Below are 288,358 nucleotides of genomic sequence, written 5' to 3'. Positions count from 1 at the left end.
TCAGCTGACAGGTGGCTTGGGACCGTGATGGACGATGCCCTCTCGAAGTCCGACAACATTTTCTCTCAGTCCCCGAAGCAAGATCGGACGGCGTCAGACGCCGACTTCTGTTGGCCTCTTTCTTGGTTTGTGAGGCCCAATTGCTGTGTTCAGTCACCCCTCTCGTGAACTCCACGGCAGCTGCGCTGAGCTTGTACAAACCGAAAGCGAACACACGGGTTCAAAAATCTGCACACCAGCCACAACATTTAAACATACTTAGACTCAGTGACGCTTCTCTTTGTCTCTGTCACACAGCAAAATAAAGACATTTGGGAATGGATAACACTTGGACACAAGGATGTCTTCACAGGATGAAGAATGATTTGTCCAAATAATGTGTTTAATTTCTTAATTTACAAACAACTTATCAAATATTGATTTGTCGGTGTATCCTTTGTTGCGTAATTGGTCTTCTAAATGTTAGGCAGAAAATAGCTACGACGTGATTCAATCTCATTAATTTGATAATGCTTAATCAATGAATGCTGCCGTGGTAAAAGGTCCAGTTCAAACATTGATTAGTGTCTTTCAATTCTACCTCAAAGAAGGAGGAGGGAGGAGGCAACCTATCATTATTGGACGTTAAATGCTTTAATTTGTACGTCCTCATGTTTCAATTGATTTAACAAAAGTTTGTATATTAAGAAAACTACAGTGGAACTGATTAATGTGTCTATGATAGAGACCCAATGCACGCATTCATTGTGGCTACTGCCTCATATGCTATTAACCCAATTTCAGATTTAATCCAATTTGTTCAGTTCCCCCTGAGTTGGGCAAGTGAAAAATTAAAGGCCCGTTCCCATAAAAAAAAAAAAAATTAAAAAAAAACTCACAGTTCTACGGTATCGGCCCACTTGCAGGAGTAGAAACTTCATTTATTCTGGCTAACTTCTCAATTATCTTCCTAGTAGTGGAGATGTGTAAAAAAGTAGAAAAATCAATAGGATTCCATTCTCCTGGTATTGGAAAGAGGGAAATTAATGGACACGGGACAAACCCTTAATCAGAAATAAATGTTTTAATTCAGATAATGACATAGTTTTCTCCAGAAGAAGGATGACAAATGCGGCGGTGCTGCAAGCCCCACCAAGAAGCCATTTCAATTTTATTGTAAATATAAAAGGTATTGATCTGTACCATGTACAAACCCTATTGCTTACAAAAGCCATTCAAGGGCAGTGGGAAAACTATTAAGCGGTGGGTCAGAAATCAATAAACAACACTAAGAGGTGGCTACGCTTGCCCTCTCTGGCAGGTGTGGGGAAAGCCAAATGGCCAAGTTAGTGACAGCCGGGCGGTCGGTCGAGCAATGTAGAGGATGATAGGGTCAGCTGGTTAATGCGACCAGCCTCCTGACAGGTCCTGCGGCCCACCTCGGAGTTGCGAGCCTGACAGGCTGCCATTTAAACAGACACTGACTCATCAGCCTGTCGCTACAGTTAGTGTTCCAGTATGGTGGGCCTTGGCTGACAGTAGCCCTTCTGCACTTTCTCCCCCCCTCTTGATTTCTCTTTCTCTCCTTTGTTGGTTTGCTTTAATTCAACATCATCTTGCTCACCTCATTGTGCGGCCTAATTGTCTCTGGGTCTATTTCTTGGTTTCACCTCACTACTGACATGCAGTTGCTTCTCTTTTCATATTGTTTTGCATCCATTTGGGACTGTGGAGGCAGCCGTGGTTCTGTATGCACGGAATAAACCGCTGAGAGAGAACAAACTGTTTGACTCGGGATTGCTCTGGCTTGAATGCATAAATTCTATTCCATGATAAATGTGCTAGATCGGAGAATTTTCAATACATAAATGTATACCGGAAAAAAAACTGTTGTGTTTTTCTGACTATAACAACAAAATAGAAAAAAAAATCTGTGACATCAGATTCGATATTCATCCGTTCATTTTCAATATCAGTTATTCATTCATTTGTTCATTTTCTAAATCGCTTATCCTCACAAGGGTTGCAGGGGCGGTGGAGCCTATCCCAGCTAACTACGGGCACCTGCCAATTAGAGCAATACCACTTAATTTTGATTCAAATTGAGTTTAGTACAGAAGGACGTGGTGATGCGTCAGTCACAGGGTGCATAATGAGACAACTAAATATTTGCACTCATAACACATTTTTGTTTTGTTTTTCGTCATTTGATTTTTGTTACTGAATCTACACAATATTTGTTTAATGATTTTTAAATCATATTTTCTATGTGCTTTAGTTTTCATGTTTATCAATTTTTGCTATTCTATCTTCACCCAATTTCAGTTTAACTTTTCAGTTCTTTCTATTATTACACACATTATTGTGCACTTTTGTTAACCCTAGCTTGTCCTCGTCGACTGATTTTCATTTATTAGAGGACTTTGACCTTCACATTCTTCCTATTGCTTGTGCTACTGTTGTCTAATGCAATGCAAAACAAATTTTGCAACATATTGTTACTTCTGGCCTATTTTAAAACAAATATATATATCCACTTTGTAAATATATTTAACTATATTTGGATATATCACTTTGCAATATTTTGTAATGCACACAAAAAATCATCATTTACAATAAAAAAAGAAATTCAGCTATAGAGAAATAACTAAAGGTCAACTTTAAATTCACCATTTGGAACTTATTTAAGACCAAATACTGGCATCAATGCTATATGTTTTACAACTAGTCCAGTCACACTGTTTATCGTCTACAAAGTGGAAACTAAGTATACTAACAACAACAGTCAACACACTTTACACTGAGAAAAAAGGGGTTAAAATATTGTTAGGGAAATAACCAGAGCTTAAAAAAATAAATAAATTATATGCTGGCAAAAAAAGTTAAAATTCATGGGGCCTCAGAATAGATTGGTGCTGGTTTCAAAGTTTTCATTAATTATGGGGACAAGCAGATGACTGTCTAGTAAGGAAGGTCAGATGACTTAACCCAATCTATTTACTCCAATAGATTGTTTGGCAACACTCACATCTTCGGCCTTCATTGACGTCAAAGTCAACAGGCTGCAGAGAAAACCATTTAGTTGTGTTAGTAATCAACGTGTGACATAATGGCTGCTTTGAAAAAAAATGAGAACTAAAAGATGATGCACTTTCGGAATGTCAAAACTTCTTGGAGCAATGGGAAACGTCACGGCCTGTTGGGACGTGACAGCAAAGCTATCTTAACAAACATTGTAAATTGATAAATCATTGAAAGCCGCAGAGGGACTGTATCTGCCGGGAGATGCTAAGCTGGCTTAAGGGGGATCAGTCTGTGAGTATTGCCATCTTCAGCAGAGGACATCTGTTATATCCGCCAGACAGATAGATAAATAAATCAGTGTATGTGCCTGTATACAAATGAGCGAGCTTGGAAAAGAGTCGGCGAAAAGGGCAGACGGTCCAAATGGGAGAGGGGACCGACGAATAGGGTGACGGGGAGAAAATCCCACGCCATTTTTCCTTGCGTTGGGACAGCGATGATGAGATTTAGAAAGGGTCAACGGCACCTATCAGTAGGTGAAGTGTTTAGCGGGAGTGTTTCCGCACCCCCCTCATCCAAATGTGTCATCCTATGTCACTCTCATCTCCAGCAGCTGATGATGAGGGGGCCGAGGAGGCCCGAGGTGCAGTCACCCTCCTTGGGTGAGGGTCATTTGACCCCGATGTGTAATTCCTGACTAATGCCCCCCTCATACGAACAAAGCCTGCATCTGTGGCACACTCAGACCCCACTTGACCTCCGCAGCCCAACACAATGCAATTGGCCGTGTCATTAAATCGGACCCGCTCTGTCCCAGTCCTCCCTACATGCAACATAGGACTGTATAAATTGATTCCGGGCTCCTGCCAAAGTACTTTTTGCATTTCTCCAAGCGATGTGCGGGGGAAATGAGAAAAAAAAATGACAAGGCACGAAAGGTCATCTGATATCTTGGATGATATCCAGAGAAAATGGTTCTATACAGCCAAGGAAAAAACATTTATCTACAACTCCATCAGATTTCCCATTTAACCGCAGCCACATATCTGTCGTTGCGGCTTCATCAGATTGCAAAGACAGACTGACACAAACTTGCAACATGACAGTAATCATTGCAATCCAACTACAACATAAAAGGCAACAGGAAAGGAATCAAACATGCAAGAGTGGCCAAGTTATTGATCGATAGGTACTTGTGCAGTAATTGCCGACAAGTGAGTCTGTGTGTCATGGCTGTAAGACAGTCAGCTTTAACACTAAGCCTCTAGTTTGGCTTGGGTGATTTAGAGTGCTTTGTTGTCAGCCAAGAAAAGTACTTAGGGTATAAGGGTGCACATTAAAAAAAATAATAAGAAGAAGAAAAAGTCTTTGGTTTTTGGACCTTCATTTTGGTGTTCCTGCTTCAAAGCATCTCATTGTGGTGGAATGTAAGTCTCACAATGATAATATCAGATATATTTTAGTCATTGTTTTAAGACGGGATAAACACTGCCCAGAGGATCGTTAACTGCTCTCTGCCCTAACTGAAAGGCATTGCCGGCCCTCGTTACCTCAGCAGAGCCAGGAACATTGTCGTGGACCCATACCACCTTGGTCACAATCTGTTCCAGCTGCTGCCCTCTGGCAGACACTATGGGTCCCACAAAGCACTGACAAATAGGCTTAAGGACAGTTTTTCCCCCCACATCCATCAGAACTCTAAATTTACGGTAACACAATACACATTCCCTTCTGAGGTAATATGAATAGACGTTTGGGTGGTGAGCTACCTCCTACTGGCTGACTGAAGGTAAGTGAAAGACATTGAGAGGTAAGTGACCCGCTCGAGAGGGGGTGACACTAAGTATCGAATGCCAAATTAGGAGTCCGTAACTATCACTTATTTAGGTCTTTTGCCGAGTAAACACACCTTATGGAGAAGCATTACCAATTTCGTCATGCGCAGGTTCGGGGTTTGATGACAAGTAGGCTTTTGTTGTTGATGATGACGACAGAGCCGACATCCGATTATTATTATTATTATTAATTTGTCGATCGCCAAATTACTATTGGTAGATCACATGATAGTTTGATCAAGTCTATTGGCAAACATATTTCATACAAAAGTGGTATAAATTTCTAACTTTTAAAGGGGTTGGCAACCCTAAGATTTCTTTTTACTTACATGGGGAATATCTTTCTTGGAGTGCAAACAATAAAGCTGCGTTAAGCACACTGAGAAAAACTCGTGTGAGAACACCATGATGAAGGAGGTTCAAAGGCTCATGAACCATGAACTCTCCACCGGTGCGGCCCGCCATGGTCCTGTAAAAAGATGAAAGAGTGCCGGCAAAGGGGGCTTTTGGTGGGACAGTCCACTCATACTCAATGGCCGCCTAGAGCGAACCGTTTTCGGTTCAGGCTTCATAGACACGCGGCCCTTCCGAAGCAATGGAAGGCACAGGAGATTGCCAACGGGAGAACAACTCTATCATTACATTTTCAAATTTTAAATATAAGATGCTACAAGAGGATATTTCCGTTTTTTTATGTTGTAACTTGGATTTTCTTTTGTATCTAGAGACATTTTTTTCCTGTTGATGCCTTTCATTACCTCAATAATATAATAATTAGTATGTCGTCATATTCGTAAATAGAGTTACCACCCTAGTAGGTGTTTTTGTGTCTATTGTAAATTACAAAACATATTTCCAACAGTCTTTCTCCCTCCTAATTTCAATATATGGTAACCTATCAGCTTCAAACTTTTTACAACAGGACACTTGCTTTTCTTCTTGTTTTATAGCAGAACAAACTCCTCGTTTTTCATGGCTCGGATGTATATTGGTGACACTGACTAGTCCATAACTCAGGTTACATTAACACAGGCACTTTTCCCTCTCTGTTTTCTTGCCAAACAGAAGACCTTGCATGACACTGCACTGCACAGCATGCGGTTAGAGTGGGGAAAATTTATGATCCAGTGACACCAGCAGAGGGGTGATTTATAGTTTAATTTGCTGTGGTAATGGACAGAGGATAATAACATGTAAAATATTAATCAATGTGTAGCAACAGCAGACATCATTTGCTAAGCTTGTTATCCGCTGCTCTACCCCCTGACAGTGAACAATTAAACTGACATGAGCAAAACAAGGCTGTGGGCAAAACATACGTGGGCCCAATCACAAAAGTGCTTGAGAGGGTGGAGGTGGGCAGGAAATGTGGTCACAATAAAATCACAAAGGGAATGCCAAGTCAGGAGTGCAAAGTGTATTTAATAATAGCATGACTCGAGATACGATATTGTTATATTTTGGTAGCAATATTGCCACCAAACAGCAGTCATGCCATTATTGAGATGATTTAATGGAAAAAAATTGTCCCCCGTGAAAAATAAGTCACTTGAGTGTCAATTACCTGTTATTATTCAAGGCATTTAACATTCAAATCACTATGACTTTTAGCTCTACATTTAAAACAAAAGGACTAACGTGTAATGGACCGGCCATTTTGTTACGTTATGTAACAAAATTTGTTCATAGTGATTGATGAACTATTCAGTCTTAGCAGATCACATTGGAAAAAAATTAGCTTCGTGTCAACAAGAAAAAAATGGTACCAAATATATTTAACTCTAAAGAGTACCAACGCTCATGTCTGGTTTTTAATAGAGATTATAGTACATGTATATTAGTAGTAGTTACTCATAAAAGGCACAGGTGAAGCAGTATAGAATGACACTATGATGTGACCTTGTCCAGGTATTCTTCTGTTGATTCTAGAATGTCAGTTTGTTGTATTTTGTGATTTTACTTTTTATTTTCAAGATCTTGAATGACATCAAGCAAAGAAAACATCACACTCGAGAGATTAAAAACAGATTTTTATTTTTGTTGTTGTTTTAATTAAATAAGACAGAAATGTGTGCATAACTATATATATTAGAATAATATTTCATTGCTTAATTAATTCATTTACCCAAAATAGTCTTTAAATATAATTAGAGCATTAGCAGTTGCAGTAAACATGTTCTAATCTTTAATTAGCAATGATTCCTTCAATTTTTCTGAAGTAATTAGTTTAACAGTATATATTGTACTCTACAGGCTTAATGCATGTTTGTGAAAAAAAAAACTTAAAATAACAAAATCTAATTTAAGTCTGCCCTTGGATTTTATAGTGTGTACTAAATGTTTTGCTGATTTTTATTTTTTACTGTTATTTCTTTATCTTACTTCTCTTGTCCCACCCTCATTCCAATTAAAGTGCTCACTGTGTTGGATTTTATGTAATATATATTTAGATTCATGCATCTTGAGCAATCAAATGCTTTACACAGAAAAATAAAATTGCACCTATTTTGTAGTGCATGGAAAATTCTGTCAAGCTTGCCACAACAACAACACTACAAAGAAATAGAATTTATAGCTTTTATTAGAATTGGAAGATTATGTCGTTGCCGATCCACACAGAAAGGATTTAAAAAATATCTATGAAATTGAAATATTAAAAAAATACTACATTTACATTTTTTAAAACGAATTAACACTAACAAAAAAATAATAAAAATCAATGGAGGTTTCTTTGATTGGACAATGATAACCTCTGAAGACGATGCACGTTATTTAATGTCATGTATCAGATCTAATCTTTGTATAATACAAAAACGCACATGCACACAGACAGGCATTTGACAAATGATTTTACACACCAGTGTAGCAGTGTATTTTGAGTGATGTCTACATAATTAACGTGTAGTACTTTAGCCTCAGTGATGAAGTATATGTGTATGATTAGGGCTTTTACAAGGATTCATCTAACCTTGTAAGAGGAGTGCTGAGAAAGTAATATCCCCTCCCTGTTATGGTTGGATAAAGATGCATGATGGATTATAAACTCGACTCAGCACAGCAAAATTAGTAAGTCTGGGTCTCAGATAAATATTTAGTCTAACATAAAATAGTTTGCCTTTTATTATTAGGAAATATAAAATACATTTAGAGGTTTTTTTGCATATCAGCTAACAATTATAGTTAATATGACTATAATTTACAGTAAATCCTTGTTAAATCAGTGCTGATATTATATATATATATATATATATATATATATATATATATATATATATATATATATATATATATATATATATATATATATATATATATATATATATATATATATATATATATATATATATATATATATATATATATATATATATATATATATATATATATATATATATATATATATATATATATATATATATATATATACTCACACATATATATACATTTTATTTATTTTTTATTTTTTTATTTTTTTTTAAATCAATTCTTGGTTGCAGCAACCTTAAATAATAGATTATAATTTTCTTGGCCAGAAAAAATAGGCAAATCTGTGACATGAGATTGACTGTAATTGGAAACAGTCAATTTTTGGTTTGTTCTATTTTTTTAATATTTTAACCTTCATTGTTCCGCAATTGCCTTTCACATTGCATTTTTTTTCAAGCTGCTTTTACTTTCCACCTTTATCCCGAAAGCTTGTTCGGACAACAGTGGCAAACAATCTTGGGTGTTCATTGTATGTGAGCTCAGTGTTTGAGACGAGCCTTGCACTACCCAAGAGACCTAACAAGAAGCACCTTTCAAAAATTCAATTACAGCCACGGAGAAATGAATAAATCTCTGATTCGTTTGGCAAGAAGAAAAATTTCTCAACCTGTCCATTTTTCCCGCATCTCCCCCTGACCCTGGTCAATTACATTGCTTGTAAATAGTTTTTATACATGTTCAAATAATTGCTCATCCTAATGTGCAGCGATCTGTATTGGTCATGCTCCATGGCACCGATCCCATCACTCGACTCCGCCACCCGGAGCCATTTTGCTGCCGTGGCTGTAAGTGAAATTGAAGTTATAATTGATATCAGGGCCCATCACCATAATGGGTTCATCATAGCGCCATCTAAAATATTAATTTTCTAATTATGGATAAATGATCAGACAAGCTGAGCCGGCGCTGGCTACAGAGCCCCTGGGAGCTAGAGCGATGCGGATGGGAGGACAGGGCCTTGTAAAGCCCACAAATCTTCTCTAATCCTCTCCCGCACAGCGCCCTGGCTCCATACCCCCCATAATGGATAAATAATAGTTAGGAATCAGGCTGTTAAGCTCAATTTTCTCCCTTGCGCACTCTTTCTTTCTCCTTCTTCTCTCTTTACATGGGCTGCCAGTGCATTGTTGAGTGCACTGAATGATCCTCTTTTCCCACTCTGAATTTTCTCTCTCTGCCTTCTGCCCTCCTTTCACCGAAGCCAAGCCGCACACGATGCCGCTGTGTCAGAGGGGGGCCCTACAACACAATCTAATTGCAATCACTTACTAAACCAATGAGGCTACTTAGCAATACATCTGTTTGCACAGTACCATCCCTTGACTGCTCTGCACACACACATTCACACTAACAGACAGATTTTATAACGCTTTATACTCACACATTCAAATAAAGTCTACAATATCACACTATTTGAAAACTTCCATTTAATCCTAGGCACGACAATTCCTTATTCTTGCATTTGCAAATCCCGACCGTGCCATTAAAATGAACCTTTTCACTTTGCAGGCAAGAGGCGAGGGAAATGTCCTTTTTATGTGGTTATTTAGGAAGGACAGCACACACACACATTCAGAAATTAAACATGCTTTGGCAGAACGTAAATTTCCGTTTTATGTGGCAATACTTTCTGCTAATTGTTTCCCTGCACCTTGATCCCATAATTAGGCATTTACTGATTACCTAATTACCCAGCAGCAGAAGGGCAGGTTGACGGCAACATTTCAGCCATCGTTCAAAGGCTCATTATCCCTCTGAAAGTCACTCTCACTCTCACTATCGCTACTCACCCCCTCCATCCCGTCTCCCTTCGTCCCTTCTTTCCTTCTCCTCTCCTTGCATCACTTGCTCCTCTCCTCTATGCACCGAGGGTAGCTGGGAGGAGGCGTAGTATGTGGACCACAACGCTCTGCCACCCCTCTACATTTGTCAAGGTGTCTGTTACGATGGCGAGTTTGCCACATCGCGACGGAACCTCTGACAGCCAAGTTTATATTGCCGTGAGGAGCAGCATGTTGAGGGCTCCTGGCTGGGGAGGGTAGGATAATGTGGAGGTGAAAGGGATAGAGGAGGCAGAGAGCCGTAGAAAGGTAGAGAGAGAGACTTTAAGGGAGAATGAAAGTGGTAATTTATAGGAGGTAGGTTTGATTTTCGCTGGCGCTCTTGTCTCTTTGCAAAGATATATGCGAGGACCCGCTAGTAGGGTAGAGAGAGGAGGGGAGAAGCGTAAGGAGGATCCTGTTCAGGGTCTCCCAGCGCCTCGGGCTCCTTCGGGGCTTGCTCAGGTGCATGTAGCCTTTCTCATTTCAGTGCACAGTGGGGGCCTCCAGACACAAAACCTTCCTTCGTTCGTTCCCATTCACTTAGTTCTCTTCTCCCAGAGCACCCCAATCCTCATTTCATCGTTCTCTTACCAGTCTTTCATGATCTACCTGAGGGGATTTCTTGTTCTCAGCAGGACAGGCCAGCACACTAGGAACCAAACACTTTTTGTGTCGCCGCAGCCGTTTGACTCAATGCGGGACAACATAGTTAATCACTAATCCAATTTTGGGGCCCCTGTGTGTCAGCAGGGTAAGCTCCATGCTCTTGTCACACTTCATTAGGTCCATTACATGGCATTTTCAGTTTTGTCAGAGGGTAATGTTCTCAGTGGCAAAGTGAAATGCTAAAAGGAAAAAAAGAGAAGGTAGGGGGAGCAGCAGAGGGAGCTAAAGAGAGGAAAGAATGAATAACAATAACCTATTGTTTTGGATTTCTACTATTATTATTTGTCTTATTCTGTAACCTACAATGACTCTCTTTTCAGTAACTAATTAGGGCACAAGATAAGGGCGGTCCAACACATCTGCGGCAGATTGGTGCATCCAGTAGTTAAGAATATATTCAGCGGATTGTTGGAGTATTGCGTGCCTTGCCCTTGCTTACCGCTGTGTTCCTCCTACACAAAGACTATTTTGTGTTATTTTGTACTTTGCATCCTTAGCTTTTGTTTTTTCTTTAGATACTTGTGTTTTTAATAAACACTACTTTTGTAAATCTCAATTCCTTTTCCTGAGTTGTGTGTAGATCCGCCTTTCAACGGCTTGGCGTACTTTAATACAACATTAATATCCTTTCAACAAACAACAGAATGACTAGCCTAATATGCAAATGTCTGTATTCACATCTAGCAATCCATCCATCAACTAATTATCCAAAGTTGGGTTAAAGCAGCAGCAGCTATTGCAACTAAGCCAAGAGTTTCCTTTACTTAGGCCTTATCTGGAGAATAATGCTTTTCTGTGGCTAACATTGAGACCTTCCCAAACCAGCCAAGAAGGAGATGACTAGAAGACCTCAACAGAAAGGCACGATCATGATCAGATGGCTGAGACACCTCATCTGGCTTCTCACAATTGAGGATCTCAAATGAGCATTGATTTTTTTAATTTTGTTTTTCATGGGAAAATCAAAGGAGATTCCAAAAAACTAATGAATAGAGGTCTTTTTTCAGGGCGCTTGTGTACATCCACGGAAGACACACGGAAGGAACAGATCAAATCGTATACACAGCTTCACCTTCTTACTCACCTCCTTCTTCATCATGCCAGACCGATACATACTGCACATTAGTGCAGACACTGCACCAATCCATCTGTCAATCTCACTCTGCATTCTTCTTTCATCTCTCTCGTACCCTTGAAATAAACATTTGGTTATTAAGCTTTCTTGAAATACTAATATACGTAGTGAATGAAATAGCATTAGTAGTTTATAGTTGTTTAGGTCTATATATCAATTCAAACTCTCAATGTATCCTCATGACAGGCTGGTGAAAGAGAGGTAAACACATCCGCCTGACACTTCTAAGGTCAGGCGTCTAATCTCCGGTAGGTTCCAACTTTCCTGGGGAGAATGATCCAAAGGACAGGGAGAAGTGGAAAAACTTGGTTTGTTGTGAGCAGTCCTCACTGGACAAGGACAAGGGTAGTAATAGTAGTAGTAGTAGTAGATGAACATCGTGTGTAATTTACAAACAAATGCCTACCATAAAAAAGATACGTGTTTTCACTACCAACAGTTCTAAGGGCAGCCTGGCGGCTGAGTGGTTGGTGCGTCGGCATCACAGTGGAGGACCTTGGTTCAAATCCAGGTTGGTCCACCTGTTTGGAGTTTACCTGTTCTCTGCATGGGTTTTCCCCAGGTACTCCGTTTTCCTCCCACATTCCAAAGACATGCATAGTAGGCTGATTGGACACTCTAAATTACCCCTAGGTATGAGTGTGAGTGTGAATTGTTGTTTGTCTCCTTGTGCCCTGTGATTGGCTGGCCACTAATTCAGTTTGTCCACTGCCAATGGCCCGAAGTCAGCTCGGATAGTCTCCAGCACCCCCTGAAACCCTAGTGGGGAAAAATGTGTTTCATAAAATGAGATGAGGTGAGATGAAGATAGAGTTCTATAGGTTTTTGATAAGGTGAACAGGCTTATCATTGTTATTCTAATCATAAGACATTTACAGAAGGATCCCCTCAGGATCCCCTTTGGCAGACTAAAATTTGAATCTTGTTGAATCAGTCCTCCACAAAACTATACTTAAAAAAAAAAGTAAAATCATTGGCTGTCTCCTCAATTTTATGCGACTTGTGCTAGGCAGTTATGCATCTGCTGTGACTATATCACAGAGTCTAATTGGCATGAAAAGAGCCACACGAAGCGCTTTCTTGCAGCAAGCCGTCCTATTATCCCTATGGACATCTCATTTAGGGGGACTCATGCAGGGAGCCCAAGATTCGACTTGCATGGTTTAGCATCTTTGACAGGAACTTGTCCTGCTGAATGCCGGTTTTGTGATGCTTATTCAGAAGGCAGGGGAGCGTGCAGAAAGAAGAGGATATGGACAACTACATATTTATGGGGACTGTAAATGTCCAAAACAATTAACCCCCTCCTCTCCAAAAAAAATAAAAACAATGACATGCCAATTTTCTTTTTTGCAAAATTTCTCATTTTTGGTTGCTATCATAGTATGTTTCATTGTACTTGGAAATTGAGTTTAAAGTGACTTATGTTGGAGGTTTGGAGAACATGTCCATCCTCTGATGTAGAATCAATAAGGGGCAGTTGGTTTGTTGAACCATTGATCCACTTTAGACAATCCTATCAGGTCTTCCAACCATTCACTAAACTATACACAGAACGCCTGTTAAAATTTCAAGGTATTTAACATTGAACAGAATGACATAAATAATCAACAAATGATTTAATAATTACAAAATTTATAATCAATATTAGGTGGTCCGAGTGGTTAGCACATCAGCTTCACAGTATTGGGATCGAGGGTTCGTTAGGGTGAGTGGAGTTTAAATGTTTTCCCTGGTAGGGATAGACTCTAGCACCCCCTTTAAATATTATGTGTACAAGAAAATGAATGAACAATCTATATTAAAACACATAATAATATTTTTCTCGGACTTGATATCCACACGTCCTCATTTCTTCTGCTTTTAGTTCTCATTGTGCTTTTAGATCTGCTATTATCAATTCATCTACCGTATTTTTTCGCATGTTAGCCGCACCCTTGATTCAGTCATCATTTTTGCAACGATTAATACGGTGTATATGCGAGAAAATACGGTTCATAATTATCTATTTTATCCAAGACTGAGATTTTTATCCAGAGTATATACTTGCATCCAGTCTATACCAGCCTCCCTCTAGACTGTAGCACAGGCTTGCAGTACTTAACCACAGGACATCATTACCAAGTGTAAATAAAGATGGATGGCAAGCAATAGTCACACAAATTTGTTTCCCATTACGGTGAGGTCAGTCTTAATTGTAACTGGCGCCCAACTCCCATGAGTGTATGTACAGTGACTTTCATATTACTGTTAATCAACACGGGACTAACAGATTGTCCTGTATTAGCTCAAGTCTCCCTGTGTGTGTGTGTGTGTGTGTGTGTGTCTAGTAGGGAAAGGGGCTATGGGGTTCTAGGCTTTTTGTGTGCATTCCCTCCATGTAGACTCTACATTGTAGAATGACAAAGAAAGACTGATACACCCCTTCATTCTCTTTCTATATCACGTTTTAACCCCTAGGAGGCCTACAGGGGGTACTTATCCAATCCAGCCCTCAGGCCTTGAACCTCTCTGCTTTAAATTACATGATAAATATGAGAACATGCACGTGTGCGACATGTATTATGCATAAAGAATACTTCTTTGTTTCATAGGAGTGGTGGGAATGGTGTTCTTTCGCATACATGTGTGATGAGTTTAAGCACAATTTAGAGCCAATTGAATGCAATTTGCTAGGATTTGATTACTCATTGGAGGCACAATGGATGACTAGTTAGTTTTGACATTCAGGTTTCATATCCTGTGTGGAGTTTTTGCATGGTCTCACTGTGCCAGCGTGGGTTTCTACAGTTTTCTTCCACATTTAAAAAAACGTATGGTTGGTAAAGTCAATAAGATGTATTGCTTGTAAATGTGAATGTGAGTGTTAATGGATGTTTGTCTCCTTGTGCTCAGATTGGTTGCAATCAATTGAGGGTGTAGTCTACCCCTTGCGTGTCGTCAGCTGTGATAGGCTGCCTGACCTTCGTGGGCATAAGAGGTGTGATAATTTAATCATAATATTTGTCACACAGTAAATATTAGGTTGAAACAAATATATGTGTATATATATATATATATATATATATATATATATATATATATATATATATATATATATATATATATATATATATATATATATATATATGTGTGTATATATATATATATATATATATATATATATATATATATATATATATATATATATATATATATATATATATATATATATATATATATATATATATATATATATATATATATATATATATATATATATATATATATATATATATATATATATATATATATATATATATATATATATATATATATATATATATATATATATATATATGTCTGTGTGTGTGTGTGTGTGTGTGTGTTCAGGCATTATGAGTCACCTGTTTTAAATTTGACACCAACATGACTGTGGGATGGTGAATCGAAGACTAGACAATCCATGTTGCATTGTTTTATTCCATCGTTGAGAGACAAAGACACCAACTTCAGTTCAGAAAGCCACTTTCACCGAAACAAGGGAAAGTATAATGCACCTCAGGCACAAATGTAGCTCTATGAACAATGATATATTGCTGGACAGGTCTGCGGGGAGGAGGCAAACAGCACAATTTGTGAGCAAACGAGTGGCCAGCGCATAATGACAAATATCAAATCAATAGAGTGACCTTAATTTGCCCAAAGCATAACTGTGATGTAGTACACGGTGTTTCGATTAAAGGAGGTATAAAAAGATGGTGCCTGTATGTTGCAAGGGCAGGAAGGCCATGACCTTTTGAACTCTGGCGATCACTGAGAGTGTGGCAGTCATAAAAGGAACAACCAGCCCTGTTTGGTCTTTGAATAGGCTCCTTATGGCTCATGGGAAATAATGTCACGCCTCAAGACGTTTTTTTAAAAGGAGCCCGGCAAATGATAGCTACCAATGTGTTCCGCAACACTGGTATCATTATGCCAGCAGACGAGGAAAATATAATAGCTTAAATATGCTATGAATAACAAAACCTGTCAATATTCACCTCTGGAAGAAGTGCTGATAAGACACAATTCATGTAAAGCATGTGGGTGAATGCCAAGAATTGTCGAAGGTTTCCCTACTTGGATGAATGTATTTTCTTTATTACTGTATATAAGTGCAATAATTTTGCCATTGTATGTGTTTCTACTAATTTAGTTGATATTCCTATGACAAAATGTTAATACTGAAAGTCTCATTTCATTTAAACAGTACAAAGATTTCATGGCGGCTGTAAATGAGCCTATCTTGTCGGGTTTGCCCCTGGGCTGTTGGCAGCTGAGGGGAGTATGACCCGCACAATGGAGCCTTTCGGTTAGAGCTTAGCTCTTAAAACAACATGCCACTCAATGATCCAAAGGATCCACCTAGAAAACAATGCAGAGACACATCAGTCAGACTGGCATGGGAGGGAGGGCAGCAGGGGGGGACAATGATGCTCCCAAGGAGCAGTGCCATTGGAAAGATGTTCCCAACGGGACTGCTCTTTTGTCAAAGCTTGAACTGGAAGAGAAGGACATGGTGAGGGGTCGAAGGTAAAGCTGAGGGGGATTAAACTGACAACATTTCGCAACTTCTTTGATCCTTTGGCTATCAGGAAAAACCTTTAATAAAGTCCAAAATAATTTTTTGGCAACATGTTGTGTAACTGTAGTAAGGATTTTTTTAAAAAATGTAAAGAAACGATATTATCTTTTTTTTTCATCAAAAATTGTTGAATTACTCTAGGATTACTATTTATTTTGTTTGACTAACAAATACAGAAGCTTAAGAAATTTGGCAATCCGGTTAAACAAAAATGGAAATACTAGTGAATTACTCTTTTTTTCCATTCATTATTAACCGTTCTATTTTTATTATGAGTTTAGTGTGTCCATGGTTAACACAGGGAAGTTGTTGGGAGGGACTCAGAAGAGCAAAGTATTGGTGTGGGATTGGAGAAGACCAGGATAAAGTAGAGGCCCCCTTGGGTCATAAATACCATAAGGCCTCCAGCATATTACCCAGTGCCAGGCCAATCTCTGTTCATTACCGCGCCACGCTACTCAGCACTTCATTTAAAACTCACATTCCTCTAATTAACAGACTGCTGGATACAGATGAGCCAGGACAGACCCTTGTCTGTGTATGGCATGAATTTCCCATGTCACTCAATTTGTGTCATCTTAGTTGTTTTGGCTTCTTTATACTACACAAAGTAGTTTCACTTTGTTTAAGATTTGTTGAAATACAAACACACAAAATAAATACAACAATTTGGAGTCCCCATTCCTAAGTATAATAAATTAATACAGTTAAGCTACAGAGCTACTCAAGAGTATAAGAAAATGTAGCATCAGAATATAAAGAAGCAATGTTACCACAAATTGGCAAACGTTTATCATGCCAGCAAATTACACTGTGACCAGACTTTAACACTGTAGAATTAGCGCCATTACAGTAGAACAAAGAAGTGTTTAAAGAGAGCCACATCAATTTCTCTTCAGCTCCCCGACCTTCGCATAAGCTTACATTAACGGCCGATGGGTATTTGTCAGGTGAAATGATTCCCACCGAATGATACACATGATAAATATGGAAAGCAGAAATGAAATGTAAATTTGGTTTGCGTAATATCCTTTGTATTTGCAATCCTGAGCAAAAAATCAGCCATTTGTCTGAGCACATATTGGTTTCACAATACACTGGCTGCTGTTATTAAAGGAGTCGTCAGTGCAGCTTAAAGTAAATGATTCGGCTTCCATCAGGCGTATGGGATTCAGATGATGCGCCTGCTGATAGGTCTGTAATGGACTTTTCCTGTTCATTAACTGAGTTATAGCATTGGGATTTTATGCTTTGTGGTTCTAAATTGAATTATGCATCTCCAGTGTTTAAAGTCATATTCATATTTTCAAAATCAATGTTAGTAAAATTTTATGTACACAGTTGTATTTGTTGATGGCCAGCCACTGCAAATAAATGCATGATTTATGCAGGAGAGTCTCCTCACACTATACTATTATCACAAGTGGAACACACACCATAAAAAAACTTTAATTAAATTTTTAATTAACACCGGTAATCAATAGGGTGTAACATAACATCTCACATATTTTCACTGGCATGGAGGGAAAATATAATCAAACAAATACAGAGGGACCAAATGTGATGATTTTATAGGCTAATAAGCTCAAGGTAAGTGAGGGAGGACGGATGTTATGGTCTTTTTGTTCACTAGCTGTGGCGTTATGTGGTGTTGAAGGTTGGAATTAACGGTTTGCACTTATCAACAAGTCACTGACTTACTTGAGACACTTAGTATTTAAAGTGTGTGTTAATTAGTAAGACACATATAGTTCAATTGATTCCTGGACTTGTCCACCACTTTTACTTACGTTTTTCTCTTGGAGAAGTTCCCATTTAATTTCACAGTGATCATGTTGCAAGTGTTGTCCCTAGTAGATGTGTCCTTGAGCAACATAACAATGACAGAGTTGGAAATTAGAGTAACCACGTTTTTTGTTTCTATGACCAAAATGTTCCCGACTCAGTATTTTTTTTCTAAATGATAGAAACCGCTTGGCATTCATGAATCTACCATTTATCCTCACAATGATCACATTGGTGCTATATATATATATATATATATATATATATATATATATATATATATATATATATATATATATATATATATATATATATATATATATATATATATATATATATATATATATATATATATATATATATATATATATATATATATATATATATATATATATATATACTCCTATCAGGTCAAGTTTTCTTGGTAGTTGCAGAAATGACTAACTCAATTAAATGTTTAAGGATGGCCATTGATAAAGAGCATTGATTTTGAACATACAATAAAATGAATTATGAGCAAATGAGTAACAAATGAATATGATTGGTACATTTTCCGTCAACAGACCATGTCCTAACCTTTACCCTTTCCTCCAGCTGTGTTGTCCTAGTGTATAGGTATGTGAAGGAATACATTTGTCTGGGACGAGTGTCTGGACCTAGCACACACAATCTAGGTGTGTGTAGCGTTGTTGGTGTGTTAGTTGAAAGAGCTCACACTTCCAGAGTAACTCAGTAATGACAAATATTTTCCTGTTTTTACTCACTTCAATGCCCTCAAACATGACTGTGAATTTCATCTGCAAACAGCTTGATTTGATGAGCAAATGTTTGTCCAACTCCAAAAGGGCGATGACTTTTTAAGTACATGTTTGCACAGATTGGACTTCTTTCTCTGTTACTTGTTCATGTGCCTTTTTAAAGGAAAGAGAGAAATTGACATTTTAAAAAGAGGATATTTTATCATTGTATAAACAGAAATATTGGGAAATCACATCCTCTCAAACTTAATTATTGTGCGAGCAGACACTGCAGCTAATATGTAGAGAAAAAGTATTATCCAAAGTTTTAACTGTTCACATTTCATAAATGTAAGATTAACCCAATGAAAGTCAATGCAAACATATATCTAATGTATTATTGTACTTGTGTCCTTTGCAAAAGTTTTAACAAGTTCCCCGAGAAGTACTGACTACCTACAACAGGCGGTAAAATAAATACTATATATGATCTTTCTCCCAGCCATACATTTGTTCACTCACAGAGGGGAAAAAAAAATCAGCAAATATTTTCTGTCAGCAAGATTGCACCTACACACAACCTTCTAAGAATTTACAGCGGTACGTTTGCAGACTGGTTTGTGCTAAAGTGTCACTAAATCTTAGGCCTCAAAGACAAATCTCAGGTGAACCGTGGAGAAATAATGTTTATTTTCTCAGCCCTGGTCCTGTTCTTAACCATGCTGTCACTGCATCAGGAAGTCATATATCTAAAAGGTTTCCTCATGATCTGAACATGTATACTCTTAAAAGTGATCATAAAACATTCCATAGCTAGTCCCTTATAACCTAGGAGTCCTAAAATAAATGACTGTGTCCTTATAGAAAGCTATTACAATCCTTTAAATCCTTGAAAGGTCTATGACCAACAGGCCTTAGGTTTGATCACAACGACCAGCATTTTGACAAGAGATGGAGGTAAAAGTGGGGAATCTACTAGCCAGAAGATTGTATTCTTGTACGACTTTCTGTGATGGCTTTCCTTGTTTTACTGCTGCCTAGTCCGTGATAGTCTCAATTTTAAGGGTAATTAGATAAATAATTCCTGGTTAAATCACTTTTTTTAGTGTGTTCTTGAAAAATGATTATGAACTCCTGAATGTCAATAATTGTGCCTTTACATTGAGAATACATGTTTACCCCCCTCCAATTGTAGCAATATATATTCATTCATTAATTTTCGGAACCACTTTATCCATGTTGGAGCCTAACCTAGCTGAGTTTGGTGCTGTGTCGAAGATGGACAACCATGCACACTCATACCTAGGGCCAATTTAGTGTGTCCAATCAGCCTACCATACAATGGAATGTGGGAGGAAACCGTAGTACCTGGAGAAAAACCCACTCAGGCCCGGGAAGTGACAAAATCGGATGCATTGCCTTAAACAAGAATTATGTCTGCTGTTTCTTTATAAAGCAGGCTCATCGATTGGTTACAAGAATACAATTTTATTGAGATTCATATTTTTTGCCTTTGGAAAGAAGTTTGCAAGAGGACATTATGTGTAAATCAAGTCATGAGCCCTACTAGGTTACTATATACAATGTTTATCATGAGGGTGGCCCTAGCAACATTTGGAATTCTTAAGGTTGTCCGTGGTATATGAAAAAAGAGGTTAGACAACTGAATGTAGTTTCTTGGCAGATATTGAAACACAAGTCACATATCCACTGAGGCAAATAAAAATAAAAAATTAGGAGGAAGGAAGACAGCACCAAAGATTGACAATTGTTCTCTGGACATCAAGTGCAAACATAGCCTTCCCTCCTCCTGTCAACCATATTTGTTCCCACTCTTTGAAATTCACTCTGAGGCGTTCTTTAATAACAAATCATTTCTTTCAGAGTATACTTTTTAATCTGGCCAAGCTTGACAGGTCCCATCCTTTCCGTTGAGGTGGAAGACTACTTAGAGCCAGGCCAATAAGGCCCAGCTAAGCCATAGCCTGACTGGGGTGATTTGTCAGACCATGCTGCTGCGCCCATGTTGGTCACACCAATGGATTTATCCCAAGGTAAATGGAGATCACCGGCCATGGTCCGGCGTTCTGATTACACGGCCTCTCTGCAAGTTGCATTGATAGATGTGGCTTGTTCTTATGTATTTACAATGCCACTAAATTTGTGAATACAATGTTACAGGCAGAAGGGATATGACTCTAGGGGTTGAGCGAGAGAGATAGAAAGAGAGAGAGAGCACTGTGCGATTTGATTTATGCTACGCAATGCAGAGCAATAGAGAGACAGCGTGGATGAAGGGGCCTGGGATGAAGCGGCTCAGCGGGGCCGAGGTTGTGATTTTGCATTGGAGGTCAGAAGGGTGCAATATGAATCTCATGCATTTTTCACCGTGGGTGCTGTCCACCACGCTGTAAGAATAACAAACATGCAACAAAACGGATGAGGGGAGCCACAGGGGAAGCAAAATGTACTTTGGAGACAAGAATGTTGAGGCTGGTGAAGATGGACGGTAAAAAGCAACACTTTCATATCTGTGGTGATGAGTAACCCTGACCGGGGACAATCAGCGGCATAACTTGGCGTCAGACAGCCTCTTCAATCTTGTGTCCCTTTAGCCAACATAACCTCCTCTGCTCCAGAGTCCTATCCAATTGTCTGGAATAAATATGAATTGGTTCAAAGACCCTTTCATTGGCTGAAAGAGACATGTTTTTCCATAATGCCATAGCAGGATTACGGAATTTATAAATGAGAACAACAAAAGAATGCAAAGAATGAACCCAATGTTTGACAATGCTTGTACTCATCAATCTTTGGCTGTATACACACTATAGCGTTTGTTTTAACAAATACAAATATCCAACCCTAATTTAACATTGCAGCTTCAATTTTTGTCAGTTTACAGTAATGACTGAAATGTCCAGGTTCAGTCTGTTAAAATGGAAATATAATTGTTACAAAAAGGAAAAGAGGAAATACAGAAAATGCTTCTGATTACAAGGTGCACTCGAGCTAGACACCAAACCCATAACATAGAACACTGCCAAATGCTTTACGTCTTTTGGGCTAAGAATGTCTGTCACAATCAGACTGTCGTGAAATCACGCTCAATTCCACGATAAAATGTCTTCCGCAGAAACTTACAGGCAGAATGTAACGTACGTCCAACCATGACTACTTCATCAGCCACTTCTGAATAAGCCATGGACAAAAGTTGTCGTTTTTTTTTTGGTGTTTCATCATGACTCACGAATCACAACATTTAATTTATTATATGAGTTTTTCTGATGAGAACATCACAAGCTCATGGAAAAACAAAAGAAAATTATTTGTTTATGAAAATGAAAAGTACGGACAGACTGCGATCTTTGTCAACAACATGCTTCATTTAAAAAAATGACTAAGAGAGTTCTAGCAATACACATACAGTATTCTGAATTTTCACACTTACCTCAGAAGGAGAAAGAAACTAAAATTATGCAAGGCTATTGCACTATACATGGGAGTATGGGGAATACATACAGAGCATCACAATAACCTAAAAGACAAATGACAGTCAACCTTTCTCGAATTATGCTAAAATAAGAAAAATTAGGCTGATGCAAAACAACCTCAAATCAAATAGTGCACAGGTGCCCAAACTGTTCCTTGAAAAGATTTTCGACAATCTGGTTTCTTGATAGTGTAATTGGTTGATTGCCGTCACGTGCTGATTGTTTCAGAATAAATCAGTCTTAAGAACATATTATCATTCTTAGGCATACCACTTGCACCCCCCCCACTCTTACCATAACCTTTTCAAAAGCGTATGTGGGGTACACTCATTGTTTCCTCAGCCTACTGAAGTAAAGATAACTGTGGTTTGTGAGAGATGTGAGTGATTATGCATCAATAAAATCACAGTGGGGATATATCACTGCCACTGAGACACACCCAATGCAATGAATTGGGTCACATGAGAGCAGTGCATCAGGCAGGGCCCACTGACAGTAACTAATGTACCTCCCTTGGTCACTAATATGGGTGTACAAATTGCTAGGGGTCTGTAAACTTTGCCTATTGGGGCATCCAACACTCACAATCAGCTTTGCTAGTATCAGGTAACTAAATCAACACTTCTCTGCTTTGCCAAAATGAAGGGGCTGGACTTTTCAAATAAAGAGGAGGGGAACAATTCAACAAATGTACAAGTCATCCACACGATGTGAATTGGGATTTGATGGCAACAAAAACAATGGAGAATGGCTACAACTCATGTGGTTGACAAGGTGTTAAGATTTAAATCTAAATTTCTCCTAAAGCCAAAACTTAAAAGCTTCAATATAGTCTCATATTCTTGTGAGACTGGCTGATTTTGTCTTTTCTTTTTATTCATTTTGATTTTTTTACTAAGTAAGTGAAAAACAGCCACATTTATGTCCATGAGTTGGAAGCAATACTTGTTCAGGTGATGTGAAATACTACTAAAAAAGTACATTTTTAGTGACAATTTTGGAGCTTCTGATAGATGAAGAGGCTGACTTAGTGCAATTTATAAGAAAGATTTGGATCATACTGTATCGACAATGACAAAACACATTACCTTACCCTTTCTCCCTTGAACTATTTTAGAGAGCAGGTTTGGGTCCCAGCAGTTTTTCACTGTCCAAAAGCAATGTTAGGCAATAAACAGAGACAGGAAATGCACTTGAAGCAATCGAACAATGCTTGGTCATTGCATTGTATTACTCAATGCTTCAAATGACACTTGGCATGCTCACTTTTGTCACGAAAGTTGGACTTTTTCTTCAAAGTAAGTAGAAAACTGTCTGCATTTTTTAGCTTAATATAAGACTGCTTCATTCTCAGAGGCATATTTCATATATATATATATATATATATATATATATATATATATATATATATATATATATATATATATATATATATATATATATATATATATATATATATATATATATATATATATATATATATATATATATATATATATATATATATATATATATATATATATATAAATGTATTTATTTTATTTTTTTATATATATATATGACAGCTAGCCAATCGCAAGGCTCAAGGAGATGGGACAACGGTTCAAGATCGCACTCAGATCAAAAAGCAAATTTATAGTGTTCAACCAGTCTACCTTGTTTGTTTTGGGGATGTGGGAAGACACCAGTACCCGGAAAAAAACCCTTACAAGCCTGGGGAGAAGATGCAAATTCCATACAGTGACCGGATGATTTAACCCACAACACCAGAACTGTGAGACCAACCCACTAACCTTTCTATACCGGGCCGTTTGAGTAAAGTTGTCTCTTAAAAAGTTTGTAACAGACACAAGGCAACACATTTCTTTCATTTTTAAATTTTTTTTACAAAGATTTGTTATCAACAATGATTTAACCAGTTAGTACAATAGCTGACATAAGCTTCCAAAATCTTTGAAAATCTTTGTAACTGTTAATATTTTCAAATAATTAGTTTGACAACATTCCCATTCAAACAAAGAATGTTATAAATTTCAATAATTGGTGGCTTGGTTAAAAACTGGCACAGTCGCACCTGCCTGCTGTAGTTTGCATAGGAGTGAAGGGAAATACAACAAGCATGTAGTGTCTGTATATTCTGCTGCACCTGGAGAGGGGGACATGTACATAGAGCATCTTCACAAGGGGGGTTAAGGGGTGCTTCTGAATTCTCACCATCATATTCCAGGTTATCGTGTTTTGTAGTTAATGAATAATACAACACTGAGGATATATTCCAAAATTCAGTCTAGTGCACTCATATTCTCCTGCAACAATTATATACTACTAGGATTTCCACATGGTATAACACCACACTATAAATACATTAGTCTATCCTGGTCCGTGTATGCATTTTTTTGTGTGTGTTGTAAAACTAATGATGCATAGAATGTCCTGGTGCCCTTTTTGTTGACAGGTGACTACCTCAAGAAACGGTTAAGCTGAAGTATTTTCTATTGGCTGTTGCTCTATGTGCAGGTATGTGTCAGTGTGGTGTGACTTGGCCTGTGGCGTGGCAGTCGACAGGCACTCTGAAGCCTTTTGTGCTTTTTTGTTTGTATACCTTCATGTGTGTAGAGGTAACCTTTGGTGTGGAGAACACCTGTGTCCACTCAGAATAACATGCAGGAAATACTTGCAGCTGTTCAGCCCACCAGCATTTTAGTTTCCTCTGTGTGAAAACATGTATTCATGTTTACTGCAAGTTATGTCTACTGTACTGTATGTACATTGTGTGTGTATGGGCAACGATTTCTGATGTCCTACTTACATACGCCATCTAAAGTTAAATCAGGAGTTTGTACCAAAAAAAGGACCATTTGGCAAAGTAGACAATTCATTCATCTCCTTGATGAGGGTTGCGGGGCTTGCTCGTGCCTATCAGAGCTGACTTTGGGCGAGAGACTATACCTGAGACTGGTCGTTAGTCACAGCACATAGAAAGACAGGAGACATTTTGCACTTACAATCATACCGCCACCAGTGGGAATCAAGCCCACGCCTGCTCACACCAAGGTCAGGCGAGTGAACTTGCCTGCTTAGGGAAAGTTCAACACTTTCTATGACCAGTTCTAGCAGACAATGAAACCAATGGCACCTAAAAAACAATTTACACCCCAATTTGTTTCTGTTTAACATTGTCATACCATCCACCGCAATTTTGCTATGGGTAGACATCATGAGTATTTTTGGGGCGAGGGAAAAAAATCAGGGTTCCTTGAGAAAATCCCACGGCGGCACAGGGAGAACTTGTAATCCCCAAACCAGAGTCTGGGATTGAACTCTCAATCTTGGAAATATGATACAGACATGCTATTCTCTCAGTTACCGTGTCACCAAACTAATAACAATTGTTCATTGAATTAAAAATAATTGGGGCGGGCCAATGGTGCCAGTGGTAAGAGCATCGGCCACATAGCTCTGGGGTCCTGGGTTCAAATCCAGCTCACATCCACCTATGTGGAATTTGCATTTTCTCCCGGGGCCTCGGTGGGTTTCCTCTGGGTACTCCGGTTTTATCCCACATTCCAAAACATTCATGGTAAACTGATTGGAAACTATTAATTGCTACAAGGTAGGAGTCTAAGTGTGCATGGATGTCCATCTCCTTGTTCCCTGTGATCGGCTGGCCACAGATACTGGGTGTCTCCTGCCTCTGACCAAAAGTCAGCTTGGATAGGCTCCAGCACCCCTGCGACCTTAATGAGGATAGTGTGGTTCAGAAAATGAAAGGAGATAGGAGATGAAAAATAATTGCATCTGCTTCATTTATCAACATATAATCCAATCCCTCCTTATTATTGTTTTTTTTCCCGTGGAAACACAGACAGTCATCCCATGGCCTTGAGAAACAAGCACAAGCATGCTCTCTCCCTGCAGGATTATGACATATTATTAATTGCCACCATTATCAGCGACAGCTTGGCCAAGAACTTGGTCCTACTCTGGGGGCCGTTCTAGAATTGTGCGGGTATGGTGAGAAAAGAAGAAAAAGACACTGAGCAAGCTAAAGGGCACATTGAGTGATGGGGAGAAAGAAGTGTGATGTGTCACGCTGTGCAATGCAATACACTACCCAAAAGGGATTGTGGGATTTTGAATAATTTATCAGGAAACGTTTTTCTTGGTCATTTTCACAGACGTACAAATCCTATCTGATCTCTCTCTCTCAGGTTGGAATGAACATTATGCCATGTGTGTTAGTCTCTGTTTAAGCTATCAATGCAAAAGCATTGATGAAATGCAATTTGATAAAGATTTTGCGATGGTTGCAAAGCATTTAACATCCATCCATTTATTCCATATATATATATATATATATATATATATATATATATATATATATATATATATATATATATATATATATATATATATATATATATATATATATATATATATATATATATATATATATATATATATATATATATATATATATATATATATATATATATATATATATATATATATATATATATATATATATATATATATACATATATATATATATATATATATATATATATATATACATATATATATATATACATATATATATATATATATATATATATATATATATATATATATATATATATATATATATATATATATATATATATATATATATATATATATATATATATATATATATATATATATATATATATATATATATATATATATATATCCCTTTTGGCAGCTGTCATTTCGAAACAATTTACTGCATTCCTTGAAAGAGCATACATACAGAAAAAATGGTATTAACCTGTTGGCATTAGGCAACCTCACTAAATCTCAAAGTAATTCGAGTATATGTATACTCACTAAAAAAAGAGATGGGTGGCCAATAGTTTATTTATTAATTCACAATTCAGAAATGGCATTATTTTGTGCTTTATTGTATCATTACACATCTATCCAGGTTCTTTGTCAACAGATAATACAATAAAGTCAAATGTAGCACTTCGATTAATTTTTCAAAGGGGTGCTGGAGCATATCAGTTCAACTGTTGTGATCAAAATCCAAATGTGTGTAGCAAGACATCTCCTTACGAAAGCCTCGACTGGAAAATCTAAGAAGTCTAAATGTGATCTTTGCTCTCAGTATATGAACTTCTGCTTTTATTTATATGGATTTACGTATTTGAAAACATGTCTTACAGATTGACCGGGCTTGCTTTACATTCACAATGTCCCTATTAGGAAGGTTCAAAGAACAACAAATCTCTCCCAATTGTTTCTCCTTTCACCTCAGGATTTCATCGTCCGGGTGAAAACGGGATGTCATTTTGGTTGCTAGGCAACATGAGCCCCTGAACAGATACATGACTATATTCCATTTTTTTGTGATTGGATTCAGTCTGTCCTCTTCATTTAACTTTTCTGTTAGTTCTACAATCCTCCATCATTTTTTCCTGTATTTTTGTGGTTGTTTCCTCTTTAGTGCCCATGTGAGTGTAAAGGAGATTCCTGCAACTTAGAGATGTGCAGCGCTTTTGGCAAACAGGACAGCAGCAGTAGCTGTGTGGGCATTTATCAAAGCTGTGCTTCGTAATGACCACTCAGCAGTGGGGAAATTGAGCTGACCTCGAGGCCAAAGCTGTTAGAGGGGACTGGTGGTAAGGCCAGTGAGGTCAGGCCATCCTTGTCCCACCCACTTAGTGAGCAGTTAGCGCTGAACCATTAGTTTACTATTTGGCGACTGTACACGCAGCACACACAATATGACTTACACACCGAGTGGATGTCAAAGCCTCTTTACCTCAGCACTTCAATGTTTATCTGACACAAGTTGGAAAGCAAAAAGAGTCAAAGAAACTTTGTAGGATGCCAGTGAGACTTGTTTGCAAGGCTTGACCCAAAAAAAAAAATAACCTAAAACATGGCTGGTACAAACATTGGGGACAGATTTCTTCTAAGACCAAGAAATGAAAGCATCAAGCTTTTTTTCTGATTAAAATAAAAAATATATAAAATGATAAAATGGGTGGCATTTACAAAATAATTTACTCAAAAAGGGTGTTTTCTTTTTTAAATACAAATCCTAATATTTCTTTTCTCAAAGGTAGCATAGATTCCGACCAGTTCAGGCTGTGATCCGCTGAGATTGGCTCCAACACCCTGACTAAGATAAGCGGTGTTGAAAATAAATAGTATATCATTCTGTTGACATATAAATTTTATTTAATTAAATGTATTTCATTACTTTCTTTGCTGACATTAAAAATTGAACTGATTATCTGTTTTATTTTGACTATTTATAAGCAATTTTGCTTTCAATAAAGGTACGATTTCTAAATTATAATGCAAATTGTATTATAAAAAGAACATGTAAATATCAAATAGTTTGTAAAAAATCCAAATTTGTTTAATCACATTAAATTGATTAGGATAGCAACCAACGTCTGATTTATATTTGTCTTCCCAGACATAGTGGAGACGCTACAATTATGAGAGCTTTTTAATGTCAGGCTGCCACAATGACATAGATGTGTGGCTCTTGTTAGCATTATTTAACTCGTCTAGTATGTCTTCAGGCACTTGCTAACAACAGCCAAGAGGCCACAGAGGGGAAGGGAAAAAAAAGATCCACAGGGGATCCGCATGAAGACAATCAATAAGGCCACAGATGGAACAAGTCATGGGCCTATGGACCAAAAGAGCAAGAATAGTCATTTTTGCTTCACTCAAAGCAATGAAATAAAAATCTGAACTTTAAAATTGATAGGGATTGATTTCTCTGACACAAGGATCATAACATACATCCCTTCAGAGACTAATGCGAGAAAAGGAGAGAAAGGAGGATGTAAATCTGACTACGGAACAGCAATTAGCCTTTTGGTAGTGAAAAGATATGGAGAATCTTTACTGTTTCATCAAATGGCATTAGGCACGCCCCAAGGCCGAGAGGATTCTAGGGGAAGACAAATGTTAGAATAAACTTGTTTAGACAGATGGATTGGACGGGATTCTCCACAAAGTTCACTATTTTCCCTCACGGATCTATATAGATCACTTAGAAATGGTTAGTTAATTATGTGACTTCTATTAAATGTCACACTGTGTTCAAGCAATACTAAAGAACCCTGCGGTTTCAAATACAAAATATGTCATTGGTTTCTTTTTAGCTAAATGGCAGTCTATAAAACTGCTAAAGAAAAGCAAATGCAGTAGCGTAATGATACTTTGTCCGTTTACAACGTCAATACAAATTTGATGCTTTGTTTATTTTTGTATCGTCTCTGGGTCATGTTCATTAACATTAACCACTAACCTTAACCACTATCCCCTAACTCTAATCCTAACCACTAACCTTAACCACTATTCCCTAACCCTAATTCTAACCACTAACCTTACATATTATCCATCGACGAAATGTCCGGTCGACGAAGTGTCCAGTGGCGAAACGTCCGGTCATGTGTTCTTGACACTTGGCATTTTGCATGCTCTTTTGATGTTATATGGGTCAATGTCTCTCTAATTAAATAGTCAAAGCAACACTTATGAAATGGAATCTGATTCGTCAAAAATAATGTAGATGTAATACATATCAACAGAAGTTGGGAAGATAAGATACAGACACACATTCACTCTGTTGAGAAAATGTAATAAACTAAGAAAATAAAAAGTCTAGATGATCACTTTAGAACTATCAATATTCCATATTAGAAAGTATTTTTAGATTATTGAATGGGCTGTTTGAAAAATCAAAATAGAGACGAAAACAAGCATGCTCCTCACCAAGCGACAGACTCCTTACATACTAAATACTACATACTGAAAATTGGTACTGATTTGGGGAGAACCAAAAATACTTGCTAATCTGTGCCAATTCCTTTTCAAATGAGCAATTGGGAGAAATGAACAGGGTGGTCTTGATCAAAGCTAACATTGTACAGTACGCTAGTGAGCAGATGGTGAGTAATAAATCCTCAGCCATGCTCTGAGACATATTAGCATTTAGTTAGAAGACCACAGCCTGCCAGACATTTAGGTAATATCTCCATCAGATTATTTTGGAAATGGTGATGGAGTGACTTGAAGGTTGGGATGATAATTTTGTATTCTGTTTATATAGACTTACCCTAGAAAGTGTCTGCCACAGCAAGAAGCTTGTGTGTTAGAATTCAAGCTGAGACCCTTTTTGTGTGGCATTTGGCTTATCTCTCTGTGCGTTTATATAGAATGATGTATAATAAGAAATCATACATTTTCTGTGCCTTTTATCCACTCAAGGTTCATGGAAAGGGCTTGAGCCTATCCCAGCTACTCACGGGCACCAGACAGGGGACACCCTGAATCGATGACCACCCATTCGCAAGGCACTAGGAGGCGGACAGGAATTCGCACTCATACTCGTAACCAGGGGCAATTTGAAGTTTTAAAACATGCATCTTCTTTGAATGTGTGAGGAAACCTGAATACCCAGAGAAACCACAAGCAATATAAATATTTTAGATATATATAAATATAATGTCCGGGTACCTATATAAATGGTACCCGGACATTTCGTCGACGGACAATTCGTTGCCGGACACTTCATCGCCGTCAGTTTCTCGACCAGACATGTCGCCGACTATATGTCGAATGGATATTTAGTCGAAGAGTGTTTTTGTCAAACGGTTACTTCCTCGCGAACGATTGTTTTGTTGCGTAAATAATTTGTTGAAAGCAATCAACCAGTTAATTTCTCTCTCTCAAAATTATAATGACCCTAACCTTAACCACTATCCCCTAACCCTAATCCTAACCACTATCCTTGTTGTCAATTTTACAATTCAAACAAATTGTCAGAATGTTAAAAATGATTATGATACTCTTTAAAAATACTTTGCTTTAATTGTTTACTAGAGGTGAAACACAAGCAAGTGATATGAAAAGAATGACAGATGCAAGCATTCATTCAAATGTTGTAAACTAACTTGGTGACACTTCACACTGACACGCAGATTGAATGAAACCCTGATGCACATATTAGGTTGCAGAGAGTTGATAGTGAAAAGGCAACTGCGGTGACAAGGAGCGAGACAAAAAGTGCAAACTATGTGAAGAAGTGCATGCGTGGGTGTCTGTGTACAACCATGAAGAACACAACATACGTGAGGTTAATTGTGGTTCAACAGCTGAGAGTGCTCATATATGGCACCCAGCAACAAGCATGGTGACAAGCAACTTGACAGCAAAACCTGTTTTATGGGGACATGTGTCTGTGGGTATGTGTGTTAAAAATGAAAGTGAAAGGGGGATATGGGCAATAGGTAGAAAGTGTGAAGTGTGTGCTAAATAAAGGCAGGTGATCGGTGAGGACTTTCTCGACCACCCATGTTCACAGTCTCTCTTTAAAGATAGCAAAGACGGGTAGTAAGCAATTTTGCCACCACGGATCAGTTAGAAAAACCAATGGAACCATGAGGCATATGTTTGTGTTCGTGCATGTGAGGGAAGCAATTTAAAGTCTCTTTGCCATTGATGTTAGAATTCATTGTCCTATTCAAACTAAGATGATGCAATGACATTTCTGTTTTTTCTGGGATCGAGTGAGGTTGCAACAGAAGTGACCCATGGACACATGTGAGGCTCGTATGCCTATATTGACACAGACCCGTGGACCAAATTCCAACACACGTGGGGTGGGCTGCAATGGTAAGAAAATACTCTTGGGTCAAGTTTTCTGCCTAGACGCACTGTCACAGTCTACGAAAATAGGGCCAAGCTTTAACAAGAACTTTAAGAAATGACGCCACTCTATTAGAGGACTTATCTGGCACTGGGATCTGCATTCTTAGGTTGTGCAAATCATTTTGCTTTGGCTCACATTCACCCTTTCATAAACAGGTTCATACATACCCCCACTGGGGTCCACACATTGGGAGCAATTGAATGTTCAGTGTTTTGCCCAAGGGCACTTAACAGTGTGCAGTAAGTACCTGGACAGAAGTGCCGATCCATTGGTTATTGGATTAACAAGACTACCAACAGCAGAACAAAGCTCTTGATTCTCTTTGATAAGATGAGCTTGCATTTTTTTGCTGCAGAACAAAGCCACTACTGAGATGATGAAAAGATTGGCATTAAAATCACTGTTGTGCAGAAAGTTTTTTCACCGAAAACAGTTAATTACCTTCATCACTAGGTGGAAGTTAAAATTATGAATTCAGTTCAGTTTGTCTGTCATTGACTGTCTGTCTATCTAATTCAAGAATGAAGACAAATTTTTGTGAAACTTGCAGGATATGATTGTAAAATGAAACAAGAGAGGTAATTACATTTTAGGGTCATGAGTTCAGAGGTCACAGGGCCAAAAGGAATTTGGCTGCTTAGGCGCAGATCTGCGCACCCAGAATGCTTCTCAAGCCTTATCTATTTTTGGTACTGAAAATACTTCTGTTCCACCTTCTGTTATTGAACAGTAACATAAAGTAGTAAGTAGAAATACATCAGTCAATTGATGTTCCCGTTGTAAAACACAATTTCCTATCTATTCTTAATTAAAAGATCAATAAAAATGACTAAAATATGACTATCAAGGAGTTGTCAATGAAAGTGTTACATAACCAAAAACTAAAGATTTTCCTCTATTCTATCAGAACGAACATACTTGAGGCTGTTTTTTGTTACTCATGAGAATTAGTAGGGGTGATTATATTACAGCTTACTTTACACTAGCTTGCAAAGTACTGTAAGTGTCTTCAGCCTACTTGGAAGTGTGTTTGCATGTGTATGTTTGTATGTGTTCTTGCTACATAAGCTCAGGCTTGAAATCACCAAAGCTGTTCTCTCAGCTCAGTTTTCAGCAAGCAGCTAAAGGTTAAACTTATGTGTTGCTACTTACGGTAACACACACAGACTGCTTTACGCCGTATCATTACCACCACAGCACTCACTTGTCAATCAACCCTCTCTAATGAAGTGGGTCGTCTCAATGTGAGATGCATAACATTTAATAGGCATTCCTTGTTATATTCCATTTTACGATGTGCACTAGCATCTTAAAATGTTTTTATTGTAATTAAAGTAATGTGATCAAACTGTGACATTTTTTTTAAATTAAAGATTAAGTTATGGAAATATTTTACTTATAGTGTTACGCTTGATAGATATATACATTACATTTCGTTGGCCAAACACAAAATCCAGTGATGCTGTTGAATGGGTATCATTTTGTGCCTTGCATTAGATTTATTTTAATTCGGAGTTGAGGAGGTTTGAATTTGGCTTTGACGGTCTGTTCTGTCAGGGAGCTCCATCATTGTTTCCAACAAATAACTCAGTCTAAAATGCATTTGAAGAAATACCATAAAGTTACATCAATATGATTTTATATTAGCAATCACTCCCCTTCATCCGAGCTGAACCTTTGCCCTGTTCAATCATCCGTTGTTCCTCAAATAGTTGACATTGCTTGGTCAGTGGAAACTGAGCAAGTACAGCAACTGCCAGAGTGAATCCAAACTGACATCTTTGTACTAATGTCTCAGCATGCGGAGCCACCAGGACGCCCGATCTGGTCTTAAAGACAAAGCTGTGTTACCAAAGCCTACTACAGCATTAGTTGAGGGAGGTGGGGTAATTGTGTATCACGTTTCAGTACTGCTTCGCTAACAAGATACCGTGTGCTGATATCCTTAGATTTAAACTCGTCTCAATCGAATAACTCACATGTTAAAAGATGATGGAAGAGAAATGTGTGTGTGTGTGTGTGTGTGGATATACCGTGGGTATGAGTAGGAGCAATGTAAGACGTTGGCTTAGTTTTAGGGGACATCAGGTGACACTAGAAAAATACAGCTGCCAATAAATCACTGACAACAGCCCCAGACTCAAGTTTCGCTCTATGATTTATCGGAGATGTTCCTTTTGGACACACCATTTTGAATCCACAGTCACTGTGTGTCATTTAATATTTCACTTTTAATACCACGCTAAGTGGGATACAAGGAAGGAGAAAAGATGTCACATTCAAAATTCTTTTTCTCACAAGTTCTTTGACAAGTAATTGACTATCCAGTTTGGATATTTATTTTTGACAGGTAATATTTGCCTTTTAGAGGTCAGAATGGATTTTAAAAACTAAGTGAAGAAAAAAAAGTGTCATTATAATTATTCTTGGGTATGGGTTTCTTATATGACATTTACTAATTTTATGTTTAAACACACACAATTTTATATTCAGGAAATTAACATTGGATAGAAATACTAATTAATCGGATAATAGTTAAAGTTTCCTTTCTTATTTTTCTTCAGTGGTAAAAGCAAATCTATATAATTTTTCAAAGCTAATAATTTCACATTTCATTTTTAAAACAACTTTACCTTGCTTTATGTCTAAATTTATTTATAAATTTATTTATCTTTTGCCCTTCTCAATGATGACATTGTTTGCCTATCTCAACAGCTTATGCCATTCTGAAATCAATTAAATTGATTTCCAGCGACTACATTCCCTTCAGTTACTTTTAATTTGGAATTAATTTTAATCCAATGTTCAATAAAATGGTTGCAGCCACGAATCTATTAATGCTTACCTAAAGATAAATCCCAAAATTCATGCAGTGATACAGTCTATCTCACTTTTGGACTGAGCCAAAAATATATGCACTATCACCTGTACTATATTCTATAGTTTTCCCATCATCCATGTTAGGTGTGAAAGGGGTGTTGCTTTAAACATTGGGCAAGAATGGGAACACCAAGAGAGACAGAGACAGCAGTTTTTGCAAATGTGTGCGTCTATCCTCTAACACTTGACTCCCCTTCTGCCACCATGCCTTAAATACTCCACCACTTCTCATGTTTCTGTCTTGCTGTTCCTCTGCATCTTGACTTCACGCCCTGTGCAAAACTTCAAGAACCCAATCGTCTCAAATTCAGCTCACTGAAATAATTACGGGTTACATGCCAGTGTATTTTTGAAGGAGGGACGGTACTTACGTAGTAGACTCAAGAGATACTCTGGCTGGGTTGGACTCGTTAGGAAAACTGAGGTTTGCTTTACACTACCGATGACATGACTGCAGTTTCATTTGCGGAGGTGTTTGTGGAGTTGGTGTGCTTTGCGTTTGGTGTCAGTTTAGCTGGCTTGGCTGACCCCCTGAGGATGGGCATGTTTACAGAGTTGTTCGCACAAACATTTGCCTAGTGCAATGCGTCAGGCTGGAGTAGTGGCCATGAAGAGGTGTTTACAGCAGTAGAGAGCAATTTGTGTACACAGAGTGCTAATAAATATGGCAATAGGTGAAACCAATAAATACAAAACACACATGACATAATTTTGGGGACTTTTTAAATGTGGGGACATACAGCAAACATTGTTTGGATTTGAGGTGGCCACTGACAACAACATTTCTTTAACCTAGAGGCTCTGGATCATCCGTCCAAATTAAAATTTGATTTGCCGATTAGATTTTTTTCTGAAAATATGTCTATTATTATTGATACCGTGTAACACTAAGCAAAAGCTTTTTGTTACAAAATTTTAACAACCTGAGCAAATTACCACTAAATATTAAAGATGACAATGAAGGCCATGTTATTAATTTTCCATCAACGCAAAATACCGGATGTCATGACCTGATAATGGCATTAAGTGACATTAAAATGATCATTAAAATGATTGTAGTTTGTCCAGAGGGCATCATAAATGTCCGTGCTGAAGTTCAAAGCCATTCATCTAATCAGTGTTTGGATTTTTGAGTGAAAATATGCCAAGAATAATATGGAAGCATCATTGAGTTTTATAACGAGGAGAAAATAATTAAAAATTTGAAATTAAACTTTTGTTCCCGGTTGCCTTTTAAATACATTACAGTGTCAACATACCATTACTAATAACCTGACCAATTTTGACCCCGAATTTCCCCTTCTAACAAAATTTACAGAAGCTACTCATATTCATTATTTCAGATTTTGTAATTATATCATGAAACGACATGACAAAGTGACTTGAAAAACACTTTAAAGGCATACACAAATGCAAATTGATTGTTTTGAGTGTTGGCACAAAGGAGAAGAGGGTATTAGAAAGGTCTGAAACTCCAAGTAAAACAAACAATTCAAGCCACGGTTCCTAAACCTTGGGACTGGTGCATTTATTATTGTTATATTATTATTATTAATATTTCAACTTACTTTTTAACTCGGCTGTCGTGACTCATCTTGTGTTCAATGGGATAGTATGATGTAAATTGAACTGTATTGAATGCTTTTATTGTCATGACACAAGTAGAGATTAAAAGCCTCACCACGAAGTACACAATAACGAATACATAAATAATCAATACATAAGTAATAAACAATAAATAAATAACGCAAAATCATAGGTCAGGTTTGAAAAATAAGATACATTGGAAAAAAGTATCACTTTCATGACATGTTATTATACTATTTGAGGATATAGATGTAAATTCATTTATTTTTCAAATTGCTTATACTCACAAGGGTCACAAGGGCGTTGGAGGCTATCTTAAATAACTACGGGCACCAGGCGGAGGACACCCTTAACTGGTGGTCAGCAAATCGCATGGCACAAGGATACAGACAACCCTTCAGGCTCACACTCAGGGGCAATTTTTAGTGTTCAACTTGCCTACCCTGCATGTTTTTGGGATGTAGGCTAGGGTTAGGGTTTAGGTTACCTAACCCTAACCCAGAGAAAACCCAAGCAAGAGTATGCAAACTCCACACAGTGCATAGGATCGAACCTTCGACCCCACGCCCAAAGATGCGCACATTTTGCAGAAAACTACACTAACCAAAGTTCCACGTTGTTTTAAGGTTCTGTGCTTCCAACATCATCTGCTTTTGAGATGAATACATTTTTTAAACCCGTTAATTCATCAAAACATAATTAATGTCATTAGAGCATTAAAATGTGTCCCTTTTTTGGTTTCGTCAACAAAGAACAATGAATATTTATGATCAACCAAACAAATATTCAATCATCTATACCTAAACTGGACAGTGAATAAATATATACAGTAAGTACACACATACACACCCGCACAATTCATAAGCATGCAGACAAGGGAACAGGCGTCCTTTTGTCAGAGGTAGAATGGGAAGTGTGAAGGACGTGACGAGGGAGGTAAGTGTCCTCTGGGGCCCTGAGGTTACCCTAATGGTGTCGTACATCACCACTCACAATGCCATGCAGAGCAAAGTTGTCAATGCATGAATGCTGCACTATTACTATCAGCCATTTTAATCATGGCACCTGTCACTGCTCTAATCAACACCATAACTTCACACTGAAAATCATTCAAAAGGAGTCGCCAACGCAGCTGTGCACCATGAACTGTATACAAGACAGCAGCTAGTAAGTTACGCACACTGCTTTACTGAAGGGTTGTGACTTTGCAGTGCATCATTACCCTCGTTTGATGGAGGCGTTGGCATTTCCTAAACAGTTGTTGTGACGACACTAAATGTTGATTTTATTAACAGGCTCAAAAGGTTTTATCCCGCTGTCAACACGCACCCACAAATACAAATACACCACCGCCTATATTGCGGCCTCTTAGATTCTCGTCCATACAAAGGCATCAGCAGGTTTAAACGTTTACATCAGCAGTCCCCAACCTGTTTTTCACCGTGGACCGGCCATTGGGGAGGGCGACAACTTAAGACAAAATTGTGTTGGGGTGGAGTTGGTGCACGAACGACATCCACGACGGGGAAAAAACCCAAGTCCTGAGCATATTTTCAATTATTTATTATGATTTTAACACATTTTCTCATTTCAAATAGGAGGGCGAGTTGGAAAAGGTTAATAATTTTTACTCTGACAACTGGCACTAGATAGCTCACGGACCGGTGGTTGAGGTCCACTGGTTTACATTACTGTGAATGGGAGTCCTCATCATTTGTATTCACATGCTAGTGCAACAATAAGTATCAACACCCTAGTAATGTATCACATATATCTTGCTTCTTCGTATAATTACAGCCCCCCAGCCATGATGTGGAATATGTTCTGGACCTCTTCTTCTTCTTCTAGAACTTCAATGACCATACCACTTATCCTCACAAGGGTCACAGCGGGGGCTTAAAGCTAGCGGAGAAAACCATGGCAACAGGCGTGGGAGACCCTGAATAGGTTGTCAGCCAAACGCCGGGCAGTTCAGGACCTCACTCCACTCAATAACATAAAATCTTTGACATCAAGATCGTATTGAAAAAGAAAAGTGAAACAATTAAGTGCTTGAGGTGCAAATGCAATTCTGGTCCGGAAACCCATACAACTCTTCGAAGGATGCGCAATAAGGAAAATGAAAGATCAAATGTCTTTCCAAGATTTCAGAAATGTGCTTCTTAATATGAATACATTCGTAGATAACGAAACTCTAGTTCTAGTTTAAACTGGGTCTTGGATTTTTCTGTCAGAAGACAGCTGGTTTAGGGTCAAGTTGGTCGTACAACCAAAACAGGATGAATAGAATGCATGGACAGATATAGATAAGGAATGGTCTTTATATTTTGTGTGGTTAGAATTGAAAATCATCTTTGGCTTTAACATACTGATTTGCATAATTTGATACTAAAATTGGATGAATATGCTATTTAATGAGATCAATGTTTTCTTATTTTTTGCAGTATTTCTTTTTAAATTGGAGTTTTTTTTAAAAGATGTCAAAAGTGCATTTTATTCATTACATATGTATTTGACACTTACCCTTCAATGATAAAAAAAAGCCCAAATGATTTGCACGAATATCCTATCTTAAAGACATGACCATTCATCAAAATAGAAAGTGCAGTGGGCTATAAGTATTCCGTAGCGAGTGCCTCCTCCTGAGATTTCACTCTCTTGTGTGTATCTTCTTTCACACTTGACATACCAAACAGCTCCAAATACATAGCATGAGATGTAGCAAACCAAGAGTTATGGAAGCAACTGGAAAAATATGGATGATTTCTAACTATAAAGACACTGATATGTCAACAGGAGGAATGGAAATATTCATGGTGTTGGTTTCAGTATACTTGACTTCCCTGTTTGGGTGGCATGTGAAAGACCCTGGTTCGACTCACAAACTGTTAGCATTTCTCAGATTTTATGACCTAAGCTGCAGTTCCTTAAAACATTGCCATTAGCTGTCTAACATAAATAGAACATGACTTAAAACCTAAATTAGTTTGAGCACAATGTTGATCTATTTTACACATTGTGGCCACTGGCCTGCAAAATCTTAACAACATACACTTCCAATTAACAAGAAAAGGAAGATGCATTTTATTTCACTGATGCAACTGTGATAGTTACTATATATCAGCAAAGCTCTTTGTGGCAGTACCATTGGGTTTTTGAAATAATGAAATATTATTGTTAATCACCGCTCCTTAGAAATCTCATGTTGAAGACAGATTTGACAATGTTAGAAACACTGATGCAATCAACTGCATTTTTTTATATCCTTATAAGCACAATACCCCTCCCCAAACTTGATGCCCACTTCTTTAAGCACCTTGTACCTCTAGTTACAAAGTTCCGGTGTGGATGAAAATCGAGTAAACCTACTCCCGCCAGTTGTGTCCATAATTTCAACCTTTCAATTTTAACCAAATGGTCCCAGCCAAAGCTGACACTTGGAACAGATACAAAAACAAATGTAGGACTTTGCCTTACGGCTCATACTTCAGATGCTCACATTCCGTACTTTCAGCAGTTGTAATATGTGTCCCAATATGTACCCCAACTTTATTTGTAACTTGGGAGGTAGAATATGACGTACTGGCTTGTTCAGATTCACACAAATTATAGCTTTAAGGTTTGGTTTAATGATGCCCTGCCCCCCCACCATTAGAACGTCACTTTAAAGTAGAGTGATGAGCCTGGCTCGCAGGGTTATCGGGTCTATCATTTAGTCATAAATGAGACTCCTCCCATTTCAGCCATAGGACCTCAGCTTCCAGCATATTCCTTTAACGCCCCAGCGTATCTCTTTATCTACTTCCCTCTTTCTTTGTGCTGCCAAAAGTACTGCCTCAGCATTTTTTCTCCCATATATTTGCCTCCACCAACCTCATACTATGTCTTTATCATTCTCTAGCCCATCACTGACCAGGGGTCTTTGTAAAACCATGAGTTTTTACTGAGATAGAAGTTATTTAGCAGTAGGAAAGCAAATGGCAGTTGAATTCTGAATGTGTTTTGTCAAACAAGAGTGTTCTATAAGCCCAATGATAGTAGCTTGTCATTTCTGCATTGTACTGAAAAACATAAAATTTCATACATTGTTTGACATTAATGGTAGTATTTTGGTAAGTTACTGAAATAATTCTTTCAACATTAAGTAATCCAGCTCTAAATGGATGTCCCTACTTTTAGAATTTGCGCAAACCTTATTGGCCCCGAACCTAAAAATCCCCTGCCCTTAAACACACATCCAATATCACCACCTCTATGCCAACTTGCCTTCAGTCATTGTCTCTTGCAGCGGTCCTTTAGGGTACGAACGTCAAACTCTCCAAATTGGATGAAACATTATGGGAAAAATTATGAGGCAGCCTGCTGCAGAGATGGCTTAAGGCTTCTGGCTAATTGAGTTGTCGCCTGGTCTGCATACTGAACAGAACACAACGATGGTCTATTAAGTGTGTTGATGTGGAGAGGGGGTGTCAGACTATCTTTTCAAACATTAGAATTGCACAGCTGTATATAAAATAGGATTGAGGAACACTGGAAAGGTGATCCCCTAGTTATATTTTGTGTGCCTAGAATGATGAGTATTATGGCAAAATGCAAATCGGTTCTTATCACTTATCCAAGTCTTGTCTAAAGTATGCTCAATTCATTCCTTTATAGATAACTAAAGGTTTTTTTGGGAGGAAATAATGTTTTTACCAGAGTGATGAGAATAGCCTTTGTCCAATCAGAAGCCGTATATTTTTTTTAAAGGTTCCTCCCGTACAAAAAGTTCTCAATTGTTTCAGATTCATATGAGTAAAATATTCGTTAAGGAGATATAGATAAATCAACCTGGAATACCAAGTAAGAGATAATAATTATGACAAGTTGTAAAAATCAGTTAATTAAACTTTAACCCCTAATTTAAAGAATCCAAAAGAACAAAACAAACAGTTGAATATTGATAAAGAAACAGATTTAATCAAGAAAAGGAGAGCCACTCTCTTAAATGTCACAGTTGAGTTTGAAGAGGAGTCTCTGTTCCCTCTGTATCATTTTACTACTTGTAGAAGCTCAAGTTCATCTTCAATTTAAGATTAAGTGAACATTGTAACAATAATGACCCACATCTGCACGGTGATGCTCACAGACTGAAGTTTCCAGACGACTACTTCATTAACATTTCTCAGCAGGTCAGTGTCCTTCATTGGAAGAGCACATCAATTCACTGGGGGCATCGATCATAGGTGCCTCTCGTCACATTGACCAGCTCATTAGTTGGACTTAATATACGCTCGGGAAGCATGTCAATCCGACTCTGTGATGGTAGTTGGCTTGTTTTCCACCACATTTAAGATTCAAAGTGTATCTTTGACAGGAAAGGAGATGGCAAGTGGGTGCCATTTATTAAAAAGGTGGATAAACCAGAACTAAAATTGCAAGGCAGTCTGCCAGGCTCCAACACTATTGACTCCAGAGTGTTGTTCTGTTCAAATTGTAGTTTTGTTCTAAAAAAAAATATGTATGGCAATGCTAGGTAGGATTTAATGACCAAAGAAGTTTTTTAAAATGTGTTCCCAAAGTCACTTATGACCAAGCCAAGCAAGGATAACAAATTGATATCCATGTGTCACAATATGCAAACTGAATTATGTTTGAACTGCTTCAAAGGCTGTCGGAATAGTGAGTAACAATGCAAAACGAATCAAAATTGTTGCATACTGTCGGTTGTCTAGGTTAACAAAATGCCTGCTCCCACTGATGTAAACATCCACTCAAGAGCAAACTTGAGAGACTGCTTGTGTTGTCAGGCCAGCCTACTCAAAGATGAGGGCAACATTGTCCCTTTTGTCTCACTGGGTGCTGATTTCATTGAGGGGGCAAATTGAGACGCTTGTGTAAACAAGTTATGACTTCAGCATATCAATGTGCTACATGGGCGTGTAATGTGAAGCAATGGATTATGCCAGCTAGCATCCAATGATCTCTGGACTCATCTCTTCCTACAGTTTCTGAGATGAATCAATTCCTTTTACAAGGTTTGAAGTTGTGTTACATAAACTATATATAATGTTGTTTTTTTAGGTATGGGAAATTGAGTTGTTTTTTTTTGTCTTGTAATTACATAGGATACTTGTGGAACTTTTTATAGTGGTTTTCTTAATAAGATTTATACTTTTTCTTAAATTCGTAGTTTCAATTCAACTTAAAGAAGAAAAGAGAACATGAGAATTGAAGGGGAGACACAATCTCATATCTTTGTGCAAAGTAAAATTGATGAACAAAAACTTGTTCTCAGGGACCCAAAACAGTAAGTAATAAGTGCAAACAATGAACAAATATATGGGTGAGTAGTAGTAGTAGGAGGAGTATTAGTAGTAGTAGTAGGAGGAGGAGGAGGAGGAGGAGGAGGAGGAGGAGGGGGAGGAAGAGGAGGAGGAGGAGGAGGGGGAGGAAGAGGAGGAGTATTAGTCGTAGTAGTAGTAGGAGGAGAAGGAGGAGGAAGAGGAGGAGTATTAGTAGTAGTAGTAGTAGGAGTATTAGTAGCAGTAGTAGGAGTCGTAGGAGTATTAGTAGCAGTAGTAGGAGTAGTAGGAGTATTAGTAGCAGTAGTAGGAGTAGTAGGAGTCTTAGTAGCAGTACTAGTAGTAGTAGGAATATTAGTAGCAGTACTAGGAGTGGTATGGATCTTATATGGGTCTTCCATCTGATTCAACTGCATATATTTATGCTGTAGTCATAAGTGAGCACACCTGAATACTTCACATGGATTGCTGTAAATGTCACAAGTGTTGTTTGTAGCATGGATAACTTTTCTTTGGGTTCAACTCAGCCATTGGAAACAATATCATCCTGCAATGAAAACGTTATATACCAAAATAGGGGCATCTATCTTCAGGCAAAGTATCATTTTCCAAACTGTGTAAGCATATACTAGATAATATACGAGAAGACACAGGGCCAATAAAAATTACTGCGTTTTTTCATTTTCTTAGTCTGCATTTATTTCAGAATAAAAGAGTGATGTTGAGTTTTTTGTGAGTTTTTTATCCCCACACATACACAGCCAAATGAATTAGTACCTAAGCACCTTTTAATGTAGGCACAATTAAATGAAGTATTTTTTACTCTTAGTTTAGAGGTTTTACTCATGATTATTACACCGGTACTTTAACTTTTACTTGTATGTATAATTTAGCTGACTAAATAACAGTACTTTTACTTGAACAAAACACTTACTTTTCTTTTTTAACCCTTTAATACAACAGAGAATGCATTTTGAGCACCATGGGAACAAAAGCAATTGACTATGTCGACCCTGTGAGTTAACAAGCTGGAGGCAACCAATGGGAAGTCCCTATTACACGTCCTTTTCTCCACTCCTACTTTTAACTATTTCTTTGTTGTTTTCTTTTTTTCTAAATAGCTAGATCCCATGCACTTGGTGGAGAATGACTTGTATCACCTAAAATATTGTGGTGTCAGTGTGCTCACTTTTATACGTTTGTCCTCTGCATGTCCTTTGAATTTACCCTAACAGACAGTCACATTTTAAGAGGGATGGAGCTCTTCTGTCTCAAATAATTGCTGGTTAAAGACACTCTTTTATTGGTGTCTAGTTTGATAATGCTGCCAAATAACACTTTATTGCCCTTTAATTAAATATTGATGGGGGTGTCATTACATCTTCATTCATAATTAAAGTGTTACTAACGACTGCATATTAATGTAATTAAACATCAATGCAGTGTGTGCGTGTGTGTTTGCCCAATCCTTGTAAACCAAAAGGTTGTTCACATTGATTTTCTGTTTTGATGATACTCAATTAAGTTCACCTCCATTCTTTTACATTCACTTTCTGACAATGCGATTTGTGTATTATGTTTTAAAGAAGATAATGACCATATTTTTCACGGATGGTTAATCCTTCACTCCACAATAGCACAATGTCATTATTCGTACAAAACTGCACAGATTTGGAGGACAATTCCGGAATAAAATGTTGTTCTGATGAGCTTGAAGTAAAGATGTTAAATTTTAATGAAATACTTCTTTCACAGGAGTCAGAAGACGACTGCTGAAGGTATGATGAGTTGCAAAATCTCATAAAATGCCCATCACCTTTTCAGCAGCTTCATCCAATTTGTACAAAACAGGATAATTTCAATTTCTACCATAAGATAAAGGCCCAATCCAAATTGTATGGGAAAATATTGTTATGCTATTCCTTTAAACACCTCCCTCATTTACTTTAGTTATAGATTATACATAGGACTTGTCCCCATCACTCAACATATAGACTCCATACAATATGCAAGGTAGTAATAATAAATAAAATGCCAAAAAGGCAGCTTTTGTTGTTAATTAGGCAAAGCGGAAGTTTCTGGCCCGCAGGCAGGAATGAAGATGGGAAGAAACTGTAGAAGAAACTATCTTTAAATCTCTCTCCAGAGATTTGACCCCTAACCCTGCTTCAGTAGAGGTCAAACAAAACCTAGCCCCTGATGAATAAACTGCTGCCCCTTTTGAAGCCTACATGAATCATTTGTATTATCTGCTTAAGTAAGCACAAACTAGGAAGATTGATCTCTTTCAACGATTAAAGATATGAGTTACAAGAAGGCAGCAAATTCTCAGATCACATATTTTTTGTTACATACAATTCCATGCCTCAGATTTTTTAAATACAAAACATATATTTTTCTTGACCAAACAAGACAAAAACAGCAACTTAACCTCCCCCATCACCTATCTAAACATTTTCTTCCTAACACTCACAGTTTAATTCATCTGGTCTTAAGATAATGTAAACTTGTTAAATTGTCTTTAATTAAGCAGCACATTTATACACAAACACTTCTCACATAATACCAAAACCTTGCAGCCTCACCCAACAAACATCTTTCACTTCTGTCGACATGTCAACTGTTTGTTGGATGGTCAACAAAACGACTATGTTCTTTGAAATCGATCAAAATGGCAATTGTGTACAAGCCACACAGTTGTCATTGTCTGTTGCATGGATCAATCAGGAAACACCTAAGGCTCTTTTTCCTGAACTTTGGCCACACAGCTGGATGGCGAGGGGACGATATATCAAGGAGAAGCCAGAAAAAGCTCAAAAAGAGAATATTGCATTTCTTTTACTTCCCATATAAATGTCTCCTTCACCGCTTTGCCATAGCAATGTAAAATTGATTATTTTGATAACACCGTCATGTTAAACACTTGAAATATATGCATTAAATAAAGGATTGTGATAGATTTACCCATTAGTATTTCCAAGTTCAACTTTCAATAATGGAGGCATCTGGCCTCCGGTCACATGATTCTGAAGACCCCGGTGTCCCTTTTGCTAATATATTCATAAGATTTAAACAACATGCATAACAGAAGTCTAAACATTATTCAGAGTCAAAACTATTATAGGTCTGTCGAATCTTCCCGAGAGAAAGTTGATGCGGACCACCTTGAGAAGCCACGCTTCCCAAAACAAATCCACAGTTTCCAAGAGCTTGTTGTTGAACCATAGTTTCGAGAAGTCCAGGTGTGAAGGACAAGTGACCTCCAAAGGTGTTTTGGTTAACTTTGGAGCATTTCTTTTGCAAGAGATGTATTAAAATGCCTTGTATTAATGTCACATTTCTAATAATGATGAACCTAACATTCCTAATAAGCAAACGTTCATATATGTAATGTTTAATATACAAACTAAGGCAAAGCGTTCACATTTATAATAATGAACCTAACATTCCTAATAAGAAAAGCATTCATATATGTAATGTTTAATATACAAAATAAGGCAAAGCGTTCTTCATTGCAAGTATATATATATATATATATATATATATATATATATATATATATATATATATATATATATATATATATATATATATATATATATATATATATATATATATATATATATATATATATATATATATATATATATATATATATATATATATATATATATATATATATATATATATATATATATATATATATATATATATATATATATATATATATATATATATATATATATATATATATATATATATATATATATATATATATATATATATATATATATATATATATATATATATATATATATATATATATATATATATATATATATATATATATATATATATATATATATATATATATATATATATATATATATAGCTTTGTCTAAAGTCGGCTCAGATTTCTGTTCAGAAAAATATACTGAAACAGCTCATCCCATGTGGTTTGTCTTTAACACAGATTCTAAATTCAATATGTATGCTATTTTCTTAGGAATAAACTTGTTCAAAGTGGAAGTTTTCTACCGCTTGTCATGCTGAACACGTTTAAATAAAGTTCAATTTCATTCAAAAGAAGGCCCATTGTTCACCTTTAAGGCTGCCTTGATGACTGATATGCACTGCATGAAAAATATGAGTATTTTTTTCTTTATCCCGGATACTTCATCAACTACACAGATGAAAATTTACTTTTCACGTGTCTTTTCAATTGGAAGCATTACTATTAAAACCATAAACGGGGGGATATTGGTTATCGGATTACTTGGAAAATTGGTTCACAAGATAATCTCATCTGTGGAAAAATATGTTTTACCGCGATAATTGCATAAACAGCCTTGGGGACATTGCCACTCATTTTATACTGCATAATTTTAGTGCAGTGCACAAGAGAAATATTATAATTTTCCTGCACCATCCAAGATGACCACATTTTATTGTCTTGGAGTGATTCAAATTTTATGCCCCATAAGAGTCACATGAAAATTCAGCTTAATTGTGAAGTTGTGGGTTCACTAAGTCATATAGACTGACCTTCCTGAAATATATTATTCACTTGCTCGTGGTTCATGTTGATAGTTGTAAAAGAAAGCTGGCTGTACAGGGCAATGGTTGCTATCAATTAAATAAAGACTTAAAGTCTGAAGTTACATTCCCGCTCTACTAGCATTTAATGTAGAATTAAAATATTACACCTTTATCTTAGAATGGATACCCAAGATATAGACTGGCACTCAGTACATGAACCTTCTTGTATATGTATATATTACTTTTTCATGCATGCTGCCTGATGGTGTAGTGCAGGGGTAGGGAACCTATGGCTCGGGAGCCATATGTGGCTCTTTTTTATGGGTGTGTATGGCTCTCCGCGAATCTGTGCAGAAAAATATGGGAACCACTCGTGAGAGACCTAAGTCACGGACGCGCTAATGGGAGTGTCACACCGGCACTGTGGCACCGAAACTATCTCTAGCGACTTTTTAAATCATTATCTTTCTTCATTAGACTCTTCTGCATGCATACTCCCATTAATACTCATTGATTAGCAACAGTGAAATAATGTTCTCAAAAGAATTCAGACATTTTTTACTTTCAAAGTAGTGAAATGAATAATAATTGCTCACATTTTCACTTACTTTTTACTTTTTAATTCTGAGTATAGCTCTCAATGGAAGATGTTTGAAAATATGAATTGTTTATGGCTCTCTTTGTCAAGAAAGTTCCCGATCCCTAGTGTAGTGGTTCACTCGCCTGGCTTCGGTGCGGGCAGACACTGGTGGCGGTATGACTGAGTGTGAATGGTCATCTGTCTCTGTGTCCCCTATGGCTCACTGGCAACCAGTCTAGGCTGTAATCTTCCTTTCACGCAAAGTCAGATGGGGTCAGCTTCGGCAAGCCTTACGAGGTTGTGCAGGTATGGAAGATGAATGAATGAATTTCAGGATACGCCAAATGTTGCCCATCCCTTACTGCAGACAAAGGGAAAATGCTAACGAAGAAGTATTTGTGGCCATAAACTGAATACGACCTGTTGAACTTGAATGGATGGATTATCAACCTGAATTTGATAAATCACATTTAAAATTTCAATTTCAATGTTTATTTTGAATCAATGCATTAAAACTATGAATAAAAAGTGTCATTTCAAATTTATTACAGTACAGTATAGGACAGTATAACAGTAAAGTGCCGGTAACATTGATGTCACAAGGTGACATGGGCTCATGATCACATAGATGTTTAGGTTTTATTTAGTTTGTTCTTCATTGTATCTTTTTACAATATGTGTTGTTTAATGAGTTTTCCATTCTCTCACATTGGCAAATCACCTTTTCTCCTCTACTTATCATGTAATTTTACCTGTTTTGACATTAATTTTTCTCTGTATTTAATCCTCTGCTTACTTTCTTTCTTTTTTCAGGTCATTATTGCTCTTTAGTTAAAGTTACACATGCTAGTTCATTTTGTATTTGCCTTTGTGATTTTGTTTCTGTGTGGGCATAAATGTTTTTGACAAGGTTATAATCTTTATAAAACATTTTTTTTAAAATTTCAATCTGTGTTTGTATGGACATGGCCTGAAATTGTACACTTTGTGATGCCTTTTATCATTGACGGCTAATATATAAACAGACAAATCTTTTATGCTTTTTATCAGTTTAACCTTCATATACATCTGCACTAACATGAAGTATTAAATATATAAGTGCAACAACACTACAACTTTATTTTTCTAGATTGACACCAACATGAAAGGTCAGATTTATGTAATTAGATTTGCTATCAGAATTTTCCAGTCACGAGAACTGTGTATAATCCAATATACTCATGCAAAATATTATTCCTCGAAGTACTGTACATGACTGTATGCAGTCTAACACAATAATTGGTTTATGGGGAGAAGATGTCTTACAAATGCAACATGGTTTTCTTCTGTTAATATTTCCAGCAGTTCAGAGATAATTGTACAATCTAATCATTAGACAAGTCAAACCATTTGTAGGTAAACTTGCCATTGAATGGAAAAATGAAATGCACGAGGCAAAATGAACGAGTGCTCACGTCATTCTACGTTGTAAAATTAACAGTAACTTAGTTACACACTTATGTGATGGATAAGAATGCAAAAAAAGTGAATTATTAATAGCTTTTAAGTAAAAATATAATCTTGGAAACAATCTCAATTTTCAGTACATGGGAAGAAATCCAAGCAAATTAGGATTGAACTGGCAGTGTTTAGTTTTAGTGGTTCTACTGTTTCATTTCCATGTTCTATTTATTAACATCAGCAGAAACGTTGTTGTTGGGGAAGAGTTCAGCATAAAAACTGAAGCAAATTTCATACCTGTCAACCTCTGCCGATAACTGCCCTTATAAATGATTATGATTCCCCGTACAACCCCCCCAAAAACCGTACAAACACCGTATGACGCATGTTTACTCGCGGTAACTCGTTTCTTACTATGTGGCTCCTCCATGCTTGCTTCCATGATATTTACTCAATTTATATCTACGCATCCGCATGTCATCCTTTATCGATATTGCCGTACGCACCGCTAAAAAAATACACACGATTGAGGATAATTTTTGCTGGTATACCGTGACAATAGTAACGATCGATGACAGTAGCGTCATTGGCTACCAGCCTACGAGACTTTCTGGATTTTAGCCAAAACGGTCTTGTTGAGATCGGTTTTCATAAATATTGGCAATTTTTTGGGGATTTTTTTTTCACCGTACAAAAGTCGGTGTATGGCGTACATAATTTGAAATGGTAAAAAAAACGTATAAAACGTACAAGTTGACAGGTATGAAATTTTTAGAATGAATCAGGAAAATGCTAATGAACTATACATTAATTTGTTAATTGGACTCTTGCCAAGGAGGCTTTGACAGTGTAACAAAACATTTCAGTGTGAATGAAAGCTGATAAATATGTTGTGACAGGGAGCCGTGTGTTGTGTTTCTTAGAAAACAAAATGGAGAAAAAAAACAACACCGAAACCAAACAATGACTGAGGTGATTTTTTGGCCAGTGGAGAATTTAATGGAAATTTAATTTAATTAACAAAGGTAGGAAATTCAATTCATGCAGTACTCTCGACTGATCTGGAAACACTTTGACATTCCCAAGAACAACCGGAATAGATTAATGGAAGAAAGAAATCTGGTTTTCCCCATGTAAGGACCCAACCCCAGATAAGCAGAAGTAAAACGATTTGACTTTGAACCTCGTGGAACAATGTGACATTTCAAATAAAACAACTAAACTTTTTCCATTTCAATTCTCTACACTAAAAGAAGTAGCTGTTCTTTTCTATGTAAAACCTGATCGTCAAATTAATCTGAAGGTCATAGGCTGTGTGGTTTCAAATTATACATATTTCTGCATTACTTGTGCAAAATAGAATCCTTTTATAACTCAATAAAGTTGTTTTGGTGTTACATGCTTTTATGATAATTGAATAACTAAGCAAGACACCAGACTGATGGGGCAGATAACGCCTATATTGGGGCAAAAGGCCCATTTTGATTGGCAGCATGGTTACTCCCTACATGTTATTAGTGCTTTCAAGGTTAAATGCACTTTGTGTAGTACCTGAATGGCTTGTGAATATAATTATACAGTATGCAGTGCAATACACAGTATAATAATGCATACTTGTCTACTTGAAAATGACTGACATATTGGTGATTACCTTAATGTACACCGCTATCAACTATTTCAGTTTTTACACACTAATTAAATAATAGAATCTTGTTGAAAAGTATTTAAAAACTTAAATCAACTATCAAGATTCACACAGATCCATAATTTATGTCTACAGGTGCTCATCTTTACAACAACATGCATTATGTTGTATTTTGCTAAACCTGTTTAGATGGTTGTGGATAAGTGGTAAGCACGTTGGTTTCCCAGTTTTGGGGTCGTGGGTTTGATGCCAGGTCAGTCCTCACTTTGTGGAATTTTCATGTTCTCCAGGGCTTGCATGGGTTTTCTCCGGTACTCCGGTTTGCTCCCACAGAGCATTATTTGTACTTTATATATATATATATATATATATATATATATATATATATATATATATATATATATATATATATATATATATATATATATATATATATATATATATATATATATATATATATATATATATATATATATATATATATATATATATATATATATATATATATATATATATATATATATATATATATATATATATATATATATATATATACATATATATACATATATATATATATATACATATATATATATATACATATATATATATATATATATATATATATATATATATATATATATATATATATATATATATATATATATATATATATATATATATATATATATATATATATATATATATATATATATATATATATATATATATATATATATATATATATATATATATATATATATATATATATATATATATATATATATATATATATATATATATATATATATATATATATATATATATATATATATATTTATATATTGATAAAGACCAAGATAAGCAGAAAATTAATAATTGTGTGGCCAGGTGCATTTCATTTCATTTTATTTTGTTAACAGAGCCATTGCACAACACGTTTTGCACATACTAAAAATAACCACAAGCTAATTTTGGTTGTCTGCGCTGCGCAAGCAGAGGCAGTGACAGCAGGTTTATACAGTAAATCAATAAAAATCAATATACAAAAATATAGTTATCATCATGGAATATATATACTATTCTAACTGGTTTAAATTTGTGCAGTGTGCAGTTTAGCACATAAATAAACTCAGAAATTATAATAGCACTGCTAATCTATGCAAACCTTTTTCCAATCTTGGTTCAACAATGAATGCCCGAGACACTGTGTGAAGGCGTATGGTAAAATATACTCTGCAAAATGTGACAAAGACTTGACTTTCCTCCCAGCCTACAAAGGAGTCCAAATAGTATCGCCATCCTGCGCAGCTGGTCAAAAGAGACTACACAGTGTCTTTTGTCGGAGTGAGTCAATCTGTGTGGGTGTGAATACATTAGCTCTTCAACAACAGCATTATTCCCCTGGACGCCCCCGCTTGGCTTTGAAATAAATAGGTGCCCGCGGTCATGTTTAGATCACTTCCGGTTCGACTTTTGCCATTATAGGAGATGAATGGTCATTATTGAGATGCTGAATAATTATCCTTGGACCTGTGAATTGGAAAACACATAACACTCAAAGGGCAAAATGACAAACATGTTTTTCAGTAGCTGGTGACACAGAGCATGTTTTGAAGTGTCTAGCCATGTTCCTTGCACAGAGTCATGGAACAGGGTTATCGCTGTGGTTGTGTGGGCCATCTCGCTTTCCCACCATGTCCATTTCTGCTCTTTGCTTTTCATTGTCTCGTCAATAGATTTATGTGCGTGAGCCACTTTATTAGCGTGTTTAAGTGTCTTTCTGGTGTTAATTCTGCTGTACATATGAGTCACACACTACAGAGCTGTATGTGTCTATTATCACATCTTGGGAACGGATTGGGCCTTGACACGAGTTCGGTAAAGTCATCGTTTCCTACTGTGAGCAGATACATGCCATCATCATAGACACATGCAGCATTGATTAATTCAAGAAATGATTCGTAATAGTGTATTTTGAAAGATGCACAGCATACAATTTCATCATGCTAACAGATTACACTTCTCTTATGACAAATATCAGAAATAAAGTTTGGTTTAAATCTGCAATTGTACTACAATGTAAAAATGCAATTTAATCTACACCTTAAGATAAAAAAATAATAATTTACTTTAAGAAGTTATTCTGGTATAACTGCTGCAGGTTATCACCATGTGTTTAATGACAGATTTTTAAAGCATGTATATATTATGCCATAATAATTATGACTTTATCCCTATTAAGTGGCTGGCTGTCGGCAATCGATAGTCCTTTTTTTTTACATGGCTGAATTTGTCAGTGATAGACACATTTTTTTTAACTGGGATGGCTGGCAGTGAATGATTACTTCAAAGCATCCCATTAGAAATAGATTGGACATCAATGCAAGCTGATGTTAGTAGCCATCATCCTACATCGTTCTCTGCTAGATGAGTACTTATGGAAAAATCCCATTGATAACACCATCAAATATGATATTTAATTATTATCTTTATAGAAATAAGGCAGTCGTGGTTCATGTTGATAGTTGTAAAAGAAAGCTGGACAGGGCAATGGTTGCTATCAATAAAATAAAGACTTAAAGTCTGAAGTTACATTCCCGTTCTTCTAGCATTTAATGTAGAATTAAAATATTACACCTTTATCTTAGAATGGATACCCAAGAAATAGACTGGCACTAAGTACATGAACTTTCTTGTATATGTATATATTACTTTCACATGCATGCTGCCTGGTGGTGTAGTGCAGGGGTAGGGAACCTATGGCTCGGGAGCCATATGTGGCTCATTTTATGGGTGTGTTGTTAGCGTGTCGGCCTCACATTTCTGGGTTTGGGGATTTGATCCCGGGTTGGTCCTCACTGTGTGGAATTTGTATGTTCTTCTCGGGCTTGCGTGGGTTTTTCCTAGGCACTCCGGTTTACTCCCACATCGCAAAAAAGTGCAGGGTAGGCCAGTTGAACAATCGTAATTGCCCCTAGGTAAGAGTGTGAGCGTAAATTTTTGTCCTTCTACTTGTGCTGTAATGTTGTCACCCCCGCCTGGTGTGTGTGCATATATTTAATTTGATATTCTCTCACTCTCCCAACAAAGTATGCAAATAATATTCATAATTGCATCCCAGCCCGTCTGTAATAAAGCTCAAACACGTTTCACACATGTATTTCACACATGCACAGCTTGGCCCATTAGCGTTGACATGTGACGTTTCGACGGGGCAAATGAAGCTCAACAATTGATGTCAGAGCCTTACAAATTAAACAAATGGGGGACCGCCATGGCGTATTAGGCACCCCAAACCCCCTGATGAACACAGGCGAGGCACACGCCAGCAGGACAACATTGTCTCCCTCTTCTCTCCTCCCCTGAACATGGCTGTGAGAATGAGAGGGATTTTGCCAATGAGTCACATTCACACACACTAAATGCATTGATTGTTAATTGAGTCCTTTGACAAGCAAATAAACAGCAACGATTTAGTAGATCAATATGAGAAATATGTCATTTGTTTGTGGATGGACAATCGTTCAGTTGTGTTTTATAAATTCATTTTTTAAATGTCATTTTAAAAAATCATATTAAAAATGTGTAGATTATACTACCATACTATTTAAAAACATGGAAACAAGAGAATCAATTAAATTCATAGCAAATATGCAAACCTAAACACTTAAAACCTTGTAGTAAAAAATAATTCCTTCATAATAGTATTTGTCAAACCTCCTTTGTACTAAAAAGTGGAGTTTTTAAATTGCAATTTACACAAACAAAAGAAAATCAATCTTTTTCCGAGCACTTTATTATTACAAATTGCAGGTAAATAGCTTGTCATTTGCTAAATCAGCATAACCATAAGCATTCTAACAATATTTAACTCAATAACTAAACTCACGTCGAAAGATATCAAAATAAATACCATCAATCGCAGACACACCTTAAGCACTTGCAGCATTTTATGCATATTATACAAATACCAAAAAGACTACCATAAATGGAAGAGACCTCATAAACAAACTCTTAAAATCACATACACTGTACAAACATATGCATATTCCGCATATCAATGTGTTTATATTTAGATACCCATCTATACACATAGGAATCCATATGAGGACTCAGAGCAACGTTTGTTTGTTTTTACTACACAACCATAGCCCAGCAAATGTTGCAAGTGATGTTGAAGTCCAGATATAAGTGTACATTTCCTTGTTTGACTCTGTGAAAACATTGTATAATGCCAGGAAGAAATTGTGTTGGGAATAAGCCGCTATTTGGGAGGTATGCTTCACCATACCCCATCATTTAATATACCTGTTCGCATGTGTATGAATTTGCGTGTGTGCACGTGCGCAGGATGAGCGCAAAGAGGCGAGATGGAATAAATAAAAGGGGTTAAGTTTCAGGGTTACCCATCCAAGGCGTATTAAATGAAAGCTCTCACTTTGATGGACAGCGGCACCAGGATCCCCGATGTCCCAAAATATTAGGTTTCTCTTCTAATAATGTTGGAAATATTGCCTACTGTCATGATTAATCTGGCCGGTTGCTGGCCCTGATTACAGGTGACGTGGTCACAGCACAGTGCCTGTGTTAGTTTCCACACACCGCCAGCTTCACTCCTCGAAGAGGTGCAGCTCGGCACCAGGCTGATAGCAGCCATGGCTGCTGCCTCTAATGTGATGTGACAGCAGAGAAGGAAACCTTTATTTTAATTCAAACAACAAAAGCCAAACGGCCAAACTTATCTGCCCGATGTAACGTCATGAACACTTTTCACCTTTTTTCTTTTCTACAGCAGGATACATTCCCCTCAGGCTATTTTCTTACTGGCTCTGTGAATCTAATAAGAAGAATCCTGACAGGAGAAAGAGGTGCATTAGAGGTATTTGCAGATGTGGGGTGAGGCACAAAAAATATTTGTCAAATCAAAGGCTTGAATTATTTCACAGTCGGGTCAGTTTCACATGCCACTTAGGTCTCATTGTCCTACTAATGGACAAGACATCCTTTATGCGTTCCCCTTGAAAAACAACGTTGGGCCTCCTCATAATCAAATCGGAGGATCCCAACGGGCCAGCAGGCCCTGCCACTTTGAATTCTTTGCATTGGCCATGGTCAGGACGTGTCATGAGGCCCCAACAATAGCAACATTGATTTTAGTGCCATGAGAATTTGGGTTGAGCTGTAAAAACTGGGTCCGGTGGAGGGGGAGTAATAAGGGGTTGAAGCCAACACCAATCTTTGCCCTTCCCAAGAAGTTGTACGTGAAGCTGCAGGGGGAAGGTGCATTACTCCCAGGCTGCAGGGTCTGACCCACTGAACCTCTGGCCTAATTCAATCAAGCTAAGCATCATTAGTCTACTATTATCAGACATGATCTCCCAGGCCAAGTTGCACAGTTACTTTATGGGAATGTTGGAAGAAAAGAGCTACGCATACACTTCCTGTCCTCTCTTGACTTCCTTTACCACAACTGCAGACTGGGTCTCTGTCCCACCACAACTGGGCTTTGTTAACGTGCACCCTTATTGAAAAAGTGCTTGCCAGCGCTTTGTAGAACTGATGTTGTATTGATGACACGTCGCCATGGGTCCGTTGCTGAGGCTTTGGCATGAACGCCAGCGTTTCCTGTTTGGCTGCATAGAAACACTGAGTTGATACAAATTACTCGGGTTCACTATCTACTGATTTAGTCGCAACTGCATTGACACTAATTCAAAACATTTCCTTTCATGTAGTCGTCTTTTGAAGTGGCGACTGACACATTAGCACCAGGGTTCTTGATGCAGGGGGCGGGAATGTGAAGGCAAAAGATCGCTGAACAATGGGCCCCCCTGAGAAGAGACTCCAAATCTTGGTGGGTGACTTCAAAAGAACTTGGTGTCAAAGCCCGTGTTGTGGCTGGAGCTGGACACACTGTTTCCTTGGATATAAATGTTTTATTAGAGGGAACACCTCCTCAGGCTCACCCTGTCACTGTCAGAGGTGGGATGAACAAGGAGACGCTGTGTGCCCCTGAGAACGACATCAAACATAATGGGCTTTGCATGCATGCGCGCAGCCAACAAAAAGTTATCCATCCAACATTATAATATCTTATGGCTTTTCTCATAAACTGTCAATCCGGCCATGAAGTGCATCATTTACAAGAAGGAGATACCATAAATATAGGCTACATTTGAAAATAGTAATTTCACAAGGTAGTAGAATTGAACGTCAGTTATTCTCTATGTAATGGGATCATTTTCCACATGGTAATGGAGATCATTTGTCGTAAAGGCCGTCACACACGATCAGACAAATTTGACAATTTGTTAAAAGTAGGTATAATTAATTCTCAATCTGTCTTGGCTCTCTGAAACACTCATGTTACGTCCACGGGAGATGTCTTTGGCGAGGTTGGAAGGATTAGGACCCAGTTGCGGGGAAGCAGGTGAGGACTAGGCAAATTGTGCTCATGAACAAAACTTTAATAATTTAGGAGGGACCTTTCAAAATAACAAGGACTTGTGAAATGAAACATGAAACCAAACCGGACTAGGGAAAACACAAGGAATCGAGGAACACAGTAGTGTGGCTGCATGGTAATGGAATTTACCAAAAACCTCAGTGTAGAAATAGTATAGTTTTTGATTAGATTAGATTAGATTAGATTATTAGACGCTCTTTGATCAATTTGTTTTAAATTTTAGTTTAATCTCAGAAACCCATCAATTTTCTGTTCAGGACAACAGGTGAGTATGTGCCTGTTTAAGTTTTGATATCCAGGACTGGAAGTGAGTCATAGCATGTATACTATTTGCAATCAATCCACACTGAAGAGAGCAAACCTAAAATAATAAACTTCATGATTCAAACACACAACTGTTGGTTGGGATTCTAATAAAGTAGTTAGTACATACGCCTCAAATTTCTGAAATCTGAATCCTTGCTGGGTTCTGACTCTCGTGAGGTGTTTTCATGTTCTCCCTCTGCCTATGTGGGTTTTCTCCGGGTACTCTGGCTTCCTCCCACATTCCGAAAACATGCATGGCAGGCTCATCAACCTCTCTAAATTCCCCCGAAGTATGAGTCGGAGCGTGAATGGTTGTCCATCTCCTTTTGCCATGAGAGTGGCAGGGAAGCAATTCGGGGTACCCCGCCACCGACTCCCCTGCCTACTGCTTGTAGTGAGCTGCAATAGGCTCCAGCACCCCCCACGACCCATGTGAGGATAAGGGGATCGGAAAATAAATTAATAACACATACTAAAATTGTCAACATGTTGCACCTGCTGACAACTGCAGAAAAATGTTGCCATGTTTTTTTCCACTATATTTTTTCTCTCTTCTCAGTGCATCTTGTTTGACATGTTTTCTGCATTCCAGACTTTACGTCAAAATGAATGGGATGGGTTTAATTTGTTGACTATTGCCACCAATCTCTTTAAACGGCTTTTAATTGTTAACGGCAAGGGAGAGTGGTGAACTTTAAATAGACATTCTAATTATCGCTATGAGAAGCAGGAGCTTTTTTGGAAATGTTATGGCATTTGGAATGGGATTAATGGATGAGTGAGGTTCTGGTCACCCTGCAGCTAAATGACATTAAAGAAAGAGATGATTGGTGCTTCTGAAGGGAGCAAACCCACTAGTCATAGAAGCCAGGGCACCCATTGCCTTGGGCACACTCCGTGGGGTAAGGTGTGTATGTGTGTGGGTGGGTGGATGTTAAAAGGGGGTGGGTTGGGTGCATTACATGATCAATCCTTCTCCGACTCAATCCCACAGAGAAAAGCAGATGGGACTTCCCTTAATTCAGTACAAAATAAGCAATTATTTGGATTTTAAACCTTGTGAACAAAATTGAGACGTTTTACAGTTATAATTTTGGCCCAAAATGGCTCAGGAATCATGTCAGTCATCAACAACTTTTGTGTTAATGTATATTTTGACATACAACATTATCAGATCTCAAGGGCACATGTAAGATTTCATTTTAACTGCAAAAAATAGGATTGTCAACTATCTCTTCATTTAACATTAGTATTTTTTTTGCAAGCGCGGCCAATGTTTTGGTTTAATTAATAATCAGCATTCCAGCTCTAAACGTTGCTAAATAACTAGTCAGACTAATAAACACTTCCTTAATAGCCTTGACTAATTCAGCACGGTTGGCCCTCAGAGGGTCGTCTTGGTCTTACCAGGTATTCCAGACAGAAATCTGTGTCTCCTGTGGTCTTGTTCTGCAGGCCACAGTCTGGTGAGGCTGGAGGCCAAACTGGCAGCTGTGATGGATCAGGCCAGTGTTGACTACGGGGATTTGAGCAGCAGCCTCGGGGTTAAAATGATGCATGATGATTGAATCCTACTAGATGCAAAAGCTCCCCATGGAATACAAATAGTACCCTGTGGCATCCCCAACACATGTACTGTATATTATTATTATTATTTCTTTTTTAATCGGAGGGAACCTACTGTCAAGGTTTGCACTTTTGCATCATAGATGTAACGATTTCAGCTCCACCTTTTTTGAACTTTTTACTATTAGGGTTTGGCATTGCAACTCATTTGCATAATTTGATTTCCACCGTTTTTAGATCAGTTGTGTAGAATTATTGTATGTTTTTCTTGTGCATTTACTAAGCAACAATGCAAAAAGAAGTTTTTTCATTCTCATGATGGAAACCACCAGATGAACACATTAAGTATTGTCGTCAATGGGATTCATCGTGTTGTGATTAAATGACAAAAATGAAGTAAGATTAGACATTATGCAATATATGTAAACTTACATGCACATAGGTAAACTTGCATGCACATAGGTAAACTTACATGCACATAGGTAAACTTACATGCACTTACATGCATGTTTACTACTTACATTAACAGTAAATTAGTTTTCTAATTAGTTAAGCTGATTTTCCTCTTTAAATACATCTTAAGGTGTGCTTTCCTTCAAAATCTACTTAGAAAACAGTTGAAAAGCATGAGGTTTAAACATTTTCTAATTGCAAATCCTTATTGGTGTAAATTTGGTGCGGAGAAAACACATTATAAAGCAATCTAAAGCTTATTTTTTTCAAAATAGAGCAACTTGTTGTGTGGAATGTTTCTAAAGTCATTCAATACATCAAAAAAATGGAATGGTTTGCCGCAACAAGCTAAACATATTTGCAATCCATTTGTATTCATGATAATGTATATTAAACATTTTTTAACACATACAGGACCATAAGGTATGCCAGTTAACCAAAATGCATAATCATCAATCCTAAACAACGACCGGATGAATTATTAATTCCTTCCATTCGATAATGATATTTAGTCTCATCTCATCTCATTTTATGAACCGCTTCATCCTCGTTAGGGTCGCGGGGGGTGCTGGAGCTTATCCTAGCTGACTCCAGGTCAGAGGCAGGGGACACCCAGTATTGGTGGCAAGCCAATCGCAGGGCACAAGGATACGGACAACCATGCACACGCACACCCATACCTAGGTGCAATTTAGAGTGTCCAATCAGCCTACTATGCATGTTTTTGGAATGTGGGAGGAAACCGGAGTACCCGGAAGAAACCCACGAAGGCCAGGGAGAACATGCAAACTCCGCACAGGTGGACATGACCTGGATTTAAACCCAGGACCCCAGAGCTGTGAGGCTGGCGCGCTACCCAGTCGCTCCACCAGTTCGCCAACGCTATTTTGTGTACAAACCAAATATTTGAAACAAAAGCATAAATACAAAGAGTGAACGACGGCAAAACTGAGCCTCTGGACCTCACTTTGATTGGCCTGAGGCTAAAGGATGAGACCTGTGGAGAGTTGAGATGAGGCTGTCACATTTCCCATAGATCAGTCATTATCACTAATCCAGTCAGTGCTGGGATCAGCACCAGGCCCATTCATCTAGAACCGTCATTAAAGAGCTAAATGAGTGCTGCTTCTGCTAATGAGGTAATGAGAATTTTTGTGCATGTGTGTGTGTGTGGGTGTGTTGGCGGGTGGGGGGTCAAATGTGTGTGGGTGTGTGTGTGTGTTTGATAGATACAGACAGATTGAGAAGAGGCATTTATAGAAAGGGAATAGATACAGGACACAGAACACATACTCACACATAGTTAGGCAGATGGCCCTGAATAATTTTGGCATCTGCTTGAATAAAGTCCCATCAGGACTCATTCACCTCACCCTGTTCTGTATACAGCTCCCCCTCAACTCACATAAACAAAAGTTTCACTTGTTTCTGATCTCTTGTTGATTTGATATAGCCTTTTGCATGAATGTAACGATCCTCTAATTACAAATCGGGTAAATATCATTGGTCTCAGTTGTACTTTTGCCCAAACAAAGCTCTGCTGCAGTTGAAAATGTTTTTCTCTGTGACAAAACTCAATTACTTATGCCATGAAAATATTTCCCCCGTGCCAAGTGAAAAATAACGTTGTTGTGGCTGCAAAATTTCATAAATGCCAAGTACTTCTTTTGGCTAAGTTAAATATGCATTAAATAATGTCAGTTGATCCTTTTTTCGCTTATGCTCACAAGGGTCTCAGAGGGTGCTGGAGCCTATCGCAGCTGACCTTGAATTGGTGGTCAGTCAATCGGAGTGGCACAAAGTGATGAACAAATCATTCACGCTCACACTCAACCTAATTTAGAGTGTCCAATCAGCCTATCTCTTGTTTTGGGGATCTGGGAGGAAACTGGAGTACCCTGAGAAAACCAACGCAAGCCCGGGGAGAACATGCAAACTCCACACAGTGAGGACCCACAAGGGATTGAACCACCAGGAAACTTTAATAGGAAATTATTTATTAAGATTTATTTATGTTTAAAATATTGATAAGAAGTACTCATGTGATCCCCAAATTCCCCCATTTGTTGACTTTTTGGCTCTAAGACAGTGATACTTAACCTTGTTGAAGCTACCGAATATGCGCATTCATTGAACCTTATTTTAGTGTAAAATAAAATGTGATTTTTTTCACATTCAAAATATATAAATTCCTCGCAGCACTGATTGGCCAAGCAATGTCACGAGATTATCTGCACCCAGTGATGGTCAAACAGGCCATGTTATCGTGAATAGATGTGATGTCACTGTGTCTTGAGGCTCCACCGAACCCCTGACACCGACTCACCTAACTCTAGGGTTCGATCGAACCCAGGTTAAAAACCACTGCTCTAAGACTTCCTTGTGTGCCATTTTAATCCAGTTAAGATCAGATGACTCGTTTCTGCTGCTCGGCCTCTATCTAATGGAAGAAGAAACTGCTTTGCTCAGGTTTGTTCATCAAAATCTCGGACTGTTAGGGTCTGTGCAGCCCTTGTCAGTTTCCTCACCTGTGCCCTCTTTTTTGATTCCCCAGCATTCCTTCCAGGGTATTTGGTCCGGCCTGACTCCATTGTGGCATCCCATGGGCTTTGCCTGTGACCTTGTCTTAATGTTGCTTCACTTCAATAGTCCTACCACTTTCACTACAAATGCCAGTTGCCTGCTCTGGGATTTACCCTCGCAATCGCGAACTTAACAGATACAGTCCCAGCAGACTAAATGGGGAAATAAGAAGGCCAGTATATGTAATTCTAACAAAGATGATTACCATTTTTCCTCAATCTAAATGTTTCAGAGCATTCAATGTACAATGTTCATGCATTTATGAATGAAATATACAATTTTTTTTCGAATTGTCTGTCTACACCCAAATTACAGGAAACTAAAATCTTAGTCGAGTAGTTTATTTAAATACAGACCAACTCTTTGGTCTTATAATGCAAGTGCATCTTCTGTACATGAAATTGCTGCATAATTATGCAGACTGATCTGTTAAACTCAGAATATCTTGGCATTAAAGCCAGCTTTCTCATAGCAAACAACCATCTCATCAACAATACAATTGACGAACCGTTATTAAGCGATTTCCGCCCTCTTCATAGCTCCGAAACAGCTTTACTCAAAATAACTGAAAAAGCCTTTATAGCTTTCAATTCAGTTTGATACCAAAAACGTGTTCTCCTAATGTTGACACCATGTTTTACCATATCCTGTCTTGTTGCACACAACTGGTTAAATTCGGTTCCCACCAGTCGAAAAGACTGTCACTGATGGCATGCCCCAGGGCTCTGTCCTGGGGACAACTCTTCTTCATCATCTACATTTTCTCACTCGGTTCTATTATGCATGAATAAAACATACTGCTAAGTGAATGATACCCACCTCAAAACCAACCTCCTCCCTTCAAGCTTCACTCTCTGCTTATAAGACTTTAACTCATGGCTCTTTAATAATTTCTTGCTACCATTGTCTTGTTCCTTGCTTACTTCAACTTTAACTTGTTTTTCGTGTACACTGTCTTTTCGTTTTAAAATTCATGTTGAAATAAAATGGATTTTTACTAACCACATGCCATACAGAAAAGGAACCAAGCCCCCTTGGTAACAATTTGGTACTCGGGTGGTACTGTTGGACAAATTGGTTGGGGACAGGGGAGTCTGGGCTTCACTGCTTGGATTGCTTTCAATGCGACCCAACCCAGACAGACAGACGGACGGATGGACTGATTGATGGGTCCATCCATCGCTCAATGAATTTTTTTTACAGAATATTTTCAGATACTGTAACATTTTGAACAAATAGTTATCCACTATATGTACTTATTGAAATAGACTTTGGATTTGACTTACCATAATTATTGTGCCTCTTTTCCAATGTGGTAATTTAGCATTATTTTTATTTCAAATGTTTTCTGCGCATGCAGTCATTAGTTGCCTAGGTATCGTGTGGGTGTACAGAACATCAATGAGAAAACAGGGCGGAGTCATACAAGTGTCTTATCACCATGTTAAATGTATACAAATTGTTTTCCTGTGACTTGTTGTGGAAAGTAGCAAGTGATCAGATGAGCTGCCGTGTTGATCTCATAATGACATGTTGCCCTTACGGTGTTACACATGGCCCTCCATTAATAAACAAATGAAGGGCTCACCCTGGAGGTCAGAGGAGCTCAGCTGGCCCATTTTCCACAGCCATCTCTCTGCTCCCGGGGATCCAAAATGGCCACCCGTTCTGTCTGTCTGTCAGACGACTACTAACCTTGTCTTTGCTGATAGGCAGGAGGGTAAAAAAAGTGGGGGTCAATCCAGGACAAAACAGGGGTGCAAAAGCACGGTACGACGCCCTCCCTCCCCTTCGCTGATTAGTATGAGTGACAAAGTGGAGCAGAGAGTCCACTCAGCCTTCATAATAAATCTATCAGGAACTAATAGAATACCATCAATCCCCACTCCTCAGCCTCCCTTCCTTCTTGCCTGCTCTTCACTCCGTAGGGAACGGGGGGTCACCATGTCTGGGTGTGTGCCGTTGAGATGTTAGGATTGTGAGCCGGGGGGGTGAATCCAATCCTCTGGGATTATACAACTGTTATTATTCAATTACGCTGCCTTTTCTTCTCAGTTAAAAGACCATGATATCATTATCACTTAATGAATATATATAATTGGATCTTGGCTGCCGCTTCCCCTAGGTCTGATGAATGCTACTCACTATTCATCCTCTTCCCCTCATTCATTACTCCAGAGTGGACAGTTGAAGATGACAACAGTGGTACTGATTTGCTCTCGCTAAAGATAATCTCAAATTATATTTATATCTTTGCATTTTTGTTGGACAAAAACAAGTGAATAAATTTCTGTTATTGCATTAGGATGTGTTTCGTATGTACCCATGATGATTGAACAAATCTGGCCACATTGATGTAGAATAAAGCAGAGAGGATATGTCTAGCCGCTGTGCTCATTGATTGTGTATCCCAGTCAGAGCCAATGAGAACAAACTCCCAGTGGGCATCAGGAGAGGAGAGGAGACCTTGATAGCTGCAATCTTGACAGTCATGGTCATCAATACCCTCTCAATCTGCCAGGAAACAATGAGAGACGATCTAGATGGTGATGAGCAACACTAAAAACATTGATTTAGCGTTTGTCCACTTCATTTGAAGTGAGAAAAGGTGTTGACAGAGAAAGGAGGGGTTTGAGTGAGGATCTTTTGAGACAAAATGTGTTGAGCACCCTCCCATTCAGATGTCTCTCTCTTGTTGCAAACCAAAGGCAACCATCCCACCCCTCCACATTGTTGAGGGTAAATGCAGCATGGCGGGGGTCGAATGTGCAAGGCAGTGGGAGTGTGTGCATATGGGTATGCTTGTGTTCAACTCAAAAGGAGGCCTCCGTGTACATCGTCATTAATCCTGCTTTAGAACGACAGCGCTGGCAGAGTGGCAGCATCTCGGTCCAGCTGCTACACCCCTCCAAAGAGACACTTCTGAACTCCCCTCCACCACACCACAACCTACCACCCACCACCACTGTGGCCCTCTGCATCTGATAGCCTTTTATACATTCTCTCGTAAGCCCCAATTCCCCTTCACAATTTTCCCTCTCACACTAACCCAAAACCCAGAACCCCGGTCGTTCAGCCACCCATGCCATACATCACTCCAAATTAAATTTACATCAGACCCTCCTCCATCAAACGAGCCAAAAGAGAGGCAGAGAGGGGAAGAGATCGAGAGGCTGACATCATTACCCGGCAGCGAAGCACATGACCGTCATCTATTAAAACCTTTTATACACATGTCTCAGGGTTTTAGCAAAGTTCATGCATACCTAAGTGCAAGTTTGTGTTAAAAATTAAAAGCTCTTTTAGGAGGACAAAGGAGTTTCTGAACTGTTGACTTTGAGGGGGCTTTTATTACCCCAACTATGGATGTCTGGCATTGCTATAGAGAGCCCCATTAATTTTTTTCATTTTTTTTCTTTTTCTAACACCTGCTGCTGCATTATGTCCCGTATTTAACCAGGACACAGTAGTCGTGCCAGGTGTCGTTATCACCTGTGATGATAAGTCAAATCCAACATTAGAGAGGTTAGAGCAGGGGTGGGCAAACTTTTTGGCCCGGGGGATAGATTGACTTTTAAAATTTGACAGATGGGCCGGGTAAGCACAAGATACGATACATATAAAAAACTGCATCCGTTAACAGTACATATGAAACATAAAAAGAAAAAAAAAGGACTAAAGTATTAACATACTCATCACTCGTCATTAAAGTAAAAAGTATGCTTGTGAGTTTCAACATTAATTTTGAGATTTTATGAACATTTTTTATTTGGATACTTAATAAAAAAAAATACCACGATAGACTGAAGCTGTGCATATTGAAGTTGCAAAGTGGTGAAGGATGTTAGTATTCTGCTGATATGTATGTGATAGTTATGATGATGAATTGTTTGAAATACTCAACAATTATTTAATGTGGTCATCCTCACGTGGTGTTTCTGTTACAGTTTGTTGTCAATATGGTAATTGTAAAAGTCTTGGGAATAGCAGAGTTGTTCATTTGTTGTCATTTTTATTGCAGACCACAATGATGCACTGAATCATATCATAATAGTTGTTAATCACCATATGTTTTGTTTTGTCAGATTGTATTGAATTTTGTCACATTACATTATACTGATGTCTGATGTGATGCCCTTGCAGCTCTCTGCATCAGTGATGTATTAGAACAGAGTGTTACCACCTCTCACCGTTGGGGATATATTTGCATTGGAACGTCTGAAAGCAGCTGGAGTGAACCAGCTCAGTAAAGGCACCTGAGTGCTGAGCGCTTACTCTTTAATTGCTTCATTATCGTCTGTGCTAATCCCTCTCCAATTTCGACACTCTCATTTTCCACACTAATTTGTCCCAGTCCCTGTTCGGCTCGCTCCTCTCACAGTCCGTGCTATGGCAGTTATTTGCTTTCCAAGGCAATGATAACAATTACTGCAGCAGTCGGCGGCCCTTGTTTCGTATAAACCGGTTTTAGTCAACCAAACAAGGGGCTGCTGATAAACAGACTCAGGAGCCAGGACGCAGAGCTTCACAGCACCATTTGTCTCTGTAATTATGCTTTAATTACAACTGTGTATGCTAATACACCAAACATTTGCATAGAACATTCAGTCAACTTTCTTGTTTCTCTTTTGGAAGGTAGTGGAGGGAGGGGAGTCATAACTACCCCGTCTCCTCACACGCACACTGGTGAAAAACATAATATATATATGTATATGTATATGTATATGTATATGTATATGTATATGTATATGTATATGTATATGTATATGTATATGTATATGTATATGTATATGTATATGTATATATATATATATATATATATATATATATATATATATATATATATATATATATATATATATATATATATATATATATATATATATATATATATATATATATATATATATATATATATATATATATATATATATATATATATATATATATATATATATATATATATATATATATATATATATATATATATATATATATATATATATATATATATATATATATATATATATATATATATATATATATTCATGAGATTGGAGTGTGTGTACGACAGCTGTTTGCGCTGCATCTTAAGTAAATCAGAAGATGATGCCTTTATTCTCCATTGCAAATGTTTTTTCGCCTGATTTTGGTGCAGGCAGACTGGGTTCGATTCCCACTCAGTGGCTGTGTGATTGTGAGAGTGAATATTTTTCTGTGGCTCTGTGTGCCCTACGACTGACTGGCGACCAGTCCAGGGTGTACTTGCCTTTTGTTATGCTCCGTCAACCCCCGCAAACCTTTCGAGAATGGGCGATATGGAAGATGAATGAATGAAGCATGCACAAACTCTTATTTCTGATATTATTGTTTTTACAACAAGAGGTGCTTTTTGGGTCACCACAGTCTTCCAAACGATAACCTCAATTGCAATGCGGAAACACAAATGTACAGTACAGTATCCACAACATGAATTGACAAACGACCAGATTGCTTTCCAGTCGATCTGTCGGTACATATATAAAAAGAAAAGACCGATTTTTGTATTAAGATTTCATATGCACTTCCTCTATATTTTGTCAGATATGCTGTTCTGCCACACACCTGACTTAAGTATATGTCATTGAGTCATTAACATACAAATGACCTGCAGTTATCCTGTGATCGGGGCCCCCTAAATGCCACCAAATGCTAAGGAACAACCATTTGTAGAGAAGTAACACAGATATCACAGATTAGAAACTCCTCACTGTGCCATTTTGCCTAAAATCAATGAATGTAATTGGCCATTAAGATCAGACAATTACAGTTAGTGGTAAAATTATGTTCGTGGTAGAATGAAACATGAGGATGAGGACAGAGTAGGCATACGAATAGCAATCATGTTTAAGACAAAACAGAGCTGGCTCTGTTGTAAATGCTGCGATAATGTCTTGAATGATGAATGATGAACAAATGATGAACCTCACTGTCACGTGTCTCTGACTGTTAGAGAGCATATTTCAAACAAAGCCTTGTGGTAGTGACATTTTTGGTGGGAGGAGTCATAAAATGTTTCCCTCAATATCTAATCCAGATGGTACAATTAAATGATACATTTTATTTACACAATTAATAGAATATCCCGAATTGGGGTAGTGTACAGTATGTGCTTTAAATTAGACGGTCTGGTCTTTTCAAAATTCAATATTTAATGTTGTGTTGGGTTATTTTCAATGTACATTTTTAAAATGTCAGTTATTGTAAATTGTTTATTAACTTCTGTTCTATGTTAATTGACCAGAATTTGCAGTCACTACCTGACTGAATTTATCCGAATGTACCTAATTGTATTTATGCATGTTAATGCTAGAATAGAACCATTGCCTTGTGCAACTAAAGTTGCAAATTGATATGCTGCATTAATTGTGCGAGTGTCTCTGTGCTATATATTTAATTAGTTTCACAGGTCATTGATACAAAGCAACCAACCTGGTGTGAGAGTTGAAACTATAGCTGGTTTTGCAGATATTGAACAAAACTGTAACTTTTTTTGAGTGGAATTAGTACATTTTAAGTATTTTTTAATAAGTAATTCTACTTCCACCTAGGTAAAGTTTTTTAGAATTCATTTGAAGAGTGAAATAGGAGAGAAAGTTAAAAAAAGATAATTGCATCTACATCTAGTTAAAGACAATTTTGGTCTGACAGTGATAGACACTGAAACTTTGGTTTTACCCTAAGTTTCTGAATTGCTATTTACAATGTTCTACTCTGCTTGTTCTTCAAAACACTGAAGTCATTCTCATGAGGCCAAATTAAAACTTCCAAAGCATTTGTTACATTTTATTTGAATTTAATACTACTTGAAATATAAAGCATAAGATGGATATTTACACAGTAAACACAGTATAGTAATATTTTTAGTTTTTTGTTATTTTGAGTTAGAGTAGTGATATGGTTGTGCATACAACGACCAGCCAACACATTCCTATCTTTCAATAAATTTGCATGGTATATCTTGCATTGGCAAGATATACTTCCAAATATAATGTATAGATTGTTGCCTAGCATTTCAGCATTCAGCAACACATTGAACTCCTGCTCAACTTTCACTTTTTTCATCAAAATTGAGACAGCATCACAGAGGTAGGCAAGATATAGTCAACTGTGGAAAAAGTACAAATAATATTTCCCTCAAACATCATCCGTCTGTCAGAAAAAAAAGGACAAAGACAAGAAAAAAAATCATCCTGCGCATCAATCTTTCATTCTCACTGCACTCATATATCTGTGGTGAACCTCTTAATATGGTCCTGCCACTGGGTGGACAACAGAGACATTTAGTCATTAGTAACAAATGATCAGGACAAGAGAGGGCAACAACTCAAGGCCAGTGGTGTGATACTACTTCACCGTTGGATATCACAGTCTGTCACCAAAATGGGCTCTAAAGATCTTCCATTTGTATGGCTAACAGTAATTCTATATTGCAATATCAACAAGACCCACCAATAGGTAATTGCTATAATTATGTAGATAAAATTTAAAATGTTTTTTCTTTATCTAATCCAAGATGACTAGAACTAATGACAGAAAGACAAATAATAAGACGTCATTGTCAAGGTTGCTACAATCTGACATTTTCTTTAAATGATGTCATTCCAATATTGATGAGTAAATTGTTGTTGTCCCCTTTTTTGAAGCACCTTGCTCCAGTTTTCTTCAGGTTACCCTTTTGTCGTGGAGACTATTAGTTTCTTCCTTTTTCTGTTTGTGTTTTACATGTATTTTGATTTCAATAAATCTTGCAAAGCAACTCCTTGGCTCAAGTCATCTGCTATGGCGTCCAAACGTACTTCCACCTCTTCAAACCGTAACACTATCCAGGCTGACTGGAGGCGAAAGGTGGACTAAGCTTAAAAGTGATGGCCATTCAATTGTAGGGTCCGCACAGACATAGACAACCATATTAATCATTACTGCTTCAGCTAAGGATGCAGCCAAATGTTAGGAGGACAATTTCAATGATATTTTTTGGTGTTTTTATTCTTCATGCTGCCCAGTGATGTCTTTTTATTTCTGTATCGCAATGACATGATCTGTCAACAAATGTTATAAATAGACGATTAGAGCAGGGATGACCAAACTATTCCACAAAGGGCTGGAATGGGTGCAGGTTTTTGTTCCAACTGATCCACCAGAGAAAAATTAACCAATGTAGATTCTTCGGAAACTAGCAGCACCTGGCGGGAAGTAAGTGATTACCCTTTCAAGACATTAGATTGCCGAAAATGTATTCTCCTCTTTTTCTGGAATGACAATCTGCACCCAACTGCTGTCCTTGAGCACCGGTTTGGGCACCTGTTTGTTAGAGCATCTCTCCAGAGTATTCTGTTATGTTGACAACAATACTTATCAATTTGTCTGGCTTAATTATGCAAAAGGACACACTTGATATTCTGATGTTTGTTGACACAAGAATTTTGAGAGAAATGCTACTGGTTTTAAGGCAAGAACTGCTTTTGCAGGTAATCCATAGTGTTTTGTTACTTGTACAAATTGGTTGGGAAAATCCACAAACTGAGGACAATTCGATAAAATGTCCCAAGACGACTGAGAAACCTACGAAGTCCATTCAGTATGTGACGGATCAGTGCTTTTTTAAATGAGATTTTATTTCCTGTTTGATGTAATACCAACATTAAATAGACTAGAAACTTTCTTTTAATGTAAAAAAAGAAAAAGAAAAGCACTCACAAAAACACTAATGATAAGAAAAACAAGATGATGTACTGGAAAAATTAAAGGGAATTGGTTTAGGCAAGATCTAAAGCTGCAGAATTTTGTGGAATTCCCGTCAGATGACCTTGGTTTGTGACAAATCGAATTAGAGATAACTGAGGAAGTCTTTGAAATAAACCTAATGTTTACAGAGAGTCTAATGTCATTTATTGGGAGGAATTTCTCTCAAATAACACCAGGTCAGGGATCTTTTTGCACACTGAGTCCACTGTATGCCACATATAGAATGAAAATGAAGGAGTATTTTTAAGATCAAGGCCTTGCAGTGACATACGAATTGAGTCACACGGGTATAATAAACCAATTTGTGACTTGGATTTAGGTGGCAAATCTTTTGAGGGGGTAATATACGTCTCAAAGTTTCACACAGATCATTACAGTGTTTAACTAACAAGCATGTTGGCGCCCTCATACTGATCACTGGAGACTTCAATCTTCCTCTTGCCGATCATGAACTGTAAAATCATTATGAAATAAAAATGTGTGGCCTGGTTGTTTTACAAGGGAGCTCATCTAGAGGTGTTTGGAATGGGAATTATCAGGATTAGTTTTATTATAGCTTTTTTATGAGTATGTGAAGTGTTTTCAAGGTCAATAGAAATGATTGGTCTATTTGGGCTAATGAAAATAATCACAAAACATTCAAGTTTTGTCCTCAAACTTAATTTTAAAACCTTTTCCCTGATTTTCGAGTCAATGTCGTTAGAAATGAACATATTGAATGCAAAACATTGTGAGGGCAATACATCAACTGACCTGGTCAAGACATCACAAGCTTTTATTTAATAAAAATAGTAATTTAGTAATCTCGTTCATTTTTTTTTTTTTTGCATTCAATTTATTGCCTCTTGTCGGAAATCAGCTGGAGTAGGCTCCAGCACCCCACACCACCCTACTGAGGAGAAAGCGGTTCAGAAAATGAGATGAGATGAGAAGTTTTCTTCTTCTTCGGATTGAATTAATTCTTTTTACATGGCTAACAAAAAAATGATTTATTTGATAATGAGGCGACAACAAATATCACTATCACTTCTCAAACCCTTGACATGGTCATGATGATAAGCTAAACCATGACTGCAAATGCAGAGATTAAGATGTAGATACGGTAGCAGACACATTGAACAAGGAATTTGGATTGACAAGTGGCAAGTTCTTACCCCGACACAGAACCAACGAATTATCCACAGGACCTCTGGTTGGGTTAAAGCCGATTTTAGTCTATTTTATTATTCATTGTTAATTGTCTGGGGATAGAGGGTTCTTTTAGTATCCCCCTCGTTTCTTTTCACTTGACATTCCTGACGGGGAAAATCCGGAATTCCTAATGGTGCTCAGAACATTACATATTCAGGAAGAAATGCTGAATCCCTTACAATCACCGTCTGTAGGAATCTGAATGGACAAATCCAGCACACAGGGAAAAAAATGACATAACTTGTATGTATGTAACATCCTTAATATTTTCCTTTGACAGCCTTGCTTTGTTTCAAATGTGTTTTCAAACCAAGTACACAGATGAAACCCCAGCAAAGGAATTTCTGCTGCAACTCAATGAAATGGCTTATGGGAGGCAAATTGAATGTAGGACTTTGCCAGACAATGACCGGGTTTGAGCAGACCGCTATACCCTGGAGCCGGGTGATGAAGAAGAGCAACATAGAAAAGAATGGGATCTTTGTGGGTCCCCCCCAAAATTTCAAGCCCCCTTCCAGGATGCAGGAAAACCTGACCCAGGAGGACATGTCCCCCCAGGGGGAATAAGAAGACAAATTATTGTATAAATAATAACTGAGCAACTGACTGACAATGTTTGCAACAGTGATGTAGCAACATAAGCCACCATGGAGAAAACTCTTCACTGGTGTGGAAACAAACTAACCACCAGATTTTTTTTTGAATTGGATTTGCTCAAATTAAGCTCTTTTGTAAACATTCGATAACGTTCAAAGAAGGCGTAAGATTTTTGAAAATGACATTAGCTACGATAATACGAGTCATCTGACATGAATAGCTCTAATTTGAAGTATAGATTGTTTTTGAGCTGAATTCTATCATGATAATTCAATTTGTTGTACTGGGATGCTTTCTCAAGTCAATAGTCACATGTTCACTTGTACCAATTTAGTTCTTGTGACATTAAAAGCCAAATGCAAGCCAGAAAAAGACTAACAGCGACACTTTGATGATTCATTAAATTGTCTGCTTGACCTTATTCTCCTTGTGTTCATCCTGAGGGGAATGCAAAAGAATTGGTGTTTTCCATGCCATGGATCTCATGGATTCCTACAGTGTCAAATGAAACTGGGATTTCACACATTTCAAGCTAAACACGTAGTAGGACGTTAGTTTTAAGAGCAACAAAAGGAGTTGCTACTATATAAATGCATTAAAGTTGTTTAATAAGAACATACAATAAAGAGGCTGGCCAAGCAAACAATCTTTGACATGTTTCCAAGATCAAAAGAGGCGTCTACAGTTACATACCTGTCATCATCTACGCTTTATACGTATTTTATACATTTTTTACCATTTCAAATCATGTACGCCGTACACTGACTTTTGTACGGGGAATTTATTTTATTTCTTTTTAAATCGCCAATATTTATGAAATCCGATCTCAACAAGAACATCTTTTCTAAAATCCAGATAGTCTCGTAGGCTGTTAGCCAACGACGCTACTGTCATTGATCGTTACTATTGTCACGGTATACCAGCAAAAATTATCCTCAATCGTATGTATTTTTTTAGCGCTGCGTACGGCAATATCGATAAAGGATGACATGCGCATGCGTAGATATACATTGAGTAAATATCATGGAAGCAAGCATGGAGGAGCCACATAGTAAGAAACGAGTTACCGCGAGTAAACATGCGTCAATGTGGGGTTTGTACGTTTTTTTTAGGGGTTAGTACGGGGAATCATAATCATTTATAAGGGATGTTATCGGCAGAGGTTGACAGGTATGCACTTACCAATTCACTTCACTTGGGAAAAAATACTTCACAATTGTGTATGCACAGTTTAAATGTACATAGTGACCCTGGAAAAAATGTTTCAAAACACTATGAACATTCTGGTCATAGTAACAAAAAAAATGAGTTAAAGTTAATTTTTCCTATTATTTTCAGAGCAATTCACAATATATTCCGATGGTGATCAAGCCCGCAACAGCTCACTTGTTGGGTAGTGGACTCGGACCAGCATCTTAGCAAAGTCTAGCAACTGTAGCCAAGCCTGCTACCTCCAGATCTTCTTATTATTACATGCGAAGGGGGACTTGTGATCTTTTTAATTATTCGGCATTCATTTCTAGCTCCCCATTCAAAACTCAACAGGAGAATTGATTGCCTCAAAGTTCCACCTTTATAATCTCCCTCTCAGACAATAAATTATCGAAATCCGGGGCAAGGTGGCATAAGAACAGGCAGATTTCTTTCATAGGAGAGCAGAACTGTATCTCGTCAGTGTGATTGAGTCCAACACTAAATAGGAATGCTCTTTCTCACTTACTGAAAAGGGAGGGGGGAAAAATGTACACTTGTTATCTTGTGAACCCTCAAACATTCAAGATCGGGATCTCTTGAATGTCAGCGGCAGAAATGGAATTAACAAGAGGTCTTTTTATTGTCACAGAGGGTCATTAGGCTGCCAATCGGGGTAATTATGGAAATGATCTCCATGGCTCTTTGGAATGTTTTTCTGCTTCCATAAGGACTTGAAAGTGTTCAATCAGCTTCTCTCGTGGGAAAGTTCAGTCATAACTGCAAGTGTACCAGCAAAAATCAAATTAAGCAAAGACATTTCATTAGTATTTATGGCCCTGAGGCATTTGTAAAAGTGTAGAGCTGTAGAGTAATGGGGGAGTTTGGACAGGAGAATTATTACTTAATGACAAAGACCATACCTAGAAGACATACACACGATAATGAATAAGGGCCATTGATTGCATCTTTAAACAGGAATCTTGGGGGAATCTAAATTATTGATGCTTGTGTGCCTGACTTTGGACTTCCAGCACAAGCGGAAGGAAGGGCAGTCAACTTTTCATTTTCAGAGTTGCTAACATTTGAGTGAATTCAAAATATTTGTCAAATGTAAACAAATTTTAAACAACTTGGGCACGTGCATAGATAAATAGCTTCTTAATGTTATTGTTTATATCAGATGCACATAATTACGATTACGATTCCCCTTTTGTTTTCAAAAAGAGTAAAATTTCAAACATCCTTTCAACACATGCCCAACCAATCTAAATGTTTAAGTAAATTAAATGACTTTTCTCAGTTTTGCATTGTACTTTTTGATTGATCAAGAAGTAGTAGCTCTCCACCCAATGTAACATTTATACCACAACCTCCTCATTAGCAATATTAATACTTAACAAAATATTTTTTGATTGGTCGCTTTCATATTAGAAACTATTTCAAATGGACATTTTATATACTTAAATATAATTTTCCCACAAAATAAGGAGAATATATACTAGCAATGTATTCCAAATTACTATAAGATAATTCGAACTGTAATTAATAAAGTTTGTGATTGGACATAAGGATGGGTTCATTTTTGAATGAATGTTTGAATTGAATATAAAAAAGTCAACTATAATCTGAAATGTGTTGTTCCTGTTTAAAAAGATGCGGATGAAGATTTCACTCAAATGAAACTTACATGAGCTTTTGTTTTTTTGTTGATTTCAATTCTAAAAATGTTTCTTACAATAACAAATGATATCTACATGTTAACCACTTTAGTCTTTGCACATTTAATATTCACGGGAGGAAACTAGGGGAAATAAGATAACCGTGTGCCGTAAACTGTTATACCTGAATGGAATCACTAGGTCTGTTCAGTCCACTTAACCTCCCTTAATTGACAATTTAAAGGTGCAATTCTTAATTTGCATCATGACATTGATTAGTGTGTGGGATGTGCATTTTCCTGCTTTGATAACACAGGGGCTCACTTCAGAGAGCCAATAAGAGGGGCAGTGACAACCAAAATATGTTTTTTAGATCAAGTCCACAATTTGTGTGTATATAGAAAGCCTTTTGTGCACATTTATATAAGAATATATGCCATTTAAGGCACAATAATGCTTATTAACAATACATACAACTCTTTAAATCTGAATTTCAACCATATTATATGTTAATTTTATTAATCTCTTAAAGAACTGAGCTTTAATAAAGGTAAGGAGTCCCCCTAAATTGCATTTTTTGAATACATTATGTGCATGACTTTGATTATTAACATAATTGCATGCATATGGTTGTGTACTGTGATGATAAATGTATATTCATCAATAAGGAAATGGATGTTGAATGTAAGAAACACATTGAATTATAATAAAAAGGACGACTGCTAATGACATTGCACCAAAATATTCCTTTAGATCACTTAATTTTAGCCATTACTTAAAAAAAATAGTAATTTTTATTTATTTTTAATATTTTTTTATGTTCATTTATTTATTTGTATTCATAATGAAGTACAAATCCTCGAGTTTACCTCAAATTGTTAGACTTTTGGTTAAATATGTGCTGCAGGACTACTGGGCAAATTAGCACTTTTATTCTCTCAATGACTCAATTTTCAACCGGTTTGCATGTGTTTTGACACGGTGCTGAAATAGAAAGCTAATTTGCACTATTTACCACCGGAATCAATTCCACAGCACGCTCGTCGTGTCATCTTCATCTCAATGACAAAACGCCTACAAACTGGGGGACTTTACACGTACTTAACAAATCCACATTAATGGTAATCTGGATGCATTTAGTAAAAGGTGTCATTTTCCCACCACTGCTTCAGCGTTTAATGCAGTTTCTCGATTATTCTACTACGTTTTAGGCATTTTTTAGGAGTGAAATGTATTAATATTATTATAATTTGCATAAATTTCAATGAATATATACTGCGCACTATTAAAAATTATAACATGAATCCATGCGATGCCTGACTTCCTGCTCTCTAAATTTCAAATTAATACCCATGTAATGCATAGTTTAATATTTCATAGCCCGTACCGTGTCAGTCTCTTCAAATCCGCTACCTGCTGACATCTAACGGACAAAAACGGGCCTGATAAAAATGCATGTGTGTGTAGAATTCACGGAAAATTGTCATCGTAGCTTTATTATGCTGATCCACCAAGAAAAAAAACATGGTGAGTTGAGGGAAATGCTGATTAAAATGTTATTTAGAATCTTTTGAAATGCACACCCACGCTTATTTGTGCACGGAACGAGTAAAAAATGAGCTCCAATATTTTGTTTGACAGGCTGATAGAGCGAGAACTGCTGAAAATGAGGATATTTTCATAAAATAAAGCGCCACAAAGGGTTCATGCCATTGTCCCTGAAGCATTTAAATAACCAATAGGGTAAAATGTGATAATTTACCTTCAAAATAATGTATATTTTTGTCTCATTATCTCTATTATGATATGTTTCAACACAATATTAAAGATATACTGAACTAACAGCAATTTCTGACCTCGAAATGCATGTTGCTCAAAAACAAAATGTGGAAATTAAATGAATTTAATTTGTCACAAGAACAAAAATACAAAATTCAGTGGTCAAAATAATCTTTATTTTTGCAGTGTGAGTATTTTCATGAAGGGAAAAAATGAAAAATGTTCAAAATGTAGGCATGAAATACTATTATAATAGTTGATTTTCCCCACTTTGCACAGCTCAAAGACGTTTTTGAAGGATCATCAATGTCATGGTAAATTAAACCTATACACAAAATAATGATGTAATATTTGCGTTTAGAAGATTGTGTTAGATCTAAAAACTCATGTCTCACTCCATATTTTACTACAGTATTTTGCCATTTATAATATATATGTTTTTTTACAGGTGACCCTGACCTTTGATCCCACCAAAGTGGAATTGAATGCAATGTATATATGAAAGAGAAAGAGAGAGAGAGGAGGAAAAACTCACCCAAATTAGCAAAGCATCACCTTATTATGATCACAATGATTAATTTGTATACCTTGCCTTGGGTTGATCACGTGATGTTTCCTTTCTATCACCTGTCTTCCAATACGGTACACACGGAGATAGTGCACACGCACACGATTTATCTTGTTATACTAAAAGGTTCGGTCGCGCTAAGCCGTGCGTGTGTGCTTAAATGTACATTTCATTAACAAACTGCAGTGGTGTAAGGGCGGATTTATGAGGCTTCAAAAGATCACAGGAAGGACGACTGTGCTGCAAGCGAGCTATATCAGACACTTTTCACACTACACTGCCGCAGAGCCTTATTTAAATAAGAAAAAATATACGTACATATATATGTATAAAAAATACACCTGCACTTGCCTAGATGCAATAAAGATAGTGTCAATTAATAAATAGGGGCATGTTCAAATATATGCAATTCATATATAAATAATAATCTGCAAATCCAAAGATGTGTCATGGCTGTTTTCTTTAAATGAGTCCTAAGTAGTCCGTATTGACGGCCTCTTAGATCACAAAGGTCGGGCAAAGATCAACACTAGAAAGAAGACACGGGTTTCCCTCATCTGACCCCGATGAGCATTAATGATAGGGTTTCATTATTTCATTATCACCGTTTATTATTCATAGATGACACAAGACTGGGGTTATGCTTTTATGCCGTGAAGATGAAATAAAAGGAGAAAGGGGAAAGTGAAAATAAAGACAATTCTGTGTTGGGAAATACTGAATAATATTTTATTCCGATAATATAACAATATTATGTAATATTTTTAAAATATTTTATTGTCGAGGAAACAAATGCATTCGTTAATTGGCAATACAACTGGTAATTTCCATATATTTCTGTTTTTAAATAGGTTTTTTTGCACTATTATTTCATTATTGTCGATTTTGGATATTTTTATAAACCACAAAATGGCTTTCAGCTTTGAGAAAAAATACTTTAATCGCATGCATGCTGGTTCAAATGAAACAATGCTGTGTATTAAATCATTATTAGTGATTTCTTTAAAGGTTTGCAGTAAAGCAAGCGTGTTTTTTCGCCTCCATGTTCTCTTGCAGCTCACCTTCATGTGTCTGAATGATGGTCTCTTTGCATTCCCCCGCTGGTGCATTTCCTACTGTTTTCAAATGTAAAAACATGCAATGATCGGAGTCGTTAACACCTCTTCCAAACTCTTAAGGAAATTCGTTATTCTCTCCATTCATTGCTGCTGCTCAATATCCTTCCCACCCCCGGGCTAATCCTGCGGGAATAAATAGACTTGAATTGACGTTTTGCATTTACAAATACAAATAGGGGGAGAGCAAAACTTCAGGTATGACGCATTCCATTTAAACTGCAAGTAAAATAGTTGTGCATTAATAATTGCAATTTAAAAAGACATAGAGAAATGAATCAATCATCCAACCTGAAGTGTGGTCGATTGCATTCAGCAGCTTTGGTGAAATTTGCAAAGTTAATCGGCAATTGTTTCACGCGCTCGCGTTAATGCGCGTTGGATCGTTCAATCAGGCGGAGCAATTTTCTCTCTCTCTCTTTCTCATTTTCTCTCCCCCTTTCTCTCTCTCTCCTCCTCTTCCTTGTTTTCCTCCCGTTTGCGTTAAATGGTCTATGACGGGCAAGCCCAGAAACAAGCGGAAAGCAGGACTGCTTTGTTGACAAATCCATGAAACAACTCCAGTTTGCATGGTTTAACAGCGGGTTGCGGGGAAGAAGAAGCAAAGGGGGGAGAGGGTGATGTCGTCATATAACCACGTGGTAAGACCCTCATCATATACTGGGCTTGGTGGAGGTTGAGGTGGTGGTGGTGGTGGTGGCAGGCGGTGGGGGGTAATTTATCAGAGAGTCCCTTTTAAAAGCTGCGACCTTTAAAAGCATGTGACATCAAGTGTGGCTCCCGGACGGGACAAAAAGTGCGCAAGTAAGACGGACGGAAAGACGGACGGAGGCGTCAAGGCACGAGTCGCCTTACTTCCACGCAACTTGCTGGGCTTTTGAAAGAAGTTTCTCTTTCTCCTTCTTTGGACAGAGAGACATCCGAGCTCTTGACAGGGGCCGGCGCAAAGTCAACAGACGCGGTTCTGAGACCTACCCATCACAACCATCGCTTGTTTTGGCTCCAAGACATTTTTTTCTTTCTTTCTTTCTTCTTTTTTTTGGAAAAGAACTCTAAGTAAGCCGTGAGATGACCCTATCTGGAGGCAGCGAAAGAGCCAACGACATGTCCGGTCAGACGGTTCTCACGGCGGAGGACGTGGACATTGACGTGGTGGGTGAGGGGGATGATGACTGCATGGAGCGGGACAGTGACTGCGATAGTCCCGGGGTGGGCATCCTACACGACCTCCGGGACGAGGAGGACATTGAGGTGGATAAAGACGACATGAGATCCGGTGGTGGGAGTCCGTGCTGCGAGAGTTCCGGGGAAGGGGACAACAGCGCTGGAAAGGGGGACGAGCAGAGCGCCACGCCGGGTGGTCCACTCCAGAAACCCAAAAGCAGTCTGGTGAAGCCGCCTTATTCGTACATCGCGCTCATCACCATGGCCATCCTCCAAAGTCCGCAGAAGAAGCTTACCCTTAGCGGCATTTGCGAATTCATCAGCAACCGTTTCCCTTACTACCGGGAGAAGTTCCCAGCCTGGCAAAACTCCATCCGCCACAATTTATCGCTCAATGACTGCTTCGTCAAAATCCCCCGGGAACCTGGCAACCCCGGTAAGGGCAACTACTGGACCCTAGACCCAGCTTCGGAGGACATGTTCGACAACGGCAGCTTCCTCAGGAGGAGGAAAAGGTTCAAGCGAGTTCAGCCGGACGTTCTCAGGGACCAGACTGCTCTTATGATGCAAAGTTTCGGGGCGTACGGTCTCGGGGGTCCTTACGGGAGGCACTACGGCATCCATCCGGCTGCGTATTCACACCCGGCAGCGGCATTGCAATACCCCTACATGCCCCCCGTGGGGCCCTTGCTTCCCCCGGGCGTTCCTTTACTACCGTCGGCCGAGTTGAACCGCAAAGCTTTCAACTCCCAGCTTAGCCCTGGCTTGCAACTTCAACTGAACAGTCTTAGCACGGCGTCCATGATCAAGTCCGAGCCCTCCAGTAGACCTTCCTTCAGCATAGAGAACATCATCGGAGTGTCCAGCTCGTCGTCGTCCACCGCCGGCTCGGCTCAGGCCTTCTTGCGGCCTCCGGTGACTGTTCAGTCGGCCCTACTAAGCGCGCAGTCCCTCTCCCTCAGCCGGACCACCGCAGCTATCGCCCCCATCCTCAGTGTACCTTCCAGTATTCTTTCCGGACATGTTTTATCACCCGGCACGGCTAAATGGCCATCACAGTGACTTTTATCCCGACGACAAAACATATTTTTATATATTGATACACTATTACAGCAAAGGGGCGTGTAATAGGTAGTAGCACTGGACGATGTGTAATATATGTAAAGAATCTTCACAAGCAGAGAAACGTTTAAAAAAGGAAATATTTCTGTACAGGTAATATTTGTAAATATTTGTTTTAAATGATTTTTTTGTTTTTCTGTCGGTTTTTGTTTGATTACCATTAGAGATGTGTGATCATTAGTTTACATTTTTTTGTACTGGAAGCAGGATGTGGAAAATTTGCTTCATTTTTCCTATAAGACACAAAAAGCTCTGAAATAGAATGTTTATTATAAGGGGTTTGGGGGGGGGGGGGGGGTCCAGTATATGTAATTCAACGTAGGTATATTGTGTTGTACACTGGCTTTATTTGTAAATAAATCAGATAAATAATTGAATACAATTTATCCATTTCCCTTATTATTTTTTTATATTCACTGCGGACATTCCAATAGTGAAAATACTGATATATTAAAATGTTAAACCAAAGTATTTTTCACGTTATTATTTTATATACCAAATGATATGTAAAATTACACTGTTTTAATTTTATTATATAATACGACAACGTGCTAATGTATGAGGCGGAATATTTATATTTGCAGCCTATTTTACCTCATGATTATTCTTTCTATAGTGAAAACGTACGCGTTTTATATATGACGCATGCCAGTACAATTGGTTTAGATTCATAAACCTGCAATGGAAGATCAAATATATTTACCATTCAAAACTATGCAATCATAAAACAGGTGAAAAACACAATTTACTTATTCAAAAAAATCCACGTATAACAGAAAGTATTTCTACAATATATTTGCAGTCTAAAGATTTTTTTTTAAATAAATTGAAAAACTTCCTTCTGACAATTTAAAACCCACACACCTGCATCCGTAATATATCTAACATCTCCAGTTGGAAGCAAAACAGAATAAACATTGAGTTAAGTTATTACATTTGGACTGAGATCGGACAGGAGACCTTATAATATTACATCACTGCTGGTGTCGTTTTACAGGATTCGGTGGCTCGTCTTCGTCAAAGATCACAGTTTCAACAGTTTCGCAGTTGTGTCTGGCTAATCACTTTTACACAAACAGCAAATGGTGCGTGTTCGTGCGCGCGGCCCTGCTTTGCGCTTGTGCGCGCTCTATATATATCCAATCCCCATGGGAAAGAGAAAGGAGCCTCACACTCAGTGCTTTAGTTCACAGTCAGACACCGAAGAAGGTGAAGATGATGCAAAACCCTTCAGTAATTACACACATTTCATAGTAGTAGTAGTATTTTTTTGAAACTGCAAACTATTATAGACAATTGTATTAGGGTTTAAAAAACATAATATAAGTGATATTGTAATTATTACAAAAATAATAACGTCATATTTTGCAGTTGATGATGGAGTTGTGCACGTTTTGTAATAGGATTGGAAGCATTTTAGTCATTTAAAAAAAAGTATTTGTTTGGAATAAAATTTCGATGGGAAATGAGACCTTGCTGGAAACACAAACGTGCACACACAGTTAACAAGGTTGCTCTGTCAGTGGTGTTTTCATCTCCACTTCATTTTCGTCATCCGAGGTGAGAGCAAATCCGGTTTCGAGTGACTGAAGTCGTTAAAGCATTTTCACGGGCGTGCACTGTTTCACTCTTTCAGATGTTGCAGCCGAGATGAAGAAACACTACTCGTGCCACTAGGGCATGTTACCTATTTGACACTAGAACAAAATAATTCATCATAATTTCTTATCAGTTGATTCACCCAAATTGTCCAATGTATAGAAATATAATAGGCATTTTTTCATTAAATGTACTATGTGGATTTTTTTTATATTTCATTAGAGCAACCTTTCACAAATTTCTGACAGGTCGAATATGTATGTAAAGGATTTTATATATATATATATATATATATATATATATATATATATATATATATATATATATATATATATATATATATATATATATATATATATATATATATATATATATATATATATATATATATATATATATATATATATATATATATATATATATATATATATATATATATACACACACACACACACACAAATGGTAGCATATTTAAATACTGTAAGTAATGTAAGTGCAAACATGCTATTGGCAAATATCCATCATCTTGTTTGTAGCTGTACATTTAGAGGCCTCTCTCAATAACATAGTGAAGCAACTGTTCTACAATACCAAGAGGGCAAAGTTCACATTGTCTAGTTACTCTTATTCCACATGTTATTTACAAATATCTCACAATTTCAGTTTTAAATGTCGTAAAAATTGGATCAAAAAGAAGGAAAAATGTTTTATGTTCAAATGGAATAAGGCCAAGCCATTTACCAATAGAATGAATGTCTGTTCGTGTTTGTAAATCAAGTCAACTGACCAATAATTAGGACAAATATATAGCTAAAGCAGACAACAGTGTAAACAGCAAGTAGTAAAAAATACACAAAAATACACTGCTCTGAAGCAAATGTGTATGCTAAACACTGTTGAATTTATTCAGGATATTTTACCAAAGTCGCAAACACAATTCCTTCATTCTTCCATAGGGTTGTGAGCAAATCGAAGCCCGTGCCAGCTGACTGTGGGTAAAAGGGAGGGTACAGATAGACGTAAATACTCATATTCACACCGATATTAGCCATTAGAGTCTACAATTAAGATAACATGCTTCTGGACTGTGGGAAAGTCCATGTTGGAATGAAAGCCTCTCCACTATGTCGGAGATATGTTAACCACCTGTCCATTGCTCTGCCAAAACAATTCAATTTATTTGTGTCACATTCCAGCATAGTTTGTTTGAGGGGAACAGGCAAATGATGTTGGGGTAAGACAATTACTAATTGTAATTATAATAAAAAAAATTAGCAGAAATTTGTCATTGGGCTAACATAGAAGAAAAAGGCATATGACCTTTAAAATGACCTTTTTTGTAGCTATCTATAGGAATTTAGTATAATTGTTTCATTCAAAATTAAAAGGGTTCTCGTTGAGTGTATCATATCTGAAAAGCAGTTAACTGCATTGAAATCATAACTTGGCTGTTTGAATAAATGTGAGAATGAATGGTTGTTGTATTAATGTGTCAGTCTTGGGATTGAATGGTTATCAGCCAAGGCTTTGACCTCTACTCACTCTAAAACAGCTGAGATGGACTGCAGCTTTCCCTGGCCACCAGCATGATGAGTAGTGGAGAAAATTAATTTATGGTAAACATAAGTTGAAAAACAATACTTATTTGACCTATAATATAACCTACATTTTAGCGTTGTTTTTCTTTTTAAATACACATAATGATTTTATAACAATTTTAACTATGCGGCCCGGTGATGAGTGGAAAGCGTGTTGGCCTCTCAATTCTAGGGTCAAGGGTTCAATCTCAGTTCGGTCCTCACTGTGTGGAGTTTCCTTGTTCTCCCCGGGCTTGTGTGGGATTCCTCTGGGTACCCCGGTTTTCTCCCAAATCCCTAAAAACATGCATGTTAGGTTGGTTCAACACTCTAAATTGCTATAGGTGTGCGATTGGCTGGCCACCGATTCTGGGTGTCCATAGTTGGCTGGGATAGGCTCAGTAAAATGTGTCTACTTTCGAAAAATCCATGTTACGGAGTCATGGGGGGTGCTGGAGCCTATCCCAGCTGACTATAGGCACCAGTCGGGGGGCACCCTAAAAAGGTGGCCAGCCAATCGGAGGGCGCCATGAGATGGACAACCATTCGCACTCACACTCATACCTAGGGATGATTTAGAATGCTCAATCAGCATAGCATGCATATTTTTGGGATGTGGCAGGATACCGGAGTACCAGGAGAAAACCCACACGAGCCCGGGGACAACATACAACACTCAACACTGTGCGGAGCCACCTGGCATTGAAACTTGGACCCTAGAACTGTGAGGCAGACACGCTAACCACTCAGCTACTACGCCGCCGAAAAGATTACCCGTGAGCATAAAATATTTAAATTTGATCAGGAGCGACATATATTAATGAAAATCCGGCAGTATGCAGAGGCCAGCAAAAATGACCAAATAATGTTTTGAACGGGAACATTCTGGCCATTTAAGACATAGTCTTGGAAAATTATTAAAAATGACAAGAATGGTAATGAGAAATAATACAAATAAATGAATAATACTAATGAAAATTTATCTTTAAATGTACTGATAAACTATTCATTAATTAACAAAACAAATATTTAAAACATGAAATTCCTGGAAAACATCTGTACCAAGACAATGAATTGTGTGTAGTAATTTATTCCAACATTAAATTCCACAACACACTGCCACTGGAAAAGTCCTCCACAATAACCAGGTCATCTTCTCCACCACAAGCAATAGCCTTCTTGAGAAAGGAGACCAAAGACAGTAAATGTAGGCACAGCAGTTACTGAATATTTAAAAAGGCATCAAGATGAAGCAATAAATGACAAAGTAAAGCTGATGTGGCCATCATTAATAACTAATGACTATCGGTGAGTTATTGGCTGCTGGCTTTGTAATGAAAGTGTCATTGCAAATCAGCAGTTGTCCAAGGTTATTATTATTTATACATAATTGATGCCACAACCACAAGGAACATGTCTACCTAACACCTTAGGACCAAAGACGGTGGTGTCAACAGAAGAAAAGGTCACTGAGGAGAATATACCTGTGAGGTGAGGACGCTTTATTAATCCCACTTCTGTATACAGACTATCAAAAACTACAGGCTATGCATGATATTGCCATGTTCCATCACTGAAAACCATTCATATTTTCTGCAACCTTAAATCCAATGAACTTGGGACATTAAAAAAAAAAAACAATAACAGTATACAATAATTTTGAAATTCTGTTCAATTTGTATTTATTTGAAAGCACTACAAGGCCTTTTTAATGTTGATAACATTATAGTTTTTAGAAAGTAATCATAAACTAATTTTATGGCCACAAAACGTTCCAAAAGCCAAAGAACAATGTCATTTTTAACAATCTTATATCATATCACCTATCACCAGTAATTATTGAAGCTTTGTAGGTGTATTTTTTATTTATTTTTGCATGGTATACAGTTTCAATTGTTCACCAGCTAGGTTTTGTAATGTTCATAGTTTATTTTATAATCCGCCAAAGATTTTCAATGTGAGACTAGGTTGGAATCAGACCTGTTCAGACATTCAGATGTAGAGAGCCATGTTTAGTTCCTGGACTAAATAGCTATGCTGTTGTAAAACGTGTAGAATGTGATTTGGCATTGTCTTGCTGAAATAAGCAAGGGTGTCCAAGCAAATGACATTGCTTGGAGGGCAGCATATGTTTCTCTAAAACGTGTTTGTACCTATCAGCAAATCAGTGTTTAAATTACCCAACCAACTGGGACGAACTAAGGCCTGACCCAGACTACATGATTTTTGGGGATTTCCTAAAAACCTCAGTGTTAGATGACATGACATTTCTTGGAACAGGCGATTTGTGACACTAGAAAACCAGAGCATGCCTGATCATCAACACAATTGAGTGTCCTAATATACAGTCAACATGTAAGTGTCATGCTGGTGATGAGAAATCAAAGTGTAAAAGAGAAACCACATGCCGCTCACAAAGTGACACTATTGGTCAATATTAACAAAAAAATAGTCTAACCTCCCGCCACAAGACGCCCGATCAAGCGTGGGTAGATTTTTCGCTCTACATAAAGTGTGGTAAACCCCACTTCAAATTCCCAGACCCCCCATTCTTGCTTGTAAAGAACTGAGTTATTTAGAAAAGCTCTTTTTTTTCTTACCCAATCATGGGTCATCATCAGTTATCCTGTTCACCAATGGGAATTTCTAAATAGGTGTTTGATGAGCATTCCTCTACCGATCCCAGATTTTTTGTTGCTGCTGTGAAGGTCATGTTAATTATTATTTACGAAAAAACAGTTTTTTTATCATTAAATATCATGCTTTCCTATTGTATACAATAAAACTAGGGATGAACCTTCATTCGTTTTCTGAACCGCTTTATCGTCACTGGGGTCGTGGGGGTGCTAGAGCCTATCCCAGCTGACTTCAGGCCAGAGGTGGGGGTCACGATAAGGACAACCATTCACTCTCACCCTCATGTTATTGATAATCTATCATATTAATCAATCGGTGTACATCTAATTTTGCTAATCTCCCCGAATAACCCTGAACTGAAATTACACTCTGAGTGTGGCCTACCTGTATCTAGTCTGTGACCGCACTTCAACCAGGAAAATGCTTTGGAATGTTGGAGGGAGCCACCGTAGTCCCTAAAGACCTCAGGATTTACTGGCCAAACACAGAAATGTTGGAGCCAAGACTTTATCTCCCATCATCAGAACGTCTAAAATCAAAATAAATTGATTTAACCTCTTGTTCAGCAATTTACAATACTAGTAGTTAGATGCTGGGGAAATATCTATCATGCACCAAAGAGATCTTTCATAACAAAATACATATTGCTTCAGCCCTGTTGAGGACAAGCGCTATATAAAATGAATGGATGAATATTGCTTCAGATTTTGTGAGGTGGCAGGACGATATATCTGAAATTTCCGATTTTCCTATTGTACGCGAATGTCTCGTTTGTTTTGACGTCGGCTCGTTGACCAATGGAAACGTACAATGGATTCTCCACTGATGACGCATGTAGGAAATACATGGGGACTGAAACTCATTTCGCTGAACCGATTACTACAAGTCAAATTACACAAAAACAACATTACATTTTAGGAATAATGGAGACACGGTGTCTCGTTTCAATATGTGTTTTACTTGGCGTTGTCGTCAGATGGGGAGTTTCATTCAATTCTTATTCCGGTAGGTACACATGGTGCTACTTCCATCAATGATCAATAATTTTACCAATAGTACAAGTCATTATTCTTGTTTCTATTTGCTAATACCACCTTTGTTAGAAATAAAACTGTCTTTAAAATAAATACATATTTTACTTGTTTTACCTGTGTTTTCCCCATTCATTAAACGTAAATATTTTCTCCAGGAGCTGGAAAAGCACCTTTATTTGGTGACTATGAAGCACAGCGTCACTGGCAAGAAATAACTTACAATCTTCCAGTGCATGAATGGTGAGTATTTGACGTCCTGCAAAAACTTTTAATAGGGCTTGATTGTATATACAAAGTTGTACATTATTTGCAGACATAAAGTACGTTTTTGTCATGGGAACTCATTACTAGTGTTAAAATCCTAGACAAAAATGACATTGCTCTATTTTTGGGTGTTTGTGCTTTATATTGCAATCTTAGAAAAATATATTTCACCAGATGACTTTAATATCTCTGTTTTGGAAGACTTTAGTTGATTCACTACAACACTGTATTCATATAATACAATTTAATCCAGGTTAAGGGGTAGTGGTGGGGAATATGGCAAATATATATTTACAGATAAAATCACAATCTTGGTTTTATTCGATTTTTTTTGGTTGGATTGTTTATTTTAGCGTTTCCCAACCTCAACATGATATGATCTGCTGTGCCGAAGGAAATTATCTCCCAAGAAGTCATGCATTCTAATATTCTGAGAAAAGTTGCAATCCCACCAAATTTAAGTCATGCTGTTATGAAAAAAACATGTAATATTAGATTAGAGCAAGATTAAAATTTTAATTTTCAAAATAACATTTTAATATTGTGAAATGGAAGTCTTTTTATTTCTTATGTTCACGTTAATGAACCAGAAAGGGGAAGGGCAGTCCGAGACATCACTATCAAAGGGCGGCAACTTGAAGCATACAATTGCGGCACACGTTTGAAGTGTCCAAGATCATTCTATCACTAAACGAGCAGCTGTCACTGCTTATTTATGTCAGGTAAGGCAGCCTTAAGAAGTTGTTCTTGGCAGACAGACAGCCGAAAAAACTCAATAAAAGACCATTTATGTCTGGTGACCAGTGGCTTCTAATAGCAAAAGTATTGCTCATCCTTGGTGTGAGTATTGCGCATGCAGACATTGCAAAGATGTGGTTCTAACAAGACATTGTTCAGGCCGACTAGGTATTCACTTCTTTTCCCCCATCCCACAGGTACTTTAATACCAGCGACAATGACTTGAATTATTGGGGTCTCGACTATCCTCCTCTAAGTGCCTACCACAGCCTAATTTGTGCCCAAATGTAAGTAACCACACTGTGATGAAACACACACTTCATATATCGTCAAAACCTGCAATAACTAAATCCTGATTGCGATTCAGCATTCAATAAAATTTGTGGTGGTTTTGACTGAACCCTGACCGACTATGCAACTTCAAGTAAAGTACTCATTTTACTTTTCAGTGCTCACATGATAAGGCCTAAATGGGTGCAGCTTCACGAGTCCAGAGGTTATGAAAGTGCAACACACAAGTTATTTATGAGAACAACAGGTACAGCAATTGGATTGGATTGGATAACTGTATTCATCCCGTATTTGGGAAATTTCGTTGTCACAGTAGCAAGAGGGTAGGATTGCAGATATAGGAAAGGCATTTATATATATACATATACACATACAACATACATATAAATACATATAAAATGCTTTGTTTCAATCTCTGTTGCAGTGCTTGTTGCGGATTTCTTCATATACATCCCTGCCATAGTATTATTTTGTTTATGGCTGAATGATGGGACTATTAAAAGAAAGGTGAGATATGTTAGTCATAAAAGTATTAGATACGTTTCTGTACAATACACCCATCACAGATGAAGTGTGTGTTGGTTGTCTAGTGTTTTTCTGAATCTAGTGGTTCATTACGGATTATGAGTATAAATAAACATGCAATTGATTTAGATATTTCCCCCCACAGATTTGCACTCTGCTTTGCTTTCTAATATATCCAGGCCTAATTCTCATTGACTATGGACATTTCCAGTATCCTTTCTTTGTGTAATTCTATTTTTTATTAATTTTAGTATTTAATCCTTGACAGATACAGTGAAATGGAATGTTCACATTCATCATTTGCCTACAACATTAGACAATAATGTACTACTTTTAATTTTGTGCATTTAGTCATCAAATTTCTATGCAGCTCTTCTTAGTGGGGTATTGGACAATTATTGTATTTGGTTAAGAGTCACACTTTACAAAAACAATCCAAGTTGCAAAACATTGAATGTAATCAAACATCCCTCAAAACGTTAATACACTTCCTGTATCCATTATTTCTATTTATTTATTTTTGTCGCGGTCGAGTTGCTTTCCCATTGGCTGTCTCCCAGCACCTTACTGGCCTCCCATTCACTTAGAAGGAAGCTGCGTCTCCATGATGCCTTGAAGATGAAGGTTCTTTCTAGCCAATGGGAGGCAAGCGAGGTGTTGGGAGATGAGAGATCTAGAGAGGAAAGCATCTTTGGCACCACAATTGAAAATACGGATATAGGAAGTGTATTTATGTTTTGAGGATGTCTGATTTTGCTTGGTGTATCGCATCTTGGAACAAAATATATTCCTGAATATTTTGTCTAGTAAAGCTTTCTTGAGTAAAGTTACCACAGTTCCAACTGAAATTTAACTGAACAAAAACATTTTGATATTGTTGTGTCACATAAAATATGTTTACTTCTTCATAACACTCATGCCAATATTGACCTTAACAGTTCAAGGTACAATGCAGTGAGCCTAGGCTTTACCCTTTGGGCTGTTGTGGCTCTGGGACTAGGCTGGGATGGACTGGGCTCCATGGCCTTCTCACTTGCCCTCAATTACAAACAGATGGAGTTGTACCATGCTCTGCCCTTTTTCTGCTACCTCTTGGGAAAGTGTTTACAAATGGGCCTTTTGAAAGGAGGGTGAGTGTCTGAGATGATGCCTATTAGACTTTCTCTAAGGTTGTATACCATGTTCTTTTTGCGCTTCTCTCTCCTTTGAAGACATTCATTAAGTCAATTCTTATTTTGCCAGCACTTTGACCTCTTTGATACTTGGAAATAAAGCACAGTTCACTTGAATGGCACATATTGACTGTGGTAATGAGCTTGGCTGCAGTTACTTGTGTCTATTTATCTAGTAACAATGTTCCAAGGACATTTAAAGCAAATGGAGAGACGGATTAGAAGGGTTGGTGGGAAGATATGTCCAGATGACACTCTAGCTTTGCCCAAACTCTTCAGCTATGCCTGTGTGTGCAGCAGCTTTCCAGCTACAGCTGACAAAATCACAGCGGTGTCTGACCTATGCTGAAGACTTTCAGACAATGCAAAACTTTCACTGCATTCCAGAAAAGAGAGGTCATATCACTTCACCAAGGACATGCCGAACATATTAATTTGTAAATCTGTGTAACTGCTAAAAGATATTATTTTTTTGACAGAGCCCTTTTTTCCATGTTCCTAATTATTGTTTTTTTTATCATTTAAATATAGGTTGTTGTTGCTGAAAGTTGCTGCTACAGTGTTGGTGACGTTTGCTCTCTGCTGGTTGCCCTTCTTGTCTGACCCCGCTCAGACCTTACAGGTGCTCAGGAGAATCTTTCCAGTGGCTCGAGGCCTGTTTGAGGTATAGTAGTTTATTTAAAAGAGGGAAAGAAAATGTGAGCAATCTAATCTTAGTATCAGGAAGAAAAGTGTGCACTTGACAGGGAATTGTAGCTTCTAACTGAAATTCCTTATTCAAAGAAATGAAAAGACGAATAATTGTTCTGATAAATTGGCTCAGGGATTAGTCATGTTCAGACATTTTCAGGGAATGTCATTCCATTTCCAAGAAATTTAAGTCCTAATTTCATGGATTTTGATGAAAATGTAGCAATATGTGTTCTTTGTTAAGTTCAATCACAACTTCTTGCCTTTCAAGCTTTTCCACCCTCTTAGCATGGCAAACATTGTTAAATCCTTCAGTGTCAATCAGAAAGAGATAAGATGAATCAAACCTTGAAAAGGTCACAAGATCTGTTACGGTCTGTCCATGGGAAACTTAAACCGGGAACAAATAGTGAAGGAAGACAAATGATTCAGACTTAATCATTTTAATGTTAATAACATGGCTACATTGTCACATTATTTGCAAATGCCAGGCCAGTTCTCTATCTTGAACATGGTATTAAGGACTTTGAATCGATGTGATCCATTGCAGTTAGCAAATTTGAAAGACCAAAGTCTAAAGTTTTGTCAGAAATGTCATATAACACACTTCACATCTTTGTCTTTCACCCAATGAGAGGCATCACAATATTAAGGTATAGGGTTATTAGAATTTTATGTTGAGTAATATTTCGACATTATATGGCTCTTCTTGATTACAATACGTTGAGAGGGTAGAATTGCTATTAATGATAAGTGGCAAATGATGCGCCACCATATTTAGAGGATTTAATGTTCTTCTGTCACCTGAGGAGTTACTTCCTTGAATCGATTCAACATAACTGGGGAACTAAACTTCAAATCAAATAAGAAAATCAAACCTCACGGGAAGGACATGGTGAAATCAGTCTCTAAGGACATGGGCTTAACAAATGCAGATGATTCGACAATGACTGACAAACACAGGGTTTAAATAGACAGACATTAGTTGACGAGACAATCAGAAACACCCAGGTCACACAAAAGGCACCAAGCAGGAGATTCACCAGGGACAGGGAGACAACAGGTGATCTCAACGGGAAATCACATGCACAGGTCACACAGGGGAAAAACATAACAAAACCAATCTTTAACAATAACCAACCTTCAATCTGGATTGCTACTGACACTTAGCATGATATCTTTAATGAAAGCACAAGTCTTTATGACATTGCTTGCCACTGTCTTGGACAACTGTACTTGTTGAATTGTGAGTGTGTAGGGAAACCATTTTATAAGGAAAAACAATGAAAGTAAAGAGCACTGACTGGTGCTAGTGGCGACTACTGAGTATGAGCAGTTGTAAGTTTACCCACTAAACGACATTCTGCTGTCTCAGGTTGCCCTCTGCGCACAAAAATGGCACCAAATGCTTCTCCCTGTGAAATTCCAACATAGCTTATAGGTGACAGTACGATTGCCCCATTTAAAACTGCCCTACCGCCAACAACCCCCACCCTGTCATTCATGTGTTGCCTTTAGGTAGCATTTTAGAACATTCCCATGGTGGTTATTTGGAGTGGGACGACAAGAAAAAAACAGACTGAGCTTCAGTTGAGACTGCCTAACATTGGACAGCCCAATGCTGACAGGGCTATCACGAGGGTCCACACAGCTGTGCCATGAACAGCTGTAGTATGGTAGGGAGACAGAAACAGGCCAAAAATAGGATTTCTAGTCATTGCCCGAGACCAGAGAAGTGAAGAAACTGATCTATTCACATGGTCTCAGTGTGACATTATTCTATATACTGGCAGCTAAATTAGTTCAATTATATTTTTCAAACCACTATCATCATACCCCAAGCGTAACAAAAATTCATTTGAATGCATGTAATGACATTTAGCCAGTGTAATTTATCCTTACATACATACATACATATATATATGCACATATACATACACATGTGTATGTTTACCATATTTCTTTAATGCAAGATTTCAGTGCATATTGTGTATCATGAGGATGAGTTACCCTGTCGTTGCTTCTCATTTAACCAAGTGTGTATGTGGACAGGATAAAGTGGCCAACGCATGGTGCAGCTTGAACACTGTGATAAAGATTCGATCTGTGCTGTCCACTGACTTCCAACTCTACCTAAGGTAATCACCCCTTCTGTTTAAAACAATTAATCTTCAGTTCTTTATGCTCTTTTCATTTCTTTTATGCCAGTTTTTTCCTCCCTTTCCCTAATTTATTTTGTTCTATTTTATACTTTCTTTTGGTTAGTCCTCTGTGTGATGGATTGGGAAAACAGAGCTTGCCCAAGGGTATGAATACTGTGACCTAGTACTAAGAACGTCTTGTGAGAACTTTCTGAACATGTCTGAAGATTTTTTTTAGAAATGTGGCAACAAAAGTGTTGGTTGCCCTGGTAAATATTGAGACTTGAATCATATACTAATGAATAGAGCTCATATAACCTGAACAATATATCTCTTATTTTGGAAGTGTCAAAATTGAAAACTAATTCCTTGTCATTCATGAACACAGGAGGGTTTTGGTTTTGCTTTTTTAACAAAAGCTGAGACCCTGTAAATCAGTGAGAGGAAACGCTTGATGTAACAGTTGTGCCATGGATGAATGTGCTTAAATAACCTACCACTCTAAATAGAGCAGTCCCATGTTCTCAGCACAAGCATGTTTTTGCCAGGCTGGTAAGCCCTGGGATTAAGTTGGACCTCTTTGACTGTAGTGAATTTCAAACAAATAAAAAACACTTCTGTCTTTTGGCACTATCGGTTTGCTAAATGGTTCTTTGTTGGTGTCTTGTGTATATTGAATTAATCAGCGGTGAAACTGTATCCATGTCCCTCTGGAATGTAAAACACTACCCTTACAAATAACACTTGTGGTGTGCATAGTGAATGTACTGCATTATTTATGTTACACCATGTGTGTGTGTGTTACAATGTTATTGTTTAACGCAACTCTCTATTTGACACACAATTCATTGTGCAAACACAATGTTGCTTTGATGACTTAAACCTGCTGACCACCCTCTCAACACATACTAACACCTAATCCCTCTCTTCTGTTGTTTCCCCCCTTAGAAGGTGACAATTGAAGGGTTAAACTAATGTCCCCTGAGAGGGTACAGTGTTTGTTTTTTCTACATAGCAAGAGCATTCAATACACTAGAGGATCTCAAAGTAGTGTGATGACAGATCTTCTAATGTTTGCATTTGATGAATTCAAGTTTTGGCACAGAACTACTTGTGTGAAGTTTTCATCTTCTCCCTGTATTTCCATGTGTTTTCTCCAATTCATCGGCTTCCTTCGGGTATCCAAAAATACGTGTTTTAGGTTATACAACACCAAATTGTCCTTAGGTTTGGATTCGAGCATAAATGTTGTCTTGACTATCAGTGAAACCATTAAAAAAGGTGACCCTGCCTGCTATGTTCAGATCGTATGTCCTAGTGCAGGGGTGGCCAAGTCCGCAAGCTCTTCAGCAAGCTGCCCAGGCTCTCGAGCCTGGGCAGCTTGCTGATGAGTCGATCATTTGATTCAGGTGTGGTAGAGGAGGGCGATATGGTAAACAGACTGGATAGGGGCTCTCGAGGACTGGACTTAGCCACCCCTGTCCTAAGGCATGAATCAAATTTTAGATATCTGATATCTTAGCTTGGTTTTTCAGACCACTCTTGTGTACATAATGATTCTAAAGGGACACCAAAACTTAGATCAATCAGACTTCACACGCGGGGAGCTAAACTAGTTAATTGAATTGAATGCTTTTATTGTCATTATACAAGTATAACGACATTTAAAGCCTCACTATGAAGTTCCCTTCTACATTACAAAAACATGCATGGTTGGCTGGTTGAGCACTCTAAATTCCCCCTAGGTTTGAGTGTGTGCATGAATGGTTGTCCGTCTTCTCGCGCCCTGCGTTTGGCTGGTCACCTATTCAGGGTGTCCCCCAACCCGTGCACGAATTCCGCTGGAATAAGCTCCAGCACCCCCCATGACCTTTGTGAGTATAAGCAGTTCATCAAATGAATGAATGTATGAATGCATTGTGTTCTCTTAGCTTAGATAAACCTTCTATTTCTATTCTACCCAACGTTTGGTTCTTTATATAACAAGGTATAGTTAACCCTTCAGAATGTGTTTTGTTTCTTTTTTTTCCCAGTTTGGCCTTCACTATCTTGGCAGTTCTACCATCCTGCATTAGAGTTTTGACAAAACCTACATTCTGGCAGTTCAAACTGGCTTTGGTGAGTGACTAAACATACTAAAGCATATATTGTCGTAGCATAATGCGTATGTGTCTTTTTAATTGTTTTTGTCATTGAATGAGTTGAATGTTCTTGTATCAATAGTTCTACAATATATAGAATAACAAAAATGTATTTCTTTTTTAGGTAAACTCATCTCTGGGTTTTTTTCTCTTTTCATATCAAGTCCATGAGAAGTCAATCCTCTTAGCTTCTTTGTAAGTACTGCAGATATATATCATATATCACTTTGTTAAAACAAAAAAATACCACTTGTAGCAAGCTGCAGAGTAATAATATTTTTAACTTTGTTTGCTAAATGACCACGTTCAAGTAAGCTTGTCAATACCACAAGCACTATATAAAGGTAGAAGGTGAAGCCTGATTTATGTTCAAGAGCAGGGGATTTGGTTTCTAGATCTGGTTTCATGTATTATCTAAATTATGGTAGATTGATGCTTTATTAACTATTGAGTTAGAGTTACCACCTGTTCACTTAAATCAATCAGTAATGCATGTCCAGAGATTAGTAAAGAATGGATGGCTAGATCAATTATTGGACTGTAACAGGATCACCAATGAGCACTGGCTGTAATAATAAGATCATGGACTGGAGGAACTGCCCCCTTTAGCACATAAGTATATTCGAGTCAGATGGCAACAATTGCTTAAGCACCTTATTTTAGAGGCGATCCTTTCGACTTCTCGGCCAATAATATAAGGAGGATAACGAAACGTAACCATAAGGTGCAGGCCCCCCAAACAGTTTGTGCAACCCAAACAGATTGTGTACTTACAATAGGACCCCATCACTTTTACAAAGGGAGCATACCAATTGTTACAATGAGTGCGAGAGGGCAGCGGTCACTTTCCATCAGATAGGTCTCCATCTGTGTAGCTCTTAATGAAGTCTTCCATATTATTTAATGCCTTCTACGATCCATGGAATTTCCATATCAGAGATATTCTTGCTGAAATAGAAAACTGACTCACCAGAAAGGCTGTTAATCGAGGTAGCCGGGCCATATTGACACACGTTTTTAGATCTGCCTGCAAAATCTTGGCAAAAATCCAGACCCAAGAGTTTCTGCCCATAATTCAGAGATACAGCACTATATTGTTCACATCTTGAGCCCATGTTTTCAGCATTTATCTTCAAACATATATCATGTATTTGGAAGCTAATCATCAAAATCAGTTTGCAGGCTCTTAAAAAATGAGGCAGAATCCTATCGTACTTTTTTTAGGGACAAGGATATTAACAAAAATGAATAGGGTGCAAAATGCTGTCCTAGCAGCATTCTGGACCCTTCTGTAACAGAGCAATGCTGAAATTTGAATAATATGTGCTCTGAGAGTAGTGTTAAAGCATTATATTGAATTACTGAATAATTATTATCTGGTGTTGCGAATATGTTTATAATTCGAGTAACATAAAATTATATTGGTATCTGTAATCATAATTATATCTACGTTGTTTTATACACAATAGGTGAAATTTTAGTACTTAACTATCATGGTAAATCTGCTCTGATGAGTGATCAATGAATCTTGTATCATCATGCAATTAGCAGCAACATTACAAAGACGTGCTTTGTTCTAAGCATACATTTGGTGCTGACCGAACACAGCCACCAATCCCCTCTACTGTATAGTGTGTTTAACAGCGATGACAACCCACTTATCTGTTTCTTATTTTAGGCCCATCTGTCTCTTCCTGAATGACCTTCCAATAATATCTGTTTGGTTTCTGCAAGCTTCTACGTTCAGGTAGGTTAAATGTGTACTTCAAACTTTATGACAAAATTAATTAGGTAAAGTAGTCTTCTCTTTGTATTATTGGTACCGCATTTTCCATAGTATATTTTAAAAGACAATTTTCTCAAAAGCCAGCAGTGCACTTTATAATGCCTTATATACGGATCAATATTGGTTAATCATTGTAAATTCCCCTTAGCACAGCTCCATCTACTTGATGTATAACACAACTCTAACCACTAACATAGCCTAGCATAACATACTCCCTACTACTACCGATAAAACCTCTACTACTACTACTACTACTACTATCTTTCTTTAAAAAATTGCGACATGTTTTCTAATTTTAAAGGGTTTAGTTCAGGCATGTCCAAAGTCCGGCCCGCGGGCCAAATAAGGCCCGAGGACAAATTTTGACCGGCCCACGGCCTCTATCATGAAATCAATAATACACGGCCCGCCAGCACTGTTGACCACAGTATAAAATAAATGTGTACAAAAAGCTATTTTTCACTTCACCAGAAGATGGCAGTAGCCCTGTGGCCGCACTCTGGCCGCCGTGACCCTTGCGTCATTGTTTCAGCCCAGCCCATTTCTAACATGTAAACAAAAAAAGGAAAGTTGACCGGGAGGGCCGCCGCATCCAGGAGAAGTGGAAATTTGAGTATTTTTTCACTGAAATACGAAACAACTGTGTCTGCCTAATTTGCCAAGAGACTGTGGCTGTTTTCAAGGAATTCAACATTAAGAGGCACTACCAGACGAAACATGCTAGCTACGACAAGCTAACTGGGAACGAACGCGGTGAAAAAGTGAAGCAACTGGAAGCTGTTTTAACGGCACAGCAAAGCTTTTTCACAAGAGCCCGTGAGTCAAATGAAAATGCCACAAAGGCAAGCTACGAAGTGGCAACGCTAATTGCAAAGCACTGCAAACCTTTCAGTGACGGTGAATTTATTAAAGACTGTGTAATGAAAATGGTTGAGAAAATTTGTCCCGCGAAGAAGCAAGAGTTTGCCAATATTTGCCTGGCTCGTAATACTGTGGCACGGAGAATTGAAGACGTTTCATTAGATATTAAGAGACAGTTAGAGGCAAAAGGAACTGAGTTTGACTTTTTCTCGTTAGCGTGCAAAGAAGACCTGGACTACATACTGCAGTAAAGATCCCAGTATCACCCTTCACATTAGTGCAGGCAAGATATTTGTTAAGTCCTCTGAGTTGAATAAATTCTTAAATCTCAGTTCATTATTTTTTTTGTGATGGTCAAAATCACAGTTTGAATATGCAGTGATCATTGTTTTGTTTTCAGCACTGTTCCTACAGTGAGCATATAATAGTGAATAATATGTGATGTTTCACATAAACTTAGATATCCTTGATAGTTTTCTTATTTTTTGTGGTTTGTGATTTCGGTAAAAACCTAAATGTAAAAAAAATGTAAAAGTATGCCATTTGTAATTAAAAAAAATCCCAAAAAGTTAATTTGCATTTAATGTTAATGGTTCAAAGAATGTCAGGCTAAAAGTCGGCCCGCACACATTTTCACCTTACCAAATCTGGCCCTCTTTGCAAAAAGTTTGGACACCCCTGGTTTAGTTGGTAGGTGTGCAAGGACCATGGAACAAATTAGAGAATTTACATATGAAGTACTGCTCTTACTTTGGAAATTTTCAAGTTACGAAAAAAGTTCTGGAACCAATTAATTTTCTAAGTAGAGGTATGACTACGTTTGTATTTGTGTATGCCCTTATATATATTTATATATATGTCCTCTGCATTTAACCAAACACGGTATTAGGGACTGCAAGTGTTAGTGACACATTGGATCACAAGACGATTTATGTAGCACTTGCAGAGAGGTTCAGGGTTTCAGTGACTAACTCGAGGGTGGGTGTGTAACAGTGTATGTTCCTCATTGCGCCTTTATCTTTTTCTCGCCAAGATTGTTTGGCAGGTGTCGTTTTTAACCGCTTGGCCCATGCTACCTCCAAAACAAAATTATAACCATTGAGTCAAGTCACCGCATGTTTTAAATGTAAATATTTCTCAGAAGAACAGTATCTATAAATAATCGACTGATGTCATTCTTTGCAAAAGTTGTTCATTGCCTTGGTACTAAGTCATCAGTCCACATAAATCTATCGTTTCATTTTCATACATGGTTTAACTGTTATTCTTACCAGCTTTTATTGTCTCTAATCTGTTAACTATCAAATGGCAAATGCCATAGCAATAGTCTTTAAAATGTCAGTGACTTGGTCGGGTTAAGGTGAGGACTGCTTTTGGAAAGACAAGCAGCGTTTCAGGTGCTTCCTCAACTTTCACCAGCTGTTGTTAAATTCTTCCGGCAGCTCTAATTGTTGTGTGTGTGGTTTAGTATAAGGCTACATGGGGATTACCCTACATAGTCAGAATGCCTGTTCTCTAAGTGCACATTGTATAGGGACAGGAGGTCATTCTCTAGTTTCTCAGTACAGTCTAACATGGACATAATGTGCATCCTTTCCAGGCTCTGTTATCTAAAAAATACATCTTTTGTTTACTTAATTGACTGAATGAATGCTTGAGCTGAACAGGGAGAGGACAGAATGTAACCAGTCTGTTTAAATTAATTATCTGTATCTAAAATGTTTAGCTGTTGAATGAGCTTAACAGAAAGAAATATAATGAGGGTCTTATTGAGAGTTGGCGAGGTTTTTGTTAGGTCGGGCGTTGTGCATTTTAGGATGAGTCAACTGTTGTTCTTGACAGTGGTTCTTTGCTAAACTAAGATAAGCTTTGTATAGATGTCAACGTTATCTGTCTCAGGGAGAAAATTCTGTTGCAGGACCACTCAGATAAATGCTTGACATCTTGGTGAAAATGCATGATGTATACACATTTTCAGTGCTGTTTATCAAGTTTCTGGTTGAAAGGAACTATCCAAAAAAGTCAATGTAAAAACACTTTTTTTCTGCCATCATGTTCACCTGTGCAGCATGCTGCCTCTGTTTCTGAAGGACGGTCTTCTGGTGCCATATGTTGTGACTTCGCTAGCCTTCGTCTTCTTCAGCACCTACTTGCTGTCAGCACTGGAGCACTGTTCAGAAGAAGAGCTTGGACTGGTATTTTACCACAAGCTCTTGTTCTTTCTCCCCAAAATGGACCTGGCTTTAATTTTAAGATGGAAGGTTAGTATCGTCTGTTGTTGCAATAATAGGAGAATGTTCACAATAATGAAATAGAATCCAGGCACCCTTACAGTTGATACAGTGTATGGAGTGGAAAGTGGTGAATAAGCATGGTCACCTTTTAGTTTGACAGCATATAGAAAGAATGTAATGCAATTAGAGGGACATTGGAATACCAGCAATATAAAGCAAGCAAAGAGCAATCATGGAACAGTAAGAGGCAAAGTCATATTTTGTGGAGACATTTTATCTTTAATCTCAACATTTTGTTCTGATACACACAACATTTTTCACTTTCATCACTTTGGGGTAATGTCTTCACTGTTTATGTTCCTAAATATACTTGTTCAACCTTTGAAAAAATATGGTCAATCTCAGAAATAGATATTCAACAACAAAAGACACCTATCAGCCAAAGGCTTGAAAATGGCATTAATTGAAGATACTTTCTTTTAAAGTGTGTATCAATTCCAGGTGTATTTTAAGTAATTAATGCTGACCTCTGAATCAATTGTCATATTTTGCTATAAATGTTTCCTTTGAAAACAAGTATGAAGACATGGCACCATTGTATTATCAGTGAGTTTTGTAAATGCGCTGTATCATACCATCCTCACACCACTATTAGCCTATGTAACATAAAAATTAGAATGCATGTAATACACAATTATACATTCTCACCATGGCGTTTTTGGTAAATATCCCATCACAGAGAAGCCTTGTACAGCTAATGCTTTTATTAATTGCATCCTAACAAAACAAAATATTGTACGTTTATGAAAAAAGATTGTATCTCTGTGAAATGGGCTCTTTGGGGAATGAAAAAATGGTTAATTTAAATTTCGCCAGTGTCTTGAGTGACTGCAAAACCAGGCTCATAGCAAAACGGGCACTGGTAGGTAGGGTGTCAGAGATTAAGAGAAGGTGTCTTTTTATAGCATGTGTCATTAACACACGTTTGCCTAAATATATTTATTTACACAAGCAGCATAAATAGCGAGCAATGGTGATAGTGATAGGGTTTCATGGGTTTGGGCTGGTGGGTTGGTCGTGGGCACGAGGTGTTTCCTCGATCGTACTCACTGATTTATCTTGGGGTCATAAAGCCTAAATAGACATAGAAGTGATCTCACTCCTGCCATCAGCTGTTTGCATCTCTAGTGGTAAATTAAATTAGTGCTTGGTTGGATAAATCATAGTCACATTACAACAGTTAGTTTTTAGCTCGAGGTGCCAGGTCTTTTTTTGGGGTGCAGAGGTGGTGGTGGTGGTGGTGGTGGTGGGTTTGGGGACACTGGAAATACTTTATTCATGGATACATGATCAGATAAAACTGTGTGATGATTAAATACCATTATTATTCTCAGAGAATATACAGAGGGATATTCGGCGATACTTCCAATCACAAACAAAGATCTCTTCTTTATTTCTAAAGAAAAGACTATTACACAGGAGCTCCTCAGTTCATGATGATTCCAACATATCAAGGTTAGCAACAGTGCACAATGTAGGAGCACATCATTACGCAGCACACAAAAAAGCTATATATCGCTCAACTACGACAAAACTAAACCCTATTTAGGTGATAGAAAATGGCACTTTCTGATTACATCATGGCAATAAGAATAAGATACGATTGTGAACTAAGGAGTCCCAGTATTACTATTATACAACTGTTATTTTGGCATCAGGGTTCAATGCAAGGTCAATATTTACATCAATTTGTCCACAAAGAAAATATGCCAGAACATCTTTGTGGCATTTATTTTAGCTAGGAGTGTCAACACATTTGGTTCAGGGGTCACTTTAATAACTATTAATTTCAGTTCTAGTGTTTTGTACAGTAGTACCTCGAGATACGAGCTTAATTCGTTCTGAGGTCGTATGTCGATATTCTCATAACTCGAACGAATGTTTCCCATTGAAATGAACTAAAAACAAATTAATTAGTTCCAACCTTTCTGAAAAAACACCAAAAACAGTATGAGCCGGTAAGACTTTTTGCACCGGTGAATCGTAATAACATAAGAAAACTTTAATTGAACTTGGATTACGATGCAGACACACTCAAAAATCAGTTTAATCTAACCTTACACTAAACTTAATTCTAATTTTGTTTTACATTTTTATACCTTGACAAAGGGTTTGCTGTTTGCCCCGCCTCCACCCTGACTTTCACTATTGATGGGCTGTTTGCTTTTGTATTCCCTACCAAAATATTCAGAAAATGATGAACAAAAATGTCCCCACAATAGGATAACGCACGACCACTTGCCAATGAGAAGTAATATATACTCCTCGTACTTGTTTTCATTTTGGATAATGATTGCGAATTTTAATAGGGTACAAATTTAATATTTCTCAGCAGCCCAATCTATGTAAGTCTATAACAAATGTTTTTATATTGTTTACAACTCACCAATGACAATCCATCTTTTTCTTTTGCCTTCCAGTTCTACCTCAGCATCTTTGCAATGGCCTCTTTGAGCATCGCAACCGTTACTCTTTCCCCTCCACCACATTTGCCGGACTTATTTCCTGTGCTAGTGTCTACATTTTCTTTTGTTCATTTCTTAGGGACATTTATCTACTTTAACATCCTCCAGTTCACTGAATTACCAAATAAAAAGAGAAACAAGAAGAACAAAAAAATCTAGGAAACACTGGAGATTGATATTATATTGACTGACAAAATCCAGCGCTGCACAAAAGGTATGTCTTCACTTCCAAAAGATCATTTTTACCCACTGCTTAATGTATAACAAATGGAAATGACTTACTTAAAGAGCATCAATGTTGAATATCAACAATGATCTGCAGAATTGCATTGCTGAAAAAAATGGGTCTTTCTAATAGTTTCCTCTTCTAGTAAATAAGGCAAAGAAAATATTCAAATGCTTCACAGAATGATGCTGCATACTACATGCCACAGCTACAATGGGGAGAAAACATTGACCATTACATTCCTGGTATGATAAAGAATTGTGCAGATGTACCTAATGGTGTGGCCTTTATACTATGTTACTGTATCGCATGGGCTGCAACATAATGTACGTATACCCCTTTTTTCTCATTCATTCAGTCATTTTCTCCTGAATTGGTGGCCAGCCAATCGTAGGGATAACCCCTCTCCTCTAATAAAATGTTAATATTAAAGGGGACATGCATTCCTCACACAATTTAAAACCGCTTCCAAGTGTAATTACACGTTTTTGTCATCTTCTGTATGTACTCCAAAGGGTAAATTGAGGATACTTTTAAAATATAAAGGTATTTTTGCAATTATAAAATGTCTTTGTTTTCAGCTCAATGGCAACTCTGGCTTTTGGTTAAAATGAATTTTAATGTGGAGGTAGTTATGTTTTCCCCACTGTTTCATAATGCTGTTGTTAGAGAGTGGGGATTTCCAAAATGGCTTGCTCAGAAATTGGCAGGATTTAAAACATTTAGTTGTTTTTAATTTCACATATAATGTTTTCCAGTAAATGCGCTTTCCATGTCTAAAAAGGAAGACTTCAAAAATAATAGTTTTACTCTTAAAATATAAAAAAATATTAAAATCAAAGAGGCGCGTGGTGTTGATTTGCTTTGCAATTTTTTCCTCACATTTTGATTCATTACATTACAAGTGCAAAAATTAATGGGCCTTCATCTCTCATCTTATTTTCTGATGGGTCCTGTTCCTGCAAAACACAGGTAGAAAAGATGGATAGCTAAGGTAATTCTAAAAATTATTATTTTATTCATTTTCTGAACCGCTTATCCTCACAAGGATCACAGCCTGTCCCAGCTGACTTTGGGCACCAGGCAGAATGGCAGGGGCACAATGAAACAAACAACCAATGGCGCCCTCACTCATACCAAGGGGCAATTTAGAGTGTACAACCAGCCTACCTTGCATGTTTTGGGATATGGGAGGAAACTGGAGTATCCAGAGAAAACCCATGCAACCCATGGGAGAACATGCAATCTCTACAGTCTACACAATGAGGGACCGCCTGTGATAAAACCCACAACCCCAGAACTATGAGGCCAATGTGCTAAACACCGGGCCGCCCGTTCCAAAAATTAATTAACCTAATATATAGGATATTAAATTGAATTTCATGTTTGTTCTTTTTTGAATGAATTGGTACTGAGCCTCTTGTTTTATTATTTTTTCCAACACATCACCCAAGTTATGTTGTACAAAAGTATTTTAATCAGAAAACGGGCGTCATGTTTATAACCTTATTAAATTATACAATTCTGAGCAGCACATAAACCAAATTTATTTTGCCAGACCACGACTGACGGGAATACACAGAGCCAATAATTAAACACGAATGACCTCTCCAAAGTTTTTTTTATCAGCAATATTAAACATTTATTTCACGTTCTTGATACCACAATGTAACACCATGACATAACACCTGCACATTTCACACAAAACCAGCAGCACGACAGGCCCTTAAAATAGATGATGGAAGGTGACATCCGGGCATAATGCTATAAACTTGAAATACCACACAAAAAGGTACATGCAATTCCACTCTCCAATCTTTCTCTGAGTTAATGACATGGGCATAAAAAAACCCATTACAACTATAAATGTTAGCAGGTCAGTGAGAGGTGTAGAGCATCTGAGGCCTGAAGCCAGTGGCCAATAATGGGTCCTCATGGGAGCTCAAGATGAGATATTTTTTTTTGCTTTGAAATTTTAGGGACAAAGTTGTATCAATTTAATAACTGTTGTGTATATACTTGTTTTGAAACGGACTGGCTTAGATTTATGTACTTACCAAAATTCATTTTTTTCCTGATGTAATACATTTCTGAAAAGAAAGGAAAAGTGTCCTTTTAAGCCCCATCACATGGGAAGTAGTACTTTCCTGATTACGATAGACTGCATTTTGCTGAACCACAAACCATAGTCCTTTTCTTTGTAAAATAAACCAATAAAAACTTGCAAAAAAAGGTTTTAATAGCGTTTTGCGGTTGGCAGAAAACTACAGTTGTTACCGAGTGACGTCCTCGCGTATGTCCTCTTTCATTTAGATTATCACTGGAACAGCCACCGTTTTAGTTGTTTTTTTCGTTCATGCATTTTCTGCTGATGAATATGTTACCGAGGCGATTTATTGCTCAATTTCATTAGTTATGGGTCGCCATGAGTTTTAATTGTTTATTTCAGAATACTTTTTGTCAGGATTCTCTAATTCAATGGTTATGTGAAAATCTGTGAAAGTGGGCTTTTAAATGGCTAACACCTTACCCTTACATAAATCTGTTGTTATCTTGCGCGCTACCACCCAATGCAAAGCCCCTGTCTTGTCTCACCTGAGAATGACTTGCCGACACACCCTGGGTGGTGCCACCTTTTCACCCCACAGCAGCTGCTGTTGACTCCACCCCACGCACATCCCTCCAAAAGTCTGGGGTGGAAATAGTTTTGGTATTAAATGGGAGCTAAAATCTGCAAGTGTATTTTATTTCATTTTACTTAATTTCACTTAATTGACCTTAAAAATATTTTCTTCTGAAATGTACTTTTTAAATTTAATTTTTATCACGTTAATCTTCATGATAATCAAGTGTTAATAACCCAGTGGAGTGCTGTCAGGGCCTTCTGCCAATCACTTCTGGAGGCTCTGCTGCATTAAACAAGTGTTGATAAGATTTTACCAATGAGATTTCGAGTTAGCAACACCACAATGCCTTCTCGCAGGCATAGGGATACGACATCGCTTTCACCAACTATGATTGGCTAGGGATAATATTGTACGGTCCCTGAGAAGTATTAGGCCATTATTAAATCCTGAGTGAATTGTGGATAATCACATTTTTTAAAAGATGAGTCTTGGTAATGTGTATAAATGATGTGGTAGATTATAAAATAGATACTGGCAGTGTGTAGTCAAAACATTACCCCCCTCAGTTTTATTGATATAATCCACAAAAATGAAAATACTGTACATATTCTTGACATCCTTCCAGTATTGACAATCTGACTTGAGTGCAACTAAAGGGTTTTCAGCTAAATAGGTTACCTGATAAAGGTGATCAAAATAAAATACATAATTAACTCATTTACCGCAATTGACGGTGACAGATCCACGACAATCAATTTTACTGGGATGGCTACCAGGAAGGATCAATACTTTATTTGAGAACATGGAAAATTGAGTAATGCCCAATCACATGATAGGATCCTCCAAAAGAGTAATGTTTTTCACATTGAAGAAGTCCTTGGTCAAGCAAGCTTTGTGAACTGCAGCATTGTGCTGTTGAAAAGCCCAGCTGTTACCACACAGGCAGACCCTCTGTCATGAGGGATGCCCAGTGCAATATCTGTAATTAACCAGCCAGTGCTTGTCTACTCTCCACCACCTGAAGCACCATTGTTCTAACTGTTTTTGTATTGAGTTCTGGTGGCCTTTGCATATTGCAGCACAGCCTAAAACCTCAGTGAGCTCCAAATCTGCAAAATGCATATATTAGTATTTTCTTCTAAACTGCATTTAAAATTTTGATCAGGTATATGCAATGATTGATAACTTATCAATATAGATCAGGAGTGGGCAAACTATTCCACAAAAAGCCGCCGTGGGTTTCATTCAAACCCATAAAGAGGACATCTTTTCACCAATCTGGTATCCTACAAGTGCAATCAGTGGATAGCAGTCAGGTGCTTCTTGTTTTCTGCAGAAATTTCATTGGTTAAAGTGTGTGCTGAAATGGTTGCAACAAAAACCTGCATCCACAGCGGCCCTCGAGGACCGGTTTGCCCACCCCTGATATAGACTAAAATGTATAATCAAACAAATTTGCAAGACAGAGTATCATTAATTGAGTTCTCACGTTGAATGTAAGACAGCAAATTATTTTGTGACTGTGTTGCTTCAACATTGGGTCTTCAACTGTGAATATCAAAACAAAACAAAAAATAATGTTATCTAAATAACAAATAATGTCACCCATTGCTTTGAACCCGCCTCAGAAGTCATTTAGGATTACAAGCAGATACATTGAGTACTTCCTGTACATTCCTCACTGAAACATTGGCTGATCGAAGATCAAGGAAGTGTTCACAAGGAACTCATGTTGCTGACCCTCATAGGAACCGACACTGTCACTCACACTTTGCAAGTCCACTGGAAAACCATACGACACTTTGAAGGGGGCTGAATTAAAACATTAGTTATGTTAGCTAGCTTTGTCCTTCATGTGGCCTCTAAGGGCGATAAAGTGAGAGTTACACGATCTACCTTAGGCAGAAATAGGAAATGTTGCTGTGAACAGCAGCTGTTGCTTGGGTCGACTCGTGCGCCGTGAGGCCTCGGACTTCCCAGGCGCCGCCAAATAAAGAGACTACTGTGTCGTAAGACCTCCGAACTGTCCCCATCTCCTCCCCCATACCCCAAACCTGATCCTGATGCAGACACTTTTACTTATCAAATGTGTTAAACTACAGGGGTGGACAGAATTGCAATGGCTTTACCCGCAAATAAGACGACACTTTCTGATGGAAAAAAACATTATTTGCACAAAGCCGCTGGATTGGGGTTCTTGTGTGCAATCAAAATTTGTCAGTTGCCTGGCAGAAGATAGACACGGCAAATGATTCGCCGCTATCCGTTGCGGACGCTTCTTGGGAAAACGAATGACGGCATGCAAGACATTTCAGCCTTGCTGCTGACAGTGCACGCTCGGCATCCATCTCCAGTTTTACGTTGGCGGGTTCATAGACAGCGCTTTACAAGAGTTGGAGAGCAATTCCATTAGCTGTCAGCGGCCAGATTGCTCGCAAAACAAAAACCTGGGGAATATGGGAGAAGAAAACATGATTGTAACCCCTCTGGCATCCAGTCATATTCCACGCTCCACGCTGTCAAGATGGAATGTTTGCCAAATATAAAGCCAACCTGAGAACCATTTTTAATATGCCACAGGAACTTTGCTCTTACTGTGTGCAGAGATTAAGTAGATTATTGTACGTTAGTCGATGAGAGACTTTAGGAATTTATATGTGCTATATCTTTTGCTGTGGTACCTAAACGGAGATTAAGAAACCTTCAATTAACAAGCAAACAAACAAAAAAGCCTTTGTGTATTCTTCATATCATGTTCATACTGTTGACCTATTGAAAACCTGCTTATCCTTGAGAAATCCTCTTACAACGTGAAGTTGAAGTTTTGTCCGTTTCTCTGTCCTTGCGATGGCTGGCCACCGATTCCCCGTCTGGTACCCCTAGTTAGCTAGGATAGGCTTCAGCACCTCTCGCGACCCTTGTGAGGATAAGCGGTTCGGAAAATGATTGAATAAAATCAGTTTAAATTTGAAGAAGACTTGAGACTATTAATACTGTTAATAATGTTAATGGTGGCTGTACTTGAATAGCGAGCAGGATGTTGTTTTCCATTCAAATGTGAGCGTTATTCTTATTATGAAGGCAATTTTACCAATACCATAACCTTCTGGTATGCCTTATGTTGTGACTGTTCTGTAGATTTTGCACCTTTGGTTGAAAACAAATGACATTCACTTAAATCAGAAATCCTGGCTGAAAAGATTGCACAGTATGCAATCCAGGGTGTCGATCGAAGTAGGTTGTATATTGGACCAAAACAGCCCAATATACAACTCCCCTCTTTAATTACAGCAGCGTGTTCAATCAGAAAGCATAAAACTCCCAGTGGACAGGTGGCATGTGTCCATGAGGCCTCGAAGGATTGATGTGCCCGCGACCCGGCGCTTTCTGGGCTGGCGGGCCGCCATACGGGAAAAAGTGATGGGATTTTATGACATCTTAAGGAGTTCTCTTTTCAATACAGCCCATTACTGCTATCATACAAATCTTTCCCTCTGTGGCCCATCTAAAGCCTGATCAATTTTTACACTGCTGAGCCATCCCCTTTCCCCCCCCATGTTTTTTCCATACTAAAAATTAATTGTATACAGGAAAAATGTCAATAACCATACATTACCATCACGTGCTTATTTCACATTTAATTATGACTAAAAGCTTCAGAGAATATTTAATTTGTTTCTGTAGAAGCAGAACTGTTTAAATGTTATTTATTTTTATGTACCAACGAAAATATATTGTGATGTACGGCATTGATTCAGAACATAACCATGTCTCCATACGGGCAGGAGGCGCTGAATTTATGAATCCTTTGCACAACTCCTTTAATTGAATTTTCTAAATCTCACAACACACAAATAATCAATAGCTGCTGCTGTGTGGAACTTGCCTCAGAATTATTAGGCCTGTGCTTTTTCAATTTTGTAGTCATCAGCAGATACAGGCATGGTGGTTATTTGTAATGCAGGAACAATACCCGGAGGATTTATGCCTGCTCAAACCCTGATTGTTCACTGAAAGTGACTTTTTTTAGAATGCTTGCTGAGACTTTTGTTAATGTCAAAGAATGTCTGTAAGCACTTCTAACACTATGTCCCTGTGGATTTTTCTAAAGAGGTATAAATATTTTCATGGATTTGGCTGCCACGCCAGCGTGAGTTGCATCTCATGAAAATATACCCTGAAGTTGAGCACTTTTTCATTTTCACATTCTGACTGGAATTGCTTTCAGCAACCTGACTCTAAATTTGCCTCATCAAATGCTAAGTAACACAAAAGGCTGAATGGTGAGAAATGGAAATGGCCAATGCAAGACATGTACCTAAATAAAAGTACTTGGCCGAATCCAAATGTAGGAAAACTGAGGCTGAAAACCAAAACCAATTATTGGAACCCTTAAATGTCTAATAAAAAGCATTTTTTCTTATTTTCATATAAACTCATGCACTATGTAATAATCTCATTTTTTTTTAAAAAGCATATTTATATCAGAATTCTCAGTATTCAACGCATAGCTTTCACTGGATTCAACCAATAATCCAATTTAAACAAGCATTTTTCTCTCGTGGCTTTTGTTTAATGATACAATCAATATCAGCTCATCGCATTTCAGGATTTGACGGACTGAGGCCAAACCTCTCTAACAACTTTGAATTATAGTTTACTTAAAATGAATGTCTCGAAACTCAGCCCGTCGGAGCCCACTGCGATCAACTTTCACATTGTGACGTCTGTTGTTTTAAGGAGGTTCATGCAAGACAGATAATTTCACAGATTCACCATGTGACAAAAAATGTGACATTCCTAGGGTGTGGATTCACAATGCATCATGTATGTTCTGCTCTCTTACTGGAACGAATGAACATAATTTCTAACAACCTTGTCGGAAAACAAGCTTGCCATCTGACAATCAGCCCTATTCACTTTCCACTATTCACCATTGTAAGATCGGATCACAAGAATCGCTTTGCTGCAGGCATAATATGTGCCTAAAATAATCAAATTAATTCTTTCCCCCAGGAAATCTACACACTGACGTGTTGGTGTAACCATAGAAAAATGTTGTTTTTCTCCAAAGGTCGTAGAAAACATGATTGTCTTACTCAAACAAGCATCCATTGATGTTACTGATGGTACTAAATGGCAAAGAAGATACAGCAAGGACAAATCAAATAGACAAGTAGTAGAAAGGGGAAATCCTTGGGAAATTTAATGCCCTTGTGACACCATTTGTGTTCATGCTGATCTGAAATTGAGTGTTTCTGTGGAGCATTTTGATTTGTCAATGATCAGGTTTAAAAATCATGGTCACTGATATGGGTCACTTATTGGTTCCAGGGTTGAACTCTTAGCTCAGGCCTTCTTGTGTGGGGTTTGTTTGTTCCTTCCATTCATGTGTGTGAATTACTTTTTTTCTAGCCATGTCATGCTCAATGATGATGCCAACCTTTTCAATATTCACTTCTGGATAATACAAAAAGAAACACTTTTAAAAACAATAGTGAAATAAGATTTTTTCCAAATGACCTTTAATTATGTGGTGCATCAAGGATGCACTGATCCACAGTTTTTCACTTTTGATCCAATCTTGATACCTTAATATGAATATCTTTAAATACTGATATTCGTCCGGCAGATAAGTGGTTAGTGCCTCGGCTTCGCAGTTCTGCGGTCCTGGGTTTAAATCCAGGTTGGTCCTCCTGTATGGAATTTGCATGTTCTCCCCCTATGTGGGTTTTTATCTTGATACTCTGGTTTCCTCCCACATTCCAAAAAATGGTTGGACACTAAATTGTCAATAGGTATGATGGTAAGCGTGAGTGGTTGTCATCTCCTAGTGCCCTGCAATTTGCTGGCCACCAATTCAGGGTATCCCCCAGCCTTGTGAGCTGGCATAGACTACCGGGGGGGGGGGGGGTTTACAATTTCTGTGATTGCAGTGCTTAATTTCTTAATTGGACAGTCCGCCACCTGACTTTTGCCTTGATTGCATGCTTTCAATTTTAGCTTGCATGTACCTGTAAATTAAACAAAATCTCATGAAAGGAAAGAAAGATTTGGACACTATGCTCTTTTTTTTCTCGCCCTACTGCTACCACAGCAAACCAAAGTAATCCCATAGTTCCAGCTGGGATCTGCTTGCAGTCAAACACGAGGGAATTCTGTGAACTGCTAGTTCTTAAGAGGTCGTCAAGTTTGCGGCTGAGCAATGCAAAACAAACACCACTTACAATTTATTGTTAGTTATTTTCTGAATTGGTGGTCAGCCCATCGCAGGGCACAAGGAGACAAACAACCATTCACGCTCACACTCATACCTTAGGGCAATTTAAAGCGTCCTATCAGCCTACCATACATATCTATGGAATGTGGGAGGAAACCAGAGTACCTGGAGAAAACCCACACAGACCCAGGGAGAACATGCAAACTCTACACACGTGGATCGACCTGGATTTGATTCCAGGTTCTCCACTGTGAGGCCGGCATGCTAACCACTCTCCACCGGCCGTCCTCAATGGTTACTCCAATTCAAAATGTTTTTTTTTACACATGTTTAGGAGAAAAGGTGTTTTTCTAAATGGTAGTTTTACAATTTTGTCCACTTAAACATTGTTATTTCAGAATTACTTTAGCCAAAATTCTTGCTTTTGTAAAAGACTATTCTGGGTGTCGAAATAACAAACACAATTACATGGAGTAGAAAGAATAATCATGAATGTTCAACATACATAAACCAAAAACATTTACATTGTGTATAATTAAGAATGAAAAAATAAGGGCCAGACTTTAAAATTTGATCAATGACTGATTAATTCATTATCACAATTTTGACTATTTGCATTTTTATGATTAATGCCCTAAATTGTTTCCAACAGCATTGTGTTCTATAAATACTGCATTGACAGCTCTTTGTGTCTCTTCAATTCATTTTTCAGGTTTGTAAATGCAGACATGATCATGTTCATTGCTGCCCTCTGATGGTTGAAAAATACTTGAGAAATGAAAAAAAACAACAATGGAAAATGAAGGGAAAGAACAATACACAGTTGCAAAATACCTGGCCCGCACACATCTTCCTCTTTGCCTTTGTGAAAGGAAAAGCCATGTCAGAGGTGAGTATTTATTATGTAATAAAGCCATCATCCCTCCATCTGGGAGCTAATGATTTATAAAGGCCCTCATAATGAGATGAGACATTTCCGCCAATTCGCAAGATTTAAGGCCGAACAAAGGTTTTGTCTTACGAATATTTCCTCTAGCTATTTCTTGGTCCTGATGAATGCATCCAGCGATTATGCCAATTCAGACCTGAGAATTCAATCTTGACAAAGAAAAAAGGAAATGAGCATGAAAATGACCTCACCCATTTTTGCTTTGTTTAACACTAGATTGACTTGTTTTAAAAAAAATGAAGTTAAACTATTTCACAATTTTTTTTTACAAACTGTGCCCCATACAAGCCAAATCACAAACAACAGACACATGCAAAACTAACTCTTTAATATACTCTGTAATATATCGGACTAAATTAGAAACCTTTTTAATGGTTTTACCAAGGTAGTATCCTGGAAGTCAATTTGCCCTCACTTGTTTTAAAATCCAATTATTGAACAATCATCAGTTTCACATTTTCAAATAATTGTAATGACAATTTTGGACTATGCCAACTAGTGCCTCACTAAAACTAAAACTGTACTACGGTGGTTGTAGGGGCCCTAGTTTGACAAGCAAGCAAGCATTATAAATCTACAGTAAACTTTGCTCATGAAACATATTCTTGACCCCACTATGAAATTAAAAACTAATGCTCATCTTGATGGATGTGCCAGACACCAAATGTCTGCCTTGGCTAAGGAAATGGTTCTTGTGTTAAGTGGTTCTTATACAACTATTTTTAGTGCTATGTAAATCATTCATAATTTGGCAAGGGATGAAGCTCTGCCATTTCTTGTCTCCTGTCATTAAATTCTGATATGTCATTATGCACATCAGGAAAATGTGGCAATTGAAATATGGCGACTCATAAAATGCAGCTCTCTGTAAAATCTTTGAATCAGAGGCCATTAGCAGTTGAGATAAAAATACCAATTTACACTTACTGTATCTAAATTATTAACTAACTTGCTAGGGCCTAGTTGGAACTCTATGGTCAGCAACAATATTGCAGTATTGCTAGGATAATCAATTGATACTGGAGGCCTAAAACGTGTCACCCAGACCATTGCACTACGCGCTGGAACTGGTTATACAAGGCATGCCTTCATCTCATTACCACAGGCTGCCCAGCGGCTTGAGTGGTTAGCACGTCGGCTTCACAGCTCTAGGGTCCTTCGTTCAAATCCAGGCCACGTCTACCGGTGTGGAGTTTGCATGTTCTCTAGCCTGTGTGGGTTATCTCCGGGTACTCCGGTTCCCTTCCACATTCCAAAGACATGCGTGGCAGGCTGATTGGACACTCTAAATTTCCCCGATGTATGAGTGTGAATGGTTGTCCGTCTAATTGTGCCATGCGATTTGCTGATCACCGATTCAGGGTGTCCCCTGCCTCTTTCCCAAAGTCAGGTGGGATGGTCTCTAGCACCCCCGATGACCCTCGTGAGGATAAAGCGGTCCTGAAAATGAATGAATGAAAGTTGTTAACACCGAATTTGGATCCTAACCTCTGAATTCCGCATAGACCATAGGCAGCATTTTTTTCCAGTCTTCTATTTTCCATTTTGGTGAGCCTGTATAGCAGGGGTATCAAACTTTTTTTTGTGGGCCATGTTAAAGTTTCAATTTCATCTGGAGGGCCAATATGTCTTCCAACTAAGCTGCCAAAATTAATTGATTAATAAATTCACAGCCTTTTCAATTGTGCTGATCGATGGATCATTTTTGGACATTCAAATTGTACAAATCGTCTGCAATTATTGATTTGAAATGAGAAAACTCAGGAAATATTCACTACTCATATATAATCTTCATTTGAATTTGATCATAAAACAGAAAGTTGGCACTCATCATTAACTTTCTTGGGCCACAGAAAATTATGCGGTGGGCCAAGTTTGGCCCGCGGGCCGCTACTATGACATCGGTGGCATAGACTGTATGAGGTGGCGGCGCTGTGCCGTCACTTGGCGGTCATCATAGTCGCTGACTATTATGGGAAATGTAGTTTTTGGTCAAAGCACTCTTTTAAAGCTGTCACAGGCCACATAAAATGATATGGCGGGCCACACTTGGCCCGCGAGCCTTGAGATTGACGAATGTTCTGTATATATTGTAGTTTCAGTTTCCTGATCATGGTTTTCGACATATGCGCTCAGAGATGCTGTTCTGTATATTTGCGTTGTAAAAGTCATTAGGTGGCCCGGTGGGGCGAGTGGTTAGCGCGTCGGCCTCACAGCTCTGGGATCCTGGGTTAAAATCCAAGTCACGTCCACCTGTGTGGAGTTTGCATGATCTCCCCGGGCCTGTGTGGATTTCCGCCAGGTACTCCGGTTTCCTCCCATATTCCAAAAACATGCAGGGTAGGCCAATTGCCCCTGGGTATTGGTGTGAGTGTGCATGCTTGCCCGTCTCCTTGTGGCCTGTGATCGGCTGGCCACCGATTCAGGGTTCCCCGCCTCAGCTGGGATAGGCTCCAGCACCCCTGGCGACCCAAATGAGGATGAAGGGGTTCAGAAAATGAGATGAGATGAGATTGTTTTATTCAGCCATCGATCGATTATCAAGACCAAAATGCAACAGCCCCACAACATAAACATAAACGTGTTGGAATCAAGATTTATTTTATTTTATTACTGGCAAAAAGGGGGAACGCTAGTATCGTGCGTTACATTTGTTTCTTCCGTGTCGATTAGAGGTGAACACCGACCTCATCTTTGTTGACTTAGCAACAGGAAAAGAAAAACGGAAATACATTTGTTTCTTCCGTGTCGATTAAAGGTGAACACCAACCTCATCTTTGTTGACTTAGCAACAGCAACAGGAAAAGGAAAAGAAACAATGGCAGCAGACTTATCTTGCATGCATCATAAAATATGATAACAAAAGTGTGAGCTTAGATCTAATGTTATGATTGAGGAATTTATAGGCCGTGTCGTTGGAAAGTGTCGTTCTGGAACAGAGGGGCGAAACATGATCGACAAATATCCCCAGTAAAAGATGTCTTACCTTGACTCTTCGGAGGCTACTGATGAGGAAGAGACTTTTTACTTGCAATGCAGAGCTGCCTACCTCAGTGTGTTCAAATCTAGCTTGACAAATATCTCATCAAAACAGGAGTTATGTAGAGGTAAACCTCCAAAATATTGCATTATTCTCACTTCTTTTCAGTAAAATTCAAGCAAATTGCTTATAAAAAGCCCAGGATGGGCTTTAAAAAGATATTTGAGTTGGTCACCTGGATTCCTGTTAAAGAGGGATTTGTTATTAAATGAGTGATGCATAAAAATTACTTCATCATTTAAATTAAATCAAACAACTAGGCAAACATGGCTGCTAGACAGAACTATACATCTGTTTATTTATCTTCATTATCTTATTTTCATTATTATCTTCATTAACAGATCATCATGTAATATTGTAAACAAAGCATTTCTTGACTTTACTTAAGTTATTTATTAGCTACTGTTTACACTATATTATTTCTATTGGTCTAAATATTTGGGCATCATTTCACAATCGGTAATACATATCTTGAGAATAATCATATTGATTGAAAGTAAAAATAAATCAGTATCTGTACTTTACACACACATATTATTGTGCAAGTCCCTGCACAAAAAAAGTACTGCACGCCCTGCAATGGGAGTAGTATTGTGCATGGTGCACATAGTGATATTTCAAAATCCAGATTAAATCAATCACCAATTGTCCACTTTTTAGATTTGGAATTTCAAATGCTAATGGACACAACAAATGTATTGCTTAAATTAAATATAACGATGTAAAGTTTTACTGTAAATTTCCCAAAACACCATGATCAATTAATGCCACATTACGAAATATTGTGTCGTACATGAAGACATACATATTAAAGAAAGAATAATTGTAATAATAAAATAGCAACATTGGTTTAAACACTTTTATTATTTCATTGTATGTTGTCTTGGTCATTATATTATTATTATTTTTTCTAGTTCTCCAATTAGCTGGTCAAAATCCCTCTCAAGCCACTCTTGATGAATACTGGAGCCCAGGAACAAGTCACATGAACTTTGACGATTTCTGTGAGATACTGAAAAGTGAGTGGAAAACTGAAAACAATGATCTGATTGGAGCTTTCAAAAAGCTGGATGCAAATGGGAATGGCTATATCTTGCACAGCCAAGTGGAAAAAGTCCTTTCGACTGTGAGTTACTACCCTATTTTATATTACACATGCACAGCTTTTCTGATTTAATGTATCCAAGAATACGGAATTCAACATTCAGAGCGAGTATAAATTTTGATAGGTAGCATTAGGGTATAAAAAATTATGATGTTTTGGTGGTTAAACATTTTTAACCTTACAGGGAAAAGACAAAATGACATCTCAAGAGGTGAAAGACATATTATCACTAAGTGAAATCAACAATGATGGCAAATTCAACTATGTTGAGGTAAGGTTGAATTCTCTGTACATCTTTTCAATCTGCCGCTTTTCCATGAGACGTTTTGATTTTTGTCTGTCTGGTGCTTAAAATTGTGACCTGTGCAGAAACAGTCATATACAAGACTTTTTCTTTGTGTTTTCATAGACATAAGCCTAAAACACTATCAATCAAACTATGAGGCACATTCCGACATTTCTACACACATTTCTTCATTCATTTTCTGACCCACTTTATCCTCATTAGGGTCGCTAGGGGTGCTGGATCGTATCCCAGTTGACTTTGGGCGGGGGACACCATGAATCGGTGGCCAGCCGATCCCGGGGCGCATGGAGACGGACAACCATTCATGCTCGCACTCATACCTAGGGGCAATTTAGACTGTCCAATCAGCCTACCTTGCATGTTTTTGGAATGTGGGAGGAAACCGGAATACCTGGAGAAAAAGGGAGAACATGCAAACTCCACACAGGTGGACCGACCCAGGACCTCAGAGTTGTGAGGCCGACACGCTATCCACTCGACCCGCCGGGCTGTCCATTTCTACACACATTTCTCTGGAAAAAAAGTAATTGACAAGATAAAAAAATATTCTGATGTGTATATTATCAAGAACGTGATCATGTGTCATTGGGGAAAAGGAAAATGATCATTTTTTGCATGTAAGCAAACACTTACTTTTTGCTTTCAGTTCTGTAGACAGCTTGTGTGCACTGTTGAAAAATGTCAGATGGCCTCTTTGGTGAAGCTACAGTCTGATGCCAAGTTGAAGAAACAAAACTTTGGCAGTCATCACGACAGCTCACCAAAACCCTCCATAACATCACCAACTCTACCTCAGCCTGTAGAAACAACTTCACCAGATCCAGACGTCATATATCGGAAAGGTAATAGAATACCTTCTTGATTTTAGGTAATCATTTCTAGAGCGATCAGATTGACAAACACTCATCTACATGACAGAGAAGCACAAACTTGAATGGCAGTGTTTTGTCCCCACACTAAATGTTTACATATATTGATCATGGAACTACTGAGTAACCCCTGAAAGATGAAGCCATCAAAAGTTTACAGAGCATGGTATATAAACAGAGACAAACAGAGATCCTGCAAAGACAATCTTAGGACAATCCCATTGTCGAGTGATAGATGGGATTGATCTTAGTGGTCAGTCTATGTTCCTCTTATTGATTCAGAGGAGCCCACCACTACTCACTTGGAAGAGGATGAGGGATTTGAAGGTGGTCAGGAGGAGGACCCAGACAAACAGCTACTGCAAAAACAAATGAGTTCCCACACAGTAGTCAGGATTATCACATTATTGTGCCTCTCCCACATATTGATTTATCCTTATTACATTTTTAAAAAAGAGCTGACACAATGTGCTACCCTGTTGCACATGTTTCATGTGTTTTTCGTCCATCTTGAAAACAGTTGGGTTGCTCATTTGGATATACATTTGTCAGTTTGTATTTAATTAACATTTATCCTAAATAGGAATCTACATGCTTGTGTATGTATATATATATATATACACACATATATATATATATATATATATATATATATATATATATATATATATATATATATATATATATATATATATATATATATATATGTATATATATATATATATATATATATATATATATATATATATATATATATATATATATATGTATGTATATATATATATATATATATATATATATATATATATATATATACATACACATTATTTTTTTGTAGACTATGTTTACATGGGTAGACAAATGAAAGCATAATTTCTCTATTTATTCAAATAGTCACCCTCTTACAAAACACTTTTTTTTAAAAACAAAATTTATTTTTTTGGGGTTTAAATCATCCGCTCATGATGCTGGCCATCACTGGTAAAATTGCCTACATTTTCAGTGAAACACATTGTGCCATTCTACCATTTTGAGTATTATTGTTTGTAAATGTTGTATATTCAACAAATGCTTCAGTTTTTTTGTGTTTCCTGAAAACTCTTAAAAAAATGACTCGGACTAGAGTGGCGCATTTAGCCCGTGAGAAGAAAAAAGAACGAAAACAAAAAGCATTAGGGTTTAATTAGATTTCCATAGTTATTTAAGATGAGTATTTGTATTCACAGAAAGCCGTCCATCTTCTCGCCCATCTTCCGCTCGCAGTAGACGATCATCCCTGTCAAATTCAATTACTCCAACATCCAGCACAATCAAGGTCGGTAAAATACCAGCGCCTTTGTTCGTCTGTAACACATTCAGCAATTAACAATCCTGTCAAAGCTATCCAAAATATTGGAACAAACATAGGTATTAGCTCACTTAAAACTAAAGCAAGACTTTTTGGAACAAAAATATGTATTAGCTCATTTAAAAGTAAAGCAAGACTTTTTCCTCTTTCTATTTCTTACTATTTTCCCAAAGTATCTAATCGTGAAAAGTATCTAAACATTTTGGATGAATTATTTTAAATTAATATGCATTGCTCTGTGCAAGATGACATTTATTTGTGTGTAAGAGAAAATTAGCAATAACTATCATAAAATTGCAGCTGTTTACCATGTTGCCATGCCATGTTTCTTTTCTGCTTTACCTCAAAGGGAAAATATACGAAGATATAATAAGATGACACAATTTCTTTATTTTGTCCCATGACAGTGTTATTGTTTTGTTCACGTGTCTATGAATTGTGTTTCCTATGTGATGTCTCATAGAGGTTAACACTTTTTAATTATTATTTGTACTATGGATGGTACAATAAATTAAGTGCTTTAACTTGTAATTACAGTACTACCTCGTTTATCTCACTTAATAAGTCCCAAGGCCTGCTGCAATAGGTGAATAATTTCGGTGTAGGGACAGTGTTTTTATGGTGTATATTTAATATTATTTGGTATTTTAAAAGCCTCTCTGTACTGTTATTTAACTCTCGAAGCCAAAGGTTGACACTGTCCTCTAGTGTCAAGTCAAATAACCTTCAATTGTGACTTGCCTTTTTTCCTCATCTTATGTTTGTATTATTGTCCCGACACCAGCGGCGGTCCGTGAATTTTCTAGCGACGCCTTCAGAATCAATCCAACCCTCAAAAACTATTTTATGGCATTAAAACCTCTACTGCAGCCACAGCTTGCGACACATAAAAAATCATCAATAATAACCTCATACAATTGAAATATTATTTGGGCATATAGCCATGTTTTACTCACCACAAATCCTTTTTACCTGCACACAATATCCATCCTCCTTTCTTTCCTCCTTCTTTTCTATCGCCATCAAAGCTAATGCTGAAAGTCAAGCCTATCCTGTCGTATTTCGGGCAAACGTTTTTATTCAATTTAGTGCTGAAAATGTTCGTTCCTGATTGTGACACGCTTGCTTGCTTTGGAGTTGTCCGACCTTTCTTAATGATGTCCAGCCTTTTTTTTTCTTGAGAAGTCCGTCTTGAAAATGGTTTTGACAGTAAATGTGCAACAAAAAAAATCAATTTCTTCTCCTTCCATTGTGGGTTGACAAAACCCCTATTAAATCAACACAACAATATATTTGTTTGTGCAGCTCGCTCCAAATACTCTTTGGTAGCTCTGGCTAGTCCACTCTATCACTAGCCAATCATAGTTGGTGAAAGCAATGACATATCCATACGCCTGCAAGCAGGCAACGACGTATCCCTATGCCTGTGAGAAGCCCTTGGTGTCACCATATCGAACTCTGATTGGTTAAAGCAAAAGTCTTATCAACGTTTGCTTAATGCAGCAGAGCCTGCAGAACTGATTGTGAAGGCCTTGAAGCAGACTTCTGACCCTGGCAACAAATAATGGCTGAAATTGGTTAAATGCTTCAATATGAAAACACACATCTGGAAGCAGTGCAACCAGGGTAAAAAGCAATGAAAGGAAGCTTACAGACAATTTGGAATTATTTAAAAGTATTGATGGAGAAAATATAATACATGATTCAGATATTTCTTAGGCCAGCAGAGAAGGCCTTGAAGGCCCTGGCGGCACATCACTGCCCTACACGGTAGTTAACCTTTCATATATATTTGGCGGGTTTAAGTAGTAAGGTGTGGTGAACCCGCGATGGTTGATCCGCAAAGTGGGATGAGGTTTTACTGCATGTGGTGGTGGGTGGGTTTATTTTGGAGTGCTCAAGAACACAGTACATTAGACCTATGGTAGCAGGTGCTTTTTATTAATCTGCAGGCCCACTCACTCTCGTGGGGAGCAGTTTTCCCAACCCGGCAGACTGTTTATTGAGGCCTATTCAACTTTGATAAATACCGACTTTTCACATTGCACAAGGCATTCCAAACTATCAAGAGTCTAGTTTGGTGATATTATGCCTTTTGAGATTCACTTGTTCCTTTTTTCTACACACAAGAAATATGTTTATTATAATTTCAATATAGTAACACTTACTCAGTTTTAATGTTGTAATAAATCTATCAGAAAGGAAAATATCTAATTACATGTCAGTGCTTTTTGCTCTTCATGTTGGGACAGTGAACCAACACATTCACAATAGGTACTGCTCTGAAGGAAAGAGATCTGAAATGTTGTGTAACATGTCTGCCCTCCTGTGGATGTGCATGAGTATAACGATGCTAAAAGGCTGCTTTACCATTAAGACAAATCTCTCTGCCAATGAAATACTCACAATTACCATTGAGCTTCCCCTGGATTTGAATTCTGCCTTATTATTTTACAACAATCTTATGTTACCAACTTTGTGGGAATTGATTGGAAATTACCATTTTCTTATATGTAGTGTTAATTCGTTTTCGGATGTTTCCACATCAAACTGTGTATATTAAATTAGACGGAATCACATGTTGCTGTTTGTCCTTATAAGATCGGACAGTTAATTTGCAACTCATATTTTGTTTCATTATCCAGCAGTGTCATCAGAGTTTCATGAAGGGATGTTTCTTCCTGGATGGGGATGGGATTATCAACTCACTGCAGTACCAGCTGCATCTGCCAGAGACCTCTAACGTTACTCTAAGCATTCGGCCTATGATCCTCAACCAAAAAGACGGTAGGAAGGCAGTTGTGGTACCGTTTTTTCTCGCATGTATGCCGTATTTGTCGCAAAAAAATTAGGCCTGATAAATATTTTAGGATTGAGTAGTCCTGTTGGATGGTTGAGACAGAAGGAAAGTGAAAATAACTGTTATATGATCTATCACCCTCTTTCTTGCCTGACAAGCCATCACTGACACAAGTCAGCATTTCCTTTTCTACTCTGTCTTCTGCCTTCTTTTAAAATCTGCCTAAATGTTTTCATCTTGATGTCTTTTTCAAATCTCTATTGCCTAACATTTTCAAGTTATCCCCATGTTTAAGGCCATTTTTCCACTTTAAAGAGTAAGCAGACCCCAGGAATGTCTCCAATTCATTTACAGGACAGTTATGCGCATATAAGATGCATTTGTTGGATTAAAAAAATGATGACTGTATCGAGGGTATGGCTTGTATTGACACAAATTGGACTTGTAGTAGCCGTGCGCATATATATATATATATATATATATATATATATATATATATATATATATATATTTTATTATTATTATTTTTTTTTATTTTATTTTTTTTAATGTATTTTTTACTGATCTGGATTCATAAAACTAAACTTCTGCTTTAACTTTAAGACAAGCCTTCCCCTTGGATGAATGTGGACACAGCTCTTTTTGTGATGTCAACCGGTGATACAGAAGAGGAGTCAACACTAATGTGTTTCACTTCTTCAAAGGATAAAGAAGTAGGTTTGATGAAAATATATAACATGTCTGTCACAGATGTATAAGAAAATTAATTCTAAAAAACACAGCGGTGTATTTCTTGTGTTTTTGATTCACAGGAATTCCGGCTGTGTTTCTTTTTAGAGAGTGTGACAGTGTTTAATGCAAAATGCCCCACTGACCAGAATCATATCATAGTATTTTCAGGTTATATTTCAGCTGTAGAGTAGAGAATTTTCAAATAACAATTTTGTTTTCATCAAACACTCGGTCACTTTTTTGCTGTTTAATTTTGCAGTTGTTAAAAAACTGGTGGATTCATTTTGTCCTGTGTAAAAATGTTTTACAGAAGTACTTTTGGAAAGGCGAACTAAAAGCCGGGACATACTACCTATTGCCTTTCTCCAGCGGCTGTAGATTGAAAAAAAGGAGCAAAAAGAACGTCTTAATTAAATCAATAGAACTTGTCTACAAAACGGACACTGGAGAACTCGACTTGACCAGAGATTTTCGGTAATTTTGTTTGCTTGTTTGTTAAGGTTCTAAATTTAACATATTTTCTTGCATATAATCCGTATTTGGAACTAAAAAAAATGCTGACTGAATCAAGGGTACGGCTTATATCCGCATAAGAGGTGCAGAGTATAGCCTTCTTATAGCCCTGTTCACCAGTAGATGTCAGCAAATTAGCATTTACTATATGTTGATTATCTTAAATGAGAAAACAACCATGACTGGATTAATTACTAACTTCCTTATGATATTGACCCTAATAATGCGCTTTTGATTCATACAGTATCTCAGAAATACCACGTGAGTTGATTTTTCTTAGGATTAACATTTGTACCCCCTATTAAAACCATTAATATGGAGGTGAAAATATTGAATCAGGGGGCAGCCTATACGCGACAAATTGTAATATTCAACCATTTTAAGGCAATTTTAAGGGTGGACTTTACATGCGAGAAAATATGGTGATTTTATAGTATTGAGACGCAGTATGAACATGAATGAAAGGAGGACAATATGGCTTATTTACGTTCATTGTCAATGTTCAAATTGGTTTTGGAGTTTGCGTACATACAGTAATACCTTGACTTACGAGTGCCCTGACATACGAGTTTTTGAGATACGAGTAAAATTCCGAGCAAATTTTTGCCTTGAGTGACATGTATCTCAAGGTATTACTGTACAGTCTCTACAATGATGCCTCTTCCAATTAGTTGTGCGAAAAGGAGGCCAAAAGGGTAGTAATTTAGGGCAGTAAAGACATACTAATCTGCCATAGGGAGGCGTTGTCGGAGATATTTGACATCATAGATCTGGATGGCAATGGCTTGCTCAGTCTCGAGGAATACAATTTCTTGGAGCTGATGATCAGCGGAGAGGAGTGCAAGTTGGGGGCGTGGGAAAGCTGCAAAGGTACAAAACATTCTTTGAAATTCACAATTAACAGTGGTTTTGAAAGTCATTTGACAAATTATTCTAGATCGATGTAGTACTTGTGAGTTCTGATAAACAATGTTACCACAATGGAGGAAAAAATGAAATTCACATTTCACATAACCTCCCGCCATTTTCTTCCAAACTCTGAACACGTCACACTTTTTTAAGCTGCTTGTACATAATGTAATGCACTCTGTGCACTACTGTACACAATGCAAACAGTATATATTAATTCTTTAATTTTCCGAATGCTTATTCACACAAGGGTCACGGGGGTGCTGTAGCTTATCAAACCCAACTACAGGTGGGAGACACAGAATTGGTGGCTAGCCAATCATAGGACACGAGGATATGGACAACCATCCATGCTCACACTCATCTAGGGGCAGTTTAGAGTGTTCAACCAGCCTAGCCTGCATTTTTTTGGGATGTGGGAGGAAACCGGAGTACCCGTAGAAAACCCACGCAAGCTCGGGGAGAACCTGCAATCTCCACACCATGAGAACCGATCTGGGATCGAACCCTCAGCCCCAGAACTCTGATTCTGACACGCTCACCACTTAATCGCTGGGCTGCCCATAATTTTTTTAACTAATTATTATCATTAATGATTACTTTTCAATACTGTTGTCCACATTAAGTGTTTGCAATATGATCACAACTTTGCTGACTTTCATCCTACTTAGGTTCACTGTTGAGATACCCATTTTCTAGAAGATAACAATGGTATTATAACAAAGTGGTACTTAATTCTTTAGAAAATTTAAATATGATGCTCTGTACCGTACTTACAGAATGTGATCGAATCCTCTTGCAAAATGTAGTGCCAGAAGACATAACAATTATAATGGCTTTTAGTGAAAAACATCAATTTTGCATGACATTTCATAAATGCAGAAATATAAATTCCAGTTCTTAACTATACGGAAATCACATTGGAATCTCTTGTGTCTATAGAAAACTTTGACATGAGAAAGAATCAACTAACTAAACAGGGGTTCATGGAGCTGAATCTGATGGAAGCGACAGAGAAAAACGGAGACTCTGATGACCTATGGACCCTTGTGGAAACCATGGGCTACAATCGAATGCTGGAGCTTGTCGAGGTGATTGTTCATTAAAAGACAGACGATAAAATTATACTAATAATATACTGATTGACAATGTTGTTCCCTCCTATGTTTATCTCTCGCTTCTTCAGGCTTGTCCATTTCAGATTGATATCGAATGTGAGAACACACAGCCATCAATTCGCCCACTGAAATTGGACTCTGGGCTCAAAATTTTGAATCAGGCCATGATGAAGTCCATCTCATTAGAAGGAGCAGTCAAACAACTAAAAGGGCAGGACAATGTGCTCATCTATACCTACAAAGGAGAACACAGGATATCAACTCTCATTATTAACAAGGTAGACCATTACACATTACTTTTGTTTGTTTGTTTTTAAGTTTGCATAATGATTTGTTCAATTTATTTCAAATAAGATCAATGTAGGCTAGTTTTGTTTGGGGTTTTTAATCATACTTTGATTAGATTTACTAAAAGGTGACTGAAGTCTGATCAGTTCAGTGACTGAAATCAGAATGCAACAATTCTATCCATTTGTATTGCTCAAAAACAGGTGAAATAGCTAGATAACGCATTTTTATATGTCATGCCCTGGGTCTGAACTTCCCAAGGAGATATAATAATTTACTTACCAGTTTTATTTTTATTGTGCTTTTTTTGCTGGTGCAGTCCAACCAAAAAGTGACAATTCGTATCAACAACAAGCACAACATCAACTGCTGCAGCAGTAGAGGACTTAATATGTTTGCAATTGAGGTGCCAGCCAGGACTAAGATGGTAAGACATTTTCCTATTTCAAATCTTTCTTTATCACATTTAAAACCAAGACAGTCATGTGTGCTATCCCATTAGGTGTGCCAACATGTTCTGCCCACCAGTGAAAAACAGGACTGGACCTACAACTGTACTGAGACATTACTACCCACTAAATAGACCTACTACATAGACATTGCTGCACTTCTCTCCTGCTGACACCTGGATGAAAAAGAATTCTAATAGGCAAAAGGTTTCATGAAATGTTCTTCTTACTTGAAGAAATCTTGCACCAAGAGCCCGAGTCCTCTTGCTTTTGCTGCTATTTGTGATCATTCCATTCTGGTAATGCAGTGTAGTACCTGCGTTGGGCAAACTGTCTTGCCTTGGCATGCAATTGCATGCCTCTCTCTACACAACACTCTAGTTTGAACTTTACATGCCCTCTGCCTTTTCAGTTGAGTATTGACCTTCTATTTATATCTTACAGGCCATTCTTTGCCCTTTGACATTATCTGCTGAAACAGTAGAAGCAGCAACCTAAATGTCATTTGGCATATGAGATGTATTTTATGCAACTGCCTGCTTTTCCTTTTCCAACAGGTTTATCTTACACCCAGAGATGTTGGCCCATATTGTGTTGTGTAGGTACAGTAATTGGTGCATGCCAAAGTACTTCTAAAGTCACACCAGCCAAATAACACACAATGAAGAGAAATAAGGTATATGTATGTCGCATTGGAGTGTAAGTTGCCTTTTATGGAGGGTATTTTTTTTAATCTGATCAGAAAGCAAGAGAAAACATACTTTAGAGTAAAAATAGTTAAATGGAGAAGAACAGGCTAAAAAAAAGCACCTGTTTAAGTAACATTTACATTTTTGGGGTCAAATATAGCCTAAAAAAGTCTTTCAGTGGTCAGACAGGTGAAAAAAAACATAAGTCCTTGAAAAAAAGGTGACTTATAGTCCGTAAAATACTGTTCTGTTATACCGCAGCGTAGAAGTACTTTGTTATTGGCTTGACTTCTCAATGTTGTTTATATTATGTAGTTATATTTTACCACTTATATGAACTAAATGTAAGGCTAAATGAATTGATTTTGTGTAAAAATCCTTTTGTGCATATAACGGGGTCGATGTTCAACTTTGCCCAGTTTATGATGGATAAACAGACTGTGATGCAACAGGTAAAAGGTAATGGCCTCTGGACTATTTCTTAACATTTCACACACTTGAGTGTGTAACAGGATATTATTTTGACTTGGTAATTACATAGTCAAAGATTTGATTAACCCACTAAACATTATTGTATTGTTGTTTTATTCATCTTTGTTTCCCACACTTTGTTCCCCTTGTTAAATGATTAAAAAAACAAATTTAAAAAAAAGATTGTATTTGATTAACTTTAATCATTGGGAATAATGTACACATTTTCATTCATTTATTTTCGGAACTACTTTATCCTAATTAGGGTTTGTGGGGGTGCTGGAGCCTATCCCAGCTGATTTTGGGCACGTGCAGGGGGCACCCTGAATTGGTGGCCTGCCCATCGCAGGGTATGAGAAGACAACCATTCACGCTCACACGCATACCTTGGGGAAATTTAGACCGTCCCACCAGCCTACTATGCATGTCTTTGGAATGTGGGAAGGAACCAGAGTACCCAGAGAAAACCCACACAGGCCTAGGGAGAACATGTAAACTCCAAACAGGTGGACTGACCTGGATTCGAACCCAGGACATGTACACGTTTTATTCATTCATTCATTTTCTGAAAATATTCATCCACATTAGAATAGTAGGGGGTGCTGGAGCCTATCCTATCTGACTTCAGGCCAGAATCCAGGGACACCCTAGGTGCAATTTAGAGTGTCCAAATAGCCTACCATGCACCTAATTGGAATGTGAGAGGAAACCGGAGTACTCAAACATGCAAACTCCACACAGGTGGACCGACCTGGATTCAAACGTAGGACATGTACTAGTAGTAAAATGTGGATCACATTGTGTGTAAAAAAAAAAAAAAAGTTTAATGAATGTGATCCACATTTTTTTAATACATAGACCAAATGAGCTTATGGTTTGCAATAACTTAAATTTGATGTGCATTTATTCATTGAATTCTATTTTCAGAATTCAAGCTGCAAAGTCTAGTGGAGTGTATTAAAAAGTTAATGATGCAGGGGATGGAACATCCCATTGCTCTTGCCCTTTAAAGCTCAGTGGGGGGCGTTGTCCGGAGCCTACGTGTGGAAACTCGTACCAGCAGGCACCCCCTAGCCCCCCGGTCAGCGGATCACACAGGACCATCCGAGGTACTCCAAAATGGTGAAAGTAACGAAGGTGAAAACGAAGCCGTATACGGACCAGAAGCCCGGAACGAGCGGCCTGAGGAAGAGGGTGACCGTTTTCCAGCAAAACCAGCACTATGCGGAAAACTTCATTCAGAGCATTATATCGGTTATCGAGCCGACTGAGCGCCAGACAGCCACTCTGGTGGTTGGAGGTGACGGCAGGTTCTTCATGAAAGACGCCATTCAGCTCATCGTTCAGATTGCAGCTGCCAACGGGGTCAGTAGGAGAACTAAAAGCTTTTTTTTTTGGACAAGCTACTGTTAGCTTTGCAGCTAGCTAGATGTTTTTTCTTGACCACGATGCAGATGTTTAAAGATATGGTTGTCATTATGGGGGCGGGACGGGAACGTGCGGTATGTCGCGTTTTGACATTAACTGTCCCACCTGTATTTTTTAACACGCGTCACTCTGTGGCGAATCGGTGGAGCGAGTGTTTAACGCGTCGGCCTCACAGCTATGGGGTCTTGGGTTCAAATCCAGGTCACTCCCACCAGTGTGGAGTTTGCATGTTCACCCTGGACATGCATGGGTTTCCTCCGGGTACTCCGGTTTACTCCCACATCCCAAAAAACATGCATGTAGGCTGATTGGACACTATAAATTTCCCGTGGGTATGAGTACGAGCGTGAATGGTCGTCCGTCTCCTGGTGCCCTGCAATCAGCAGGCCAACAATTCAGGGTGTGCCCCACTTGGTGCCTGAATATCAGCTGGGATAGGCTTCACTAACTTAATGAGGATAAAGCGGTTCAGAAAATGAGATGAGATGAGAGTCTGTGCTCCAGTTCTTTTTTAATGACTATTTAAATGCAGTATATAAACAAAATTATCACAAATTAAATGTCAGAGCAATGTGTCAACATTCATTCATTCATTTTCTGAACCGCTTTATCCTCACTCGGGTCGTGGAGGGTGCTGGAGCCTATCCCAGCTCACTTCGGGCCATAGGCAGGGGACACCCTGAACCGGTGGCCAGCCAATAGCAGGGCACGAGATAGACAACCATGCACACTCACACCCATACCCTAGGGGCAATTTAGAGTGTCCAATCAGCCTACCATGCATGTTTTTGGAATATGGAAGGAAACTGGAGTGCCTGTAGAAAACCCACACCAGCCTGGGAAGAACCTGCAAACTCCACACAGGTGGACTGACCTGGATTTGAACCCAGGACCCCAGAGCTGTGAGGCCGACATGCTTACCACTCAAATTACTGGCCCGCCCTGTGTCAACATCCAACATGGTATTGTTTTCTTACGACAAGGGATTTGAACTACTGGTGTCGTTTTGGCACATACAGTGGTATCTCGAGATATGAGCTTAAAGCGTTCCGAGACTGAGCTCGTATGTGATGTAATGACCTACAAACAAATACATTCGTTCCAACCCTCTGAAAAAACACCCAAAACAGGATATTGGATTGGAAAAAATACATTTTTATTGGTTCTAATTCCACATCCATTAACAAAGTATGTACCGAATGCAGTATGTACTCTTTATGTAGATAGTAATGCAGGATTGGCATACCTGTCAACGTTTTTATCTGCTACCAGTGACCGAGACGATCTGGATTAGAGCTGATATGGGCAAAGCAGGATCGATTTTACAATGTACTTAAAAAATAAAAATAAAAAGCAGAATAGTTGTTACACGCCATATGCAATTTAAAAAAAAAAAGAAAAGAAACGTATGAAATACAGGAAAAACGTATCATTTGAGACATATGCGATGGCGTTTTCATTTATTCCAAATCGCTAAAGTTGCAACAAAAGAGAAAAAAAGAGATTTACTAAACTCCATTTTGTAACCATTGTTTTAAGACATCAGAATGGAGGGAAATTGCATCAGTAGTTTGTCTAACCACTTTAAATCGAGTTCCTGCCATGATGTGCTTCGTTGACCTATCAGTTAGAATTGCACTCACTGACTTTAGTCTGCAGAATAAAATGAAGCTTAGTTTATATTATTTCACATCTCCTTATGTTAATCAGCTAAATATTTCCAACAATGAACAACACGCATTGTAGTTGCATATCACTTATTTTAAATGACAGAAATCCCAAACACTGTAGAACTGTAGTCATTAGTCAAATACTGTCCAATATTTTAATATACAGATGTGGGCATGTTCTTGCAGATTGGTCACCTTGTGATAGGCCAGGATGGCATCATGTCCACACCAGCTGTGTCCTGTGTGATCCGCAAGATGAAGGCAATCGGTGGGATCATCCTGACAGCTAGCCACAACCCAGGTGGCCCCAATGGAGACTTTGGGATCAAGTACAACATTTCTAGTGGAGGTGGGGGAAGAACTAGTGCAACTTTAGCCTTTATACACTTTATAATGCATTTACTATTCCTATCTTGTCTGTCATTTGTCCAAAATTGGGAGTATCAATGCTTATCATTTTCCATATCATCCCCTGTCTGTAGGGCCTGCTCCTGAAGGCATTACAGACAAGATATTTGAGATCAGCAAGGGCATACAGGAATATCATATTTGCCCAGATCTCAAAGTGGATTTGTCAAAGATTGGGAAGCAGACCTTTGAAGTGGAGGGTTTCAAGCCTTTCAATGGTATTCAAAAATTGATTTGAATATAGAAATCTATGCTCAAAAACTATGTTTAATATTTGCATGCTTGTTTTGAAATGAATACATACTCAAAGATTTGCAAACATCTGAAACTTTCTTCACTCTTTGCAATTGTCCCTATGTTAGTGGAGATTGTGGATTCTGTTGAGGCATATGCAGATATGCTGAGGGGGATCTTTGACTTTGCTGCACTCAAGGACCTTCTTTCTGGAGCCAACCACATAAATGTCCGGCTAGATGCAATGCATGGAGGTACAAAACAACACAGTTTGAATATATTTTAGATGCATATTGTTTCTTTGATCTTATCAACACGCACCAATGTGTGTCATTTACATTACATGGATAACATTTCTTTATTCTGATCAGTGCTCAGATTATAACTATGATTGGATGCAATTTTTTCAAGTACACTTAGGTATTACACTTTTGGTTGGAACAAATGATTTGCTGCCCATAGTTGGCTGGAATACGCTCCAGCACCCTCTTTGTGAGGATATGCGTTATAGAAAATGAAAGAGTGAATGAAATTCTTTTAACATGGGCAGATTAACCAATTATACCATAAATAGTAGTAATAGAAGAAAAAGACAGAGCAAATTCTGTCCATTTCTACTTCAAATGTTAGCGTTACTTTGAGTATTCTTCCCATTTTCTGTCAGGTCTTTCAATAATTTTAAGATCTTATAATTTCTCAAACAATGTGTTTGTTTCGGATACAGAGCAATTTAATCTTGTGCCTATCCTGTCTTATGCTCACTCTGCTTCAACTGTAGTTTCGGGAAATAACAGAAACACATATGCCTACATTACAGACATGCATGGGAAAGACAATTTGTTCCCAAATTTTTATATAAACTGTTTTCATACGGATTGACATAAACCACCCTATTCATTATTGTTCGGAATTGGCTGTGTCAGTTTGAATATTCCCAATGGGATGTCTACATCAAGCATTTTTATACCAAATATAAATGCGTATTTAGAAATCAAAAATTCCAAATGCTTTTTTTTTTCAGTGGTTGGTCCTTACGTGAAGAAGATTGTGTGTGAAGAGTTGGGTTCTCCAATCAGCTCTGCAGTAAACTGTGTCCCCAAAGAGGACTTTGGTGGGCACCACCCTGACCCAAATCTTACTTATGCTGCTGACCTGGTTAACGCCATGAAAGGTGGAGAATATGACTTTGGTGCTGCCTTTGATGGTGATGGTGTAAGTCGAAATGAATGTTTAACTGAATTTGAGAAGGGAAAAATTTTTCCTTGTGAGGTGACAGCTGAAATATACAGTGTTCCCTCGCTACTTTGCGGTTCAGCCACCGCGGACTTGGAGCTTCGCGTTTTTTGGGGGGAAAATATTACATTGAGACAACATATTTTACAGTTTTTTTTTTGTTATAACATGAATTTCACTCTCTCTACCCGTATTCTATATGGTGTACTGTATACAGGAGGGGTAAAAAAAATTAAAATTAAATTCGAATTAAGCATTTTTAAAGGGTATCCCTACTTCGCAAAAATTCACTTATCGCGGGTGGTCCTGGTCCCCATTAACCGCGATGACCGAGGGAACACTGTACCTCAGATTTTTCCTTTGTTGAATAGAAAAGAAACACTAAAATGACTCATTATATCAAAGTCACCTTTTTTATTGACTTGATTTATTGTATAGCAGCTTATTGTTAAAACAATGCAAAGACTGTAGTCTACATTGTTTTTTTTATTGCATATTTGCTGTTGACCTTTGTCTACTTATACCCCCCTTTTCAGGACCGTAACATGGTGCTCGGCAAACATGGATTTTTCGTGAACCCCTCAGACTCTGTGGCTGTTATTGCCGCCAACATTACCAGCATTCCGTACTTTCAAAAGACTGGCGTGAAGGGACTGGCTCGCAGTATGCCCACTAGTGGTGCCCTAGACAAGTACGAATCACAAAACTCCAATCTAATTACACTAATCCCTCATTTTTCACAGAAAATGTATACCAGACATGGCCATGATAATCGAAAAACCGCAAAGTAGGATCACCCCTATTATTACTACATACCATACTACATGTTTTTCACGCTTATACAAAAAACACAAGAATACAAGTACACAAGAACTATTATCAAGAAGTGTAGTACACCCCAAAAGTTGCCTATTAATCTTTTATTTATTTTGTTATTTGTTTTTCTAGTGTGGCCAAAGCAATGAAAATGCAATTATATGAGACTCCGACAGGCTGGAAGTTCTTTGGGAATTTGATGGATGCAGGAAAACTGTCACTGTGTGGAGAGGAGAGCTTTGGCACTGGTTCGTACAATCTTGTATTTAACTCAAATCACTTGAACATAAAAGACTGCTAGTAATGTCCACTCCTTTCTTTTCTGTTAAACAACCAGGCTCCGATCATATTCGGGAAAAAGATGGTCTGTGGGCAGTCCTCGCATGGTTGTCAATCTTAGCCAATCGGAAACAGAGCGTTGAAGACATCATGAAGAATCACTGGCAAAAATTTGGCAGAAACTTCTTCACCAGGTAGATGCAGATGTGATTTTGTGTCGGATATGTATTTTCGTATTCCATTACATGCTGTTTATCTTGATATAATGTACAATTCTATGGTGTTACTTACTATAAAATGGGGGGTATTGGAGGTTTTTAGAGGAGAGAACATGTTTTCCCCAGGACTGCGTGGGTTTTCTACAGGTACTCCGGTTTTCTCACACATTCCAAAAACTAGACCAGTTGGACACTCTAAATTGCCCCTAGATATGAGTGTAAGCATGAATGGTTGTCCGTCTCCTTGTGCCCTGTGATTGCCTGGCCACCAATTAATTGTCCCCCGCCTCGTGCCCGAAGTCAGCTGGGATAGCCTTCAGCACCCCTTGTGATCCTTGTGAGGAAAAGCGGTTCAGAAAATGAATGAATGAATGAATGGATAAATCATTGTAGCACTTTCCTCCCTCTAGTGGTATAACAGGGCTTTACACAATGCCTTTATTTTTTTCTTCCACTTTATGCAGAGTCCTAGGTATTCTTTTATGTGATTCACTAAGTTAACTATTTCCTACTTCCTTGTATTAAAACTTCAGCACAAACACTTTTTCTTCAGATATGACTACGAAGAGGTTGACTCAGATGCGGCCAACACAATGATCAAGGGTCTGGAAACAGCAATGTTCGACCCATCCTTTGTGGGGAAAAAGTTCTCATCCGGTGATAAGACATATGAAGTGGCAATTGCAGACAACTTTGCCTACACAGATCCTGTTGATGGAAGTGTTTCCAAAAACCAGGTCAGGAACCCAAATGTTGTTGAGCTATCTGTAATGTCAGATGTTTTTATTGAAATATAAATCCACCTTAAAGACACAAATATCTATGTTTCATTCTTTTTCCATTTGCACTCAATCATTTCCATTTCTTTTCCCACAGGGCCTCAGGATTATCTTCGCTGATGGTTCTCGAATTATTTTCCGTCTAAGCGGCACAGGCAGTGCAGGTGCAACTGTCCGGCTCTACATTGATAGCTATGAGAAGGACCCCCAGAAAATATATCAGGACCCTCAGGTAAGAAGCCATTAGTTCAGGGGTAGGGAACCTATGGCTCTGGAGCCATATGTGGCTCTTTTGATGGGTGTGTATGGATCTCCGCGAACCTGTGTGGTAAAATATAGGAACCGCTAGTGAGACACATGAGTCCCGGACGCACCAATGGGGGCGTCACACCTTTTTAAATCATAATTTTTCTTCATTACTCTTCTGCATGCATACTCTCGTTGATACTCATTGATTAGCAACAGCTCAAAATGTTCTCAAAATAATTCAGACACTTTTTATTATTTCCAAAGTGGTGAAATGAATAATAAATGCTCACATTTTCATGTATTTTTACTTTTAAAATGGATCTCAAGGAATAATGTTTGAAAATATCAATTGTTTATGGCTCTCTTCGTCAAAAAGGTTTCCAACCCCTGCTTAAGTTGATAATGTTGAGAGATCATTTAACCAATACCAATTGTACTCAATAAGTTTTGGGAAGCCTATACTAGAAAGCCTTAAAGTAGCTGTGAGAAAACAAAATAATTTATGTAGAACCTTATCTGAGGCAAGATTCAATCCCACAACCACAGTGCAGTGGTACATTTACAATAAGTAAGCTGTTTTTCCATGCACTTTTCTTCATTCACACAACTATCGCATCTAAAATTTCCCACCTGAGTTTAAAAAGAATTACAGTTGTCAGTTAATCCAGCCAACCGTGTAAACTTGCATATCTGGTCAATGACATTTACTTTTAATTGAGGGAAACTTGTGTGGGTGGAAAAAACAAATACTGTATGTTTAGCTCCATGTTGTTAGCAAAATTCAAATGGTTGTAAGGGGGATGTAAAGCAAAAGGAAAGTCAAATCCACCCAATTTTAGTTAGATTAAACACATTTTATTACTATTAAACCACTCGTTATTCATTAATTTGTCCATACATGGCAAATTAGAAGAAATACAACATTTTTTCTAATCCAATATCCCGTTTTTAGTATTTTTTTCAGAGGGTTGGAACAAATTAATTAGTTTTCAATTAGTTTCAATGGGAAACGACCGCTTGAGTTACGGAAATCTCGTCATACGATCTCAGTGTCGGAACGGATTACGATTGTATGTCGAGGTACCACTGTATTTAAATTGTGTATGTTGTGGCTCTTTCCAGGTGATGTTGGCACCCTTGGTCGACATCGCCTTGAAGGTCTCACAGCTCCATGAGAAGACTGGACGCTCTGGCCCAACTGTGATCACATGATTCCATTGCCAAGTTCTCTTCTCCCAATATGCAATGGGAAAACCTTTTATTCCTCAAAATTCAGAGTCCTCTAATTTCACTTTAGTCAATGGCCCAACTAAAATTCAAATTAACAAAGTGCAGGGCTAGGTTTACACTGCCATTATTCTAGACATTATTGTAGGAGATTTTCACTAAAAAGGGAAACTTGTTAATTGAGCATCTTTCATAAAGACAACTAGTGGAATTTTCACTAAGACTGAAGCATTCATTTCTGTAGCTTTTCAATGCTAATGTATAATGTGTAAGAAAATCAACATACAATGCGTGATTTAATGTGTTGTCCAGTTCTGTTGACAAAAAATTTGGAATGTTGGGGCCTGTTTTGTTTCTTTTGTGGACCTGGTGCCTTCCTCTTTAGTTCTTGTCATATAGAACCATGAAACCCCAAAGAACGCAATGTGAAATTAACATGATGCACTAAGAGTATATATAAATGAAAAATAAAGTAACATTTATGGTCATAAATTATTGCAGTCCTGTTTTGAAATACATAATTTCTTTGCTGTATTTATACTTCTAGAGTTGGAGTAAAAGAAGACATCCTCCTTTGCTCCAGTTACTTTGGAAACAAATACATTACTAAAGTAAGGGTTTATTCTTTTCAGTTAATCATGACATTTACAAAATAGCACCGTGGTGGTATAATTTTTAACTCGTGGGATCGAATTCAGCTTGGTGGAGGTGTGATTGTGTACGTGTAGGTGGTTGCGTGTGTATATTGCCTTTCATCTGAAGTCATCTAGGATCAGCTCCAGCACCCCGTGATGCTGACTGGGATAAGCCTGTTGAAAATGAGTGATAAATTACACAACACATTCTTACATTTTTACTATTGTAGTTCAGTTTTAGACATGCACAGTCATAATGATTGGTATAGTGGAGTAATATTTACATACATACATAAAAACTACATCAGAGGTGTGCAATCTATTCCACAAAGGGCACACTTTGAATTTGATTTAAATATGCTATAGGCAAATAAATCACAAACTTCAATTATTTCACAAAGGGCTGCACTGGGTGCAGGTTTTCATTCCTACCCATAAAGAGGCCACCTTTTCACCAACATGTTGTCTTGCAAGTGCAATCAGTGGATTGCAGTCAGGTGCTTCTTGTTTTCTGCAGAAATCTCATTGGTTAAAGTTCCTTAGCTGGATCGTTTGCAACAAAAACCTGCACCCACAGTGGCCCTCAAGGACCGGGTTGCCCACCTCTGCACTACATATATAACGGAAGACAAATGTAAGTACAAACCATGTTTGTAGAACTTTATAAGTTTGTATTGAGGTACATACTGGTAGGTTAGTCTTCATTGATAAACAAGGTTTTCAAGACTTTCCAGATGTGGACAAATATTCCTAAATCCACAAATTCATGTCCTGATGTGCAGTTCTTCCACAATGAGATGGTCTGTATAATCTGGATAAATGTTGCAAGTAAAAAAAGACCAACCATTTGTGACCCAAATTGGTGTCAACTTGCATAACTGCCATATCTGGCCTGAAATTGGCTGCAATTTGGTTAATAGGAGTGAGGGTTAAAACTCAGGTGCAGCAGAAAGGCTACATGTTTCTCTCTGAACATGACAGGGAAAATTGGCCTTAATCACAAATGGTATACTTTGCAACAATTTATGTCATACATGTCAGTGTTGTGCCTGCAACAATCAATTCACTAATCCCCCACCAAAGCGTTCGGGTTAGTTAGGTTAAAGTTCTTGAGCCGGGATTTGTCAATCAGGTTGAATTTTCTAGTTGAAAGCTTGATGTTTAATTGCAATCTTTGATCAGAATTTCCTGGAATTTCCAAAAGATGTTACGAAAACAATGTGGAAGTGTTACCCTATTTTTTAGACCTTATCAAGATGCTACCATGTCACTACCATGATTACATTGCACAAGGGCCAAGCAGTGTAATGCAAAATGTGTTCCTTTTGTGCTAATGTCGCTAATAGCCCACAGGCTGTATTTGGATTGGCTGTCATTACATCATGTAATCACAGAAAGGATTACATTAAGATGGTCTGGTCTACTGCTATTAAAGGACCAAATGGCCTTCGTGGCTTGGCGCCATGTTTACAGAAGAATCCATTCAGGCCTTAAGAGAAAAGAAGGCAATATGGCAGACAAAGACGTCATTCTTAAAACTACTAAATATGGTTAAAGAATACAAACGTTTCATATTTCCGATTTGTTCTCGCTTCAAGCTTGGTTTTTATACTGTATATGGCAGTTTTGGTGCAGAACTTTTTTTGTACCGGTAGAGAGTGTATTACAAGTTGTCTCTTGCAATTGTGTAGAACTGCAACGCTATTGCTATTACCGTATTTACCGGACTATAAGTGCACTTTTGCCATAGTTTGCTTTGGCCTGTGACTAATATTCAGTGCAACTTATATATTTTTTTCTCTCTCCTCTGACCAAAGCCTGTTATTTTGTTTTTTTAGGCTATAAAAACTTATGGAAGCAGAAGCTTATTTAGTCTCTTGATTACCATTTTACTATTGTTATTCTGACTTAAGTTTGTTCGTGGTTTCTGAAAAAAATATTATTAAAATAAAGCCCTCCAGAAAATGCTGCTTACACTCTAGTGCAGGGAAGGGCAAACTTTTCGGCCCGGGGGCCACATTGACTTTAAAAATTTGACTGATGGGCCGGGTCAGCACAAGATACAATACATATAAAAAAACTGCATCCTTTAACAGTATATATAAAAAATGGATATAAAAAAAGGTCTGAAGTATTAACATACTCATCACTCATCATTAAAGTAAAAAGTATAAAGTACAAAGTAAAGTAAAAAGAAATGTATTAAGAAATATTAAAATGTAATTTAAAAAAAGATAGAGAGGCTGTAAAACACAAAAATGTGGCCCATATCTGTGCTACATGGATGTTACAAGACGGTTCAAAACCAAACAGAATTATCCTGGTGTCTCATTGAACAATTCTTCTGTGATCACCTTAAAGTCCACATTAGAACCTTTCCTCATGTTCACAACCTTGAGTTTCGTAAATAGGAAAACATACTATGAAGCAGGCTGCAGAGAAATGTACTCTATAATATGTTGACTCCCGCGCATTGTTACTTGGCATTTTGTTATGGTGAAGCAGCCACATGTTTTCCTTCCACAATTCTCACCATCATCGCTTCACATAGCCTGAACAAAGTTGCCTGTCTCTGTCGACGGCTCTGATTGTTCACCTTCACTCTCTTGAGTGTTAAAGCCTGTGGTTTATAGTTTGGGTCATAAACTTGTCCTTTGTGACATGTCCTGGAAATTATCTGGCATGGCACACCTTGTAAAGATTTGATAATGTCACTTTTGACGTAGGTGGAATTTTGGCAAACATTTCAAGATGTTGTAGTTAGTGTATGGGTGTATGGTTAGCGCGTCGGCCTCACAGCTCTGGGGTTGTGGGTTCAAATTCAGGTCATGTCCTTCTGTGTGGGGTTTGCATGATCTCCCTGGACCTGTGTGGCTTTCCTCTAGGAACTCCGGTTTCCTCCCACATTCCAAAAACAAGCATGGTAGGCTGATTGGACACTCGAAAATTGTTGGAGACTGCTGGGATAGGCTCCAGCACCCCCTGCGACCCTAATGAGAATAAAGTGGTTCAGAAAATTAGATGAGAGAGTTACTGTATTTGAATTTTATTGAGAGAAACCCCAAAAATTGTGCTATTTCTTTAACCTAATCATTTTGCTGATGTGTGTCGTTGGGGGAGGATGGGATTTGTGACCTTGAGACACACCTGTGTGTCATTAAATCAGCACTGATTCCAACATGGACACTCCTGACTTCTATTAACCTGCCAACTATTTATCAAAAAGTGGCCCTCGTTGTAAGCCTTATTATTGGAACCACATTTTATTTCTGTTGTTTGATATTTTAAGTTATTTCATGGTGAGAATGTATATTTTTCTTGTTGGTAAAGCTTAAGAAGTTTCTAATTGCTTGCAACTGTAAAAAAAACATTTCCATGTCATTTGGCTAAGGTGATTCATTTCATTTTCTGAACCGCTTTATCCTCACTAGGGTCGCAGGGGGTGCTGGAGCCTACCCTAGCTGACTTCGGGCCGTAGGCGGGCTACTCCCTGAATTAGTGCCCAGCCAAACGCAGGACACAAGGAAACAAACAACCATTCATGCTCTAACACGTACCGAGGGACAATTTAGTGTCCAATCAGCCTAGCATGCATGTCTTTGGAATGTGGGAGGAAACCAGAGTACCCGGAGAAAACCCACCCAGCTTGGGTGAAAACATGCAAACTCCGCACAAGGTAGACAGACCTGGATTTGAACCCAGAACACCAGAGCTAAGAGGTCGATGTGGTATTTTGGCGTTGTGATTCTGAAAATCTGGATGTGGATTTGTCTTGTTTTTAAGGGTTTACTATTTATATTACAGTAGTAAAATCCCCAATGTTGATCATTTGTTTTTCCAGTGCAAATAAAATCTTACTTTTATATCCAGTGATACAAATTTAGTCACACCCATACTACACTATCTCAAATCAGTGGGAAGCAAGGGGCTGAATCATCTCCATATGGTGGTTAACAACATCTCTCCAGGGAAGATTCTAAAAGTCGATTAAAGGAAGGAAGTGTAGTTAGATTTTGAATAGATACACGAAGGAAAATGCTGTATGACTGCAAAGGAGAGAAAGATCCTCCTTAAATTCGTCACTTTGAGTGCTATTTTAGTGATTTTTTTAGGGTAACAAAAGGAAGGACAGAAGGAAAAAAAACTTCATTTATTTTCTTTTGTCTAATTTTCTTCATGTGCTATCAACTGATGTTTATTAATTTGGCTATTTGGTTCTGGCTTTAATCATATTTAATATCGAGTTCGGTATTTGTTTTGTTTAAAATGTGTTCACACCTGTGTGTTATATAACAATAAAGAGTCCAAACATTTTGAATATAAAAGAAAGGAAAGTAGTATCTAAATAGTGTGCTGCCTCATATTATACTATAGTGAATAATATCCACGCATTCCACTAAGACAGGGGTAGGGAACTTATGGCTCGGGAGTCACATGTGGCTCTTTTGATGGGTGTTTATGGCTCTCTGCTAAACTGTGTGCTAAAATGTGGACACTAAATCTAGAGTTGCTTTAATCTTCCAGTTTTTAATTAAAAACTGCGTGCATCCCATTGATTAACATCAGGGTAACAAGTTTGTCAACATAATTATGAGACTTATTCTACTTTAAAGGCAGTGAAATGAAGTTTTCATGTATTTTTACTTCTAATAAATTCGGAGTATGGCTCTCAATGAATAACAATTGAGAATGTGAATTGTTTATGGCTCTCTCTGTCAAAAAAGTTCCCAAGCCATGTACTAAGAGAATTAACCAAACTTTTAAGGCACACTTCTTTGATTTTTATTTGTATATGCTGTGTGCAAATAAATCAAAAACTTAAACTATTCCACATAGGACCGCTTGCCACCAATCCGTGTCCTACAAAAGCAATCAGTGGATTGCAATCAGGTGCTCCTTGTTTTCTGCTGAAATCTCATTGGATAAAGTGTCTTTGCTGGATTGGATGGAACAAAAAACCTGCACCACTTTGCCCACTCCTAATTTAAATGGACCAGATTTGTTTCCATTGAAATCAATGAGGTCAGTGTTATGACCATTATGGCCGCTAGATGGCAATACGTGGCATCAATGCAACCATGTGTTTCCACGATGTCTCTCCAGACTTGTGTTTCTCTGTGCGCGTGAGGTTAGTGGGCAGGATCGCGATCATTTCGAGAGACAGAAAGAGGAAAAAAGTGCTCAGAGCTCCGCCAAGGGGGAAAAGAGACATTCAGACCAGGACAGAGCCACCAGGATCATCTCTCTCCCCCACCCCAGATCCAGTGCCACTGAGATCTTGACGTGAGCACGCTGTGGAAATTTTTGTTAGTTTCTAACTATAACTTCTGATTATTGGATGTTCAAAATTGGCAAAGGTGTAACGCAGAGTTGAAGGAATGTATCCAAGTCGGACCGCGGCGAGCGGTTGTCTCCTGGGATGTCCAGGCTGGACAACCGTGCTCCTTCTCAGCGTCCTGGACTTCGTCGCGTCCGGTGAGTCTCCAAACTTTTTCACCTATTTACATCTCCCTTTAAAATCTCCTCTTATATTTTCACTTTCGTCTTATTCGTTTACGCGGTGACTGTAAATAATATTTTTTTTCCCAAAAAAAACTGACTTTTTCTGTGATGCTCCAATTGAGAATTTATTTATACCAAAAAGTTGCCATGTTCGACCACCATGATCTATTCCAGCCTTTTTGTGTATCTCTTCCCCAATTGGTTTTGTTTGACCGTGATAATCCCATAGGTGTAATTTAAACAGTGCCCCAGGCAAACAATGTGATTTCCCCTCTCATGTAAATAATCTTTGCTATTTAGTTGACGGGGCCCATTGTGAGGGAGCAGCATCCACACGGGGAAAGACTTGACTCCTCAGGGGCCCACAATGGGAGCCTCTTAGTGGGTCAGATGGAGAGCTTTTGTGCCTTCTAACCTTCAGTGCTCACTCGTTTCAAATTTAAATGGAAGCTTTATCCATCTGTCCATCAATCCATCCACACCCCCCAAAAAAACCTGCAGGTCTTAGTTTGATACGCCCGCTGGATACACCATTAATACTATATACCCCAAAATCTAATTTGTCAGAGTGTTTATTCTTCTCCCTGGAGTCAGCTGGCTTAGGCTCTGGCACCCCCTGCGACCCTAATGAGGATAAGTCGTTCCGAAAATGAGATGAGATATTTCTGTGAACCAATTTACCTATTACAAGTTTTTATTCATCTTCTGAGCAGCTTATCCTTGCAAAGGTCATGTGGGGTGCTGGAGCCTATCCCAGCTAAATCAAAGCACCAGGCAGGGGATACCCTGAATTGGAAGCCAGCCAATCACAGGCCATAGAGCAAGGCTGTCAGACTCGGGTTGGTTCGCGGGACGCATTGACGTCAACGCGATTTGATGTGAGGCCGGACCATTTCAAGATATAAAATTTAGATTTTTTTTAAATAAATCGATTAAATGAACTGTATTAAAGACCCTAAATATTCAGTTTTTATAGATCTAAAACGATGTTTATCTTAGCTTTTTTTTAAAATATATTTTTAGATTTTACAAAATGATTTTTGAACTAAAAACACAGAAATGGATTAAAAATATTACAATTATTGATTTAAAAGGGGGAAAATCAGGAAATATAATATGCATCTATAATCTCCATTTGAATTTAATCCTAAAATTGAAAGTTGGCACTCATGATTTACTCTCCCGGGCCGCACAAAATGAAGCGGCGGGCCAGATTTGGCCCCCGGGCTGCCACTTTGACACATGTTGCATAGAGCGACGGACATTGATGTTCACAATCATATCTAAGGGCAATTTTGTCATGATTTCCACGGGTGCGTGGGGAGGGAGAACCCAGGATGCGAGGCGGGGAAAAAAAGTGGTGAAAGTGCTCGTGCACAACTCAGGATTTTAATGACAAAAGTGCTCTTTACAAAAGTGACAAATAAATAGGGGAAGAAGTACAGAGGCAAAAATATGACTTATGTGGAAACAAAAGGTACATGTGGTAATTTTCCCACAAAAGACGTCACCAAACTCTTCCCTTAAATACACAGACAAGTGCTAATTATAAACTTAAAACAACTGGCCACAAGAAGAAGGGAAACCAGGAGGAACATAAGAGGTGAGATATACACATCACTCAGACAGCACACACAAGGAAAACACACAACACCACCCAAAAACTCCAACAAAACGTGACAATTATAGTGTAGTGGTCTCCAACCTTAGGTTCATGGACCAATACTGGTCCACGAGAGACTTGGTGCTGGTCCATCAGAGAAATAAATATTAACTCCCCTCCTAATTGAAATTAGAAAACTACCTAGAACTAGCTTACCCTGTCTATTTTTGGGGGAGTGGAGTACCTGGAGAAAACCCACACAAGGCCGGGGAGATCATGTAAGGTCGCACACTGAGGATCAACCGGGGATTGAATCCTTGACCCCAAAACTGTGATGCAACACACTAACCACTCGGCCACCCAGAAATTTTATTTCTTCAAAGTTTACTTCCTTTGGATCAATTTTCTTCCTAGGCTGTGACTGTTTACTAACATTACAACATTCCTAACATTTTCATGATTGTTAAACAAATGTAGCTATATCATGAAGGAATACATTTAATAACTTTAGACTCTTCTTCGCCATATTTCGAGAGGAGGGTTGGGCAATTAATTCACCAGAGGCTGAACTGGGTGCATTTTTTTTTAATTCAAACAAACAAAATGACCCATTTTCACCAATCCAGTGTTTTGTAATAGTATAATCAGTTTATTACAGTCGAGAGCTGCTAGTTTTAGCAAAAACTTTGTTGGTTAACTGTCTTGTCTATGTTGCATCACTTATGAACAAAACCCAGAATCCACTGTGGTTCTTTATGGAATAATTTCCCCCTCTAACCGAGAGGAACATTCTGCAAGAACATTTATGTGAGATGCAATTCCCTCAAAGACACTTGGTATAGTAAAATCAATTCCCCCAAAGACCTTGCCAATGTGCCCAGAGATGGTCCTACCAAATTTTGCACCTTGGCCAGACCAAATTAATTTTAATAAAAATTATAACGAGTTGTAAGAGAGTCGGCCACAAAGTTCTGGGGTTTAGGGTTCGATTCCTGGACTTTATTGTGTGAAGTTTTCATGTTCTACCAAATTTTTCACTTTGGCCAGACCAAATTAATTTTAATAAAAATTATAACGAGTTGTAAGAGAGTCGGCCACATAGTTCTGGGGTTTAGGGTTCGATTCCTGGACTTTATTGTGTGAAGTTTTCATGTTCTCTTTGGGTTTGTGTGGGTTTTCTCTGGGTACTCCACTTTACTCTCACATCCCAAAAACATGCATGGTAGGCTGGTTGAACATCCAATTGCTTCTTGGTGTGAGTATGACGGTGAATGGTTGTTCATCTCCTTGTGCTCTGTGATTGGCTGACAACCAATTCAGCGTGTCACCCACCTCCTGCCTCGAGTTAGCTGGGATAGGCTCCAGCAACCACCAGCGACCCTTGTGCGGATAAGTGGTTTAGATAAATATATTCACATTTAAATCAAATGCTTTGTTAAAGGACTAATTAATTTATGAAATGAAAAGTGGGCCATTTCAATCATTAATCTTTGAATAAAGATAACTGGGAATCGAATTATCAGTTAACAACAAACAAATGTCAATAAAATACAACTTCTTTGATGGGATCCGTAAAAGTTTCAGTTATTTTATTACCAGCCATGTGTTGTTATTTTAAAAAATGAGCAAGTACAATGTTTGTCCCTGTTCGTGTTGGTTTGCGGTTAAAACGAAATACCATGTTAGACTTTGGGAAGATCTTTTTGTGAAATAATCAAATGCAAATGAAATGTTGTTGTTGGTTTTAAATGTAGTTTGATAGGGTTTGTAATCTAAAAACGGTTTTCTATTCCACCTGGCATGACATTTAAAGAGAATCTTTTCATTCTGTTTGCAATGCATACTCCATTAAATACAGTATAATTAGTAACAGAGCTGCCTCAGTGTTTCAACACAGTCCTTTGGCTTTGACAGCATTGACCCGCATCTCACCAAGATAAAAAATAATCATCAGATTCTTCAATCATCAACTCATGTTTTTGAGGATCTAATGTATATCATAATTTGTTACAGGAAAATTATATTTCCTTAAAAAGTTATACTGATATTTCCTACAAAGTGATGTCGGTCTGGCACAGTTTCAAAGTATTCACTCACTCTCTCTCTCTTTCTCTTTCTCTCCATCAATCAAGCCGTGCCCTTAAATGGCAAAGTAATAATCTGTGGCAAGCCCATAAAAATAAATTGACGACAATGTTTTCTGACTACATAAATTGTATGTGTTCTTGACGCAGTGCATTCATTTGAGAAGGTAAAAGGTCCTTTTGCAGAGCTCAGCCCTCCATGTGAAATCTGTTTAGAATTGCATTTAGCTATTTAATAACACTCAGGAAGCCTATAGATCATGTTGAGCCCAGTTGTCAAGCTACAGACTGCTGTGGAGCGCCATGTTGACACTTGAGGTACTTCACATCTGGGGGGCAGGGTGAACTAGGAGGGGGCACTAATGTATTGGGACTTGTCCTCCAGGCTATGTGGCTCTGTGAAATTTGACATTTAGACAGATATTGTGGAAGCAATTTAAAGGCAGTTTAAAAAGAGCTGTTGCACTGGTAGCTATATCATCCTCCTTTCTCTGACTCTTGGCATAGTGCACTTGTGTCAAAGTAGGGGGCCGGGGGCCAAATCTGGCCCGCTGCATTATTTTCCGTTTTAAGATCAAATTCAAATAAAGATTATAGATGTATATTACATTTCCTGATTTTTCCCATTTTTAATCAGTAATTGTAATTTTTTATATCAATTTTTTTTCTGTTTTTAGTTCAAAAATCATTTTGTAAAATCAATTAAAAAAAAAGATAAAATAAACATTGTTTTAGATCTTTAAAAAACTAAATATTCAGGGTTTTTAATCCAGTTCTTTAAATCCATTGATAAAGGTTATCTAAAATGGTCCGACCCACATGAAATTGAGTTGACGTTAACGCGGCCCGCGAACCAACCCGTGTCTGACACCCTTGGCGTAGTGTGTATTGCAAAGGTTTCAAACATTGCTTCGTCATTGGCCACACCATACTAATGAGTTATTTCAGTGGGCAGGTATGACTGACTTGATGAATTAACCAATCGACAGCTATTTTTACAGTTGATTAGTCCCTTTGAAAAAAGAAAAAAAAGTAATTTAAGGGCCCAAATTTTCTATATTGTCTCTTGATAAAAAACACAACACTTACCTATTTGTCTAAAATGTCTTTTCCTGTGTGTATTCTCACCCTCTTGCTACTGTGACAATGACATTTCCCGAATATGGGATAAATAAAGTAATCTAATCTAATAGCAAATATATTTTGTCAAATTGTCTGCACATTGCACAAATTGGGCAATAAAATATCCTTCAAGATATGAATGTATTTTTTATGCAATCCCCCACCTTTAAATTCATTACTTGCACTTTTTTTTACAGTGAGAAGAAAAAGTTATACACAAAGTTAAGTAATCCTAAATAAATAAATTGAAATCTCGTGACAAGCTTTTTGTCACACGAGTACTTTTAACGCATAAACATCCCGAAAGTGTGAGAGACCGTAAATGAACAGCAGATGGCAATAATTATTTATCTCATCAGAGATTAACTGTATGTATTATACACTGTGAATATTTCAACAAACTAGTACTAATAGTAATTTTAAACTGCTTCTATACCTCTTCCCGTTCACTTTCAATAGTATCTGTCTGCTAAATGTCAATGTGGCTCACTACTAAATAAGATGGCTTTTCAGAGGATATTGAATAGTAATGTTTGCTTTCACTCTTAAAAAGTACGCTGACCATTTCTATCCAAATGTATCACATAGCCAGTGTTTAATGTTTTTATCTCCCCTGTGTGATGTGGAATTCACTTATTATGGAGTTTTCTTATGATGTGCGATCTGAGTAAAGGTTGTATGCCTTTCCCGCAAAATTATTGGAAGGAATGTCCTTACAATATGCTTGGTTGGTTGGTAGCGGAGTCTTGTAGGAGAAAGGTTTAGGTTTTTCTTTTTTATTGATATACTCTGTGCCAAGCCAGGGATTTATGGGAATCCTTAGAACTCAACTTTGGGCAACGTTGGCAGTCTACTCTGACTCCTTTAAATTGGATTGTGTGGAGCAAGTTTATTTTTTAGTGGTCACCATGCTTTGGTATAAACACACTTCCTTCTGATCCTTATTAGAGATGTTTGATAAAGTTTCTACCACTGTAAACTGTAGCCAAGCGTGAAAACCTTTTCCTGCAATTTACCGTCTACGTAGGAGGTCAGTCTGTTGGAGAGAGGGAAAAAAAATTGGGCAATGGCTCAGAAAAAAAAGCTTCATGATAAAATGCACTTGTTATTTGACCTTTCCTGAACGACATCAAACTCCTTGAGTAATTTGCCTCTATATTACACAGTGTCTAAGTCCCTTGTTGTAGTTGACCCGTCAGACTACATTTTAGATTTGCCATGCAGAATTCGCATGCAAGGCCAATTCACGAGCCTAATTATGATTCATGGGCCTCAGTTTGATCTTTTCTTGTTAATCATCGACTCAAAACATTCCACTCAAGGTTGTCGTCACTAACTTGATTATTACTACTAAGTAACATGCTTGTTTTTGTTATACTTCTATTTTTTTTTGCCCAATAAGTGAATGAATGCAATGTGCGTCAATGTTTAGTTAGGCTTGTATTGCCTTGCAATTTCAACTTATTTTATTTTATGCAAAGTGGATAAGTTCTCTACGTTTTTTTGCGTTGCTCCAACTTTTCGAAAGGGTGTCTCGTCTTGGTAGATTAATGAAAAAGTAAACATTGTCCACCATTCGGAGGCCAACTGGCTAAGTGGTTAGTGTGTTGGCCTCACCGTCCCAAAAAATATGCAGGGTAGACTGGTTGAACACTCTAAATTGCCCATAGTTATGACTGCAAATGAATGATGGTCCATCTCCTTGTGCCCTACGATTGGCTGAAAACTATTTCCAGGAGTCCCCCACCTCTTGCCGAGCTCGGATAGGCTCTAGCACCCTCTACGACCATTTCTGACAATATGCAGTTCATAAAATGAATGAATGTCCACCACTAAGAATGTAAGTGTTATTGGTTGTTTGCCTGTGGAGCCTGAATGGCATGCAACCAGTATGAAAGTATGACTTCCCCAGCCTTCATCGCACTTATTCATCACTGGTGAAACTTTTCTCTTGTCTTGTTTATTGAGATCAACTCACACGAGCCCCCTAAACACAGTACTACTCTGTACCTGTAATACAATGCTCCTTTGCCGCAAATAAGGCAAGCTGTTTGTACAAAGTGTCCTGATGACAAAGTGACATTTTAATGAGTCTAATGGCATAGGCCACACATATTGCATATCAATTACCAGTGTGTGCTTGGCAGGGCTTAACTTGAAGGTCTAGCTTGGTTAGTTCTCCTCTAAAGAGCTTCTTTAAGCTGAGTTTCATTGCGGTTTTATCAAGTTACACCTTTGTTAGCGTTTACTATTGCGAAATGTGTCTTGGCTCAATGGGTATGGAGCTCATTTAATGGTGGGTAGGATAAAGTCTGACTTTTCAAAATCCCGTACTTTTCAGAATGAATCTTTTAAAGCCCTATTTGTGTTGCTAACTGGGAGCTTGTGCTCTCCACACCTTCAATTATGCCTTTTGAACAACACCAATCTCTGGGGATCCTTGACCAAAATATTTCTATGATAATAGTTTTCACTCCTTGGCAGGAGTCCATTGTAAATATTTGTCTTTGGAAGCAGGTTTTGGAGGTTTTAGCTGACCTGCTTTGTTTGGCTTTGTAGAGAGATCTCATTGGTTTGGGTACTATTGAACCCTATACTGAATATGGGCTTCCTCTTCCTGGTAACTCGTTTCATATTGTTGTTATTACATCAATTTTCATGTTGGTGTTCATATTCTCGATTTGACATTACTGTCCTAACTACATTGTTCGCATGTGTTGTGATATCAGTAATCTTCAATGGGCAGGAAGGGAAGTGTAGTTTGGTCTCCCCTCTGAGTACTTAATAGTTGTGTACCTGTTTGCAACTGAAAATTAAAAAAAACTGATAATTCAAATTTTTGTGGACCCACATTCTGCGTAGTATAAAGGTTGTTTCATACAAGAGCAAAATATCTTTGAGGGGTACATCATAATAATGTTTGAAGTTTTGTTTTATCACTAGAATTAAAAAAACATGAATTCAGCATTCATTTCATTTTGTGAAACGCTTATCCTCACAATGGTTGTGGTGGTCGCTGGAGCCTATCCCAGTTGACTTTGGGGTACATTGATGACATATTACAATCTCAATTAGTTCTGCTCTTGAAGGATGTTGGATACCCCATTTAATACTAGCTTCAAAATACTGTATTATTGGATGTGAAGTTTTTTTCTAATGCACAATTTGTCCAGTTTTTTAGTAAGCCATAATCTTAAGGTTTGCATTAACTTTAGTGTAATAAACAGCTGGAAAAACACTATTCTAGGGATTGCCCAGTCCTACTCTGAATCTGGAATTTTTGCATAGTCCTTGAATTCCCTAAATTACTTCTTGCTGGTTCTCTTGAAAAATCATGAAGTGCTGAGAGGCAAATGTACTTTAATCAGACTTTATGTTTTTGTATACAGTATGTCCACTCAGAGTGCTGATTTAATGTCCCAGCAGATTTTAATCAAAGCTGACACAGATTTTGAAACATAAATTTTGGTTTTCCCTATGCGAACAGACGTTCTTCACCTCACTCATATTTTCCACTCCTTCTATATACTGTATCTGCCTCAGTCTCGAAAGAAAATACAGAACCCCCCCTCCAACACGTCAATTGGTTTAAACAGGTCAGGAAATGAAACTCCTTTTCCTTCCAGCTCACAGCGGGAGAATGGGACCAGCCGAGGGTAAGAGGAAAGGGAAATATCCATTGACAGTTTACTGAAAAGGATCAAGTACCTAAGTTCTGTGACAAGCTTGCTCAACCAATCTGAGAAGAAAGAACGATATTATGACAACATTTTTTAATAGTAGCGCTTAATGAACAGTATAAACTCGTACCAGTTAAGTAAAGACATCAATTTTAGACTCCACGAGAAATAAGGCTTATATAGAAGGAAAGGGCATAAAGTAATGTCAATCTTTTTGAGTCATTTAATCTATGGAGTTTACATCTATTGTGAATTTTTTTTGCCTAAAATGGCATTAATTCCTCGCGTAATGGGAACTTTATTATATGTTGTGTAATGTTGGTCCATTTTATTTTTTTAAAAACTTTTGACCTCCACACATTCATTAGAAGTCAATGATCTTCTTCTCAGAGGTGCATGCATAAGAGGCTTAGGCCCGCGTGATGCCTCAGCTTGTTTGCTTAACCCCTGTATGGTTGCCTTTAGTGGTGCTAAGCTTGGCCAAGAAGAGCTCATTATCTCACACTGAACCACGGATTAAGGAACACTTTAGTACAAAGGTATTGTACAGGCTTTGAGACAATATGAACACATTCAATACACTTTAGCCGGGGCACAACTTGTAGAGTGGGCTGTCCAATGACCAAAAGGTCAATGGTTAAAATCCTAGCTTGGATGAGAAAGAGTTGAAGTCATTGCTGAACAAGGTACTAAATGCCTTCCAGGTCACCAAAACAGAAGTGTTCTCAATTTCCCTACATTGTTAAATCAAGAAAATGTAGTGTAGTACAGAGGAATTCTTCCTTGACTTTAGAAATCTTATTTTGGGTCAGATTTTATTAATGTAATAATCTTTTTATTTGTATTTTTTATTATTTTCTTTTTTTCTGTCCTTTTTTTGAATTATTTATTGTATTTCTTTTTTAATTTTATTATGATTTTTTTGGGGTGGGAGGAAGAAGTCTTTTTCACTAACCAAATTTGACCAACTGTTTGCTTTTTCATGGCAAATAAAAGCATGCATTCACATTTTTGATGAAAACCAAAGCCATCATGATGTGCACCTAGAGGATAAATCATACTTCATCATTAATCACTGGTTTGCCATGAAAAGCTTACCTTAAATATAGTGAAGGCGAGCAGAAAGTCATTTTATTTCAGTAAAGCTAGTGTTGTCCTGATCCGATACGCAGTATCTCTGAATCGGAATTGGCTCTGGATACGACTATTTTTAGAATATCTGTCCGGATTGGATTTGGTCACAAGATCGGATCAGATCCAGTAGCCGCATGTGTTTTCATAACATCATGCTTTTCTGCTGCTGTAAATCTAACCATTCGGCAAATATGTCCGCTGAGTGGGGCTAGATCTCGAAACAAACTAATGACAGTAACAGGTCATCGTGTAATATTGTAAACAAAGCTTTTCTTGGCATTAATATACAAGCATAGCGAAACGGTATTGGCAAAACATGCCTTGTAAAAAAATGGAAAGGATCTTGAGTCAAAAAGTCAGTATTTTGGGAGAGCCTAAAGTATAACATTATGCAATAATTAGTTAAAAAATGGAAGGTTGGACTTGGATATTTCAGTTTCCTCCCAATTTTTACTCCAATTTATGTTGTTGATGCTAGGCTGCATGATTGCCCTCAATCAGGGCCTGAACATTAAAGCAGATCAAGTGTGATTTCTGGTATGAGTTGCAAATGTTCACTTGCTGACTCCCAGTGTAGGTGGTCTTGGAAAGCCACCAAGATCACTGGGCTGTTCTGTAATGTGAAAGTAATTATCAGCCAGCAGTTTTACACACGGCCAATATGTGTGGAAGGACAAGGGGCTGTATAGGTCAGCAGTGTGATTTAGGTACATGGTGTCATTGCAAGAATGTGGCTGTCTTGCATAATGTCTAATGGCAGCTAGATACATGCATCACTGCAATTAAGATGCAAACACCACCCAAAGGTATAAGTTACACATTCTTGCTTGAGGTTAAAGTTGAATGTTAAATAAAAATGGGTTTAGATGGAGTTTAAATCCAGATTTATTTAGTTCCCTGCAGGCCCCTTTGATGTCTTCACCCTTCGTCTCCTTCATCTGACATTCCCCCCTGATAGAGATCTGCCTGGGACTTATTCTGGAATGTAGTAAATGGGTGCCACACACATTTGAACATAAGGTTACATTGGAGGTGGCTATACCAACAATACATTTATACTCTGTTAGATATTCATAAGTAAGATCTTTGGAGAAATGACATGTTTATTGTTTAAATTGAGCAAAACTTTTACTTTTGCTTGGATATTTTTCAGCAAAAATGCTACATTTTCTATGCTCCATTGCGCTGTATTCCATTTTTCTTTATCTGCAACGTTTTCTTGCCTTGGTCTTTCTTTGGTTTGCCAAAGCGACTACCACCACCTGTTTTGTCCACGCTGTACACATATTCCATATGGACCCATGCAGAAGGAAAGTTTACAAAATGACAAATTTATGTAAAACATGAAAGTAATCTATTCTCACCTTACAGATAGGTTCATGCCCATGCCATAGCACAATACATTCAAAAATTTGGAGATAGCTATATAAACAGCAGAACATTCATTTACAACATTGGTTATCATTGTCAGGGTCGCAGGGTGCTGGGGCCTATTCCATATGACCTCGAACGACTGTTTTTGGAGTAATGAAACATTCACATTGTGAATAATTATGATGGGTGCAACTCTTACAGTGCAATATAATCAAATAATTTTAATTAATAGTCTGTTTCGTGCATGTAAAGAAGGAATGTTAATTTATATTATTTACAGCGAGTAAATTTGCTGGTATTTTTTTCCCATTCAAATCGATCTCACACTGCCTGCATAGTGGTCAAGTGAATGAATCGCTATGCAAAGTGATTGTTTTTTTTTTGCCATTAGTTGAATGAATGTATTTATTTTTATTTTATACTATTGGCCAATTGAAATTCACGAGCTTTCCAAAAAACAATTACACATCAGTTTCACTGTACTTAAAGATTTTCTGTGTAATTGATCATGTTACTCAAGTAATTATTTGGATTACATTTTAATCATACTTTATAATCCAGAATCCTACATGAATAGTTTTTGGTTACTCTACCCACCTCTGGGTTAGATTTGGTTCCTTTGTGTGTTTACAGTGTGCGAGTAAGGTGCGTGGCCTCTGTCACATCTGGCAGCCTGTGGTTTCTTTCATGACCTGCTAAATGAGGGGAAAAATACTCCCAGCTGCCCCTAGGAAAGCTCAATTGGCGTAGGCTTTCTATAGTTACTGAGCTCATGCTTTCATTTTTCAACTCATTTCCATTGTTTGTCCCAAAACATCCTGAAATTGCCTTTATATGAAGTCTATGACCTTAGCCTGGGAATCCAGCTTCTTTGTTCGTGACGGAATTTCTTCTCTTGAACACATTATAACTGATATACGAGTTTACTACATCACTTTAGTGAACATCGCAAACATTAATTGATTGATTTTCTGATTGACTGTTTGCAGTTAATGCAGAATTACTCCTGTCTCTAAGTAATTCAGGAAAAATCCTCTACATGCATTGCTGCCACTGGCAAGTGCTCTGTTAATGCATTATTTGCTGCTTAAAGAATAACACAAAACCAACAAATAGATGCTTAGTTATATCCAAACATAGACCTTGGCTGTAGCTCAACTTCAAGAGGCAACATCATTGAGCTCCATACATCATGGGCATTTGAACATCAACTCAGAACATTCTCTGATCTCCTTTCTATTAAATAGTCGAAATGGCAGACACACGTTTTGTGACAATAAGGGCAGATAGTTTCCATATTTTGCTGTGGGTTCTTTAATGGCACATCAACTCAGAGTGTGGGTTGATGTTATAGTTTTTCGTTCGCAGGGTCCTTGCATAAATTAAACTATTTGGTGAGTGTGCAACTAGTACAGTGGAACATGCACTACTTGGAAAAATTAATGTCAGTAAGTGCACTTTAGCGTTTTCCCATAAGAAGAACAAGACGGTGTCTTGCTATAATATCAGCTCTCTGCAGGAGAAACAACTGGTTCTTGGCATGGAAAAGCCATTTTGACCTTGGCCGCTGTGGGAAGATCGGACAAGGACCAGCAAACGTCCCTCCCACCCGTCACCAAAAATACACACCCGATATATTTCAGCTATCTGAAGAGAGATGAGCTGGGAGATATCAACCTTGAGAGATGAAAAGAATATTTTGCTTGAAACGGCACTCTAAGAGCTCAGGCTTTCTGCTCTATCAGGAAACCATAAATTATGCTGTACAGCCAAAAGTGAAGGGATGCAAAATGTTTGAACCGGGTTTGAAAAAGGAGAAAAGCAAACCGCATTGTGAACAGTTTAAAATGTAAATGTAAGGATTGAATGTGGGGGAAAAAAAAGTCATGTTGAAATCCCTGATGTTCAATTTTAAATCCCGGTTGACAGTCCTCTTTTAAAGCAAGAGTCTGAATAGATATCAGAAATGACAGCATAAATTGCCTCAGACATTTCAACATTGCTTTTTGTTACCCCATTTCACCAGGAACATCTGCCCCATGCAGTTATGATGTAATCTTACTTGATCATTACATATTTTAGTTATAATATCCTCCATCTACAATTTATTATTGGTAGATATTTGTACTTTCATCTCTTAGCATAATGGTCTTCTATCACTGGCTAAATGTTCTTTGGACTTCAATTGTATAACTTGCCCTTTAAACTATAGTCTTGAAACTTACCTATGCAATTTGCATTGGTCAGGCTTTAAGATGAAGCCAATCCTTTGACATCTAACCTGCATTGTACAGCCTCATTACGATTTCGCAGAGATATTTAGGTGAAGTAAAAATTGCTACTCTAATTGTTAGATCAGCAAACCATTTTAAATTGTTATGGTAAACACATGTAAAAATCTATTCATTGATTTTATGGAAGTGTAACATTTTACATACGATGTATGGCATAAGAATCTTGGAATACCCAGCTTGTGTCTTCTTCAGTCCATTTCATTTAAAGGCCAACACACTCACTACAGTGATTTTGTTTCAGAGTGGTGTGCTTTAATGAATAGGAAAATATGTCTAACCCATTGCCCACATGGTTAAAGTACCTTTAAATATGGTTGAGAACACCTTCTAGACTTTAGAGAGTTTTTCATGAGCTTTCTGTGCTGGAACTTTAATACCCCAGTAAGGAGGGGAAATCAAATAGAAAATACTGTGTCTTGGATGTATAAAGTGGCCCAGGCAAATAGAAATCTGATGCATCGCAGTCTTACCTAATGAAGCAAGACCATCTAGATGCACCTTTTTAAAAGGAGCACTCACTTTAGCTTTACTTTAGATAGAAGATTACAGATTATATTCTGATTATTTTACAAGGAACTGTATTACCGATAGAAAATTATACTATGAGGCAACATTAGCAGAATTCATTTATATCAGATGTGGCGAACATGTTAGTCACTAAAAGCAAACATTTTAAACTGTGAGAGTCAAAGAACCACACCACTTAGTGACCTGCCAAGATGTTTACTTATAATTTCCCAGCATTCGATGTAACCCGCAGAGATCATTGGCGGTTCCTTACGTCATAAGCAGCATAAAAAAATCCAATCTGGCAAATTATTTTTTGAATATAATTTTGTTTTTTTTAAGTGGCCCTGGTGAATTTGGGTGTGTTTTCAGAGAGCATAAAAATAAAGGAAACATGAGGTAAAGAGCCCAACAATATACAGCTTCCCGCAGCTGCGTGGGTTTTCTCTGGGCACTCCGGTTTCCTCCCACACTCCCAAAACATCTATGGTAGGCTGATTGGAGACACTAAATTGCTCCTAGGTATGGCTGTCAGTGTGAATGGATGTCCGTGTCCTCGTGCCCTGCGATTGACTGATTCTGAGAATCTCTGAAAAAATTGCATGGACAAAAATATTTATCCATTCAAAAGCTCGCCCAAGCTTTATTTATGTGAAACATAATAAGTAGCAAATTTGCATGAGGAAACAATTTTGGATGTACAATATTTAATCTCGAATATCAACTTTTAGGGCCTTTTAGGAGTAGGAAAACTTGAAAAAATAATCACCATGAGTTAACAAAACTGTTCAGCGAGTTTTAATAATATGCGATAGAAAACTAAATGTGATTCGTTTCAAGTCAAAACCTCTTAGGTCAAGATGGTTGTCTAGTTTGTGTTGCTTTTGAAGGTGCATAGTGTTCATATAGTTGTCTAAGTGTTAGCCTTGAATGTGTCCACAAAGTTGGGAGTCAAAAGAGATGATGAAAGAAACAGCTCAAGCAGAAAGTTAGGAAAAGAGGTTAAGTGAAGGCAGGTGTTCCATAGCAGACTTCGACCGCCCCCTCTGGTTTTTTGTCCTACTCCTCCCATCGATTGACTGAAAATAAGTTAGTTAACGAACAGACCCTTGTGAGTGGTTTTCCTTCTTTCACTTGACCATCTTTTGTACAGCTAATTCACTGGCTCGGATGACATCTACCACATTGCAGCTCTTCTTTCACTCCAGCCCACTTAAAATAGTCCCCCTTCTGTGCTTTGCCCATTATTTGTGAGACCACCTTTGTGAAAATCTTATAAAACCCATGTTGGATTAATAATGTTCCTGCCCAAACATATACTAGTTGACCAAATTTAGGTTATATTTCAAGACAAAATGTATAATCCTTTTGTTTAAGTGTAAAAAAAATACAGAGTCAAGACTGACAAAAATTCTATTTAATTTTCCAGGCAGACTATTAAATTATTGTGAGTCATCAGAAATCATCACTTTGATTTAATGTGCTTCCCAAGGTGTCCGAGCAAAATAAATGAATGAATAAATAAAATGATCTAGATCAGGTTAAACATTCACTATCACATTATTGCAAAAAGGATGGCAACACTGTCAGGTCATTTTTATCTGAATATTTAATTCATCTATTTATTTGATCTAAATATTACCAAAGGTTGTGTATGTTAATTTCCCTTGATGTGAGCAAAATATTTTTTAATTCATTTAATTTAAATATTTCAGAAATTCAATTCGCTTCCTCAATGTCCTCAACTAATATCTATTATTTCCTTGTGTGATTCTAACTCACTTTAGTACAGCCACTCGGTGAACTTCTTGTCAGGTCATTGAGAAGCAAATGATAGTAAGGGACAAGTCCTCTCCAGAATAGAGCAGTGCTGATAGACCTACAATGATAAAGCGACAACCCCAGAATAGCAACCACCACAAATTGCTGGACTACTAAACAAAAGAAAATTCAATTCTGTTTTTAAAACTATAGTGAGACTTATTCATTGTCATTCACACTACAATGATTAAATGCCTCAGGCAGGTGAGCTAATATAATTTTCGCTCTTTATTTTCAAACACAAATATACACACACCACGCACAGCCAGACACCGATAACAAGATTGCCCCTCCATTCTTGTTCAATAGCCAAGACGGATATTTTTTAACGTTATCAAGAACAGAGGCACCACGCTGCTTTTAAACAGGAGATTTTTTTTTTCGTGGGTATTTTATTCCCATCCCCTATTAGGATTATTATGGTGAACCTATCATCCCACTAAATCTTTTTGAGATTTAATTATAAATCAGTTTTCCATTCCTTGTCCTAGAGTTGAGCTAGGTAATGTGAATGAAAAATGAATGATTACATATCAGTCTATCGATTTAAGGATTGATAACATCTGATTAATGGTTGTTCCTATCCGAAACATTGCATGATACATTTATATGTTAAAGAATCACATTAACACAATGCAAAAGACAGACTCGAAATAAACCCAGACGAACCCTTTTCAGGCCCTCCATCACACCGCAGTTCTGTTCTCTGCAAGGTGATAAGAATTTGTCATAGAAAAATTGTCTGACTCAAGCAGACACAAAACATGAGCAAGCCTCTGGACTTAAGTAGCTTTGGGGTTTGTGTGCAAGGGAGGCTTGCAAGTATCTGCACTGCTGGGTCACAGATTGCATACTTGATGTTACATGAAGCAGGCAACGTGCAGAGTGAAAGAGGAGTTTAAGCTGATCGAGTCAGGGAGGCGAAATGATAAAGACCTGCACCTGGACTCATTGTGATATGCATTTGTCAGGCGAGAGTAGAAACGAAGGTCTGTAGGATTGTTGATATTGTCCCACCCCCCGAGATAACTTTAAGTATTTTAGTCACATTAGCTATTTATGCTTTGGCAAATTGTCAAAGATGAGTATTCGCCTGATTAAAATGACCTACTTAGATAATCCTTGCTGATGGGCCCTAGGGCAAGCAGTAGGAAGGAACTTTTATTACCCAAATATTGTCTGAGTAGTCTGGGTAATTCACTCACGCATAGACTTTTGCTCAGACTAAACTGAATTTGCAAAGGATAATCAGTCTTTTTACACACGGAGCATGCTTACTTATATTGAATACATCATGAGGCAAACAACAAGTGTGTGCATGTTTAAGTGTAGTTGTCCAGGCCAGGTGAAAAGATTTAGCAGTGATGGGTCAAGTCCCTGAGGGAGTACCATCATCTGTCTGTGATACTCATCAATCAAAATGTCTCTATCTCTTCATCCTGCTGGCTCTCATGTTACCTTGTCTTCCAGTATGTCTACCAGCAGTTATTTCTCTGACACCATAGACTCTTAACTTTTAAAACAAGAAAACATATGTACATGTAATTTTAGCTCGAGTCTCTAATTTTTTTTTCTGTAGGTGTGAATGATTGCCTGACAAAAGGTTACTATTGTGATTGACAGATGATTAGTACAAAGGGCACTTTGCCTCTGGCTTGAGCCAAATCGAATACACTCAAACTGCCATGTGACCTAAAACTAGATACATTTGAAGAAGAGAGTCGTCCAAACTATTTCAGAAAGGGCCATAGTGGGTTCAGGTTTACATTCCAATTGCATTGTCTTACAAGTTTGATCGATTGAGTACAGTCAGGGGACACTTGTTTTAGCAGAAGCTTTATTGGTTAAACTGTCCGTGCTGTATTGGTTGGAACAAAAATCTGCAACCACAATGGCACTTGAGGACCACTTTTCACTACTCTGTTGGGGGGAGATATCAATGGACACTGCTATTTATATTTATTTAAAAAGTAGTTAATCTGAAACTCAAATAACATCGTGTTCCTGATTTTCAGACAATGAGACGGTCAATACTTTTACTCCCACTCTAAACCCTGTAGCTACAAGTCCAGTGCGACTATTTTAAGGACTTTTACAGGCATATGGGCCATTTGGTTTGGGGTGTACATTTTTTAGGTGTGTCCCATGGAGCAAAAACTAAAACATACTCAACATTTTATAATGTCCTTTCTTACCATTCCTTTAGTGTTCCCCACCAAACGTAGCCTCCTTATTTTAGACCACCTATCTTTTTTCACTCTTGTGTGAAAATCTCCAAACAGGCTCCAGATCCAAGTTGCTACAATTGTTTTCAAACCTTGATGGTTAAATCAAAGATCTCATTTAGACGTGAATCAAGCCCATGCATGACCATGATGATATCACGATGTTCTTTTTTACAACAAAATAATGTGCTTGATTAGCTCCTTTTATAGTACACAGTATACACTGATAGTACAGAGAAGATTTCTGGATTGACACCTCCCAGAGAGGACACTGGGAGGTGTGGGAATGTCAAGACAAAGACTACCAGTAGGGAAGGAATGCCGGCATCCTGCTGAGCTAATCCTTGCTGAAAGAAAGGGGAAAATGTGGAAAACTAAGACAAAAGGGAGGAGACAAGAAGACAGCAATAGAGGTCCAGGGGCTTGGGGAGAAATGCTTCTTTGAGACAACACCTCTTCTGAATTATCCCTCACTCACACATCATTTTGTTCTATTGCTTTGGGGAGTTCTTACTCATGCTGGTGGTCCAACTAATTTCTGTTTGGTCATGGAGACATTTGAAGTTTATGAAACCTATTTCAGAGATATAGTCTTTAGGATTTGTTCTGCGTGAAACTGTGAACGAAGGGGAGTGATTAAGGCCTTTTTTATTTGCTAAGGATTACGGAATGGATAACGCAAGGGAGAATTTAAACAAAATATGAACATTCGCAAAACTATGAAGAATCAAAATCATTCATTCATTCATCTTCCATACCATCCATCCTCGAAAGGGTTGCTGGAGCCTAACCCAGCTGTCGCTGGGCGAAAAGCAGACAAGAACCTAGACTGGTCGCCAGTCAGTTGCAAGACAACACACAGACAAACAACCATCCACACTCTCAACCATATCGCCACCGGTGGAAATCCAGCCCGCACCTGCCCACAACGAAGTCAGGCCCAAATCAAAATCAGAATTTTTTTTTGTTATTGTACGAGTATGTAACTCGGAAAAAGTATACAGACTTTTAAAACAACTTAAAAATAAGTAAAATTAATAAAATATGGTATAATATATAATGTATATTTTATAATGTATATATAAATTATATATGTATATTAAAGATGTATATTTTATATATATATATATATATATATATATATATATATATATATATATATATATATATATATATATATATATATATATATATATATATATATATATATATATATATATATATATATATATATATATATATATATATATATATATATATATATATATATATATATATATATATATTATTAAAACTAAATTTTCTTTGCCTTTTTTGTGATTAGACAAAAATATAGATTTCAGTCTTGGGTTAAGTCTCGTATTTTTGTTTGAAATAGATGCACAAAAGACTGCCTCAGTGAATGTTTAAAAGCCTTCCAACATTTAGGTTGGCCACCTCCGTTGGGAACCAGACCACTCAAGTCAAGTACAGCTTAAACACACAGATGTGATAGACTGAAAAGCACAGTTTGAGGGTTTTTCCCCAATTTTAAACTTGCTACAACATCCTTATAAAGAACAAATGTAGAAAGTAGAAGATTAATTTCATGACACATGCAGTCACTGTGTCCCCAGAGCATGCCAGCCAGCATGCTGCCTCACTGGCTGAATCCAAACTATTTCCTGTGCCGCTTCCTGCGTAAAGCCTCCTGGTTTTCTCCTGTCTGGTCCAAGCTTGAAACAATTTTAAGTGACTCGGGGGAAATCACCGCCTTCCAACGTGCGCTGAGGCTCATTTTTCATAACTCTTTTAAAGTGTTGACAGAGACATTAAACAAAAAAAGGCAATGTCATTGACATTGAAGAATGAGTGCAAGTTTGGAGAAATGATTACAAACTCCACAAAGATTATTTGAATCAACAAGGAGACCTGACATAGATTATGGTTGTTACAAATGTGAATAATGACCGTGGTTCAGTCAAATTTGAATGAGGAAATCAAATGAAGTTATTGCTCATTGATGGTCTTGATCAAAAGTATGGTAAGAACGTTTATTGAATGGCGATTCATAATATTTTCACCTCAGCTATTCATTCTTCTCATCATCCATCCATTTTCTAATGCAGATGTTAGATTAATTTTCAGATGACTGGGTTCCAAAAGTCAGGCATTAGCCTTGATTTGGTGCTAATTAATCATAAGGCATAATGACCTTCATTCAGATTTCACATGCTCCCAGCAAAGGGCAGCCATAACTACACCCTGTATGTCCAGGAAACTGTAATTTGATAATTTACATAAATGTGATTTTGCTAATGTAAAAAAAAAAAAAAAAGAAAAGTGAAACTTGAAATGCTACACTCCGCCAACGAATTCAATAGAAAGATAAAGATTATAGGATTGAGTAGTCCTGTTGGATGGTTGGAACAGATGGAAAGTAAAGATAACTCTTTTATGATCCATCACCCTCTTTCTTGCCTGACAAGCCATTACTGACACAAGTCAGCATTTCCTTTTCTACTCAGTCTTCTGCCTGTTTAAATGTTTTCATCTTGGTAGATGTCTGTTTCAAATCCTCAAAGCTTAACATTTTCAAGTCACCCTCATGTTTCAGGCCAATTCTTTTTTGCCTTAAAGATTAAGCAATACAATACTTGTTTTGAAATTCTCCAATTCAGAACAAAATATTTTTTGGATTTACAAGACAGTTATGCAAATATTGTCAGCATATAAAATGTAGAATGGGAACCTAAAATAATTCAATGCCAGTTAAACTGTCATATTATGAAAAACATTGGAAAAGCAAAGCGTTTATAAAATTAAATAGTTTTTTTTATAGTACACAATGATTTAAATTGCACTAAAGGAATTATACCCAAATATTTGTATCTAATTCATTCATTCATATTCCAAATTCATTTTTATATTATTAATAATAATCAATGTATTTATTAATAATATGTTAATATTATTATGATAATTAACAATTTATATTCTATTCATATCCTGCTTATATAGGGTATATTCATCTCTGGACACAAAATATATATATTGTCTTCTTTACACTTAAACGTCTTTGCTATTAACATAATGTATTGGACACGAAAGATTGGGGCTTGCTGTGTTTTTATTGGCAAACTTAATTCTATCTAAGTTTGTCTTAAAACTAAGAGATAATAAAATGGAGGAGAAGATAGGACTTCACAAGAAAGAAATATGGATGGAAAGGCTTTATTAAGAAACAGATAAAGCAGATAGTGTAGGAATAAAAGGGGTATAATTATAGAGCAGATGCAATTGCAGTTGATGGTTTGATGGTAGACAAATGGAAATATTTGGCAAATGCTCTAATTCATGTTTGCATTACTCACCATGGCGATAAAAATATTTTGGGAGTAAGAGGTTCTGCTATGCTTAATTCTTGTTAGGTAGAAAACCTCCTGTAGGGGAGGTTGAACAAAGGTTATCAAAGAACAACAACCCTTTTGTTGTGGTTATGGCGGCTGGGTCAGACACGTGTGTCTGTTACATGACATGTTTTTGTGCCTAAACGGAAAAATCCATGCCTTGCATGTTTTTACATGGTGGTTCACAGCAGTTAGGTCAACGTAAACAGCAGACTGTTGATGGAGGACACACCAAGTGTGTGTTTGTATGTGTCTGCCTATCTGTTTACTGATGGCCAATGATGAAACGCTGATGATAATAGTGACATTCGGAAATGTCGGAGTTTCTCATTGTTTATTTGGCATGCATCCGAAATACGCCTTGACATCCAACACGAGTACACAGTATTTAATGTGCCATTACTGTTTATATACTCTTTGCAATTGCTGGAGTAAGGGCAAGGTGCCAATGTCAGTACTTGGGATTTCCTAATGTAAAATGAGGCATTAAAAATGAGTGAGCGGCCCAGGCTTTTGAAATTAATCTGATAAGGTCGACGGATACGTTGTTATACATTAGTCCTGAGTCCTCCACGCCAGTCAGCTGTAGGCCACACAGAGAGACAGACGGCCATTCGCAGGGCTAATTATACCACCACAAAGCGGGTATAGATTCCACACTTGTCCACACCGAAGTCAAGCGAGTGAACTCCAGCACGATCAGGTAGCGCTTGGCTCATTTTCTATTTCATTAGTGCAAGACGTAGAAATGATGTGATACCAGGGGATGCATTTACTCAACAAAGGAGTGTGCCGAACTTCCAAGTCACATATGGACACGCATACACCACAACCTTCAAAAATATAATGATATTGCGCTTCCGAAAAGATTTAGGGACCTATTTTTATGCATGTTATTCATGCAGTTACTTCTCTGTATAATCATGCCGAATCTGGAGTGAAACATGGATCCCGAAGAAAGCTTATCATTTGAAGAACCGCTGAGGTCACGTACACTAGCCTTATCATTACCGTCTATGTGACTTGTCATGTAAAGACTTCAGTCTTGCGAGATTAGTTATTAAACCCAACAGGGAACATTCCACAGCCACAGGGGATCACTCGGCCTTACATTACCCTCTCCTGCCATCACATCCATACGACAAACTTTTAGTCTTTTTCAACTATATCTCTCATGTATTTTATTTCAATATCGACTCATTCAAGTTACAGTTCGACCTGTTTCAAAACTTGGAAATGAAAATGCTCTAGTTTTTGATGCATTCATGAATAAGTCAAAACTAAAATTTCAATTTAGTTTATGTTCAAATGCCTGTCCTACAGTTTGGTATTAGTTGGAAGTACAATTCCAGTTCTTGTCTTTTTGGTCATTATAAAATGGAGCAACTCCAGTTGTAATCTTGCAGTTGACTTTAAGAATAAAACCTTAGGTTGTCTCAATGTTGTTTCCTAGTATGCTCTCATTAATGGTAGTCATCAATACTGCATTCTAGGGCACTTTGATGGATTTGGTATGTTATTGGGGGAGACATGGTCTTTTAGCCCTACCACCATGCACATGTTTGCAAGTTGGTCTTTAGTGTAAAAGCCGCAAGTTCTCTTTGCCCCATGTTCTAATTACTGAGTGAATTTCAGTTGTTGAGACCAATTATAACCTGGTTATGGACCTATCGTAGACTTGACACAATGTAAAATGTTCATTAAATAATGGTTTAATTGGTTCTCATTCAAAGCAGACTTGTTGCTGTTTGATTTCATACTTTTTAATGTTTGAGATCACTAAATATTTACTGTACAACACCATGTTTTTGTTAAAGCCGATCTTCTGCTGGTTGACTCTGCTATTCATGGTACTATTATTTGTAAAGGCACCTGGTCTGCTGTTTCTTTACAGAGTAATGCACAGGGGGATCAAACCTTCTTGTAATTTAATGCCCAATTTAGGCAGGATTCGGCCCCTTAAATTAAACTTAAGCCCCCTAAATCAGTGGTCCCCAAACTTTTTTGCACCATTGACCATTTGAATTTAAATATTATTTTCACAGAAGATGTATATGAAATACCATTTTAAGGGACAAATGTTAGGTGCATAAAATATTTGACTAACCATAATGTTGAATCACTGCGAGCTTTTCTCCAGCTTTTTTGCCCTTCACCTTTGCAAAGGACCTCTCTAGAAGTGTTTTTTTTCATCAGTCATGTGTCACTGATTTGCAGTAACGTATCTCGTGAGCTAGAAGAGCAGAAGTACATGTCAAGAGACGCATGCCAATATTATGTCATGGGAAGTCTGGTCCATTTTTATTATAAAACACTGTACAGGCTCAATAATCATTATGATAGAAATTACACAAAGTAGTTTCTTTCTGCACAGCTCAGCAACAAATACGTCCACTGTTATTTGGGGAGCACTGGCCTAATTTGGTGGTTTAATGTTTCTCATCAAATTATGAAGATCATGGTGTATGTGAATTGCTGTGTGTATTCTAAAGTTTTTACTCCATACATAAGATGACATCGGTTCTAGTATGTTTTCCCTTTTGCCTTTAGGTGATGAGTAGAGGTTGGTCTTCAGCCTGTAGTAGCACATATGTGCTTGTTTTTTTCATATAGCTATTTCATAAAACTCTTTGCGTATGTGGGAAAGAAGCAGGAGAGGTTAGGAAATATGAGAAGATTGATATTGAGCTCTAGGTTATGTTACTATTTTCTTATTTTTGATGGGAATGGTTCATTTTCTCTTTAGAACTAAATTATTACATTATTATTGTTTTGCTATACATTTCAAATTTGGTAACTCGGAGCTATTCACACCACACTTGTTCGAGTTTAGAGTTCCTCTGTTTTTTTTTTTGCCCTGTCCAAAATCTTATTATTGTTTATGGAACTTGTTATCCTGCTTTATTTTAAAACTATATACAGTTGGGTTCTGTCACTTTCAAGTTTAATGAAAGGATTAGGATTTTTTTTCATAAAGGATTTGGACCATATAAAATGATTTCATCTTTTAAATCAGGAACATTTTTTTCATAAGTACGTCACAGTCACTGAGTAAAAGTACAAATTAAAGATTAAGAAAAGTTAAAATATTCAGACGAAGTTCTCCCACTTAACCATGATTATGAACATCTTAGGGTTTTGCTCTCTTTCGTGATTGTTCCTTCTTGTCTTCATTATATCTCTTTGTCTCTCACTTGGCCTCTTTCTCATCCTTGTTCAAGGCCTCTTTTACGAAACCGCCATTATTGACATTGAAACCCTAATCAAATGCAGGCATTGCTCGCTAACTAAAACCACAAAGGAAAAGCAGGCGGGGTAGAGGAAAGTTTGGGCTTGACTTCAGCACAACAGGCATTAAATGACTTTCAACAAACCTGATCGAGAGTTTTTCAGTTCAATAAGCGTTTTTTTTCTTTAAAGAATTTGAGACACTATTCTTTCTACCATGCTGGATATTTGTTCAGACCTGTGGAGAACATTAATGACTAAAGCATCTGTGTTTGGAACTCTAACAATTTTGTGTTTTTTCTTTTTTGTGGCTCCATCCCTTCAATGAAATCTATAAGCACACTTCCGGCCAGTAGTTTAGTCTACGAATTTACTCTTCTGAATGGTAAACCATAATTGCTCATTTTTCCACCACAGGGTGTGAAGCCAGTATTGTAATATTGTTCACAATCTGTGATATGGGTTATCATAAAACAGAAGTGTTTCGTTCTTACTAATACTGCTACTTCTAAAGTATTTTAAAGTTCACTAATAGAATCAGAAGTGCCGATGAACTCTCAGCCATTTTTGACTGGGAAAAACAGTCAAGGACAAAAACAAAATGAGAAAATTCACTACACTTGCTAAGACTCTCACATTGAATGATAACGTCAAGGTCAATTCCAGCTCATGATGGAACATGCTGACACAGTGATACGCTATGTAGACTAAATAGTCTACTCCCTTGAAAAGATAATATTCACATTTTTTTAATGTTCGTGTGTATGTAATGATCAGTGTATTTTTAACTTTTGTCTACATATTGTTTGCGCTTTATTTAGACTCATGATATAAAATAAAACTTGGAGGTAGATGCTAAAATGCTTACCTTATTAAAAAAATGAAACTCTCCCAAATGCGCTCCTCTCCCTACAAACAAAACTGAGTGATTTACCGCAGACAATCTGCTTAATAGTTCACTTACAAAGAATCAAACACCACCTGTTCAAGCAGTTGTTATCTGTACTCCCTGTTTGACAAATAGGTTAAAATAAATAGCCTGGAAAACTATAGAATTGGGATTTTTTGGTTCATTTACATAGGAAACGAGAGATGCAAGTGTTAACTAGTCATGTTAAAAATCTGATTTATCGCAATGCACCACTATGCATATTAATTAATTATGTATTTATTGCGCCAACGAATGTTGCAAATCTCAAAAGGCAACTGGGATGCCTAGGAATGCTATTAAAATTGGTTTTGGAGGGTCTTGAGCTCTACCTCGATAACTAAGGTGAAATTATGGCATTTGAATATAATTCAACAGCACAATGTCAAGTTGTAAGGTCAGGTATTGTGCAGTGTTTTCTCTGAGGGCGGCAGACAGCCCACTCTAATTTTAATCTAAACTCTCACTGTTTGGATTCACATCGTGACAAAGTTTATTGATACTGCAGCACATGCCGTGTACATGAAGTGTGGTACTCCATGGAGACACACTCACTGTTGTTTTTGTTGGACTCCTGAGTGTAAGACCTGCTATGTGTCATTTCATTGCAACTCAGAGAGGAGAGGGAGAGCAAGAGAGACTAGAGAGTAGTTTTCACCTTGTGTGTTGGTGCACATAGGCAACACCCATACAAATCGAACCCGTTTTCACGTTCATTTCTATCAGTTAGTGGAAGAGAAGGCGTGAAAGAAGCATGCTCTACTTATGGGCTGGATATGAAATCTGTTACAAGTGACAACCACTTTTTTTCTCAGCTCAAACATTCTCGGGGGCAAGTTGAGTTCGTATGTAGACCCATGACCACACGTCACTAGAAAATTCATATTCACCACAAATTGGCCAAGCTGCTTTCGAGGTGTATAAGCAATCAAACAATTTTCTGCTTTCTTTTCATTTCGTTAAAGTACCATGTCCTCGGGAGTTGAGGTTAGTTCTGTAAAGTTTATAACAACAGAGTCAGTATGTATTAGAAAACCACACATGCAACTCTGCTCCTGACTTCATATGTCTAGTTGCAAAATTCCACTTTTACCTTGGAGACGACAGTGATGAGTGAGAGTTTGGCGGGCCTCCACCGTAAGCTAAATGACAAGGTGGTAGTGTAGGAGGGCAGCAGCACATTTGACTGATGGGATGTTAATAAGAGGACAGCAAAACTTGTTTTAGAAAATAAACATTTTACGTGTAATATAAAAATAACTAAATTTCTGAAAGCAGCTCGCGTTATGGGCCATGGATATAACTTAATATTGGATTGTTTTGCAAAACACACTTAAAGTAATCAGTAATGGATATATATAGATATATAGAAAGATATAGATAAATATATAGATGTGTATGTATTGATGTATAAATATATATAGAGAGATAGAAATAATTTGTTGCTCTTAAAGAAATTAAAGGGAATGAAGAAAAGTGGTACGGAAAATAAACGGATAAAAACTATTTCTTGAGACAATAATCCTCTTTTCTAGATAATAACCTCTTTTAGAATGTATTCAAAAGTAACGTTTTACCTTTTTCTGACACCTTCAATTACAGATTGATAGAGCAAGACAACCTTGCATTGATAGACAGCTGAAATGGGGGAAAAGCAAACGGAGGATATTTGTCTTCACATTTTGTGGCCCAAACCTTGTATTTGCATGTCATTACTGGCCCAGTCTGTGACAAAGATAGCATTCATACATGATGGTATGCGCTGCGCGCGACTGATTCTTCCTATCACCTCTCCTTTACAACTTCAGGTGAAATCCAAAATCCACTGGGCCTTACGTTTATTAGATTTTTAAGTTATCCCTTTGTTGGCATTGCTTCAAAAATTGCAGAGTTGTCACCTTTGGATTTGTGCATTAATTTGAGAAATTTTGTCCGTTCAAATGTTGCTTATGCCAAGGTTTCCCAGTATTAAAGTCTAACATTTTTAAATAATGATAAGAAGGCTTAAAATGGCAGTGGGTTTTATCGTTGTCACTCAAAGTTTTTGATATTATAGAAGTTGCTCATTTATGTTGTTGCTTTTTTTGTGCAAAGTTGTTTCTGAAATTATTCCAGATTACCATTAAATTCTTTGCTAGGGGAATTTCATTTGATGAAACCTGGCAGAACCTGCAAAGCTGAGCCACACAGTCCCAATGAAGTCAAAATTATTTGTAAAATTTGCTGTTTTTAAAAAGAACATGTAAATTATTAAGATGGTTTGTCTTAAGTGAACCTCTTAACACAGTCCTGAAAGACAGTGTCAGTGTCTCACATAGCATATTTGGAAAATTAATTGCACAACTCTGTTGGACGCCATTGATCTTGTTTACCAGGATTTTTCTCTTGAGATTTTGTTGTTTCAGATAACTACTGACTCGCACACTGACCTAAACAAACAAAAAATAAATGCGTATCTTAGTGCTGTTTAGTGAGTTAACGGAAAAATTGGGCATTAGATACCTTTTAGAGGTTTAGACCATAACTGTACTTCATTCATCCCTTTGCATTCTGAGAGACGATCAAGTAGCAATTTAACTCGCTACTGTCCTAAAAAAAAAAAAAAAAAACATTTGTTAGCAGGCTTTATGACAGCTGTTATTAACTAGGTCTTGGAAACCTAATTTAGTGATACCTTGAGTTTCTAGTGAGCATACATGCTTCAACACAATAAGTGAAAGGCCCCTTAAACTTGAATCAAGCTCAAATACTGTAAAAACAAACATTTCATTTCATTTTCATAATTTCCAACGCATATATTAATGCAACACCTCAGCCGTGGTCTCTTCGTAGTCCAGCCGCGATGTGGGTCAGGAGGCTTCATAGACTAATGAACCTTGCCTCACCTACTCCAGTTCCAGTCGACTGCCTGTTTTTCGAAGAACTATGCTGGCACTGGCTAATTAGTAAGACTTGTCCTCGCACAGTTGCACATATGTAGCATTCCTTTGTCAGCTCGCAAGAGTCAGAGCTTGCCATCTTAGTCTTCTCGATCCTGGGAGAGTGCAATCCAGGCGAATGTCTGTGTATATTGAAATGATGGGTGTATATTTTCTTCATTCTACAGTGACTGCAACAAGCTCTGTGATATGTGAGTGTATATGAGTATGTCTGAATCAAGTTTTACCGTCGCTTTGGATTGGCATGACCAGACTCATTTTGTGTCCCTAATCACATGGTGATTCTGAACCTGCTACACACAAATATGTTCTGATTTACATAATCATCCCTTTCAACCACCTCTGTATGAGTGGGCAAACAATCATGAGACAAACTGTTAAAATGCTATTCCAACCAAAATTATACCTTCCATTTTTTTTAAAGCCAGACTTAGTCTCTCTAATCACCTGAAACACAATACCAAGCTTAAGTCTCAATCTGTTTAGTAGTTTTGACAGAATTTGACATGAAAATTATGCCTCTCTCACTGCACTACAAACATTTCCGAACCAGATTGTGACGTTATAGTGACGGCACTAACTACGTAAGCGAACACTTCTAAAAACATGTACATACTCCTACTGCCACAACTACTGCAAAAACTACTCGAACTGCCACCAGAAACCGTGAAGGCAACAACCTACAATCCGATATAAAAAAACATTAGTACTATACGTTCCTTCAAATAATAGTGTTATCTTGTTTACTGCAGGGTTGTTGACTTATGACTCCTCCACACTGTTCCAGAGCTAAAAAGTAGTTGTTTTGTAATTTAAACGTTAGATGTTTGTTCATTTAGACATGAACTAAATTCCAAATTACCACACAATAGGTCACATTTTCAGTTATTTCATTCCTTCAGATGCACAATTGCGTCATCTGCATGTAATCTCAGTCACTGTGGTCACGCTTCATATGCATGGGATGGATTATGTGTAATCACTGCTAGGCAGAGACAGAGGGTGAAGGGGTAACGTATGCATGGGGGTTAGAGGGAGAGATGAAAGGCAAAAAAATGGAGAAAAGGCTGACAGGGATAATGGAGTAGTAGCATTTATCAAACTGCAGATCTCCATGTGGGAAGGATGGACTGAGTCAGAGGGAGGCAAAGACAGAGAATTTAGACACTGAGGGAGGGCACACCACATGATGGGTGAGTGAGCAAGGCATAGGTCAACCATCGCTCCAGTGAGGCCTTTCTCAAACTGACCACTCAGATAAGCAACAACTCCCATATTGTATTAAAACTGCAAAATTGGCTTCTCAGGTCAACAGTTTTTAGTATAATTTCCTTCCTATTTTCAGAAATGGAATGCAGGAATCTTGTTAGAAGAAATTTGTTTCATATTTACTTTTGATTGTAAAACTTAGTTGTTGAAAATATGTTGCAGATCATTTCAGCATGTGAAGTTACAAAAAGATCCATGCAAAGATGTCGCTCTTTCAAATGATTCATTTCGGTGGGTATAGCGAATGAAAACATTCATTCCTTGAAAAAAAGAAACTGACACATGCTATGAGGCAGCTTTGGAATGTGGATAAGTGAATGAGAATGTAGTCGGAAAGCTGTGTCTAAATGTGTGTCTGTGTCAGGTTATGTTTTCCCAGACTTCTTAGCCTTCCCTCTGTTTGACCCCATTTTATGGTTCTTTTACGGCCCCTGCCTACTGTAGCCATTGAGATTCCCTTCTCCAGGGCTCTGTTCCCCTCATCAACCTTAGGCAAGGTCAGCTGGCCTTTAACACTGCCAGCCCCACCCTCGAAGAGTCCGTCCTCACAGTTTTCAAGGAATTTGCAAAGGGTTGGTTTTTAAAAAAATAATTGTTATCAAAAAAACACTGGATATATCCTAAAATGCCTTTGGAAGGGTTGCCTGTGGTCACACAAAACACTAGAGGGATGTCAACCCTTCTACCTGAAATTGCAATCCACATCCATACATGCTCTTGTATTGTATTAGGTTAAATATGTAGTTCAAATAAATTAATAAAGATTTAGGAAAAGCAATATGTTCACAAAATGTTACATGAAAAATAAAAATAATAAGTTAAAGGCACTTATTAGGAACTTAAAAAAAGGAAGCATCCCTTTACCTAAAGAGCAGAATGCGATTGGAGACCTAAAGTTAACTAACTTTAGCAAATGTAGCAGCTATTCGTATTACATTACAAACAAAGTGATAATATCCCAATAATATATAATACTCAATAACAGTAATAACAAGTCTAATGTCCAGTTTCCTTTTTTCGGCTTGGTAGCTACCCTCTTCCGTTAGATTCATTTTACCTTGAGACCACGTCTCATCTCCATTTTCTGAACCGCTTAATCCTCACTAGGGTTGTGGGGGGTGCTAGAGCCAAGCTGACTTCGGGATAGAGGTGTACCGACCTGGATTTGAACCGAGGTTACTGTGAGGCCGCGCTAACCACTCAGCTGCTGGGCCGCCCGAACACATGTATTGCTGTTTATTTATTAAGAGACATATGGCTGGAAGTGATGCTGTACATTCTGACTTTAATCTATTGGAATCCAGTTTTTTTTTTACTTTAGGAAGGGAAAGAATCACATTCAAACGTGTCAGATTTCCCATATTCCATAGACACATTCCTTCACCAGTTTTGGACGCCCCTTGCATTTGGATACTTTTCGCCTTCTTCTATAAGGTCTAATGGCAGTTTGCAATCTCAAAACCACAAAATTATATAATGTGGCATCTGAACGTTTGTCAACTCAGGGTCAATTAACAAGGGTCTATAAGAAGCATGGATTGCCTTGTGGCCATTTAGGATGCAAAAGGTCAATTGCATGGTGGTTGCAAACTATAAGAATTTCTGAAATGCTTAATTACATAAAACAGCTTTCGAGCTGTATAATAACCTATCAGCATGCAATTTTTCCCCCCACCAACTACATTTGACTATACAGTTCATTCATTTTCCATTCCCGCTTATCCTCACAAAGCTCGCGAGCTGATCAAATACAATATTAATACATATTTTTGATGGTTCACAGTACAGAAGAGTACTCACCTCCACTTTTATATATGCTCAATGGTGGCCTTCAGAGAATGGAAAAGAAATAAAACATAAGGAACAAAAGCACTTTTTGCAATAAGGTTAATGAAAAATAGATCGCACACGATACATTTTCAACTTGTGTTGCTTTGAATCCGATCTTTTGAAATTACACTGGTACAAACAAGATACTGGAATGAAATCTGAACACTTACATGGGGAGATACAGTTCATTGTTAAGACTGACTGAACTTTGGCCTTTGTTGAAGCCAAACTACCACTACTTTTGAGGATTAGGATCATGATGGATTTTATTGTCCCCTCTGGGAAATTTTTCTAGGACATCAGTGAAGCAACTTCAACCACAATACTACTCTACACAAAATCGTTCCATGAATATAATAAAAATTAGGACATAAAGATACTTTCCATCCACATGTGGACTCTCCCATTTACTCAAGTCAACTCTATACTGTCCACTGGTGGTTTACCACTTACCAATTGTATGAAAATTTTATGAAAAGATTCAAAATGTATACTTTACTAACAATAATAATACATTTATTATTTTTCTTGACTTATCAGATTGCTTATTCCAAATAGATATTTATACTTGGACAAACATGTAGTGAAATCAATGCCTTTAACATCAATAGAAGAAACATGATGGAATGATACCTTGAAAAAAAGTGAAAGTTTGAGATGATGCAATGTCCATGCGGTAAGAGAATGCTCATAATTACAGACAAGGAGCCACACGATCTTTTTTTCCCCTTCAGTTTTCTTTATTCTATTTTCAATTTGCTTCTTCTTTCCCTCTCATCTAACTGTGCCTTTTTACAGTGTCTCCTAGCCAGTGAACTACTGCTGACCTCATTGGTCTTGTTGGTGATTAATGCCCTCCTTGTATAGTCCTGTAACTCCTCAACCCATTGAGAGAAAAAACTGTCTAACTACTAAGTCATATAATAATAGAGAGTAGCAAGTACCAAAAATATGCTTGTCATTGGTTCCAATGCTATTCACGACCTCAACCTCTTATTGGAAAGACAAATATGACCATAGTGTCAAAGGTCTGTAAAATTCCCAAAGATTTTTTGTGCCATTAAGTGTCATCAGGTGGCCCTCTGACCAAATATATAGTGTGTCAGCCTCACATTTCTGGGTTTGAGGGTTCAATCCCAGGTCATTCCTCACTGCGTGAAGTTTGCATGTTTCCACGAGCAAGTGTAGGTTTTCTCTGGGTACTCTGCTTTCCTCCCACATCCCAAAAACATGCATGGGAGGCTGGTTGAACACTCTAAATTGCCCATATGTATTATTGTGAGCAGGAATGGTTGTCTGTCTCCCCGTGCCCTGAGTTTGGCGTGCCATCAATTTAGGTTTCCCCCCATATGATGCATATAGTTAGCTGCGATAGGCTCCAGCACTCCCGTGAACCTTTATGAGGATAAGCGGTTTGGAAAAGGAATGAATGGACTACCCCTACTACTACTAACCCGAACCCCTTATTCAATCAAAAGACTTTTGATACAATTTTTTGTCAGTTAGTTTTTCAAATGGCTCCTTGCTCATGTAAATGCTGGATTATGTCCTGTTTTCTGCACCCTAATTAGGTTTAAAGAACAGCATCCCAAATGTTTGCTAAATAGACTCAAGAAATCAAAACAGCTGTGCTGCCAATTGGCCCCTCCACAGATGTAATTCACTCAGCTGGCGGTTTTCCTGTTATTCTGAAAGACAGAAGGAAATCAAAGATTCAGTGCAGCATCTGTCTCCATAAAGGAAGAAAACATTGAATCTTGTTTTCCAATTATGTTGTAAACATCCCTCCGTTTTTTTGTGGCTTATTCTAGTCAGGGTTCTGAGGGACAGTTAGTCTGGCCATCCTCTCTTAGATTTTGGCACTGTTGCTCCTCCTGCAGCTATTTTTCTCATGTTAAAATCTTTTTAGGGCCCTTTTTTCTCATCACTAACATATGAAGCAACCAAGAGTTGGTTGTCATTAAGTCTTCTTTCTTTCCATTTATTCACTTGAATCCTCCAAAATATGAACTATCATGCATCCTAAAATTAGCCGTATGCAAAGTTGATTTCCAGAGGCAGTCGTCATTGCCAAGCCATGCCTTCGATTAAAGTGAAGGAAATACCTTCAACTTTGTTGTAATTTTTGGCTCTAAACAGATTCTCAGCATCCAGTTATGTATGGCCAAATTGCCAGTGAAGAAATACTGTCACGCAGGGCATTTTTGACGATTTGTACTTCCTGACAAAAGTAGAGCGAAGAAGTGCGGCAACTCGTATACATAACTTTCACATGACTGAAATCATCTCCCATTTTGGGGCATTCTCCATCTTGACAATGATTTTATTCCTCATGGTTACCGAATATTCGCTTTTTCCTTCTTGGTGACGCAGGACATTTAAGAGGCATTTTCAATCCATACAATGCCGGAAAAGGCTTGGTGTAGTCTTTCTGTGCGCGGTGCGAAATGTATGTAATGTAATCCAAAGAAAAGGCACGACACATTGTATTATCGGCCCGTTATTCTTCTTCTTCTGGGCTGAGTGCCACCCATTTCAGGGCCAGAAAAGCCACTTTTTCACCACCATTTTTCATCTGTCTTCCGCTTGCAAGTTTCAGCGTTGATTTTGACATTTTGATGCATTTTTAAATACTTTTGATAAAACAAATGTGTTGTACTGAAGCCCCGAATGTTAAAGCTGCAAAGTGGTGAAGGATCACAGTAAAGCGCTATTAGTAGAGCCAAGTAAGGCAACACTTAAACTGACACTTGCTGCTCTGTCTATCTGTCCAAGTTTAATCTCCTGGGTGTGATCTTTCAAGGGGCCGGATGGACTTTTGGATGGATGGACAGATGCAGTCATCTGTTTTATTGGATGCTATGAATGTCAAAGTAACCCAAAACATCCCAAAGTCATGTTTCATTATGTCTTTGGACAGGTGTGTGTGCTCACAACCTTTGTGGACTAGAGTTTTGCATTTCTTGTGATATGAGGCTGCTAGTACTCAATGATCCTTTCTCCTGTGTGTCTGTGTGTGTAAGAAATTATGTTTTCGTTTTAGGGGAAACATCAGCTTGTGTACTCGGGACAGCAATTAAAAAAATATGGTTGGTCCCTTTTCTGCTGTATAAGGTATATTCTGAAGTGTAGTTGAAGTTGAAAACAATAGGTGATACTTGAAGTTGGCCTTCTTGACGACTAAATAAAACCACACAAAACATATTTTGCTTGGCACATGCTCTTATGATGGATGCATTTTGAGAAACATACTGGAGGCCAATATGGCACTTCATTCATTGCAATACATTTGGCTAATGTGCCTGTACTCTGAAGCTGATCCCAATCTCATGGAATGAATTCTAGTGTTGGGGATTAAATTTAGTACTCAAGATAAGGTATGGTCGTGAGTACAGAAGCTGGCATTTCAAATGAGCATCTTAGTTCTTGCATAAAGATTCTATACATTTATATAACAATTTATTGTATTCATAGTTCTGAGATCATGTGCTTTGGACTACTCAAATGAATCCTCACCATGCCAACCATTATTTATTTATTTATCGTGGAAGTTTTGTGTTTGACTCAGAATTTTTTTCACATTTAGACTCAGTGTGATTGGTTTCCTTTTTGACCGTTTGTTGCCTTTCTTAATTAAAGGATTGCCGTAATTTTTTTTGACTGACATTTAACCATTTTTTCCAGGAAATATGAAAATATATTTATGTATCCAATTTGTAGCTTTCTCATCCCCCACTCCGACCCTTTATGTCCTAATACGCGAATGTTTTGTAGCTCACACATTACTTTTCAGTACTAACTTGAGAAATCCCTGTGTCATGCAAAAAATACTCAGCAATGGATTGTTCTTAAACATTGCTTGCATTTAGCCTTTGGGGTTTCATCATTCATTATCTAGAAATTGGCTTAACTCAATTACAATTTGACAGAGCATTGCTGAACTCATTTAGGAATCTTTGGGCTGCATTCAGCATCACCCTAGAGCCTAGCTGTCACTTTCTGAGAGTGAAGAGTGGCCATTTCTTAAGTGTGACTCATAGTCCAACACCCAGATCCTACGTGATATTTTGTACATCCCGAAACAGCACAAAATCCAGCTGGCGATGACTATTCAATTGATTCTTCTTACAAAACAATAGTTTTTAAAGTAAATTGATGATGGAGCAAGACTTTCTTTTCCAAATCTTACACAGGTTCTACATGGCAGCAAGCTGGGTGGGAATGACAGCAGATGATAAATTGCAAGGCAGTAGGATCAGAGCTATTAGTACAAAGAAAGTTGTAAAACATGCAGGAATGTTGCTGCTTGGTCCTAGAAGGGTTTTCATTCGGGGGAGGTCACAGGAGTTTCCCTAAAGCAAACCAAGAAGGTGTATATAAAGATAATAATTTGTCTGTGGAGAATTCATCAAAGGGTACGAGAGTATGATTTGAAGATTTGGAAATGGATGAAGTATGATTTTGGCTGCTGGGCTATTTACCCTTTCCCGATGCATGAGCTAAGCCACCCATAAAGAAATCTGTAAAGTTGTCTCTGCTAGATAACAAACAGTGGATATAATAGAGTAGGTTACATATCATAGTTTGTCAAATTTTACCGCAAAGTTTTAGGCTACCAATGAATGGCTGGGTACAGTTCAGCTTTTTAGCTACAACATGCTTGTATAATTGTATTATTTAAATTAAATACTAAATCAATTTAACCAATAGGGTTGCTTCAAATTGTTAACGTAAAATTGCTTACTGGTTTTATAAACTTGCATGTGTGTTTATTTCTTTTAATTAGTGCTATTAGTCATCTGAGCAGCAAGTCATTGGGTCCAGATTTGACAAGGAATGTCCATATTTTAGAGTTCCTCCACCCAAAGTGCATACAACGCCATGTATATGGCATGAGGATGTAGACATTGCAGATTTCAGTGGAAGGGATAATGTTCACAAATTTTGTAGCAATGAATGGCCTGGGCTGATTTGTAACCGGTTGAAATAAAGACTATAAAAAAGCTCCTGTAAAGCCTTTACTTATATCTTGGGCATTTCAGTACACCAAGACAATTGTTGCTGGCCTTTCTAAAGCAAATCGTTGGGTCTGCTGTTCTAAGTTTTAAATACAAATGTCTTCCCCAAGGACAATGCAGGAGCCGGATACAAACCTGAAATCATTCAATCAAATGGCGAGTCGCTCAACCACCTGTGCTTACCGTCATCCGTTAGTGAAAACCTACTGAGCTACCCAATTAATTTTTTTTTCTGTGCCTGTCCAGGTGCATCGACACAGGGGGGTAATTATAAATGCTGAAATGGTTGTTCCAATGTTCCACATGGGAGTTTTTGCAATATAATTTTGACACTTCCATTAGTTTCTTTTTGACACAGGCATGTGTTGGAATGTAGTCACCAATGACCTATCATAGACGTATTAAAGACAATTTTAGCAATTTTGATTGTAAAATGGGTGGCCTTATTACTTGTTGTTTTTGCACCTATGGGCCTGCCACTCGTGTGCCATCATTGTTGTCTGAGCTGGTTGTACTCCAACTTAGTTGCCTGTTGCCTCAACCCTGCCCATTTTCCTCACCTATTTCTTCTCTGTGCCAAAGCAGCTTGTAAAAGTAACAGCTAGAGTGAAATTTAAAGAGCCTCATGACACTTTTATGAGTCTCTTGTCTTTCTTCTTGGCACTTTGATTTCCAACTTACACCTGAATTCCCACTGCATTGTTAATGAGCAGTGTGACAAATAATTTAAGGACTAATTATTCTTCGTTTGATTCTATGTTTTCTTTCTAGATCTGGGTTCCCATACCTATTTGGAGCTGTGTGCTTATATTTGGGTATGAAATAATATAAAGGGCTTCTCATCTGATACACACTCCTAAAATGAGAAATTTGCTCAAATTTCTTTTAAAAGTATGCTTTTATATAGGAATGATTAAAGGCATTGTCCAATTGAAGCAAATATTAATTAACTTTTTGATTGGGGAGTAAGTAAGGACTGTTTTTAGGGTTAGGGTTAAGGGTTAGGGTTAGGGTATTTGTGATTGGCTCATCAACCTATGTCTGCCTATTTGAACCTATATTTAATTTGTCAGTCCTAGTTGGATCTTCTTGTTGTTACGCCTTTGTTCTTTTGAGAACTTTCTGAACGTATTAAAGTTAAGTTGGTCCATGGTGTTTTCCTGCTTCCCTCCATTTGGGCCCTACCACTCTCCTTGTTCACCACACATTCACAAGCAAAGTGAAGATTAAAGAAAAAGTAATTTATAGAGTAAAAATGTTTTATTTTTCGAAAGATTCTCTAGTTTTTTGGCGAGGTTGTGGCCAACAGTAATTCCCATCAAACATCCAGTCAGTAAGAAAGTAGAGCGGCCGCCAGGGCAATTAAATGCTGTTTTGTTTGAAAGCAGAAGCTACGCAGTCTTCCTGTGAGCTTGGTGTCTTTGTACTTTCAGCATGAATCTGTGTCATTTATATTACGTGGTGGGTAGTAGCATTCTTCCATTGTGGACTGGGTTTTTAGAGTCAATGAATTGTTCGGCACATTAATTTTTTGTAATGTTTAACCATTCCTTCAAATATGCTCTAAAGGCCTGCTAAAGCACTGGAGAAAAATAATTACAAGGTTAATGAATTCCAGACAAAGACAGACAGCTAATGTGCTGATCAGTCTGGAAAAACTGAGATTTTGTTCTCACACTCTCAGTTGGCATAAACTGTCAGCCACGGGCCATAAATTGGCCCAGGAATTACAAAACTTTGACAGTTATTCCATCTTCTTATCCACAGTACTTCCTGACTGTGTCATTTTTGCTGGCGTTTGACAGGAAATGACAATATTGCCATTTATGAATCATGCAGATGTATCTGCCTCTGTAGAGCCAAGTTGGGAGATGCTCTGCATCTGATGAGATTCAGTGAATTTCAATGGAGTCTGACAGCAGCCTTTGGTTGTTTTCCAGAAGGAATGTCTCATTATTAATGATGTCTGCAGGACTTATGTAAAACCAGTCAATCATTAGCACTGAGTCTAGTCAAAATGAGCTACTATTTTAAAGGCTAATGCGACATAGAAAGTGGTAGTTTCCTCTATGGAATTTTAAGAGAAATTATGCATAATTGAGATTTAATTATGAATAAAATTGTCACACCCATCTTTGCTTTGTAATATTTATACCATCATTAAGGGAGAGTAAATATTCAGTACCATACTATGGCTTATGTTCATTACCACTTCTAGTCTTCTGCAGGTGATTCACCTGTTTTCACACATCTAATTGCATGCATACCATTGATGTTTCTGAGTGAATGGAATTTTCGACACTCGATAAGATTCCATTTGTATTAAATATGTGATAAATCCTATCTCTCCCCCAATATTATGTATCATTTTAAAACATTTAACATCATTATAACGTCAAAACTGAATGGCAACCACTCTTTAGTTCACCCAGCGTGGCGTGAAAGAGAGGCTGCAGCTTCCCAGTAGAATTAATGATGACAAAAAAGGCTAAAAATGACAAAAATGCAAAATCATCAAACTTGAAAAAGGAGGAATTCTGTATCAAGCTATGCATACAAAACCTCAAAAGCCCTCTAAAAATAAATGCACAGATTTGGAATGATGGATATATTTTGTGGCAGGTAATATGATGCTTTAATGAAGAGCAGTAAAGTTTAATCTGTTTTTCTTGGTAGTTATTTGTGTTTAAGCACCCCTGTGGTGTGAATAATTGGAAAGTTTTCCGCTCAATCTTCAATGTTTATTCTTAGCTAATGGTCTTAAAACTGATAAGAGGGTGCAGTAGTGAATGTGCAAATCAGGTTGTTGTCAGCCAGTTAAAAATTTAGGGGCTGTTTCTTTATGGGACTTCACCCCCCACTAAGTTGTTGGGGGACTCTTATGGTTACTAAGCAACAGTCAGTTTCCTGCTGTCAAACCTCAATTTAGTAAGTGATAAAAACATGTTTTAACACATCTCAGAACACCTATGGTGTCGCTGACTATGGTATCATCCTAAATGCAAGATTACAGATGTTTGCAATGCAAAAAAGCCTGGCAGCAACACCAGTTAATATTCACATTGTTCTTGGAAGGAATGTCCTTTGGAGAAACATTTATGGCCCCAGTACACTTGACTGAACCAGGCTCTGGAAGTGTTTGGATTTTTATTTTTAAATTTTTATTTTATTGCCTCCTCTACCTGTGTTTGCCTGCTACATGTCCATATTACCTAACTTTATACAAGGTATCAAAGCTTTGTTTTAAATGTGTCTAACATCTGGCACAAAGGTAAATAAATAGTGAAATTTTTAATGGTGGTTCAGGTCTTCTTATGTTACTGGATGAAGCGTTACGGCTGAGTGAACAAGTGGGGTTAGATTTCAGCAACACCCTAATTATGTGTAAGTCATAGTTTTCCGAGGCTGCAATGTACTACTTTCACATTGTCTGGCTCATTTGCTTATTTAGAATTGGAGTCATCACTGTCTCACCCACACTAGTACCTTTTTAAATTGTTCTGGATATACCCATTTCAATAGTTATATACTGTAATGTTATGGGCGAGTATAAATTCTATCCCAGGCAATCATAGGGCACAATGAGGCGAACAATTAGTATTTGCGCTCACACTCATACCCAAGGACAATTGAGTACTTTCAACCAGACTACCATGTTTGTTTTTGGGATGTGGGTGGAAACAGGAGTACCCAGAGAAAACCAATGCAAGCTCAGGGGGAACATACTCCACAGAGAAGGGTTTGAACCCACTAGGGATTGAACCCTCAATCTTAGAACTGTGGGGCAAATGTCCTAATCACGCCTTTTCCATTCCATCCACACACAATGTATTCATACCAAATATTCTTGTGTTTATAGGGTTATACATCTTGCCTTAATTCAGAGGTAAATGATGTAAAGAGGTAAACTATTTTGTTACACTAACATTTAGAAAGACGAAAAAAGAAATCTAGGCCATTTCAATCAATTTTGGCTTGTTCGGTTCAACAAACATTAACTTAACAATGAAAATAAGAGTAGTTTACATGTATACTAACGCACGGTTGGATGGCTTCTCAAGGTTTGGGGTTTGACGCTCAGCCAAAAGAAAGTTGGATTTTGCTACCTTGACAGTCGTTGGTGTCGGCGAAAAATAGAAAGTGTGTGTTTGGAATGAAAAAGCTGTCCTTCCGCTGTTATTTAGCGGTCACTTTCCAAGTACTGTAGTATTTGTAGTTTCACTTAACAATGTCAAGGTGATAAATAAAATAAGGCAACATTTCTGTTAGATATTGTAGAAAATTTGCAGGGGTTCATAAACACAAACTAATGGTGTCATTGGAAAGTAAGCAACAAATTGGATTTTGTTTATTCCGGATGTTTCAACGCATGATTTTTTTTAATAAAAAATCTATCAAATCAGATGAACTGTTTTGATTTGAAATTGTAAAAAGATGAGTTGAGACAAGTCAAGGAAGGTATATGTGAACTCAGCTTTTAGATTAGGTGTATCATCCCCTTCTTTAGGAAAAGATCACTGTTCTATATTGTAAACGATTAAAAATATTTCATAGCACAAAAATAAGTAAATTGGAATTGGAAAAATATACTTAACAGTTGTAGTGTCTCTTACAGTCATACTTTTAATATCTAAATTGTAAACGATTAAAAATGTTTTATAGCACAAAAATAAGTAAATTGAAATTAGAAAAATATACTTAACAGTAGTAGTGTCTCCTACAGTCATACTTTTAATATCACTGACTACATAGGGTTAGTGTAAGATAACTTTTTTATTAATATTCTGCGGTAATCAGGTCCTGTTGCTTCCAGTAACTACCAATATACACTTCTACTTATGTGGCATTTAACTTTTACTCTTCTTTAGCTATTCTTAGATTCTGATTACATACTATGTTTTAGCCTGTCCTATCCAGCTGTTATTCATACAGTATGGTCAATACCTATGCCTCATTAGTTTTGCTGTGCAATAGGAGAATCTGATACACCATCTGTTTTTTATTGGGATGTACATTTACTGGAAATGCAGTTGAACCCCAACATGATATGCTGCTTCTTTCAGATTGCAGACAGAGACGAAGAAGAACACAAATACATTAAATCGGTCTTTAAAGTTCAGATAAATGTAGTGTGCAAATAATCCACAGAGAACAACTGCTTGGTAGCCTAAAATTGATGTCAAAGTATTAGCTGGACACAATTCCAAATACATTGAGTCTTGATGAATGGTCTGTTGCAGGGCTAGGGAAAAAACATTTTTGAGCCAGAAATTAATATTTCTTAGCCATTGAATGAATTTTATTTTTGAGCTCAGAACAAAATTAGTTTGCCCCAGTATTTTCCATTGCGTATCTTTGCAGGTTGAAAACTGGATAGATATTTATCACAGATTTCTTGTTTTGTGTCACCCTTAGAATTAATGCTGAGCTGACTGCTTGAGTGATGTTGAATTTAAGAAACAGGAAAACTCCATTTGGCAAAGAGTTCTCAACAGCTTAATGAACAGAAGCAAAAATCCAATTGAAAACACAAATACAAAATGAAAACACTCTAAAAATGCATGGGGCAGATGCACACACTGAATTAACCACATAGCAAATGCACAACTCCAGTTGGAGCCCCATGACGTTACTCATGAAAACCACAACCGCTAAAGGCACAAGTCAACACGTACTAAATAGTCAATGTCAACACAAATGTGTGTGACTTAGTTTAATTTCACATTGTAAAACTGGTATATTTCTTTTCATATCTAACTGGGCAACATATTAAATATATTTTACAAAACAGTTCTCTCTAGCACAGGGGTGGGCAAACTTTTTGGCCCGGGGGCCACATTGACTTTAAAAATTTGACAGATTGGTCAGTACAAGATATGATACATATAAAAAACTGCATCCGTTAATGGTACATATGAAACATAAACATAAAAAAGGACTAAAGTATTAACATACTCCTCACTCATCATTAAAGTAAAAAGTATAAAGTACAAAGTAAAGTAAAAAGGAATGTATTGAGAAATTATATAATGAGGGGCTGTAAAACACGAAAAACAAATAAGAGGGGACAGAGCTACTGCCACTGGCTTCCGCGTGACAACGCCATCTTGCCGAGAAAAAAAAAATTGGGACAACGTGGGCGTGCCGGACTAAAAAGCCTAATGGCCCGTATGTGGCCCGCGGGCCGTAGTCTGCTCTAGCACCATGAAAAAAAAATATTCCGAAAAAGAAGGTATTTTTGGGAAGTCTAAAACTGAATGATTGTGTTTCAGTTGAATTCAGTTAGCAAAATGTATTCAATATACAACTAAATTGAGTTGCAATCTAGGTCAAAAATGATTTAAAATTGTATGTCAATGAAAAACTGGTCCTTCATGATGACTTCACTGTACTCCCAAATACTTCAAAGTGAGTTTGAGCATCAAAGTCTTTAGCCCCAGGTGGCCTCCTGTTCTCGTCCTCTCGTTCTCATTCCTTTCTTTTTTTTGTCAATGCTCTTCCAATGTTATTTCTTATCTCATGTGCAAGTGATTAAACAGCAGGCCTCATGGAAAACATACTCCTTGTTTTCAAGTATGGATTCCAATGCGGGTTCCTGTTATATTCTAACTGCTCCAAAAAGCCTTTGGAAATGCTCTTCTCCGTTTGATAAAATCTACAGGTTTTTATTTTCATAAAAATTGTAACAAAGAGCTTGTTAAAGACTTTGTCTTCTTCGGATACAAAGGACTATTCATATTCTTAGTGAGTGCTCATTTTCTCCTCTGGCCAGCTGTCTTCCCTCACTGTCACTCTGCTCCTAATGAAAGGTCAGGAAATACGGATGGTACAGTCGCTGCTTTTGTGTTGTAGGGCCAGGAGTTATTTCTGCTTTTTTTGTCATTTGTCTTGACTGCAAAAACAGAGCTACAGTCGACTTGAATGGTTTGTCCGTGCAATGACCTTGACAAAAATCTGGAATCTCTGCCCAGTCTAAGGACTTGAAAGTTATTGTAGAGTTCCCATAGGACACAACAACTATATGAAGAAGAGCTGAGTGCTTTTAATGGATGGTCAGCCAGATTACTATAGCACCACAAGTATGTAGTCAATGTTCTGTAAAGCTGGCAAATGAATAAAAAGATCCAAAAAAGTCACATCTATCTGGACAGAAAGTCTGAGGAATTTATAGCCAGAGAAGGAAAAGTAAGCAATTCTTTTTTTTTGTTTTGCTCTTAAGAGATACTGATTTGATGATGAAGGATAAAGTTATGGTTCTTGGGTGCAAATTCATTCTGCTTTTGGCTGAAAGTACACTTATATTTGCGTTCCCAAGCAACCAAGACAAAACAATTATGTGAGGGGGAAAAAGTAAAGGCAATCTGAGTCACTGAGGTTTGTTAACGGAACTGTCAGGGCTACAGTAAATAATAACCATAGGGTGTATTTACATGACAGCATTCCCAGAAAATGTTAACATTTTTACCCATAGTCTGTGCATAAAAAAAATCCAGAAACATTTGCTTCTCTAGCCTCGCACCTGAAATTGTGTCTTAAATATCTTTTTATGTATGAAACGAGTTTCAACTTTAATCACTCTTTCATCTGGTCCGAATGAGAATGTATTGAGAAAAGATCATTACAATAATAAAATGTGTGCAACATACTGATAGTCTAATACTGATCAACAACAAAATTATACTCTAACTAGGCTAAAATGATGACGGCGTTAGTCATAGAACTGGGAGTGTAGTGATCAAACCAATAGCATGTGTTCAAATTTTGCCCTGTTTAGACCATTTTATCTCCTTTTTAGGTGTTGGATTGTTCAAATCAATCCAATAATACCTTAAGGGACATTGACTTCACTTAGGTCAGCCAAACTCAGTCATGCTATAACAGAAAATGTGAACAACTGTCCAAAATGTTATGGTAAAATTAAAATTATGACTGATTCATTTATCAAGATGATTGTCATGATACATTTTGGTGGTAATGCTGTCCAATATTTACTTATACATGTCCCATTCATGTTTTCACAATCTGTAAAACGTCAACCTAAAGTCGAGGACTGAGTTTAATTTTCCCTTCTATGGTGTCTTCCATTGTGATGTACTTCCACCACTAAGAGCAAAGTTATCTTTACTCCAAATATAGATTGAGGACTGTCACCATGAGGGTAATTGGCACAATTCCAAGTACTAAAGGGTTCATATGTAAGGCTTAAAAAGGTTCATGATAAATAGTCTCAAAGATCATTTTCAATTCTCTGTATGAACGGTTGTTTTTGTTAGTATGATGTAGCCTTAATTCCATTTTGGCCTCACCGCTGTGTTCAGATCTCTAGTCAAAATACAATCTCTGCACAATAGACTGGGTGGATAGATAAATAGAAAGAACTATGCTTCTTCTTGTGCAAAGTCAACATAGAGAATTACCAAGGTAACACCAGGATCCAGATATATTGTTGTAAACATTTTCCAAATGCTCTGGCTTGCTGTCTCTCTCTATCTCTCATTTAGATGTATTTTTCTGTTTTCTTTTCTCCTCTCTTGGTCAGGCTTACAGTCTTTCCATTTTCTGAATTCTCCACTTGTGAGTTTAATTGCTCTCTTTTTGATTTAAAGATGGCGAGCAGGAATTCTAGTAATGTGTATGTATGACAGTATGATTCACTATTGCACTCAGGGATGTGGGGTTGAGGCCATAGTTGTATAACTTGCTACCAAAACTTCCGTGTATATATACAGTAGACATGCCCATGCATGCGAGCACCAACCTGCACAAAAACTATCTACTAAACTGCCTATATGCCTTTTATAAAAATATATAGTGTAATGAGGAAGACAACTTTAATCATGTGCATAGCAGCAGAAACAACCTTGTATAATAATTTGAAACAATGAATGTGTATGTGCTGTCTGAGCTTGCTTATAACTGATCTTAGTTGTCACTGCATTGGCTATGTTCAATCCCGCTGGCATCTTTGGGGCTTAATTTTCCCCTCGTATAATTCTGTGATAGTAGAGTGTTAGCTGTGAAGTGTTAGGGAGGAGCAAGCCACAGCACTTTCCAGACAATTGGACTCAAGTCGTAGGGACTCGGGTCAAGTCAAGTTGGAAATTTGATTATAGTTGTAATCTGACTTGGACTTAAGGGGGGTTGAAAACAGACTTTGACTTGACTTGGTTGGCCCAGCTGGGCCCGAGACTTAATTCAGAAGGCAATGACTTGAGACCCGTATCGAGCCCACTTGACAGACAATGACTTGAGACTTGACAGAACTTGAAAAAAGTTGACTTGGAAAACTTGAAGCAGACACACTGTGCCAAACAGGTGATGCCATAGGCGCATTCTTTTAAAAAAGATGGAAAAGCAGCATTAATGTGAAAACTCGGGAGTAATTAATGCAATAGGTGATGGACTGTTTAATTAATTAAGATTTGTTGGGGCGGAGATAAATTCATCTGAAGGTGGGTGGGTTTCCTCTTACATTTCCTCTAAATTTTCCACCACAAAATCAGTGTGTCCCTTGCCTAGCTCCAGCACCCCCTGCAACCCTTGTTGTATGGTATGGAAAATGAATGAGTGAGTGGTCTGACAGTTATTTGTCTCTCTGTGTGGGCCTGTGTGCATTTGTGTACAAATAAGCTTGCATATATATATGTATGTGCAACTCTTACAGCATTCCAATTTATTTTTGTTATCCGCTAGGTTAATTCTAAATATTTCGGATAAGGAAGCCTATAGTTTCACAAATATGAAAAGGTCTCTTGATACCAGGGTTTTATAAATCCCATCAACCAGTTCTTGCTCCTTGTAAACAACTTTTGGACCCACACAAACATCTGTGTACTGAGGCAATCATCACCTAATCGCTGCCAAGGATCATGAAAAACCTAACATGTTCAGACTCCATTTTGAATGTTTGTTTTGAACTCTGTCTGTCTGTGTAATCCTCATCCACTATGTATTTTCCACAGAGAAAACTACAATAGAATTCTCATGGAATGTTGTGATGCAATAGCAAAGTTAATCTTCTGTCCCCAAAGTCTTGGAAGGTTTATCCATGAAACAATGATTGTTAGTGATACACAGAATACTCTTGATATAGTTGGTTGACTTTTATTAGAAATAGACAAAACTTTAAATCTATGCATTCATCCATCAATCTTCTACTTATCTGAGGTCAGGTATTTGGGCTACTTGTATCTGTGAGGTTTTTTTTGCTTGAGGTCTCCACCCACAGCCCATTCTTTTACCAATAATGAACAACAACAACACGTGATATTCAAACTTTATTTTGTCGTCTAGCAAATATATCCATATATCATGTCTGTCTCTTTATTTGTGTACTGCTTTTCACTCGTTTATTTCTACGTACATACTTGTACGTATACTATAGTGTTGCTTAGCCCTCCAGCTATTGTGAAGGAGTTTCTATTGTAAACATTTACCGGTGGCTGGTGACAAATATAAGTGTGGTGATAAAATTATCATTCTCTGAGATATAGTGTTCCATTGATACAATGTCTTCAAATAGATGAAATATTTTATTAGCAAATTTCTACAATATATTTGTATACTGTATATGACCATGTCAATTTTTGCTTGGATGGTTGGTTATCCATTCTTATTTTGAGCACACGTAGCTGGATAATATCCAGCTTCTAATCTCTCTCATCGGATAAAATTTGACTCTTCCCTCAGACTTAGCCATTCACATCAAAGTTGAGGAATGTTATGTTTTTTTTGTAGTTTTTTTTTTAACCTGGAATGCAGACAGTTTTCCCATGGAGTATTGCTGTGATTGACAGGTAAGCAAGCTGGAAAAGCTCAGAATGTTAAAGTGGCTGTTGGCAGCCATTACTAAGTTTTTAATATAGCTGATATGAAGTAAAGAATAACAAATGGGAATAAAACAATATGGGTCTCCTGGAATTCATTTGATTGTTAACAGAGCAATTCAAATTGGACTAAATCAAACTCCCTTTTTTAAAACATTGTCTATCACACCACTTTTTAAGGATCTCAACCCCAGTCCCAAAAACAGACATTTTGTGACTTAATCCACATTTATGACTGAGAACTGACTAGGATTCCTGAATGAATTGAGCATCAGGTTCATGTGTTTCCCAGAATCATCTAAGAACCAACATGTCTATTTCTTTTTCGCCTAAAGGCAGCACTGATTTCCCTGATTATAGATCAATTATTTTCATGAAAGAATGATAGATTTTTTAATACAAACAATTGTTAAAACCAATGGTTTAGGTATCAGTATTCTTGTCATTCTGATTCCACTTTCATATGCAGTAAATAGTACAACATAGAGTTCATTCTTTTGAGATATCCAACGAACTGAATGGGTGTAAGAGCAGGTCCATCACAGATATAATTATGCTTATGTTTCCCCATTTCTTGCCACCTTTGTTTCATAAATCAAACATCATATTTCACACTTACATTGTCCATTTCTTCAGTACCATACAATAAATAATATGTCATATAAAGCCGCCAAATACTGTTTTTTCAAGGCAAGGGGAGCTTGGCAAGTGAAAAAGTACTGACAGACATAAGGATGCCAATGGAATTATACTCTCCTTATCTGATGGCACATGATATCTCACTCTGCATCAGTTATTTTGCCTGCAATGGGCATTATGTATCAGAATCCATACATATAACATAAAATGTATCAAAGTAGTGTTTTCTAAAAATCTGTCTAACTGCCAAAGTAACTGTAGAAGGCTACTATAGACACACCTCTTTATGAGGTCATGTTGGTCATTTTGATGTTTGTAGGACTTATTTGGAAAAGAAAGTGACTCAATGTAAAAACCTCAAAGTGGGATGGAGTTGTTTATTTGTGTATATGGCAGAAATTAATGATTGAGAAAAAACATATGTGGCTCAATGGTATTTAAATATCTATATCTAAATATATTTTGTACAGATAGTATATAATACTTGGTCGGTGACAATGTAGACTTCTTAAAACTGGAAAGACACAAATATAGTATGTTTATAAATGGGTTAAACATTTTGGAAAAATCTTTGTAACAGTACCACCCAAATTTTCTTCTTTGTAAGCTTGAGGCCAGAGACCTACCATCAACACTCGGTGAATTTGAACATTAGTGGAACAGTCTCCAGACTCTTCAAGCATATAATCTCCCTGAACCTCTCACCTCTCACCTTTTCTGAATTAAATCTTTGAGCTCATGCACCAACTTTTCTACCCACCTCGCCAATTTTAAAAATTATTTTTTTTCTGTGATTGTTTTTTTCCCCATTTCATTAAATATACAAGCAACCAACTAAGCACTCTATTTTTTTATTCTTCTCAGTGTCTGTTGAAGAAATGCTCTAAAACACTTGACGTGGCTGAAATGAGCTTTAACAAATCAAGCATTAGAATTGGCTCACGTGCTAAATCATAAGCAAACTTCTTTCACTTAAACAGGATTAACCCAAATAAAGAAAATCATGCTTAGAAATTGATCCAAACAGATTTTGCAATAATTTGTCCAGAAGTAAAAATAATGTAATGGTTTTTGTAGGTAAATAAAATGATTTGTGTATTTTTTGGAAAAATCAACATGCTGTTAAGTTTTCAACAGTGTACACTGTTGTCATCTTGGAGCCAATACAAAACAAGGAGGTTTTTCTTCCTCCTGTCCTTTGTTGTGATTCCAAAGGAGGCTTGTCTTGCTCTCTGATCAAATTTTCCTCTCAGCCCTTAAGTTTCTTTTACTCATTCATCTCTCTGCTCTTATAAGGTTACACAGAAATCACTTTATTGGCGTCTGCTGTGTCCAAAGGTCAACAGCCAGTCCCTGAACCTCGTCTATTTTCATTGCAATACGCCTGCCAATGGATATTTAATAGGATTAAAACAATAATAATAGTCTGTGAATAAATACACACGCACAAATTTACTCAAGAGACAGTTAAGGTTGAATTCAAATCACAATGAGTGTATGAAAAAACTTTAAGAAGTCCAATTTGTAGCTGCATCTGGATTGGTTATGCTGATGTAATCATTCTGTAATTTAATTGAAATCATGGTTCCATGAACATTAGTTTTCCCCACAATTAAACTTCTTGAGGAATTAGATAATCGATAAAAAACACAATTACTTCATTACAACATGCTGCTACTTCATTATATGGTTAGTCCTGGACAATACAACTTGGTTGTCATTGTGATAAAGATATAGGTGCAAATTCAAGTATTCTTTGGAACCACAATCAAATGTTTCTCATATCCCTTTTTGTCTAATTAGCCATCTGTATTTCCCTGTGACACCATGTTGACCTGGTTAGCTATTTCACATTTAAAATCATATCAAACCTAATCCTGTCCCTCTGGTTTAATCATAACATTATCTAGGCCCATAGTTCAATTTAAAAAGCAAAAGCATACAAGACTGACCTGATCAAAACTGACATAGGCACATTGAAGGTTTCTGTTTTCAAGACTTTCATTAAGAAATTGGCTGAATACAACTGCTTCCCTCCATTACTGCGTAACGTCAGAAAACTAATCTTAAAATTACTCTCCAATTCCTTCCAGATATTCTGAAAGAGAACTAACAGATGTGACCCAAATGGAAGGGGATTAAGTCATAAAGGGATGAAGAAAAGCAAAGACATATTTCGTTGAAGGGGAAGACACCTTTTGCACCCGGTCGTCCACTCTCTTCAGGGCCTAGTTCCCTGCTCAGCAAGTTGTGTTAGGGAAGTTGGTCAACTGCAACGCAGCCTCTCCTCTGTCCTTTGTTCACCACACAACCCCCAGGCTTCTTAATCCTATCAAACTAAAATACAAAAGGAACGTTAGACCCACCTTGGGGCAAGAGAGTCACAATAATACACTGTTCTTTAGGGGGCCAAGCGGATCACTTTGAGTTAATAAGTGGAAAGAAAAAATGGCAATTGTCATACCAGAGCCCTGAACAGTTTAGAGGTTATGGGTGAAGTCACCAAGGGTTTGTCCTGATGGTTCCTTTTTATTGTCGATAGACATTAGTATCTTGATGCAGCACGTGAAATTAACCATATTTAGTTCATTAGTGTGTCTTGTTTGTTCTGCTCCTGCTAGACTCACTCATCAAAACTCTGTTGCTGCTGCCGTAAAAGAAATACTGTAGGAGAAAGTACTTTTAATTTATGCAGAATGTTTTTATTGCATATATTTGTCTGGGCAATTGATTGTCAGGACTGCCCTATTGTGGCCTGTTTTCTGGCCAAATCTGTAATAAAAGGCAAAATGCTTCTCTGTCATCAAATGGCAATAAGGCAGCATTAGCGTCAAATGGCTCACTGATGGGATCTTTCTCGTATAAGGGAACCTTTACTTGCTGAGCAGTTGGATCAGTGTGAATTCGGCCAATTGAATATGAGCAACCTGCCTTTTTAACCTTTTTTTGTCGTTTCAAATCCTATTCATTCTGGGAAACACATTACTATTATTGCCAATTTTAGTTAGTTTACTGAATATTAAAATGCTAATTTTTAATTCTTTCTGTGATTCCAGGGTCTGAGTTTGCCCAAGACCCCAGTGTGGTCGCAGCGCCTTCATGGAACACGTCTAGTGATGGTAAAGAAGCACACACACAACACAGATGCAGTGACCTTTTATGTTAAGCATACACTATACTAGATACTCCTGTCTTTTTATTCTCTACAGTACATTTGGCTTCACCACAAAATATAGTACATATAGTACTATTACTACTACTACTATAGAGTAAATGCATATACAATTTACCTACATTACATTGCATTTAACATGCTTTGTGTGTCTCCTGAAGTTGCATTTAAGAAGGTGTTGACAAATGAATGCGTACCACACTTTTCCACATAAGCGACTGTTGAACAAAACTGATGGAACAAATTACATACATCTGATCAACCTGTGACCATTGCCACAGGTCAATTTCCCTAATTTCCACTAACCCACTTATATTTTTGCCTTGTAATCAAGGTTAAAGTAGAGCCTGAAATGTAAACATTATCTTTTACTGATTCTAAGTATAGTTTATGTCTACTGTTTAATGTGTTGATTTTTTTTCATCCCTGGGACTACATGTTCAATCATTTATTCCGATCTAACATGAAGTAAAATACAGAAAGCAATAAGCCTCAACATCATGATCACATGTGAGCTATAATAACAGCCAATACAAAATCTTTAGCAAAGTTTCTGCATTTAATTGACACTCTAGTACATATTATCATCATTATTCGTATTTCCTTTGCTGTATGTGGTTGTCTTGAAACTATGGCATCAGAACAGTAAGTGCTGCATATTTTCAAATCAATATTGTTGATAATTGTAAAACGTATTAACCATTTTCTTAAGACAACTGTACAACAACCCAAAAGTGAAAGTTACCATATATCATCCAACAAATCCCATTGTTTTCTTGGTGTCATCACACTTTTCTTTCCACACTTTAGTACGACCCTTTCTGTCAGTTCTGTAACTCAAATCATATCGCTTCTCTTGCCCATTAGGGCCATCTGGATCAGAGGTCAAGGACTAGTTCTTTTTTTAGCTGGATAAGAAGTATTAGGCCAAAGGTTTTAGTTTGTTTTCTTAAGTGTTCCTCGAGTTGGCAATACCACAATCAGAGTTGTCCTTTAGGGGTGCAGAGAGTCAACATCCGCTCTGTCATCCGTGAAGCTGCCCTGACTAGGAAGGCCCTGAGCATTATTAATTTTGCAATTTTTTGCTGTCTTGTTTTGGTTTGGGTTGTTTAATCAAATCTCAACTGAACCACAACATCCGTCCCAGAACGCTTTGTACATGGAGGGAAAAGATTTTTGCTAAACTCCTACGCTAGATGCAACATTGTCATTTTAAAACAAAAGAAGCAACGTTAATGAGGCTGGTTGTGTCTAAAGCGGTATCAAAGTAAAAATCATGCACATCAGATGGGTACAGTTGTGGTGAAGCTAGTCCTTTTGTGTGTATCATTTTGAGTTTAGTTCCATAGCCAACATCTGTTCCTTATCCGATGGATGGATGGTGTTTGTACCACCTGTTTTGTCTTCAGGCAGGGAACGGTTTAGATTGACCAAGAAGACAGCATTTAGGTAGCGTGACTTTATCAGCATGCATCAGTAGCAGGAAGTTATGCTGAAAGAGTCTCATTATTGGGTTCAGCAATACTGGCATGTAATTAGTGGTGTTGATAGTTGACATAGTTTTTCTTTTTTCAGGTTTCTTTTCCTTTTTCTTTATTCCTTCCTGTCGTCTCGCAGTTGGGGAGCGACACAGCTTTAATGAAATTCACCTTTAGCCATCGCTGGCAGCGCTACAGAGCTGACTCCTTGGTGTGTGTTTAGTTAGCTGCAAAGACGCTCGGGTTTCTGGGATTGGCCCCTCACTGAGCTCGGCCTGCAAAGCACTCTTCCTCTGTGATGGTTCACATATAGAAGGCAATGTTTCTGCTCAAGCAAAAAAAATGTTGTGCAATCTAACAGTTCGAAATATGAATTGTTTGTGTGCATTTTTGGTGGCATGAGGGGTTGCTCGTGTTTACATATGTGCTGCTGGATGTGAGTATGTGATTGCACAAAACCGCTGCAGGAAAATGAGAGTTGATGACAGGACACCATTTAGTCGGCCACCACATGAAAGGGGAAATGTGCAAGAACGGTTTAAATTTCACAGTAATCAGTGTGCCATATACCAAAAACATTTACCACAAGACAATTGCATGCAGAGTTGTTTTTTCTTCAAATGTCCTCTCAACTTTGCTTATGTCTCTTCTTAACACACTGCCTTTGAATTGTGCATGTACTCCTCTGTGAGACTTGCAATACTAATTTATGGGTTTACGTTTATGCCTATTGTGAATAAACTCTAGTGAAGATAGTTAATTGGGTAAATAATGACTGCGTCCAAAATGGTTCAAGCAAATGGACCTGTTTAGTACCCTCATATTTCAAGTTTAAATTAATAATAAGTTGTGCCTTTGAGCACACTACGACAAGAACACAGCTTAGCATGTATAATGGATGCACAGGACGGATTTGATGAATATTGCAATAATACTTTCTCATTGGATACATAAATAAAAACACCAAATCTTTGGTATGACATGGATTTGATATATTTTCGTATTGATTTTGCTGGTTTAGAAACCATCTTATGTTTGTTCACATAGTAAGAGAATGCATCACATATGGGTAAAAAAACAACAACATTTGAATTGACCTGTAGTGTGAAGATAGACCTTGTTAACTATTGCATCAGCTAGAAGCTAGATAATTGAAATGTGATTTCAGTTCAAACTGAATTATTGAGTAATTGGTGCTGTCGCTGTAAATTGAAGTAGGAAAGCTTACCTCCTGATAGAAATATGCCTTTCTGTCTGCAAGCTCACGTCAATACTACACTCCTTTAGTGAATTTCCAGCCTAATAAAGTATTTTAGTAGGTTATATTCTTTCATCTTCCATTCCACTTATCCTCGAGAAGGTCACAGGAGTGTTGGAGCCTATGCCAGCCAGAAGTATGTTTCGTATTCTTTAAAACATAATTATGTGATTAAAGTCCCTCAATCCACATACTCATAATTTTCCCAGTTTTTATTTTTGCATTGTCTTCATTACTCGCCTTTTTAACCCACATTGTTATTTCAACAAATGCTGAATTAGATGGTGTTTTGGCTCAATGTGTAATGAAAAGGTTCAATTCTCACTTTTAGAACATTTCGCAAAAATAACTGCTATGTTTAGTCACAGTCTTGCCAATTCTTCACACACACAATCAGTTCACCAGGAATAATTACGAGTTCAGTTTCTTATTCAAGGACTCTTTGGCAGAAACATTGTCTAAAGTGTCCACTATTTGATTTAACAAGCCCTTCAAACAAATAATCAAGGTAAAATAAGATGATTAAATGTAAGGCATTTTGGAACGGCTTTTACATAATGGAGAGCCAAGTCCTAACTGAGGTTACATAGGTATTGCAGCCTTTAATTTAACTTTCATTTTTTTATTTCTATTTAAGAAATTGCTACATTTTTATACTGTATATTAGCATTTGTAATTACCTCAACTGCCATGAGAGATTTATAGGAATGTAGAAAATGAATGCCTATTCATTTTCTGGGACATCGTAAGGTAGTTTTTACAGGATTTTATTCACGTTTTTTTCAACTTTTGGCTAATTTAAGAAACAATTGTATTACGATTGGGATGTACATGCTATTGTTAAATTCATCATCATCACATAACGGAAATAAACACATTTGGGGTCTGTTATAGAAAAAAAAATGCAACCAGCAACTGATGAATCATGTTAATGTGAGCCCTTCTGATACCTCTTTGAGTTAATAAACATTAGACAATGTTCTTATACTATGTTTGGTTTCTAAAAAGTATATTCCCATGGGAACATGTTTGTCTAGGGTAGGAAGCCACATGTGGCTCTTCGCTAACATGTTTGCTAAAAAATGGAAACCGCTGGTAACGAAGCTGAGATACTACGTCTTGAGCTGCTTTTTTTTGCATTAAACTCTTCTGAAATGCATACTCTCGTTAATTAGCAACTGCATAAGAATATTGTCAAAAGTATTCAGAGTTTTTTCCACTTTGAAAGTGGTAAAATTACAAAAAAAGACACCCATTTACATGTATTTTGACTTTTAAATTCGAAGTATGCATCTCAAGGAATAACATTAGAAAATATGAATTGTTTATGGCTCTCTTTGTCAAAAAGGTTACCGAGCCCTGGTCTAGGGCTTTGATTTCAGCAGCCAGAAAGCACAACTGTTATGAAAACATACATGTCTACAGGATAAGGTCCAATCTTTTGACCAACAACTCCAGAAATGCACATTCAATGCCTGAAGACTTCCAGATTTCCTTAAAAATAATTGAAGTCATACTAGATAATAGTTGTTAACTAGTTAATTCCTTCCGAAGAGATTACACTAAATTAGAATGTGCACTTCACAAGTAACACAAATACCTTGAGTGTTTATTTGTGAAGGGTTGTAAATTCATGCAAAGCTAGATGTCAAATTCCACGCTGGTTGAAAGTCGGATCATGGCAAGGAGACCATATCCTACAACATACATCAAATTGGTCCATGTGACTATCATTCCAGAAGGTTCCCTGTGGTTTGAAAAGGAAAACCATAATTTATTGGTGATTACAAAGACAAATATGTCTGGCTTAAAAGTCAAACTTGGCTGTGGTAGTGTCATGATCTGCTTGTACCTGAGTGCTCTCAGGATAAGCTGTAACTCACTGAGAGAGAACGAAAGATAACATGCATGTGCCATAATAAAGCACAAGAATATCCCCTCAATTTGGAAAGTGGCCTTCAGGTCAGTTAAATAACTGAATAACAGCCCGTAACACACCTGTGAAATATCCACTGGATTGCTAAAGATAAACAAAGAACAGAACGGAGCCAAGTGGCTAAGTTTGTTACGAGACATAAACTCTATTGTGCATTGTGGGAAAACTACAATGTGAGATCTCTAAGATCCACCATTGACATTAATATCTTAATTGACGACTGGAGACCAATCTAGCCTGTAGTACGCCTTTTTCCCCCTACTCCGCTGGGATGGGCTCCATCACCCCGCAACACTGTCAAGGATCGGTGTTGAAAATGAATGTTTAAGTCATTTCTGTGATCAGAGTAGATTTTTTGTGTCATTCAATTATGCAGAATCTGGATTCCATTACATATTGTATAAAACGGTGGTAGATTTAGTCACTTATTTTGTTTTGCTATGTTTGCTATGTTCCAGGGCCATTTTTTATTCGCCTTGAGAGTCCTTTGAACAACATCACCACATCCCTGGGCCTGACAGCTGAACTGTTCTGTAGGGTGTCTGGCAACCCACCGCCGACAGTGCGCTGGCTCAAAAATGATGCGCCTGTGGTACAGGAGCCACGCCGGATCTCGTACCGGTCCACACCGTATGGGTCACGTCTTCGCATCCGTAATCTGGACACCACAGACACTGGCTACTTCCAGTGTATGGCAACCAATACCCATGGCACTGTGTCTACTACTGGTGTGCTATTCGTCAAATTCGGTAAGAAAACTTGTAAATGTAGTGCTGAGTGGTCTAAAAATGTCTGCTATACTTAAAATGAATGAGGTTCTGATGGCACAGTCAAAGCATTTTATGAGCAGTGTTTAACACTTTCGCTATGATTTCACCCTTTTTCTGAGTCCGCTTTTCCTGGTGGTGATCTGGTTTCAATTAATAACACTTGCTCTTTTCTTACTTGTAGCTAGCAACCAGACTCATGGAGTCAAATCTGGTTATAATAATATATATCCATTTGTAAAATATTCTCTTCTTTCGTCTTCTTTTTCAGATCCGCTGCCTACACCTCTCCAAGGAAGGCCAACGTAAGTTTTTAAATCACAATGTACCGCATCTGTCCGTATCTTCTTTTGCGTTATGGTTGACTTAAGGGAGTTATGTTGCCCTATGCTGTTGCCATGTTTCTGTTTATATTCCGGTGGACGTTCCAGTCATATGAATAGTATGTTACTGTTCTTCCATTAAAAAAAAGTGCACATAAAAACTCTCCACAGTCCACACATGAGGAATCATTCACATCATACTATGGGCGAGGCTCCAATATTATTTTATTTTATTGCTGCCACTTTCCAGTTCTGAGATCAGGGAATTATTCCCAGCCTCTGGCCTATCTGCATGGGTTTTCTTCGGGTTCTCTGGTTTTCTCCCATATCCTAAAAAACATGTATGGTGGGTTTATAGAACACTCCAAAATTTCCCCGGGGTGTGAACGCAAGTGGTTCTTTGTCTCAATGAGCTCTATGATTGGCTGGCACCCTATGGCAGATACTTCACTAATTCCCCACATTTACCCGAGAGAAGCCGGCATCTCCTCAACCCTATTGAAGATAAGCAGTACAGACGTGCAGAAATGTGTCATGTTCTTTGTTGCTTAAGGAACATACAATGTGCTGTCTTATCCAGGCCTTAAATCAACAGTTTTTAGTCAACTTGTGTGATTGCACCAGTCTTGAGCAAATTAAATGAATTGGAAAATGGATTCTTATGACAGCAGCTGAGGTAGAGTGGCTGTCGGCTGATCATCACTGCTGCTAATACTTAGTGTCATGGCCAACGTATGAGCTGTAAAATTGGTTAGCAGCTGTCTAGAAGACAGGGTCACCTAATGATGTACCTCATACCACAGCTGCCATACCAGACATTTAGTGCAGAACCTTGTTGCATTGAATAAAACGTGTTCACTACTATGTTAGACATCTCACATACAGGGAACATGTCTTACCCACTACCTATCTGAATGAATGAAATGTGTTGTTTTTCCCTTCGGTCTGTGCGGTCATTTTGAGCTCGAGCTTATTGACCTTGGCTATTCATGTGGTGTCTATATGTGTGTGGTGCGAGTGTTAATATAGCTCCTGAGGGTTAGGTTTTGAGTTGCAAATGGCGAGAAGTCTAAACTTAAACAAAAAAAACCTAAATATTTAACTAAAGCTATTGTGACATTTTCTTCCATTGGGTAAAAATAGGTTTTGGGCTGTTTTTATGGACATGTGTTTTTCCATTTATTTGCTAAAGAAAATAGACCCTTCATTTTTCAGTTACCTCTTTGTTGAGGTCATAATCTCAGTGATACAGATGGTAGGTTTTTGAAAAGATGGATTTCCTCACTCCAGTCATAATTTCACTGCTTATGTTGCTATACGATGAAATCCAATGAGTAGGAAAATAACAGATTTTGTTTTTGTAGAATGAAATACAGGCCTACAGTCCTACAAATATGTTATTGTGATTTAAATTCCATTGCTCCTTGGTTAGGCTAAACTTTGCCAGAAAAAATAATAATAATGCTTTTTATTTATTTTCTAGATATAAATGATAGAATTTGTAGAACAAATAAATTACACACTTTCAAATATAAAAAAACACAACATTTTGACAATTATCTTCATCTTTTTTGTCGGCCTCGTAGCTGTGGGATCCTGGGTTCAAATCCAAGTCGGTCCACCTGTGATGTGTTTGCATGTTCTCCGCAGGCCTGCGTGGGTTTTCTCTGGGTACTCCAGTTTCCTCCCACATTCCAAATACATGCATGGTAGGCTGATTGGACACTCTAAATTGCCCCTAGATATGAATGTGAGCATGAATGGTTGTCCATCTCTTTCATGCCCTGTGATCAGCTGGCCACCGATTCAGGGTGTCCCCCGCTTGCGGCTTGAAGTCAGCTGGGATTGGCTCCAGCACCCCACAAAACCCTATTGAGGATAAGGCGGTTCAGAAAATGAATGAATAGAACAAAGAAAATAAAACTGTAAACTCTGAACCCTTAGCAAAAACAGCCTAAACATGGCAAATGTATTACTTTGGCTAGAAATATGAACTTTTTCTTAAAGCACAAAGCAGGTGACAATATCGAGCACATTTTGTTTCGGTTAGCGGAAACAATTAATATTGGATATGACATTTTAAGTGCTTGAACATGTTATTTTCTGCAGCATACACAATCTCGATCGAGCAATGTCAATGCACAACCTTTGATTTGAAGTACCCACTTGCCTATACCCATTGGTAACAAACACATTCATTTTCTGTACCGCTTATCCTCACAACGGGTGCTAGAGCCGGCACCAGGCACACTGGTGGTCAGCCAATTGTAGAGCACGAGAAGATGGCCAACCGTTCACGCTAACACTAGGGGCAATTCAGAGTGTACTAGCCAGGACGAGATGACGGCTGGGAACTCTGTAAACTCCTTTAATTATGATAAATTCAAAACATTTTTGTTTTTACATACTGCTTCTAGAGTGGGGTGTAAAAGAGAGGTTTGTGGAATATTGAGTTGCTCATTTGTTGCCTCTGGCCATCAAAGACTTCAAGTCTCAAGTAGTTATTTGGCTAGTCGTTAGTGGCCAGATGAGTTGAGGAAACCATTGGTGAAGGCCAAGAGACAGAGAATGGTAATGATGTTCTCGTTTAATTGACGGTCAGGCAGCCAATAACTTTATTTCCCAAGAAGTCATGGCCATTCCTTGAAGTGACGCCTCACATCCTTATTTTTATTACTTGTGCCTGATGAATTTCAAATCCACTTCAGTTTTCATCCATGAGTATGTCAACAGTTATCCTCCACCAAAAAGGAGACGGTTACATTTCCGCAATACCGTTCATCGACGCTCTCTTCCATTCATCATCCTACTGCGTCCCTCTCTTTTCTCTGCATTGGTCCTGTTTTCATAGAGCCTGAACAAATACAAGTTAAGGGGAAAACGTTTCGCTTGCCAAAGAAAGAACACACCCACCAATGCCTGCATTCTCTTTCCCTCACCCTCCATCCTCCCCTTTTCCCCGCCACACTTTCCTTTTTTGCAGGGTAAAAAAAAAGAGCAATGATGGAAATGTCGGGAGGGTGAAAGAAAAACTGTGTTAGGCGAGTGGGAGGACGGTAGTACCATTAACACTCTGGCTGCATGTTGTTCTTTGATTCCTGACCGTGCTTGGATGTGATGACTTGTGTTTAGCTCAAGGAAGGTTTAGCTGTAAGCCCACATCACACTCAGCTAATAACTCAGTCTTGCCTTTTAAAACGGGTTGTCTGCTCAGCACCAATTATTCTCTACTGACCAGTCGCTGATCCATTCTGGTCGAGTTCCAGACTAGTACTATTAAATCTCATCTTATCTCATTTTTTAACCGCTTTATCCTCACTAAGGTCGTGGGGGTGCTAGAGCCTGTCCCAGCTGACTTCGGGCCAGAAGTGGGGGACACCCTAAATTGGTGGCTAGCCAATCGTAGGGCACGAGGTGACAAACAACCATTTACGCTCACACTCATAACTAGGGGCTATTTACAGTGTCCAATAAGCCTACCATGTATGTCTTTGGAATGTGTGAGAAAACCGGAGTAGCTGGAGAAAACCCACGCAGGCAGGTAGAACATGCAAATAAATAACCGAACCTATATAAATACCTACAGACCTATATACATTTACTTCAAGACGCTAGTTCCCGAGAGGATCAAAAGATTAAAACAATAAGTGGGTTTGGCTTTTTTATGCTTTTCCTTCCACAATATTACCTTCTACAGATTTCTCCACTTAGTTGAACTCAAGGGTTTCCATACTAATTTCAGTGACTTTACATACAGTACTAAATATTGTCATTTGGAAACCAAATTCAATTGAACAAAAATATACTGATCACTCAAAATGATTTATGAGGTGAGGGCAAAAGACACAAAGTTGTGTCAGGTATAAATAATCTGCAGAAATACAGTAAATGACAGGAAGGTTAAAAGGACAGCAAAGTGAGAGAATGTGTTCTTTGTTAAAGGTGGCTGCTTTACGTTAACGTGGAAGCGAACACCAGAGAAATCAGAAACGAACTGAAGGATAAGAAAGGGGGACATTGCGCTGTTTTGCAATTTTTCTTTTTTGACATTGTGTAGAGAGTAGAAAAATGTGAACATTTACAGGAATATAAACAGTGCCAGCAGCAGAGTTCAAGGTATTAATCTTTTCAAACGGAGAAAAGCCTACTGTAAACAGAGACGGAGACTTTGTGTGTTGGCTATGTTCCATTAAGTACCATTTCTGTATCTATGTGTATATATAGTATGTATAAGTAGTTTGGAAAATGAATGAATGGAATTAAATAAATATCTCCGGTTGATTAGCACGTCGGCCTCACAGCTCTGGGGTCCTGGGTTCAAATCCAGGTCGGTCCACTTGCGTGGAGTTTGCATGTTCTCCTTGGGCGTTATTGGGTTTTCTCTGGGTATTCCGGGTTCCTCCCACATTTGAAAAACATGCATGTTAGGCTGGACACTCTAAATTGCCCCTAGATATGAGTGTGAGTGTGAATGGTTGTCCGTTTCTTTAATGCCCTGATTCAGGGTGTCCCCCTCCTTAGGCTGGCAGTCAGCTGGAATAGTGTCCAGCACCCCCATGACTCTTGTGTGGATAAGCAGTTCAGTCTTTTGTGATTTTATAATTATTTTGACCAAGTTACTCTCTGGATGTTTACTAAATGACTCTATTCAATAGAGTCATTTAGAAATATATTCATGGCACAGAAAGCTGATTCAATAGAGTCTATTGAATCAGCTTTCTGTGCCATGAATATATTTCTATAGTAACAGGTTTAGAAACACACATTAATTGGTTTTAATTTGGCAGCCATCAGCTATAGTTAGAAATTGTCGATTCTGCTGTGACAAAGTCTGAAGTCCATACCTAATCATACAGCGCAATTAATTGGACTTCTTTTAAACACTACTGAGGCATGTGTCTCACCAACAGCACACAACAAGATGATTGACAAATTAGTTTAAGGAAATCCTTTCCAAGAAGTATAAGCTAACTCACAGGCATTAGAAAGCTTCACAGAGTAATTGCCTTCAATCCCTTTTCCTTATTTACAGCTGTCTGGGCAGCCTTATGAAGTAATAATTGTGCATCACTGTGTCACACTGATCCCCACTATTTTTTTTCCAGAAAGTTGAGGGATTTATCAAGGCTGAATTTATATGCCAGCATCAGCAGTCCTCTATCATGTTTTAAGTAGGAAAGTCATTTTCCAATCATTTGCTCTCTTTCCTGCCTATGATATTTTGGAATGGGAGTCTGGCTTGTGTTTTTTTTTTTTATTTGATTGCAATTGAAACCCTGAAAAATTCCACGCAAGCCTGGGGAGAATATTGTAATGTTGCTGTAATATTTAATTTAATATTGTAAATGTTCTGCTTATATGGCCAACATCCAACAACTACTGAAAAACTCTGGCAGTTAAATATTTTCATCTCGAGTCTATTTATTGTCAAAACAATGCACTTGTCTCGCTACATTAACTGAACTGTATGTTCAAGGTTATCGAGATAATTGCCTCAACTGCTCATTCTCCGGAGCTGCAATTCTCTGGCAGGTTATTGTTGTGTTAAGATATGCTTTTTAGATAAATGTCCTTATTTGAAAGCTGTTGCAGTCAGGTTATTTTTGGTTCAGGAAACAAATGAAGAATTGGAAAGTTGTTCAGGTTTAGAGCCAGTACCGCATGGAGCTGCCTCCCTGATCATAAAACACTTCGCTCTGAGTGCAAACTTGCCTGTGTGATGGACTGAGTCTGGATTTCAGTTTCACTTCTCTTCACCTCAGTGCCAGTGGCAACACTGCTTTGGTTCTTAGATAACGACCAGGATTTATGACGACCTGCTGCAAGACACGGGCGCAGCCGTTTAAACTCAGCGGTTGACAAGCCCACTCACTTTTTTTGGGGTTTGCATTGCTCCTCTGCCACATGTTGATCCACTTCAGCACGCCATATCATACACATGCAGGGGGTCAGACACTTTTAATTCACTCTTAAATTATTTTAAAAAGCATTTCTCTCATTGTAATCTCACGAAGATTGCGTACTATTACCACAAATAATTGTACTATAAGTAATAGTGTTTTACTTTGTCTTTAGATCCATATTTTTATTTTAATAAATCACGTATCTATTTTTCATTTTAATGATTAACTGATTTGCACCTTGTTTATGGGCCTTTCTCTTCGAAGAAAAGTATTTGGATGAGCCCATTTTAAAAATTTGCTCAACAGCTAGATTATGACTTGTAGATATTTATGTTAACCTAAGGCTAACAACTACTAAGATTAGTGACAGAGTTGGCACTGGGTCTAATTAACTTAAACTGCCATTAAGTTCAGTAACATTAGAGCAAGGGTGTTAGACTCGGGTCGTTCGCGGGCCGCTTTAACGTCAATTTGATTTCACGTGGGCCGACATATAATCTAGATACAATATTTTGATTTTTTTTTTTATAAACGGTTTAAAAGAACTGGATTATAATCCCTGAATATTCAGTTTTTATAGATCTAAAACAATGTTTATTTGAGCTTTTTTTAATATATTTTTAGATTTTACAAAATGATTTATGAACTAAAAACACAGAAAAAATTGGTTAAAAAATTACAATTATTGATTTAAAAGGGGGGAAATCGGGAAATTTAATATACATCTATACTCTTCATTTTAATTTGATCCTAAAACAGAAAGTCGGCACTCATGATTTACTTTCCCGGGCCAGACAAAATGATGCGGCGGGCCAGATTTGGCCCCTGGGCCGCCATTTTGACATGTGCATTTGAGGATCTATTTAGGTTGTCCCCCGCCCTCTGCCAATAGTTGACTGTGATAGGTTCCAGCATCCCCCTGCATCCCTCATGAGGATAAGAAGTACAGAAAATTAATGGATGAATGAATAAATTCAAATGAGCATTGGCAATCAAGGATTGTAAAGTGGTGGGCCGCTGCTACTAAATGAACATAGCGGAAACCCTGGACTCACATTTGCATTTGATCCTTGCCATTTGTCTGCAATGTTCCAATACGTGCATTTATTATTTTTAAGTTTATGATTAACAGCTAACTTCCTTCTTGAATAAGATGTGTGTTGCTTGGTACTTTAAAATGGTTTCCAAATTTGATCATTTTCATTTTGGTACATTTTCTACACATTTGCTTCATTTGAGTATGTAAAGAGATTGTTTTTCAGTTTATGTTTGGATTGCTTTAAACTAAAAAAATGTGAGGAGATATAGTTGTTCACACAGGCGCACATTTGTGTCTTTCACACGTCTACCTTCAATGTAATTCATAATAGTCTCATTCCTAAAAATGTATAATCACACACGTCTGACACACTTCCAACTTTACCTTAAGTACCGTCAAATAAATGCACACATAGTTACTCTTACAAACCTTATCTCTCACACGTGTTTGGTTAAGCCCTCGATGGGGCTTAATTGCCGTCTTGTTGTGGATTCTTTTTAGCCCGGTGCTGATTGATTGGGGATCAGACCCCTAATATGGCTCATAGGGGATAGGCCCTTTGACATGGTCTGGTCCCTTGGCACCAGTACTATTTGAAACTGGAGATCCTACCAAAGCCCCCCTACCGCAAGGCTGGATGCCTCGTACTTTATTTCTTTAAGCAACACACTTAGAGGCTTGTATGTACGGATACATGTGGTTCTGATGGATGTGGTACCTGCTTATACCATAATCAGAAGTCATGCAGGGCATTAGGTAATGGATGTCTCTCAGTGTGGTAGCGTGTACTTTTAGCTCGGACAGGCCCCGCTTCCTGTTTCCCAGAATTCCAGGTTTCTGTCTGACGGCGATCCCGTTGGCAGGTCTGCTCAAGGTCACGTCTGGTAAAGTCTGCGCTTTCAACAAAGTGCGGTCATGTATGTGTGTGGGGTTTGTTCGAATCATGGTTTTTCCCAACGGGTGCAAGTTTGAAATGGGGTATGTGGTGTTCCCCTGAACTCTGCCCCCGTAACGCACACATACACCCTCCCACTCAAGAAAAAAAAAACATATATGCACAGAAAGTGTTCTTTCTTTGACTTTGGTGCTTGTAGAGGCTATGAGAGTGGACGACTAAGTCTACGTTGAGCTTTGCAAATCATAAATAGAGGCTTTTGTCTGTAGGTCTCCGATCCCACATGTTTTAGCCTAAGCATATTTATTCATTTGTGTAGTTTGCCTTAAGCAATTCAGCTTGATGTAATGTGCTAACTTCTCTTTGATTCTTCTTTTCCGTTGAATATTTTTTTGTCAAATTGTGGGCTTGTAGGGTCAACGCAGAAGTTATTTCATGTTATTACAATGTTTTACCCATTCTTTGAATGTATGCATTGCAATGATTGAAATTAGTCTAATTGAGAGGGGGAAAAACTACCTTTTTTTCCCCAAGAATAAACATTTCCCACAAATTATATAGATTATTTTGTAAAATGTGTATGGATATAAAGGCACATTAGAATCGCACATTATATTCTATGATTGTTGTTTGATGGCTAGATTTCTTAACCTTTTTTTGTGCCAAAACTTTACTTCCGGACACAATCTTGAACTTTTTCCACTTCCATTTTTTTTACCATTAGCCATGGGTCGATTTCACTCATTCAATGACAATAGGTCATTAGCTCAAAATCATTTGTAATAATCACGTGTGACCTTTATTATGAAATACTGTGGGGTTGGGGATTGGATGTTTTTTTGTGTGTGCTTATTTTATATGCAAGCCTTTCCTTAAGAGTGTGTAAAGTAATATTATTTAGTATGCTCTTTTTGCTACCATCATAAATGCTTTAGTAACTGTTAATCACTCGCATCAAGGAATATTCCTGGTTGCTTATGTTTCATATGTGTGTGTTCTCATTCTTTAAGTACCATCAGAATGCAGCCAGCCAAAACCTATACTCCTGTATTTGTTCACGGTGTTTTCATTTGTTCATTCAGATTTATCCCCGTAATGGGGGAATAATTCCCTCATTAATCATACAGAAAATCTTTTCTTTAGGATTTACTTTAAGCACTGCGGAAAGTTGACACAATTCCAAAGATGAACACTGAACATATTGCGACTTTTTTTTACATAGGTAGACAAACCCATTTGTTCCATTTATCTTTTGAAATTAACACGGCTTTGTTAATTTTCAAGGATCTCAATTTATACATCTTTTTTTTTTAATCACACTACCCATTATACGTGGGACCATAGGGAAAAAGTCCTATTTTGCTTTTAAGTGTTGTCTCCTTCTATTTTCCGTCGAATTACAATATAATGTCTTCTACACTATAATGCTGAGGTGTACTTTGAATTTTAAAGAATTAAAATATATTTTTTGGGGGTGGTATGTAACGTTTAATCTCTTCTTTGGGAGGAAACAGAAAATAACTGAGAATCACTGGTTTAGACAAAAGGAACTGATAGCTGAACGCATACTCTATATCATAATAATTTAATGGAAGACCCTTAAATTTAATTAAAACTGTATTATCAGCAAATATCATACTTTCATTAAATTGGTGATTTACATCCTGAAACACATGATTTTGGAATCCTTTTGCCTTTTGTCCCCCTTCCATTTCTTTTATTCCATGGAATGTATGAAGCACAATATTGTGTCTACTTCCATATCGCCACATCTCAGTGTTCAGCGACACCTGAAATATGAATGGAACAAATCTGTGGAAACATTTGGACTAAATATTATGACGATGGATTTTATAGACTGTTGTGAAATACGGCTCTTAATCTAGCCTCATGATCAAATCCCCAATATCAAGTGACAATGTTGCCTGTTGGTTAATCTCCAAAAAACTGAAACGGCCATTCCCCTCCTACTTTGGTTGCCTCTTGTTTCCTGCGTCTGCCAGCGGACTCTAAATCTCTTGATTCTTCGCTGACAGAAGCCTCTTTTATTGCATTCAGTAAGCAGCAGTAACACGAGGACCCTTTCTTTCTCTATTGTATGTAACACAGTGCCTCAGTTGCCCTTTCTTGCTGTTCATTCCCAGTGCGGTCATGGGCCACTGGCAGCCACAGACCTCAGTCCACCTCAGTCTCTCGTGGCCATTTTGGCTGCGTGTCAGTGATAGATCATTACTTGCTGCAACTGTATTCTACATTTTTATCTATGACTAATGGAGCCAGTCAATTTGTCTTGGCTGGTATTAAGGGTTTTGCTGATCTTAGTGAACATTATGTGCAGGACAATACTTGTAATTAGCAATTATACAATAATCTAATCATTTCTTTCATGTTGGATGCTTTGAAAGGTTTTGAAGCAGCAACTGAGTTGCGTCTGGTTGAAGGTTGCCGTTAGAATTTGAAGCAAATCCCGAAAACGCTACTTTGATGGGTGGACGCGACGAGTGTGACTTTTCTCTGTCGCAGCTCATCTCCATTTTACTCGAGGTCCTTGAAACCAAACCTTGTCATCTAAAATCATCAGTGATCCCTCGCTTTCCCTAAAATCTCGTCATTTTTTTAATCACCCTGACCTGGTGGCCTAAAAACTACCCACAATAGAGCATTGAGCTTTCTGTCCCATTACCATGGAAAACATAATTTAAACCCATGACTCCCCATGTCTCTAATATTACAGCTGTAGTACAATGACGATCATTGCTTCATTGACTTTTTGTACAACTATTTTCAGCAACATATTCAACTAACCAATTGTTTCTGTTAAAAAAAACGCAATACAAGGAACAGCATGTCTAAAGAAGTGAACAGGTCATCATGTTGTTTAGTATTTCTACACAAATCGTTTCTTGATCTCTCCTCAAGGTGGAATCTGTGTTTTCTCATATGCTGTGGATATGGTGTATCTTGGTTTAGTTTTTTCTCCTGGTTCCTAATGTGTTCTAGACTTGCCCTTTGCCAATTGGTGTGATTTGTTGTGTCCTGCTCTTTGTGTTTCCAAATTCACCTCTACCTTTCGTATTTAAGAAAACCTGTTTCAGTTCCTGTCCTTGGTGCATTATTATCCATTTTGCACCACGTGTTCTTGTGGTCCCATTTTGCCTTGATTTGTTCTGTATGATTTTTTCTGCTTCTTTATTCTTGCCTTTGCCTCACCATATTTGTTGGAGGTTTTTTTTCAATAGATGTAACTTTATTTTGGGAACAGCCCCTCTGTTTTCTTTAGGTTTTTTTCTTGTGTTTGGGTCCTTAAATATATTTTTCAACCTTCTGTTTTATGCCTATATTTTGAATTCCAATTCTATCCTGTTTTCATTATTTCAGGGTTTTTATAGTGTTCAATACAGGATTCTTTATATGGATTTGTGATACATTCGTTTCTATATAGACGAGCTGTCCAGGAAGCATTACATCTAATGATCTGTACTTTTTTGATGACAGTTTTTTCGTACTACCTTTTTTTTTAGACATTCTAATAAATGTGTCGTCAAGCTGCGTGCTGTAATTCATAAATCAAGCATTGTGTCTGCACTTTCACTGGCGCCACCCAGGTGTCCATATGGATGTGAGTCAGACCGGTGCGGCAAGAAAAACACGGCTGCTAACAGAGGGCTTCCCTCAATAAATAATGAGGTTGGAAAAAATGTTATTTGACAATGAATCAGTGTCCTCAATTTGGTATTAAAAGTTACGTGGTCTTTTTTTTTATACTTATCTGGATCGCAGATTTCACAATATGTGAGCGTATGCGCGTACCCTTGGCACTTGTGTCTGAAATTAAAGGATTTAAATTATTACTAACTGCGTGCACCTATATGCAAAACAATTAGATTCACAGCTGATTTTCAGAAGGCTGTTGGGCTTTTTTTTGCTCTTTTTATTTGTCTTTCGGACATAAGAAAACTAAAGGATTTTAGTAGGAATCTTGTGAATCATCCAAAGCTCACCATACCAATTGACATTTGCAACCACTCAAAAATAATCTTCTTCATTCAAATTACTCCATCCATCCATGTCGCTCAAGGTGAACTGGGATATGTTCCACCTCGCTGATAACCCTAATGAGGATGGGCGCTCAAGAAAATTCTTAGAGGAACTAGTGTGGGGTCAATTTGTGGATACAGTTGGTTTGTTTGAAGCTATTTGACTTGGCTGCAGTTTTATTTTCCTGGTTGGACTCAAGCTGCACGGTGGGGAATGGTATGCTTGAACATATTATTTGCACGTCTGTGGCAAAAAATAAAAAATAGAGGATGGATGTCTATTATCTTCAATGACGCACAATTAAACTCACCTTCTGGCTAGACAGACCTCACTAAAAATGCTTGTTTTTTTTCCCCATATTCCATTTCAGCAGTAACTTTACAAAGAATCAAAAACTCTTAAATACTTTTCTGCAAAATGATTTGCAAATCCACAGTTGCCAAAAGAAAAATATCTGACGTTAAATAGAAAAAAATATTTATGTCTTCTGGCTACTGCTGTATTAACAAATGAGCAAAATTGCAAATTTGAAGGGTGAAATCATATTACACCACGACCAAAGTAATGTGATTATGTTGTTGTGGTCAAGGCTTCCCATGTTTTGGTTCTATTTGCTTGAAATGTTGATTTAAGTGTGTCTGGATGTAGGGGACACCTGTAGAGAACTGACCTTGACCTCTTGAGTCACTTAACACTCCTCAGAGAGGAGGAACCACATGACCCCATGCCCACTCTTGATGCCCTCTTAACTTCGGGGGTTGCAGTAAATTGTTCTTTTTTATTGCTGGCTTTTCGGAGATGTGATCATAATCCAAATACGTAGTCTTTCCTTTTTTTTAATTTAATTTTTTTTTATCAAATAAAACTGAGCTTATTTTTTTTAATGAGATTTATTGCAGAAATGTAGAACAGCTTTGTTTTTTTAAATAGTTGTGGGTTCATGAGGTTGTGCTTCAGTCAGCCAATAGTTACAATATGTTTCTGTATGTGTGTGTGTGTGTCTGTGTGTGTGTTTTAATCTCATATACCACATTGTCGTGCACTATCCTCATATATTGCCTGGTCTTAAGGTGCCATATGGCACGACTTAGAGCACATGACATAGTGATCTCACACCAAGCAAATTCAGCATGTGGATTTTTGTGTAGTTCCCATTTACGAAAACAACTATTTTTCTTTTTTTAATCTATCATACTTTTAGTTATCTGGATCCTTGGTGGATAAAATGCAACAGTGGTAGTAGACATATTAAGTGTTCAGGGAATATGAAGTAAAAGTTGTAAATGTGGTAGTGAATGCATAATCAGTACTTCCCTCCCCCAACTCTCCTTTGTGCATATGTTTCAAATTATGGCTCATAAAAGTATTTTAGTGCAATTAACTACAATAAACTGTGACAATCATACACGAGTTACATATATGAATATTTCACCCTGAGGTAAATAAATCTTTTAGGGGTAGGTCTTCTGATTTAAAATCAAATTAAGAGCTATAATATAGGAACACAAGTTTTTGGCTTGTCATTTTTTACCCACTTTTGTTCTTCATTCACACGTGGCCCTCTAGTGGATCAAATATGTCAACTGAACGTTGTGACTGGGTGTTTTTCTTAAAACAGTGCTGTTGCAAAAACGGAACTTTTTCTACATTATGCTGAATTTTTAAAAAAAAAATGTTTTTCAGGGACGATTTTGATGAAGAGGGGTTTTGCCAGCCATACAGAGGCATCGCCTGTGCCCGTTTCATTGGAAATCGCAGCATTTTTGTCGACTCTTTGCAGATGCAGGGTGAAATAGAGACTCAGATAACAGGTGAGAACTGTATTTCCCTTCTGTTTTCTCCCAGTTTAGGTAAATATGAATTGAAATATAGGGTATGCCAATATCACATTTCCAAAAGTGCTCTTGAAAATAGAAATGTTGCTTGATTATAGATGGCAGGTGTGATGTTCAAAATGCCTCTAAAATATTTAAATGAATTGGAATTAAATATACCCCTGAACATCACTTACATTTTAGTCTTAGGACAATTAATCAGCAAATGAACATTTCATATATTTTTCATTATCATGTATGTTCTTGGTTTAAAAAACAATATTTTGTACCTTTTGATTATGATTCAGTATTTTAGATAACCTGCTTTATACCTCGTTTACATTTAAACATCACTTTTTGGGCCATTTGACACTAAATAGAAATGTTACATCTCTATACCTACTAATAGAACCTTTTTTTACTGGGACTTGAATAGAATTAAAGTACTATGTTTTTAGTCCTCTCAATCATTGCCTCGTCCAAATGCAAACATGCCAGAGGATTAGGTAATACATATGTTATTAATTATACTAATGATGGCAAATACTTATGTGGGACATGAGGACTACTGACAATGCAAATTTACAATGCCACGTATTAGTGCGAGGTGCGAAATAGAACTACGCTTTTAAAACACTTTAAAACACTAACTGGGTGTTTCAAGTGGTCTTAAATCATTTTGAATATTGGCTTTACCTGAAGAATGTGTGCTTGTGGTTTGGAAATTAGCCAATTTTCCGTAGTCCCCGTTAATTGCCTGACCCACTACCCACTCACGTACACACACACACACACACAAATAGCTGCTTTAGTGATAATCCCCACCAAAATGGAGCATATGTTTGCAATAACTGCACAGGCTATGAATCATACTCCGATGCATTTAAAACTGCAGGTTTTTTTTATTGTCAGTTGATCACTTTGATCTTTGGACAGTTAATAAGATCTGTTTTCTATTTCTCTCCACAGCGGCATTCACCATGATCGGAACGTCCAACCATCTTTCAGATCGCTGCTCGCAGTTTGCCATCCCCTCCCTCTGCCACTTTGCTTTTCCGACATGCGATCGCAGCTCCGGAGCTGACAAACCTCGAGACCTTTGCAAGGATGAGTGTGAGATCTTGGAGAATGACTTGTGCAAAACCGAGTACATCATTGCCCGTTCCAACCCCATCATCTTGAAAAGACTCAAGTTGCCAAACTGTGATGATCTGGCAGCCACGGACAGTCTCGAGGCAGCCAACTGTCTACGAATAGGCATCCCCATGGCGGAGCCTATCAACAAAAGTAAAGGGTTTCTCATTCATAGACTTGTTAGTTGAAGCGAGTATTAGAATTCCAATTTTTGCCATTTTACCGCTTGCTTAACAGTCTAAATGCCTTCTTTGGTCTTCATCAGATCACAAATGTTACAACAGCAGTGGCTCAGAGTACCGCGGCACCATTAGTATGACTAAGTCGGGCCGTCAATGTCAGCCGTGGAATTCCCAATATCCTCATAGCCACAACTTCATGGCTGTCCGCTACCCAGAGCTCAATGGAGGGCATTCGTACTGCCGCAACCCAGGAAACAAACATGAAGCCCCCTGGTGCTTTACATTGGATGAGGGGGTCCGTATGGAACTCTGTGACATTCCTATATGTGGTGAGTCATTGTTTACCGTCGAGTCAAAATAGATTGAGTACAACAAATTGATATGTCTAACTTCAAATTTTCTTTAGACCATAAGGAGAAGTCAAGTGGTGGCAACATGGAGATTTTGTACATTCTGGTTCCGAGTGTGGCCATCCCATTGGCCATTGCCTTGCTCTTCTTCTTCATTTGCGTGTGTCGCAACAACCAGAAGTCTGCTAGGCCACCAGCGCCTCGCCAGCCTAAACCGGTCCGTGGGCAAAATGTCGAGATGTCCATGCTCACAACAGCATACAAACCAAAGGTATGTTACATTTAAAAAACACATGTACACATAAAGACTGAGAACACAAGACAAGGCAACTAATTGCTTTTGGGGGCATTTTTGGAAGAATTTTAAAAAAAATCTCTTGCGTGGCAGCCGAGAGCACGGCATTTTCAGCTTTGCTCACTAATGACATACTGATATTTGAGGGCTTAATTTAGATTAGATTAGAACTTAATTTCATCCCGTATTCGGGCAATGTCTTGGTTGTAGTAGCAAGGCAGACACAAGACACACAAGACATTGTAGACCTAGTTAAAAAACTGGAGCCACACACCTTTTTTTGTTTGATATTGGATTAGGAAAAAGGTGTTTGCCTTTATCCATTATATGTAAATATCTGGTTTAATTGTACAGAAAGATAGGTATGGAAATGAAAAACCAAAAGCCCCTGGTCTACATTTTGACAATCGCTTTTATATTTTTTTTCTACTTTGTCCTTATAATATTACACTTTTTTTATCAAAGGCTTTTTCATATGATATGGCTACCTGAGCTTCATAAGAAGTTAAGTTGTCACTTAACTGAATCGCCCAAAATTTTGTTTCAAATATATTAATATTTCTACAGTACGCAATAAAACCTCTGTACGACAATACTAAAAACTAATTGAGCTTTCATATTAGAAAATACAACATTTTATTTCTTGCATTTTAAAAAAGCGGACGGGCAGACGAGTGGTTAGCATGTCCGTGTCATAGTTCTGGGGTCGAAGGTACGACTCCAGGTCCGTACTCACTCTTTGGAGTTTGCCTGCTCTCCTCAGGCTTGCATGGGTTTTATCCTGGTATTCAGATTTCCTCCCACGTCCCAAAAACATGCCCGTAGTTGGTTGGGATAGGCTCAAGCACCCACTGCGACCTTTGTGAGGCTAAGCGGTTCAGAAAATGGATGAATTAATGCATTTTAAAAAAAAATGCAATGGCGGTTCCTAACATGGGCTGGTTGGGCGGTAACCCAAGACCCCCCAATTGCTAAGAGCGGAGCTTGGAATTGCGTGAGTGATTGTGTACTTGTACCCCCACACCCAACTGACCAATATGCTGATGGGTAGAGCAAGTAGTTCTCCACTAGTCCACTAACCCCCGCGATTCCCATCTTCTCGAAGGGCGTATACACAAACACACACTAACAAAAGCATCTGTCCGTCCAGAGTTCCATTTAGACCTGGACCGCCTCTGCACATATGTATCGCATATGAACACAAGCACACATTCTATATCCTTATACTCTCTATTCGATCCGCTAGTCTGTGGTAACTCTAAAGTCTTGAGTTTCTCTTTTGAAGTCAGAAAAGCAGAGTATATGAAGCAGTCAAAACACTGCACCTCCAAGTGTGTGTGTGTGTGTTAAGCCACTGACTGCTGCATTTGTGTGTTGTTGAGATTTTCTTATCTTTTCATCAAAGTCTTGTAAGTCCTGGAATGTTTGACTCCACTTCTTTTGACATCTACACGTCCACTCACGTCTTGGACAGTGACTGCTTTGACAGTCGACACTCAGCACACTTTTAGGCTGCATGCATCTTTGTCCGACTACATCATTTTGGTAGAAGTGGCGGGATAATGATTGAGACGAGCTGTCTTCTTATGTTCAAGGTGGAATGTACTATACTACCATCAGTGACTGTCGAGACAACTATGCAATCTGGGAGAGCTGTCACACCTCAATACTATCTTTTGTTTACTATTGAGGACGACAGGCCCGATGTTACTTTACTTATGGCTTTGAATGAGCTTGTAAAGTTTATATTCGCATTTTTCTGACGGGTAATTATGAATTGTGTGGAGTTTGAAGGATCCATGTGAGGAGGTGTTATTACTGACCTTTCCAAAAGGGACTCTCACCATAATGACACGTACAGTTTAGTGTCAGGCACGGAATGGTCAAGATAGTCAATTAGTCAAGTTTATTTGTTCTCTCTCTTGCAATTTAAAATACTCTCGCTGACTATTAGCTTCATCCCAACATGATAACATTAGTTTTAATGAACATTTCCTTTCTTTGGTCGGTCTCGGCTAAATAATACACCTAAACTAGAAAAATAAAAAGCGGCTTGTATTATTTACAACTTTGAAGTTAAATTATATAAATATATAGATGTTGAGGTCTCATAGTATAATGTTGAATTGTATTTCCTTATTACCAGAAGAGTATTTTGTCTTTCCTCTCAGTAACTGCTTGTCTTCTGATCCAGATCACACAGGGGTCAATACCTGTGACAAACCACTTAGACACACATATATAACACTTACAAACAAAATGTGGCAGTGTAAGGAGGATCTAAGGCTTTGGGTGGGTGGGAAAAGGGGTGAAGCTAACTTTTAACTAAAAACATGTGTCACATCACACACACACTTTCAACCCCGCCATCAAAGCTCGTGGAAGCGTGTCATTGCACTACTGGAGAGCATCATCAGCCTTTGAGTCTGTCAATTTGGTAACATTCTTTCAATTCCCTTTTCATAAAAGAAAATCCATTGGACATTTTTTGGCATTAAACACTGATGTTTGATAACTTTCAACACATACACACACACATACACACACACATACACGCACACATACACGTACACGTACACATACACGTACACATACACGTACACATACACGTACACATACATACACACACATACACATACACACACACACACACATACACACACACATACACATACACACACACATATACACACACACACACACACATACACATACACATTCATATATACATATACATATATACACATACACACACACATAGATATACATATATACATATATACATATATGCATGTATACATATATACATATATACATATATACATATATGCATATATACTGATATACATATATACATATACATTTATACATATCCATATATACATATACATATATACATATACATATATGCATATACACAGAGTATATTGGCTTCATATAATTGGGGAGAGTAACAAACCCACATTTTCCATGATAAAATAATCTGACATCTTGATAGTACCAAAGTTTGAGGAGGGAGTTGTTTTAACTATAGTATATATTGTGATATACGTGGCCACTTGGCAGCGTGGGACACGGGACAATAATGGGGAGAAAAAGTCCACATACCTAACAGGACAAGAGTGACCTTATTGCTTTTCAACCTTGGTCTTTCACTTCTTCACTCTTTCCCCCCAATCTGTTCTTCCCCTGCAGAGTAAGGCCAAAGAGTTTCCCCTGTCGGCGGTGCGTTTCATGGAAGAGCTTGGCGTGTGTTCCTTGGGGAAGATATACAAAGGTCATCTCTACCTGCCGGGCATGGACCAAGCACAACTGGTTGCCATCAAGACCTTAAAGGACGCCTCCAGTGTCCAACAGTGGAGTGACTTCCAGAAGGTACATTGTCTGATCAAGCCAAGGAGTGTAAGGGAACATTTTATTGGTTGAAGTCTAGGACAGCTGAAGTAATGTTTTCCTTTCCTAATGGAAATCAATAAAACACCTGACCTTAACTTCTCTTAAGGATGAAGTCAAAATTCTAGGCGTTTTTTTAAAGACCACTCTAGACTGGTGAATCACAAGGGGATTGGAATTGAATTAGATTCAGTTTTTCCAGCTCAAAACTAAGATTTTAGGCACAATTTTGAACTACTGCTCACCAGTAGGTGCTTCCTTCCTTTCAGGGAGACACAGATGGTGTCAAGTCTTCACATTTGTGGGGATTTGAAAAATCAAATGTAGCATTAACAAGCAGTCATGCATTTCTACAAGCCGCTACTTGGCAGTGGAAAGCTGTTTCCCACAAGCTCTGAAGCGTGTCCCGTTTTATTTCCTCACTGCGTACATTAAATGTTGTGGCTGAAAAAAGACTGTATATATATTCTTCTCCAGATGTGTTTGAGGATGTTCACTGAAAATAGGTTAGCACATAAACAAAAGTTCTCTATTTCCAAGTTGTCTAGATAAACGTCAAGCTTGAAAGTGCGAATAAAACATTAGCATCTGGTGTAAACACACTTTATGCTGCTAGGTTTCCGACTGCGTTAATTTTACTCTCGTTATTTTGCGGGCTTCTGCAGGAGGCAGCTGTTCTTACAGAGATCCAGCACCCCAACGTGGTGTGCCTGCTGGGTGTGGTGACCCAGGAGCAGGCAGTTTGTTTGCTGTTTGAATTTCTCCCTCAAGGCGACCTCCACGAGTTCCTCATCATGCGTTCACCACATTCTGACGTGGGCTGCAGCAGCGATGAGGATGGAACCGTTAAATCCAGCCTGGATCACAGCGACTTTCTGCACATGGCTATGCAGGCAAGGATGGAGCGTGAACCGCTGAGTGAAAACTTCCATTAATATATGAAACATTCTTACATGCGTTTTTCATTGTAAGGTTGACATTTATATTGTTTTTCATGAACACCATAAAGGTTTCTGCTGGAATGGAGTACTTGTCAAGTCACTTCTACATCCATAAAGACCTTGCGGCGCGGAACATTTTGGTTGGCGAGCAGCTCCATGTGAAGATATCGGACCTGGGTCTCTCGAGGGAGATTTACTCATCAGACTACTACTGCATTCAACCCAAAACCCTTTTTCCAATTCGCTGGATGCCTCCCGAGGCCATCGCCTACGGAAAGTTTACCACAGACTCGGACATCTGGTCTTTCGGAGTGGTGCTGTGGGAGGTCTTCAGCTATGGTCTACAGCCTTATTATGGTTTTTCCAACCAGGAAGTGATGGAGATGGTGCGAAAAAGGCAACTATTGCCTTGTCCTGAAGATTGTCCGCCAAGGTATGTCCTTCTTGTCTACTTCCTGTAAGTTCACTGGACAAATAAAAACACAAGATCTCACTCTTTACAATGATGATAATACTAATTTATTGTAAAAGGTGTTAAAGATACTTAGTAAGTTAAGTTTATTTAAGAAAGTCAATGCCTCGTGTGAGCTTATTTTTCAGTACTGAAAGCACAGGACTGTCACCAGCAGATTGTCAAACATTCTAAGTCAAGTTAAAGGGTCATAATGAAAATAAAAATATTCAGATTTCTTTTTGTTATAAATAGGATAAAAGAACTGGATTAAAAGCAGCGTTAAAAACAATGTTTATTTGATTTTTTTTCTTATTAAGGGAAAATTTCTTTTAATCATTTGTTTTTCATTTCAGAAGGAAACCAAATTTTTCTTTAATTATTTTCCATATTAAAACTATTTTTGAACTAAAAACACAGAGAAAATGGATTTAAAAAATGAAATTATTGATTTAAAAGGGATAAAATCAGGAAATATAATATACATCTATAATCTTCATTATAATTTGATCCTAAAACAGAAAGTCGGCACTCATGATTGACTTTCCCGGGCCTCACAAAATGATGCGGCGGGCCAGATTTGGCCCCCGGGCCGCCACTTTGACACCTGTGCCTTAGAGTGCACACTAAATCAGCATAGGTTCGGAATTAAGACTTGCAATGTATGTCCATCTGTGTTGAAATGAATAATATGCTATCTGACCTAGGTTCTACGGTCTAATGACCGAGTGCTGGCAGGAAGGCCCAGCACGTCGACCCCGCTTCAAGGACATTCACTGCCGCCTACGTACCTGGGAGGGGCTGTCATCTCATGCCAGCTCCAGCACCCCCTCCGGTGGCGGGGGCAACGCCACCACCCAGACCACCTCGCTGAGCGCCAGCCCCGTCAGCAACTTGAGCAACCCTCGCTACGCTGCCGCCGCAGGTTATCTCTACCCCACTCAGGGTATACCCACAGCGGGTCAGATGGCTCCCATTCCGACATGGGCCCCCATGGCGGTGCCTCAAACACACCCACGCTTCATCCCCGTCAATGGTTACCCAATTCCACCAGGGTACGCAGCATTTCCCGCTCACTTCCCTCCCCCAGTTCCACCTACCCGGGTAATCCAGCATCATCTGCCGCCCCCTAAAAGCCGCTCGCCCAGCAGCGCCAGCGGCTCCACCAGTACGGGACACGTCAGCGGCGTTCCCTCTACCACGGGCTCCAACCACGACGCCAATACGCCGCTGCTGTCACATTGCATCATGCCGGGGAACGGCGGAGGCCAGGTGCAAATGTACGGACAGCTCACACAGAAGTCGATGGGGCAAATGGACCATATGCAAACATCAGCACTGCTCACGCCTAACTCTGAGATGCTTATGTATAATGACGCTGTTATCACTGCAGACCTGTAGGTAAATATAGGGGATCTTTGCCGTACCACACCTGGGGCCGGTTTGAAACTCTCTCATCCTGGCATTCGAGCACAGAATTAACCATGCGAAGACTTTCTTTTAGGAACCTTTTGCGAAGAGTGTGCTTTCATCCAAGGACCGCAGCCAAACTGGAACCTGACCCAGCTGAGTAAGCGAGAGGCACGGTATACTCCCTGGGCAATTATAGAATAAGTAAATAAGTGTACTTATATAACACAGAATGAATTGTTATTGTAAACTTGCCTTTGTGTACATAGATTTTTCAAGTCATGAATGAATGATTACATCAAATAGAAAGTTATATTTTCAAGTCAACTTTTAATAATGGCAAAATAGAAGATAGTCCAGCCAAGTGTGTTTCAGGACTCAACAATTCCTTGAAGACCGTAGCAAGCAGCAGTGTGGCTTCTTTGCAGTTGAATGTATGAGAATCTCTTTTTTTTCTCATGCCATGGCCGAGGAAGCAATAACGAGAGGTGGTGCACTGACTCCTACATGCTCAGATCAACAACATGCTCCAGGTGGGATACAAGATGATCTTTAACATGGATTTGTTGCATTGAGCAAGCAGCTAACAGCATATTTATTCATCCCCTTTTCCATTTTTTTATGGCAAAAACCCTTTGAACATGACACCTGAATGTCTCTACAATGACAATTATGCAGTAGATACTGTCGTTTTTCTTTTGCTACTTTGTCACTTTGTGCCTTAGTCCCTGCAAATATGGAATCAAATCATCTCCTAAGGAACCTCCCCAAAAGATGATGATGACATTATTTATGCAAGAAGCCGCTGCCAGATTACATCAATGATTTTACCACCTGTAGACACTCATTATCGCAAAGGTACATTTGTTTGTCATATGTTTTGGATAATATTTTTATTAGTATTTTTTTCATGTTTGAATTTTGAAGGAAACTTTCCTTGTTTTTTTTTTTACTACCACATTAGAGATGTGGGGATTCGTGCTACCTTTTTATTATAAAATGTGTTCTTGGGCTAAATGGATGGATGATCATGGGTTTAACAGAATGATGGTGTTATATTTAATTAGAAGAGGAAAACACCATTAAAAGGGGCACTATGTAAGATTGGCAGCCATCAAGGTTACTGCAGCCAGGGTCTTTTCATTCATTCATTTTCCGGGGGTGGGGGGGGGGGGGGGGCAGTGCAGGAGCCTATCCCAGTCAACTATGGACATAAGAAAGGGACGCCGGGATAAAAATATAGAAAAACACAACTTTTTGCTTGCATGTCTTTCGCTATGAAGAATCAAGCTGGATTATCATACCAATGTTGTATTCTAATCAGAAATACAAGCCTAACAAACTAAACTTGAACAAAATAATCATAATTTTACTTAGTATATAGGCTGTAGCAACCTGAATGAAGATTTTGGCCTTATTTTGTAATTGACTGATTTGTGTAGGGTGTTGTAAACCTAGAATTGAAACAGTAACATTTTAGGGCAGACAATTGACTTTTAAAAATGGAAAAATCTCAGACTTACTATTTTGAATCGTGTTAAAAGTACTTCCAAAAACATATTCCTTTTAATGTCTATTTAAATATTTGGGCCTCATAATTAAGATTTAAAGTGCAAATCTTGCCTAGTGCTCTATTAACCCGCTAATACGTTACATGGATTCTTATTTGGACAGCAATTTAAATATTATCTCTTAACTCCCATGTCATTTTTTACCAATATTTTATGTTGATCAGCTGCAAACATGAATTCCAGAAGCAGATAAAAAGAAATATGTACTGAATGTTGGTGAGAGTTGACTACTTGTCAATCACTCATTGGCTTATGTTCTGGTTGTTTTCCTCCCTGTAATATTGAAAGCAATTGAGTCTTTAGCCATTTTAACATTTTGCTGTCCTCATAATCTCTCCCAAATAATAATCTTTTTTTAAATTATTTGTCTAAGTCACATGTATAGGATATAGCATTTTCCAATGCAGCAAATCAAATAATTGTGTCAATTGTACACCAAACTGTGAATTCTTCATCAAAACAGTCTTTTTCATTCGGTAATACTTTTGTTTTGCTTTTTTTTTTTTTTTAAAAAAGAACAAACCATAAAATCATTGGGTGCCTGTTAAAGAAAGTTTACATGATTATCTTTATACCATTTGAGCAAGAGTCCTTTTGTTTATACGAATATTTTTTGCACAGATGTTTTGTATTGCAATCATTTATTAAATGTTTGGTTTATATAGTAGATGAATGTGATTAATTATTTTTGGGAATGTTTTAGCACATTGTTGTTGTGCAACATCTGGTCAATAGATGGGAGCAAAACCTTTTCCCTTTCTATTTTAAATCAGTCAGAGCAGTATTCATTTCAGACAGAAGGTGGTAGAGTTGAGTTGTTTTGGAATTCTTAAGGGTCAGCTGGTAATAACATTACATACTGCAAGACTTGAGTGTATAAGATGTGGGCATTTTAATTTAGGTCACTTTCTTTCACTGACACATTTCTAACTTTCATTCATTTTCTGAACCGCTTTATCTCCACTAGGCTCGCAGGGGGTGCTGGAGCCTATCCCAGCCGACTTCAGCCCCGAGGCGGGGGACACCCTGAATCAATGACCAGCCAATCGCAGGGCACAAGGAGACAAAGGAAAATCATTGGCACTCACACCCATACCTAAGGGCAATTTACAGTGTCCAATCAGCTTACCATGCATGTTTTTGGAATGTGGGAGGAAACCAGAGAACCTGGAGAAAACCCACGCAGGCCCAGGAAGAACATGCAAACTCCACACAAGTGGACTGACTTGGATTTGAACCCAGAACTATGAGGCCAAGCAAGACACTAACCACTCAGCCGCCAGGCCGCCAGTTCCAACCTTAGACCAGTGTATCCCAACCTTTTTTGAGCCGAGGCACACTTTTTGCATTGAAAAAAATCTCAAGGGACACCACCATCTGAAAATCTTTGTCGCCTATATTTATAATAGTTATTCTCATCGAAGTTTTATCAGCAGAAATTGCATCCAAAATTATTCCAAAATCTAATTTTTCACAATGACCTAATGTCACGGAAATTTGGCCTGTGGACCCTGAACAACTTCCGGTTTGATTGATGCAAATAACCAAGTAAAGTTATTGATCGCGTCATTTTATCATTTTTCTCTAAATATTACTTAAATCTCCTAATATTCCGCAAAAAAATTGTGCTCACACAGACTTTACGTCGGCAAAAGTTGATGCCCCAGAAACCAGACAACTTCCGTTTCGACTTAGAGAAAAATAAGCAACAAAATTACTGTTTCACAACTTGAATCAAATAATAGTATAATCTACAATTTAACGTCCATCATATTTTGATTTGAACCTTGTAATAGTTCCATTTTAATCCCCTTATATTCTTATTAATTTTTCTCTCTCAATATCACATTGTATGACTTCTTGCAATTTCCCACGGCACACCTGACCATTGCTCACGGCACACCAGTGTGCCGCGGCACAGTGGTTGGGAAACACTGCCTTAGACAATCAAAACTTCTCTCCATAATGTATGTAAATAAGGAATTGGTAATTTTAATCATAACAAAATAAAGCATCTTTCTAATATAACAAAAGCTCGTCCCATACACTCTAAGGATAAAAAGTATTCTGACTAGGAAAACAGCATTCAGTAAGATAATTATACATACATATATGCGTTTTGTAGAAAAAATGATTAACGGCTGCTTCCCCACCTCAGCTGGGATAGGCTCCAGCACCCCCCGCGACTTTTGCAACAATAAGCAGTTCAGAAAATGAGTGAATGAAAAAAAACTCATTGGCTGCCTTAGACGATGCCAAAGGTCCAATCCACTTTGACCCTCTGAGCCAATGGAGGGCTATTGTCTTTCGTATAAAGATCTTGAGTATCAATATAAACTGTTTTTTTTCATTACACAAAAGAGTAAATTTCCCCATAAAGGGTTAAAGGTCTACATTTTCAACTTTTGACCAATGAGTAACCTTTTGATATTCATAAAAGTGCAAATTAGAACATAGAATGACCAAAACACTCATGATGGCAGAACTTCTCACAAGTTGAATCCATATTTTGATTAATTTTTCGAGAGCGTGGACTAAGTGAATAAATTTGACATCAATCTAACCATGTTTTTTCATGAATAGAGGAATTATGGACAAATCAATGTCTACTTCACAGAATGCTTTTTCCAAATTCAAAATGACTGGTATTAAGATAAGTGTAAATCCATGACATAGTTCCATGAGGAGCAGATGCTGGCTCATGGAATGAGTCCGAAGGTATGTTTGGGGGTTATTATTAACAAAGAATTTATAAGAACTTGAAAAAATGCTTTTGGATTGAGTAAATGTTCTAGATAACTGGTTGGAAATGCTTTTTTAATGTATAAAATGTTTTTTAATTGTATACTGGTTGCTTCCTCTGACTTTGACACAGGAAATTTGGGATCAACTCCTACCCAGCAGCGGTGTGATTGTAAGTGTAAACTTTATTCACAACCATTGTACTTTTAAAATCATACATTTATATTGAAATGACATTTTAACAGATTTTACTTTCTTGGGAAAATGTTGTCAATATTCTAGTGTAAGAAGAATATAGAGTGTTAATTTTGGACCAAGTTCATGAGGAGTTTGAGTCTGACTGGAACATAAATTGAGCTATCTGATTTAAGGCTTCCCAACAGTAAAATTGCTGTTTTCCATTTCAATTGGACAGATTAGTTCATGCAACTAAATAAAAGAAGGGGGACCAAATTAATTCCATGAAGTTCTTAAAAACTGCAGTATTGTGTAGTTATAAATTTTAAATGTCAAACTATGTGTCCAAGTTGTTGTTTTAAAAGGGCAAAATCCTATTCTAAAACTAAAGGACCGCATAAGAAGGCCCTTTTTGCCTCTCTTGAGTGTTTTTCTATAATTACATTTGACATTACTTAATGTGTAACTCTAATGATGTGGAGTTTTGTGGCAGCAGTATTATTTTCTATTTTAAGAAAATAAAAAGGTGGAAGATTATGGCAGGAAGTGGAGTGTTATAGTTAAATATCAGTGAAAAGACATGTGGGATTAGTGTGCCTTTAAAAGCATCAGGAATAAAGGGCAACTCAGTTTTGGTACTTTTGAAGCATGGAACAAGAGCATTGCAGCAATGGTGCAATGCTGGGATGGAGAAATGTTCATTTTGGAAACAGGCCGCGTCCTCATTTGCTGGGAGGATCAAAAGGAGAGTTGAGGGATTCACTTGAAACTGTTCAGGGGTTTGCCATGTGAATTTTTAAGCCATTGTTAACTACAACAAGGAATGCATGTTTGTCTTGCTGATTTATGCAATATTGATGAAGATAATACATTTGATTGCTCTGAAAAGAAAAGAAACCCAACACATGTTTATTCTGTTTGAACTTGTTTAATTTGACAATTTCAGAGAATAAACATCCTTGAAGGAGGAACTAATTGTTTGGAAGGCTTGAATTAGATTTATCCCTGTGACTATAACGTTTTTTTCTATTGTGATGAATATTTTAGAGTTATTATTTTCATTCGGGTTTTTTTAATGAGTGATAAATGGTAGATCGATATACTGTTTAACTAATGCATTTTTTATACCCATTTAACCTTCAGTTCAAATGCACTTGTGTGTTTGTGTGTGTGTGTGATTATTTATATCAATGGAGGTGAACATGTGGCTCTCGAACCCACATGTGGCTCTTAGCTTCCTATTGTATTTTGTATATCTACTGTGGCTGTTGGCCTTGTTTCATGTTTCTATTATTTTTCCTCTCTTAAAACACACTCAAATTCATCAGGGCCCATTGAAACAAATAATAAATTATATTTCAAAAATATATGCGGCCCGACAGATGAGGGGTTAGCATGTTGGCCTCACAGCTCTGGAGTCCTGGGTTCAAATCCAGGTTGGTCCACCTGTGTGGAGTTTGCATGTTCTCACAGGGCCGATGTGGGTTTTCTCTGGGTACTCTGGTTTCCTCCCACATTCCAAAGACATGCATGGTAGGCCGATTGGACACTCTAAAATGCCCCTAGGTATGAGTGTGAGTGTGCATGGTTGTGTATCTCCTTGTACACTGCGATTGGCTTATTCTGGGTGTCCCTTTCCCCTGGCCCAGAGTCAGCTGGGATAGGCTCCAGCACCCCCGTGACCCTAATGAGGATAAAGTGATTCAGAAAATGAACCAATATTTCTAAAATAATTTGGCATGTTAGATGTTTTATGCTGCTTCTGATGTATGAGGCCGTCAAACATCTCTGCGTGTTCTAGCTCTTTCATTCTCAGTTTAAAGTTTTTGCTCTTTGTTGTTAACTAATTATTATATACTATATATACCATATAGTAGTAGTAGCAAATGGTTACCTCTCACCTTAAACTTTGAGCAACAAAGTAGAAGAATGGGGTAAGAATGATGGCAGAGAAAAAGTATAGGTAGGATAAGGTGTGTGGAAGATCCTGTTTCATTGTTGGCAGTGATGGAATCCTCTAACAAGTCTCTGATTGTTGGGTAACATGAGATGTTTTTTGTTGAGAGGCTGACAGGTGCTTGACCTCTGCTGGTCCTGACTTTGGAGAAAGGAAGTGAAGCGAGGCTGTCAAGTGATCTTTCACTGACCACATGCTGGGTCTGTGCAGATTATTACTCCTTTTGAAAACTATTTTTTTGCATTAATTCATACTTCAATTTTAAATCTAAATTACCACATTAAACGTATTTAATTTTGCATGTAAACCATGTGTGTCAAAGTGGCGGCCCGGGGGCCAAATCTGGCCCGCCGCATCATTTTGTGTGGCCCGGGAAAATAAATCATGACTGCCGACTTTTTGTTTTAGGATCAAATTCAAATGGAATATGAAACATGTCTAATAAATTTCCTGATTTCCCCCCTTTTAAATCAATAATTGTCATTTTTAATCATTTTTTCTATATTTTTAGTTCAAAAATCTAAAAATATATTTAAAAAAAGATCAAATAAGCATTGTTTTAGAGCTATAAAAAACTGAATATTCAGGGATTTTAATCCAGTTCTTTTAATCCATTCATCCCTTCTTTTTTTCTCCTGAGTATGTAATTGTAGTGACCTGGATTTTTAAAAGTGAAATACTTTTGTGCTTTCAGGCTGTTTTTAAACATAGTTACTGGTGAAACATCTGCTTATCAATGAGGACATAATTCAGCATATACATGCATATTAATGTTAATTCTGAGGTACATATATTGATCTATTAAATCATTTATACCCATGTCCTATAATTTCTTAGTATTAGAAATTTGGTGTGGCTTCAGCCAGGTGTTCTCTATAGCCAACTATGGTATTCTGGTTAAACTAGTATGTCCGTTCCTAAGTTTTCCACAACTTTGTTCACAGAACCCACTTGGATGACAGCAGAGCAACAGAGTGGAAGATGAATGCACATTCCTCATCTCTATTCATGCTTCACAGGTTTGAATTCACATGATCCATGTCTACTACTGTGGAAATAACAGCTTGACTTAGAAAGAGATTGAAATGCTGAACTGAAATCTAAAAGACTCACAAATCTATGCAATCATTTTGAACAATGTGCAGTGTAGGTAGATAGTTAGGTAATGACCACAACGTGACCCAGATCCCCTGCACAGGTCTCGGGGGGTTGAGTGAAACATGTGCACGGGGGCGCTGTGCCTCACTCACTCTCGATGCCTTCGAAAGACGGTGCTGGCGAGAGAAACTGAAAACCAAACAGCATGTCAATCAATTAGGGCAGGTGAATGAAAAGATTGTGCACGTTCCGATGTTCAATTCGTCAAGGAACATTTGTTTTTAGAGTACATGTGCATGAAAGTAGGGCATGTGAAACAGTAGGGCAGGGGTCGGGAACCTATGGCTCGGGAGCCACATATAGCTCTTTTGATGGGTGCATATGGCTCTCCACTAACTTTTGAGGGAAACTATGGAAACTGCTGGTGAGAAAGCACAGGAATAGGAGAGTTACAGCATTGACACTACCCCCAGCAGCTGATAATCATTTTCTTTTCATTACACTCTTTTGCATGGATTTTCTCATTGATACTCATTGATTAGCAACAACGTAACAATGTTGTCAACAGAATTGAGACTTTTTGTACTTTAAAAGTGGTGAAGTGACTAAAAAAGGCACACATTTGATGTATGTTGCCCTTTAAATTCGGAGCATGGCTCTTAAGGATTAACATTTAAAAAATATGAATTGTTTATGGCTGTTTCCATCAAAAAGGTTCCCAACCCCTGAAGCAGGTTATAAATAGAACAATTTTAAGGACATAAATATTGCTAAAGCAAGAACCAGACACGCCGAAAGTGTTCTTTATCTTAAAACAAAACAAAGACACACTTTAAATTAAAATAATTTGTCAGTAATTCTATAGTTAAGTTTTATATTCAAATGAGGATTTTGTTAATTGACTCATTTTATTACACAAACATATTGAAGTTGTAGTAATTTGTGATGGTGTACTTGTAGTCTGCCTCATTCCAATATACTATGTCCCTTCTATACCACTACAAATTACAACGATAAACGTTGTTCATCGCATGTCTGTCTCACAGCGTTAATTTAGGCCAAGTCCAGCATCATTCAAATAACCAGGCATTACTTTGACCTCACTCCACCAGCCTTTCCCTTTCTCTCCCCTTTTCTTCCTTTTCTTTCTCCACCCGCTCACTCCACACAACGTCAGCCTCTCCATCTAATAATCCATCCTTCTTTGCAGTGGAACAGCAGCTAATGCTTTCCATCTGTGTCAATCAGTTGCGGGGCTTCAAGAGTAAGGCTGCCATTCTTTATTCACTCCCCCTTCTCCACTTCAACGTCTTTCCAAAAAGACCAGAATCTGGTTGCACTCAGAGATTTCTACCTACTTTGGGGCCCCTTGCGACCACATATTCTGGTTTACTATAGGATGGGGAGAGGCCAATTAATCATATATACCTGTAAAAGAGAACATCCCTCAATATTGACAAATGCAGATTAGAAATGATACATTTATTTGTAAAACAATATAAGGTAACTGTTCCAAATTAAAAGCACTGCAGTATTACTCCTGATAATTTTCCTGCAATGCACTACTCCTAACCGCACAATACAATATATAAAAAGATGATGAAGTATCATGGTCACAATTAAAACAGAGAACATATTTGCGCTCTCCTTTACTTTTGCTCTTTTTGCTGTATCCTGTTTTAACAATCAGACATGTCAGAATTAAGATTACACAAAAAGGACAAGGTTTAATACTAGCAGGTTCCCATAGAGCAGGGGTGTAAAACTCATTTTTTTGTAGTTTCGATTACATCTGGAGGGCCGTTATGTCTTCCAACTGGGCTGCCAAAATTAATCAATTTATACATTGACAGCTTTCTCGATCGTGCTAATCGATAGATCATTCTTGGACATTCAGATTAGTAAAAAAATTGCAATTATTGATTTAAAATGAGGAAACAGAAAATAATCTACAATCTCCAGATGAATGTCATCGTAAAACAGAAAGTTGGCACTCATCATTTACTTTCTCGGGCCACACAAAATGATGCGGTGGGCCAGATTAGGCCCACGGGCCGCCACTTTGACACCTGTGCCATAGTGTTGTCAAACTTATTTGTAGTTTAAAGTTGAATTCAGAGATTTAAGCTTGTTGCTTTTGTTTTTTTTCTTGAGAAATCCAAAACAGAACTGTGTATTCTACCAAAAACTGACACTTCTTAATGAAAATTAACTGCCGCCAAAATTGGCTTATTCGTTCCAGAATGAACTCGTTAAAAAAAAAAATACATATATATATATTCCACATCTGGTTCAACCCCTGTTCACTCAATATATGACTGGGCACAAGACTGCCCCCAGCCATTGCCTTGTACAGCAGAGTTTGTTTGTTTCCACATTTGGGTTTGCTGCTCAAAAGGGGCCAAGAAGAGAGAAGATCCCCTGGTGAGAAGCGAATAAATGCGAATAGCTGCACTCAATGCACTTCACTGTTATTGTTGCCTCTAGTAGCACGGAATTTACATTTTACCAATCAGTTTTCTTATGTCGACACAACCTCCGGTCTCTACAATGTTATTTAGTTGAAAAAAAAAGTGTAACAAGAGATACTAAGACTTGATATGTAATCCTAAAACATAGTACAGTGGTACCTCTACTTCCAAACTCTTCTGCATATGAAATTTTCAGGTTACGAAACACGATTACATGTAAATTATTGTTCCAGTTCATGAAAATAAGATCCACGTTCTGAAATCCCCCAAAACGTAAGTACATACATTATTTTATTTTGAAATTGTGACCGTAGCATTGCGTCATGGTTGAAAATCTACTTATAATCCGCTGGCCTCCCATTGGCTGTCTCTTAAAAACAATTTGCCATGTTTTTTTTTCATTTCATTTTTTTGTGTTTTAAAAAGTATGGTAGAACAACTCTTCTTTATTTAAACTTACTGGTGCAAATGATATGAAGAAGCTGCCCTGTTATCCATCCGTGACTGATATTGCAAGTTTTATCTTAATTAATGCTAAATTTTTTGGAATACATATTCTTTGGTCGTTTGGTGGGTTAGGGTTAAGGGTTAGGGTTAGGGTCAGCGTCTTCCTTACACTTATCCACCTTCCCAAATCGAAAGTGTTTTTGCTTCCTTGTTATTAATTTTTATACATTATTAATTTTCTTATAATTTGCTCTTTAGTGTGTTTTTTCTCACATACTTAATACAAAACTGGGAGAATTTACATATAAAATTCTGCTGTATTTACAAAAAAATCCAAGTTACAAACAAGTACTGGAACCAATTGAATTCGTAAGTAGAGGTAACACTGTATCTTATTGCATAAACATTATGAAAGGATATAGTATGTGTCCTTCCTTCTGATAATACACTGACTGGCATAGCCACCTAAGAACATCTCAAAAGAAATCTGGACAGGTTTGGGGTGGGGGGAATAAAAGCAAGTGTGTGGACAGGGGTTTCACACTGGCATGGCCACTTGGCACCTCATTATTGCAGGGCAAAAAAAGCCCTGTAGCGATATTTTTCGAGCATCCAGAAGATTTTAAAAAAATAGCCTTTACCTGTTTAAACCAAAAAAATGCCAGAAAACTACTACTACTAAGGTATGTGAATATTTCGACTCACCTGAACTGTAGCTGGCGCTATTATATCTGTACTATCATCCCGCATTACAGTAATTCCAATTCAAAGAACGTGTCAAGTGGGATAGAGGTGGGTTACCTTTGAATGCTTTTAAATTTGCTCCAGGCTTTTAAACGATTCAGCATTTCTGGGTTTTCTAATTAATATTTCATATTCACTTGGGTGGTACATGCTATTGATACTGTGGTACATGACACAACATAACATGAAACGCTTCCTTTCCTCTGGTTCTTACTTCGCTTCCTCCCTTTTGCTCCTTTCATCTTCCACAATCTACCTCTGCACTTGCAGCCCCCCAACTCCCACTTTGCTTTTGAGGATTGTTGTTTCAAGGCCTGCCTGTGCTGGTGCACAGCTCATGCTCACGTTTACTCAAATACTTGGCGCAATACTTTATTTGTCATTATCAGCAACTAGCAGGCAACATTTCAATCACTTATTCCATGTGTGCAGTTTTTCCGCCATATCTCCGGTTTGAAGAGCACTGACTCCTTTATTTCACTTTTGTCTTTTTTTTTATGCATGCACACAAACGTCAAGCGCAACACTGCAAACAACCTCAGTGTTGAATGGAGCCAAAAATAGATTTGGGTGTGACTTGGAATCAGCTTAAGTCTTCAAAGAGAACATTTTGATGTTGTGAACGGAGCGAGAGAGAGAGAGGGAGAAAAAAATTGAGGCGGAAGGATGGGGGAGAACAGCGCAGATCGGGTTGTTATAGCCATCTGTAAAAAGGGGCCAAAACTTGAAAGAATCCAGTTGCCATAGAAACAGCATGGTGCCTTTTTTATTGCCCCACCCCTCTCTCAAACACAGACTTAAAAAAAAAAAAAAAACATATTTGGAAATTGGATGTCAGCAAGTGATGGCAACTAAAGCCCCTAACGTACTATTGTTATAGAGGCACTATTTGTTGTGACTTATTTTAAATTGCCAGGATCATTTGAGCACTTAAGTCAACTTTGGTGTGAATGGATACTGCTTGATTTTGGTATACTGTCTATTGTTGCTTGTAAGTTGCCTCGTAGTGTAGAGATTCACCCGCCTGACTTCGGTTTGGGGAGGCAGGGGCTCGATTCCCACTTGTAGTGGTAAAGATTGTGAGTCCGTATGGTTCTTTGTCTTTCTGTGTGCCCTTTGGCTGACTGGCGACCAGTCTAGGGTGTAGTCTGCCTTTCGGCCGGAGTCAGCTAGGTTAGACTCCAGCAACCCCTGCAACACTTTCAAGGATCCGCTTTGCGGAAGATGAATTAATGAATGCTTTTAAGGTGATCCATCTAACTCTGATGTGCAATCTTCATTTTTATTTCCATCTGCAATCATTTTTAATCCAGCCCTTTCTATTTATGTTGCATATTGTGTTTAAAACCCTTTAGATTAATTGGTAAACATTCAAAGTTCTCTTTAAGACTAAATGGTCCGGTTTACTAGCCTAAAATTACTTTCTTTAATCATCTCATCTCCTTTTCTTAACCGCTTTATCCTCACTACAGTTGCAGGGGGTGCTGGAGCCTATCCCAGCTGACTTCGGGCCAGAGGCGGGGGGTGATACCCTGAATTGGTAGCCACCTGTTTGCAGGGCACAAGGAGATGGATAACCATGCACTCACACCCATACCTAAAGTCAATTTAGTGTCCAATCGGCCTACCAAGCATGTTTTTGGAATGTGGGGGTAAACCAGAGTACCTGGAGAAAACCCACTTAGGCCTGGGGACAACATGCAAACTCCACACAGGTGGACCGACCAGAATTTTAGAGCTGTGAGGGTGACGCGCTAACCACTCAAGCCGCCGGGCTGCTCTGGGTACCACGTCATAAGCAAGTAAAATTAATCACCCATATTTACACAACAAACAAGAGACAGCAACAATTAAGTGGACACAGGCACAGATTTTCATTCTTGATATCACACATGAACCCAACTTGGCAAATGGAGCAAAATATCCTCAAAATTACTAAAAAAAAAGAGCAGCCCTGCCCAAAGGGCGATATTTATTTCTGTCGTCATGTGTTACATTTTGACCTTTTGGGTCCACCATACCTCATGCTGCAGTCACCAAATTTTCAGTATAATGTATTTACTCATTGCAGCCCGGTGGAAGAATGAGTGCATCGGCCTCACAGTTCTGGGGTCAAGGTATTGATCCCAAAGAACTTGCTTAATAGGCTGGTTGAACACTCTAAATGGCCTCTCGGAATGACTGCGAGCATAAATGGACCCTGTGATTGGTTGAGCACCCATTCATGGTGTTCCCTGTCTGTTCATAAGTGGCTGGGATTGGCTCCAGCACCCCTACGACTGTTGTGAGGATAAGCGGTTCTGAAAATGAATTTTATGAATGTATTTACTTATATAGAAGATGCAATGGGTTATATGCTGTAGGTGACCAATTTGAATTATGGGATATTTACAGCAGAAGTTATGTAGCTCATTAACCTGTAAAAATTACTACACCGGCCTCTCTCACTATAAAACACAAGGCTCAAAACTGGGAGCAGCCAGCACATCTATATTTTGTTTATATGCGGCAGTGCACTTCTAAATCCAACTACTTTTACAACCCCAAAGACATTAGTTCCAATTGTTTAGATTAAATTGTACTGTGTACTGCGATAGACTGAAGCCATGAAGTGGGGAGGTATGACAGTATCTGACTTATGTATTTTGTCTGTGTATTCATTTACAGTACAACAATAGATTATAAATAATGTATCAAATATTTGTCATGCAGCAAATGCAATTCTAAGCAGAGCAAGAAAACCTAGTTGCACATCAAAATTGAGGAAAATATAAAAGTTTCACTGAATCATTTTAAGTATATTTTCAGCTGTTGTGTAATGTTGCCTATCCATGCAAAATACGAGCCTCTGTCTGGATTAAATCCGTTTCTTGTAAAGCCTTGTGACACGGGGGGCCATGACACATTATAAGGAAGAAGGGTCCAGCTAGTTTTCCCCCAGGAGCTTTTCTTGTCAGCAGATGGAAGGCTACCCAGATATTTTAAAGCTCTAAGGTTCTGAGGATGGCAGTGGGGAAGAAAAGTGGAAGCAGATAGGCTGTTTACATCCACTGCTAACATAGACCATCAAGCCACAGAGGTCATCATGTAAAATGATCCAGTTTTTCAATCTAGATTAGGTTTTGCCATTATGTGTCGAACATACATTGCCAAGACAATATATTCATCATTCCCAAAATTATGATTCCATATAATTATTTGAAATGTTTCTCATTGCTTTGGTTAAAACAAGTTACTATGACGAAGCCATTTCACACAGAAAGCATGCAAGAGAAGTGTTGTACCCTGAATTAGCAATTATTGCTTTAAACACAGGAGGAAATAATCAGACAGGTGAGTTGCTGTTATCTTCAAGCCAACTTTTACTGTAATGCCTGAAGATCCCCCGCGTTTCAGCTATATGAACCCAGACATAAAAAATCGAATACCGATCCATACTCTTGCTACTTGGCTGGAGGCATCAATAATCGACGACTGATAAACATCCAATCCCAAAACTAGTTTTACATCACACATGCAATCATTTATAACTTAAACACTTTAGCATGTGACCCTCTATCATTAATAACTTACCCACTTTAGCCTGTCACAGAAGCAAAGGTGTTTTTTTTAAATTATCATTCAGTGATTTTTACTCTATTTTGTTGCAATGAGCCTTTTGACATATAGAAGACAAGAAAATTAACTTATACAGCCAGTAAATCAAAGAGGAGTAGTAGAAGTGTCTATGCCTGGAACATTCCACCCCAGGAGATTTGAGACTGATCTAAGACCTGGCTGTTAAAAGCAAAGAGTTGCTGTAAGGTCACATAACCAATGTATCCTTCAACCACTGTAAAGCGGTACACATAATTACTGTTTATGTAGTATAATTTCAATCACTTGCCTTTATATATGTACAATCAGATGGAGGGGGGGGGGCAGCTATTGTTAGTTCAGTTATATGCAGGGAATGAAATAGTCCCATTAGCTCTTACGACCAAATGTTATACATAATTTTTCAAATGTACATTTGCTATATTGTTTAAGAGTGTATACCTTGCATTCTTCAGTCAGTGCAACCTATCAAGCAACATGTTGATTGATACCCTAATGTCACCCTAATCGGTCACTATGTGCTATTCTTAAGACATTGAATCAATCTTATTTCGACTTTACTGGTCGTTTTACAATAGATTTGATCTCTAATCGGTCTTGAAAATAGGGGCATTTCCACTTCAAATCTTTTGCTATGGCGGTGGTAACTATGTTTTATTGCATGAACTGAAGATTCCTATTCGATGAGGTGAAATGTATATCAAGGCACCAGAATAGTCTAGTTGTGGTCAAGTCAATGCCTCGAGAATGAAATGATCTGAACAAATGAGAATATTCATATGCGAGTATACTCTAATTGCTATGCCCTAATTGCTGAATCCTTGGCTCATATGACCAACATTTCTTTCTCTCCCAGCCTTTATCTTAAGAAACCAGGTGGTGTTGTGTTTCTATGCTGTAATTAAAATAATGCAAATGTCTTAATCCTGTAACAGCAATCCCTATGTCTTTTGCTTTAATGAGAATTCAGAGATACATAATGCAATTAGATGGCTTGCTCAGATGGTGCAGACAGTTTTTTTCTTTCTTAAGAGAATTCAACCAATGAAGATTGGTATTAAATCGTGATATAATTTTGACTGCACTGTGATGCCAACATGACGAAATACTATGAAAACAATCTTTTTTAGAGTCTTCTTTGGATTTTTCACTATTTTTAGTATACTAATTATTTGTATTTGTATTTATAAATAGATACAAAATTATATATACATATATTATTGATGATAAAGGTAATATTAATCATAATAGTTCATTTGATGACCAAAAATAGTCACCTCTCATACAAAGGATTAATATCTTAACCTGCAGCTGGTGCCCATAATTAGAAAAATGTTCCAATCAAAAAACTAAATACTCAATGGCTGGTCAACTTCACTTTCTTGATGAGGCTTTTATCCACAATGTTTTAATCATTGTTCCATACACAGTACATATGAACCATTGTTCCAATTGGACTTTACAGACCCATTATTACCTTGAGGCATACTTTACTTAATACAATAAGATTGCAAAATATAGTTTTAGTTCCATTTTACTGTTGCTCAGGAGGCCAGAATCAGTTACTTGAAGTGTTGTTAAGGAAGGTAATCTTCTATGCACGCTGCACCTTTTCAGTTTGGTTTCATTAGTGTGGCGTTTAGCTTCCCCTAACCCCCCAATAAATTCAATTGTTCTGATTGGAAAATAGTTAAAAGTGTGGAGTAATTTGCTCCAATACAAACACTGAATTTGTATGGTAAAATCTCCTCAAAATCATGTTCTTAAAGACTTGATTCCCCCTCTGACCGACTTTGAATTTCATATTTCAAATCATTGCACGTTAAAGAGAATAACTCTACTCATCTATTGACCCTTTTTTAAATATTACATACACTGCTGGATCCTCATCTCTCTTTACAGTGAGGTCTCCACACCAGTCCTTGAGGGCCTCTGTGAGTGCAGGTTTTTGTTCCAACCGATCCAACACAAACAGTTTAACCAATGAGGTTTCTGCCTAAAAAAAAGAAGCACCTGACTGCAATCCACTGATTGTACTTCTATGATACCACGTTGTTGGAAAGGTTTCCTCTTACAGGTCGCAACAAAAACCCGCACCCACTGCAGTCCTTTCTGGAATAGTTTGGGGATGACTGCATAGTAGTACATCATCACTTTCAATTGTGCAGAGGCCCAACATTACATAAACTATTTTACTGTACAATTTCAATAGTTATGTATCTGTAGGAGTCTTGAAATTATATATTTGAATGGTCCTTGAAATAATTCTATCATTTAATTCTTGAGTTAAGCACCATGATGTAGTTTACATGTCCTCTCTGTGCTTAACTGGGTTTTCTCCAGGTATTCTGGTAACCTCCCACATCCCCAAAAACTTGACCCGTTAAAAACTCTAAATTGCCCCTACGTATGAGTGTGAGCATGAATGGTTGTCTGTCTCCTTCCACCCCGTGATTAGCTGGCCACCGATTTAGTGCTTCCCCTGCCTGATGCCCGCAACTAGCTGGGATAGGCTCGAGCACCCCCAGCAACCCTCATAGGTGTCAAAGTGGCGGCCCGGGGGCCAAATCTGGCCCGCCGTATCATTTTGTGCGACCCAGTCGACTTTGTTTTAGGATCAATTTAAAATGAGTATAGATGTATATTAAATTTCCCGATTTTCCCCCTTTTAAATCAATAATTGTAATTTTTGAATCCATTTTTTTGTGTTTTTAGTTCAGAAATCATTTTGTAAAATCTATAAATATACATATAAAAAAAAAGCTCAAATAAACTGTCTCTGAAAGGGTTAATTAAACATTAAAGGGACCGGTTGGGTGTTATTAAGAGTATAGTATCTAACGAAACAAACGAAGAACATTTACGAAATATAAGTTATACATATATATTAAGTACATATGTGCTAAAAAAAATCCCAGCTGAACGTGAAGGTGTCATAGCACCACTATTCATTGATCTCTGATCCGGACGACTGTAGGACTCGGCATTTCCACGCCCACTACTTTCACCCCCATTGTGGGGAATCTCGAGCTCACACACACGCAGCGGCAGCGCTTTGTAAAGAAAAACTTCTCTCCAACTCATGGATTTATTTGACTTTTTTCGGGGATTTCAAGGATCAGCAATGGTTCGCGGAGTGGGGCATTTAGGAGCGTCGACTGGGAGGAAAAGGCCACACGTACTCGGCACAAAGTTGTAAAAAAGTCGTCCCCCTTTTCCCTACACGCTCACACTCGGCGCTTGTCCGCTTTGAAGAGCCCCAGCCATCATGGCGAGGCGGACCAGGCATAGCATTTGGGTTTTGAAGCCGAATCTGCACGTTCCATTCCGGAATACCCTGCTTGGTCTTCGCGGTAGCTTGTCTGCCTGTTTATGGAGCTTTGCTTTCATATACTCTGCTTTCTCTTCTGGTTATTGTGGAGCCGATACAGAGTTTTCCATTTTGGAAGAAGCACGAGTCCTGTCCGAGCAGATGCAGAAGCTGTCCACACAGGAACTTGGAGTATTTACTATGCAGGTAAAAAAATGTATTTTGATTTTTTTTTTCAAGAAGCAACCTGAAATAACATGTGGGGACTTCTTTTGCCACTTTCGTGTTGGCGGAGAAGAATCCAAAAACCGGCATAAAATGGATTCGAACAAAAAGCGATCTTTTTTTTTTTTTTTTTACTAAATGTGATGACAGAAATGTAAAATGGCCCAACAAATATACACACTGAAGTTCCTGCGACCTGTTTTTCTGTACTATCAGCGTACTTGAACGACCCCACAAGCCCTGCACATTACCCACGAAATCCTACTGTACATCATATAGTAATATAATATTACTCTCCTTTCAGGAGATCAAAATTCTCAACACGTGTTTTTATATAGCAAGCATCCTAATATACATTAGTCAATATGTGTTGGCCCTTATTAATATATTATTGTTCCCTAAATCTTGTCAAATCTTGGCTGGCCTGCACGAGCGCATTCCAACTCAATTTATTAGATAAATGAGGATGAAAAACAACAACAATCCACTGAAATACATCACCCAATAGACTTAATAATAAAATATTAAATAATTACATTTTATTTTACACTTGCATTTACAACATCCATGAGGTAAAATGAGTACTGTTAATATAATTATGTTTAAATGTGATCTCTTCATTGCAGTGTTACCATAATACCATGCACAATTTCAATTCATTTTCTTAACTTAACATCTATTATTTGAGTTATTTAATTGTATGCTTCTTATTCCATTTATGTTAATGCCAATTCAGGTATGAATTGAATTCAATTGAAGGCATTCAATTCAATTCCTACTTGAAACCTATGTTGCTGAGCTCATTTATGTTAATTTAACCTGTAGTGCTGTTTTCGTTTTCGAAAGTGACAAATCGAAATGCAACTGCTATATTCTGTTCTCTGTACATGGACTGTCAGGTGTGTTACAGCTATACCATGGGATTCATAGGCTTATCTGTGAGTAGTCGCAAGCAGGGGATCATGTTGATTGATAAATTGCATTTTCAACATCAAGTGTTCCAGATTTCACACGTAATTTTAGGTTTCAAGATTTGCTTTTGTGTATGTATATAGATATTTGTGTTTACAGAGTAATGCATTTTTTTAACTCTACAAAATGCTATTTCAGGTGATATGATTATTTGATGATTCATTGCTGTAAAGGTGAGTGCTTTGAGGATGAATTGACTGATTAAAATGGAAAACTGAACAGGAATAAATGCAGTGTTTCTCAGCTTTGGCTGTTTGAAGAGGTCATACTGAGCTTCTGCGGAGGAGCAGAGATGCTTTCATGTTGTTTTTCTGCCCTGCGGGAGACAAAGCGTGCTTTTTTTCTCTAATGAGACGCCCTGCATTTGCAATGACTTTACTGCGGTATAAATTGCAAATGAATTGATTAGCTATGGTTTCAAAACCAGTGGAGAAAAGTACAAACATCACCTTGCCTAAATGTGCAAGTGGAGTTCCAATGGGTCACCAAATGGCAGGAGATGCAGCACCGGGGTGTTGGTGGGTGTGAGGCAGGAAGGCCGAGGGGTGGGGGTGGAGCACATCAAGGGCAGGAAAGCACACAGCGGCGAGGCAGTGGGGGAGCCCCTGCCCCAAATGGTGTTTCATCTCTTCTGCTGACACACTGAGATGCCTTCATCTTGCCCCTGGGAATCAGCTTTGAGGACTCCTTGTGATTCTCGTAGAGCTTCCACAATCACAGATCTTCACACTCACCTGAGCTCTGCTTGGACCTCACTGACTCATCTTTCTCTGAGTACCCTACCTTTAATGGAGTCTGAACATCTTTAAAATACGTTTTTATATACATCAGCAGTGATAATTTTACAATTGGCACACTGCGAGTCCCAGGGATTCGCTTGTCTGAAAACTGTGCGTCCCAGGAAACTTGTCACGAGTCCCAACATACTACGGATGCAAATAAAACATAAACAACGATATATAAACATTCAGATTTAATTTATTTATTATATGGTTTAGGGTTAGGGTTTATTTATCATTGTACTAGTCTTTCAGCTCGTAGATCCTCCTCTCTTTGCAGCCAAAAGTCTTTTGAAATGTGCGTATTTTTCCTTGCCGCCCCCGTTTTGCTTCATGATCATCGATCGAATCTTCTGCAGTTCTTTTCTTACTAGTTGTATTTTTAACTGCGAAATAACTATCCAGACTGTTTTGCTTTTTCTGAAACATTTTTTATCTTTCTTACACTATTACGAAACTCTTGCTATCGCTTTCTCTCCTTCGTCTGCTAGTGTCTGCTAGTCTCGCGAGAATTATTTCGCAAAGATTATGTGGAATAAATTGGTTTGCTATCGGATATATGTGTTTTGGTTTTTTTTTTGATAAAAATTTCTTTGCGTCCGAAAAAAGCACATTACTTGAAATTGTGCGTCTGGAAGAAAAGCTGTGCGTATCAGACGCAGGACGCAGAGGTAACGAGAACACTGCATCAGGTGTCAGAAAAAAAATCAACATAAGTATAGGTCCTTGTGCAGTCTTAGAGCCTCACACTAAATGTCCATCTCTGTGTTTTGTGTTGTGTTCACACATTACGCTAACTGAACAGAACAGCAGCGTATTCCATTGCTAAGTAGTGAAAGACTGCTTAAGTTCACATATTTGTTTGGAATGAGCATTGAGGTTCGATTTCCTTTGCTGTATTTGACATAACTAGCTAGCTAGTCGTTATTTTCCTGCAGATGGAATTTAAGAAAGAGTAATTGACTCCGATTGGCTTTTCTTCAGTTGTTAATGATATTTTCGTCATAGTTTTGATTTGTATTGTCTACCCTTTCTTTTGGCTCGTCACGTGCAGTGCATTTTATTGTCTCGTTGACTGGGTCTGATCTGAGAGCTTTGTTACGTAGGCTTTAGCATATCTCTTTCAAATGTAATGCAACTCTTTACTACCCCACCCATCATTATTTTTGCAAACATGAAACTGTGGGATTTTGAGCATGCGAAAATGAGTTACCTTTATGTTCGGCATTCAGTTTCTTAATTATTAATTGATCTTAGTGCATATGGCATAATAAGTGAACTTTTCCTGGAATACTAACTCATCTAAAATCTTGTAAAAGTTACTCTTCCAAAACTATACTTTTATAATTATATCACACTGTGAGAGTGTGAAAAACAATTTTGGCCTACATCTATCCATTGAAATCCTATCATGATCAACAGACCAGGAGCCAGTTGTAGTATATGATAACTACACGCAATTATGCTTAAAGTTTAGATCTTATTGATCAATTGTAAGCAATTATTGATATTTTGATGATATACTGCATTAGTTACCTCTTCCTCAGTAAGTCATAATGGTATCTTAGGTCAAGTGAAGGTGTCCTTTGGCTGAGCTATAAAATAATAACCTGCTTGTAATGGAGACATTGAGCTCTGACTCATTCAAGACTCTTTCAGTACACTTTGCATAAGTGTGTTGGCCAAATTCTATTTTAGTAGACCATCTCAAGAGCATTAGGCAAACATGACACTTCCAGTTTCGTGCACTTATTGTATAGCCAATTTGCTTCTTGTGCACTACTTAGTCAAATGCATAGCTACATATGGTAACAAGCTAGTGGACAACAGTGCAATACACTCAAACAAACTTTGAATAAGCAGATCACAGATAATCCTAATAATACAATTAATAATTTTCCGTACCACTCATTATCACAAGAGTAGGAGACACCCTGAATTATATACATCAGGTATCAACCCAATCGCAAGGCACAAAGAGATCAACAACCATTCACCCTCACAGTCATTCCTAGGGGCAATTTAGAGTCTTGAACCAGACTACTATGGATGTTTTTGGGATGCGGGAGGAAAATGGAGAACAGTTGTAAACCCACTCAAGACCAAATAGAAAATGCAAACTCTACAAAGGAGAGGTCCTGACCTGGGATCAAACCCAGAATGCCAGAACTGAGAGGCCCACAAGCTAATCATTCGTCCACTGGGCCATCATCCTAACAAAATGTATTCAGAAATATCAATGTTCATTGTAACACTATGTATTTACGCACACCACTGAACAAACACACAATTACGCACACTCTCACGTCATACTTTGGCTCGTTTTATGCATTCTGGTGCTGTGCATGCACAATCCCATCATCCAAACATTGCACTTATGTTAAGAACTGGCTGCTGAAAACACAGAAATAACATATACTAACATCATGACCAAATATCTTTTTGGGTTTTATCACTGCTTGTGACTACATGCCTGTTACTTGTAATCCTGTATATCAGGGGTGGCCAAGTCCGGTCCTCGAGAGCTCCTATTTTCCATATCTCCCCTTTACCACACCTGAATCAAATGATCAACTCATCAGCAACCTGTCCAGAAGCTCCATACCAATCCCGATCATTTGATTTAGGTGTGTTGGTGGAGGTAGACATGGAAAACAGACTGGATTGGGGCTCTCCAGGACCGCACTTGGCCACCCCTGCTGTACATAAAGATTTGCCATGTTGATTCAACATATTTGTACAAAACACTACTATTTTTCCAAAATGTTTGAAGTACATCAACAATAGGACATCATGTAGTGGCTTCTCTTTCCATTTTAAAACAGGCAGTCTGATCCTCTTGTTTTGCAAAACACTTTTAGAATGGTCTGGGTGTGTTAAACATATTTTGCAAAAAAGTATCTTGCAAAACCGTATCAAGTTTCCCACAAACACACTTGAATGCTTTTAACCAGGCAAAATGTTTCTACTACCAACTGATCCATTACAAAGGAAACATTCATTTTAAAAGCCCTAATCCTTTGAGTGCCTGTAGCTGTTATTAAGGCTCACTCATCTGGTCTTGTCAACTTCCAAGTTTGATGATTGATAGTAATTGAAGGTTAGAGGAGGTTTTTGAAAAGGAAAAGAAGATTGAGAATTATTTTTCACCGATATAAACTTTTTTATCTGCTTTTTTTGAGCTGCTTATCCTCACGACAGTTGTGGGGGTGCCGGACCCAAACCCAGCCAACAGGGCAGTAGCTGGGTGGGGTACACCCTGAATTACTTTCCAGCCAATCGCAGGGCACATTGTCAGAAGTTGATTTTCCTTGATGTTGCACGTCACATCGCTGCTCCCAAGAGTACTGTGCAGTCTTGATGCAAGGCTGTGGAATTCATGCAATTGGAGACAATTTGGAGCAAATTGGGAAGGTGAGCGCTCCAAGCAACCAGCGCTAATTCATTGATTGGTGCAAATCTGACAAATTAATGTGCCAAATTATAGACCTAACCAGTTTTATTCCATGTACGTGGGAACACAGCTTTTTTTTGAAATTGCAGTGAAAAAGTTGCTTTCATATTGGCTATGAGTGTGAGCATGAATAGTTGTCCGTGTCCTTTTGCCCTGGCCACCAATTTGGCCTGGTGCCCGAATTTAGCTGTTTCTACAATATATTTGCTTTGGCTACCATTGGGCTGCGGGTCTGTTGGAAGAAAGAGAGTCAGAAACATGTTTTCACAAATGTCTGTCCCCCACCAAGCTTCTGGAATACAGGACTATTTTTCAGTCAAAGCGCTTTAATTCTTTTTCAGTCATGTGCACTCCTTTTTGGCATCTACTGAGCTGTGGTCAGACTTAACCGGGAAACTAATGTTCTTTCCCTTGGTACACCAGCTGTTGTGGTTCAAAACCTAACATACAATTGTGGACAGATAATCTATCTGAATACTCTCTGATGGGTTTCCCACATTTATCAGTTGAAGATGACCTTGTCCAGCCACAATGTGTTTCTTCAGCCTCCTTTGATCTGGAGTTTCTGCTTTGCTTGCTTTCAATCTTGGTACATTTTAATGGTGACCTGCCCATCAAATGTGAAACTGCTGATAAAATTCAACTAGGAACATTCCCATGGCATTTATCTTTGACCAAGATTATTGTAGTTGGTCAAAATAAGATTATCTTTCTCAAACATTTGCTCCTTATCTGTTTTACTGTAAAAGTCAGGATTCAGCTTGCATGTATGCATACTTTCCTCACATATCCGTGTACTGCCACGTTTGGAGATTTAACCACACAGACCACTTTAATCAACTTGCATTAAACCTGTTCATAACTCAACAGAATTCCAAGCAACACTGTCAAATACACACTCCATGCAAAATTAAAACAATGTCAAGTGCCGAGGCGGTAGACTGGGAGGGATTTTTAATAGTGATCTAGTCTATATATTTTGCCTGCTTCCTGCCAATGTCATTTAGCTCCATTGCAATTGAATTGCCAACATGACTAAAAAAAACCCAAACTTCTTAGCACACAAGGGCCCAAACCGGTCCTCAATGGCCACAGAAGGTCCAGTTCTTCATTTCAACCGAAGAGGATACAATTTCACCAATCTGGTCTCCTAAAAGTGTAATCACTTGATTACTTTCAGATCCTGCTGCTTTCAGAAGAAAACTGATTGGTTAACCTGTCTGTGCTGGATCAGTTGGAACAAAACCTGCACTCACTGCGGATCTTTGTTGAATTATTTGGACACCCCCCGGCCTAGCAAGTTAGCCCTTCACCACCGTCATTTGGCACAGTTTGTAATGAACTATCCGTGACAGTGATAGATGGGGGGAAAAGTGTGTAGGGATAGAATAGGGGAGGGGGGTTAATATACAACAAGCAAAATATCCCATTGGGAGGGCAAGGAGTGAAGAGGGACTGGTTCACTCCCTCAGGCATCAAGCTCTTTAAGTCCATTCACCCCACAACAGACACACACACACTGCAGCAGAAGAGGCTTTGCATTTTCGATGAGGCCTGTTGTTAGAACTCCTATTGTGGTGAAGCACAGAAGACTTTTTCCTTCCAACCCATTGGTCCGCTTTTTTTTTTTGTATGTATGTACGAAGTGAGGACTGTGGTCAATGCTGTACCAGAATATAAGAGATTTTAAGGAATTTGAGTATTCTTCTGAGGTAGAGTTTTGTTTGACCTCTCCCTTAAACATGGTTCTTGTGGGATCAGAGAACTGCCAGTTTGTTTGACGAACGCCTTGTCAGTGAGTATATCCTGTATTGGATACAAAAAAGGCGAAATCTTAAAATGGGTGATAGCGGGTCCCCCCTTTACTCATGAATGATTGTTTACAGTTCAGGGAAACAGTACCTAGTACAGAAAATGTGATACTTTTGAAGAACGTCAAGGCCTGCTAGACCTTTGTAACTGTTTGATCTGATCTCTTGGATGCTGAGAATATTTCCTTTCGAATGTGCATCTTTCGTGCTGAGTACACCATGGATCTCACTTTTACCATTGTTCTCAACCAAGCTCATTTAGCTCATTAAGCTAAGTGGGACTATTTAAAAAAAATCAGAATTGTCTTTATTTTGAAAGTAAAGTTAACCACTGTGTGCCCTACGACTGACTGGTGACTAGTCCCTGGGGTTGTCTGCCTTTCGCCCGACGACAGCTGGGTTAGGATTCAGCAACCACTTTCGAGGATGGGCGGTATAGAAGATTAATTAAAGTTAACCAGTTCAGGACAGAAGGCATTATATGGTGATCATTACTGTATCATTCATCTTCAGACCATAGGTTTTATGTAGTTATATTCTTGACTAGACTGAGGAAATTCTGTCAAGCATTCAAGTTATTTATTCTGATAATAGATGCACATTATAAAACAACCAATAACATAATTAGTATGATAATTTGCATTGCACCACCTCTTTAAACGTTGAAACGTTGTTTCCTGAAAGTGTTTCCTTTTCTGGTTCCTGTTTTACTTGTGCCTGTTACCTTCCTTTGAAGATCAATCAGGAAGTCACCTCAGTTAATAAAATCACCTCACTTTTGGCATGTGTCTCTAGGCTGAAATCAGATCCGGTGCTTTTGTGATCGTTCTGGTTAAGTGGGAACATCCATTGCAGCTTAGCGACTAACAGCACGATTTTCAGGGCAAGAATTGTTAAATTAAAAGTTAGTCAATGCCAGATGTGTAAATAAATGCAGTGGAAATCGTATTTTTGTAGTTATGTTTTTTTCTTTTTCATCTCAATTTTCTGTAGTTTAAAATGTTTCCAGGAAATTCAAACACTTTCCCAATAAGGACTTACTTGAACATTTGGACAATTCCTCAGTTTTTTAATGTCAAACTCAAACCCTGAAAAAGATTCCAGTTGTTCATCTGGATAAAACAGAGACTATCATACAAATGTAATCAATGTCAAATGCCATACTGACTTTGTACTTGCTGCAAAAGACCATCTTAAAATCAATCATCGTGCTGCCTATTTTAATTTCTTAGATTTTCCAGTAATAAACATAGTCTCCTTTGATTCTCTCCCAGCTGTGTCTACTGGTTTCCTTGTTTTGCTGTTGCAGGTTGTGTTTGGCAACATTCTTTTGGTGTGAGATAAAGCCCGAATGGTGGGAAAAAAATGAGTTATAAAAAAAACAAACCTTTGAATTTTCTGAGTAGTTGTGTTCTTTCACTAAGATTCATTGTTTCAAAACATCCAAAGTTTTCATAATGCTCACCAGGGTTTGAATTTTTTTCCTGCCAAAAATTCATTTAACTCGGCAAGTAAATCAATTTTAATTTTGGCTGCAAAAAAATACTTTGAATTTTAGCCGTAAATGCAATTATAAAAAGTTCAACTCCTAACTATTAAATCATTCCTATACCGTGTCAGCCTCACAGCTCTGGGGTCCTGGGACCGAATCCACGTCGGTTCACCTGTGCAGGGTTTGAATGTTCTCCATGGGCCTGCGTGGTTTTCCTCCAGGTACTCTGGTTTCCTCGCACATTCCAAAAAGGAAGGGTGAAAGTTGCCCGTCTCCTGTCCTACGATTGGCTGATTCAGGGTGTCCCCCGCCTCTGTCCCGAAGTCAACTGGAATGGGTTCTAGCACCCACCACGACCCTTGTGAGGATAAAGCAGTTTAAAAAATGAATGAATGAATTTTGATTCAGCAATCAAAAACGAATCATTTTTCACCTTAAATCTAGATATATTTATATTTCAATATCTTATTTATTGTTGACCCCTAATGCTCAATGATACTTTATTTTGTGTGGACAGGAAATGTCTTCTTGTTACTTATGTTTCCTCTTTGTTTTTTTTGAGGCCCCTCTGCTGAATTCAAAGCACAACTGAGAAGAAGGTACACAACATTGTTAACAGAAAAAACTGATTAATTTGTCTTGGATTTCTTGGATTCGTTACTATGCCCTGAGGGAAAGCTATACCCAGGCAAGTTGATGTATTTATTCAATAGGACTGGATAGGTTTCCAATTTATCGATAAAGCAACACTGTGTGCAACTTTGTTCTTCCAGAGAGTTACTATATCATAGCTATGTCTGGAGAATTGACGTCTTGCCAGTATTCTCTCGTTCTTGTCTAGACGAGGCGGTGGCACCATCTGCCAGCTGGGGGGTTTTCTGGCACTGCGTCACAGCTGTGAAGCAGAGGCAAGTCCCTGCACTCCTTCATCAATTTTATAGTTCTTTTTTCCACAATTGAATTTTGATTGTTACCATGGGCTGCCTTTAAAGTTTAAGATGAATATTTTTATAGTGGTGGGACAAAGACAGATAATTGCCCCCCTCACTTCCTAAAATGGTTTTCTCGGTGTGGCAACAACCTGAGCAGGAACACACCAATATTAATGTAATACTTTATTTCTTACCAGCCAATTAGAATAAAATAAAGGAGTGAGCTTGCTTAGGCTCCAGAAACCCCTGCAAGCCTTTTGAGGGTGTGCAGTATGAATGATATTGAGAGTGAACTGCCAACCGAATGTGGACACCTGCATGTCCAAAAATTACTCATTGGTCATTTTTTACATTGGAATTCGTAGTTATCGATTGCATTTACAAGTACAGGCCTATTCACAGCATTTTATTTGATTGTGTTCTGCGTAAAGAATATGATTTCTGATGTTTATCTCTATGTAATATTTTAGCAGTAACTCCTAAACCAGCTCTAGTCCACCGCTCAACATGTTCCCAAGGTCATCCTTCTAGTAAGCCAAATAGTTCAGCAAGAGATGTTCCATAAGTGTTAAAAGGTCAATTTATGAAAAGTCTTTCGTCATTTTGTGTAGGTGTGCACGCATGTTCACCTGTGTACGCTTCTGCTTCTGTGGTTTTAACCTGTCTGTGTACATTCCTTTGTAGGTGTGTGGGATGTGGTTGAGTGAATTGGCACACTTTCTTTTACATTATGGTGGAAGCAATGTATTCTAGAAAAAAATTATATACCTATAAGACACACTGCTTAAAAGGGTGCCGTACAGTCTAAAAGCACTGAAGCAGTAGGTGTTTTTCCACTCTGCCACACGAGGTAATATGATCAGAATTTTATTAGAAAATACATGTTGTTTGGTGAAAATATCTCCTTTTAAAATGTGTACATCATTGCCAAACTAATGTGTAACATCATTCATTTTTCCCCACTCTATATTCATAAAGGGAATCAGTCACCAGGAGTTTCTTTAGAATAAAATAGTTAGCTTAAGGAGTTACTCAGTTAAAAATTGATTTATATTTTTAACCTGCTTCTCCCTTGTCCTTAACACTCGCAATGTATTCTCGCTGTTTTATTTGCAAAACTGCATTTAGCATGAATGAATAGATTCGGGCAGTGTGCAGGTATTTTGGGTGTTCGTGTTGGCTTTTTGGCTTGCTACAGCAAATTTAGGGGACAAGTGTTCTTCCTTAAACTTGGCAAGGGCGTATGTATGTATGTATGTGCATCGTCGGTGCCAGCGTACATGCGTAATTGTATTTGTAGTTTAAGTGACAGCAAATAAAGTATAATCATTTGAATAATTTTCAAAGCTACTTTCTTTTGGTAATCATTTGTATAAAAAGGGAATATGTCAGACCCAATTGATACTGCGATTTATTTGTTTGTACTCCGGCCTCATATTTTTCCCTGTAATCTCAAATTTCTAGGTGCTTTTGGATACGAGATTTACCTTGGATATATAAATTGGACCTATGCCACTTTGGGTTGTTTTTTTGAAACACACCGGTGAAAGATGGTTAGCATGCAGGGTAGCTGCATTTGTGAATGGCATGGGAACAAAAAAACAAAAAGGCTGTAACCAGCGTTGTTCCTCGTTCAGCATCGTTAAGAGTGCATTGCACTTTCAATTACCAGGTTTGTTTGTAAAGTTCATGGTCGCAAATGTAATATATTTACCATTCAGTAGATCCTATGTGAATGGAGCCCAACATGCATCCGTGCCAACTGTGTTTCTCCTTTTCCGAGAAAAGAGCCGTGCTATGGTGCTCCAGCCTCCGGTTCGAATTTGTACGGTTTTCAAGATTCACTTACCCACTTTTTCGTTTGTATTCCATGATAAAAGCAGTAAGAACTTGTTTACATACTTCTTCTGCGTCGAGGCATATTCACTCCCCGAAATTTTGTGATATATATTTTTTTAAATGCTGATGGCAGCGTTCCATAAAGTTGTACAATTTGAAGATTTATGTATCAATGTGAGTCTTGATCTTTTATTTTCTAATAGTCTTTGACACAATTTGATCATTTATTCTATCATCATTGTGTAAGATTCTGCGATATGGAGCCTTTATCAATCATCATGACGAATTTGCTAATTTCGTAACACTGTTACTACTGTCTTCGGTGGAATAATCTCATTTTTTCAAACCCCTATCTTCAAAATGTGAAGTTTTGGTTCATCTTTCTTCTCAGTTGACCTACCCCCACTATACTATACATTTTTCAGCCCTTTTCCATCCGCCCAACTACCTCCACCCCAACATGTGGAAAGCATTATATCCTGTCTGGTGGAGAGGGCGAGCAAACAACCCCAGACAAGACGGGAGCCTCTCAGGCTGGTGCTGCATGGTGGTGACACTTGCCTGGCCTTACAGTGTTTAGACAAAAGGGGTACTTGTTATTTCAGAACTATAGCACCTGATTGCTGACATGCTTCTACCAACCCCTTACCATTTAATTGGACCTGACACTATCCTCTAGAAAAATAGGCGAACATTTTAGAAGCAAACAGATCCACTCCGTATAAATTGTTTGTTGTACCTTATACTCTGAGATATAAGGATAAACCTAACTGTCATCGGTATTCAGTTCCAAGCCTTCACTATGACACAAGATGCTTTAATGCAGTGCTTTTCAAATAGTGGGGCGCGCCCCCCTAGGTTGCTGAAAAGCGATGTTCTGTGGGGGGGTGTTTGGGGTATTTGAAGATTTTCCAGGGAGCATCTGATTTAGAAAAACATTGCACATTCATTTGGTGGATGGCACCGGTGTGCTCACTGTCAGTGTTGTTAATTAACAACATAAAATAAATACCACTGCTTTAACCTTCTATTACCTGGCGTCCACATGTGTGGACATCACATTTTTAGTTTTCAAAGACTACAATGTTAAATATTGGACTACAAGGGCCTGGCATCCACTTATGATGTGGACATCATTTTTCTCAGAAACTACATCATGTATAAAGATAATTATTTGTTTTTACACCCATCAGGTCCCAATTAGCTTAAATATCTAAGAGAAAATAAAAATGCACGCTTTGCAAGAGTTTGGGTCTTAGGAGATTCATGCGATGCAGCCATAAAGCCACAATCAGAGATAAGGAATTCATTCAGATGGCACAGCTGCGAAACTGTGTTTTGCACTTTTTTGCTTATTTTACAAAGAAAAAAAGACTACGGGTTGTGCCTTAGTCTAGTCCACTCATTTGAATTCAGTAAAGTACCCCCTGAGGTGATTGTGGAACTTCGGGAAGGGGTGTGGTGTGAATTGTTGTCTTCATGTACCTCCGCACAGAAACTCGGGGTGCTAAATGGGATAGGCTCTGGCACCTCTGTGACACTCGTGAAGATAGGTGCACCTCTAGATGAACGAAATAATTCAGTGCAATTTTCTAAAAATTGTTGTTAGTAAAATATTAATTGAAAAAGGTTTTCAGATAGCCTGCTGCTGCAGCAACCTTTCTGCCTGGGAAAAAAAATCTAAATGCCCCCTTTCCTTGCCTTTTGGGGTTTGATGGTGTCAGAATCTTGACTTTGTAGCTTTGGTGGAAGTGTGTGTGTGTGTGTGTGTGTGTGTGTGTGTGTCTGTTTTGGGGGATGGAGGGAGGGGGGTCATGGCACAGGGTCATAGAAACAGGGAGTATTGCTCACACATCAGAGCCAAAGCTTTGATGCTGCATTCCTGGCTTCAGCTATTTGTAGTGCAATGAGTGGAGAGTTGGCTGGGGGAAGGGTGCTAGGGCTGAAGGTAGAAAAGAAAAGCTGTGCAATAAAAGCAAAGAAAAATAGCCCTAGATCCACACCAGCAGTTAATCGAGTCCCATGGGTTTGAAGATTTTGTCTATCTTCGAATTATAACCAGATCTTTGCCTCAAAAATCTGTCATGAAATGCTATAGTATTAGCAAAGTGATGAAAGACCATGCATCAGCCTTGCACCACAAGTTTTTATATGACTGGTTCAGTCTACAGACTATTACCACAAGTTAAACGTCCATTTACAAAAATGTTTTCTCAAAGTAAGATAACAGTTAGAGAAGTTTGTGTGTTCACGCCTACCAAAAATAAAGCTTTGTACAACTTTGTTTAAGCCCACCAGTGAAACTGTTCCATACTCATCCTTCCTCATGAACCAGTCTTCCAGTCTCATGAACCAGTCTTTTTCCTTCGTGTCATCTTTGTATACCTCAGTAAGATACTGAACCCCGAGTTGCTCCTGATACTGTGTGATCAGTTAATCAAAAACCTCATGTAATGTAAAACCATTTTTAAGTGCCTTGAAGGTGCAAAGTCGCGATACAAGTGTATAAATCCAATTACCATATTTATTGATTGAGTAGCTACGCTTTCATTAGTTATTTAGCTTCTAGCGTAGAAAAATGACAGATTTTTTGGTATTTAATATTTAGTAGTTATTGTGTTTTATTATACATTTGTCTGCAACAAAGTATAAGCTTGACCTTGCAATCAAAGAACTCTTTGCTCGCTTTTAGTTAATTTACCCTACACTCTACTTTCCTTTTTTACCTCGCAGAAAATGGCATGTGGAAGAAGTTGTCTTCGTTTGTATTTTGCAGAACGATGTAATAGTGTACAGTAAGCCATGAATTGGGCTTAAGAATTTTTTTTTGGACTTTTTTTAATGGAAAAGTCAGCAATTGATTGTGGGTTAGGACAGGCTGCAGACCCAAACTGACCTAGGCAACTTCAGCCCTCTCAGGTTTCGTAGGCGAGCATTCCTCCATGGCTGGTCTGTGGCTGTGAAAACCACAACGCCGCTCCAACAACAAACACTGGAAGCGTTGGGGGGGAAAAGATGGCTAATCAACAGCAGAGGTTTCTTTCTTATTTCTGGTCTACTCTAGTTTGTTTTTGCCTGTTTCAGTTTATTTGACATTGTAAAATCCATGTCCTTGTTTTTTTTTTTTTCGGGTGGTGTTTATATGCAAGTTTGCAAAAGAAAAATGCATCATTTAGAAAGTCATTGGACATTGAAACCCTGAAAGTGAACAGTGGAGTTTTAGGAAATTTGATTAAAATATTGATCTAACCTCACAGCTTTCTTTTCTCTCTGCAGAGGATTTTCAACTCGTTTGTTTACACCGAGAAGACATCAAATGGGGAGACAGAAGTCCAGCAGGTGAGCAATAGAGATCTTCTCCTGTCTTTGTGTATGCAAACAATGCGCTGGTCACACACATATACGTTTAACAATACCCAACATAGCTTGGAAAAAGCTGAAGTGGAAGTAAATGTTAATCGCTCAACTGTCTTTGGAAGCTGACTGAATTTACATCCCAATGTAATTTAGTAAATCCAATAAATAATGTGCGCAATAAAAATGTTGATAATTCAAGAGACGAAATTATTTATTACTTTTTAAGCATTTTATCTTCATAATGCCCAGGTTATCGTCATTGCCAATTTTGAGGCTATTTCGTCCACACCTAGTGTGCATCATCTCTTTTTCAGTTTTGCAAATGCAATCACAGTGAAACCATGGTAAAAACAACACTTATCACTTTTTTTTTTGCTTCATTCAAGTCTCTTCGATCCCCTTTATGTACAACAATCTTAATCAGAGATTAATCCCCTTAGTCTGGATTAAACAGTGTTATGTATATGAACAGTGTGGCACATAGTCTTGCAAAACGAAGCTATTCAAGTTATCTGATGAAAAACTTTTTTAAATATCACATAAATGTCCCAAACCCCCAAAGTATTGCAATCTCATACGCCCCCCTCCAATATCATTCAGCCCTAATATGTATGTTTGTGTGAGCAGGAGTGTACCCACCTGTCTGTTTGTGTAAATACGTATACATATGATACCTAGAGCCACAGCCTTTTAGAAAACACAAAGCCAAGGCAATAAAAAAAAACACCCACAGCAACAACGCTTTTGCTCCGACAGCTCCAACTATTCTGACGAAGACAAACTCCAGACACATACTATAAAAAAGGAAACAAAAACACCCATGGAGATATAACCCTTAGAATTAACCAGTTTCAAAAATGTGTTTTGTTCTACCACACATAATGTCACTTGCAACATAGCAATTAGCAGCAATGAACCTAAAAAAGGAAAATGGGCCAGTGTTCAACTGGAGAGTGTTTCCATGGTCGGGGGGAGGAACAGACTAGCATACAGAGTAAATTCTACTTTAAGAGAGAGAGAGAAACCAGAAGATTTGGGCTCGCATGCGAGCTAGAGCTTGGATTACAGTTTGCTTTTGTTAAGACAAAAAAGCTGTTCCAACCTGAATTCTACTTTTTAAACATACTCCTAAAGAACATAGCTTCTGTTTCCTAAATTACTCAGCCAGAGTGTAGGGATGACAAAAAGCGGGGTTGGATTTACCACATCACTTGTGTGTGTGATACACTGTGAATTCTGATTAATGTTTTTTTTTTAATATTCATTCATTCAATTTCCATACCACCAATCCTCAAAAGGGTTCCGGGGGTTGCTGGAGCCTAACCCAGCTGTCGTCGGGCAAAGGCAGACTACAGTGTTTTTACATTTTTACTTTTCGTCTAAACACCTTCAAACCAAAAGAGACTATAACACATCACAAATGGGGAGCAAAATGCCAAAAACATACATTCCTTGACATAACATCAAAGTACAAGGTCGGAAAATTAGTTATGCCTGTAGAGCATAGTGTTGAACAAAATACAGATTTTACATTGTATATCGAAGTGTTCACATGTCAAGTTACCGCTATATGTACACTAAAACACACTATCAAATGGTAATGGTGTATGACATATCTGTGACATGTTTTTTCCCCTGAGAATCAAGAAATACAGACAGCTTGAGAGTGTATTTCTCACCTTGGTATATTTGGTTCATTTTGAGGTTTATTAGTTTCTTACAGTGGCCCACAAACAAATGTTCCAATGGCAAATGGCAAGCAAGGCTTGTTCATGAATGACATCTAGTAAACTACATCTTTGCAAATGCATTGATGCGAGGCGGTCTTCGCTTCTGCCTCTCTGCTTGTCAGTCGTCGTATCAGAATTTTACTTGGCACAAGCTGAGAAAAGTATACTGCACCCCATGTCGAAAAGTTAAGGCCTTTTCACACTAGTTCAACCCCAAGCCTATCAGATTTTATTAATTATTTATACATTCAAAAATCTTCCCCCTCACCCATTTCAGCGCTTGTTTTCTAGCAATAAGCGAAATGATACAGAGCTTCAAAGCTTGTGTCAAGCCAAAGTGTGCGTCTAAAATTGTGGCGCAAGTCAAAATAAGCCTTTCATTGGTGCACAAAAAAGCCCCAATTTAGCTTATTCTAATGAGGAAGGAGAGATTGTGTAACAGCTATACTAGTTTTGGAATGAACTTGCAGATGTTTTGGTGAAGGTTGTTGTAACTCATGCTTGACTGTTACTTTTGTGCAGCTGGCCAAGAAGATACGGGAGAAGTTTAACCGTTACCTTGATGTGGTGAACAGGAACAAACAGGTGGTGGAGGCCTCGTACACTGCCCACCTCACTTCACCACTCACAGCAATACAGGACTGCTGTTCTATCCCACCATCTATGATGGAGTGAGTAACTATTGTTTTACCCATTGCCCTCTTGATGATTGTCTGTTCTCTTTTTTGAAAATGAAACGCAGGAAAATGTTGACAGTCATAAAGAAATTGTAATAGTATCCTAATTTAATTTCAACATTACTGCTATAATTGAGGTTTTTTTTCCCTGGGTTTGGAGCTAAAAGCTCCATACAAAAAGACATTTGGCTGTTAATTGGCACCTAATCCTGCACCGCATACTTTAGTCCGGTGTCAGCCAAAGAAACAGTGTTTCTTTACTATGAACTGGAAGGAGCTGCATTATGGGCAATACATTTTGGAGGCAATTTGCGATGGTGAAATGCGAACGTTCTCTCCATTGAGATGAAATCTATCACACGGCGCACAACTGCACGTGAAGTTACAAAGACATGCACCATTTGATGGGGACCGTTGTATTTTTATTTTTTTTTAAATCAGAACCACTACCTGGAGGCAGGTTGTTTGTGGGAAATGACAGGGAAATTTTAGGAGGTTGCTTTAAAAAAAAAACAAAGAAAGTAACAACCCTGAACGGTTTCTTGGTCTCTATGTTGTAGTGTTTCTTTGGACAATTGGACATTTTCCACCACTTGTCTGGTATATAGGCAACTGTCTTTTTTGTGGTTTGTGAAAATGGGCATAGTTTAAGGAACAGAGCAAGAAGGCTCTCATCCGAGTCTGTTTTAGAAGCTTTCGCACTAATACTGCTGGTAATTTACCCCAAGGTACATGAAAGATAAATATACTCCATTCAGCCAATCGTTCATTCCAGCAGGCTGAAACCAAATTGATAGTGAAGCTTTCACATATAATCTGCAGTGATGCAGCTGTTTCCATCCTTCATTCCTCAAACTCTCGATTTCTGTCTCTTTCCCTCGTTTTGCCATGAGAAGTTATTTGTCTCTTAATGTTTGCTTTTGCAGTGCAAATTTCACATACTGCAAGGTCATCTGTCCGAGGGGAGGGCATCTCGCTCAGGACCAACTAGCCACCTGTAACATAAGCATTTACATGCTCTTTAGACAAGAACTAATATTTATGTTGCACCAGGTCTTAAAACATGGATTTACTGTCAGTGATCCCTCTAATTTCGCGGATAATGTAGACCAGACATGGCCGAGATAATCGAAAAACCGTGAATCTCTTTTATTAACACCATAGTATGTTTGTCCAGCTATACAAATACGCAAGTAAAATTATCAAGAAGTGTATTTATTAAATGCTAGAGTTATCAGCATATGAAAAGCCTGTAATGTTTTATATCTAACTATATTCTATATAAATTGTAAAGACTTTAGGCACTGTACTGAAAAACAGTCCTTCTTGATTTAAATCTCCCCCAACACACAGGTTATTGGTAGCTTTAGTCCAAGTCTTCTTTGTCAGATTTGAGGGGCATTGGATCAGCGATAGAATCTTCAGGAGGCGGCAGAAGTGGCTTCTGCGAGAGATTGTCAGCGCACAAGGAACATTGTTTGTGATGGGAAGTTGTGACCACCGTTTCTTAATATGCTTTTTTACACGGACATGATCGCTAATCTGTCAAGACGATTGCCTAAATCGATGGCTCTGAGCATGTTGTCATCAATCGCCTCGACCCGTTGTTGGAAATTGCGTGCCAAATTGAAGATCTCCTGCAGATTTTTTAAAGGCCACTTTTTTTCTTCACATGCTCGTCATTGTTTTTTTTTCTGTTGCCTCTTCTTCCTCGCTCCCCAATTGCATCATTTCAGTTGGGGAGGTTGGGGGGCTAGCGACTTCAATTTTTCGGTCACTGTTATCATGTTTTGTTTTTTTGTGGGGTAATTTCATGGGCATTTTCAAGGGCAATCCAAAATCCAAACAAAGCTGGAAAAGGCTTGGCGTAGTCTTCCTACACAAGGTGTAACAGTAACAGTATGATATAAATTGTCCTACATTGTTTTTTTTACATTTTATATCGATTTAGCGCAAATCACATTCACTCCTGTTGAAAAATGAAACTCCTAAAATGGGGTCGACGGAGGTTGGCAACCCTGCAGGTAAATAGCTTGTCAGCAAGCAATGTACCCAGACAGTCAAGCTGTCATCATCATACAGTGACCACATAATCTTGAATTTAGTGCATACAAAAGGCACCCTAACTGATTGGGCACTAAGTCCACTTTGGGTAAAGTAAAGTTTTGCGCCCAATGTGAGGAAATATGTGCTGCGTTGCAGTCATACAGTTTATTATCACTTAATATGGGAAATTGCAATCATTAATAAATGGAGCAATTGGCCGAAGATGACAGGCATATAAACAATCACACAGGAGATATGTGTGGTCTTAGTGAGAGAAACTGACTCTTCTGTGGGCAGTTGAACCCAGCCACTACGGAGCCCTTCACCCCTGTCTGTTTGCATCACATGGTGCACACAAGTGCATTTGCATACAAAAGACTGTGGCTGGGCAGGTTTAAAGTCACATAAACCAACATAAGAGTCAAATTACACTGGGGCAAAAAATGTGTGCTCATAGCACAATAAGCTTTAAGTCAAACTTTAAAACAGCACGAGTTAACTAATTCGTTCCATAACAGTAAGATGACCCAATTCCAAACTAACTGTTAGCTGGGAATGTCCCAATTGCACATTTTGTCAGTGAGTCGAGGCAGTCACCTGATTTTGTGGATCTGCCGATAAAGAGTCTTGTTCCGATTCCTCAGAAATGTGTTAAGAATAAAAAACAGCACATCTGGGGCATTTCAATTTTTTGCTTTTTAGATCTGTTTATCTGTTTCAATATTAAGGTTCTAAAAATCTAGTTTATTCCATAGGAAACCAATTGGGGGTTTGAATTCTGCATTGTACACGTAAATAGATATTTTTCTACGAGTTATGTTCTATCCTTACAATTTCATAATATTTCTTTCAAACATTATGAAGTTACCTTTTCTGTGAGAAGAATTTCTCGTTTTTTTGGTAATAGATGTAGGTTTTCCCATGAACATTCTAAATTTACATTCTATGGCAAGGCTAAAAGTAGAAACCTTTTCAGCTGTTTTGTAATGACCAAACCTAATTTAATACAATTCAATTGTCATAGTGCAAAGAAAATTGACTGGAAATTTTTGTGCTCATGAGTAGGAAGGCAAAAATATATTTTTGTCTTTTACCCTTCATTAAGATTCGAGATCGAAAATGGAAGACCCCCCCTCCCATTTTTCTCTCCCATAACTCTCACTCTCCTTCTTCTCCCCTCTCTATCACCCCCTTCTTTCTTACTCAGGTTTTGATGTTGAATTTAAAGCAGCTGCAAATGTATTTTTTATCTGCCACACATTTTTCTGAGCGTCCTGTGCACCCCTTCTATGCAAACTGGATTTAAGGAGAATAGTAATGACTTTGGCCTTATGGGACACTAAATGAGTGAAGTACAAACGCAAGCTCTACATCACAGCACCTGCCAATCAAACTGGGCCGGGGCTAGGTCGGCTAGCAGAAGGAGCTATGAGTGTGTAGCGCATGTGTTTAATGTGTGCGTGCATGTGTGTATTGCTGAGCTGGGACTGTGAGTTGGACTGAAGCGATGGAAGGATCAAAGCTTGCAGCTTTGGTGCAGTGCAGAAAAAGGGCCGCTTCTCTGCATACCACCCCCTTTTGTCAGACCTTAATTCCAGAGATAAGGGCTGTCGAAAGCATAATTTAATGTTAACATATAGAAATAATACATTAAAATTATCCGAAGATAAGTGCATATTTGTTGGAATTTAATGCAGACGATTAGGATCAGCTATTTGTAAAGTATGGGTACCTTTTGTAAGGAGTGTGTTCATACACATTGCTGTTTTGCCTCGCGTCACAGCTGATTTTCCTCATCTTTAAGGCCTATATACACGTCTATTGGATGAACACTCGCTGTGTCATACTTACATACTTATTTTGACTATCGTACAAACAAACAAACAAAATATTAAAGTTATATGAAAAATATATTCCACACAAAAGGGCTGCCCAGTATTGTAAGAAATTTACATTGACATATTTCTATACAAAACAAGAAACGGGGTTTAATAAAACTGACGCTTTAAAAAGAACACAAATTCCTCATAATTTGAATAGAAAAGAAACTGCATAATTTGTGTCGATTCCACTCAAATTTAAATAAGCGTGTAATTAGCAGGTTAAAATGCTCGGTAATGTTCTGCCTGACTTTAGGTAAAATGAATTGTCATTTCTGTTATACTGTGGTACATTCAGCCAATTACACAATTGGAACAGTCATCAAACATTTTATGCCACAGTGCGTCAGATATATTCTGTCCTCTTTGAGTGTACTGAGTGCAGTTTGACATCACAATATAATCCATCACCTAATGAATCATACATAACCTTTACTACACGGAGCTACATTTTAAAATAACTACCCATCCCAAATTGGCCTTTCTGACATGGGATTTCAATTATATAAAGAATGTTTTCTTTTATCCTAGTCTTGTGTATTCAGGCAACATTACTTTGTTTGGAGAAACACATTTTGGCCAGATTTCCATGGAAAACGTTATTCATGACAAGTCATAAATCCTGCTCTAACAAGAGGTCTGGGCAACAGATGAATGGAGCTTCAATGAAAAAAACAACAACAGCAAAAATCGTATAACTTTCCACCAGATGTTTTCTCTAATTTCATTTAATTTTTTGACTTGCTATGCATGCCAATAGCAATTTTGAACTCCCAACACATGTAGGTTAGCACACATTCAATACCAGTGAGTTTAATCAGACATAAAAGTCAAGAGTAGTAAACATGTTGGTTCTGAGCGCAAAACTAGTGCTACTCTGCCAACAAGTGGCTTTGTGTGTCTACCATATATATTCTTAAAGGTTGCGCCTGTTTGTGTTTCTTTTAGGTTTGATGGAAATTTCAACACCAATGTGTCTAAGACCATCTGCTGTGATAGACTCTCACCCACTGTCAACAGCCGGGCTTTCAACCCCGGAAGAGACCTCAACTCAGGTGTGTTTGTTATTCAGTACCCATTTGCTTTCTCATGCTGGCTTTTGCGGAGGTGGGTACCCGTCTTCAACACCTGTCTTTTCTTTCAGTTAGCAATATAAGCAAATCAGATGTAACATAGAGGCAAACATGGACCTAATGAGCTATGTGTGTCAAAGGCTATGTTCAAATATATTCAATTTGGTATTTGCTGCTTTGCATTCCATCTGAAATCCTTCTTGTTCATAGTCTAAAATAAATAAAACAAATTCTGGGACTTTAACATCTTAATAATGTGTGCCCCCTCTCATTTTTCAATCTGTTTATCTGTTATCTCATGGTCATAACAGTTTAAATACTAAGGCTGGTGGCAAAGCTAAGGCAATGTGTGATGATTCAAATGGCATATCTCAAAAATGCAAATCCTATACAGTAAATGAATGAATGAATGACATGCTGTTGTTTTATGTTTACAAATGTACATCCAGATCAAATTAGCTGCAAATTCTGTCTCTTTTTGAGATTTAAAATGTCTACATAATCCAATTACGAGTTGGATGTTACCAAACCTTTTACCTTTTACTACGCCACAAAAAGTTTGAGTATTGCTTTCTTGTTCTGTGGCATTTTAAGGGACCCAGGCTTCCTCCTCCCTTTCTGTGAGAAAAGGTGTGCAATATTGCTGCAAGGAGGAAGTCACTGTCTTTGTGATGGAATCTCTGTAAGGATATTCTTGACTCTGTTGGTTTGAGCAAATACAATTAACCTCCGAGATTAGAGTTAACACTATTTTCTTAACTTTTCCTGCACTCTGTCTACACTTACAAATACATTTCCCACAATTAAAGCAATGTCTCACATTGTCCATGGTGACTTGACGTTCTACTTTTTCTAGAAAGTAATTTCTCTTTTTATGTATGTAATGTTTGACTGATATCTCCTTGATGCAATTTAATTGAAGCCACTTCAAGTAGTCAAACTGGAATTGAGACCTAAAAAAAGGTAGCAACACTCGGGATTGATTGACAACATTGCCTAGATAGGAACAATGTCACTCTACTGGAGATTTTATTGATCACTATTTTCCAATTTGAAATTCCCACTACCATTACTGCTTCTGTTCTCACCTGCTTGCTGAACCACCATAAAGCAACACAAATAAATACACTGATATTGTTCCAGTGTGGACATTGACAACCAATTTCAATGTGGTTATGAGCATAAAAGGATTTCCAATCAGTATTAAACTCTGTGGCTTTTTAGTCATACATAAATTTAAAAGTGATACATACTGTACTTTGTTTTTATGGGAGAAGTTATTCCAGTCGAGATTTCCTATTGTTCCATCGAATAAGTGGTTTGCCTTCGGGACTCTGTTCTCATGTTTTTGGTCTTTGAATAATAAATGTGAAAAAAATTCAAATAAAACACATTTGTTAATAATTCTAGTTTTCGTCTTCTTTCTCCAGTGTTGGCAGACAACCTCAAATCCAACCCAGGGATCAAGTGGCAGTACTTCAGCTCCGAGGAGGGGATCTTCACTGTGTTTCCAGCCCACAAATTCCACTGTAAAGGCAGTTATGAACACCGCAGCAGGTAGAACACCGACTTGTCGGAGTGGACATTTAGAATATTAAAAAAAAATTAACAGAATATATACAAATAAAAAAAGTTCTAATAATTGATTGAAGAGAAAATATTTTTTTAACAGGGAAAATGACAGGGCTCATATCTTCTGCCTTTTTTTCGTTGAATGTGACATGAGTTATACCCATTCTCATTTGTACTGGCAGTAATTTACGGGCTGCCAGTCAGTATCTCAGAATGCCAAAGAAGGCTGCAGGCTTATAGTTTTGGGCTGCTAGAGAAAATAGCATGGAGAATAAAGTTCCTAACCCATGTAGCAAACTACATAGTGATGAATCTTTCGCAAATGATGCGTTGGACATGTGAATAGAGACACAGCAGGCTAACAGTTTGAGCTGAGGAGAGATGCCCATTGTATTTGGACTCTTCATTGAGAGATGATTCAGTGAGTCAACTGAAACTAAGCAACAACAAAAAATCCAAGTGGGAAAAATCTTTTATCATACTTAGTAAGATTAGATACACAATTTCACATATTAGTGACCAATATTCTCTTTTTTCCATTTTAGGTGTAGCTCAAGGCAGTTTTACATTGCATGGGCAGTGTACAACTATAATTTTAAAACTAGGCATGAAATCTATGTATGTAGCAATTATCAGTTACAGTACAGTGGGAGTTAATGATACAAAGCCACAACAAAGCACAAACTACAGTAACAAAGATTACGTATTCAAATGGAGTAGGCCAAAAAACAGTCTCAATAGAATGTCATTGGTTTTTCAATCAGAATCAACTATTGAAGTGACGCATGTAAACAAGATTCCCTTCACAAGAGCCTGGGAAATTGTGGTTATAACTGGTATTAAGAAGCAACGGTGGACTATCTAAATTAGTTGCTTTTAATTGGGTAGACCAGTTCTAGCATTTAAAATGTTAAAACATGTCTGCTCTTAGAATTTTTCACAACCTCCTGGCTTTTTCTCTAGTATTAAACATCATTAAAATGAAATTCTTTTTTTCTTCCAATTTTTAAAAAACATTATATTTTTTTGGGGTATGCACTTGATCAAAACCTTCTCTTTCCTTTTAACTTGACCACTCTTGCTTTCCTCACCCTCTGCTATCTGTTTTCTTTCTCATCCTCAACCACAACCATCCTCATTCTCAGAACTACTCTGACTTCTGTTCGTCACAGTTATGCTCAATTCTCTTTTCATTTTCTAGTTGTCACTTATAATTCTGGCACTGTGTCACAATGAATGACTGTTCCTTCCCAGCTGCTAGCACACACCACAAACTATCTATACTATGTACCTTTTGCCAAACCTATTTTACTCTACTACTAGTTTCCCTTGCCCCTTTCTCACCGTAACACTCTTTCTCCCTCCTGCTCTCGCTAGCCCATTCACCTCTATGCCAGTTGCTGTGAGGGCCAGGCGGCTTGTTGGCGGCGTGCTTCTTGACCACACATACCCTTGGCAGCAATGTGGCTGGGTATTACTGAGGCCTAATGGAATTTCACACCTCCACTGTTGTGGGTTTTATTTGACTATCACTGAAATACATCTTTGTCCTTTATAGTTGTCTACATTTTTTCCAACTTTGATTTAGGGGAAAAAGTTGCCTTAACTATTTTCAATCATATCTTTTGTCTGGGCTAGTAAATTGCCACATAACCGCTGTGAGATTTTGTTCCCTTTCTTGCTTTGAGTGTGAATGGGGCTTTGTAAATATATTACCTCCACCCTGTTATTGTCCGCAAAGACCACACACACTGAAGCTTATCCCCGCTTGCTTCCATTGTACCCAAACCCAGCTGTTATGTGTGCACTAAAACACACGGAGACACAATGAACGAAAGCACATGTATATGACCAAAATAAAACTTTAAGGTTAAAATCTAAATGTTCACTCATAGTAAGACATAGTCTTTGTATAAGTGCGAGCATTAGGCTATTTGATTGATTAGGTTTTTTTTGTTTAATTTGTAATGCCGCATTGTTGGTACATTCCCCCATTAAGAGGTTTTCTTGACACTTGCTTTCTAATACAGTGGTCCTCAAACTTTGAATTTGTACATATTGATCCTGTGGTAATGACGTTTCCGCTTGCTTTTTTCCACTTTTTTCCAAATCAGACAATAGGAATATTAATAGTTACAATGTATCTGAAGGTTTTTAGGCAAACATTCTTCAAGAGTAAAATATATTTTGTACTTTTTAGAATACAATATAACTGTGCTGAACAAAGTGTTAATTTGTACTTTGAGGAGAATGTCCATAATGGAATAGTTCCAGTGAATTTCTTAAAAAGGAAAGTAATAGTAAATCAAAACAGTGATATAGCTTTTATTTAATTGTGCTTATTTCTCCACAGGCCTGTGTATGTTTCAGCAGTGCGTCCCCAGTCTAAAAATATTGTTGTGATGATCGATCACGGAGCATCTGTGACTGAAACTCAACTTCAAATTGCCAGAGATGCAGCATTGGTTATTCTTAATGCAATAGATGAACATGACAAGGTACAAAATTTTATCCATCAAAACATTTACTTCTTAGTGAAATGAAGCAAAAAGAGCATGTGTAAAGTGACTTTGTGTTGGCTGTACTTTATTGTTCATTTGTTATTATTATTATTGATAAAACAATTGGAACTGAGTTTGCATCACAATAGTTCCATTGGTCCTCTCCATTTAATGGTACGGTTATTGTTTCTGTCTAGATTGCTGTTCTGTCAGTGGCTGAGATAGTCCGTTCCTGCTCTCTAGACCAATGCTACAAGAGTCTACTTTCTCCTGCCACTAGCGAAACAAAGAGAAAAATGAGCACTTTCATCTCCAACATCAAGTCCTCTGATGGCACCACGGAACACGCAACAGGCTTCCAAAAAGCTTTTCAGCTTCTCCGAAACACCAGCAGCCTCAGCAAGCAGAGCAATAGTAAGATACTAGTTGCTGCATAAAACAATGCAAACTTTGGTTGATTTTTTTTTACTTGCCAGATAAAAGCTTTTTCATCTGACATGTTTGATCGTTCTGTTGTCCTTCAGCAGTAGACATGGTTATCATCTACCTGTCGTCTGGGATTACATCTCGAGAGACATCAGAACAGGAGAAAAAAGCGACCCTCAGTGTGGTCAGAGAAGAGAACAGACACTTCAACAACTCTGTTATGATACTCACATATGCGCTCATGAATGGTAAGTTCACCACTTCACAAAACGTCATCGCTAGAGTATCCTGTTACCCCCTTTAATCACACTCCCTTATCTGAAATTCTCCAAAGCATTGTCTTGCTTTGTTTAGGCAAGACTTTTGTGAGTTTTTCCTCACTATTTACAATCTTAAATTGTAACTAATTCACTGCTATTGAAAGCAATGGACGTCCTTTAGAAACTAGGATAGCCGCTTCATGATTGTTTTGTGCTACTGATTGTGAAAGATGTCCAATTGATTTTGAATGTCAGCAATTGATTGCTGTGAACCCTCCCAGTCGACATTAATTGGACATCTATAATATCCCTATCAGTGGGGGTTAATAGGGTAATTTATGAAATAACAATAAATCAGACAGCAGGAAGGTAATTGATTTGTTTACTTGATTTTAGTGTTTTATTTGGTAATGTGTAGTGGTACATGGTAATAGTTTCTGTATGGGATATGTATAAAATATTCCTTAGAACAGGTTTTTTTTTTTTAAATCTATCAATGTTAATGGTAAATAATGCGTCATGTCTCATATTGACATATGTTGAGTGATCCAACAACCGAGATTTTGAGATACAGGCTGTTGCTTGGTCAATTTCCTCTTGCTTTGTGTTGTGAGTAAAGAAATTACTTCCCAGAAAGCTTTAAGTGAATGGAAGAAAAATTCACATTTGCAGATGACTGAGGAGAAAAATCAGTTGACATATCTTGCAGTGGTACAATTTGCTTCTAAGACCGGAGATAGGAAAGTGCTGTAAAAGCTCAAAGGCCTCGTTGTTTTGTTTGCTACATGATTTCTTCTCCAATTTCATTGTCCTTGTCTGTCCATGTGGCTCTTCTAAGTGCCTTCCCCCTGCAACACAAATACATTGCATGCATTAACAAACAAATAATTTTTGCACCCGGGGAATGTAAATTAGCTACATCTAAGAGCAGAGCGAGTGAGACTTCAAAGGGCGCATGGCTCATTGTGAATGTGTGTGACTGACAGAGGACCTCGCCAATTTCAAGAGCACCATGATGAAAAGGAAGCAAACCTCTATCATTCTATGAGTTTTATTAGCAATGTACGTGATCCTGATCAACTAGATTCTGAATTTAGTATTTTTTGTGCTGACTAAAAACACCACTGTGCTAAAATAGTGGTAGGTTTATTAATATGTCTCGTCGATCTTTGAAGATCTTAATGTTTACCTTCCACATTCAGTGACAAGAATCTGTGCTGTCATCAAGAATTCCCCTCTATATTCATTTGACTTTGGCATCCATGATGACTTTGCCTGGTGTATGTCAGCCAGCACTATGAGCCACAGACAAGCCTTGGCATTAATTAGGGATTCTCCAGTAATCCACTCGGTGATTGGGTAGTGACAGACATTCTGTGCACTATCCGAGGTGCCAATTGTTACGGATGACAGCTGCGGGGAGATAGCGTTGGTCATCCTGGCTACGTTAATTGGCCTTTAAAGGCATGAGAGATGAGGCTTAACTCGACTGCAACTGGTTTGAATTATAGGTCACCACTTTAAAAACATAAATTTGACAGTTTACTCATTGGGAATGAACTGTGACAGCCTACAAAAATCCTGTGTACTAGATGTTAGATCAAATTGTTAGATAGGTGTAAACTAACAACGTCTCTCGTCTTCTCTCTACAGAGGGTGTAACAGGTCTCAAGGAGCTGGCCTTCCTGCGAGACCTTGCAGAGCAGAATTCAGTGAAGTATGGTGTTGATCGTTTTTCTGGGGCACCCTCAATTGGTTTAGCCGCAGCTCCCATGATGCCTATCGTGAAGGGGAGCATGATGGTACTCAACCAACTCAGCAATCTGGAGACAACAGTGGGCCGCTTCTATATCAATCTGGCCAACCGCATGATTGACCTTGTTCGCTTCAGTCTGCCCTATGCTGACGCCATGGGAGACGGTATGTATTCATGTGAATTTTCTCTAACAATCTCACAGAAGCAACAGTATTACCGAAACATTATATTGATAACAGAACAAACATGGCACGATAGCAAGAAAATTAATTTAATGTACTTCATTAAGTACGCAAAAGAAACCTATTGTAATAAGGACACATGGTGATAATTTTTATGAACTAGAAAAACTAAATTTTATTTTTGTCTCAATTTGATGCCATCCTTATTATATCAACGTATGTAAGTATATGCTAACGCAGGAATGGTTTATTTAATGCAATGACTCTTTTGTGCAGAAAATCTACATTTTTTTTGTTGATGCCATATAAAATAAGTCATGTAAATGGGATTATTACATATTAGATTTATGAATGGCGAAAAATAAGTTTGTGACTTATTTTGTTGAATTTTTTTACCTTTAATTTCAGTTAGCTCTTCTTGGACAAAAAAATTAGGGCATATTTTCACACTGAGAATGTCCATAGTTTGCATTTTTTTGTCTGTACCAAAACACCCCTATACACACAATAATATGGTGGAAAATGATTTTTAATTTTGTCAACACAAAATCGCATGATTTTCTTTGTGTTGCGCTAACTGATTGACTACAAATACTGATACATTTTTTCAACACTTATCTGCGAAAGTTACAGTACATTCAATTTGGAAAGTAATGTTATTAAGTCTATGTTAACAGGCGGCTCATTTATGTTTTTTGTTTAGAATGGCAGTGGTTACAGATATACCGAAAACCCTAACCACAAGATAAGATGTGGCTGATTTGAGACCCTGCATGTTGTGTTTATTGTCTTTCCCCAGGCTTTATTATGACTGTGAGTAGACCTTGTTATTTTGGGAATCTGCTCCTTGGCGTTGTTGGAGTCGACGTAAACCTGGCCTACATTTTGGAGGATGTTACATATTATCAAGACTCTCTGGCTTCTTACACCTTCCTCATTGACAACAAAGGTAATACCAAACTATGTATTGCAAAGACTACATTTATTACCCTAATTTCCAGACTAGCACACACATGACTGATCAGCTGCACTACCAAAACTTCACAAAATTTAAGGAAAAAAGGAACATACTGTGTCCGCCACAACTGTCGATAAGACGCATGTGTCTATTTACTCAGAAATATTTACAATTTGGTAGTGGCTTTGGAGGAATATTGGTTAAATCTTCTCTTCTAGTCAGATTGTTCTGATTTCATCCCAAAACTGTCACTAGTTTCCAGGGACTATATTTGCATGATGTTTGTGCTCAGATGTACTGGTGTGATGTAATAGAAGGAATTTTTTTCTAAAGTACCCTGGGGAGTAAATTGTCATTCACAGGAAACTTATCAGTAAAGTTACATTTTTAGGATGTTGTCTTCTTTTTGGGAGCTGCATAAACACATCTTAATGGGTAACATTCCATCTTCCAGGTTATACTCTGATGCACCCGTCACTGACGCGACCTTACCTGATGACTGAGCCTCCACTTCACACTGACATTATCCACTATGAGAATATTCCTGCATTCCAACTTGTGCGACAAAACATCCTCAAGTGAGAATCTTTGTATTTTTAAATGCAAAAACTGACTGCAGTATTATATTATGTTTTTACTCAAGAATGCTGTGTATTTCCTGCAGTCTTCCATTGGGCAGCCAGGTCATCACTGTCCCAGTGAACTCATCTTTGTCTTGGCACACCAACCGACTCAGAGACAACGGCAAAGATGCTTACAACGTCAGCTATGCTTGGAAATTGGTAGGTGACACTGGAAAATTATGTTCATACCAACTATATGGTATAGTCATGCATTTTTTTGTATTACCACTATACACAAAATCTGTATATTTAAACAAAAAATGCCTGTGCCCTATTTTTTGGTATAAATCGAATTTTTAGGAGGGGAACTTTTTTATTATCAGACAACGAGAACAAGCACACATTAAAGTAACAAAAGCAAAGTGGAGAAACCCAGGCTAACTAGCTCTCTGTTAACATAACAGTTATTCAGGTACTATGGCGGTTTAAACAAGTATTAGTCGCAGGCTTAGCCAATCTATGAAAATGTGCGATGTATAATCCGGACTATACGGTCGGTATACATAACAAAAATAAACCATAAAAAATTAAATCATCACTTTTGCTTGCATACTACAGCATTAGTCATCAACTTTGCCGATAAATACGTTGTTATATGATTTTGTTATAAAGCAACAAAACAACCTAATCATAAAAACGTACCAGTTTTGTGTCTTCTCAAAATGTAATTAAAAACTCCTTGTATTTGTTCTTTTTTTTTTTTAATTTAGGTGCAGGACACATCGTTCATTTTGTGCATCGTCTATGTGCAGCCAGAGATTCCAGTGAAACAGCTCAAAAACCTTAACACTGCACCCAGCTCCAAGCTTCTTTACCATCGTTTAGATCTACTGGGTCAGCCCAGCTCTTGCCTCCATTTTAAACAGCTTGCAACCGTTGGTAAATTGAAGCTAAATTCCCCAGAATGTCAAATGTTGCTGTCGTCTCAGGTTTAGCCCCTTTCTCTGCCTTATTCAGAATCCCCCACTGTGATGCTGGCAGCCGGTAGCTTTTCATCTCCCTATGAGCACCTCAGTCAGCCAGAAACAAAGCGCATGGTGGAGCACTACACGGCCTACCTGAGTGATAACACTAGGCTCATCGCCAATCCAGGCCTCAAGGTACACGACTAAAGAAAACACACATGCAAACGATCGCTCGCTAATGTTGTTTGGAAAACAAATATTTGGATTCAAAAGTGTGACTGCAATACTAACATTCATCCATAATGTGTCTCTTGAAATGTGAGAAATTTGGCAGAAGGTTTGTTCTGTTAAATGTATGAAACTTCTTTAAGGAGGGGGACAAAATCCCCGTGCGGTTTTGGCACTCTGTTTGCATTCCTGGAGTGGGGGGTGGCGGGACATGGGTTTTGAACTCAACCACACTTCCAGCTCCAAAGCTTAAGCATGTCTTGAAGGCTTCCTACAGTGACAAAAATCACCACATTCAGTTTTCTAGGACAATACAGTGATGAGATTGTTTTGTTGCATTCAATGCTGTACTGTTTCCACAAATGTATGTTCCATGTCATCACCAGTTTACCTTCCTGTCCCCACTCTCAAATTCCCTCCCGTTTCATTCTGCCCCACCGCAGTCCTCTGTCAGAAACGAGGTTATGGCGACCAGTCACGTCACGGATGAGTGGATGACACTAATGGAAATGAGTAGTCTCAACTGCTATATTGTGCGGCGTTACATAGCAACGCCCAGTGGGGTGCTCCGGATTTACCCTGGATCATTGATGGACAAAGCCTTTGACCCAACACGTAGACAATGGTGAGACTTACTTCAGATGGAGTGAGCGGGCAACTGCGTGTGTATGTGTGTGAAGGTTTACGTGTGCACAATTCTCTGCAGTCATTGTTGAGTCAAGATGTTTTTCATTATTCGGTTAAGCACCTGTCCAGTTGGGGTTAAAAACAAAAATGATTTTATCCACCTCCTACCAAAATACTGCCATTCTAAATACTGCATCTTACCCTTATATGCCAACACTTAGCTACATTCTATGCCATTTTCCAGGTACCAACACGCTGTGGCTAATCCTGGTCTCATCACCTTCACTGGGCCTTACTTGGATGTGGGCGGCGCAGGCTATGTTGTCACCATCAGCCACACTATTCATGCATCCAGGTAACAATATGGTTTGTGTTAATAACCTCAAACACTGTAAGTGCTATGACAGGTTTTTAGATTTCGTTCGGGATCTTAATGCCTCCGAATTTCCATATGAAGTGAAACAACTGCAATATAATCATTTAGTCCACTCTCTTTTTTGCAAGTATGGGGAAAATGGAAAAAATGTCCTGTGCGGAGGAAATATTGTCTGCGACTCTGGATTTCAACCAGAATTTTTTAGAGCCACAGCTGTCTGCAGGAGTCTACTTGCAAAAATTGCAGACTTTTTTTTCCGATCAATGCTTATAAACTGGAGCTTTTGAGTGGCATATAGTATTTGCAGATATGTTGTTAAAATACTGTTTAGGTTTCCAGTTTAGTGACCCTAATTTGTACTGTAAGATAGCCATTGTACGCCTTTTCCAATAGTTTACTTAGAAATTAATACACAGTATCCATGGGTTTGACAAATTTGGATTAATGCCTCATGTTTTGCTCCACAGTAATTTTTAATAAAGTTTCAAAAATGCAAATAAGATGGAGATTTTATTGGGGGCAAATAGTTGCGTTAATGTGTAATATAGATGTTTTTCATTTTTGGTGCCCCCTGGTTATCCTAATGTTTTCCTCTCTAGTTCTCAGATGGCTCCTGGCTATGCAGTTGCAGTGATGGGTATTGACTTTACCCTTCGCTATTTCTATAAAGTTCTCTTGGACCTGCTTCCCATTTGCAATCAGGATAAAGGAAACAAGATCAGGTTGGTTGACGATGGTCCGCGTGGAAAATTTAAATGCTATTGTTCCCCTCGATGTCTGCATTGTATCTTCCATTTTTTCTATTATTTTGTATATTATGACTACTTCTTATAAAATCCTTCCATTTTTTTCTGTATTGTGAATTCACAAGAAAAGAAAAATGAAAAGAAGGTAGAGGAGATAAGCTGATTATCTTGCCATTCATGTCAGGACTGAGCTATTCTGCATCATCTACCCCACATACTTTCTTCAGAGATTTTGCCTTGATTTTTTATTTTTAAATCTGGTGCTTTCACTCTTACCCCTCTGAGGTAACATCTCCCCGTTTTTCTGCCCACAGCCACAATTCCTTTCACATCTTTTTTTGTCATTGAGAGACCATATAAAACAGGATTAACCAAGAGGGGGCTGTGGTTTAGTGGCAGAATGAGTGCAATTAGGTGCTTGTCTAGAAAAGGGGGAGGGAGGTTAAACAATAAGGATTCTGGTAACTGGAGATGATGAGTTTAAGTATAGGTTTGTGTGCATTTAGATGCTTCATAATGGAGGACAGAGGTTACCTGGTGGCCCACCCCACTCTCATTGACCCAAAAGGCCACGCCCCTGCAGAGCAACAGCACATTACACACAAGGTAATTGAATCCAAAATATGACGGTTTCAATTGCACACTTAATACAAATAGAAGGATATTTAATAAGTCCTGGATTGTATTAAAATGTTATTTGACTAGACAAATATTGTAATATTGCAGCAATAGTAATCACCATAAGAAGTAAGTATAATCTACTAAATTAGCTTACATATGTAAGATAATTATGAAAAATTAGTTTTGTGAATCTGTGTGAAAATGTGATACAATTAAATACTATTGTTTTTTTTTAAAACCAGGAGCCACTTGTTGCCAATGATATACTGAACCACCCCAACTTTGTGAAGAAGAATCTGTGCAATAGCTTCAGTGATCGCACTGTGCAGCGCTTCTATAAGTTCAATACAAGCATCATGGTAAGTTATCAATGACTTGTTGAAAGAAAGGTTTTTGACGTTATTCAACGCTGCCATCGCGTGGTCAGCCATAGTTTTGCAACAGTGAATTAAGACGTCCAATTTTCTTTGTGTGCTCAGACGCCCACTCAAGCAGTGAATCCAGTTTTTGTATTTACCGTGGATACAGTTAACTCTTTTTTTATCATTATATTCGCACCTTATGTTGTCCATAGGGGGACTTGACCAACCTTGTCCATGGCAGCCATTGCTCTAAGTATCGTCTGACTCGGATACCTGGCACCAATGCCTTTGCTGGTATCGTCAATGAGACGTGTGACTCTCTAGCTTTCTGCGCCTGCAGCACAGTGGACCGTCTTTGTCTGAATTGCCACAGGTACTAGCTAACATGACACTTTGCTCATTCCAAATTTGAAGTGCATCTGTTTTTGTTTATCCCATCAGAAAAAAAGAACTAAATGATCCATATTTGTGCTCCTCAATATAATTAATTACAACACTCTTCTTCTAGAATGGAGCAGAATGAATGTGAGTGCCCATGTGAGTGCCCTTTAGAGGTGAATGAGTGTACTGGTAACCTCACAAATGCTGAAAACAGGTCAGTAGTGCTGAGCACCACTTCTTATCATGGTTTTTGTAATTTTTATTTTTATTTCAGTCTTATGTAGAATTATGCAAATATTTCTGACAGATTTAGAGACACCCTTCAATTACAAAGTATAATGCTTTTCAAAAATCTCTTTCACACAGTTCATTCATTCGTTCATTTTCTGAACCACTTATGGTCACAAGGGTAACGGGGGGTGCTGGAACCTAACTCCGCTGACTTCGGGCACCAGGCAGGAGGCTCCATGAATTGGTGACCAGCCAATCACAAGGCACAAGGGGACAGACAATAATTTACACTCACACTCATACCTAGGGGCAATTTACTGTGTTCAACCAGCCTACCATGCATATTTTTGGAATGTGGGACGAAACCGGAGTTCCCGGAGAAAACCCATGCAATCCCGTGGAAAACATGCAAACTCCACACAGGAGAACCGGCCTGGGATCGAACACAGGACCCCAGAACTGTGAGGCTGAAGTGCTGACCACTCTCCACCAAGCTGCCCTTTACACATTTGATAATTTATAAATGTAGAAATCTTGGCGCTGGTTTGGACTTTGTACAAGATTGACACTTGAACATTTTACTGTATGTGTTTCCTCCAAAGTAGTCATGCAGATTTTTATGTTGTAAATTAGTTGGAAGTCTTGCTATTGTTCTTGTAAATAATAGTGATATTTCTATCATATGCTTCCTGCTGTCATCATCATGTGATATGTGCTTTTTTCATCTTTGTGCATGCGTGTGTGTGTGTGTGTGTGGGGGGGGGGGGGGTTGTGCGTGTTTGAATGTCAGATATTTTCTCCTAGCTCAAGTATAACTGCCTGAGTGTTTCTTAAATTAATGTTCTTATTCTTTCAGCACTTCTCGAACTGTCTGTACTATCTCCATTCTTCTTCCTTTCTTTCTGGCAATCTGTCCATCATTCAATGCCTCTCACATCTTCGCGTTCACCCACGTCCTTTCATCAAACATCACAAGTGTCTGAGTGCCACGTCCGCCCTCGTTTCAGGAAGACCAACGCTTACTCATTTCCGTTGTCAAATAATTTTCCTCCTCTTTCTACTCAGTCATAATTACTCTCGTCTTCTCAGAGCTCTTATGCAGTGTTTTACAAATGAAGACAACAATCGGTGTCACACTTAATGTATTTTCTATCACATTTGACAGAAATCCTAGCTGTGAGGTACATCAGGAGCCAATCAGTTTGAATGTGATTGAGTCCAGTCTACAGGACACGCTGCCTCAATGTATCAACACCCGCTGCGGCCAAAGATTCAGCAGCAGGTGAACATACAAACAGTGTATGAACATATGAACCGGAAAATCTAGGTTTTGAGTTAGATGCAACACACTTCTATGAAATGAAGCTGTTATAACGTGTTCCCAGTGCTGCGGTCCCTCCTTGTGGGCAAGAATAGACATTTTTATAGTCATTTCATGACTACTTGAGAAAGGTCAATTTTGCTTAAAAAATGAAGACTGTCAAGTGTATGCCAAATCATGAAGTCGTGCTAGAATACCTATGTTTAAATGTGTCTTGCTCAAATAGAGTTCTTTGGGTATTCTTGTGGAAAATTGACAGGATCAAATGAGTGAATTGAAATGAGATATTTGTATTATTATTTTGTCATATAATAACTACTTATCCTTACTTGAGTCTCCCCAAAAGCACGTTTCTTCAAATGCGAGCAAAAATGAGTTAGAATTTAATCATGAATTTATTCGGATTTTTTTGGGCACCTTTATCTCAGTTTAGTATTAAGTACATCTTTATTCTCCAAACTATTTTGCCAAGCAACACCGAAAGTTGTATTTACTCAAGATATTGGTGAAAAGTAACGCATTTTAAGATTTTACGTACAAAGAAAACAACAAATCAGAACGCCACTACAGCGGACAAAATGTGACAAGAAAGGGCATTATTCATAGGCTTGACAAAGTTCCGACAATTCTGTATGCCGTTTCAGCGATTGCTTTGGTGTTTTGGACTGTGAGTGGTGCATGGTGGACAGCGATGGCAAGACACATCTGGACAAGCCTTATTGTGCTCTGCAGAAGGAATGCTTTGGCGGCATTGTTGGTGCAAAAAGTCCATATGTTGACTCCATGGGCCTCCTCGGTGAGTTACACAATGCCTATAAAGTTTTAAGTCCTATAACTACCTATCTAGTACACACGTGCCTTGACAATAAACCACAACACATTTTTTATTCTGCTGCAAAAGTGTGTTTTTAGACCACAAAAATGCAATAAGTGACTCTGCCTTGCCTTCAGAAATGTTTTCTCTACAGGCTAATTGGCAATCTGATCCAATTAGATGTTTTTTAGGAGCAAAAAGAAATGGAAGTACAAAGTGTACCTGCAGTCCAGCAGGCATTGTTTTGTACGCATCTGGCTTGTTGTTTATCAGAAACCTTTCATATAACTTCTTACTTACTCTTCCCTGCTTCTTTTGTCTCTTCTTCAGATGAGGAGGTGGCGTCTCTAAACATGATCAAAAGTGCCCCTGTGGGCCCAGTTGCTGGGGGTATTATGGGATGCATCATGGTGCTGGTATTGGCTGTGTACGCATATAGACACCAGATTCACAGACGCTCGCACCAGCACATGTCACCATTGGCAGCACAAGGTACGGTTGTAGGACTCGTACTACATCACAGGCAAAGTTCAAAAGCAAAAATATAGCAATTAGTTCTGTCCATCTACTTTAATAAAAGAAATGAATAAAATTGCAATTTCTTGCATTGCAAAAACCCAACTTTTGTTTATACGAAGCTACTCACCAAGATCCCAGGTGGCAATGCAGAACTTAAATTGCCTTAGTTGAATAATTCTTTGTGAATGATGGAGGCTCGGCTGATTATGAATTTATCCTAAATTATTATCATCTTGATTCCTGGTTTTTATGCAGCGTCATGCTACATATTTTTACATGGATATAAAATCACTTTTATATTTTGACTAAGCTTTGTCTCCACCTTGCACCAGAAATGTCTGTGAGGATGTCCAACCTGGATAATGATAGAGATGATCGAGATGATGACAGCCACGAAGACCGAGGCATAAGTAAGCTATGTTTGAATGATTATGGTTTTGATGCTTTGGATATAAAATTGAGGTGTGAATATAGCATCACAGTTTAAAGAGAGGTGATAGTTTATAAAAAGAAAGGCAGTATTCATGTAGTAGGGTATTTTGCATTTGGCCAATCACACTATCCACTCGAACAAATACAAACGTTTTTCAAATGGCCAACCAGAGTGAAGTTTTGTGAGTTTTACCCCTCGTGCATTGTCAAGTGTTCAATTGGAACTGAACATTTTTGTTGTTTTACCAGTAGAAATATCACTGCCTGCGTCAATATATTCAAAGACAGGGCACATGGACTCGGGGAGGTTTTAGCACCATTGCTAGACAAGCTGCTTTTGTCTGTCTGATTCTTAAAAGTCAAAGATACTGCTCCGATTCAAGGACACAGACAAAGGACGGTTCTATCATCTTTGCCTTACCACGCTCGAGGCATGTTCACCTTTCACTTCTATATATTACGTCTCTCTGCAGATCTGTCAATTCTTCACTATGTTCAACTGTTTGTCAGAGTTGTGAATAGATATGTGAAACACAGTGGACAGCTTGCTATTCCTGATCAGCTGCAATGAATTGTCAACATTTTTTTCCAAGTTATGCGTCAACAGTAGAACTCAAACATAGAGGTGCATTTTCCTGAATGTTGCTTGAGTGCAAGAGCTTAACTATACTACGGAGTAGTACAAATCACAATGAAATTAAAGTGTTTGACAGGTTTAACCATGTAAAAGGTCTGGCACTCTCATGAAAATATGCGGTTGGGTGTAGATGAAACGAGGTTGGGTGTAGATGAAACGAGGTTGTGTGTATGCATATTTTTTTCTTGAATAATGGGGCAGAATACTTTTTAAAAGGCCCAGCTCACATGCACTAAACCTAAATCTTGTGTCTGCTCTCCTTTCTTTCAGTTAGTAATACTCGTTTTATAGCTGCGGTGATTGAGAGGCACACCCACACTCCAGAACGACGACGGAGGTACTGGGGAAGATCAGGCACAGAGAGTGACCACGGTAAGACACTTTATTTAATTTTTAATTCCAACAAAAGTACAGAGAAACCTCTCTTAATCATTGGATTAAGTATTCCCGGGTTGGACAAGACAGAATATTTTCCTCTAAACCTTAACTCTGATTTTGCACGATGATTGTGTCTTCAGTATTAATAGAAACCGTTAGGAGAGGCCACCATTTCTGTGAAGTACAATTTTCGATTATAAGCCATGCCCTCTGTCTGGTACAGCATGAGTGACCTTCCAAATGTTCTTGTGAAGTAGTTTTTCAGGAAGAACTGCTGAAGCAGAATCAAAGAGAACTATTGTTTTTTGATTTGTTGTTGTTTTCGTCCTCTGTTTTTCCCTGCTGTGGTCATAATGATGGGTCTGTAGTTCATGCTAAGTCGCTGAATGAGTAGAATTGCTGCCTCACAGTCTCACGGTCTTCCCACGGTCATCTGTGTTAGCTTAGACTTTAAATTGCATATAAGGGTCTGTAAGGAAAAATTAGTAATTTGCTCACAAATATATGTGCAACTCTGTAAACCAAAAAAAAAAAAAAAACTGGACCACTAAAATTATACTAAATTTTCCCAACCAACAGAATACTTTTAAGTTTTAAATAATTTGACAAGTGTGAAATTAGAAGCAACTAGAAAAGCACTGTTAAGAGTAGATCACTGCCAAAGTAGCCAAATTCAAAGTAGGGCAATGTACCTGACATCTGGAACCTTTAGCCCTTTCTCTTCTCATCATCTACCCAGAAAATATGAGTTATTTAGGCTAATCCATTTTAAAATTAGTACAAAATTCCTTTTCTCACCTCTGATTTTTTACCTCATTACCCTAAAATGTTATAATCTCTTCCGTTTTATTTTGCAAACATATCTTGCAAGTCTGAGAAAGACGATTTTTTGGTGTGCAGAAACGGATAAACAGATTGATGGAAACAACTACATATCCTCAGCCTTCTGTAGGTTTCACTAACTGGCAGAGGTAAAAAAGAGGTTAGAACTATGTGTTCTCACAAGTTTCTTTGAGACTTTGCCACTAACACTGAGGAGTGACCGAAATTGACACAGCATTGCTGATGCCATCAACTATAGGAACATGTGCCAGTGCACAGATGGTGAGAGTACAGTTATGGCAATGAAAGTCAGTGGCCTTGAAGACTTATTTTAATTGCATTCATAATCACAAAATCTCAAGGATAGTGCCTCAATAATCTTTTTCATGGCTATGGTCATTAAAAATAAAAATACAAAACGGAAGGAATTATTAAGAAAATATTGTTAGTGTCACTACTCCATTCTGACCGAATACATGATCTTGACTTTTTCCTACAGTGCATGAGCAATATATGCGTCCCTTCTTCTATGTACAGTATTTATTCGAGTATAACACGTAAAATTTTGTACCAAAAAACTGAAGCAAAGGTAAATACAAATCCCAAAGCCAAAGCGACCCTGTGGATGTGAAAATCCAGAAACTGGATACTTGGAATTCAGGTGCTCTATTTTGAGGAAAATTCCCCTATAGAAATCAATTTTAAACATGTCCTATTGTGAGTGCTTTAGCAAGCAGGGCCTCGCATCCACGATTGTGGGTGGATGGACAGTTCCATTCACGTGGACTCTTTACTCCCACGCAAGGCATCACTCTAGAGCGTTTCTGCTTTTTGTTGCATAACGGGAGATGAGAGGAAAGAAATGATGAAAATGAAGAGTGGGCTAAGCAAATCTTTCGACACAGTATTTCAGAAAGACAACGATAGGCGATGAAGCCGTGGGGGAACAACATGTTGCATAATTGGAATGTCATGATCTGTGAATGCCAAATCGGTCAATGCATTGCTTGCATTCATATAGTGAGGCGATCTATAGTTTAAGATGCCTTTACATATTGCTTCACATGTAGGGAATCAAGAGCAGAGTAGGTTATAGTAGCTCAGTGACTCACTCAAGAATACTTCCATTCACCTCTGTCCTCAAGATACTAAAATGGCAAAAAGATTAGACATTTGAAACGCAAAGGCTTCAAGGAGTTGGAAATAATAGAGTTAGAGAGTGGGTCATACCAGCGGAAATTAAAAGCAAATGCCTAACGAAGTAGCCACTTGAAATTAGCTTCTTCTCTATGCGGGTTAAAGGTGTCCTCCTACACTTAGCCACTCACAGTATTGACTTAAAATAATCTTGGAAAGCTCCCAGAAGGTGTTGAGAATGACTATTTAGCCGATTGATTCCATGTATAATTCTTATTTATATTGATTATAGAGAGGCCCATTAGACTCTTCTACAAGACTAATTTGTATTCATTTAATCAAAGGAAATGTATTTGGTAATGGCTTGTACACTCCCCAAAGAGCTGGATCTCTGGAGGGCCTGCCAACTCTTCAAGTGTGAAATTGAACAAGCAATTCTTTAGTTACATTCCTGTTAAGGGAAATATCTGAAGTTTTTATTATGTAGTGTTTTATCTTCATGTGATTGTGTTCATATTAAGAGTGTCCCCGATCAAGAATCGGACCAGAATTAATTGGAAATCGGGTCAAGTGCATCATTTTCAGAGAATCGGCTAAAATATATATATATATATATTTTTTGTTATTTCTACAGGTCCGATTGTTCTCTGATAGAGTGATTGGAACTGATACTTCTTAGTCACAAAAACATTCATGAAGTTTGGTTCTTTTATGACTTTATTATGGGTTAACAGAAAAAGTGACCAAATCTGCTGGGTCGAAAATATACATACAGCAACACCAATGAGCAATTTTGGTGAAAGTTGTGTCACTGAAATGAGCTTCATAACATGGCCTCTTAACCTCTTGTGAGTGATTGAGTATCTACGGCTGGTGACTTCTCTGAGGCCAATTAAATAGGGCTCATTGGATGCAAACGCCCACAAACGCTACAATGGGAAAGTCAAAGGAGCTCAGCGTGGATTTGAAAAAGTGAATCCTTGGCTTGAACAAGTCAGGACAATCACTTGGAGCCATTTCAAAGCAGCTGGAGGTCCCAAGAGCAACAGTGTAAAAAATGTTTGGAAGTATAAAGTGCATAGCACTGTTTTGTCACTGCCACGATCAGGAAGAAAATGCAAGCTATCACCTGCTGCTGTCCATTTTAATTTCTGGAAAAGTCCGTCTGGAAAATGGCTTTGGCAGCAAATCTGCAACCAAATCCATTTGTTTTCCTCCGTCGGCAATTGTGGGTTGAATTTGTGAGCTCGGGCTGGCTCACTCTGGCTTTGGCCCACCTACTCTATCACTAGCCAATCATGGTTGGTAAAAGCGATGACGTATCCCTATGACTGTGAAAAGGCAATGATGTATCCCTACGCCTGCGAAAAGGCTCTGATTGGTCAAAGCAACAGTCTTATCGACACTTGTTTAATGCAGCAGAGCCTGCAGAACTGAATGTGAAGGCCTTGAAGCAGATTTCTGACCCTGGCAACAAATAATGGCTGAAAAATGATTGGTAAAATGCTTCAATATGAAAACACATCTGGAAGCAGGGCAACCAGGGGGAAGCAATGAAAGGAAGCTAACAGACAATTTGGAATTATTTAATATTGATGGACAAATTCTCATATATGATTCAGATATTTCTTAGGCCAGCAGAGAAAGCCTTGAAGGCCCTGACGGCCCGCCACTGTCATGACCAAAGATCTCCTTGTATCCCATAATACACAGAGAGAGCATACAAAATCTTGCACATTTGTTGAACATAGAACAATGTAGGGAATACCGGATCGTCCCTCTTGGCGTGTTCACTCAATTCTTCATGTGTTATCCTCCAGGCTACAGCACCATGAGTCCGCAAGAGGACAGCGAGAATCCTCCAGGCAACAACGACCCACTTTCGGCAGGCGTCGACGTGGGTAACCACGACGATGACATGGACCTGGACACCCCACCTCAGACGGCAGCCTTACTCAGCCACAAATTCTATCCCTATCGGCACACGCACCATCACCCACTGCACACGCACCACCTCCAAGCGGCGGTTACTGTTCACAGCGTGGATGCTGAATGCTGAGCTGCCTCAAGGATAGAATTGAGAAAATGTGCTTATTCAAGCACTTCATATTGAGCTCATGGTTCCCAGAAACTTGTTTCCACTGATCTGAACTCCAACTGAAAAAGAAAATGTGCAAACTATTTTTAAATTTTTTTTTTCTGAAGGAATCGGGACTTCTGGACTCATTGAGGAGCGACCCCCGAAGCAAATAAAGCACATTTCGGGGCCGTTCCTTGAAATGGGCGAGGCTTGAACCTACGAATGTGCTTCATTATCCAATCGAGGGCCCAGTATGAACTGAATGGATTGTCCAGTTTCAGGTAGACTCACAAAGTTCTTGCTATCACTACTGGATCACAGGACTCTGTAAGCTCATCCGCATGCTTTGACGCATAAACCTTAAGAAGAAAACATATTCCACTTTTGTCAACAAACAAAAACATTTATAAAATCCTCACAAGTGTCGGGAGCCTATCCCACCTATATATGGGCACCGAGCAGGGGATACCATGGATGGGGCTAACTTGCAAATTCCACATAGAGAAGACCTCGGACTGATTATTTTATACTTGTCTACTCACAATAGTGTTGCATTGTGGTACAAATGCACAAGTTCAAAATTGAAAGCGATTTTAACATTTCTTCCAACACCTTTCTATTAATGGGCATTAAATAACACAATATGGCAAAACCATAACATATTGTCATCATGGTGAGTCAAATTCCCCCAAAATTATTTTCATACAAAATTTCAATAGTTAAGGGTCTTATTGATTCTTTAAAATGTCTTGAATACCTTTGAACAAAATTCAATCGTTGGATTATTGTGAAACAAATGACAGTGCGACTTTAATATTTTTTATGCCTTTTGTTCTCACTATTATGACAACTCAGCTCACTTGTAGTTAGAGGTGTAAAAATTAAACTGGCTCAATCTTTCAAAGCACGATCAAATTCAATATCAATGAAAACATCAATTGTTCTGTGACCAAAAGAATGGCTTTCATAAAATATATGAAATGCTGTAGAAACAAATTTGTCAATCGCATCAAAATTTCTGAGAAAAAATGTAGGAGAAATTGAACTTATTTTTTTAAACGGTTAAATTCAATTAAATCGATCAAATGTCCTAGAATCAAATCGTTACAGAAAAATACTGTATCGCTCTCCACAGAATCAACGTATCATCATGAAATTCTCTTACTGAAGTTTTCTTGACAACTGCATACCTGTCAACTTTTAAATTTTTCCCGTATTTTATGTTGTTTGATCATTTCAAATTGTATAACAACTTTTTAACGGGATTTTTGTGTATGTTTTTTTATAAAACCGATCTCGTTTTACCCATTTCGACTCTACTTCGGATCGTCTATGTCAATGGTAACATGAGAACGTCATTGTCGACTGTTTATATTGCCATGCATGATACGCGCATTGCCCTTTCACCCATCCGCCTTTTCGCTCTAGATATATAGCGCCTCAGCAAGCAATGTACCCAGACAGTCAAGCTGTGAGCGTCATACAGCGACATCTACAGAATCTTGAATTTAGTGCATACTGATTGGGCACTCCGTCCACTTTGGAGAACATTTTTGACTTTTAAGTGCCGTGTTGCATTTGTTCAGATTTTTTTTTTTTTGCGATTTCAAATGGAATTAAAATCATTAACAAGGGTAGCAATTGGCTGAGGTTGACCGGTATGCAACTGTCTTATCCTACCTTATGTCATTTTGCCTCTATAAAACAACTACAAGACAACTACAGTTCATGTTAAAAGTATCAAATTGTGAATTCGGTGATAACGGTACCACTATGCACATGAAATTTACTAGTGTTACATTACAGTTTGTCAACTAGAGTTTTGTTGACCGAATGATTGTCTCAACAAGGTGCAGATATACAACAATAGACGGCTGCCGTGGGGAAAAAACAAATTAGTAAACCAGTTGTTCAATTATTGGGCAAAATTGTCATACTAATGGGGACAACGAGTGTGCTTGTACCTAACCCTCAAGATGGATATCAAGGATATGGAATAATTCCTAAGACATCTTTACATAATTGAGCTGTAACTGTGTTATTTCTGCATCCACATCTAGGATGGAACATTGCTTTCTTGCAATCTTGGCAGCCTTTGGAATGTTTCCGCTAGCACCATTGCGAGTAATTTTAGACACAACCTGCTGCATAGCCGCTGTGTGCTCACACCTGGAGACTCTTTGTAATGCGTGTGCAGAATTGTATGAGACTTCCAAATTAAGAAATACCGAATTTGTAAAAATCCTTGTTGTTGAAGAATGGGAGAGAGCGAGAGATGCTGCTGTTTTACAGAGGAGAGGCACCTTCTGCCAACTCCTTTGTGGTTAACCACTCAAAGTGTGTGTGTGTGTGTGTGTGTGTGTGTGTGTTAGCATGTGTGTGTGTGGACATTTCTGTGTATTTGCTGGTCCACACAAGCAAAATGAAAGGAACTTTTAATAACTGTGTTTGCGTGAGTGCGTGCCTTTTCATTGAATGCATTATTGTATTTTTCCTCAAGATAATACAACAGAATATCGTTGAGTAATATACTTATATTGTTTCGTCTCCTGATGAAAAGTCACATGATCCATTTAGCGCACAGTGACTTTGATTTGTTGATGTGGTCAGATTTTGACTACTCGGTACAAAAATGTCTATTGTTTTCAAGAAGCATTTATGAAGTGTATATAGAAAATCGGAAATCGCTTATCACTCCATTTTTACTGTTCCCAAGTAAGCCTTGAATGATATTGTGATGTTCGGTTTTGAATGGAAAAGTATGTTTGCGGTGTCTCGCTATATTCTGGATGCCTTGGGTAAATGTTATAGTTTTTTTTTTTTAGGTCCATATTGGATGGAAGTCAGTACTTGGAAGAATACACTATTATTCACTTTTACTTGAGACTTTAGTTTTTCAAAGTTTTATTGTGTCTTGATAAAGCTCCAAAATGTTGTAAATATGCAGAGAACGGTACATTTTTACGCAGGGAAAAAAAAGATGTCACATTCTGCTAAAAATCTACATTCACATTTATTAAGTAACAGAATTTCAAATCATAGTTTTCGGAGAATAACGCGTAATATTTCCAGGGGGAAAAATAATAACTATACAAAAAGTGTAACATAAAAATTTATAAGGAAATGTGTATTTTTACGAGAAAAGTCATGAGCATCATTTTACAACTGTTCACTCATATAATTACAACTTTTGATTTAATACATTTCATTGTTGACATTTTGTTTTAATAATATGACTTCGCGTAACTGTGACACTTTGACATCTTTTTAATCTTTTTTTAATAGCTACCTAGCTATATGTTCACTCCTTTTTTGACAAGTCACAATTGAGGTCAAAACAGACTTTAAAGTTGACTATCTGTCTTTTGTTTTGTAAAATTGTGTTAGATTCTTGTGTTCAGGCATTTTGTCTTACCTATCCTTTGTCAAAAAAATGTAAAAAATATTTTTTTAAACAGTATTCACCAGCTGTTCTATTACCCCGGCACATTTGTGCGCGTACAGAAGTAACATTTTATCATGTACCGAAGGACGTACATTGCCCCCTCATGTAATGTATGATATAACGTTATCAAATTGAGATTTATTGCAATGTGAATGTCATAAAGTTCATTTTACATTTTAAAACAGCTAACATTCTTTGAGAAAAACTCAAGATTTATTGCATTTCTTTAATTTCATAAAAGCAATGAAACATAATTCATTAATATTGTAATGAAGTTAAACGACATCGTACAACAGAGCAGTCATGTGATGCGTTCTACTCTAAAGAATGCACTCCAGGGAAAATAAACATTTAACCATAATTGCTCATTATGTATTTTTAGCCAACTTAGTCATTTTCCTAGTGGACAAATCTACATAGTAGGTACATTATTATCTGTTGCCTTCATTGTAAGGCTTTTAATTTTTTTGCTGCTCCAGATAAATTGTTTTTTTTTTTGGTCCAACAGGGCTCTTTCAAGATTTTGAGTTGCTGACTCGTGGATTAATGATGAACACATTGGTGGCAATAGATATAATCTTCACAAAAAAAAAGGTTATCAAGTTAATTGTCGTGATTAACATGCAACAAAACCTGTGTTCCAGTATGCATAAATGAGTGTAATATGCATGCACACATCTGCCACATCCATAATGCCAAACTTAAAAAAATAATACTGACACAACTCTGTTGTTGTTCAAATACGTAAGCAAGACAACATCATTTTAAATTTGCACAATTTCTATAAAGTGCTTTGCTTTACAATTGTATACCAGACAGTGTTAATCATCAAAATAGTGGCCAAACAATTGACTCCACAATACCGCCACAGTACAGCTGTCATGCTGACAGATCCATACAAAAGAAAATCTTGCCTCCACTGTCACTGTTACTGTTACTCCACTTGACTATGCCACACAAATGCAGTAAATTAGGGCATGGAGCTCAGTGTCCAAGAACCCTTGGGTCATTTCACTCTCTGCTCTGCCAGCATGTACAGCGGGCATGCACTCGCAGCATATTTCCAAGACCTACTTTTCTCAAGTTGTCTAGCTAGATTGATCATGAGAATAGTCTTGCATGCAGAGCGTTGATGAGGAGGACTTTCCATATGGTTGCAGTTTATGTTAGTAGCTCAATGACACTGTTATGTAGAGTACTGTATATTAGGATTTTAGGTGTCCGTTTATTTCTCAGATGCCATTTAATATTATCACAAATACTGTGCCATTTTTACTTTTTTGGTGTAATCTTTTATATAGTAAAAACTTATTTTCACTTTCATCAAAATCATTTTTTCACAAGTATTTGTTGTTCTAGAGTCGAGAGAATGAGCACTTTTACCTCGTTTACAATTATTTTGACATACCTTGCCAGTGAGTAGAATAATTTGTCAATACTATTTGCTAATAATAGGGTACATTATTTACATGCTTGTCCAATAACGATGGTATCCCTGAAATTACTGTTTGTGAGTATGGTTATGACCACAATAATAAGACAGGGAATTCTCTATATTATCTTTCCAATGTGTCGAGGTCATCTTATTTTAATAGGTCATCAGCCCCTTCATCTCTTTTAAGGATGTACAGTAATCCCTCGATTATTGTGGTTAATGAGACCAGACATGGCCGTGATGCATGAGAAACTGTGAAGTAGTCACCCCAATTTAAAATATATATATATATATATTTTGTATTATTATTTTACCTCAGTGCTGTGTCTTAGTAGCAAGCAGAGGACATTGCTTCCTTCCACTTGCGAATTTCAGCAT

The 288,358-nt window shown here is 38.0% G+C and overlaps 6 protein-coding genes and 1 long non-coding RNA gene across 12 annotated transcripts; all 7 read left to right on the top strand.

Moving 5' to 3' along the window:
* Window positions 1-80,004: 80,004 nt before the first annotated feature.
* Window positions 80,005-81,840, top strand: foxd3 (forkhead box D3). The gene has a single exon (XM_077717195.1). It carries the CDS (start codon window positions 80,365-80,367, stop codon window positions 81,520-81,522), a length of 1,158 nt encoding a protein of 385 aa, XP_077573321.1. The 5' UTR covers window positions 80,005-80,364; the 3' UTR covers window positions 81,523-81,840.
* A 6,388-nt stretch (window positions 81,841-88,228) lies between these two features.
* alg6 (ALG6 alpha-1,3-glucosyltransferase) lies at window positions 88,229-113,715 on the top strand. 3 transcript variants are annotated; one of them, XR_013326254.1, is made up of 15 exons: window positions 88,229-88,400; window positions 88,585-88,669; window positions 89,629-89,718; window positions 89,881-89,969; window positions 90,147-90,229; window positions 90,393-90,457; window positions 91,192-91,377; window positions 91,951-92,083; window positions 94,162-94,247; window positions 96,284-96,368; window positions 96,516-96,586; window positions 98,070-98,138; window positions 101,107-101,299; window positions 103,753-104,011; window positions 113,583-113,715. XR_013326254.1 is itself a non-coding variant. In XM_077716515.1 (14 exons), exons 1-14 carry the CDS (start codon window positions 88,241-88,243, stop codon window positions 103,954-103,956), a joined length of 1,599 nt encoding a protein of 532 aa, XP_077572641.1. In that variant the 5' UTR covers window positions 88,229-88,240; the 3' UTR covers window positions 103,957-107,629. The 3 variants fall into 3 exon arrangements, 1 of the variants encoding a protein (XP_077572641.1); XR_013326253.1 differs by lacking the exon at window positions 113,583-113,715 and adding an exon at window positions 104,205-107,629; XM_077716515.1 differs by lacking the exon at window positions 113,583-113,715 and having other exon boundaries at window positions 103,753-107,629.
* Window positions 113,716-116,560: 2,845 nt separating this feature from the next.
* efcab7 (EF-hand calcium binding domain 7) lies at window positions 116,561-128,632 on the top strand. The gene is made up of 13 exons (XM_077716513.1): window positions 116,561-116,926; window positions 117,774-117,985; window positions 118,149-118,235; window positions 118,918-119,113; window positions 120,367-120,455; window positions 123,134-123,275; window positions 123,892-124,001; window positions 124,331-124,494; window positions 125,270-125,403; window positions 126,385-126,533; window positions 126,629-126,838; window positions 127,168-127,275; window positions 127,351-128,632. Exons 1-13 carry the CDS (start codon window positions 116,797-116,799, stop codon window positions 127,429-127,431), a joined length of 1,812 nt encoding a protein of 603 aa, XP_077572639.1. The 5' UTR covers window positions 116,561-116,796; the 3' UTR covers window positions 127,432-128,632.
* Window positions 128,633-129,459: 827 nt separating this feature from the next.
* Window positions 129,460-137,490, top strand: pgm1 (phosphoglucomutase 1). The gene is made up of 11 exons (XM_077716514.1): window positions 129,460-129,822; window positions 131,742-131,904; window positions 132,038-132,181; window positions 132,326-132,451; window positions 133,219-133,409; window positions 133,967-134,121; window positions 134,379-134,494; window positions 134,584-134,719; window positions 135,297-135,480; window positions 135,620-135,754; window positions 136,894-137,490. Exons 1-11 carry the CDS (start codon window positions 129,577-129,579, stop codon window positions 136,981-136,983), a joined length of 1,686 nt encoding a protein of 561 aa, XP_077572640.1. The 5' UTR covers window positions 129,460-129,576; the 3' UTR covers window positions 136,984-137,490.
* A 5,170-nt stretch (window positions 137,491-142,660) lies between these two features.
* Window positions 142,661-193,835, top strand: LOC144197020 (uncharacterized). 2 transcript variants are annotated; one of them, XR_013326458.1, is made up of 3 exons: window positions 142,661-142,916; window positions 142,991-143,108; window positions 193,139-193,835. It is a non-coding gene; the product is annotated as an uncharacterized LOC144197020 (long non-coding RNA). The 2 variants fall into 2 exon arrangements; XR_013326459.1 differs by lacking the exon at window positions 193,139-193,835 and adding an exon at window positions 143,436-143,651.
* Window positions 193,836-193,961: 126 nt separating this feature from the next.
* On the top strand, window positions 193,962-222,989 carry ror1 (receptor tyrosine kinase-like orphan receptor 1). 2 transcript variants are annotated; one of them, XR_013326493.1, is made up of 12 exons: window positions 193,962-194,164; window positions 199,348-199,638; window positions 199,928-199,961; window positions 213,538-213,665; window positions 214,638-214,955; window positions 215,068-215,313; window positions 215,391-215,605; window positions 218,825-219,004; window positions 219,688-219,915; window positions 220,032-220,396; window positions 221,122-222,357; window positions 222,503-222,989. XR_013326493.1 is itself a non-coding variant. In XM_077717891.1 (11 exons), the coding sequence occupies exons 2-11, from the start codon at window positions 199,581-199,583 to the stop codon at window positions 221,813-221,815; spliced, it is 2,466 nt and encodes an 821-aa protein (XP_077574017.1). In that variant the 5' UTR covers window positions 193,962-194,164; window positions 199,348-199,580; the 3' UTR covers window positions 221,816-222,989. The 2 variants fall into 2 exon arrangements, 1 of the variants encoding a protein (XP_077574017.1); XM_077717891.1 differs by having other exon boundaries at window positions 221,122-222,989.
* A 16,626-nt stretch (window positions 222,990-239,615) lies between these two features.
* On the top strand, window positions 239,616-285,463 carry cachd1 (cache domain containing 1). 2 transcript variants are annotated; one of them, XM_077717278.1, is made up of 27 exons: window positions 239,616-240,145; window positions 254,719-254,781; window positions 257,052-257,200; window positions 262,081-262,187; window positions 263,636-263,762; window positions 266,131-266,275; window positions 266,476-266,692; window positions 266,806-266,952; window positions 268,618-268,884; window positions 269,702-269,851; window positions 270,315-270,438; window positions 270,525-270,642; window positions 271,194-271,362; window positions 271,441-271,583; window positions 272,060-272,241; window positions 272,488-272,598; window positions 273,219-273,341; window positions 273,872-273,971; window positions 274,229-274,345; window positions 274,561-274,721; window positions 274,857-274,943; window positions 276,126-276,242; window positions 276,926-277,077; window positions 277,426-277,587; window positions 277,947-278,024; window positions 278,954-279,055; window positions 282,841-285,463. In XM_077717278.1, exons 1-27 carry the CDS (start codon window positions 239,897-239,899, stop codon window positions 283,077-283,079), a joined length of 3,906 nt encoding a protein of 1,301 aa, XP_077573404.1. In that variant the 5' UTR covers window positions 239,616-239,896; the 3' UTR covers window positions 283,080-285,463. The 2 variants fall into 2 exon arrangements, with proteins under 2 accessions (XP_077573404.1, XP_077573403.1); XM_077717277.1 differs by having other exon boundaries at window positions 266,803-266,952.
* Window positions 285,464-288,358: the final 2,895 nt, after the last annotated feature.

Source organism: Stigmatopora nigra, chromosome 5, assembly GCF_051989575.1.
Source record: "Stigmatopora nigra isolate UIUO_SnigA chromosome 5, RoL_Snig_1.1, whole genome shotgun sequence".
Lineage (NCBI taxonomy): Eukaryota > Metazoa > Chordata > Actinopteri > Syngnathiformes > Syngnathidae > Stigmatopora > Stigmatopora nigra.
Note: the sequence above shows the minus strand (reverse complement) of the source record. Positions and strands in the feature narration are given on the sequence as shown.

Excerpts from the sequence above, each read along its gene's own strand:
- foxd3 (XM_077717195.1), top strand. The coding sequence starts at position 80,365 with ATGACCCTATCTGGAGGCAGCGAAAGAGCCAACGACATGTCCGGTCAG.
- alg6 (XM_077716515.1), top strand. The coding sequence starts at position 88,241 with ATGGGGACTGAAACTCATTTCGCTGAACCGATTACTACAAGTCAAATT. Across the intron at positions 90,230-90,392 it reads ATGGGACTATTAAAAGAAAG|ATTTGCACTCTGCTTTGCTT; the intron begins GTGAGATATGTT and ends TTCCCCCCACAG. Across the intron at positions 91,378-91,950 it reads ATGGGCCTTTTGAAAGGAGG|GTTGTTGTTGCTGAAAGTTG; the intron begins GTGAGTGTCTGA and ends ATTTAAATATAG.
- efcab7 (XM_077716513.1), top strand. The coding sequence starts at position 116,797 with ATGTCTTACCTTGACTCTTCGGAGGCTACTGATGAGGAAGAGACTTTT. Across the intron at positions 119,114-120,366 it reads AGACGTCATATATCGGAAAG|AAAGCCGTCCATCTTCTCGC; the intron begins GTAATAGAATAC and ends TTGTATTCACAG. Across the intron at positions 123,276-123,891 it reads GATCCTCAACCAAAAAGACG|ACAAGCCTTCCCCTTGGATG; the intron begins GTAGGAAGGCAG and ends TTTAACTTTAAG.
- pgm1 (XM_077716514.1), top strand. The coding sequence starts at position 129,577 with ATGGTGAAAGTAACGAAGGTGAAAACGAAGCCGTATACGGACCAGAAG. Across the intron at positions 129,823-131,741 it reads AGATTGCAGCTGCCAACGGG|ATTGGTCACCTTGTGATAGG; the intron begins GTCAGTAGGAGA and ends ATGTTCTTGCAG. Across the intron at positions 134,122-134,378 it reads ACTAGTGGTGCCCTAGACAA|TGTGGCCAAAGCAATGAAAA; the intron begins GTACGAATCACA and ends TTGTTTTTCTAG.
- ror1 (XM_077717891.1), top strand. The coding sequence starts at position 199,581 with ATGGCAACCAATACCCATGGCACTGTGTCTACTACTGGTGTGCTATTC. Across the intron at positions 214,956-215,067 it reads GGCGGAGCCTATCAACAAAA|ATCACAAATGTTACAACAGC; the intron begins GTAAAGGGTTTC and ends GGTCTTCATCAG. Across the intron at positions 215,314-215,390 it reads CTGTGACATTCCTATATGTG|ACCATAAGGAGAAGTCAAGT; the intron begins GTGAGTCATTGT and ends AATTTTCTTTAG.
- cachd1 (XM_077717277.1), top strand. The coding sequence starts at position 239,897 with ATGGCGAGGCGGACCAGGCATAGCATTTGGGTTTTGAAGCCGAATCTG. Across the intron at positions 266,276-266,475 it reads CAATAGATGAACATGACAAG|ATTGCTGTTCTGTCAGTGGC; the intron begins GTACAAAATTTT and ends GTTTCTGTCTAG. Across the intron at positions 266,953-268,617 it reads CACATATGCGCTCATGAATG|AGGGTGTAACAGGTCTCAAG; the intron begins GTAAGTTCACCA and ends TTCTCTCTACAG.